Here is a 288,358-nt window from a genome sequence, read left to right on the forward strand (position 1 = left end):
TCTATACCTGGCACTTGCCCTTAGTGACATAGCACACACAGTTATGAAGGAGCTTGCAAAATCTCAGTTCAACTGAAATAATCTAAACTGATTAAGGCTAACCAAGGACATGAAAAATCAAAATTGTTAATCACTTGAATAATTATTTAAGTGCATAGCTGGGACAAACAGCCACCCACACAGTGGGTCTGCAGGTTCAGGATTGGGGAACCTAGCTCTAATTAGGTCCGACTCTGACCTTTATCATATTCAATAGGGGGCCTACACAAATATCTTCTTCACTATTGGGAACATACCACAGCTATCTTAAACATATTAATACATTTATGACATGACAATTCCCCTAGTTGTGTAGAACTACCAACCATGCATATTTGTATGGATATTTTTTTTAAAAATGTAATACTGTTCTATTTTTCTCTACACACATCACATTGTATCAGACACTCAGGCTGACAAATTGATGGATTTATTTTTTTAAATTTATTTGTTTTAAATTATATCAACCACATAAAGGCCCTCATATACCATTTTCACTGCTGGCTCTTGTATTGAAATGCATTATTATGTGCAATATGCATTGCCCTTAACTTTACATTTTAGCAGCTGTTGCACTTTTCTGGTACACTTGTTTCATTAATCACTGCAATAGCTGAACACATAACATTGAGTTTTGACAGAAAAAAATAAGTTGCTGAAATTCATATTCAAAGTTAAAGGCAAAGCAAATTACGCTGATATTGACTCTGGTTCTGAGTTTAAGTAGAGAGTAGTGAAAGGCAATTTTCAGACTTTAAGAACCACAAAAATCTCAACACAGAAGTATTGAGAATGTCATTCCTAATGTTACATTCCCCCCTCCAGTGAATTAGAGTGAATGCACATGAAGTTTCAGACTTTTTGCTAGAAATCATTGTGTCTTAATGATCACAATATGCACACTCAAAGCACGTTCAGCTAGCTGTCCATGACCAATTAAGCCATTTATTATGTTGCAGAGATATTATCACACAATTTCAGTGAAAAGAACAGTGACCCCTTAAATTTTGTTCTTCTTTGCCTTCAATTCCCAGCATTCTTAGTGCACTCTTTACTCTATACAAGAGGAAGATGCATTCTGGGGTATGTATGAGACTTTGATCACCGTGCAGCTGCGTACAGAATCAAAGAACTGATGAATTTCAGATTAGCTTCTTGCTGAAGTACAAAAGCATTACTTTAATGTAGATTTCTTTTATAATATTCTAAAAAGATAGGGAGCAACAAACACATTTCTGAAACTGCAGCTAAAGTATGCTTTATGTCACAACCATTGTCATTTTGTGTCACAACCACTGTCATTGTAAAATATCAGCCAGATGAAGAAATACAACTGTAACTATATTTAACAAGCATGCATATAGTGATCAACTAAAGGTAGTTTTTGGTAATGTTTTAGTTGTAATATACAGCAGAGTATACATAGTGGAGTTGAAATTCTGCAGGATCATAATTATTGCCATAACAAATCTGCACACAATTATTATTATTGGGATATTTTCAGACAAGACGTAGGTATTGCCTTTTTAGTTTTCTTCAGTAAATACAGAGATCATGACCTGGCAGTAAACACTGCCACATGTCCATCACTATAATCACTTTGCACGACTGTGCTTGTTTGTACAGATTACTTCCCTTCTTTCAAACACATAATAATGATGATATATGGTAGCGCACATTTATGTCCGTGAACACATATGTGACTTTCTTCTTGTGTACCATACTGCATCCAGGTGTGTTCATCAGCACTAACAATGTGCAGTAACTATTTAAAGGTGATGTTTATTATTAGTAAGTATGGATTGATTGTTGTCCCTGTGCCATGTGTGATAAGCTATGTGTATCTTAGATGAAAAGAAAAAATAAAATAAAACACATGAAACACTGCCCTGTTCCTGAAACACCTCCAACAATAAAACATTTTCAAATGTCTCAGATCCTCTGTTTCTCAGTAAGAACAGCCATGACCTACTGTGATTTTCTCGCTAACAAGACTGCGCTGAATAGCTTGAGGTTTGTGGTGACATGTCAGTCAATTTAGAGCAATTTAAAACGGATAGACTTGGGTGGGCTTGTGGTGGCTGTATCATTTAATGTGGGAGGCTTTAATGACTACGTGGAAATTGTTCATAACTGGTCAAAGAGACATCCCCTCCAGGAGATGACCACCTTTAAGAGGTGTTGCACAGGTGATGCCCATTAGCACAGGATGCTTGCAGTCAGGCTCTTGGCTGTCAGTGATGGGCAGGGCAGCTGTGAGGTACAGACTCCACCACACACAACACCAGAAACAACATTTTCCTCTGAGTGGAACCAATGAAGAATACAAATTTTGTCTTCTAGAAAAAAGTTCATTGGAATCTTTTTCTATTGTTTAACAACATTAGTTTTAGTTCTAAGATTTTCTGAATTATAGAGTGAACAAAAAATTGCTGCCCAGTGGCACATGACTAATATCAATGGGAAACCCTCTATAATTTTGACAGATGAATAGCTCTTCAACATCATTCAATTAACAAAGCTACTGCCTCTCTGTACAAAAGTGCTTTTGGTCAATTATCAATTTACCACCAACAGCCATCCTACTATGGGCAAAAGACAGAAACTAACCTACACCAGTTGTCATTATATTGTAAGTATGATTTTACAATATGTTGTCAAAGGTTCTTGTTAGGAACCTTAGTAAGTAGAAAGGTCTTTTTATGTTATGTGTTAGTTACTCTGCTGAAATGCCACTGTGAGAAAGTGGATCAAAAAACAATTAATGATGTGAGTCGTGCTTGTGTTCCTTTAGGGTGAGCTTCACCGTACAGTGTTATGTAATTCCATATAACCTGACTGTAATGGTGCCCAGAATGTCTCTTCTTTAGGTTGCCCACTATTTCCACAGCAATTCCCTGAAACTGGACACTGTCATAGAAAGGCTATAGAGAGGCTCTGTCTGATTTCTTGAGGTCATAGATGCTTGAACACTCAGGGTAGGTTTAACATTAGTCCTTCACATCTAGTGCCCAGTGAATGGAATGGACCAAATGCAGGTCCTTTTCCACAGCTAGCGGAGACTATCAAACAAATGACTTTGGAACCTGGTTGGTGTTGGCTGATGTAACCAACATCTGGTAGATGTTGTTAATAGGGCAAGTGGAAAACAACTGAGAATGTGCCATGCAAAGACACATTGTTGACCAATCAACAATAAAAACAGTGTTTGGGAACAGATGGAGGATGCCCTTTCACAGGGAAGGTATTTGTTTTGTCATGTGGACTTTGGAATGACCAATTAGTTGGACAGAGCTAACAGGAGAGCTGGTGCTGATTGGAGAAGCAGCGCATCTCTGACCAATGATGACAAGTAACTAACAGTAACTTACAGGTGTCTGGTAACTACGAGGCACTAATGTAGCAGCAGAATCCTGGACAATATAAATCCACTCTACCCTGGCAGAAATGAAAGCCCAGACTCTAATCTGAGATATTTCAAAACAATGATTTTTAAAGTGATTTATGTGGAGAATTGTACACATTACTGCAACCACTGACTTTCTCTTGCCTGTCAAGCACACCCAGCACTCAAATCCTGCACCCAGCACTCAAATCTTGAACTGAAGCATGCTCCCTGTAAGACACAGCAGCTGCTAAGCAGTCTCACCTCAGCTCCTTGTTTCACTATTTGCATTAACTGTTGAGTCAACTAAGAGGAGTTAACAGAATACAAATGAATGCATGAAATACACATATCCGCTCACAAATTTATCTATCATTATATGATACTACATAAACATGTCTGTGATAATTAATCTTGCCCTTTTTTCCCATGTACACATGTATGCCTCTTCACACAGACAACAAAAGGTAAACACAAAATTTCCCTTCTCCAGTGTCTGTGGCTTTTTGAATGATATTGTGGGGTGGTTGGAGGTCTTTGGCTTATTCCGTTGAATGTCAGGCTTTAATAGGTTTGTCTGTGACATGACATGGTTTAAGGTCGAATGCTAATTTCCTACTTTATTTGCAAGATTACAAGCTATGTCCACCATGGAAGAATATTTCACAGAGGCACTGATTGAAGAGGTTCCCCAAGATAGTCTCTCAGATTTTGAAGAACAGGTTGAACAATATCAGTGTCATTACCAAAGAGGAAGATCTTTAATTAAAGTGAAAGTTAATGGGATTCTGGACTTAAAGGCTTTGTTGAATTTGTAGCCTGTGGGAGCTGGTGGGAGATCTCAGCATCTTACCCCCCCCCCCCACCCCCCCACCTCCTCCCCAGTTCCCACCCCCGCTCTCTCCTGGCAGATTCCAGTTGAAAGTTAATTGGACAGGGAGAGGTCTGAGGCGGGAAGCGTTGAGGCCCATTAGTGATTCCCCTGTCGAACACCGCACCGCAAGGATCACAGACTCACAAATACGCTGATCAATAGGCTTCAGTTACCACAGAAACACAGACACACACATGCATGCACACACACACAAACACACAAGTATGCGTACATACACACACTTTCACGTGCACATATATTAATACATAAATACATGAATGAGAGTGAACACACCCCCACAAAAAAGACACAGACACACAGCTTCAGGACCTAATGAGGTCAAATAATTCTGGCTGTCTGTGGAGAAGGATGAGTAAAAGGTCAGAGAGATATTGAAGTGCTGGTCCTGGCACACATAAAAAAAAAAAAAAAAAAAACAAGATTTTATTGCCGATGTTCAGAAATACAGTTTCATTCCACCCCACACCCCAGCACCCCCCCACACACACACTGACAGAATCAAAAACACCCACACACAATAACACAGACACACATGCAAACACACCAATCTTTTCTTGTGTCAGAAATTATACATGACATATCTGTAGGAATTCAAGTCTTTGTATTATGTCTTGCAAGGATAGACTTTAGCCCTGGCAACATCCATGGATTAAACAGGTCATATCATCTATCAACTTTCCATTTTTCATCCGTAGTTATAATTCAGTATTTCAACTTCAATAGTTTTTCTCAACTATTTCCATGGGCACATAATCTAAAAGGTTGTAATTTTAATTCCCAACAACTGTTATACCCTTGAGCAAGGTACATAACTTGGATTGCTTCAGAAAAACATCCACCTCTATAAATCCAAATCCATACTGTTTGAAATATAAGCAATGCGTATTGAATAGATGAGCGTGTCTGTTTAGCAAATAAATATTATAATTCCATGCAGAGCAGACTCTCAAACATCTGAATAAGCTGTAAGAATAATTTATGAAGAGAAGGATTAGTTGCCATGGAGGGCTTGCATGGGGCTGGCAGTGAGCAGAGTTGTGGTCACGGATAAGCTGCAAATGCATTGTGGTGTCTGGCCATTGCTAGAGTCCAGTCTAGCAGGAGCCTGTGGAAGGCAGCTTGCTGAAGGAGCTGTGAGGCCCCCCTGTGGACCTGAAGGAAAGGGTCAGACAAACGCCAGCCATAGGACGAGAGTGTGGACCCTGGCCGATCTGGGAGAGAGGAATGGTGGCCAATTCTAGTTGGCAGAGCTCCTAATGTCACCCTAAGAAGGATCCCGCAGATGAAAGGGAGGTGGCAGGGGAACAGTCAGAGGATAAAACAGCTGAAGATGGTGTGAAAGGGCAAAGGCTATGTACGCATTACATTACATTATTGTCATTTAGCAGATGTTCTTATCCAGAGGGACTTACATAGGTTACAATTTTTTACGTTACCCATTTATACAGCTGGATATTTACCGAGGCAATTGTGGGTTAATTACCTTGCCCAAGGTACAACAGCAGTGCCCCAGCAGTGATTTATTAAAGCAGGCAGTGCACTGATGGGTGGCTCTGGCAGATGCAAACAGCAAGCATGAAGCGCAAATCAGGAGAAGACCATAAACGAACACCATGATGAGGTAGCGAACCATGGCAGATTCCCGGTTCTAGAAGTTTGGAGGAAAAAGACCCCTACTGAAGGCGGGTACGTAGAGAAGCTCACTCATTAAGGCTGTCTTAAGTTGATCTGGCCCCAAACTCCGGAAAGCACTTCCACATTTTATCAGACACTCCCCTCAGTTCTAGTTTTTTAATCACAGCTCAAAATGCACTTGTTTAGTAGGGCATTCCAGTGAGCTGCTTTTATTTCACTTTCACTGATTGATTATTGTTTATTGATTATTTATTGAATATTGTTCTTAATATTTTATGAGTGCAATATTGGTTTTCATATTTATTATTGATCTGAATCTTGTTCTATTTTTTTTATTTGTTTTATTTTTATTTTTATTATTATTTTATTATTGTTATTTGTCTTCCCAGGTTTTTGGAGTTGTTTCCCTTATCTTGCTAGTCTTGCTAGTGATGCCCTTTATCATCTTCCAAAAATTATTTTCCCTGGGAAACAAGAAAAATGGGTTGAGCAGTGACACAGAGGCCCATGGAAGGAACCGATGGTGCAATATCTGCAATTGTTGTAGAACATAATTTTTCATCAATTAAACATATGCTGAGTCATATTTTGCTGGTGGCAGCACCAGTACCCCTAAGGGGGCCAGTAGTCTTCAGGAAACAAAATTTAGCAAACATTAAGCATCAAATTCATCAAAATCTCCAGAGATGTGACTGACTTAAAGTCTTCCTTGCACTTACTCCACTTCTAGGGTTTTTAATTTTAGATGAGCTCATTTTAATTTTATGAAAGAAAATCTAAGCAAAATAGACCAGGACTGTGTGACTGGATGAGAGATGGCACATTATGGACACACAGTATAAATTCTTTCCAAAACTGTGGAAAACTAAGAGTAATAGGCATTCTACATTGTGGAAAAAATACATTTCTACAGAAAAAGAGATTTTGCAGACTATATAAAAACAGTATTGTGGCAGTATTAATAATGGCGGCTAGAATTAAAAATGGGTAAAAATCTTTTTGAAAATAAATCTCTGAAGATATTAAAATTTGTTGTGGAAAAGGAGAAAGGAAACAAAAGAGAGTTAGAGCTGGTTAGGTGAATTACAAATGGAGACGGTGATTTGCTTTGTAACAATAAAAGATGTTTAAGCTTCACATGGAATGGTAACAAATATGCCTACAATTACTGTGCATCTGATAGCAATGGATTTTTAGGTAATATTGAAATAAAGGATGGTGCTGTACTGGAAAACTTAAGTCAGCACAGTATATACCCAGTCAGATGGTATATACATAAGAGCACGTAAAGCAGCATTTTTACATCTTTAAAAACAGGAAAAAATTCCTGATGAATGGAAACAGGGCACAACACCAATATAAAAGAAAGAGGATCCCACTGATCCAGGAAATGACAGGCTAGTTAGTATATTGTCATCTCATGTAAAGTTATAGAATATATTAATAAGGCCAGGTTCTGTAGTGGATTGGGGGGGGGGGGGGGGGGCAGAGGGTTTAGTGGGCCCACAGTTCTTCCAGTTACAAAGCATGCATTTTTGTTGTTTAGTTGAATATTTTGAATAAAGTTTGTTTGTGTGTCTTGATTGTTGCAAAAAAAAAAAAGTCAGACTGAGGGCGTAATGGTTTCGCCTGACCTCTAGCTAAGTTTCTCGCGCTATATTTATTTTGAATGAGCAGAGACACAATCGAGTTACAGAAAACTTTATTTGCTGTCCAGTATCCTTGTGTAAGTGTACAAACAGAAAAATTATGCCCTCTGTTAGTCCCAAAGTAGGAACTAGGCGATCGCTGGCTGTCTTGTTTTATTTCCTATCGCTGTCACTGCTGACGGAGCCACGATATTTAAAAATGGTTTCACGCAATGAGGTGTGCTGAAATAGCATTGTAATCCGCATTTCTCTCCGTTCTACCCTTCCATCTCCGTAAGTTTCTTCTTGGATCTGTCTTGCATCTCCATACAGCCTATAATAGGCTGTATAAGGGCCCACTACAGGTCCTCGCGCCCTCTGCAATGAACCATCAGCTCCGCTCCTGGCCAGGTTATAATTATTCTGTTAAAAAGGAATCAGAAAGGATAGCCAACATTTTTTGGGAAATCTACAAGCTACAAAGATACATGCTTGTACCCCTGTTCAAAGGGAGCAACTGTGGAGTGACGATGAGAGGGATGGTGTCTGACTAAAGAGTTGTGACAGTGGTCTCACCTAGGGATTAGTGAAGAGGCTCCTGCTGTTCCCCATTTACATAAATGATATTGAGAAGGACATTAGTAGCAAATAGTGATATCTGGTGGTGACACAAAACTCAAGGATGAAGAAAATGTATTCTAAGTTACTCAAATACACCAACAAGATTGGAATAAAATTCAGATATTGACAGACACAAGATAAATGAAATGTAACATTGGAAACATTTTTAACTTGAGTGGATACTCTTCTGTTCTCTTGTGCTGGAAGTTGCTTTGGATAAAACTATCTACTACATGAATGTAATGTAATGTAATGTAATTTAAATTAATTAATTTAAGTAATAAAATGACATCGTCACACCTCCTTTACAGTGCTGTGCACAGTAAGGTGTAATTTCTGAGCATTTCTTTAAAAATCCCTGTCTTAATGGACTTTAACCAATGCAAACCCCACTTTTTGTGAAATACAATTCAATTTCAGCTTTACTGAGAAATAGAAAACAAATATTCCAAACTAAGACAGTTCAATGAACCATAGATAGAGTAGACAAAACATAAAATATGAACATAAATCTATTGACTATGGTAGCATTACTGTCCAGGGGTATCATAGGAATTCAAAATGAACACTGAGTATTGCCAGAGTCAGCCTTAACACTTGATGTGATGAGACCAGACCGATACAGAGGGCATGCGTCATAGAAATAGACTCCACTGACAGTAAACATGAAAAGCTGTCTAAATATATTTATACTGTAAGAGTGGAAGGAAATGTGAAATTGCTCTGCAGACCTCACTGAAAACAATTGATATCCATCTACCTTTAGAACTAAGCTCTGTTGTGACTTGAAGAAAGACTCATTGTAACCCTAGCATTCCGACCATTCCACTTAATGACCAAATTTCAACTCTGAAATGAGCTATTTACTTAAAGTCTATCTACATAAAGCATGCGTAAAACATCCACATGATCTACAGTTATCAAAAGGAGCACTTTACTGTTCTCTTGTGACACACACTAAAAGACACATCCATGAATGTGTATAAAATACAGCTACATAACAACTATATACAGTCCTCTCCACAATTATTGGCACCCCTGGTAAAGATGAGTAAAAAAGACTATAAGATATTCACCTTTTGGTGAATTAGCTCAGTATCACACTGAAAAAATTTGAAAAATCCAACCAGTCAAAGTCCCAGTAGTGTTTAGCAAACTCCAGGCGCTTACATTTGTGGTGAAATGACAGGAAAGGCTTTTTTCTGCCATGCCTTCCAAGTAATCTGTTTACATTTATTTATTTACATTTACATTTATTTATTTAGCAGACGCTTTTATCCAAAGCGACTTACAAAAGTGCATACAGCAAGTATAGCAACAGTACGAGGACAGGATGTGTACAGTTCCACAATGAGACAGTTCTCAGCTGAGAGCAAGGTCTGTTTGAGGACACAGTACTATCAGATTTGTACAATTACAGCCTATAGGGCAACTAATACGATACACCTCCAAACGGCAAACTTCAACAACTTCAAACAGCGCAATGAGCGTCAGGGTAAAGGCGGCAACAAGAAACAATTTAAAAAGCACAATTTAAAAAGCACAATTTAAAAAGCACAGCAATTTACGACAGCACTGATTGGGGGGGGGGGGGGCAGCAATTGTGTGCTGGGTCAGTCCAGGTAGAGTCTGAAGAGGTGTGTCTTCAGGCCCCGTCTGAAGGAATGGGGTGAAGAAGCTGTCCGTAGCGAGACAGTTCGTTCCACCACTGGGGAGCGATGTAGGTGAAACGCCAATGTCTGGCAGAACGAGCACCTCCTGCCTTGACCATGCAAGGAGCGAGGTGTCCAGTTGCTGCTGAGCACAGGGGTCTGGCTGGTGTGTAGGGCTGGATGAGTTCTTGGAGGTAGGTAGGGGCTGTCCTGTTGATTGCAGAGAAGGCGAGGGTCAGGGTCTTGAATCTGAATCTGAATCTGTTGGCATGGAGGTGGCGTCTGATGGTAGTGTTCGAGACTTGGTGACCCCAAGATGCTACTTTTTTCTGTAACACTCCAACAGTGATCCTTGGGGATCTTTTTGCCTCTCTTACAATCCTCCTCATTGTGCGTAGGGGCAAAATAAACTTGGGTCCTCATCCAGGCACATTTTTCACAGTTCCAGTTGATTGGAACTTTTTAATTATTGGCCTAACGGTAGATATGGGCATTTTCAGGCAAGTAGCTATTGTTTTATAGCCATTCCCTGACTTATGAAGGTCAACACACTTTTCCTTTATTTGATTTGTGTGTTCTCTTATCTTTCACATGTTGAAGAATGACAAAGGGAATTTGGCCCCTGTGTCACATCATATTTATACCCCAGTAGAACAGGAAGTCATGGATTACTGCTTGAAAGTTCCAAAACACTCTGATCAACTTAAAAAAAATAAATGAAAAAAATGCTTCAGTTACATTCTGTTCATAAGAATTTCTAGGGATGCCAATAATTGTGGCACATGTAATTTAAAAAAATATATATATATTTCTTGATGAGGTCAGTCTGAATAAATTTACTTAAATTGAAGGTTGGATTTTTCTCATTTTTTCATTGTGAGAATAACCTAATTCACTAAAAGGTGAATTTCTTATAACCCTTTTTACTCATCTTTACCAGGGGTGCCAATAATTGTGGAGGAGACTGTAGAACTGCATTATGTCTAACATAAGATGAGTGCTCACTTGGGCAACTTAGACATACAGTATCATGGGTGACCCATATGTCACATGTCAACTGTACCCAAGAGGATGACATCATGCAAACTTATACAAATTATATATATGGTTGTTATGAAGCTGTATTGAATACTTTGTGATGTATTCTTGAATGTCTCATTGAACGTGTATCATAACATAAATGTTATCTTACCCTAAAGGGATGTGAAGGAGTAGCCCTTCACCTCACCCCCAACAGGTTAAATGTTTAATTGTTTTGTTGGTTAAATTGAGGATCCTCATTGTCTACTTTCCATCTTGTAAAATAAGCGCTTTATTCAATCAATTACAACTGGGACAGGTTTTGTTTCTTGATTTAATGATTGTTTCATTGTTTTGTTTGTCTTTGTCTGAGAGCCAGTTAACTGGTCACACCTGCACTAATTAAGGCTTGTTATATACAGGTGTGTGGCCAGGTTCAGAGATTGCTGCAAGCCATTTTGCTGTGCTGGAGGTTTTAAACTGGTTCTCCTGTGTTTGTGAGTGTTTTTTTTTTAAATAAATAGTGTTTTTTGTAAAGTTTTACTACTCCTTCTAATTTATGTGCAGAGCATCGGCCAGCTCTGTTACATTTGGTGTCAGAAGTGGGATTGTACTGCCTGCTATAAAGGAGTGACCCACAGTTTTGATTTTTGATGAGAGAAAGCAGAGGAGGGAAAGCTAACCAGGAGAACCAGAAGACAAGGCAAGGCAAGATAGCCATTGGGGTTGGAAGAGGACTGAGAGGAACTGTTCCAGGGACTGCTGACCTGTGGGGCCCGGTTTGGGGCATAGCTCGGGGAGCCCTCGGGAACTGGCGAGGCCAGGAGGGAGAGCTGGTGCAGGGGCAGCAGAAGGGGAGCAGTTTGGGAGACCGGAAGGGGAACGGCCAGGGACCAGCGAGAGACCATCCTGTAGCCCTTGGTGGGGGTAGCTCGGGAGCCTCAGAGAAGGCTGGATGGAGCCGGTGGGGAGAGCTACATTGCCCAGGATGGAAAGGGGGGAGTGGTTGTCTGCAAGGCTGGTAGAAAGTTACCTGCTGTCCAGAGGTCCTGTCGGGAGGGACCCACAATGGAGGTGCCAAGGCCTACTGTGTATGGACATTATGGACTTTGAGCCACAGCACTGGCTGTCTCACTGGCGTGAGACTGGGAGAGGGGGGAGGAAATGTGAAGGAGTAGCCCTTCACCTCACCCCCAACAGGTTAAATGTTTAATTGTTTTGTTGGTTAAATTGAGGATCCTCATTGTCTACTTTCCATCTTGTAAAATAAGCGCTTTATTCAATCAATTACAACTGGGACAGGTTTTGTTTCTTGATTTAATGATTGTTTCATTGTTTTGTTTGTCTTTGTCTGAGAGCCAGTTAACTGGTCACACCTGCACTAATTAAGGCTTGTTATATACAGGTGTGTGGCCAGGTTCAGAGATTGCTGCAAGCCATTTTGCTGTGCTGGAGGTTTTAAACTGGTTCTCCTGTGTTTGTGAGTTTTTTTTTTTTTAAATAAATAGTGTTTTTTTGTAAAGTTTTACTACTCCTGCTAATTTATGTGCAGAGCATCGGCCAGCTCTGTTACAAGGGAGCTAAATCAAATAATTTCTTCAACTAAAATGATTAGTCAATACAAAACATCTAAATGAAATGTACTAAACTACTTTTAACTATGTTTTTTGGTGACCATAATGGATTTATACCTCCCTGAACTGGTGTGAATTCTGAATTTGACTTAAAATGGAGCTCACAGATCATTAGCCATCAAGATTACTTTCACTGTATTTGCATTAATAGAACTTATGTCTCCTCAGAAGCATAGCTGAAGGTAATGTAAAGTAGTCTCAACAGCCTCAGTCTAGGGCTGTGCAATATTTCACCTGAAATAATATGAGGACCATCAATGTAGAGCACTGTAGAATTTAGCTGCAGGATCATCTACCACAACAGAATTGAACAACTTCATTGTGATTAGAAAGCAAAAACATCATAAAGAAGTCTTGGTGATGAACATAAACATTTTAATTTGCTTAGTCTTTTGATTTTGCACTTTGCACTACATTGAAAAACTGTGTTATAGCTATTGTGTTTATCAAAGATTTTCTGACATCAGGATACGTACCTAGATTCTTCATTAAGCCCCTCCCCAAGAAGTCAAACCTTGACCTTAATGAATTATGTAATCGCAGACCCAAACCTCCTGTTCTGTTCAAAAGCATTGGAGAAAGATGTCATTCAGTAACTTCGCTCATCCACATCTTAAGTCTTTCGGTCAGGGTTTGACCTCATCACAGCACCAAAACAGCCCTAGTCATAGTGCTTGACAACTTATTCCTCTCATTGGACATTGGCTGTATCTCTATACTTGTGCTTTTATACTTAATCCCATCTTTTGACATGATTGATCACACTATCCTTATCAAACTTGAAAACTTTGTCAATCTCAATGGACAGGCTCTATCACGGTTCAGACCCTACTTGTCGAATCAATATCAATTTGTCCACATTAACAATGACTCCCCTAAACACTCAAGAGTAAGATATGGCATACCACAAGGATCAGTGCTTGGACCTCTGCTTTTTTCCTATATATGCTGCCTCTTGGCAGTGTTATTTGTAAATATGGCATGCACTTCCATTGCTATGCAGACAAACCTAAGTTGTGCAAATCTCTGAGATGGAAGTATTTCTTAAAAATATAAAGAAATGGAATGAATCACAACTTTCTCCTCCTAAACTCGGACAAACATGAGGTGTTAATAATTGGCCCTAAATCCCTAAAAATATTTTATCAGATTATTCTGTTGATGGAGAAAAAGTAGTTCATACTTTTGCTATTTGCGGATTAGAATAGGCATATTCAAATAGTGGCCTGGGGGCCAGGTCCGGCCTACAAAGGACTTTAAGTTGTTCTTTCCAACTAATAAAAAGAAAAAACGATTCCAGTTCATAATTTCTACATGGTCCTGCATCAGAATTATTCTTGTTTGTCCCACCCCAAACAATGTAAACAAGCCATCTCTGACTGACACAAGCTGCCATGTTCTGCTCTCATCTAACATATGATCTCTAAATATTCCAAATATTCTGATCTCTGTTGTCTCCATCACGCTCCCTCGACACCTGTTGCTAGCTAGTCTCATCACCAAAATGTGGGTTTCTACTTTAAAAAAAAAAAAATGTTGACACAGAAAACAGGCAATTTAACAGTCGAGTGTTTATATCATCTAGTACAAGCTTGTGTGTCTAATGTGCAATGAGCGCAAAGGAATAACTTATGGAGGCATTTCAAGACAAACCGCACTAATGTTGACACGACATTCCCACTTGGGTTCTAAGATGTAGCACCATCCTCTCTCAGTCTTCTTAAAAATGTCTAGGCTTAAAACTTACCTTTCCAGTCTTTTCAGTAAATGTTTTTGTTGAGGGATGTGGCTTGGAGGATTCACACAGTCTATAGAGTCTCTGGCAGACTGAGCTGTCAGTACTGTCCTAAGGTTGCAGCATGGTACTCTGTATTCAGCAGGTCCAGCAGTGATCTGGTGGTGACAGAACTGCCCTCATGAGTGTGCCAGCTCTGTGCATCCCATTCCCATCCCAAGTTATGCTGCCATAGCCTTATTCTGAGCACCTGCCGGAGCTTCAGATTGCTCCTGCAGCACCACCACCTGTTGATCTACCAGCGCAAAGAAAAAAATATTACAGGACCATCATTGCACTGTCTACTGTCAGATGAAAGCTCCCTACTCATAGCTTGCCCAAGGCCACCATGCCATATCCTGTCCACCTAACCAGAGGATGTAACTGATGTGATTAATGTAATGCATTTTCATTGTTGTCCCTATGTTAACATTTTCACTATTTTCCAGCAGTCAGTCAACCACCTTTTCCCAGTGTTTTGGACTAATTTTCTACTTTTTTGTCAATTGGCATAGGGTTGTTCCTCTGGATTCACTGTGAAAAATCTACTATGCTACTTGTACAGACCTTCATGACAATTTGAATTGTAAAAATGTGCTACATGAAATTAATTTCAGTTGATTTGATTTGGTATAGTAGTAATATAAATGGCTAATAATTTACACTCAGTGACCACTTTATTAGGTACAACTGTACACCTGCTCGTTGATTCAAATATCTAATCAGCCAATCATCTGGCAGCAACTCAATGCATAAAATCACGAAGACATAGTCAAGAGGTTCAGTTGCTGTTCAGACCGAACATCAGAATGGGTGGGAAATCTGATTTAAGTGACTTTGACCGTGGGATGATTGTTGGTGCCAGACGGGGTGGTTTGAGTATCTCAGAAACTGCTGATCTCCTGGGATTTTCACACACAACAGTCTCTAGAGTGTATACAGAATGGTTTGAAAAACCAAAAACATCTAGCGAGTGGCAGTTCTGTGAGCGAAAACACCTTGTTAATGACAGAGGTCAGAGGAGAATGGCCAGACTGGTCCTAGCTGACAGAAAGGTGACAGTACCCAAATAACCACACTGTAAGGAAAAACAGGGCGTAATTCCGATCTGTGTGGAAAAGACTTCTTTATTCATAGGAATGGCAGTTGTCAGAAATACGTGAAACACACTCTGGGCTCAGCAGAGTCAAATTGAACCCTGAGCACACAGTGAAAGCATTCTTTATACTGATACAGAACTTTGATCAGGATAGACAATAATTAGAGTACATGTGGTGAAATACAGGAGGTCTGGTAATCAGATTATCTTCCCTAGGAAGAACAGTTGTCAATCACCTGCCATCACCGGTTTCTTTTGAAGTATCAATTGCCGCAATGGCTAGCTGCGGCCAAAGTGACAATTGAAGTCTGTGAGCAGAACTGTGGTTACAATAAGGCCATCTAGACAAATGAATACAGGTATTTTGCATACCTTTAAGTGTGAGGATTTGTGCTCTCTTATGCTGCATTGAGTGATCTGATTTAGGGATTTGGACCAAAATCTTACAACACATGACAACAGTGCTATGCAGAAAAGCATTTCTGAACATACCACATGAACATTGAGGTGGATGGGCTACAGCAGCAGAAGACCCCTCCAGGTACCACTCCTGTCAGCTAAGAACAGGAAACTGAGGCTACAGTGGGCACAGGCTCACCAAATCGGGACAGTAGACAATTGGAAAAACATCGCCTGGTCTGATGAATCTCGATTTCTGCAACGACATGCAGATGGTAGGGTCAGAATTTGGCGTAAACAGCATGAATCCATGGATCCATCCTGCCTTGTGTCAATGGTTCAGGCTGAAGATGGTGGCGTAATGGTGTGGGGAACATTTTCTTGGCACACATTAGGTACCTTAATACCAATTGAGCATCGTTTAAATGCCACAGCCTATCTGAGTATTGTTGCTGACCATGTGCATCCCTTTATGACCATGGTCTACCCAACTTCTCATGGCTACCCATCTTCCAGCAGGATAACGCACAATGCCACAAAGCACACGTCATCTCAAACTGGTTCCAGGAACAAGACGAGTTCAGTGTACCCCAATGGCCTCCACAGTCACCAGATCTTAATCCAATAGAGCACCTTTGGGATGTGGTGGAACAGGACATTCGCAGCATGAATGCGCAGCCAACAAATCAGCAGCAACTGCATGATGCTATCATACCAGCATGGAGCACAATCTCTGAGGAATGTTTCCAGCACCTTGTTGAATCCATGCCACCACAAATTCAGGCTGTTCTGGGGGCAAAGGGGGGGGGGGGGGGGGGGGGTCCTACCCAGTATTAGATAGGTGTACCTAATAAAGTGGTCACTGAGTGTAGATGATGATGTTACTTTTTTAAATGAAAGACAGCTAAAGATGCAGTTAAGAACCACAGAGTTAAAATGGTATTTTGTACACATTAAAAAAATATATATTGTGCGCATTTTGCAGTTGATATTAATCACAGAAGGCACAGCTTGGTCAGCAACCTTTTAATGAATGAAAAACTGTATACAAAGGCTAAAGTAATCATTTTTTAATTAATTAGGTTTAGAGGCGATGAAATACAGTGATTTCATTAGGCTTGCTATAAAGGGCACCTAGGCATTGTTTGCTCGCCATGCTTTTTTCACTCACCTGTACTATTTTATGTGGGAAGAAGCCAGAGAATTTGTCCTGACTTGGTACTTCATAATGTATGGTACAGTGATAAGGAACCAGAAGGTGGTTGGTTCAATTCTCTGCTGGGGCACTGTTGTTTTATGCTTAGGCAAGGACTTCACCCACAAGTGCTTCAGTAAATACCTAGCTGTATAAATGGATGACGTTGTATCCTTCATGTATGTAATTTGCTCTAGATGAGAATGTCCCGTAAATGACAATAATGATTAATGACTGTCTCAACATACATGTCTACCTGCTCGTTTAGAGCTGTACATGCAAATTACAGTAAGATGGGGGTTTTCTCAGAATGGGGAGTTAGGGAAGGGGGCTGGACTGTAAGGCCCTCCAAAACAGTCAGTTTGCAGTTTTTTGTGGATTGACACAAAACACATGTACAGTTTAACATAAAATAATTTGTTTTTGCGTTGCAATATTTGTAACCATTTTCTCAAAATATTAGCCAAAATTCCAAAAAAACCCCTCTATTTTTAGATCAGAGACCTATGTTCATATATAATGTTCACATTCAAAACATCCAATCGCCCATTCAGTTCTGTACATGCTGTTACTCTCTTAAAAGGTACCTGTCAAACACTAACAATTATCCCTGAAAAATAATGACTTTAATTGTCAATTAATAATTAGTTAATAGTTAATCATTTATACTGATTTTAAATTGAAATAAAGATTAATATATTACTGCTACATCTCTACATGATAGGCATTAACGGGTTCATTTTGTGACATCATGGAGCCAGCATTTAGTTGTTCCTCACCATGGTCATTGTGGTGATTGTGGTTGTGGTCATGGTTGTGGCTGACACCAAGGTCAACAGCAACCAATGGTCCAGTCACAGCAACAATAACTGACCAGGGAGTGCTCAGAGACTTGTGAATGGACTGGATATTCAACCCAGCATGAAGGGTCCCCTGTAGCCTGGATAATCTGAACATTTCATACAGAGACCCAGAAAATCATGTGTATACAGTGTTAGATTACGAGTATGCATACATACAGCACTGCAATAATTGCTTAGAGTAAGTTGCTATGACAGTAGGATTGCTTTGAAATCCTTTACAGATGTATTGGAGCAATCTTTGTTGTTCTTGTTGTCAGAACTATAAGAAGCCTGTAGCAAGAATATCCTTGATGTTCTTTATAATTGCCTAATAAAACCAACTACATACATCACATTTTTTGTGATTGCAATTCCATCAGAGAGTGGCTGCATGACGGAGGTCTACAGAACATAATGAGGTTCTGGCCTCCCTGTTCTATATTCCTTAACCCTATGAAGGACATGTTTTGAGTGTGGTGGTGGTGTGTCTGATTGCAACCCTTCCCCAGGCAATGAGTTTGACACAACACTTCAGCTGTGTAATGGCAGGGAGATCAAATGATGACAACAGGTTTTAAAAGTCTGTAGCCAGTAGCACAACAAGGTTGGTGCTGGGGATGGCTGATGTCTGTGCTCCATTATTTTAGATTTGACTTTTTGGGTATACACAATATGGATTTTATACATTAAGGCGCTATTTCTGGAGGATTTAATAGTTTGGGGGATTCATGTTTGGGTGTTTATTTATATATTTATTTATTTAGTTATTTATTTATTAACAAAACAACGACTGTGGAGGTCATGATGATTAGAAAATGTGACATGACTAGGAATTAATTTCATAATAGTGCATTGCAGTCCCTGCACCATTTCACTATAGCAAGGAACGCTGTGGTTCAGCCCCCAGCTGATTCTACCAAATTCATCACGGTGGTCACAGAAGTGGGATAGGCCCCACATACCCTATCAGCAAGGATGCGTTAAGGTAAAGGAGAGGGCAACATAGTGGTCACACCTGTCAGACAGGGTCACATTAATTGAACTTACCACTGTGATACCTTGTAGCATCTGTAGAGAGTACTTTGAAGAGGACACACGCACACATACAGAGAGGGAGAGGGAGAGAGAGAGAGAGAGGCATGATGATACACCAAAGTGTGCTTAATTTTTAGTTCCATACTGATATGAGTTTCAGTCAGCTGTCCACTTCAGGTCTCACGTTTCTCTTACGTTATCAGAGGGTGATATGAAGGATGAAACAGTATATACCTGTCAGGGCTCAGGCAGGGACTCAAGCGCAGACAGCGGAATGGGGTGCACAAGGCGATGTTTAATAAAGCCAAGACGGGGAATCCAGAAAACGTAGTCAAAAACAGGCGAAGTCAGAAAACCAGAGAAACACGGCTAACAATACCAAAAATCGGATCCAAAAACGTAGTCAAGAAAACGGGCAAGGGTTCAGATAAACAGCAAGCAGGCAGGCAGGCAGGCAGGCAGGCAGGCAGGCAGAACAGGAACAAACGGCTTGTAGCGACACAGACGAACTGAGACGAACTCGCGATGAGACAAGAAACAAACAAGGAATATATAGGGCAAGGCAGATGACAAGATGGGGTTCAGGTGTGCAGGTAGGCGGGTGGAGCCAGTCAGATGACCAGGTGGGCGGAGACAGGGCGGAGAGCAGGGCAGGGCTGGAACACAGGGAAAAACAAAAGCACATGGACAGGGAAAACAAAAACCAAAACAAACCCGGCTAGGGAGCCGCAGTCCTGACAGTACCCCCCCCCCCCTACGGACGCCACCAGGCGTCCTAGCAGGCAGTCCAGGATGACGCCGACGGAAGTCCGCGATGAGGGAAGGGTCGAGGATGTCACAGGCCGGGACCCAGCACCGTTCCTCTGGGCCGTAACCCTCCCAGTCCACCAGGTATTGCAGTCCGCGGCCCCGACGCCGAACTCCCAGCAGGCGACGTACCGTGTACGCCTCGGATCCATCGATCAGGCGGGGAGGCGGAGGAGCCCGCGGAGCCGGGCAAAGAGGGCTGTGGAAGACAGGCTTGACCCTGGAGACGTGGAAGGTTGGGTGGATGCGGCGGAGAGAGAGCGGCAGTTTGAGCCGGACTGCGGCGGGGCTGATGATCTTGGCGATGGGGAAGGGACCGATAAAACACGGAGCCAGCTTGCGAGACTCCACTCGGAGAGGAAGGTCTCGTGTGGAAAGCCACACCCGCTGCCCCTGGACGTAGCGGGGAGCCTTGGACCGATGCCGATCAGCTGCCCGCTTGATTCGGGCAGTGGCACGCAGAAGCGCGGTCCGGGCGCGCTTCCAGGTCCGCCGACATCGGCTAACGAATGCCTCCGCTGAAGGCACGCCAACCTCTTCCTCCTGAGCTGGGAACAGGGGGGGCTGATAGCCAAGGCAGCACTGGAAAGGGGACATGCCGGTGGAAGAAGACGGCAGGGAGTTGATGGAGTATTCCACCCAGGACAGCAGCCGACTCCAGGAGCTGGGGTCTTGCGAGGCCAGGCAACGCAACACCGTCTCCAATTGCTGGTTAGCCCGCTCGGTCTGGCCGTTGGTCTGTGGGTGGAAGCCTGAGGACAGACTCACAGATGCCCCTAACAGTTTACAGAACGCCCTCCAAAAGTGCGAAGTGAACTGGGACCCCCGGTCTGACACCACATCACTTGGCAGCCCGTGCAGCCTGAACACATGGGTGATCATGAGCTCGGCAGTCTCTTTGGCTGTGGGCAGCTTCGGCAATGCTACGAAGTGCACGGACTTAGAGAATCGGTCAACAACCGTGAGTATGACGGTGTTACCGTCTGATGGGGGCAGACCAGTGACGAAGTCCAAGGCGATGTGGGACCAGGGTCTCTTGGGCACCGGCAGCGGACGCAGCAATCCTGCAGGAGGGTGATTGGAGGGCTTGTTCTGGGCACAGACCGAGCAGGCGGAGACAAAGCTGCGTACATCCTCCTCCATAGTCGGCCACCAGAAGCGTTGCTCGATAAGGGCATCGGTGCGTCTGACCCCTGGGTGACAGGCCAGCCTGGAGGAGTGTCCCCACTGCAGAACCTGCGAACGAACAGACTCAGGAACAAACAGGCGGTTATCAGGACATGCACTGGGACCGGCCTCACCCCGCTGGGCTGAGCGCACCAGGGACTCGATTTCCCATGTTGCCGCGGCTAGCAAGCAACGAGCAGGCAATATGGTGCTGGGTTCAGGTGGCTCCTCAGGTGAAGAGGACTGGCGAGAGAGAGCATCAGGCTTGCCGTTCTTAGAACCTGGGCGGTAGGAAAGGACGAAGTCAAACCTGGCGAAGAACAGAGACCAGCGAGCCTGACGGGGGTTAAGACGCTTAGCAGTACGGAGATACTCCAGGTTCTTATGATCCGTCCACACCAGAAACGGGGTACTAGCGCCCTCCAGCCAGTGCCTCCACTCCTCCAACGCCAGCTTGACCGCCAGCAGCTCTCGATCGCCGATGTCATAGTTGCGCTCAGACGCGGAGAGCCGACGGGAAAAGAAGGCGCAGGGATGAAGCTTGTTATCCTGCGCCGACACCTGAGAGAGTACAGCCCCCACTCCCAACTCAGAGGCGTCCACCTCCACCACGAATTGTCGGGCAGGATCAGGCTGGATGAGCACAGGCGCAGTGGTGAAACGCTTCTTGAGCTCCTGGAATGCTTCAGCAACATCCGGAGTCCAAGAGAAGCGTCTGGCGGGTGAAGTCAGGGAGGTGAGAGGAGCAGCGACGGAGCTGTAATTGCGAATGAACCGCCGATAAAAATTTGCAAACCCCAGGAACTTCTGGAGCTCACGACGGGAGGTCGGCGGTGGCCACTCCTCAACTGCCTGAACCTTGCGACGGTCCATCAGGACCCCTTCCTCAGAGACGACACACCCCAAGAAAGAAACGGAGTTCCGGTGAAACTCACACTTCTCGGCCTTAACGAACAGGTGGTTCTCCAATAGTCTCTGCAGGACTTGGCGGACATGGCGTGAGTGTTCGGCAGGCGACCGGGAGAAGATTAGAATGTCGTCCAAGTAGACAAACACGAACCGCCCAAGCATGTCCCGAAGAACATCGTTAACCAGGGTCTGAAAGACAGATGGGGCATTAGTTAGACCGAAGGGCATGACCAGATATTCGTAGTGCCCCGTCGGAGTGTTGAATGCGGTCTTCCATTCATCCCCCTCTCTGATGCGGACCAGGTGGTAGGCGTTGCGGAGGTCGAGCTTCGTGAAAATCCTCGCTCCCTGCAGGGAATCGAATGCAACGGACATCAGAGGAAGGGGGTAACGGTTCTTCACCGTGATGCTGTTTAGCCCTCGGTAGTCAATGCAGGGGCGGAGCGAGCCGTCCTTCTTTCCCACGAAGAAGAAACCCGCTCCCACTGGAGAGGATGAAGGGCGAATAATGCCGGCAGCCAGGGACTCCCGGATATACTTATTCATGGCCTCCGTCTCCGGTGGCGACAGGGAATACAGGCGGCCCCGGGGTGGAGTGGTGCTGGGCAAGAGATCGATGGTGCAGTCATAGGGTCTGTGAGGAGGCAAGGAGGTGGTGCGGGATTTGCTAAACACCCCCTTCAGATCCAGGTACTCGGGGGGCACCCCAGACAGGTCAGGGAACTCCTCTGCAGTGAAGGGAACAGAAGAAACAGGAACCGGGGCATCTTTGAGGCAGTGAGATGCTCAGAAGGAGCTCCACTCCAGCACCTTATTCTCAACCCAGTTTATCCAGGGGTTGTGCTTGCAGAGCCAGGGGTGTCCCAGAACCAGCGGTGCTTGCGGCGTATCAATGATATGGAGTGGTCATCGTGGTCATCCGGTGGTTGCCGGACAGCAGTAGACTCAGCGGGGAAGTGATGTGGGTGATCCTGCCAAGGGGCCTCCCGGTGATGGCAACGGCTTCAAGGGGAGTCTGGAGCGGGACCTGAGGCAACCCGAGCTGCTGCACAAGGTCAGCATCAATGAAGTTGCCGTCTGCTCCGGAGTCGATAAGAACTGCTACCACCTGAGGTTGACCGTTCACAAGGAGAGAGGCAGACAACAGTGGGCGAGTAACCGGGGAGTCAGACAGAGGGGTTACGCTCACCTGTATCTCCCCGACTGCGGGTGAGCGCTGGCTCTTAATCAGGCAGTTGGCGACGAAGTGCCCGGGGTTGCCACAGTATAGGCAGGATTGGGTCTGGATCCGTCTCTGGCGCTCAGCTGGAGACAGGTGCGTGCGGTCGATCGAAATCGGTTCTGTTGACAGACCTTGGGCAGCAGGGACTGAGGGTGTTGCTGCTGAGGGCACAGGGGTTCTCCGGAACTCCTCCGCTGATCTCCGGGACTCTGCTCGCTCCCTTCGACATGTGGACAGGCGGTGGTCTACACGGATGGCGAGGTCAACTAAGGCATCGAAATCAGCAGGCAGCTCCCGGGTGACCAGCTCGTCTTTGATCTCCTCAGACAATCCATGGAGGAACGTGTCGTACAGAGCTTCCTGATTCCAGCTACAGGTCGCAGCGAGGGTCCGAAAGTCTATGACGTAATCGGAGACCGAGTCCCCTCTCTGACGGCTCTGTAACATCTCTCGAGCAGCCTCACGACCGTGTTTGGAACGGTCGAACACCCGCCTCATCTCCTCACAGAAGGTGGCGTAGGAGGAACACACAGGTGAGCGGGCATCCCAAATTGCCGTTCCCCACTCCCTGGCACGTCCGGTCAACAGGGTGATAATGTAGGCGATCCTTGCCCGATCAGTGGGGAAGGTCGACGGCTGGAGCTCGAACACCAACGAACACTGGGACAAAAAGGAGCGGCAGGTTCCAGGCTCACCGGCATACTGCTCAGGAGGCGGCAGACGGGGCTCCCGTCCAGGCAGGAGGGCAAGAGGCTGTGGAGGAGGTGCAGGGGAATCTGCTGGGGCGTCTTGTGCGAGCTGGAGCTGCTGCAGTTGAGCGGAGAGGTTGTGCAGGCTAACCGCAAAGCTCTCCAGGGTCTTGCCAACCGACTCGAGCTGGTTCTGATGTCGGCCGAGGAGAGCTCCCTGTCGTTCCAGCACCGATCGCAGCTGGTCACTGTCCGCTGAGTCCATACTGGCGAGTTCGTACTGTCAGGGCTCAGGCAGGGACTCAAGCGCAGACAGCGGAATGGGGTGCACAAGGCGATGTTTAATAAAGCCAAGACGGGGAATCCAGAAAACGTAGTCAAAAACAGGCGAAGTCAGAAAACCAGAGAAACACGGCTAACAATACCAAAAATCGGATCCAAAAACGTAGTCAAGAAAACGAGCAAGGGTTCAGATAAACAGCAAGCAGGCAGGCAGGCAGGCAGGCAGGCAGGCAGGCAGGCAGGCAGGCAGGCAGGCAGGCAGGCAGGCAGGCAGAACAGGAACAAACAGCTTGTAGCGACACAGACGAACTGAGACGAACTCGCGATGAGACAAGAAACAAACAAGGAATATATAGGGCAAGGCAGATGACAAGATGGGGTTCAGGTGTGCAGGTAGGCGGGTGGAGCCAGTCAGATGACCAGGTGGGCGGAGACAGGGCGGAGAGCAGGGCAGGGCTGGAACACAGGGAAAAACAAAAGCACATGGACAGGGAAAACAAAAACCAAAACAAACCCGGCTAGGGAGCCGCAGTCCTGACAATACCATGCACTCACATGCAGCCAAAGACAAAACGGTGTTCTGTCATTGTGGTTTGGTAGTATGAACTTGTTCTATACAATAATGCCCCCTGTTGTTCATTTTTTAGAAAAACAGATTTGGCTGGAAATATTAAACCGCACTCGATTACAAGTAACCATGTCATCCCAAATACTCAAGTTAATTTGACTCAGTTCGTGCGCTGTGTGTATTTCTACTAAAATAACAGAAAATTGTATGTGTATATTTCACTATACTCTGAAATATAATCAGACGTGTTGTTTCAGAACATATTATCTGATGCACGCTGCTCATTTAAGATTTTTAACAAGCGTATTTACAGAAAAATACTTGTCAGCCTCATGTATAAAGTTGTTGATGGGATAATAAACTCATGTATTAATACACTTTTTTACTGATGACAGTGACGAATATATAAGGAACATTGATTTCTGTATCTCTCCAGCAGATTTTAAGAATCTCGTTCTTAGAAGGGATTGTCCTCTCTCAAAGAATCCCATTCTTAGGCGTGTCTATCCTAGAATAATAACTGGAGCGCAGTTTAGTTTCATATGTTATTCGGAAGGACACGGTCAAAATGGCACATAGATGAACGTGACTATGGGTAATATTTCGCTTACCTAGAATTCTTCAAGATGAGCAATGCCAGCTCAAGCCAATACGACTGAAGGGTGATATTCTTTTTATAGGGTTGCTACTGATGTATCACTTGCTACATTCATGTATGACAACAACAACAGCAATAATAATAATAATAATAGTAATAATAAAAATGAATCGTCATCTTTAATGGCGTGCGCATCAAAATTCATAATCTTTTTAGGCAGGAGCCCGAACGTGATCTTAATACTTGTACTAATAAAAAACGGATCTACAAAATGGAGGAATGCATACAAATATTTTATTCCATTTTCATTTTTCGGTTTATAACTGTACAGCGACCAGTAAAAATTGCGGAGCGGTTCGAGTGCATGAACATCGTATGTAACTGGGATCTGTGGTCCGCCATGTTGGATCAAAAATCTTAACTCTCCTTTCACGTGTTGCTCCTTGGAGCAGATCCAAAATGGGGGTCGTTTCGTATGTGGCCAATCCGCGAAGCAAGACTGAATCAGTCGCGCCACTTGCAATGCTTACAAGCATCCACCAGAAGGCATCCGAGGTCGACTTTTCTCTGCAGGCAAAGATGGCGGTGCGGAAGAAAGACGGCGGCCCGAATGTAAAATATTTCGAAGCGTCTGACACAGTCTCGCAGTTCGACAATGTCCGTGTTTGGTTGGGCAAGAATTACAAAAAGGTACCCTTTGTTTTTTGCAAATCCATTTGATGAATATAGAGTACACATTTCCCAAATGTACAAACAGAAAATGGTACAGTAGGAGGTGAGTGTGTAAGATAGAGGGAGGAGGAGGGTTTGCGGTGGGCTCAGTGTATTCCAGCTGTTAGATCCACGTACAAAGAGAGCCGGAAACAAAAGAAGATGCCGAGGAAACGTCTTCGGAGAGTGGCCAGCGGAGAGAAACATCGATACAGAGGCGTTTTCTCCTCTGCATACTTCGCGCCAGTATTTAGCTGGGTATCACGTCGTAGCTGGTTGGCATTATAAAAGAGCAGTTGGATGGTCTTGCGTTTATGTGTCTGGGTTTCGCATTTTTTCCAAGCTAAAAGCTAACGGTAATTCGAGGTTTAGAGCTGCACGCCTGGACTGGCGAGTAACCAGCGCGAGTGCAGTGATCCAGATGTTGCACATCTCTATGTTAACGATCGATACTTTATTGTAATGTATTAGCAGCCAGGAACCGGGGGATTTACGTAATGGTATATATTATGCGTCTTGTGATTTTCTTTCATATCTCAAGCGTGTTGATGCTTGCACGAACGCATGCACAATCAGGGGCCTGAAAGGACAAGTACAGACTATTAATTCGGCAATAAGTTACCATTACGTGTTGAACAATATGAATAAGGTGCAGTTACCAGATATCGGGGTTATATTTGTGCCTGTCTTGAAGCCTTACTTTACCTGCTCAGAAAGTCAAAAATGACATGATGATTAAATATTATTCTTTCAAGGTAAAACAATCATTTTCAAAACACGTATTAGTTACCGCAAAATGCATTCAAAATAAGACCTAAATATGTTACATATTCATTGTTAAAACCAGTGTATTTAATGCATCGAATTCTAAACAGTCCTAATCATTAAAATCACTTAATCCATATGACAAATCAAAAAGAAAATTAAGCACTTTTCATTACACTTTAGTACTTTGCAGAGACAGAGAGGAAACCTCAGGCAACACCACCCTGTTTCACCAAAATGTAAGATGTAAAGCAGCTATTATTTATCAGAATACTCACAACACACCAGCTGAACTGTTTGAAAAATAAAATTGGCAGGTTGAGAAAGATTTTAATCTTGGTCAAAACACAAGGGTTACCATTTGCATTGTACTGTTTTCAAGGAATGTTAGGGTATTCACAGTGAATCAGATACAGTAACAGTTCTTGTTTTACATCTGCAAGACACAGTATTCACACCTAGCTGTAAGTGTAACCTGCTTGCTGTTTTTCCACAAACCACACTCCCATTGAGCTTTTACAGTGCATGGCTTCTCCAATATAAATTAAAAAAGCCAACAGTGTGGTAGGGCTGTTGATAGGGCATGCAGGATAAACCATACAAAGTTTAATATATCCAATAACATATCCAGTAACAAATATAAATCTTGCATTATGACTTATCTTAGTTACAAGCAAACCATCAGGAGGTCTTTTAACTGATAGCTAGCTTCACACAGTACCCTTTTTATTTTATAGGTAAGGGTGTTGTTTTTTTTATTATTTCAGCTCATTTAGTAAAGAACACTGTTAAATACAATAAGTAAAGCTGGACTTTTAATGCTGTATCGTCCTTAAACACCTATTAAAAACATGGGTTCCTCTTAAGAAGGCTAGCACAATAACTACAGCTCCATCTATTGATCAAAATATATATTGTATTGAATTTGAAAGGAGAGAAATTTCACTTATTATGGCTTGTGACAATAGCAGACTTGGTCAGGTTTCATCATTTGTTGGGAGAGATGCACATGATTCATTAGTACATTGTAAGTACAGAAGTCCTTTCCCTCATCACAGGCAGCAGGAAATCAAAGGTATGTCCTCTTTACCATAGTTAAACTTTTTAAATTAGATTTATTCATTGATATCTTCACTATATATGCACATACACAGATAAATACATGCACAGACAGATTACCCAAGATGTAGGGATGGATTCACAGCAAACATCAGTCAAAACGTTCTTATTTATTAGCCAGATGTAGTCATCCAGAGCACCTTGTGTGCTGAACATTATATTAGTACATTTAATACAGATCACTGGAGCAACAACAACACAAAATGATGGTGTTGAACAACACAATTTATGGTAAATTGAGCTGGAAAACAGTGCTGGTATAAAGCACAACATTAAAAACACAGCAGCTAAAGTACTTCTTAATAATATACATCTTACTACAGTGAAAACAAAGTGTAATAATGAATTGCAGAAATATATCACCTTAAATAATGTGTATTGTTAATTTATACACATACACAAAGCACTCATCTTGGTTGTTATAAGCACTCAATACTGTATATAGTATAGTGTTAGTGCATAAACTAATGCAATACAATACAACTGTGTGGAGAGATGGACAGGGTTGCAACACTTGTAAGACTATCTGATGTAAGTGTTGTTATTTCTTTTCATATAAATTAGTGCATTTCTCATTGAACTGTGTTTTCAAAACCCTTTATTGTGCTTGGTTTGTTGTTTTTATTTGCTTATAAGCCAAAGATGACCTTGCTTACAAAAATTGGAGCAACGTATTCCTTATTGATGGTAAAAGAACTGTATTAGCACAATTAGCTGTGTGAGTTTGGCAAATGCAAATTTGTCAGCTTGAGTGCTAAATTGGAAAAAAAAATCTCCTATCAAAATTTACAAAACTAGCTTCTATGAAAATAAGAAGTTTAATAACAAGAACAGGATATATAGCCCATCTAGGCTGGTCAGTCTGTCTGTAATCCAGATCATATCTAGGACTGTGCCACGGTCAAAGTGCTTCTGCTTCCACTACAGTTACTGACTATTTCATGTACTCATAACTCTCTGACCCAAAGTAATACTTCTGAGTAGCAGTATGAAATTTACCTTGAAATAATTTCCACCTGTGACCTCTTTAAAAATGTTAAAATCCCTTGAGTCTATGTTTGTTGAGACAAAAAAGCATAAACAAAGTGTCTTGAGTCCTTCTTCTTACAGTAACTTATATGTTGGTCTTGGAACCAGCCCTTCTCTATATTTTTTTGAGAGTTCTTATGTCCTCCTTTGGACACAGTATTCTGACACAGCCATTTGAGGACATTAATATAACCTCAGCAACATGACTTTTTCATGTTGTTTTGTCCCTCACATAAAATAATCTTGCCCTTTATCCACAATGTAGAACTTTACAATTGGCAAGGTTAATCTTCATTTATCAAGTGTTTTGCCAATTCTCGAATCATTTCAGCGTTTGGTGTCATCAGCAAATGCAACTATTTTGCTTCTAATGTTCTTTTCGAGGGGATTTACTTGAATAAAAACAGCAGCGTCCCCACACAAATCCTTGAGGAGCTCTACTTCTTACAACTCCCTGCTGAGACAAAATTCCTGTTATCATTACTCTTTGTATTTTATGCTGAAGGAAAATTTTAATCCACTTTAACCCAAGTATACTAATTTCTGTTGATTTCAGCTTGATAATAATTTGCCTATGTGATCATTTGTTGAATACTTCATGAAGTCCAGATATATAATATTTTAAGCCTGTTTTGAGTTAACAAATTTTGTAGTTTTCTCCAAAAAAGTCCAGAGGATTTCTTAAGCGTTATATCCCTGTACAAAAACCACACTGGCTATCCATCATAATATTTTTTTTTCCAACAGTAATTCAGATCTTTCCATTATGAAACACTCCGAATTCTCAGATTTTTACACGAGATACATGTTAAACTAACCGGCATGTTGTTTCCTGGGTCATTTTGATCTCCTTTCTGTTGGTGTTATGCTGCCTTGATTCCAATCAACAGGAGTTTCTCCAGTTACGAAAGATTGCATAGATTTTTTTAATGGTTTATAAAGAATGTCTCACCGTCCCAGCACGCAACCTGTTTCTGTGGCTAATGCCGCATCCCTGCCAAGAAGTTTGATCCTGTTAAGATGGAGAGAGCTGCCGTACCATCCTTTACCAGCTGGATCAGAGAGGTCGTGCAACTTTTTAGGCTAGAGAAACACTCTCAGAGGATCCATTTCTAAATTCCTTTCAGCATGGCAGCCATGCTTAAATATTTATTGAAGAGCTGAAACTCAGACCCTTGTTAAAATAGCCCCCTTGTCTTTTGTTATCCCTTTTGCCTTTGTTGGTTTAGTTTGCAGAGAATGCACTCTTTTCCTTCTAAGCTACTGTTATGTGGGGTAGGGGGTGGTAGTGGGATCAGGGTGGATGGATTCTAAAGTGGAAAGGCAATGTAGTATGTATTTTGTTAAATAATATCCTTGTTATCATGATGTATATCACGTGACTGAAAAGTATATTATTCAAATAGAATGTATCATATAAAATTGTATACAGTATTAGTTTAAAAATTTAGTCAACATTTAAAAATAATTTTGTGTACAATAAATCAGGATACTAGCACAACCTTCAGTAATTCAGTAACCTTCAGTAGTTCAGTAATCATGGGTAGCATTAAAATATGCTTAAAAATGAATGTAATTATGTAAAAAAATGTATTTTTTCTGGAGGAGAAAACCCTGAAATGCCACCAAAGCATAGTTGTAGGGAAGCAGTGCATTGCATAAGAAATAAGTAACCCTAGCCCTCATAAATTCATAGTACACCACCTCTGGTGACCCCAACTGCTGTCATTTTTCTCTTGAATGCTTCTCTGTCAGTGAATTGAACATACTGAGCACCTGAAAGCCTTTTTCCCTCATTATTTTAGTGTCAGAGATGACCCCTTGTCTCCTTCTCTCACAGTACATACAGGCAGAACCGCCTACCAACAAGTCCCTGTCCAGCCTGGTGGTCCAGCTGCTGCAATTCCAAGAGGAGGTGTTTGGAAGACATGTTAGCAATCCCCCTCTGACCAAACTTCCGGTATTTATAAGTTGAGGCACACTGCCTTTTGAATGGGTTATGTAAACTCAGCACATTTCAATTCTTAGGTCTGAAATGGCATTGCAAGGCATGAAAATTATTTAACATCTAGAAATATTTAGTTAAGTATTTGTTTACTACAAATTTTACCTATTAAATACATGACAAGTTCTGTACACAAGCAATCTCTAAAGTATACTTTATTGTCATTTTCATGGATGGTAGACAGTACTTCTTGTTGCATACTTTGTTTTATGGGAAGGTCTGTAAAATGTGAAAAAAATACTTGCTTCAATACCTTTACAGTGGGCAGTGGCTGGGTTGATTTATTTACATAATTATGAATTCCACATCCAAAATAAGCAGGTATAAAAAATGACATGTACATTGGAATCTGGCACTTTTTTATAAAAGACTATTCCGCATGATAACTACTGTTATTTTATGCACATTGCATATAAGCCAGTACAGGAATACATTATTCACACTCATCCTTCCAATATAACCAGATAAGCTCAGAACTAAGAGGGATCAGCTGCTAGAACCCCACACCAAAAGATGCTAACTGTTCTCAGTTATAATGGCTGCAACTGCCATGTAATATGCTAAAAACATAAAGATCATAAAATATTGATACATACGCATTGGTTTCATATGCAGAATATTTTGGAAATATGTTTGTTCAAATAAATAAACCAAAAACTTAAGGACTATGCCTCTCCCATTTCAGATGAAGAGTTTTCTGGATTTTAAGTCTGGGGGAGCTTTATGTCACATCCTGGCTGCTGCCTACAAGTTCAAGAGTGACCAGGGCTGGTGAGCACTTGAGACCTTGTAAACACACACACACACACACTTAAAACAGTGTAAACCACCTTTCAGCATGACTCCATCCACACACACTCCCTCACTTGACTTCCTGACCTGCCTAAAATACTTCTAAATACAGTTTGCATTTTTTTGGTGTGTGTGTGTGTGTATGGAAAGTTTACTCAATCATTGTTTGCCAAGACATGACAGTCATACTTGGCTCTCATATTTTGGCCAATCAGCAGCACACTTTGTTGTAATTACTCAATCATGTACACATGCCTCCTTGTTGCTTTCAGTGAGATAGAATAACATCTTATGAGTATGTTCACATTATGTTGACCAGGCAGTACATTTTTCCTAAACTGACAGCAACATAGAGAGCAGTTATGTAAGTAACCAGAACTCTGGCTTTGAGTAATGCAATTAATGGGACTAAATTAGTCAAAGGTTATTTGTCACATTGCTCACTGATGGTGATCAGTGGTCCAATTATTCATATCAGGAACTCAAGAGTAATGTAAATATCTGGCGGTCTAGCTGTTAGTAAAGTAAGTAACAATAACTCTAGCTGTGAGAAATGCAAGTTTTGTGAACTGTAGCTGTAAGGAATGTAACAGGAACTGTAGTTGTGAGTAGTGTAAGTAATGTGAATGATGTAAATAATAGGTACTCTAACTCAGTCATTTAAGTTACAGATAGTCTAGCTGAGAGTAAATTATTGTAGCTGTGAATCATCAAAGTTTCAGGTACTCTGGCTGTGAGTAGTGGAAAGATTGTGATTTGCTGTCATGAGTGAGGAATCTGTTAGTAGCCTTGTAGTAAATAAAGGCAGGAAGTTCGGTATATAAAAATTACCATAGTTGATATAGAGGAAATGCCTCTTACTTGGATGGTGCGTAAAACTTTGGGCCAAGAGGCCAAGAGGACTGCAACTGAATAGAATTGGAATCATGTGAAGGTGCATGCAGCCTCTGGCATTTTATCTCCTAATGGGCAAAGATGGCTGACTGGTCTCTGCTTCTCAGGAGGAGGTTTGATTTCCAAAACCCATCTCGAATGGACCGCAATGTGGAGATGTTCATGACCATTGAGAAGTCACTGGTGCAGGTGAGCAGTGTGTCGCTCTGTGTGTCACCTGTCTGAAAATAGCTAAACCGTGCAAAAGCTGTACAGTCTGGGTGGGGACTCAGCTCTTCCTCCATCTCTTTGTTTTTCTCAGAATAACTGTCTCAGTCGACCGGTCATCTATCTCAGTTCAGACATTGAACCCAAGCTGTTGGGCAAACTGAAGGACATCATAAAGCGACACCAGGTATGTCTGCATCTGACATGTCCATCTCATAATGGCTCGTTGTGCAGTTCTTCACTCCATCACCCACTCTGCTTACGTCCTTCACGTCATCTTTTGAGCGCAGACTCTACTGTGTCACTGATGCTGTCATTGCTATCCTCAGGGCTCAGTGACCGAGGACAAGGCAGCCAGCTCCCATGTGGTGGTCCCTATACCTGCAAGCCTGGAAGAGGGTGAGGATACGGAACCAATAAGAACACTATGGAGACAGTAGGATTAGGAAGATATCAGCAAGTTAAGAGTGCTGAAGGAAAGAAATGCAGTTTTTTGGTTGGACTGCTGGAGCAGGATATTGTATGGCATCACTGAGTCAGTATATGCAGTAAAGTTAGGCTTACTACTGGCTAAGTCAAACACCAGGATCTACAATGTGCCCAGTTATGTGTTCAAAAATTTAATTTTAAGATGACAGTATTAAAAGGGTCTGTAAATTATGTTGATAATGCTTTGATCAAATCAGCATTCTAATAGCTTTATAAAAAGCGTCATGTTTATAATCTGCTAATTGTTCACTGTCATGGACATCGGAGTGTTGGGGAGATTGTTAGTAACTCAGCTTCTGCTGTGTGCATGTCAGAGAGTGAGTGGGTGTGTGTGTGTAGGTGTATGTATGTGTGTGAGACAGTTGCAGCATAGTGACAGTAACAGTAATTCTTTAACAGATTAGTATCTGTATTGTACAGCAAGGTTAACAGTGTGTCTGAAACAGAACAGTATTGTGTAGTAGCTGTAAAAGTAACAGTATGTCTTTAATAGAAGAGTAACTGTATGAGTGACTGTATGGCATAGTAACTGTAACATTATTTGCTCCCTCCAGAGGAGTGGGTGCGTCCAGTGATGAAGAGAGACAAACAGGTTCTGCTTCACTGGGGCTATTCACCAGACAGGTACAGACTCCACTGATTGTCACACCCTATCACCATCACCAGGGCAAATGCATAACCATAATTCATTACAACTTCATTGTCACACTGTGCCCAGAATGTAGATATGACTGCATCACAGTACTGCAGGACACTGGAAATGTCTGCTGTTTTAGGGTGAATGTTGTCTGTGATTTTCTGCTGCATGTAGCTAAAGGTGTGACCATGCCTTACCCACTGTGTCGTGCTTTGACACATTTCACAGCTACGACACCTGGATTTCTGCCAGCGAGGTGGAGGCTGCAGTGGAAGATCCCCCCAGTCCAGAGAAGCCAAGAAAGGTGAGCACAGAGACCACCATAGACTAGATTAACAGATTAATAGCACTGATGTCTAAGGGTGTTTTCACATGTAGTCCTTTTTAAACAAACCAAACTCAGTCCTCTTAAAGTGGACCAACAGAAAAGGGACTCAGTTCTTTTTGCGTTCACATTGTGAGTTCATTTGAAAGAGTACTCAGTTCTCTTTCTGGTCTACTTCAGCTCTGATGGGGCCTCAGTCCTCTTGCTGTTCACACCATAGTTCCTCTGTCCTCTGGAGCTCTCAGACCTTTCCTGCTTTGCATTATGGGTAGCTTTCAGTTGGAACAAGATGGCTGTTGCTACACTTGTTTTTTTATCCACATTCCTATGGTATTTGATTAAATTAGCTATTGTCTTGCTATCGTTACCAGCAGCCATGGTTCCGTCTAGGGCTGGGCGATTAATTGAATTTTATTTTCAATTGCAATGTTGGCTTCCATTATTGTGCGGCATTATTTATTGATATATATATATATACACATTGTTTTCAGTTCATTTATATTTAACTCTTTCGCATGTAACTTAACTATTTTTATGATATGTAGCTTACGTTACATGTTTCGTTATGTTTTCATTAGAGTTATTAAGCTTCTCATAGTTTTCAGTAGTTAGCATTTGCTATATTTTTTTAACGTTAAATCGCTGTTTCCTCAAAGATAAAATTAGCTACAGTTTTTCCAATCTAGTGTTCTAATCGCACCGGTTTTATCATACGTGCTAAACGGCAAATCACACGTGTGTGACCGTATGCGCGAAAGGGTTAAAGTTAAAAAAAACAGTTAAAAAGACATGTTTTTTTTAAAGTTCAATAAATGCATGATGTTTCCAAAGTCAATGAGTAATCATGTTAAATATTCGTGATCTCAATATTGACCAAGATAATCGTGATTATGAATTTTGCCATAATCGAGCAGCCCTACTTCCGTCTATTTGTTTTCTTGAGCGTCCCAGTGCAATAGCATGTGATCTGTCTACGGCAAGCCTAGAGGGCTAAAATACAATGGCAAAAGGTGAAGCGACCCTGGAGTGCTTTATGTTCACAATGCACAGGTTAAGCGAGGTGGTCTCAGTTCGGCTCATTTCAGAGGGGTCTGAGTTCATTTGGAGTGTTCACATATGCGCAAAAAATGCTAATTGCGTTGAGTTCATTTTGAGGGCTGAAAGGGACCAAGTGTGAAAACACCCTTAGTATTATGCTTGAATGCAAATAATAGTAAGCAACAAAAATAATGCACAATAAATAATAATACATTTGAAAAGAAAAATATCAATAAATAAAAAAATAATCCTGAAAAAAAATCATTTTGAAAGACTTTTGGTTGGAAACCACTGTGCCAACAGGTACATGCCAAGTGGATTTTAGACCTGGACCAGTTTAATGAGTGGATGAACGAGGAGGACTATGAGGTGGGTGAGGGGGGACCCAGGAGGAAGAGAATTTCAGCCAAGACCCTGACGGACGAGGTGTCCCCCCCAGACGAGCGCAGAGACAGAAAGCCGGGGAGTGCCAAGAAGAGGAAGCGCTCACCTTCCCCATCACCAACCCCACCCCCTCAGGAGAGCAAGAAGAAGAACACCAAGAAAGGGTGTGTTCCCTGCTAGCACAATGACCTGTGTACCTCTGTGTCCTACCCGTGGCTGAAACCTTTCTCAGACCTGGTAGAAATCTTGAGGATAGTGTAAGCTGGTTCTTGCAGGATCCTTTCATCTCTTTAAAGCTCTTACAGAATCTTTGGTAATATCCAACATGATCCTTGCATCCTACTTAATCCCTGACCCAGGATCTTACAAAGATCTTAAATTAAGATCCTACTAGGGTCCTACCACAAGATTTCTCCTAAGTGTGCTGCCATTGCTGTTTCATTGGGGGTACACTGCAGAGTGTTTTAGAGTGCTAGGAGAGTGTTACTATACAACACTGTAATATATCTGAATTTATCTTTGCGCTTGGATTCCAAAACTGTTTTTAATTAACACCTATTCAAATCTAACAATATTCTGTGTACTCCTAACAGCAGTGGTTACTGTAAATTTATCCGAGGCTAGCAAGGATGCAAGTGAAGCATTGACTTAAATCTTCCACAGCCTGATTCAGCCGAAGTACCCCAGTTTGTAAACGGCTCCATATGCCTTGTCTCCACTGGTCAAGCTACAGACTGACTCTTAACTATCTAGCAAATAGTGAACATATCCACTGTCACTGAAACCTGTCTGAACCTGTCTGAAACATTGCTGACAAAGTCAGCTTTTACTTCCTCAAACAAACCTGTCCAGGGGGGTGTGTTAGTGATGGCACACTAAAACAGGCATGGCTCATTTAGCAAATGACACGTAACTCTTGTGTTCCTCTGTGCTCTATTACACAGAAGACAAAAAAATCCTAATTCTATGTTGTGTAATTTGAAGTTAACATATTTGTAAATGAAAATGCAGATACATTATGGATTCTGTCATGCATGATTAAATTGTCATATGTCAATACTTATAACAGAAAACAACAATGCTTAAATAGTGTTATTTCTGTTGCAAGTAGCCTGGTAAGAACAGAACAAAGCAATCAACCTAAATGTTGTCCTGAGCTTAGAAAGTGAATTAGTGGTAAAGCATGATGTATAACAATACTAGTGTAATGCCAATATTTGTGCACACCAGTACACACAACTAAACACACTTTGCCCTATTTCGGAACCTTAAAGCTAGCAACCTTAAAGTTAAACCAAACAGAGTAGCTAACAGTTAAATGGTAGGCTAAGACACAATACAATACCCTCTTGAACATATAATGCCTGCAAAAATACCCAAACGTAACTTGGCAAGCTAGCTACGTAATGTTAGTAACAATTGGCTGTAACTGACAGTGCTTAACGGTAATATTTTAATGTTATTTTACTGCCAAAAATTAAAGCAATTACTAGTCTTCTCAGCAAATCACTAAGGTTTGTGATTGCTTTCTCTCTTGGTTCCTAATGCAGTGCCCTCCTTGAAGTCATTTAGTATGTAAGTGTACATACTGGATAATAGTTATGCATGAAGTTTTGAATGAACCGCAGAAAGGCGGGAAGTAAATGCAATTGAAGAACCACCTCCTTGGTGCTGTATAATACCCATTTCTGTTGAACTCCGATTTGCAATGGAGGTGGTTACCGAACCTGTCTGACTGAACACATATGCCCAGTCTGGCTAAGACAGGCCACAGACAGCCCAGTGGGGACAAAGCATTAGTAACAATTATGTCATGTGAAAGCCCATCCGTGTTGGTGTAAGAGTGTGTGCGTGTGTGCGGGTACCTCCACAGACCCACGGCCCCTTACACCAAGTCAAAGCGAGGCCACCGTGAGGAGGAGCAGGAGGACCTAACCAAAGAGCTGGATGAGCCCTCGCCTGTACCAGCTGTGGAGGAGGTCACACTGCCCAAGAGTGGTATGCCATCACACTACTCAGCTAGCGGCAATCATTCAGTGCATATCGTCTTGTTAGTTCACATAAGCGACATCAAACCTGCAGAAAAAAAATTGAGTGGTAGTGTTATCATATTGATCATCAATGCAAATGCGAGTGTTGGATCGTTTGTGTGCTGTTTGTCAACAGTCAACACTAAGAAGGACTCAGAGTCGACACCAGTAAAGGGCGGCACTATGACCGACCTTGGTGAGTTCTTCAAGGTTTCCTTTCCATCTCCCTTCATACATACTTGTCCCCCAGTATTCTCACTCCCTCTTTCTACCTACCGACAGATGAGCAAGAGGATGAGTCCATGGAAACAGTGGGGAAGGTAAGTTTTGGGGAAATCGACAAAACCTACAACAATATACAATCACATGTAAGTTTAAACTTGAGAAACACACACGATAATGATATAAGTAAAGATAATAGCAAAGTGCATTTATGTAGCATCATTCACAGATATCTTTACAGTGAGGAGCGCTTTACAGTGAAGGAGGGTATGGAGCGAATCACCTCAACCATCAGTAATGTGTAGCATCTCCCTGGTTGATGGAGGGCAGCTGTTTTTTGGCAGAACACTCACTTGAGTGTGTACCAGAGAGTTGTTTTCTTTATTGAACTGGTTCAAAAAAGAAAACAAGTTTCACACCCTATACAGGTTTCTCTGAAGACTTATCAGATCCCACCTCTCAGCCTGGCTCTCAGTGTCTCGGAGTGGTTAGGGGATGTTGGCTGAGCACCATATTGCACGCTAGTAATCTCATGTTTGTTTATGTTCAGGAGGAAGAGGAGGGGTCCCCCAGTGTGAAGGGAGAACCAGTGAAGGGCTCGGATCTCCATGAGGACAACGTGACTGAGCAGACCCACCACATCATCATCCCTAGCTATGCTGCCTGGTTCGACTACAACAGGTACACGACCTGGGTGTAGTTACTGTTTACTTCACTAAGGTTTTACTGACGTTTAAACTGACTTTAAAGAACCCATTACTTTTCACTAACACTGAAGTTAACTTAAGGCTTAACTTCAGGGCAAACAAATAGATTTAAATAAACTCACCAAGCAAGTCCAATGCAGAATTAATATGCCTTTGCCTGACCTCTGCCCCCACCTCTCTCTCTCTCTCTCTCTCTCTCTCTCTCTCTCTCACAGTGTTCATGCTATAGAACGCAGAGCCCTCCCTGAGTTCTTCAATGGCAAGAATAAGTCCAAGACTCCGGAAATGTGAGTCAGCATTTATCATAACATCAGGCGGCTACAAGCTCTAATCCCCTGCCAGGGATGTCATATGTGTACTGATTGAACTTTTAAATGAGGTTAATGTGGCAACAGTTATAGGTTATACTTATCCTCAGTTGAGGATAGCAGTGTGAAATGTTTAAATGTATTTGAAGTCTGTTTTAAAAATGGGACTGAATCTGTGTTTGACAATTCAAACTGTGTATTCAATGAGAGGGTTTCTTAGAATAATGTCAAATGATATAAAAATATTTCACAGTCTAAAGTGGAGGGCTAGATGATACTGGTAAGCTGTTACCAATTCTGTCTTTGCTGAGGCAATTATGTCTTTGTATAGGAAAGTCACAGCACTGACATAGAATTATTAATCCATGAAAGAAAAGACTGTAAACAAGCTGACAGTGATTGAAAGTAACAACAAAAGTTTGAACAACTAGTGCTAATTAACACACCTAACTAGTGCAGGTTAATATATTCCTGCACTCCATTTCCAAGGTCAATATTTAGTCAATAGATACTCATCCATCCAGTGCTCCAGGGTTCTAGTTTGTAACTGGCAGGGAAAAAAATGTGCCAAAATGAGCTATCCAGTCTTCAGAGTGTTCTTCCACGAGGCATGGAGCTGGAGTAATGTTTCAGGTTACCAGATTATTTTAACCAGATAGCTAATATATCACTACAGGTGACTTCCAAGGAGAAAAGTTTAACCAACTTTTGGTCTCATGTACAGCCAGAGGTTTCTGGGCTTTTAGACATGGCTCTGATGCATCTGATGCAGTTTCCAGTGATATGTAACTGTGAAGCTGGATTTGTCACACTTCAGTTGAGCGTCCCGGTGTCCCGGCCCTAACACTGTCACTGCCCAGTCTGACTTACCTGCTGGCCTTGCAGTGCTTGTATTTCATTGTAAAATTGGCCTCAGTTCTACAGTTCTGTAGCGCATATTGTTTGGAGGTCCTTTGCAAAGTTTTCATGGCATTTGAAACTGTCTCCCGATGACAAGTGCACCCTTTTTGAGGATAGGTCCACAAGTTCATTCATTTTAACCCAGTCAGCTTGTTAGCTAGCTAACTTGCATGCTAAGTAGTAAGACAGCTCACAGACTACTTACACCATCATGTTGTTAGCCAGCTAAGCTAATTGTTTTTTCAACTAGTTATCTCACAAGATAGGTAGCTAGTTACGTAAAGACAGTTTACACCTTAGCCAGCTAACACACTGGTAATTCTAGCTAAGTAGCTAACACTAATTAGCTAGCAAATCACATTTTCAGACAGGTATCTTGCTTGCTAGTCCAGTTTTTAACAAAAGCTCTGTGAACATATCTAGGGTGAGATTTCATAATGGTGAACCTTTGCCTGAGTTATAGAAAATTGAATCGAATAAGAACAGGAAATGATAAGAACAGAAAGTTTTTCAAGCCAACTTATTATTAATTTTAAGTAGCATTTGTTAGTACTGCAATATAAGTAAGTGTAATTATTTATTAAGTTTTTTGCTTGCTTGCCACATTTCAATTTTGCCAGAGCAGTTCTCAAACTGAATTATTAGTTTTTTTTTTTTTTTTGCTTAACAGTACCTCTGATAGCTATTTCCAGGTAATGCAGACATTACAGATTCAGTGAGCAAAGTCAAAATCGTGAGTGACATTCATTGGATTGACTTTTATTTTGTGTGAGTACAATTGTCAGGACAACTGGTGTCTTAGTCCAAGCCTCGCTTTTCCAAAGATATGAAACATATTATTAGTGATCATGGCTATGATCAGCATGAGCTCAAGAGAACTTTCTAAATGGCGTTGTACACTGGCCGACTGTGGCTGATTTATGACATGGATAAAGATATCATATCTTTTAGCTGTACAGGACAGCAGAACTGCTGATACTATAACCACATTGGCTACTGGCTCTTCTTCAGTGTGGTTAATGTAGGTCATTGAACATAAGCAAAGTACAGCATGGTTGCAGAAAACATCTCAGTCCCCTGCTGTGGTGATGCTTGTGAAGGCTCCACAACTGTGTGTGTAGAAGTAAAGCATAACTGTAATTTCAAGGTGTGTGTATAGATAACTGCACTGGATGAACAGACATTGGTGTGGAACATAGGATAATTGTTCTGTCTGTACATTTGCATTTCATTTACATTGCATTTACATTCCCATATCCCTTTTCACAACCTGAATTTGTTGTCAAAATGTTTAACTCTGTTTTCTGCTGGACAGCCAGACATTTTTTCTTATTGAGTATAATCACCAAATTAGTACTCAAACCTCTCCAACTCTGATATTTCTGTCTCTGCAGTTACCTGGCCTACAGAAATTTCATGATAGATACGTACCGCTTAAACCCCCAGGAGTATTTGACTTCTACTGCTTGTCGCCGGAACTTGGCAGGAGATGTGTGCGCCATCATGAGGTCAGGAGGACTAACTTCTCATACACCAAAAAAACGGAAGAATATGGTTTTCTGTCTTTGCTCATTCATCCATCCTTGTGTCTCTATTCCCCAATTCATTTCTCTCTCTTTATTCTACTTGATGAGCGTTTTTTTATTTCTTTGTCTGTCTAGATAACTAGGGTCCATGTAGATATCTTTTTTATTATTATTATCTTTCTGTTTTCTCTTTCCCCTGTGATTACTCTCTGTCTCTCCCTCAACCCTCCATCCCCACACCACTCTCTGTGTTTCTGGCTCCCAGGGTTCATGCATTTTTGGAGCAGTGGGGTCTGATCAACTATCAGGTGGATGCCGAGAGCCGCCCCACCCCGATGGGCCCCCCACCCACCTCCCACTTCCATGTTCTAGCGGACACGCCCTCCAGCCTGGTGCCTCTGCAGCCCAAGGCCTCACAGGTACTGACAGACAGCACAATCGGAGCTTCTGCAGTGGTCTACCTGGAACACACAGATATCAAGATATCAGTTATCGTGAGCATGTTTTAGATGAAGAATACTTAAAAGTATCATAATAGATAGTTCCAGATAATGCCATCTGATGGAGGAAATGAGGTGGAGCTGCAGCTGATTTGTAATTGATGCTGTACCAGTGTAACCCATAACCTGCCCACTGTTATGGTTATGTTACTCCCCCAGACTCCATCCTCACAGCAGATGCTATCCTTCCCAGAGAAGGTGAAGGAGAAGCCTGCCGACCTGCAGAATTTCGGCCTCAGGACCGACATATACACCAAGAAGAGTGGGCCTGCCAAGGTAGGGAGTGGAGGGGTGGTGGAGAGGAGACAGGACTGAAGGGAACGTGGAGGTGCAGGAGGTAGAGGGGTGATATTGGGGGCTACTAGGAGAGAGGGAAGAGAGAAGCACAAAGGAAAGGTGTTGACAGAGGACAGTGTGAAGAGAGGAGGATGGACAGAGAGATGTGGAATCACAGAGTGACCAGCACTTTCTCTCGCTTCTCTTTGCCCGTAGAGTAAGAGTGCCGCAAGCGCCACGCGAGAATGGACAGAGCAGGAGACCTTGCTGCTGCTGGAGGTAAAAGACTGAACCCCTCAGCACATTCTGTCTGCTGTGGCCATGCTAACATTACGACTACTCATTCTCAGCTGTGTGATCAGACATGAATGGAGGCCTTATGCTCAGCAAAGAGTTTCAGTAGTCCCTCCTCTTTCATACATTACACTACCTGCATTTAGCAGATGCTCTTTTCCAGGGTGACTTCCAGCACAGTGTATCCATCCAAGTTGCGCAACAGTGTCAGAGCAGGCTAACAACACCCCCAGACCAGCAAGTGCATGCGCAACACCATCCCAACATTCATCCTTAACCCTTATGCGTTCAAACACACTGATCCGACCCAACCCAATTCCCTTGTTCCACGGAAACAAACCTGATCTGTCTGTTTCGCCATACCCCTTCTGTCCCTCTTCCCTCCCTCCTCCAGGCCCTGGAGATGTACAAGGATGACTGGAACAAGGTGTCGGAGCACGTGGGCAGCCGTACGCAGGACGAGTGCATCCTGCACTTCCTGCGGCTGCCCATTGAGGACCCCTACCTGGAGGACAGCTCCGCCTCGCTGGGCCCCCTCGCTTTCCAGCCCGTGCCCTTCAGCCAGGCTGGCAACCCCGTCATGAGCACTGTGGCGTTCCTGGCATCCGTGGTGGACCCCCGTGTGGCCTCCGCCGCCGCCAAGTCCGCCCTGGGTGAGAGCACGGAGAAGGAGAGCGGACGCACGCAATGTAGACCAGGCGTGGAGATACAGTGCTTACCTGTGTAGAAGGCCTGTCCTTAGCATTGCTGTCATTACCAGTACGCCTTTCCCAGCTTGGCTTGTTCATGCTGGTATTATTTTCTGGCTGGCTGGCTTAAGTGGCTGATCATGATTTATGAGGAAGTGATGGGCTGACAGCATTGCTAGATTGACATGCATGCCAGTTTGTTTTCAGCAGTGCAGGAGTGTTCACAATCATCATTGGGAGGGGTTGCAGGTTGACATGTATTGGCGTGTCTTTAAGTATGTAGAAGGATGAAGTAGAGAAACTACAATGGAGAAGTTTTCACTTAGTATAATGTATACACTGAAGGTCTTTTCTTTGAAAAGAGACCTGCAATCACCTTGAAATCCATAGAAGTGCTTGTTTATTTAAAGGAAGCATATAAATATATGGTATTTTATATCATGTAATACTGAAGAGCATGATATTTGTTTGCAGATGAATGTTGTAACAGCTCTGCTTAATAAAGCTTGCCCTTTGCAGAGGAGTTCTCTCGAATGAAAGAGGAGGTGCCGGCCGCTTTAGTGGAGGCGCACGTCCGGAGGGTGGAGGAGGCTGCACGTGTCAGTGGGAGGCATGATCCCCTGTACGGCCTGGAGGGCAGCGGCATCGCCGGCACTGACCTGGAGGAGGGCGAGAGGCCAGGTGGGCGGGCGTTGGGAAAGGTGAAGGGACGGATGCACTGACAGGGGGACAGACTCACTGACTGCTGAGCTCTCTGTCTGTGTTGCAGAAGAAAGCAGTGAGGAGAGCAAGAGTGATGGTCAGCCCAGTGAGGAGAGGAGAGAGAGCAAGGTGTGTCTCCTTTGTGTGTGTGTGTGTATTTCTGTGTTCATCAATGTGTATGTGTGTTTTTCATGTGTGTATGTCTGGGTATATGAATTTGTGTGTGTGTGTTGGTGTGCTTATGAGTTTATGATTGTGTATGAGTGTGTGTTTGTGTGTGACAGTATATGTGTGAGTGTTCTGTTTCTGTGCTCTGAGTGCATATGTGTGAGTGAGAATTTTACTGAGACACAGTATCATTTCTGTCACGCTTTTCTCAGGAAAGTAAAGAGGGAGCCATGGAGGAGGAGGAAAAGCAGGGAGAAAATGGGAAGAAGGAGGAAGAGCGAGGGCGAGAAGGAGAGGGAGAGAGAGAGGGAGACAAAACAGACTCAGAAATGGGTAAGAGACAAACTGTCATCAGATATTAGTAGAAAATTACATATTGGATGAATGTAGTCATGAGTATTCTGCCTAAACAATAATATGGCATTTGTGAATTGACTTTATTAAACCACAAAATCTGGTGAATGAAAATATTTCACATGGTAGGAGATGAGTGCGCCATTATGAAGTGAAGAGGACTAACTAACTGCTCATCCTTCCATCCTCTCTCATTGCTCTAAATGGGCCATTGTCTCTCACTTGTAGGTAATGGAGAGAAGGAGAAAGACGGGAGAGAGGGGTCGGAGGAGGGGAGGAGAGACGGAGAGAGCGAGGGTGAGCGGAAGGCCAAAGTGGAACGGGATGTTGGGGAAGGAAATTTGGCCACCGCCGCTGCCTCTGCTCTGGCCGCTGCTGCTGTCAAAGCCAAGGTCTGACCTCGTCCCTCTGCCTGTCTGCCTGCCAGGCATTCTGTCAGTGTGTCTATCCATTAGTCTGTGTGCCAGGAACTCTGTCAGTGTATCTTTCCATTTGTCTGTGTGCCAGGCGCTTTGTCTTTCTGCCTCAATATATACCAACATGCCCTGTACAGTAGTCAGTAGGGGAAATAGGACATCTGGGTCCCTGAGCATCCCAGATCTTTAGCAGTGTTGAGGAGGGAGATAAACTCAACTTATGCCAACCCAGAGATACTCAACCCAGTTATACTCTACCCTTCCCTGTCTGTATGTTTTCACTGAAATTTGAACCACTGCCTGCAGCTATACATGAGCATTTCTCTGCTGACAGTACGGCCATGTAAAAGGTAGAGCAAGATATGGCACTGTGCCATGTCGGAGGCTGTTCACAAAAAACATAATGTTGGCATTCTAAATTCTGTGACATGTAAGTGGCACTACGGGTCTAATTCTCTCTACTCGGGGGTTAATGCTATTTGTGTGACAGTTATTCTGATGTGTCGGCATCCTATCCTATCTTGCCTCCTCCCCCTGACTGTTATCCTCCCTTTCTCTACTCCTTTCTCTCTACTTCTCTTCTTTCCTTCTTCATTCGTCTCCCTCTTTCAGCACCTGGCAGCAGTGGAGGAGCGGAAGATCAAGTCTCTGGTGGCCCTGCTGGTGGAGACGCAGATGAAGAAGCTGGAGATCAAACTCAGACACTTTGAGGAGCTGGAGACCATCATGGACAGAGAGAGAGAGGCGGTGAGTGGGGGGGACAGGAATACTGAACACGTCACAGAAATGGGGAAAATGCACGATGAGGGTCGGGGGTGTAGAGAGAGACCTCTCTCTGTGTGTACTCCCTAGCTGGAGTACCAGAGGCAGCAGCTGCTGGCCGACCGGCAGTCCTTCCATATGGAGCAGCTGAAGTACGCAGAGATGAGGGCCCGGCAGCAGCACTTCCAGCAAATCCAGCACCAGCAGCACAGCCAGACGCCGCCGCAGCACCCCTCCACTGGCCCCCTGCCGCCGCCCCAGGGCGTGGCAAGCTCCCAGCCCGGTCCCGGGACCCCGGGCCCGCCACCCGCCCCCAGCCCCGCGCCGCCGTCCTCAGTCGCCAACCCCGTGGGCACGCCCTCGTCTGGGCAGCCGCCGGAGCCGCCGTCCCAGGGCCCCCACACCTCTCCCCCCGTGCCCCCGGGTCCGCCTCCGGCTCCCCCGTCCTCTGCCGGCCACGCTCCAGCTCTCCACGGTAGGCCTGGCTTTCCGAAATGCCCTATTATACACACCACTCTGAGCCCTCAATATGTGCCTTTGTCAGGTTCCATTACATTCAATAATATTATTGTTATGCAGCAGACTCTCTTATCCAGAACAACTTACATGGGTTACAATTTTAAATGTCCGTTTATACAGCTGGAAATTTACTGAGGCAGTTGTGAGTTAAGTACCTTGCCCAAGGGTACAGCAGCAGTGCCCCACCTGGGACTGAAACCGGCAACTTCTCAGTGTTGAGCCCCGTTCCTTACAACTACACCGCACTGCTGCACCTACTTCTTTAGCCTAGCCTGTCAACCATGTTTTTCTGTCCCATAGCACATGAATTGATAGAGCTGCTTGGATCTATGTGTTTAACTGGCTTTGCTTTTCTCTTTTCATGATCTCAGACGCCAGCGTGCCCCCTGATGGGCTCCATGCTACCGCTCCTGTTCCACCACCACAATGAGAGGAAGGAGGACAAGAGGGGGAGGACGGGATAGGGAGTGAGGAAACCAAGGGACAGACAGAGTGAGCAACAGCAAGAGAGACGGTCAGAAAGACAATAGAGAGAGCAAAAGAACAGGGCACTGAGTCACCCATAAGACTGAGCAATGCTGTGATGTGTTTGCCCCCAAAAACCTACTTGTAATACCTAAGGAAGAAGGACAAGGCAGGGACTGATAGTTGTGTCATTTGTTGCCAGGACCAGCAGAGAAATTCTTTGGTCAGGATTAGTAAAAGGGTGACTGAAAAAACTCCTTCTTTCTTGCCTTGGATGAGAACAGGATGAGAAGAGCACACTCATCAAAAGGGCAAACTCAGAACCAATGGCAATCAAGTGCTGATCAAATTCAGCCAATCAGAGTCCTCTTCAGTCTTGAGCTTGAAGAACTTCTGTCCTGCTGTAAAGGGTACATTCATTTATTGATATTGTCTGTGGCTTGGCTTCCCTCCGTTTTACCCAGCAGCACTCAGTCCTAAAACACAGAGCATAAATAAATATGACTCCACCTGCACCTCGGGTGTGTGCAACACGTTTTGACATGTGTAGTGTATTTATCCGTCAGCAATCTGTACCACAGAATAATATTAACAGGCCTTTTCACTTGCACGTTGACCTTTTTCCTTCCCATATTAAGGCAAGTTGCTGGTTACTTTGTTGACTGATTCAGAGGAGGTCTGTTTTAGTCACGCATTTAGTCTGTGGTTGCAAGCTGACCCCCTGGTTCATAAAGCCAGTGTGTAAACTCTGAATTTATGCCAATGCTCATGCTGAAGAGCATCGTGGATGCACAGATGTGCACCATTGATGGCCCAACCTTTACAGCCCATAGCTGGCATTCTTGTGCCCTTCTCTCTGTCCAGTACAAGCCATGTAACGATGTTTGTTTCCTGAATCTGTCTCTCTTAACTCACTCACCTGTCTGTCTCTATAGGCACTTGGTAAGAAAAATGGAAGGGTAGATTGGAGGCATTAAGATTTACAAGAGCGTAACATGCTGTTTCCGAACGGACTTCAACAATGACAGACATAATAGATTGTGGGCATAATACATTCAGTATTACAGGGAAGGGGGGGGGTTCAATTTTTGGCCAACAACTGGTATGTGATGTAGTTGGGGAAAAAATAGCACTTTGAGAATATTTTTAAAAATTCTTAAACTCCTGGCTTTTTTCGGTGACTGGAAAAATGAAGGATTTTGTTTAGTCTTTTTAAATTTGATCCTGGAAGTCAATTGACCTGAGGAAGCACTTAAAAATGATATTGATAAAAACAGTGGTGAGAATGATAGCTACAATATTGTGTATTCTGTTGTTTTTGATTCTTAAATGATGTGGCCAGTCGGAATGACTTCTGAGAAGAGCTCGATGTGATTAGTTGCTTGTTGCATTGCGAGAGTGTGGGTTACGTTAGTCGGGTTCCCATGAAAAAATTCGATTAGGCAATTGGCCAAAGAGAAGCAGCACCTTCCTATGCACTAAATTCCCCTTCCATGGGACTGCAGTCCACTCAATTTGATACTGAGTCAGATTTTTCACATGGAATGTATTTGGTTTGTTCAGTGGTCAAATAAAAATAGTGAATGAGAAGACCCAGTTATCTTGAGCTGAAGAAACTGGCATCTGCTGCTTTGCAGAGCAAAGAACCTTGGAATTTCCTGACATTCGCAGATATGAAAACGTGTGTCCAAACATGACAGTGCATCGGCTTTAACTCAAGGCAAAAAAGTCCTTTGGGAACTATACTGTGGTTATTTGCTGTTGGGACAGTCTCCAGTATCCAATCAGGATCTGCTCAATATGACACTCTAACCCCCAGTGCCGTTGAGTGGGTTGACATGTACAGCTAGAGTATGCGTGTGACACAGCACCTTTGAGGGAGGCTGCTTCAGGAGTTTATGCCGAGTGCACAAGCAGACACAAAGCAGGGGAAGTCTCTTCTCTTTGGATTGATGACTCAGATCATTGTAGTGGCATTCTCTGTTTTTAAAGATCAACAGGAAACCTCTCTTGGTGAATTATTGCTTGATGATGATCTTGTATTCTAACTGAAATTACATCAATGAAACAAAGCTATTTTTCAAATGAGGTGGGGAGGTGTCATTTTTAGATTGAATGACACAAAAAGCTATCTCACTTATATCTAGCACATGTCATTTCATCTTTATGACTCCTTTCCAGACCATGATAAGACCTGAAATGGATTAGAGTGACTTGAAGAGGCAATCCATTTGTATGAAATATACAGTGGGAGTGGGAGTGTGTGCGTGTGTGTGTGAGTGAGTTGATAGGTCCTTGTCCAGCCAATATGAGGTGTTGACATATGAAGGAATGCATTTTTTTTATTTCTGAGAGGAGTAAAATTGATCTAGAAAGACCAAGATCTGTAGCTGAAGCTAGGTCAGCACATAGAAAGGAATTTCTACAGTGATTTTCTAGAATGATATCTTCATTGTACATCTTTTCCTATTTTTATATTTCTGACTGTGGGTTTATCATGTTCCTTGATTAGTACAACCATGGCATTATTGTGGCTGTTATTATCTATGTATCCATCTATTTATCATGCTTTCTTTACATAATCATATGTACCCTGATACCTTTTTTTGGGTTGTGTCTGTAAAGTGTGAGTCAGTGAGATTGTCTATATGTGTGTGAGTGCTCACTGCATTACCATTCTCTGAAGCTTCCTTTCCTTCAAACTCAACAGCTTAGTCTGCATACATCTTTTAAATGGCTGATGAACACACACACACGCGCGGTCGCATGCAGGCACGCACACACACACGTATGCGCACAGACACACGTGCGCGCAAGCGTGCTATTCAGCTAGCCAGTATTAGAAACTCTCTCATGGTGTACACTCCCAAGGAATGAAAGCTGTTTTCTGTGTTTTATGTTGTGTGGACCTTGTGAAGAAATGTTTGTCTGTGTTTATTTTCTATTTATTGTTTTTTATGGCTAACAATAATGATTGCAGTGTTAACCGTTATGAATGATGCAGTACACAGAGACCCACCTTTTCTCTGTCACAGCTGTGCAGAAAGTTTGCATTGTGAGTTTGTCATTGGCTCTATAAATAAAAATGAGTAAGACAAAAAAGTTCTTATTGACATAAACAGATTGGGGAAAAAATACAGATAAAATGTTATGAGATCAATAGTGTTGTTTGTGTCTTTCATTACATTCTCTTATTCATGTGAAGGTAACCTGCAGAGGGGTACATGTTACAGAAATATCTCATCCACAAACAGAACAATTCAAAATTCACCCTGAAACATTTTTAATGTAGATGTTGCTTTGTTTTTTAATCCTTCATTGCATACATGAGATTTTAAATTTTTTATTAAGATTTTTTTAAAAGATTATCATACGCAGGGCAGGCAAAATTTCAGTATTGTTTTCATTATTAACATTTATCCTTTAAAAAGTGATTTCTTTCTCATCACAGTTATTTTTCTATTCTGTGTATTCCCATTCCAGTGTTTTGGAAGTACACTAATGTGTCTAAAAATAGTCTAGTTTCATGGGAAATACATTATTTAAGCAGTAAATAAAAAAGTATCTTAAATTTATCCTAAAAATATCATTGAAAAGTGATGGAAAATGTAAGTCTGATTTGAGTAGGAACCTGTTTCTAACATCTTTTGTACGTGTTTCAACTGAAAGAAACAGACAAATATCGCAGTAACTAATTTAAATAACATGCTAGGACTGTCCTAGGTTTATCCGCACCAACGTACCATCTGCAAGGCATCCAGAATGCACTCTGTGCTGAAACCTTAGGCAAACAGTATTTTTAACTGTTACGAGGGACGTTAGCAATTTACGCCATGAATTTGATCATAGAGCATTAATTTGGATTATGGACTTAAATATTCAGAAGTGATGTAGCTGTCTTTATTAGAGAGGGGGCTACCAGTCTCTACACCATGTCAGGGGACATTGTATTAGGGGTGGAGCCGAATCCGAATAGGGTATTCGGAAAAGCACAAATAGTGGGTTTTTACGTATATTTATTTCGTACAAATATTTTAAACATTATTTGTTTTCGAGAAGAAATAAAAAAGTCAAATAGATGGTGTTCCTCACAACTGTGAGCGCGGTTAGGGTTATTTATTTGTTCAGCTGAATTATATTTAAAGTTCAAGAAAATCCCCTGTTAAAAAGACAAGTTTTTTAACCCTTTCGCGTGTACAGTCACACCCGTGTGATTTGCCGATTAGCGCATATGCTAAAACCGGTGCGATTAGAACACTAGACTGGAAAAATTCTAGCTAATTTTATCTTTGAGGAAACAGCGATTTAATGTTATAAAATATAGCAAATGCTAACTGAAAACTATGAGAAGCTTAATAACGCTAATGAAATCATAAATCAGCAAGAGTTTCCTCTAGTCATTACAATATTAATAATTCATTGATTATATTTTTCCTAAACATGAAATATAGACAGGTATAGCAGAGAACGGGAGAGTTCGCTCTATAGGTAAGTTTTAATCCTCAATTTTGCGATACAAATAAAGACTGCCCCCCTGATTTACTGAGGTATGTGCAAACCAGGTAGTTTTAATAATAATTTTTATGTTTGCGCCTAAATTAAAACATGCTTTCACTGGGCGGTATAGTATGATTAAATAATATCTTTAAATCAGGCGCAAGGAGCTAATATAATAATTAGAATAAACCCATCCTTCATTTCTGCGCCCTCTGGCTGATACACCTACATAGCCTATTCATCAGTTCTACGGCTCAAGTTGATCCCCGGGAAATCCCCGCAAATAATAAATATATTTTTCTACGTTATAGCAGAGACACTGGAATTATAGTGTGTGTGTGTGGCAGGGTGCGCCCCGTTGTCTGTGTGGACCGGGGGGGGTTAAATCGATGCTGGCTCAACGGCGTGATGTCTGTCAGCCATCGGCCCAACCCTACTTGACATGGATTGAGATATTTGCATAGCCTGTTAGGCTACTCTCCTTTTTTCAGACAGCAAGATCTATAGTTTAACAGGCTCATGAACACTTATATGAACACTTTATTATCCTAAAATTAGAAGTGTAATACAAAGAAAAACAGGATTGTTACGCTTTCCACTTTTACTCAAATACAAATACAAATACAGATAATTTTGCTGCTTCAACAAATACAGATACAAATACTGGGCTCTCTGCACAACCCTACATTGTATCAAAGCAATGCAACATCACACATTTAGCCAAGACATTGCGGACACTGACTTGAAAAACACTGAGGAGCTACACATAGAGCTTCCTCTTTTGCTTCTGCAGGAGAAGTTGAAGTTCAGGTGAGTGTATTTTTCCTTTATAAGAATTAAATAATTCCAAACAGTCTTTGCCAGGCTGATACAGACAGTTTGTTTGTCTTGCCCATCTTCAGTTTTCCACTCTTAAGCCTCCTTGATTCTCACCCCCCATTGAGCAAAATTAGATTAGTTCTTAGTCACTGTGCCAGCATTCTGCACAGGTCACTGAGGCCTGGAGTGAGCCTGAAGCCCAGACCCAACCCAGTGACCATATACAGTCTGCTTTAGGTACACTTCATACAGTTTACTATTCATTTCCTTGTTTTAAAATACCTGAAAGGTGTGTCTTTGTGCCTCAATCCTCTAGTCAACACAACAACCTGTTTACTCCCGTCCATGTTCTACTGTAAGAATTGGTTTTAGTGTATCCCATGTGTACCCCATGTGTTACTTGCTGCACTCCTGCTTGGTGCTTCCCCATGCTGGATGCTTTCCATCCCCAGTTCTGCCTGTCTAAGGAACCTTCTGTCGGTGTGATTACTCATTAGACATTCTGTACCACTCAGATTCTGCTCCTGCAGCCAGAGAAAGACTAATCCTGCTGAATGTTAGGAATAAGCATTACTGCAAACCAGCTATCAACAGGGCCATCCCCTCGGACGATGGCCCTTTTAGCAAAACAGACGGGAGGTTACATACATAACCTTGGCTCACTGAACAAAGAAAGGGCCACGAGAAAGTGAGGACATAGCAGTGGTATTTGGTGTATCTTCAGTGGAATATTGCTGCCATCAGATTTACTTTATACTAATGCACAGTCTTCCAATCCAGGCTTCCTCACTTACAGCATAGATCCTTACCTCCAATTCCTTTCTGCAATGGAAGCGAACCAATATGTAAACCCCCATCTGCAAACAGACACAGATATAGTTACTTGTATGTTTACCACAATATAAGCAATATGCCTGACTATAGTACATTTGTATCTCCGTATCAGTTTCTCTGTTGGGCTGTCAATAAGGCTAAGTCCCTTGTCATTTGTGAAATACTGTGGTGATAAGGACTTTTTTTGTAGCAGCAGCCTTGAAATGGTTGAAGTCTGTGGGACATCTCAACAATCACAGGCAAGGCAAGGGGGTCTAAATCCCCCTCTCGCATGGGTCCCATTCATAGACTTTTAACTTCAAACAATGATAATGTATTGCTCTGGATCAGGATAGTGCCAGAGTGAAAAAATTGGCTGCATTAGACACATTCCCCAGCACTGAGTGCATGTGATTTAATTGTTTCTCTTTACTCAACACGTGTTGGACTACAGCCTGCACTGACCTTGCAGCCAGAGCCCACCAGAGCTGGGTTCAATGCATGTGTTCAGATATACAAACATGTATGTTATATTTGTGGGCTCCTGAGAGTTACATGGAATAAGTGGGACTGACACAAGACAAGGGTTATTGACCTTACCTGCTTTTCTGGGGTCTAGGATGCCATGAATTTTTTTTTTCATTTTCCCCTGTATTTCATCCAAATATTTTTGTCATTGTCAGTCATGTGCTTTTCTCTCTCACCTCTGCACTTGTGGAAGAACGCAGGGCAAGGCAACTGCACTGCTGCAATACACATGCACACCAACACCCTTATGAATTTACAGTTGGTCAAATACAGACAAATCTCAACAAAGCCTTTTTTACCGCTGCAGTGGGCTCCCTTTTACTGTCTATGGATGACAATGTCTGGGATCAATCCCTGGCCGTAAGACTCGGCCCGCAGTCGGGATGGGTTCCTTGCTGACAGGGAAAGGCTTTCCTTTATTTATAGTGAGTCCTAGAATCGGAATCCTCCACCTCTACAAGGGGTGCATCAAACAGCTGCTGTGTCTTAAATCAGATGCTGAATTTCTGGGTCAGCACTGGAAAAAAGAGTGAAAAACAACAGGAAGTAGTACGCATGCGAAGCCCCTTGCATGTAACCCTGTACTGAAGATGAACAGCAGGGTATGGCCTTTGGGTCCTTATAGATTTATGGGTAGAGAAACACAGGTTAAATTACAGCCTTTAGCTGTGCAAGCATAAGGAACTCAGAACATTCTGCAAATGCCTTGGAACTCCTGGAATGCCAGGCAGCATCTATTTTGTACATGGTACACACAATATGATGCAATTTAGCTTCTAAATTACCAACAAACCATTTTTATACTCCGGCTTTATGTAACCCTGTTTGGAATTGCCAAAGGTACATTAGGCTTGTACTTGCTCTGCAAGAAGGTGTTAATACATGAGCACCAGCCAGATCCACTGTATGTGAAAACAGAATATTGTACACAAACTAATAGTATGAAGGTTTTGGATTTTAACCTGTTACTCCAGTGTAGCAGTATTATGCACAGCACATCACTTCATGCATTAATATTATACTTTTTATGGCTCTGTACATGGTAGACATCAACATCCAGGCAGGACAGTTTGCATAATCTTGGTTTGCAGCAAAACACCTGAAACATACAGCTGCCTTTTGGTGGGTTGTTTCACACAAGAATGGTTGTTTTGCTATGACCAAACTGTTATAGTCAGGATGATGTGTTCCATGTCATTATTGACTGACCTCAGATGAAGGTACTTTGCCAAATATCAAAATAACAGATTGTATGGATTGTTACATCTGTCATTTTTGTGAATTTTAATTCTCTTTTTTTTTTTTAAATATACTGTTACGCCTCAAGTGTGAACAAAACCATGGTAGTGTTGTTCATATATGGTACGGAAAGGTGTTCCTGACACTAGGCCTAGAGGAACATTGCTATTGTGCAACTCCATTGTAGGACTTAAACATAAAGCCCACAAAGCCTTAGAAGGTTACTACAGTTTTGCCAGAGGCATTTACTCTTGTGAGCTACTGCCAAATCTACCCGTTGTTTTAAGTTGTTTACATGTTAAAACACACACCACCACACTTTTTCAGATTACACTTCCTAATTTGGTTATGGTTCTTTCAGGGAGCAGGACACATCGTGCTAGGAAAGAGACCAGACCATAGGCCAAAAAAAAAAAAAAAGACCGACAGTAGATGTCTTTGAGAGAACTCCTGTAAGTCTTGATGTAAAACATTATACACACAAATACATTTACTCTGAAATGGCTTAATGGCATTTTATTACACTAATGTTAAGAATCAGTTTTCAATCAAGGCATTACCTTTCAAGTGGGTCCAAAAAATTGTCTTATTTAACTTACTGTACCTGGGTACCAAGTAATTAATTTGAGTTAATGTGTTTCTTGGGGAAAGGGGAAAAAGACATACAGCAGATCATTTTTGGAACTTGGGGAAATTCATTTTATTTTGACAATGTAACGCATACAGGAGTAAAACTGGAAAAAAAGAAACAAACCATACTTTCAATTCATGATGGCAAAGTACACAGTAATTCAGATCAATCTTACCAGAAAATGAAACTACAAATCTGAGGGGAAAGGTGTGGTCCAAGTCAAAGATAGCCTCAGCCAGTCACCAAAATCTTCTCTTATGACAGTTATGACACAGGATTGCTCATCTGACACCCACTATGTACCATGAGTATGTTGCCTGCACTAGTGTAACGTGGTGTGGATCTGTTGCAACTCTGTTGCAGATTTTGTCTGTGGATAAACTTCCTTTACATGCTTTAACGACTGAAATGGGGTCGTCAGCTAGGGTTTCTGCACAGACAGATAAAGGCACTTCTAAAAAGAATAGGAAACCCTGAACAGAGAAATGAAAGATGCTACTGAGATGGGGGGGGACAAAATTGTATAAAATAAAGCACAAATATTAAATTAAAAAAATCATCCTGGCAGATTCTTAATCTTCAGCCATTCATGACCATCCGGACGAGTTCTGTAAGAGAAAGGAGACAAAAAAAACAAAAATGAACATCAAGGCTGCCAGGCTGGACTGCACAAGGGGACCGACTCCAGCTGCAGCACCCTCCTGAACATCCTCTCCACATTCTCAGCCTCTGCTGCCTCCAATCAGGAATGCATTCAGGCCTTTTACCACAGGTCATTCAGTTTGCTGCAGATTTCTTTGGGTGTTCTTATGCAGTTTCTGGGTTGTGTTTAATACAGCAAGACAGTCATAACTGATTTTTGCTACACCTTCACATATGAATGAGTGTCATTCCATTTCAGTCAAGAGCCCCCAATTTAATATGCTACCGTACAATATTTTTATGGATGACAACTAGTGAAAGTGGAGTCATCTTATTGCAAAATACCTATGGTTGTCTGAAATGAACCAACCTCCACTAGATTATAGCCCAGGGGTTAGTCCCCCAATTCCATGAAAGCCACCTATGCTCTGACTGTACAGGATGCTGCAGATGTAGTCTGATCCCCACCTCCTCTGGTTTGTCTGTCAGTAGCAGGAAACCAAGCTGGCATTAATGACAGCAGGGGGTGGAGCAAGGTAAGAGATCTGCTCCATCACCTATTGAGCCACAGAAATGAGGATTTGCCCAGGCTTTTGGTCCAGTGAGCATGGCCATTCTCCATTCCTGGCCTTTCTACAGGAAGTGAACAGAGGCCAGCGGGCCAGCAACTACCAGCTTCCATGAAGAGGGGAAAAAAGTGCTGGGGACAGAAATACCAGCAAAAGTGCTATTCACTGCAGTCCCGCAGTTAGTAAAAAGAGTGACCGTTGTGCTTAACAGAGCTGTGGGGGAACGACATTAAAACTTGATCTTTGAGAAAAGACTCCTTTTGGGAGACGTAGGCAATGGAAAGATGAGAAGATGGGGCAGTATTCGCTATGTATTCAAGCATGGTTAATATGAATTGGCAGGTCTCATCTCAGGTCCGTGTCCCCAGTTCTGAGCCCAACGGTCACCCTTCTGCATCTACAACAATCTCTCCACCAATCACCTCTCCCATAGTCAGAGGACCAGTATCTGGGGAGAGAAGGAGAAAGACACCCAGACACATGCTGAGGAGCATGCTGCGGCCAGGGGGTGAGTGAGGGCTGCTGGAGGGAAGAGGAGTCAAACACCTTCAAACAAAACTGAGGGGCCCGCTCGGCTTTACAATGACATAGTGGAAACATGGCTGTATATGGAAACATTTCTGTATAGAAGGCCATGCCACCACACACGCGCGCGCAACACACACACACCACACGCACGCACCACACGCACGCACCACACGCACGCACGCAACACACGCACGCACCACACGCACGCAACACACGCACGCACGCAACACACGCACGCACGCAACACACGCACGCACGCAACACACACACGCACGCAACACACACACGCACGCAACACACACACGCACGCAACACACACACGCACGCAACACACTCGCATGTGATAAGGAGTCTGCCTGCTCTTACAGACTGGAAGAAAACTGATCTTGGTTTGCTTGCTAATGTGACTTAGGCCATTTCTCTCAACAACATGATCCACCTAAAGTGCATGTTAATGTGCACATTGACATAGTATGTACATAGTATAGTAAGTACAGAAGTCCAATAGTCTCAATGAGCCTTTGTGAGTCGATTTTGGAAGCTGCCAGTAAATGTATGGTTGCAAATACATGTTTACACTGTGACAAACATGCACCTGTGACAAATATGCACCCTCATAATTAATGGACATCTGCTATGCGCTACAGGTAAATACAGTTGTCAGTCTAAGAAGGGGATGTTAGGCAGCTGGATCTCTAGGTGAACATAGTTAAGCAACTACATCCTATGCAGTGAGGTTCAGAAAATGTGAGTGGGACCCTCTTCTGGTATATGTGCTGACAGGGGGAAGGGGGTGGGGGGGAGCCGATTGCCCGTACCAACGGTCAGCCAGACATGATGTGCCGAACAAAGGCTGTGGGAGAGGAACACAGGTTAGTATGAGCATCAGGATGGCTCCACCTTCTCCACTTTCTCTCCTATGCACTGTACCAGGAGTGCCCAATAAGGGTTACAGTCTCCCAATGTCCAATGTCCAAGTCCAATGATCCCGTGCAACAAATCTTGTTCACAACTCTTCCTTTGAAATGTACCAAAAAGGCTCTCAAATGATGTTTCTAAGAAACCTTAACATTTCTAAAAATTTGAATTTTTCTTTCTTTTAACAAGTCACAGGATAACAGTGTAACCAGCTATATTTCTATGCACATTTCACTGGACAGGAGAGAATGTTATTCAAAGCTTTGCACTGTATAAGCATCAACAAACCATGCAGTAGGCAAAACTGGTTCTGGAATACAGACTGTACTCCTGCACCCCCCCCCTCCCCCCCCCCCCAACCATATAGTTAGAGCAGTTAAGCTAAATGAACCCAAGTGATAGCGTGCTCACTGCACTCAGCATTTCAGCTTCTAGAGAGACATGAAGTCCATGACTAGGGCTGGCTGCTCCTGATGCCATGCTTTATCTGTGCATTTAAACACCGGCATGCCAGCTGCAGTACGCCAGCGCTCATTTGCCTGAGCGATTTCCCCCCCCATTATCTGGATCTTAACACCCATAAAAGCAGATCCAGGGCCATTTACTGCATTATACATTCAGTCCACTTTGAAGCTCTGTTAGGGCAGATGTCTTACCACACCAATTTTAGCTCAAGAACAGATGTGACAATTACAGTGTGTGTAGTAAGTACATTTTAAGGCCTTTGTCTTACCGTACGACACAATATATGTAAACTAAGCAATCACAAAATGGGCATTGCCCACATGGCACTGTGGGACATTGCAGCTTTATTTCCAAAGTTCCCCATTTGCCAGCAGGGGCACATTCTCCATCAAACAGTAAGTCAGAGCCTCCACCACCACCTAGTACAACTGGACCATGTCATCCAGCACTCTTACCTTCATAATTGATACAACCGTTGGCGTCCTCATGTCCTGCCAAAAGTGTTTCTACCTCCTCTTCCGTCATCTTCTCCCCTGGAACAGAGTTTAACGTGTTAAACGTTGCTTTGCAGCTGTAATATGACACACCCAAAGGCTAACTGCATGGGCCTAAATGCTGCGCCTGGTGGAGGGGATACTGATAAAGAACACAGCTCTCAAAACTTGGAACAGTTTCAGCAGCACTGCAATTTGAAATGGTAACAAGCGGTAAGAAACCTTTTATGTTAAATGTAAGGAAATTTACCACAGTAAACTTGTGGTAGGCTTGGTTAAACAGACTACACACAAGACCTGAAACAAGCTAGCTAGCACACACAGACTTTTACTTTCATGGCACATGATTTCACATTAATCAAGGTCTTCTGTCCATATGAGCAGTAGCATTAGCATGTCCACTGTCAGACTGAGGAACCTACAGGAAAATGTTAAAATCAGAGTGAATGACGCCATGTGAAAGTAGTGAGTGGACAGACTGACACTGAAGGAGAACTATTACATGTTACCCAAAACTGTTACTTCCTTAATTGTTAACTGTTTAAATGACTAGGGATCTTGGCTTTCACTTTTCAACATGCGTAGGTGCCTAATTGAACAAAACTAGCCACTGGTTAATGGGCCACACCTGCGTAATCACAGGCTCATTAAATGCAGTTGTGTAGAACTCACTTTTTTCCCCAGTAGTGTGCTGGTTCCTTTTGTTTGTGGATGTTTAAAGTAAATTATTGTTTTTTAAGTTTAAGTGCAAGTTCTGCTCCTTTTGTATTGTTTTTTTGTTTTGTGAGAAGTGTTGGCCAGCTTCTCCACAGGCAAAGTGTTTACGTAATGTGTAGAAACATATCTGGGCTCACACAATGACACAACATAAAGGGGTCAATTCCGGGTACTGACAGCCATCTCGGTTACAGGAACGAGGCAATGGTGTGTTCTGTGTGGACGGGAACCGAGCACATACCCAGAGTAGTGAGGACATGACGCAGCTCCGCACCCATGACTGTGCCGTTGCCCTCCTTGTCAAAGACGCGCAGGCCCTCCACGAAGTCCTCAAATGAGCCCTGGTCCTTGTTCTTGGCAATGGCCTGCAGCATGGGTAGGAACTGCTCAAAGTCGAGCATCTTGTAGTTCATCTCTGTGGCAGAGAACATATTGCATAAAAAAGAAACGTTAACCACAATGCTGTGTTCTGCTCTACATGAAACTTGTAGAGTACTGCCTTGATGCCAGTACTTCCTTTTAAAGTATATTCCCATGCCATGGGAGTACTTCATTTAAAATGATAACATTCACCGACCGATAACTAACTTCATTTGAATGGAGACTGCCCTACTCATTTACCCTCAGTTTCATCTACTATATAGCATAGTGACTCAGCTACAAGCTACAATGCAGTATTAATTTCAATTTGAAATGCCAGAAAAAGCAGGTGTTTTTAAAACACAGATGCACACCAAAAATTAGAAAGGACAAGTTGGGGCTGGCAAGTCATTTCCAGGTTTTGCTAAAATTCCTGTCCATCCCAACAAGAGTCCTGCAGCATGTGGGACGGTCCATGGCAGGATTTACTTGTTTGAAATGGGAACTGATCTGATCTCATGCTTCTCTGACTGAGGAGGCCCTGAAGCTCCCTTCCCTGTTGGGGAGTGCAAGAGACCTGCAGCAGTCTGTGGTGCTCACCTTCAGCTTTGGGGTTACCCAGGACCTTCAGCACTTCCGCATTGACGGGGTTCTGGCCCAGGGCACGCATCACGTCCCCACACTGGCTGTAGCTGATCTTCCCATCGCCTGTGCGGTCAAACAGCAGGAATGCCTCCTTGAATTCTGTGAGAGAGAAAGTGTGTGTGAGGGGAGCCCACTGTGGTGCCAGAGCTTGCATGCACCCGGGGTTGCTAATATACATTTGAGAGAGCAGTGTAAGAGGGGACTGTAAATGGCAAATGCATGGAAGAGAATGACAAAAATGGCAAATGCCAAAAAAATATCCAGGACTAGCAGAAGATACTGTCAGGAAAAGAAAGGAGAGCAGTGAGACAGCATAAGGTTGCAATAAGGCACTTTCTAGGGCACCAGCTTTGGGTGACATGCCACCAATTCCCAAAACTGTCCCACACAAGCGACACACAATGGAAATCGGGGCATGCAAGAAATCAAACCATAATCACGAACACCCTTATGGACAAACTGTAGACCAATGTAGGATGGCCCCTTTTCTTGCCACATTAAGCTTATCAAGCTTTGTCAACATAACTTCAATCAGTGGAAAGGAAATAGATTAGGATCACAACTACAGAGAAACTAAAGAAACCTCTTCCTCCAAAGCAAAATATAACCGACCATTCAGCAGTGCCATCCTGAGAAAGGCAGAACAGCAGACATAAGAGATGAGGCCATTAATGGCTTCAACCTGAACAGACACGACATACTAAATGGATACCAACACAAACCAGAGACCCCAATGAGACCCAAAGTAAAAGTTCCTCACATGTCCATAATAGCATTTCAAGATTTATTTCTACAGTTCCAGTCCGGTGACAAACACTAAATGAAACTTTGCAGAAAAAGGCCATGGTCATAAATGTGAACAGATCTTCAGCACACCTTCCACCTTGCAAACACACACACAACTACGGTTTTATCATATTTGTTACGTGCATTTGTCAGCTGTTGTCTCTGACAGTTTGAGAGTTAACTAGTTTCCCCCTATATGGTGGGACAAGGTGACAAGTGGAGAATGTACTTACTAGTACCATTAACTGGATGTGGAAAAGGGCCATGCACAGGACAAAGAAAAAAAAACTAATGTTAAGACCATCAAAAAAAAAAAAAAAAAACACATACGGAGTCACACATTTGGGTGTTTGTTAGTGAATTATGCGTATATGGGTGTGATGGGAGTGGTGATCTGGGCCATTTCCCTGACGCCTTGAGTCGTCATGGGCGCATTCCTGTTCGCTGGAATGTGATGGATCGCGGGACGGCCTTCCTTGCCCGAAACTACCGACTTATTTCGCCATATATGGCACTGAGAGGGGAGAGGGAGCACTAATCTGCGTGTCATCTAGGTTTAAACAAATGACACTGGTGCTGGTGCGCAAATTTAATCAACTGCACCGCCGAATTCCAAAAAAGGACCTACAGCAAGTGACAGAGCGCTCGCGGGTGAAAGCTGGGTGGATAAAATACTACAAATTCCAAGGCTCTTTCATTCATTGAAGTCACGCAAAGTACAACGGCTGTCTAGATGCCAAAATTCGCTCATAATTCCATGTCCCTACAATGTTCTAAAGTCGATGAATATGAATTGTGTCCTGTGTTTGAATTTTATCAGAAACAACACAGCAATAATTCACGACTGCTGCTTGCTAGCTGCAAAAAACTAAACACTTCCGGTTTTACTCCCTGCTAAGGAATGTCGGATGTCTATGCCGAATAGCTGTTTGGACAAAGCCAAATCAAATCGGCTGGCTACAGGCAGCTGCAATAAAGACAGACAGAGACACGAAACATTACATGACTTTCACATAGGCTAACTATTTAGCTAAAGTCTACAAACATCCACAGCTGACTTGCTAAATATCGCTACAGCATGCATTTTTAAGATTCGTACACGCTTTTAAAACTCATAAGCTCGCTGACGTTAGCTGGGTAGCGCTATCGTGCACGCTTTCATACAAAGTCATCTTTACAATCAAGCGTACTGGACGTTGCTAGTTAGTTTATCCAGTTATTATTGTTTAGGAACACGTCTCAAACATCTCACTCCACAAGTGCGGAATCCACCAAAAACAAGCTTGTGTTACTGATATTTCAATTAATTCCCCCCCTTAGCATCGAGGTACTGATCAAGCATCAAACCAAAACTTTCAGCTTAAACGACTCACCATATATTTGATCCGATATAAATTCAATCTGGAAAGAACAGTTTCATCAAAGAGAGAAAACAGAAATGGAAGGAAAGGTTTCAGAGATATCCCCAGGCAAAGATGAGGAGTGGTGATGGTCCAACATCCAGATAGCTAACGTTAGCTGCATAGCTAGCTAGTTAGGTGGATGGTTTCTGAAGGAAAATCCTCTAACACTTCAAAGCAATAGAAGAAAGTTTAAAACTCACCAATTATCTGGTCTTCCGAGAAGTCGGACTGTTTAAAGAAGAATGAATACATAAGGATACAGACACACAGACTGTCAGAATTGTTAGACAGTAGCATGAAAATGTCAGTTGCTACTAGTTAACCGAGATTAGTTTGGGAACATATAGCTGGATACCAACCTAACTATCTGATGTTATTTACATAGCCAGCTATGCAACCAAAAGTCTCCCACTAGTTAGCCCCAACTCTAGGCGTTGCCAAAACCAACTTAACTAACGTTAGCTAGTCCATTTCCACCAATACTTTAGCTAGCCATTGAAGATATCTATCCACTTAACATGCCAGGCCACCTGAAAAACAGCTAGCCTTAGTTAGTCACATAATGCTAACTTAACTAGTTTGATAACGTTCAATATATCTTGGCCAGACATGACAAAAGCGACTGGATTAGTCTAGCTAACTACTTTACACTTACGCAAACCTGTGTGATGGCTAACATTAACTAGTAAATAAAAATCAAACCACTATGTAACGTTAACTATCTGAATGGAAAAAACGATGTATCAAATTATTCCATCTCACTGAAAAATATGATACTGTAGGTACCATGTCTGGATCAGCTCTGTTGTTCACTGGTCGTTCCCCGCTTCAGTAACCCAAAATGTGGGACAACTGCCGGACAGCAAGACAAACCTTCGAACGTAGTGTTTATATAGCTGTGTTGAACGATGACGATACTCAGGCGGGCGTTGGCTACCTTCAGTTTACCGTAAGTACACATGTGGCGCATAAGCCAACGCTCACCATCGTTCATAGAATCCCATCAGCTCTGAGACAGAAACAGCGTATGTTTATTGCCACGAAGAGGCAGATTTATTTATACCTGACGACAAATGAAGGTGTATTTTAACACAAATTTTTTCCTGATCTTGCTAAACGCGTGGAGTGTTCAAGGTCAGATACTTAATTGAATTTTTGAAACAAAAGCATGCTTGAGAATACACATTTTGAAATACTGACACTCAGAATGGTGTGGCAATGAAATTGCCTGTTTATCAAAACTGTTTACCTGTTAAGCTGTTACAGTTCTTGCCCTTTAACTATATCCACTCTCTTTGCGCATATTTTCTATAATTTACGTTTATGTGGTGGAGCGCAGTTATGTACCCCCGCCCCCAAAACCGATTTAAGACCAGTTTATCCATGTATGATCTAACCGCACTGGGTACATATTATTCAGCATCAGCGCTCATAAACGTCTTTATAGGCCCTTGCGATATTAACACCACAATCTCTTTGACAGTGCTGTACAGTTAACCATAGCGCTATTCATGGTTGAAAAACTGAGACTGCCGCACCACCCTGCGGTCACACAGTCCATTAGCCTACGTCTTAGTTCAAAATAAATTGCACAGATGTGCATAAGTAAAAAAGTATTTTAGTCAAGCTTTCTTACCAAATTGCAGCATATAATTCACAAATAAGCACATTTTAAAATGACAAAAATGCTTATTCATAGTATTTTGTACAGCCTCCTTTGACTTTGATGACACTTAAAAGAAGCGCCCAGTAGTTTGTTCAACTCGTACTGGAAGAACTTCTTGAAACTTTGCTCTGAACACCAAAATTATGCAGCCAACATGGAATGGTAGTTTTTTGAGATATTATTTCCCAGTGATCCAGAAAATCCCTTTCATTTTTCTGTCATTGTCCTTATCATTGACTGCATTTGAGTTTGCTTTGCAAAGCATTTTTTTTTCCTCATAGCATGTTTTGGACATTTTTCTTGGAGCAACTACCCTAGTGAAACCCCATTTGAATTCCTTGATAACGAATGCTACAATGGAAACTGGTAGGTTCAGCTGGCTGTGGTTTAATTCATGGAAATTTTAGACAGCTGTCACATCACCTCTCCCAGCATTGAACACTACAAATGCATTGCACCAATACATGGCCTTTCTTTATAATTAATAGTAAAACAAATATCTGAAGCTTCTGTTAAGTTCCAGAAGCTACAATTAACTAACAGAGAAAGGAAATCTGATGCAGAATTACATTTAAAAAATATTTTAAGACAGTTACAAGGTGTGAATAAATCTCATTATCATTAACCCCCCCCCCCCCCCCCCCCCCCCTCAAAAAAAAACAAACAAACAAAAACATGTGCATTATTAGGATAGAGGGAGTTATTAATGCCAACACGTAGAAAGACATTTTGACCAAAACCCCAGTTCCCTGTGGCAAGACATTTGGACAAAAAGGACATTTCATCATGACAATGATCCAAAGCATTCATCTAAATCTACAAAATAAGCTAAATAATTAACTGACCACAAAATACATGGTGTCAGCTAGTCATCTCAATATCCAGACCAAAATCCTTTTTGTAGTTCAAGAAGACTTCACAGATGAAAACCAAAAAATCCGAAGTACCCTATTAAAGCAATTCTGCCATCCACAGAAGTGCCAGAACATCATACATATCACAAAAAGCACCTGGTGTAGTATCTCAGTATAATCCATGCCAGAGGAGAATAGAGAAAATACTACTTACAGGAGCATGAATAAATGTGACTGTCTTATCTTCTGTAATAAAATTAATTGTTTGTAAACAATATGACTTTGCTCTGTGCAATTCAATTAGTGAATAACATCCAGTGCTATCCTTTTTTCTGTTGTGTCATGTTTTTTTGTTAATCAGAGGTATAAATGAACACGGAGAGCACTGTATATGTATATCTACTATCTATATAGATGGTAAGAGTGTAGGCAAGAGTGTATGATGTAACAAATTGAATGCATGCAATTAAATTTTCTATCTTTATGTTTAAATGTTTTCATTTCTCCAGAAGAAATCTGCATTGTGTTTTATGGGATTTCATGACACAAACTACAATATACAGGTAGAAAACAATTCTGGAGCAGTGGCAATGTGGAAGTGAACAAGACCAAAATATAGACATAAATGGATGTCAATTTTTCCATACTCAGTTTCAATTCGGATACTTGCCCTCTGTATGACACAGAGTCTGTCTTCAGCATTTTTTTCATCTGCAGTCTCAAACACAATCTTTATCTGTGAAGAGTTTGTGCTTGTTCTCTGAAGTACAACATTTGCATATTTCAAAAATTTCAAAGCACAGTACAATGCATGTTACATCCTCAAAAATGTGTTTAACCAATTGTCATTGTTTAGAACGAGAAAGGCCCGCTTTGTTTTGTCAAACAGTACTGACACACCTGCTTGGGTCTAACAGCATTGAAAGACCTGATTAGTTCTATCTATCAGTATTGAAAAATCCAGTCACTTCCCTCTATCAGTATTGGACACTGAAGAGCATAGTTTGCCATCCAGCATGGTGTGACAGAACTTATGCGGCAGGTGGAGGCTGACGCACCACATGCAGAACTCTAATAATGGACAGTGCTCAAAATACTATAATGCAACTGTCAGTTTTTGATGAAGAGCTTACCTCTATTTTTTCCATGGTTATATTCAAACCAGTCCCTCTTGTTTTGGAAGAGCGCCAGACAGAGGACATGGAGTCATTTGTTTTTTTTTTTTTTTTTTGCACCAATTCACCAATGGCCTTCTCTCCTGAATTTATAGCTGTGTGTTTTCATAAACTAGCAGGATACCATTATTAATCATAGATGAATCTGCAAGTACAAGTCAAGTGTAGTCACACCACAAGTTTTCTTTAAACATGCTCATGAATTGTATGGAAGATCCTCACCATGAAGATGACAGCACAGTGGTGAATACCTCATTATGACAGTCAGGCTGGCCTAGTGTGGGAGTGTGGGAATCAATTCCAATATGACTCTGATATGAGTCTGTCTGTACAATGCATAAACTGACAGTAAAAACACACTGTCTCTCCATTCTGTCTCATGAGGTGGTTCTATCTATGAAAATGAATACCTTAAATCCAAATCCCAGTCAAGCTAATTCTGTTAATAAGAGTAATGATGGTAAATATGTACAAAGAAATACATTGGATATCACATTATCAAGACACTTCGGAGTGAAGGGCTTGGAAATGTTCAACAATGGCTTGCCATATAAAATGCAAACGTCAGTATTAATTCTTAGTGCCACTTTGGAAACATTTACCAGTTATTTTGCATATTAACTGGACAAATTAACAATACCCCTGTGACTATAGCTCGTCCAGCAATAATGTGCACTTACCTCTACTGCGCTGGGGACAAAGGGGAAGTCAGAGGGAAACTCAAGTCATCCCCATAGCTCTGAAACTGGTCTGGGGTGTACAGGGGCCAGGAGAGGGCTAGGGAACAGGGGTCCCAGTCTGGTAGAGGCTTCAGTTGAGGATGGCTTCTTGAGGGACAGTTCTCAGTTCTCAAGGCACAGATTTGGGGGCAAGGATTTGATCAATAGTTTGTTTCTAATGCTCAGATGCAGCAAGCATTTCCACAGGTCTTGTGACAAAGTGTGTGGGTAAAAGTGAAAACTGGACCAAAAACAGAAATCTGTATATAGGTCTTTGTATTTTCATTTCTGACATAATAAATGTACTTAATTTGTATTTTCAGCCAGTCTCTCTCTCAGCTATTTTTGATACCTACATCAAGTGTACATGGACTACTCTCTTTTAAGGAAGCACACTCTTGACTCTTCTGTCTTGTCATGTGAAATCCACCAGAGAGTCACTCAACCAGCTAAAGATGTCCCTCATTTTAGTTTAAATTGTCACAGCCATGCATACCATAATTTGCAGAACTGCATGCAACAGATCAGTATTTTTAAAGCAAGAAAGGAATGTCTAGCATGCTTTTGGTAGACTAAGGAATTCACCATTGAGCACTAGGGATTCATAGATCCATAGATCTTTAGAGGTGCACCACTGAAAATATGCGTCACATCAGTTTGCAGAATTCTCTGTATGTTTGTTGTTGAGAATCATTACATTACACCAGTTTCTTAGTACACATTCTTATCCTGAGCAGCTTACATAGCTTGCAAATTTTGTTACCCATTTATACAGTATGCTTGGATATTTATAGTGGAAATTCAAGTTAAGCACCCTGCAGAAGGGTACACCAGCCATGCACGTAGCCCATAGCCTTAACACAACACTGAACTAGTGCCTAGAATGTTGTTTTCAATCCTCACCAAGCAGAAGAGTACATTTTAGGACATATTTAGAAAAAAAGCCATAAATCAACAATAAATTACTTTGCTACTATTCTGGCTGCCATAAAATCTTTCACAAATCAGGCAAGTTTACGTTTTGGATTACTTATGTAATTAGGTTAACATTTATGGAAAGGAAAATGATTGTCATTAACACAGTTAATGGAATTTGTCTGCGTTGCCACTCAGGCTTTGCCACTCAGACAGAAAACTGCCACAGGTTGTATTATGGTAAATGTAACATAGAAACATAACAAACAGTTAAAAAGGCAAGGAGAAAATACTTAATTTAGTATGGTAATCTACTGATGCCCCAATAACTGCACTCTATTTTTTAATTGTCTCTATACATTGTTCACACTGCTGACGCATGACTGTGCTGCCCAGCACAGCTCAAATCACATCATCAAGTTCACACATGACACGTCAGTGGTGGGGCTCATCAGTAACAATAATGAGTCCTCATACAGAACAGAGGTCAGTCAGCTGGTGGACTAGTGTCGAGACAACAATCTGTCTTTTAACGTTGAAAAAACTAAAGAGATGATTGTTGACTTCGGGAAGAGCCCTGCTGTCTACACTCCCTTGAACATCGACGGCTCTGCCATGGAGACAGTCAACAGTGTCAAGTTCCTGGGAGTGCACATAGCGAAGAACCTCACCTGGACACTCAACATCACCACCATAACCAAAAAGGCCCAGCAATGTCTCCACTTCCTGCGGAGGCTGAAGAAGGCCAGCCTCCCCACTCCCATCCTCACCACCTTCTACCGAGGGACCGTAGAGAGTATCCTCTGCAGCTGCATCACTGTCTGGTTTGGGAATTGCAACGTCGCTGACCGCAAGACCCTACAGCGGATAGTGAGAACAGCTGGGAGGATCATTGGGGTCCCTCTTCCAACCATGGAAGAGCTCTTCCAGAACCACTGCAGCCGGCGTGCAACCTGCATCGCCACAGACCCCTCCCACGGACTGTTCACTCCCCTGCCGTCTGGCAGAAGGTACCGGAGCATCCGTACTGTCACTGCCAGACACTGCAACAGTTTTTTCCCTCAGGCAGTCAGGCTCCTCCCCTCCTGCGCCTGCACAAGAACAGAACCCCCACCCCCGGAGCACAGCATGACCCTGCCCTCTCCCCTGGACTGAGCACATAGCCACTTTAATAAAGTGAAATCTGTCTACATATTTACTCTCTGCCTTACAATCTGATGTTGTGTTACTTTGTCTATTTATTTATTGTCTTGTTATCCTGTCTATTTATTGTCTATTTATTGTGTATTTATTGTCATGTGTATTTATTTAGTTGTATTGAATGTAGCACCATGGGTTCCAGGGAAAACGTTATTTCAACCCTACTGTATAGTGCATATGGATGGGCTGACAAAAATCTCTCTGACTGACTGACATCAATATTTTGTCTTCAATTTCATATATTATGGGTGGAACTTACCTGTGAGTTACTAATCTTCTGGCAGAGTTAGACAGGAAAATAAGTCAGTTGCATGCAATTAAATATGTGTCTGTTCTGTCTATACCCCTAAACAGAACTAATGATTATCCTTTGCAATTATAGCCAGTGGGTCTTACATGTAGGTTTTTATTTGGTGTTAAGTTCATTGATGTTTCTCAGTGCACATTTCACACAAGGAGCCCTTCAGGATCCTATCATGACAGCTTTTCCACAATACTCAATTCATCTCATATCATGATGTTGCAATCCATGACTACATGGATTAAAAAACTACATGGTTTAAAAAAAGTCCTGACAAACAGCTTGTGACCCCGACCCACTGAAAGCAAAAGTAGTAATGGTGAGGAGTCCCAGCTTTTTTTCACTCCTCCTCATTGCTGCTCTGTTCCCCGCACTGGAACCGGATGAAATCGAGCACACGCGCCCCCTGCTCCGTCAGGTACTGGCCGACTGTCCGACTGGGGTCTGGTAGGAAGCTTTGGGCCAGCAGGCGGGTTTCGGAATCTCCGCAGGGCAGGTCCTCCATGTTACCCAGGGAGAGGGGTGCCTCTCCCACCACGTGCTGCCCCAGCTTCCTCCCCAGCGTCTCCGTGCTGCCTTGGCCCCCCCGGAACACCACCAGCGCACCGTACCGCCCCATCGCCACGTCTGCCTGCCCGGACACGGGGCCATGCACGTAGGAGCCAATGTGCCAGTCAGCAGGTACCCCCAGGAAAACTGCCCGCTTCAGGGCAACATTCTCACCAAGACGGCCTGAAAGAGGAAGCACGCTTTCAGTCACTTAAGAGGGAAATGTTGGACAACCGTGGAGAAACTAGTTTATGGTCCTTGGGTCAATTCCTTAGATAAGCCTTCATTAAATTACATAAAAATGCCAAGGGCTTCAGTTCATCAGGACACAGTCCATTAAGTGTTTCTAATCACTCATGGTGCGTTTCCACCAGGCAGTACAGTACAGTTCGGTACAGTACGGTACACAATTATTTGCGTTTCCATCATCAACAGTTGGGAACCGTATCAAAATAAGCATACCGTATCATACTGGTTTTTGGTACCCTTCTGTTGGGGTACCAAGCACGCTGGTACGGTTTGTAAAGGATGGAGCTACACCCACCGTCATCCGTTGATTGGTCGACAGAGAGTCGTCACTTCCGTGCGACAACGTGAATACAAACTAGAAGGCTGTCAACGTTAAAGCATTATCTGAATTACTGAAAGGCGTGGCAAACGCAGATGTGCTGAACGTAAATATCTGCACTAGAATTATGGAAGGAAGTTGCGGTAAAACTTGACAATATGATTAATTTGCGTTAAAACATTAACGCGTTAAAGTTTCCAGATTAATCGCGAACGAGCGTTAACGTTGACAGCCCTAATACAAACACAAAAATTCATCAACCATCTCTGCTGTGTTGCGTTCTTCGGGCACTTTGTGTCACGCTACTTACCTAGCTGACGCAGCAATCGCCATCCAGTATACACCCCGCCTATTAAGTAGGGTACAGTTGGCAGTGGAGACAAAAGCCGTACCAGGGTTTACCGTACCAAACCGTTACGTAACGAACCAAACTGTACTGTACTGCTTGGTGGAAACGCACCATACGTGTCATTCATGACACTCACCTATCGTCAGGGCCAGCTGATCTGAGAGGGAACCTCCTGCTGGCACACTCAACCTGGACAGTTCATCTGCAGACAGGAGGCTCTGAGACAAGCATGCAGACAGTGACACTGTTACACTCTATGTGCACCATCAGACAAACATTTTTCAAAAGTTTGAAACTTAAAGAGTGGGTAATAAGCAGATTCCCTCAACACCTTAAGAAAGGGATATCTGCTGGCTTCATAACAGTGATACCTTTGATGGAGCATGGATTAGTAAAACAGAAAAAAAGCCAATGCATAATTTTAAAATAAACCCAAGTGAAAGTATTAATTCTTTGAGCTGAAGAGTACCATAGTTCGATTAAGATGAATTCTTATTCTGAAAGTCAATTAGTAACTTTATTTATATAGCTCTAACAAGATGATTTGGATGTAAAATGCATCAACAATTTCTACAGCACAGCCGTTTGAGCCATTCACGATCTTACTGTAAGCATGTTTGTGTAAGCTTCATGCAGTATGTCCTCCTCAATCTGCTATGTGCTATGTGCTGTGTTGGAGGTGTCATTTCCATCCCTATACATTCTACCTGGACATCCTTCCTAACTGCCTATTAAATACTTGTGTCTGAGTCTCACTGAAAACACGGCCTCTGTGCCTTCTGACGAAGAGAACTGAAGGCTGCTGTGCAGTTCTGCTGGGTCACTAGGTCATCTCTGGGGCAATGGGACGCACCTTTGCATATCCAGACTGACCCTCTGTCTTCGCCTGGTGGTGCGCCATGGCGGCGAACGCTACATCTCTCACCAGCTGCTGGAACTTCTCATTACGGGCGACGAAATCCGTCTCGCAGTTTACCTAAGCAGCACAACGAGTTCATTACTTCCCAGGTCCCGCCCCATTAAACAGCTGTTGACGCAAATGTAATGTCTTTATCCGCATTCAGAATCATTCACTATTGTGACACACTACAGGGTTGTTGCCCAGATTCCATGATTGTTCTTTTGGACAGCCATCAAAATTCAGGGATGCCACAATGAGAAGCTGAACAAGAGAATCTCATACACGAAATGGCTACCCTGTATTGAGGAAAAAGTCACTGAGCTTGTGTTGACTGAATACATTTGGAGTTGAAGTTAATTGAAAAAGTCCTTATGGTTCTAAAACCAAGATAGCTATATGTCAACAGCTTGTATAATAATAGTCAAACTGAATGAGAAACAAAGAAGCTTCTCTTTTCCTTTGGGTTGTTTCCTTGTGTTGTCAGCCACATAAGATGATCTGCACAGTGTAATTCTAATGGACCAATGTAACTGTAAATGAGGAGTTTGGAGAGATGAATTACCTCCACCATTACTGCAGCTCTATCCCCCACCAGCTGGCCAATCAGGCCCTCTTTGGCACGCCGTCCCTCCAATCGGCTTGCCTTACTCCAGCCTTCCTTCTGTGCTTGTTCATGTAACCAGCTCTCTGCCTGGGATCAAACAGACCTGTATATGTAAGAGAACACAACAACTATGCGCACACAGGCCCACTCTCATGCCCCTTCCCGAGTGGGCTGCTGCAAGATCAGTGGATTTGGGGCTAGCACGCCACAGACAATGTGAAATCATCGAACTTGTTCATTAGACCCCTCTCAGTACACAGTCACAGCCTGAAAATGTTTTCTGAGTATTCCCAGGCTTCAAATCTCCTTCAGTATGGCCTCATCTCTTTCTGAAAAAAGATGCTTAAAAAAAACAAGAGTAGAACTATCTGCATTGCTTCTGTTGTTAGGATACACATGATTCTATATGGATTGCAATGCAGATTGGAAATACCGCAATACAAGGCAGTCTTTGCTGTTTTGGCAGCCACTTATCTATATGCAAAGTCCAGAATTATCCCATCAATATAATACAAAGAAACACAGGCATTAACACAGATACCTACACACATTCAGCTAATGGATATGTAATGGAGTCATACAGAAGTAGCAAGAAAGTGTAGTGGACAAGTATAAGCATTAGCTGAAGGAGAACTGTAAACACACAAGCAAGAAGAAATGTGACACTGAAAATATGATTAAAAAAAACTTTGACCTTGATATTTGTTTTTATAAAAGGTTTCTGTGGAACACTGAGGTGATCACTAGCATAATTTCATTAAAATCCATTCACTGAGAAACTGAAGCCAGAAAATCTGCTATGGAACCACAGCTGGAAGAGGACAAAGCATAAACCCAATTTCTCTTTTGACCCACCCCCAAAATTAGCTTCCAGTGACGCCCCTTCTTATGACCCAATTGGCTTCAAGGTGAAAAGGTCACTCTGCAGTGCACTGAAAATGGAGCACTGTCCACTCACAAAGTACAAAGGCCTGTTCTCTTCAAAAGGCACTCATGGTACAAACTACAAATTTAAGTGGAAGGGCAATGAGGAAGTCACGGTCTTCACATGGACTCAAACAATATGACCCCGGTGCTGCTGTCTCTGCATCCAAATAACTTGGTGATACCAGTCAGTCCATGCCATTCTTGACGCGAAAAACCTAAATGAGGTCCAAGCTCACTGTACCATATTAGATTAGAGAGGGACATCTCATCTTAGTGATGGACATATTCAAATAGAAACAAGCGAACACCTTTGTTTGGTAGTTTGGTAGCTTTCATAACTAGTTAACCCCTAGTCTATGGATACTATATACTATAGATCTATATACTTGATCAGGCTGAAATACAACTCTAAATGTGTTTTATCCTGTCCTGTACACATCCCTGATGTTCAATATACCCTTTTCCTCTTCATTCCCTTGAGAAACTCAGCTGCCTACAGAAGCAAGCTCCAACAGCACACACTGTCCATTTTCACACAGAAAATAGACTGGTGGTTTTGTCCACATTTGTTGACATGGAAAAAAGGGTAATTAAATGGTACATGCAGTGCAAGAAATGTATAATATAGTGATTTCATCAACACTGTGGTACTTTAACACTTAAGTCTCTCACCTGTTTGATGTCATTGTCAAACTTTTCCAGCGCTTTCTTGCAGCTGATGAAGGTGTAGCCAGTGCTCTTGCGTAGTTTTAGTAGAAGGGCCTTTTGTGTACTAAGAAGTGCGGCGCTCGTATGGACTGACTGCACATTTTGAAAGAGACAAACCTGAAGCACAGATCACATGGGATTAACACTGAAATCGCACTAATTGTAAATACGCAATTCCTTGCCTGACACTATAAAGATTGGATTCACACAATAAATACCCTCTACGTGTAACTCGGAAACAAGAAAGCCTATATAGGTTATCTTCTCTAACCAAATGAACTTGGAATTCTATCAAGACAAAGCAAGTCAGCTACTTAATTAACTGGCTAGCTACTTCATCTAACTAAAAGTGTATGTCCTGTCTGACATCAAACAAACATCACTTTGTTTAGTGAGGATACAGACAGAGAAGCTACCTAGTTGCAGCTTCAAAGCCTAGGAGCTAATAGCCAGCGTAGCTAACACAGCTATCTAGCATACCTATCGGTACCTAAACGTGCCTTTTTCAGGATTCAGCCTCTAATAAAGAATACCAACAACTGAACACGTTAACGTAATATAACTATACTGCTACATATTTTTTGAACGTAGCCTAGAAGACAGCTAAAAGACTGCTGTAATGTTAGCTGTAATGACTCCAGTTGATAATCTGGTACAGTTAAATCTATTAGCAATTTTATCTACTTTGCCATCATTCACACTCAAACAGCCCACCACATGACGGTGCTCTGTGTCTGCAGGTGACACCGCACGCTTCCTTCAGAACTATAGTAAAAATGTAAATTCACAATTACCTTGCTAAAATCTGTTCTGATCGACCTCAGCACACAGTATAGAGCCATCACCGGCACCACGCTCAACTAGCAGACAGCTTCCTCTCTCTTACGCAAACGAAAATGTCATTGAACCACGCTTTCTACGGCAAGCCTACAGGATCAAACAAGATTGTACATTATCGTTGCTTGTTACTTTGCCATCCATCACCAGGTGTTAAAATATTGGAAAAAAATGGCAGGGAATTCGTCTCAAAGTCGTTGTCGCACAGTGTTAATAATGCCACTGCGTACTGCATAGTCTGTAAAATTATCAGCAGCAACAAGTTTTGCACTGGTGGCATTAATGGGTCATTGACCTTTGATGACCTTGAAATACTACCAAGATTATTTTGTTAAAGATATACTTGTGCTGTAAATCTAGATTACATCATTGTTTAAAAAGTTTATCTTCTGGTTTTATGGGTATCTCTGTGGTGGCCCTGAAGTGCAAAACACAAATACAAAAAGAAAACAAAAAAAACAAAAAGCTTGTAGCCCTGAGGTGCAAAACACACACACACACACACACACACACACACACACACACACACACACACACACACACACACATACACACAAAAACAAAAACAAACAAAAAAATGTTGATTGTTGTTATTCTGTTTTATGATCTTGTTACTCATCTCTGGAGTGCTGCAGTGGCTACTTGCCTTTGTTACAGTCAGGGCTTTAACTACCTGATTTTAGCAAATATCGTCTCAATGAAACCTGTTCATCTTCAGAATTTTGAGTTTTTGGTGTGTTAAAAAGAATTGGAAATCCCGTTGGATTTTGCCCTTGGAGACTGGAATTGAGCAGCCTGATGGAAAAACTGCACACATGGTTAAACTTATTTTCTTTCCTCAAAGGTAAGGGCAAAGTGCAGCGCAGGTACAGTGAATTATTCTGTCTTGATTTCCTTGTCCTATCACTAGCCTTAGAGTGCCAGTGTAGTCCAGCTCTTTTTTAAGTATGGTTTGAGCAGCCCATCTGGCATTCTTGATTGAAAAATAAAATCAATCCTATATTCCATTTTATTACCATTACTAAATCAACCAATACCCACTTGGCAAAACAATCTTAATAATCAGATTGAAGTGTATATTCTTTTTTATGAGCTCTGTCTCACCATGAACTGTTTCCCTTTGCACATACACCTAAGAAAACTACTTGACATTGTGAGTGTTTCCTCTCTCCCATTGAGCAAAACAACCTGGAGAGTCTTATGTCATTTAAATCAGTCTGTTCATTTGATGAAATACCAACCAAACTTGTGAAAGATCTCCTCTCTGCACTTTATTAATTAAAGCCCCATTAATTATTACATTATTAGTTATTCTTTACCATCAGACTACATGCCCTAAAACCAGTTGTAGTCAAGCCCCTTTTGAAGAAATCTTTACAACAAACTCTAGCCACATCTTCACCCCTCCTGATTAACATTTACCTGTCTTAATGGACAAGGTACCTTGACTGAGACTGCATTGTAAAAATCCCTGCTCCAGCCACTGTTAGAGAAATGGTCCTGAGCAAACCATGCCACCAAACTGCCTCTATATGCCTTGATATGATGCAAGGAAGTGATGCATTTTCATGCTATTTCAATGTTAAATGCCCAAGTTCAAAAATGTTCTACTTTTTCCTGAACAGGTTTTCTGTTTTTCATTTCCCCATGGAAAGCATACTATGTTCAGGGATTTGTGACAAATTACATTGTGAAAATTCACTATAACATATAAAATCTGATTGATTGATTGATTTGTTGTCCAACGTAGCATCTAGTATTGGTCAGGTACTATCCCAGGACAAATGCACCACTGACTACATTGCAAATGATTCATTTTAAGAGCAATTCTAGTAGGCTGAAATCAGAAAATTTTGTGAAAAAAAAAATCATGGTTCATTCTAGTATGTCCACAGGGCAGTCTCACAACATTACCTTCACGTCCACCACCTGAAGGAGGATGCTCTGTGAAACCTATCCTATTCACTGGACACTAGGGACCCCTGCTGGACTCTTCAAAGAAGTGACATCCACTGAGCAATTGAAAGGATTCTGCAGAGGACAGTCCTGCCATGATTAAAAAAATTTGGGTCACGTGGGCACAAGGAGCTGTGCTCAGGCTCTGTATCCCTCTTCCTGAGCAAGTGTCTAGAGGTGCTTGGAGGAGATAACATGTGCAAATTTTCTGATGCAACATTGCACATGACTGGCTGGAGTAGCCTTAGAACTTTAGCCAGTTCTCTGATGCAATAGTAGTTGCTCAGTGGGATAGTGTGTGAAATATAGCAGATGCCTTTTGATACTCTAGACTGGTTGAAAACAGAGCTGCTCTGGTTCTAGGGTTTAAAGTTTAATGAGAGATTACATTCATGATTCTGTCTGAGAAGATTGACCAAGGAAATCAACAAAAGGAAAACACAATTTCAAAATTGACCAACATGGATTTAACAGCAAATCCAGAGTGAAATTGGTATCTAAATCAAGCATCCCTGACTGAACACAAAATCCACTGCTTTCCAAGACCACTCACCAAATGATCAAACATTTTCTGTGACCCAATATATTGAAAATATGTAAATGATTTTGGTATGTTTCAACATATTTCTTGCATTGACATGTTTTAAATGTATTTTCCACATATTCTTAGGCTGAACAACATATTTATGAATATATCACAACATATTTAATTTTGTACTATTTCTGACACAATTTATTTTGGTTTTATACTTATTCACTATCATATGGAAATAAAGAGCATCATATAAGTTGTTGAAAATGTGTTGGTGGCCCTGATTCAACCTCAAATGAGGTAAATCCAGATCTGGACGGATAAAAAGTATTTCGGAAAACAGTGTGGTGTCATGCCTTGTAGAAATCTATTCTTGAAGAAGAAGCAGACTGGAATATTACTGAAGGGAGTTTAATATAGAGAACTCCAGAAACCAGATTCATGAAGAACTGCCTCCAGAACATAAAACTCTCAAAGACTCGATAGCTTCCTAAACATTGTGTACATACCAAAGTCCAAAAACAATATGCGGACCACGTGGCACACAGCAAACATAACATGTAGAGTTATCCAAACCCACAACAGATGTTAGTAAATTCACAAGGCAATAATTATATTCCATATTTGAAAGACTTGAAAACTCATATTGAAAGGTTAGATGAGTATTAGTACTTCAATTCCCCAATGCGTGACATTTTGTAACAATTCATTTGTATTATAACACACAAACAATCTGTTTGATAAATGTGATATTATTTCAATAGTTGAGGAACATCTCACTGAAAGACACCCAACATGTGCTTTGTTATTTGGTACAATAATGGGGAGACACTACTGCAATGATACAATTGTTGCCATGAACCATTGCCATACCCACCATTTTTTTTGTAAATGGGTTAAATGCAGTTTTTCAAAGGTTTTTCAAACATAAATTACCACTTGTTATTCAATAAAACATCAAGATTTCATTTTTTACTAATGAAAACTCTTGGATAAGTCCAGGGCTACCTTGGTGATGCTGTTACAGCTAGCTGTCTGGTAATTTGCTTGTATTTTTATCCTTTTAGTACCTATGATGCTGTGCAGGTGAACATTTTCCCACTCTCCAGCCAGCTCTGTTATCTGCCTGTCTTTAATGCTGAATCACTTGGCATGACTTTCCTAAGACTGCTGACGAGCAGGATGTATTTCTGTCTACATATCTAAGTATGTAAATAGACCACTATGTAAATGTATTGCACATACTCTCTCCCCTTCTTTCTCAACATTGCTCAAGATTCATAGCTTGAAATATGGTGTATTCTGATTGGTGTTATATGAATGCCTTTTTGTATTAAATTGATTGGTATTTCACTATCATAATGCCAATGCCTGAACAATAAATGGAACCATTTCATAATGCTGACATGACAGCAAATATTTAATGCACATAATGCTACAGCTTTTACATTCTTCAATACAGAAACAACACAAGTGAATTCCATTTGAGTACATGGATGGTTTCCTCAGCATAGTGAAATTTAGCAAAAAGTGGTTATAAATACATGTTATGTGCCGTTATGGCCCTGTGTTTTTCGCTTCATGCAAATAATATGAACATTTAACTTCATGCAAACAGGCATTACCACTTATGAATGAAGGCTGACAAACACACATACACACCCCTCTCATTTAGTATGATGTAAGCATATTGCTCAGAAAGATAATTGTTAGACATTATGTTTTCACTGTTATGTGTTATTCTTGAAGCTGTTTTCCAGTTTGACATTGTTTGCTCTAATTCAGGTTGTTCATTGTTCTTGTTGCACTTTGGATTATTGTATTTAAGGTCAGCATGTTAGTCACCCTGAGTTATAGGCTATGTACCAAATAAATAAAAAAGATGCTGTGTGCTAAATATGAAAACAGTAATCATAATTGTCATGAAATTATCAAAAAAAGCATGGTAAAAACAACAACACCAACATTTAGTCTTGGCTTGACAAGCAATAACATTGCTGTTATTATATCATACCTCATACCGGATTTTGTATCACTGGAATGGCTAACGGACTGGAGGACTGATCAAATAGGCGGGGCATTTTTGGGAGCAGGGCTTGTGATTAGCCAGATAGCCAACTATAAAACAGAATTCCTTTTCTGGACTGTGCTTCTGTTGGTATAGCTCCACAATGAAGGCTCTCCTTCTCCTCTCACTGGGTGTAACCCTGGTCACTCTGGGGCAGAGCAGTAAGTATTTTGGCAGGTGTGTTTTTTGAGCCAGGCTTCTCCCTAACCAAGATATATATGTTTCTTTCATATTTCCTCAAATTGTCATTTACCATAATTCTTTTGACAGGCTCATATTTAGATGCAATTTGGATGTGATGCACACAGTACTGTGACATGAAAATCAGTTCATGGCTCATCTTGTATGTTTGAACAACTAGCAATAATCTGAGCCATTTTCCTGCTTCCAGCATTAGCATATGGTGCTTCTCTGTCTCCACTGTGCGTAGACACCTTAGACTCCTGCCAGGGTCGCTGTGGCTATGGAACGGACCCAAACTACACCTGCCAGTGTAACTCTCCTTGCGAGCGCTATGGCGACTGTTGCTCTGACTACGAGACCCTCTGCAAAGGTTAGACTTCACTTGGTCTCCTCACCTTCCTGTTTCACACACGGTCACTTTGGAATAATGCTCTGCTCCCTTATTCCCAGTGTTTATCAGTGAGAGTTATACAATGCCCCCCACACAACATCTATAGAAACATCTATTGAACTGCCATCAGAAATGTTGTGTTTACTGTCGTTCTCAGGTTCAACATCTTGCAAGGGGAGATGTGGAGAAAAGTACAACTCTCAAAACAAGTGCCACTGCAACTCCAAATGCTCCCAGTACAACAACTGCTGCAGTGACTACAATAGCATCTGTGGAGGTGAGTACCCCATACGCAACCGGCAATCCACAATCTGAGGGTGAATTCAAATATCTGCATCACTTTAATGTACTCACAATTCAAATTTCAAATATGACACATCAGTGAATGAAAAAAAAATATAGGAATTAATAATGACTTGCTGCACTAGGGGATCTCCTGGATCTCCTTGCACTAATGTCAAACCATGAGGCTCACATTTTTACAGAAAGAGTGCTGATCCATAACAGACTGTGTTTGCCTTACTGACATATTGGTTGATATCAAGTCTGTTTTTAAACCATATTTTAAACGATACTACCTTTGTAAAGTTCTTATAAAATCATGATTGATTGAACAACCTAAAAACCTTAATAAAGGAATTTCATTGTGTATCTGGATTTTCAAAGTCACTACAACATAAGAGTGATATAGTACTGTATGGTGCGTCTTTGTGGTTTTTACAAGCAATGTTGTAATTGCCACTAATAATGAGTCACAAATATTACTCACAAGGTGGGCTCTGACAGCTTAGTTTTGGCAGTTAAGATAAGGAACGAAGTTGATTCATTGAGCTTAGAAGTGTATTTTTCAAAATCTTTGAAAAACTGCAAGTGTTTTACTTTGGCCGATGTCAGTCAACATTTAAAATGTTACAGCGTGGCTCCCGGAGTTATCCTTTTAAATGATTAATCTTTTATCAGTCAAATGACTGTTTTACAGCTCTGTGTAGAATCTCTGAAGGCAGCCATCTGCTGTGTTTCACACAGCATTCCCCACTGTTTCTGCAGTGAGGTTGCATCAGCAGGTTATCTCCTCCAAGCAAATATGTATATAACGTGAAGGCTAAATGCTTCTGATACAGCAATTCCCTTTCAGGGGGTCTGAGTGTGTGCACATCAGCAGAGCCAAAAGCCTCTAGAATGCAGACATCTGTGGATGCCTCTTCCTCAACAATCCAGCAGGGGTCATTGATGTGCAGCAAATAAGAGGGTTTGAGGGAATATTCTGAGAATCAACCCACACACACACATACTATCCTGGCCAGCCAGATGAGCAGTTTAGGGTAGTTACTTCTCAGTCCAGACAGAACTACCATATCTTGGTTTGTCCTTTTACAATATACATGGTATTTTCATGGTGGGAATTGCTTGCCCCCAGTGAAAATATGCTCTTGTAAGAAAAATACAAAAACAGAACATGCCCTTCCCACAGTAGTATCACAACATAATTCCTTGTCTGAGTTGCAGGTTTATAGGATTTAATTGGACGAGGAACACATGCACACTTACATTACACAGAACCGAAGAGGAAGTGCGTATTTTGCATGAATTCAGCAGGACACGTTTTTAGCTTTTTTAGCTATCCAGAAGGTTTCATGGTGTTAGTAAGCCATCAACTGTAGCTCTTTAAAGTCATACAAGAAACTATCGTGTCATTTTGCAGCCCCATATATTACCAATATTAAAGAATGATCTTTTGACACTGAGTAGTGAGTTCATTCAGTAATAAGACACTAAACTTCACTTTGCTCCACTGTCCCTCTTTCTCTTTCCCTTTCCCCTTTCCCCTTGTCAGGAAGCTCTTCAGGGGGTGCGGTGATCACGGACTCAGAGATAAAAGTGTTGTCTGAGTTACTGTACTCTCTGGACACCAACAAGGCCTCCCCCTTCGAGCTGGTCATTGACCCCCAGACCCAGGTCGATGGCTCGCAGACTGGCTCTCAGAATGACCTCTCCCCCCACCCGTAAGGTGGCACATTCAACACTGTCACTGCCATTTGAAACATATGTCAGTTGGATTTTTTTGTACAACAACATACTTTTCATGAGACACTGTTATGCACATTTTGGCCATACATATGCCTCTGTGTGCACCTCATTATATCTGTCTCCATCAGTATGAGGTGAAGATCACACACAGGCAGGAGTGACAGACCTTAAAACTAATATTTTTTTTTCTCAAATGGCAATACACTCTTTCCAGAGGACATAAAATGAATTTCAAGCTCCAAATGATTATAAGGCAAAGCAAAGCACTAGTGGTTCTCCACAGAGTGTAATTGTGAGTGTCTCTGTCCCTCAGGCCTGATTGTGGGTATCTCTGTCCCTCAGGCCTGATTGTGGGTGTCTCTGTCCCTCAGACCTGATTGTGGGTGTCTCTGTCCCTCAGACCTGATTGTGGGTGTCTCTGTTCCTCAGGTTGTTCACCTACCTGGATGAGGCCTCCCTGTTCTCCAAGCCCACTTACTCAGCCTTCCTGGCCCTGCTGGACAACTACCAGAGAATGACGGGCGTGACTGAAGACTTCAGCCCAGCAGAGCTGGCTGAGCAGGACACCTTCCTCAGGGAGACCATGTCCAACACTGAGATTGGCAGGGAGCTCTACGCCTTCCTTGCCAGCAAGGGTACCCCTTTCTACCCTTTACTCACCCCCTGCTGCCTGGACTTACAGGTCCAGAACCAGACAGGGCACAGCATGGCTAGCTGGTTGTGATACTGTGGACATGAAACTTAACCTGTAACACCAATCCAAGGTGGGGAAGTACCCTTGAGCTTTGAACCAAACTGGGACTGCTTTAGTAAATATTCATGTATATATGGAAAGTTATGCAGGGTGGTTTTGCAAGTGAGTGCAGTATCAGTAAACAACAGCCCTGCAAAGGCAACCACCAACCCAGTTTGCCACAATATGTTACTTAGAAACTAATGAACGCTAGTCACTCTGGGATGATAACGGTGTTATGTGTGGAGTATCAGTCCCATGATTTAATCTAAATCAGCATGTTAAGCCAGTTCTGCTACATGCATATATACAGTTCAGAGCATCAGTGCAGCACATCTGGCCAGTGTACTGGACTGTAGTGCAGTGGAGAATATTATCAGTTATATCAGCCTGATGTTCTAATCCTCAGGCATTTACAGCACAGAGGAGGAGTTCATTTATGACCTGAAGATGATGTGGTTTGGGCTCTACTCCCGCAGCAACAACAAGAAGGATTCTAGCGGCTTTGAGCACATCTTTGCAGGTGATCATTGTTAGCTGTTGCAACTGTAGCAACTCTCTAGGAGGCATGCACCTCTCACTGGTGCACCTCTCTCTCTCTCTCTCTGTCTCCCTGCAGGAGAGGTGAAAAAAGGTAAGGTGTCTGGATTTCACAGCTGGATTCAGTTTTACCAGCTGGAGAAGAAAAGGCTCCTCAACTACTACAGCTACAGCTTTGATGGCCCTGTGAGTTCAGATGCGGCACCTATGATACCGATACACGTGCCATTCTCTGCCTGCTCTCACTCTATTCAGTCTTTGCCTTTATCTACTATTGATATACGAGGGCCACCCAGACTTACCTAGTCTGTGTATCGTGGAAAAGTAAATCTAATTAGCAGAGTTCTCGTACCAGGTGCATGTTTTCCATGCAAGTTAAATCCTCCACCAGTGAGTGTGTGTGCAATTGTGGGACATTTTATGGCATTTTATGGCAAATCCCTGTGAAATTCCCTTACTGCAAGTGATGTAGAGCCTCTGCTCAGGTGGATTTCCCTATTTTGTCTGTTCCCATACTTAATGCTGAAAGTACTACTCAAAAACTACAGCAATCAATTGAGCATATCAACCTGTTTTTTCTTAATTAAAGACATAGATTAAATTTATGAGATGGGGAACCATACCCACACATCCATGTAGTCTCACTCAGGTCTTCCATAATTATTTTGCCATAACATTTGGTTATTGTGTACATTTTCTGCAGGTAAAAATACATGATAAATGTGAAACTTTAAAAAAGTGACACTGGACCTAAATCCTGTTCAATCAGATTAACATATACTAATCAATGTATTGATATAGGATTTATTAATGTCTTTCTCTGTTTCATCTCTGTCTCTCACACACAGTGGTATACCTACCCTGACGTACTGGGCATGCAGTTTAAGTGGGATGGCTACTTCAAACAAGTTGGCTCTGCTATAATTGGCAGTAGCCCAGAGTTTGACTTCGCTCTCTACAGTCTCTGCTATATCACTCGTCCTGGAAAGCAGTGAGTGTATGAGGGAAATTTTTTTATTGGATGCATCAGTCATATGTGTGAGGTATTTCTTGGCATATACTTGGGTTATCCAAGAAAATACTTTGTAAGTTATTTTCAAATGCTCTTTTCCCCAGAAAGTTACACGCTCTCCTGCAGTATTCCCTATTACAGTGTATATTTATTAAGATAAAAGTCAATGTCTCCACACAAGAAGTACACTGTACCCACACCACAGCCGTTATCCTGAAAAGACTTTGACTGCTTTTGTAACTTTTTTCTGATTCGTCTTTTCATTATTCCTCATCTTTATTACACTTTATTACTGTCCAAATAACGGGACTGAGTGCCGGTGCAGGCATGTGTCTCTTTCGCTGCCCTTGTTCAGTCTGGGCTGCTGTTGTTTAACCAGCCTCTCTGCCTGCAGATGCTATCTGAGCCTGGGAGGGAAGACTCTGATCATCCAGACCTACACCTGGGATAACTCCTCCTACGGGGACGGCAAGAAGTTCATTGCCTCCGCCTTCCCCGCCACTCCGCGCGCCTTCATCTCACACGCTTCACTACTGGACTCAATGGACTCCTAATGCGAACCCGGCGTTAGTCACAGATTCAGATGAGCTTCATTATCGCATGATCCCAATTAAACGGTCTTAAATTCTCCGCCTCTCTTCTCCATTTTCTCAAATTTAGTCTTCTGTTCTGTAGTGTCACAATACTGCCACTATTGTGAAAATAATGACATTATTACAATACAGCTATTACAATGCTGTCCCTGTTGCCCACATCGCCTTCAGAACTGTTGACTTCCTCTCTGTAGGGTTATTCAGCCTAAATAGCCTACAATATTATACATTATACTTTACCAATGCACGGGGCTCAATATTAAACATACAGTGGCAATTAAGCAGATGTCATAGAGATTTTTGTCACATTTATACATACTTAAAAATATTTTTAGTTTAAAACAATGTAAAACTATGGAAGAGTGAGTTCAAACACACACACGCACACACACACAGAGTTTTAATTCAGATTTAAGATATAACACTCCAGCGAAGAGTAGCCTATGTCTCTGTTTTGCAGTGGGTATTGTGCATAGATATGAAACGTTTTTCTTAATCAAAATTAGATTTCATTCAAAATGTATGCATACATGCTTTATTTAGCCACACATGTCTCAGCCCTAGTCATTTCTGTTGTCCGACGTAAGTCGAATTTTCGAAATTGCTTCTGAAAAGCCTGCGCTTTTATTTGAATAATCTGTTGGGAAAATCTTCCACACACAAGTTACTATTTGATAGCCTATGCAACAGTGTCAAGAAAGCAATGATGAGAAATAAAAATGTTTTAAGCTTTTGACTTCGTTAATCATAGGCTACAGGACTCAGGCCAGACGAGAAGATAATGATGACACTTTGGAAATATTTAATTTCATTATAAATAACGAATTCTTTCGAGTTTTTTTTAACTAGTCCTCTGTATATTACTGTGCTGAAAAGTAGATTTGCATGCTAGATCAAACATCTTTGAATAACTGCTCACCCCAACCGGTCTCAATGGATTTTCGCTGAAAACTCATCGCCAACTCAATGGACCTTTAAATCCCTGTTTACGCATCTCAGGTGTTGAAACAATGATCACATGAGATCCCCACTGCGAGACCAACTTCCCTCCTCCTATTTTTTAAAATGGTATTAATTCGCATGTTGTGTTTGACATGATGCACATAGAATTGTTAGAAAATCTGCTCCCCCATCCCGTATACACACAGAGAAAATAATAATAGTAAGAAAACATGATCAACGATACAAAACAAATACAAAATGATATAACATGATAAAAATGATAAAACAAATTAAAAAAAACACCTGGATTGATGTTAGATGTTAGATATTCGAAATGCATCACGTAAATGATTGACGCTGCAAACGGGAGGTCTAGGAGGGAAGATGTATTTGTACATAATTCGGTCTGAAGATGGAAAGAACTTTTTAAAACCTCTCTTTTATCCCCCGACACAACAAATAGAAATAAAGGTGTGGAGTCTTAACCATAAACATACACTTCGTAAATACGCCTTCTTTACTGCAGTTGTATGTCTATCATCAATTTTTAGAGGCACTGATTACAAATTAGAAAGGTAAATCCCTCACTTTTTGCTGGCTGTTTCGGAGAGAAATAGAATTCAATTAAACTGATCTGGTGGGAAAAGTTACTATTGTTCCGTGGGGGGTTCTCAAAGGCAGCATAATCAAATTATCGCCCCCCCCCACCTAACCCCTTCCAAATCGCCTTACCCTCCCAAATCTTCGTACCACCTGATTTCTGTTTAATTATATTATATTTCTCCCCTCACTGTGTCATGGTAATAGCTAGCGGCTTCTCCAGCTGCTCATGCATTAAAAAGGCTTAATATGGACTGCGTGTGACAATAACTCTATGGGGCTGGATGCCCAGTGGCAGTCAGCCAATGGACAAGCACCCCAGGAGGCCAAAGAGGGTAAACTTTAGGCCCGAAGGTTCTTTTGCCTCAGTGGGGCCGTTCATCAATAGGATGAGCACTGCTGGCCTAGTCGAGCTGGTTCTAGCCTCTGAGCCTCAAAGGCCTCTGAATTCGATCTTTTTCATTTTGTCAGTCCATATAATTTATTTATTTATTCTCCACTGCCTCTCCCTCTGCATTACAAAATCAAGCATCCTGAAGACCCTCAGCAGAGGAGAAAAGCAGGGACAGAAACAGATGAAATTCTGAATGGACTTCAATAAGTAGTTAGGCCCCAGACACTCTGCTGGTCAGGAGGGCTCTCAACAGTTAATATTGGTGAGTAAGAAACCTGGCAGCTGCATGATGTTCAGCCAAGTGAGTTGTTTTATCATCAAACAGACAAAACAAGACTTCAAAAAAAGGCAAACTGCAAAAACTATACACAAAAATGAATGATAACTGATGAGACTATCTGAAGAAACCTTCAACACAGGGTTCCCGAACCCTAACACAGCTCCTTGTGTACATGAACAGACTGTGGGGGATCTTTTATGACAACACAAAAAAGTGAATAAATTAGTATATTAATATGAAAATATGTGAATTATCAGATTGATTTGATTGACTAAATTGTGAATAAATAATTAAGACTTCAAATTAATGCACTAGTAAATACACCTAAAACAGAAATGGGGAAATAATATAAAATGAATGGATAATATTCTACATTCATTCATTGGATATATATTTATTCATTCATTCTTGTACTTTTTCATTAGTTTATTTATTGCCTTTTATTATTGAAGAAATTATTAATTTATTTGTCATCTATTACTTATCTGGTTAAAACAAATGCCTATAGTAACTAGCTACACTATACCATTAAAGTAGCTTCTGATGTACATGGCTACCCAGCTTTAGATTAGTTGTCTGGTTAAAGCAACTTGTTAGCTAGATACTGTATATAGCTGCATAGTGATGTAACTATAAATTACTTGCCAATGTTACTTATCTATTTTTTTCTTAAGTAGCTAGTTCACTAGTCAGCTCCTGCTTGCTTGCTGGCTAATGATTGACCATTGTTGATTGCAGCCATACCCTCTCTTGCCATGCATTTAGGTGCTTGAGAGAGGAGTCTGTATATTTTGAAGCTGGATGGGTGGTGTGTCTTTGCAACATGTGCACTGACTTAAATATGGATTAGGTTTCCAACACACCAATGACATGAAGTCTTTATTCTCCTCAAAAAAGACATATTGGTTACTTTGTGCATTGGTCTTCCTAGATTTTGACCAGAGTTGACATGTAACATTCCATCACCTCATCAACTGGGTCCAACCATCCCTCTGACCAATGATGGGATGTAATGTTTATGCAATGAGAATCACTGAAGTCAATGCCATCATGAATGACAAATTGATAAAATTTATAGCAAACATTTAGTCAGTATCCAAAGTCAGCATTCTGAATTAAAAACACAAACAGGCCAATAAATCTCTTCTGATACCTGTTATGAGGTATGAAGGACAAGAATTAAAATATGCTGCACCTTCCTCACTCTTCCTCATTCTCTCTTGACCTCTCTCTCTCTCTCTCTCTCTCTCTCTCTCTCTGCTGAGTCTTTACTCCCCTGTGTCTCCCAGTCTCTCTTAGGACAGCCAGCTTGACAGATGGACTTCAGTCCCCTCTCTCCCCACTGTAACAGAAAACAGAAACATTAGGGATTTGGGGAAGGGGTTGGGGAAAGTTATTTTTTTCAGGTCATAAAGGTCAGCCCTCTCCACAAATGCAGTAAATGTGGCCCGTAACGAGAGTTGCAAAGACTCACAGAGGGATTTCATTCAGTTTCCAGCATGGAATGGAATCTCCCCATGAAGGTGGAGCCTTCACCTATCCCCGCCAAACTGGAAGGTTTTGTTAATGTGTTGTATTTCTGTTAAATTTATTTTAAATGTTTTTACAGATCAATCAATGAATTAAATGTTATTTGTCATAGCACATTTTTACAATCAAGATTGTCAGAACAGAGCTGCACATTGTATCATCAGGGCCAGTGCTAGGGGGGTGCTTAGTGCATTGCACCCCCAGACAGACCTCAGTGCACCCCCAGTTGTCTCCTTATATCCCGATGTTTACATAGTATTTACAATTTGTAATATATGACGTTTTGTGCCCCCCCCCCCCCCCCATGGATTGCAAGTGCACCCCTCTGTATTTTCTCCAGGAACCAAGCCTGTGTAGTCCATTTTCCAAAGGGAATCAAAACAACAACAACACCAACAACAAAAACCCAGGCCAAAAAACTGGAAAATCTTCCCTTGGCCTTGGGAAATAGTGGTTGAGAGACCCCTGGTCTGGTCTGGTTTACACTCCAGCCTTTACAGATATTAAGAGAGAAAATCAGGGGTGATGGAATGCTGTGTTATGGGCCAAACTCAAGATCTGCATCCACCCACTACACACATTACAAGTGCTGTCTGTCATATGACAGTGATTATCCAAATTGTTTGAGGTGTACTCAAGGTTGGTAATAGTTTTTGCATACTTCCATTAGCACTGAGGATCCATTCACCAGTGATTCACAAGTCTGTACACATATTACTTTCAGCATTTCATTCCAGTAATCTCAGATCACTGAGAAGAAAAAAGCAGAAACTGAAATGACTAGCATTCAGGAAACTGTGGCATTATTGATGTTGGTGCCAGTTTTGTATTTAATGACAATATAACATTTTAATTTACTGTAGATGGGAGCCGCCTGTTTTAAGGTGTTTATTTTTTTCTCATGTTGTATCCAAGCCAAATGAAAGGTTTCCCATGCAGTAAAAATAACTGTTAAATGCAGAAATGACTTTTATGACCGTTGGGAGGATTTTGACCATAGTGTTTGAAATTCAATTCACCCTTAAAAATGCAGACTAAATATTAATACATGTGGATAAAATCCTAGGTTCTGGCTAAGATCTTCTACAGAGAGAGAAAGTTCTGCTTTGATTTAGGATGGTGCAGTGAGAGATAAACCACTTAAAGTAAAGTCCTGTGGGATGCTAACAAAGGCATGGTTAGTAATCATATCTTTGCAGTGAGTTAAAAAAAAAACCTCCGGTAGTGTGAGAATGAAGGGAACCCATTTATATTTAGTGATGTTGTTCCTTCTTTCCTATCTTCCTTTCCTCTTTAAAGGTTTACAGTTATTGTAGGTCGCTCTTCAATAACTGCAGTCCTTTGTAATATGATAGTTATGAAACGAAAATTTCCCATGCGGCAGCTGTTACTTGAAATGGTCTTTAGTGTTATGGGTGTTTGTTTGCAATATATTAAACATGTTTTCAGTGCAAGGGACAGTCATGCTTCCTCTTGTCTGAATGAATCAAAACATGAAGGAAAACTGAAAGCTGACCTCTGCTATATACCCCTCCATGTCCTCCACTGTCTCTCCCACATGACCCAGCTCTCTCCCTCAGTCTCTGTGCAGAGACTCGGTGGGCCTGTCTGTCTCTCCCATGGGGAGGTAAGCAGTGCTCCCATCTGCAGCTCCTCTAAAGTGCAGACATTAAACCTGGGTCACCCCAAACTCCACAGGGATCCACCCTGCTGCTTCACACTAAACATGTGTGCATAGTGCAATCCCCCTGCATTGCACACACACACACACACACACACACACGCTCATGCAAACATGGACACACACACTCACACATACACACACACGATGCAAACATGAACACACATGCACAAACACATACACATGCACACACACACACGCACGCACGCACACACACATGCACACACACACACACACACACACACATATATACAGGCAAACACAGATACATGAACCTACAGGCACTTGCATGCTAATGCAAACATACACACAAATACACAAACACATTCATACAGAACCAGAAAAATAAACAAAATAATAAAAAGTATATAATTGTATAGAATTTGTGAACATTCTGCATGATTTGTATGGGGCTGTTCAGCTTTGTTTGAACTAGCCTGGTATGAAAGGAGTGTTTGGTTTACTCTTTTGGATTGAATTTTGAATCTTGATATATTGTGATATCTTGTGAAGGACTCTGATTTTGAGTAAAATAATCTGTGTGAGCCTAGCACTACTAGCACTCATACTTTCCTTACAAACTACTGATATCTCTTCATACTTTTATTGAGCCAGGATATTAACGTAAAGGTGAATGACTCAGTGCAGTGACTTCAAGTGCATTGAAGTCTATGTAATCTTTACTTAATTATGGAGAGATTACCGGTACAATCATCTAGGTCCAGGACATAATATGCATATTGAAAGTATGTGTTATTGTTAACACTACTGGGAATAATACTGTCAACTTGTACTTGTTGTCAAGTTGTTAATGATGTTTATCTGCTGGAAGGGACATCTGTTGAAGCATATGATTTAATAGGCCTTAACTACATACAGTATTTACCAATACATACAAGCCACTGTGGAACTCTAGCACACTCACTCAATGATTTCTCTCTCAGAACCCAGATGTCCACTGTTCTCCTTTCTTTTCAGTGTCACTGATAAAGATCCACCTGCCAAAACTTTTGTTTTTGCATTAAAACGAAATCAGTCAGAACTCTGAAACTCTGAAGTCTTATCCTTTTGATGCAAGCTTATTTGTTTTTGCCCAATGCATTTGGGTTATTTGCATCAGCTGAATGACCTTTGATCAAGCTGATGCTTGATTTGTCTTAATATTTTTGGTATGTAAAAGAACATGAGACAGAACTGGATTTGTTTGCCTGTTATGGGCTGTCTGGAGTAATTGATATGAAACATGGATTTGTCACTGACATTGACCACTGACCACTGGCCACTGAATATCTAGTAGGTAGCAAGCAGGTGTGCTAATTAGCTAATTTGTAGAATAGTTAGCTAGCCAGCAAGAAAATGGCTTTGCCAACAATATCAGACTCCAGTTAATTTCTGCTAGCTATCTACATCAGTTCAAGTACATGTCAAGGCAAGTGGTAAACAGCATAGCCACATAAATGAGCCCTGCCCCACAAAAAAATAAATAAGTAAACAAATCACAAGTCTACATAAGGCCAATCAAGCAACTTTGATTAAACTCCAAAACGTTGCTGTCAAAAACATTGGGTTTATTGTTGTGTTTTTAGCATTTTCACAAATACAAACTAGCTTTAGCCACTATATTTGAATACAAGTATGATATTTTTTCAAATTTTTCAAATACAAATGCTGCCCAGTTCTGTCCATAGTTCAATATACTGTCTCTGCCTAAACCCTGCACTAGTGCTTGAAATTCATGTCAGACTATCAGACCTGTATCTCTCTGCATATTGTAGGTTTACCTGATAGGTGAACCATTTTGCAAATTGGTGGCAATCCTGTGATCTTAATGTATGTTCTCCTCCATCAAATGACAATGGGAATTATGGTGAGGCAGAGTCACTGAGCTCTGAGTGAGCCAAGCACTATATTCAGGAGGGAAGAGGTCTGTGGGAGTTGGAGGCTCGGCTGTGTTATTTCTACTCTAGGCTGCAGGTGTGGTATTGGACTTGCATGGACCCATGAGACAGGCATGTGTGGGAGTAAGGGACTGACTGGGGACTTTGGAGTGAATGCAAAATGCATCCATCAGGTGCATGCAGTTATGCCCCCCGCCCCTGAAGAAAATGGATGCACGTTATTCCATAACACATGGGGCAGTACCCCCCATACCCCTACCCCCAACCCAACTCATAGCTCACATCTTGCTTTTCATTTATGTGTACTGTCAGGACTGATTCTTGCCTGAAGTTCAGTAAATATCTACCCATGTACTGGCACCCAAACTGGAGGAATTTCCATGGATTATCAAGGTAAACGCAGTAACATAGTACTGGTTTATTGCACTTGTGCCTTTACACCTTATTAATTGCCTTTGAGAATGTTTTTTCAGTCTGTTGTAATTCTGAAAATTCATTGTATTTGACGGCATCAAAAAAGGACAAGAAAATGAGTCTAAGTAGCGCAACAGTGCTGCCTTAATCTGCATATTCTTTAGATGTATCATCGTTAGGAACTAGAGTAACTGTTCCTTCAGCTCTCTACAGCTCTAACACACTGCGCTAATAGTCTAAGGTGGGAAAATGAAAGCGCAAACCCCAGACGCACCGTTTTTCTTTTCCCTCTGTCACGTGGCCATAAGTTGATGTGACTGAGAACATTTCATTAAACGAAACAATAAAATCAATACATTTGTAAAACGTGAAAACAAGTAAATTTTTTTTTTTTTTGTTATCCTATCATTTCACAAATAAGCCGCTACAAAAGAGCTGAAACATTACCGGTTGGTGCGATGTTCACGAACGAATCGTTTAATGTGTTATAATGCAGTACAGATAATACACTTCGGCCATAGGGACATTTAATATCCACATTAAAATTTGTGTTTCTGAAAACAATGATAGCCTATATAACGGGCCAAACTCAATATCCATTCCAGACACTCAATATTAATTCCGGAAATAAAGAGCCTAGAAAAAATCTATCGTAATCACATCCAAAATCACAGTGCAACGAGAGGCCGAAGCACAGAATTTTCCAAGAAGTAAGTTCCAGGTAAGGATGGCTCTTTGCATGATTAATTTTGAACAAAAACAGATAAGATGTTTTTCAGCGAGAGCATTAGATAACGAGATATTCAGACGGTGACCCATACAATTTGCAAGGAAACGCCGCACAAAGTGCAGTAATTGCTAAAACGACCATGAACAAACATGACTCGCAGGGAGAACGCACGTATTCTAATAAAATAACTAAAATGACGCAATCGCTATCTCGCGTAGTCTATGAAACAGCTGGATATTTAAGTGATCCTATTAAGACTTTGAATGATAGAAGAGTTAATAGCCTATATCTACGTTTTCCGTTGAATATTCTGTTTCAAACAGTAGCTCAAGTGAGACCGTGAGTTTTAGGAGCTGAAAACTACTTAAACATGTGCTAAGCTTACTTTTGTGGCTTTCGTACATACACCATTCAGCCATCACTAAAACGATTTTTTTTCTAAGTAACAAAAAGACACATACATTTGTAATCAAAGATTACTAGTGGTTTTGAAGAAATAATTCGCTCAATTCAAATCCTTTTAGGACAAATCATCACAGACTGTACAACTCAACTAAATACATTGGAAATGAAAATACAAGGCTTTTTATTCATTTAAAGCAAAAACATATCAAAATAATAGGAAATACATTTTAATATAGTACCGGTACTTTTAAAAACTGTTCACTACATCTTTTGCAAGATGCACAAAACATACATTATAAGATAACTTAATTGTTCGCTTATTGCTATTTAGTCCATTTTTAAAGGCTAAAAATGCATATTCGGCAACCTTCATATCTTAGGAGTCTTGCACATCGCTGGTTTCTGTATTTACTGTTAACTAGCCTACATGTTGTTTAACGGATCTGTGTGGGATCCATTCATGAAATTCAAATATAACCTTTCACCATACACCGAAAGCCACTGTCTAAAGTAACGATGAAAAACTTTGACACTCGTCAGGGTTTCTTCCTCACTTTCACTGTTGCGTGTGTGAGTGCGTGCGTGTGTGTCCTCGAGCGTGCGCATGGACAGATGTGTGCCACACGCAGACAATGGGATCTTTTCAGGGGCACGTGTGGCACACAAGCTACGGCTGTCAATATTACACAATCACAATAGTGCTGCCTCCGCCACGCCACAGACAAAAAAGGACATGTGTTGCGTTTGTCATGCCTCGGCATTTGGTCATAAACGGATCGGGGGTTCGGGATTCATAATTTAAAATTGTCGTCTTTAATGGATTTTCTTGTGACACTAAAAGTCACTCAACATCCTAACACTGTGTAAACAGCGCAGATCATATTCCATTTGCCAAATTAGTTCCGCTTCTGGGGTGTTTTTCAACAATATGTTTCACCTCAGTATTCTTTGAAAACCTCTAGCCCAGCTACATCGTCTATGGGTTGATGAAAAGTTCAGATCAAATTTGTCCTCACAATTTGTTTATGCTTGTCTCCACATGTTTGTCAGTTTGCCGGTTGTACTTATTCTTCCCCGCCCGATGCAGATTTTATTTGGATTTGGCTTTGGACACAACAGGTAGGCCTACTTAAGAACACCAGTTGTGTGAAGTGGGGGATGCCAGAAGATGATTGAGCAGAGATGTAACACACACACATCTGCCAATACCACTCCAAGCTGTCAAGCTGACTTACAGAGGACCAGTCACGCGACTCTTCTGACTAAGAACTGCGCTTTTCGACCACGTTAATGACCGCAATGTAATACCATAATAGCTAATAGGCCTCATGTAGGCCTAATTACCAAAGGCGTACACAAAAGAAACCAAAGCGAAAAGCTATGCATTCGGAGAGAGATGTATTAAGAAGCGTTCTCTTATTATGACCATTGCCTTCGATATCCTTACCTATAAGAGACATTCATCAAATCATTTGTAAATGTAATGTAATGCGGTATTGCCAGGTTGGCAACATTTCTAAACTATTTATAATATTGGTGTAGAACTGCCTTCCCCCGCAGATTTCACTGTTACAATGGCGGACTGCCAGATGCAAGTACTACAGAAATATCTTGAGAGAGCAATAGAAATGAATTTTTCGTTAGTTCCTAGTATCATGCGTTGATAATCCATGCATTTCATGTTCAGGGCATACGCAAAATCTAAGTCTCGTGTTAAAATGCTTGCGAAAAACACAGCCTATCGTTATGTAGTTCTTGGCAGGCGCTACTAACATGTAACAAATTTGGCGCTACTAATCCTGTTTGGAAATATCATTAATAATCATGTCTCATCAAGTTACATATGTCTGCCCGTCATCATGTCCGGTTCGATTGTTACAATTTAATGTAGATAGCTGGGTGAAAACAATGGATTGTCAGTTTGTTGTTTTTTTTTTTTTAAATGACTTTGAATTAATATATTTGATTAATAACTCTTCAGTGCATTCTATTCTATTAGCCAACGGGTTTTCCGTTTTCGTTTTGTCCCACAAGTGTGCAAGTGTGTGCCTATTGTAAATGAATCTATTGTAAGAATTCAACAGAGAAGAAATGAAAGAAGAGGAAGGAAGAATATCCCATGCACTAATAAGTCAAGAGCCCCCCCGGACACACACACACACACACACACATCAACGGCGGTTTTGTCACAGGACAGTTTTGGCCGTGGGTCTGCCACGCGCGCGTTTACCCTCCTTTGAAAAGGGAGGGAGGGGCGTAATCCCTGCCTGAGAGGCAAAACCCAGTGCTCCAACCTCCCAATCTGCAAAGTTTCTCGTGTTCGGCTGGGTAATTGAAGGATCTCTTCAATTTTAAGGGGAGCAGGCAGCACAGGACATAAAACTAGAAAGAGAAAACGCAGCAGCGAAGAAATCAGTTTTTTGCCAGCGCAACACCAGGAGTCAGTTCGCACCTATTGGAATTCTGCAGCACTCAAGGAAAAGTCGGAGAGAGCGAGCTGTACATAAAGCAGGTACAGATCGCAATTAATGACGGTCTCGGTCATTTTTCTGGTCTCAGTGTCGCCCTCAAATTCAAGATACCGGTCATTATTGGGCCTAGAGTTTGAGCACGCTATTTTATTTATTTGTCTAGCCTATTCTTACAATTTCACTGCGGCGGTTAAGATCGCAGTTACCTGAAGAGCGGTTTTAAGTTGTATTCAATACATAACGAATGCTATTAGAGACCATTCAACGATTTTTGAAAAATAAAATAAAATAATATAAGACATTAATATATCTGTTCTTGATAATGTTGTGAACAGTGCCGTAATTTAGGTCATTGTCCTACGTTTTAAAATGTAAATTATTTAAGGTAGTGTGTGCTCTGAAACAAGTCAAGTTGTGGAGCCTTCTTTAACTAAATTAAGGGCCATGCATGTGAAATGTGTGGCATTTCTGTATGAATTTATACATTAATTTCGGTGATAATTTAGTCTTGTAATTGTGCACTGATTTCTTCTTGATTTCTGGAGGTAAGACTAAATGTATGCTCATCAGCCAGTATTTAGTACTCTCAAAACAGCCATTGGCAAATTAACGTCATCTGTAAGTTGACCGTTGACCTATTATGAATTCTATTATGACCTATTATTACATTCGTGTCAGATGAACTGAACTGAAATTAAGCAGTTTGTATGGGCAGGACATTGACGGTTATTTTTAAATCTACACCCATTTAACATTAAGAATGAGATGTACATACAAATGGGCAATACCACACTTTACGGGAGAGCTAACTGAACTCTTTGGCATTGACAGAATTTTTCGTTGTTGACAGAAATAACAAAGCAACTAAATATTCTGAGGACTCTGTCTTTGGGGCCTTTGTACAATGAAAGAAAATGGCTAAATGCACTAAATTGTGATTCGAATGGCGATAAGACTTTAAACCATCGCGCATATGCATCTTTAAAAAATAAAAAAAACGTTGAATTGTAATAACTCGCTACAATGTCGTCCAAAATACAAACGGAGAAGGCAAGCTGAATGGTTTCACCGACCAAATTTGACTGTTGATTTTACATGTTTATGCTTTGGCTCCGTGTATGTTGATTCGGTTATATGGGTTAACCTTGATCCAAATCCCCGGTCGGAGATTTATCTCCAGGGTAAATCCCGCCGTGTCCCAGATGTCAGTGTCTCCAGCATCGCGCCTAACGCCGGGGAATCATGGGGCTTTGAGATCTTCAGTACGAAAATTCTCGGTTTTGAGAAGCCGATGGAATTTAGGGTGGTTTCGGGCATATAATAATGATAATATAATGATGATCTATAATATTTAATACATACATTTAATATATTTAATAAATACATTTAATATATTTAATACATGACACAAATGAGACATGAATTAGCACTGATGTCAATTACTCACCAAAGTGCCATATTCCATTTACGAACGCTTAATTTATTATGGCTGAAGTATTTATGTAATTTTTTTTTTTTCGCTGCACTTTGTATTTGGTGATGAGATGTGTTACGTCAGTGTTGCAAAAATAGCAATAGCATTACAGTTATATTTGGTATATTTTTAAATTCCGAAAAAGAGCAGAAAATGGCAGAAATATATTAGGGAAAACGGACGGGAGCTGTCCAGTACTGAATGGAAACATTACATTGTAAGTAAAGCCCGTTTAAGTCAATTAAGGAGGTGCAAGTAAACTTGATGAAGGAAAAATAAAGACTCTTGTATTAACAAGCGTCAATGGTTTACCTTCTGTAAGGATAGGCATGTGGGTGTGCATAAGTAGTCAAGAGGCCCTGACCTAATTTGGAACATGTAAAGCAGGTGACAAAGCTAAGTGAAACTCACTGAAGGAAGAGACTGCTTTATTTGCACTTACTGGTGCTAGCCACCCACCATCTCATAACAGAATTGGCTGGTCATGGTCATGGAAGGACATTGCATTTGCCTGTGAAATGTGTATCCAGAATAACCACAGTGTTTTACATATTATTTTACACATTTATACAGCTGCATGTTTGCATAAACAGTTTGGATTAATAAAATTGGCCAAAGGGTCCCACAGCAGTGCACTACTCAGAGTTTAAGCCTGTGATGTTCTGGTGTCATGCTTTGCTCCCTAACCAATGAGCCACACTGCCACAAACAAAAGCACCAATGTAATATTCATTGGCTTGTTGCTGAGGACTTGGAGCATGGGGATATTCTGTGGGATGCAATAATATCTGAAAGCCTTTAGTGATGGATATTTACTAAACCGCAGATTTAAGGCCAGGGGATTTATGGATGAGGGGGATATAAAACCCTGTGTGGTGAGGACTCTTTAGGGCAAAGGTGAAGGTTTTGTGCAACACATACTGCAAAGATGGTTTTAGCCTTGAGGTGATATGATTAAATGAAATTAAGTATACTTTGCAATTTTATGAAGATGAGGTGCTGATTCTCATTTAATGGATTTGTTAGACACTGGTGTAACTTGTTCATAAACAGATACATGTGGCACATTCATGGTACACAGAGCATACAGTTTCCTCAACCATTAGCAGTATTCAATGTCACAGAAATAATACAGTTTCAGAACTGAAAATGTGTAAAATATTATTACATTAAATCCCTGTGGTTTAGTGTGAAAGTGTGAAAAATTCCACATTACACAGTATTTTGTGTATTGTGTATTTTGATTATTGATTATGTTGTTATGTGACAGGTTATCTGGTTTTGTTGTGCAATATGGAGGTGAGAAAATAAGTGAAAGATTTCTATAGAACTCAAATGGGGTGAGAAAGCTGATTGAACAGAACTGTTAAACTAGGGGAAAGCAACCAGAAGATTCTGAAAAAATGAGGGGAGACTCTTATTAGAAGTCAACGATTTCTTAGGAGGACCAGGACATTCAGTTAGTGATTTTAGTGTATTTTGTGCCTATATTGGTTATAAATTATTATTAACCATAAATTATTGTTATTATAACCAATCCTTACTGGTTAGAGAAGAGAAAATGAAACAAGAATATTGTAGAGAACATTGTAGGTTTACATATGCATTTGCCATGTATTTCAATATAGATAGAACACCTTTACACAAGTAACTAACACTGTATTTTTATGAATTGCATTGTTACCAGATTAAGACTGTCCTTAAGAGATAAGACTCAGAATATGGAGGGTGTTCCTAGGTCAGTGGAAAAAGTTCCAGTTCAGGGCCTGGGTCACTGCTTCCAAAACTCATAAAAATGGAATTCGCTCAGCAGGTGCCATTCATTCGTTTACATTTTTGATTGTTCTGAAATCGCTTTGTTAGATAATGTTCATATGAGAGTAACCTATTAGGTTTGTTTCCTGCCCTCAGGACACAATGATGACCAAGCCTTACGGGAAGCCAGGAGATGTGGCTGAGCTGGTGAGCTCTCTGGGCTGGATGGATGAAGACATGAGTTCCCAGGACGGGGAGGAGGTGGGGCACTTTGCGCTGGACAGGTGTGGGCGGAGCAACAGGGAGTTGGGGAGTGAGGATATGGAGGAGGAAGAAGAGGAGGAGGAGGAGGACGGGGGCGTGGAGGGAGAGAGGGCGCCCAAGCGGCGGGGTCCCAAGAAGAAGAAGATGACCAAGGCCAGGCTGGAGAGGTTCCGCGCCCGGCGGGTGAAGGCCAACGCTCGCGAGCGCTCACGCATGCACGGGCTGAACGATGCCCTGGAGAACCTGCGCAGCGTCATGCCCTGCTACTCCAAGACCCAGAAGCTGTCCAAGATCGAGACCCTGCGACTGGCCCGCAACTACATCTGGGCCCTGTCGGAGGTGCTGGAGGGCAGCCAGTCCACCGAGAGCCGTGGCTTTGTGGAGATGCTCTGCAAGGGGCTCTCGCAGCCCACCAGCAACCTGGTGGCTGGGTGCCTGCAGCTAGGGCCGGCGTCCATGCTGCTGGACAAGCTGGATGAGAAGTGTGGGGGTCTGGCGGGGGTCGTGGGGGGTGGACCGCAGGGGCACCCGCTCAGCTACCCCTCTCCCGGCCTGCCCAGCCCTCCCTACGGCTCCGTGGAGGCTTCTCACCTCCTGCAGGTGAAGAGCTTCAAGGGCGCTGCCTATGAGACCCCCTCGCCGATCGAGGGTGGCGCCGGCACACCCCCTTACGAGGGGCCTCTGACGCCCCCCCTCAGCATCAGCGGCAACTTCGCCCTGAAGCAAGAGCCCTCGCCTCATGAGGGGGAGAGGAACTACACCGTCTGCCCCACCCAGGGAGTCCACGGTGCCCATTACCTCCCCTCCCATCACTACACGCCCTCTCCCCTGGGGCTCCCGGGCCACCAGGCCCACACTGTCTTCCAGGCATCCCGCTACGAGCTGCCCCTGGACACGCCCTTTGACTCCTTCGCCCCGGCCCATATAAGCACACAGATGAGCACCATTTACAACGAGTGAGAGCGTGCCAGGAGGAGAGAGAGAAGAGCAAAGACAGACTCCCTCACTCGCTGCATGTCCTGCCCACCCAAGCCTCTATCATTGTAACGGATAGTGGCGAAGAGGTGACATTCTGTATTTACACTGTCTGGCCCCACCCTGCACTCTGTCAAGAGGGGAGATGAGGACTACTCTGAGAAGCCTGCCTGTCAGTGCTCACTAGAAGAGACCCAAATCCGACAGACACTATCCATTCTCACTGTGTTTATTATTGTATGGTTATTGTTGTATTTATGTTCCGGGGTGTTACTGAAGGATCTGAATGATTAGAGCAACAAGATTGACAGACACAGACAGGCTGTTAGGCTATGAGCATAGTGAGCCCCCCCTCCTCAATCCCTCAGTCCTTTAACACAGAGAAACACTCACAAAGGCGACCAGAGGAAGGTCTAAATATGCAGACTAAATCAGCACTTCTGACCACCACAACATGGTCAGCAACACAAGGAAGCTAAACAATCCATGTTAATAACACATGTACCTGACCATGCTTGTCATATCTGTTAGTCAAAAACAAGTACCTATGTATTTATTGATACACTTATTTACTATTTATTGGAATCACCATTGATTGTGGCATTGTTTCCTATTGTACTTAGTTATTTTGATCATTGTCTCTGTTTGGATAACATCCTGTCAATCACTGGCAGCATATTTAAATTATTTATTTTAAGTGTCCCTTTCTGTGTGTGCTTTTTGATGTTATTATCATCTGGGTAAATTGTTTTGTTCCTGTTTTGCACTTAAGAAAATAAACGTTCTTAATACAATGCATTATTTAAAGGTAACAATGTTGATTAGGGACTGTGAATGACATGTTTGATCAGACATATTTCCATGCACTGGAGTAAATGCATTACATGTCATCAAATTCAAATTGTTCTTCATCATATTGTCTGACATCAGAATAAAATATAAGAATAACGATACTGACTATGAGAATAAAATGGTATAACATGGTTATGAGTTATTGACAGTGGAATTTGGTTGTTGAATTAAGTGCAACCTCTTTCCTTCTTTTCTACGATAAAATATGAGCCCTAGTTCAGTTTATCTGAAAACTTGTCTTGATTTCAACAGCTGAACTAGAAACATGTAAATCATGTCCACTCTACTGTCATATTTGATACAAAAATCATGCTACTTTTCACTCTGAGTGGATAAGCCCCACCTCGTTTTGGATAGCGGGAAAGAAAACAGTTCCTTTCAGAAAGGTGCCACTCTGGCTGCCATTGCATTACTCAGAAGTGGTTTTCAAAGGTTTCAAGGGAAGTACATATCCCTCTCTGGCTTTATTAGTTTCACATTATTTCTTTCACATTAGCACAGAAATCATAAAAAGAGGTACCATCAGTGGTGGCCCTGCGAGTGAAGGAGGAGGCGCACATCCGTTCCGCTGCTTCAACAACGAATGAAAATAATGTGAGCTTTAAGCCTCTTTCTATTCAGCCACAGTACTTACATCTTTAAGCTGCTTAACTGTCAGAACAGTTGAGAGGGATGGCATTCAGAGAAGAGGGAAAAAGTCTGTATCTATAATGATATTAAATAATTTCATTAACAAAACCAAAATTTCATTCGTGATCAAGCCATTTAATAGACAGAAGGTAATAGAGAGAAGTGTTCAGTAACGCTGCAAGTGTTCAGTTACTGCAGCGTCCACAAGACAGTGACAGCTTTATTACCGCCTCCTTATACAAATGCCATGAGAAGCCAATTTCAGTTAACTATGCAAACTCACTTTCTGATGTAATACCAGAAATCACATTTATTTTAATGATAAAAAAGATAAGCATTAAAAATTCAAAACAATTTTGTAGCCCTCACTCTCCTTCCATAAGGAGTATATTTTGTATAAATACTGAAATGAAAAAAAATCTCTCATCCTATTATGAACGTTTGTCCTTTTTGTACAAATTTCCACTTTTTAAAGGGAAATAGACTAAAATGAGGTATGTTTTTGAATTAAATAAAGGTTTTTCAACAAAAAACTTCTGTCTCTGTTTTACTGGATTATTTTTCTTCACCTTAAACCCATGTTCATGGGTAATAATGCATACACACCTGCTTATCTAAAGCCAAAAATAAATTTTTGTATTTATAAAGCCTTCACTCTACCATTAAAAAAAATCATTTCCAGAGAGGTGAAGTGTAACATTAAAAAAGTAGAAGTGAATATTCAAATCCAAATTTAAATGTAATCTGTTAAATGTTGTAAGCCAAGGACAGCTGTCTTAACAGCACCCTCTCACCATTCCTCAATGAAGTGTCAATTTCCTTTAAGAAACTAAAAAAAATGGATGAAGCTGTGGATAAAGCTGGTTTTTGGCAGTCTTTAATCTTTGTTGTGTTGTGCTTGGACTGAATGGGAGTCATCAGTCATGGACCGCACCATAGGACTGCCTCTGCTGCCAGTGAGCCCACAAAGACACACATGGGAACGTCGGACCGGGGAACAGGTGAACCCGACACAAGGGGAGTGTTCTATTATTTGTGTCTTTCCTCACTTTCCCCCTTTCCCTCCCTTGGGCCATTGCCCCAAAGCTTCAAAAAACTGCTCACCATTTCTGCAAACAGACCTGCAAGTAACAATCTCCACAAAAAAGTTGTCTGCCCATAGTTATTAACTTGAATATTTGCTTTGCCAGTTGGCTGCTCTGCGGAAAGTTTTTGGGAACCTGCACCCCACTGACATTGGCGTGGATGACAAGGGTGCTTTTGTGGCAGGCCTCCATCTGCTGTCTGTCCTGCGACACTGACTTGTGCATTTCTGGCTAAAAGAACATATAAAGGGAGTCAATCATTGACTTCACCAATGGTGTTGAATGTGATTGTGGGACTGCTATCTGAGACTATGAAAGGTCTTCAGGGACATAAAGAGGAGAGTGGCAGCGAGGAAAGATGGAGCGGGGAGAGAAAGATGGGGAGGCTGAGAGACGGTGTGCTTGTGTGTTTATCATATTAGCCCTTTCGGGATTGGTTAGAGGGAAACACACTTGTGGGGCTCTTGTTTTAATGCACCCCCAATCATCAGCTCCTCAGGCTTGTCTTTCTCTTCTATGTGGAGTGAGACAAAAGAGAGGGGGGAAAAAGGGAGCAATTGTGTTTGTGGGCGCCACTGGCCCATTGTGAGCGCAGCCTGTTCTTTCTCTTGACCTCTGACCTGAATTGTTGTGAGGCTTCTCGTTTGGGGAAGAAAGACAGCTGGGAGAACAGTGGGTGGGAGGTGGTGGTGGTGGTGGTAGAAGGGGGTCCCTGACTGACAGCTGGGACCAAATTGGACAGACATGATGTGGGGACTGAGGCGAACAAGGTTCTCCTTCACCCCAGCAGCCCCCTCCATAGGCATGGGTCTCCCGTCTGCTGGGAAATGGCACATAGCTGCACACACAGGCAGGTGAGGCTGAGAGGCTCTGATTGCTGCTCTGCATGTGAGGAGGGGGAAGGGGTCCGGTGGTATAGAATTTTTCAGAATTAGGCCACCATCTTTTGGAAATGTAAATTGCCATTCTGGTGAGGACCCAGGTCATTCAAGATGTGGCTGCAGGAGAATAGGTTAGAATTAGTTAGAGCTTTTGACAATTTTGAATGATTCAAACATGACAGGTGACAAAGGGGAGAAAGACAGTGAGAGACTTACGGACTTCCTTACCAAGTGTAATGCCTAGGGTAAAAGTCATATTGGATTCATGTCATAAGGTGATATTCTTTAAAGTGAAAGTGGATTAGGGAGAACATATGTTGATATATTTCAATCAATATATATAGAAATAACAAATGCCCAGTAAAAATGGGAGATAAACAGATTTCTTCAGTCAGAGTAGAGGTGTGAGACAGAGATGCGGACTAAGTCCCACCCTATTTATCATTTACATTAATGAATTAGCTAAATTATTGGAGCAGTAAGTAACACCTGGTCTCATCTTACAAGACACTGAAATGAAATGCAGACGACCTGGTTCTGCTGTCACCCACAAAAGAGATCCTACAGCACAACTTGGATGTGCTGGAACAGTTCTGTCACAATTGGGCCCTGACAGTAAACCAGAAAAAGACAAAAAATATTAACTAAATAAAAGATCCATATCTCAGGGAACAAATCAAAACTTTTTAGTAAGTACCACTAACATACAAAAAACAACTCACTCACTACACATATTTAGGTTAAAAAAAATTGTCCTACTGGACACTTGTGCTGCCATGAAGGTACTGTAGCAGGAAGCAAGAGGGACTTTCTATGCCATCTATGCTAATGATCAGTTCAAACAGAAATCCCAATAAGGATTTGGGTCAAAATATCCAAATCAGTCATATTACCAACTGTACTTTATGACAGCAAAGTGTAGGGTCTACAAGCACAAAAAATTGCACAAACATATAAATGAAAACCTGCAACTACAGTTCAGCAAAAGTATCCTAAGGTTACATAAGGAAATTCCAAACAATGTGTACAAGTCTAAAAATCCTTTATTATTACATATAAAAAAAGAGCAATCACATTCAACACCTGCAAAAGAACATGCTGGGTACCAAGATGACACTAACTCTGCAATGTCAACCGCTCTTCTTTACAACCATAAACAGAATGAACAGAAAAGACAGGTGAAAAAACAACAAAAAAGCAATGGCTAATGATTCACTGTATTGGATTTAATTTTGTGTTAGCTTTGAAATGTATCAAACACACATGGTGGCAGAAAGTGAGATATCCAGTATATTTCCAATAGAAAATTTACTGAAAAACAGACAGAGTGAGACTGAATGAAGGAGACCTTAAGCCCAGTCTGAAACTCCCTTTTTTTCTTTCAAAGCTGTAATCCATTACTCTAACACTGCTGGCCTGTGGGTCCTGAGTGAGTCTGGGATAAAGCATTGTGATTAAGAACAGCGTCCATAGGAGGCTGGAAGGTTTTAATCAGAGTCTGTGATGTAATAATCCCTTGCTTTCAAACTGGGGTTACCACAGAGTAACAGACTCAAACGTACAGTCAGATGCAGGCAAACATGCACACACACATATACATACCCACTCACACAAAGACAGAGAGTCATACTAAATATACTATCCTTAGCAGATGCTGATATGAATGTTGAGAAAGCACTTGTACATACAATATTTCCACACCATTACATGTAATGGGGCAGACTGTAATATAAAGATAAAAAGAAAGTAAAAATGTGATATCATTTTATGGGAAATACACCTAAACCACCCTTCAGTAAAATATAATAAGGCAATTGAAATGGAATGAAACAGAGGAAAGAGTAGGAAGAAGACAAATAGAAAATGAGAACATCTCACAGATGTCAGCTTATGCATATCTAGCTGTCTACCTGCCCTTTCATACTTGCTTTTGTCTGACACAAGCTCACCAACTAAAGAGTCACATGACAGGGGTGAAGGGTCATCCTGTGTCAGGGTCATTGGATGTATTGATCATGTAAGTGCACATATTGCTGCTTTTAGTCACTATTGCTTTTAGTCGCTTTTAGTCAGACTTTATCTTGCCTGTAAAACTGACACAACAACAGGTACAATGGCAACGGCGTGCCGTTTTTAAAGTTAATGTCAATGCTCAGTGGAGATGTAGGCACATTTTTTTTTAACGTGCCTATAATCCTGGTGCTAAAGCTGATTTAACTTTGACTTTAGAGAAATACACTGATTTATTTTTCTATATGGATTAGACTAATCCTGGGTGCTTTATTTGCTTGAAGTGAAAATAAAGTATGTAATGGGTAAACACCATGCAATGTTAATGAAAGAAACAAAGTGTTTAGATGTTTAGAAAAATACTGGAGGCATTACTGACAGAATGGAAAGGAAGAAAAGAAAGGCAATAATACCTGGAAATTATACTTGTAGCAGTTGTGGTAGTAGAAATAATAAGCATTCAAAGGTACCATTCTGGCTACTACAACAATTACTACTGCTACCAGTAATTATGAATTTCAAGAGCTATGTTTTAAGCCAAAGTTAAGAGGCTGGCAAATTGAAAAACAGAAGGAAAATTGCACAAGCATCTCAGCTGGTCAGCACACCCTTTTCTGGTACCTATTGATGGAAGGAGCAGCCTCATGGTTCAAACCATTTCTAGCCTGCTGTGTTCACTGTTGCATGTAAAGACATTATACTCTCAGCTGAGTGTTACCTGAGTGTTATACCTTTAAGAACTATTGTTCTTTGGGTTATGGGATGACAGGACAACCTGAAATGCATGGTCAGCCTTGGCATTGTTCTGCATGATATCAAAAATTAAAAGAGCAAAGTGGGACTTCACATTCTGTCTCTATGTATGTAACAGAGCCTTTAAAAGAATGTTACAAAGCAAAAGTTTGAGTGCTTGAACAAAGCACATTCTTTAAATCATTAGGCTTTAGCATTTCATATCAGTCTGCTCTATCTCAACACTCAGGATTGTCAAGTGTTGCCTCTCCAAATAATGCCAATGGAACTGTCAACTGGAAGAGGGATGGCTTTCATGTTCACCCTGTGAGATACATTTTAACTGCAGTTATTTCAGAGATTTGAGCAGACAATAACAAGGACAAATTGAGTGGCTTGGCTGAGGAGAGGCCTGAGTGATATAACAGAGAACCTATACAGCCACAAACCCACCAAATACAGTCTCTGGTGGGAGACTGAGTGCCACCAGCTAGCATTGTTTAATTGTCCAATGTTAGATAGGTAGTTATGTTAATATGCTAAATAACAAATGGACAGAATTAAAACTACTGTTTCTGATAGAGAAGGTAGCTAATATGGGATATTTAACCATAAGAGGAGAAGTTAGCTACAGCTGCAGAAACTTCAGCCCCCTGGTCTCGCTGTCTCTCAGCCTTTTCAAGTGAACTGCCAGTTCCTGCCACCTACACATTTTAATTTTTATTTATGTGTGCCTGTATCAAATCTACTCTTTAGAAGAAGTCTATGGCTTGTACCATCATGAGACAACTCATTTCACCTAGCTAATGTTAGCTAACAGGGTTTTATTTCTAGCTGCCTTACATTCAGCTTGCTTCATTTAGATGCTGTTAATATTTGCGATACACATGCTTAAATATATGATGTTAGTTACAATCAATGCACAGCCGACACACATATGATTATTTTGTGTTTTTTTCTACTCATGTAGGCTGACTGCATAGAAATAGCCTGTACAAATGGCATCACCCTTGTTAATATTAGCCACTGTTTGACCTGATTTGAATTGAACAGAAGAGATTTGAACATTAGGACAGAAATCCAAATACCTCCAGTTGTCTTCCCCTGAAATGGTCTCATGTCACTGTTAGTAGCCCAAATAGAACCACCCAGAGTTTAATAGATCAGTTTATTGCATACTCATAAGTAAGAGAAGAATGACAAAAAACTTTGCTCAATGTGTCCTGACAACTACAGCTATATATAATAGTAACACACCCCCGTTTTGGACTCATTTCCACTCTGAATGCATGTCGCTCACAATGGAAAGAGGCCCATGACTGAGAGCATACAGCCACGTGTGAAGGGGGTTATGACTCTACAATTTGCCGTTATTTTAAACAATTTTGTAATGATGCTATAATAATACAAGTGACTATGTTTCAAACAGCTGGTTTATTTTGATTAATAGCTCTGGAAACATGGAATAAAAAGTACTTGTTCAGAATGGAATAAAAAGTAAGTGTTCAGAATTTTATATAATCCATTATTAATCTGAATAAATAAAAACAATGTGACACTGTACTAAATGTATTTTAAATTTTAATTTTCTGTCAGTTTTCTCAACTAAAGTAGAACACAAATTGACTCATGGTACTTGTTTCTGAATGCTTTCAAGATAATTACTGCTGAAGTACCTTGCCTGTTGGCATTCATTGTCATGCTGTGACAGTTCTTCACTATAGGCTGTAGAATTCCAGGCTTCACAGTCTCATTTCATAGGTCCTAAATCTATCATAGGATTCCAGAAGGCAGCCTTTTTCACTTGCAGATATTGTCTTATTCCTGCCACGTTGATTGACATCCAGACATTCAGCTAAACTGCATGGCCATTTACTCAAAATATTTTACTTGCTAGGTGCTTTGGTAATTAGTATGAAGAACACTGTTTTTTCTTCCTTAATTATGTACCATTGCACTCCACTGAGAATTGTAATACATGTTGTAACGGAACCTAAGTGATCCTTATGATCGGCTTGCTCGCTTCTTAGAGGTGGAGTTTCAAAGTGGGACTGATTCTGGCCCCGCGTTTTTACTGCTGTATTTGCTTGATATCTTGTTCAGTATTTCTTGTGCTCTGTTATATTAGTATGAATAGTCATTGTCATTGTCAGTATCACATTATCTGCCAGTTTGCCTAAATGTATGTTTGTCTGCTTCGGCATGAAAGCACAGTGGAAGTGTGTATGGCGATGGGGTGTGAAAGATGTGGGCGTAGCACAGCCCGGGGTGAGGGGATGGGTGGGCTTGGGGGCCAGACAGTGGGACTTGGTGTCTGCAGAACAGATGGAGCACACTTTTCTGTCCCGCAGGTTGTGAACTTTTTGGGGTGGGAACATCTGTCCATCCATCTGTTGTGCTCAGACACCCCAGTGACACATCAAATCTAAGCAAAGTCACATTACCACTCTCAATAAACAAAAAACGCCACCTGAGCAGTGAATATTACTATTATCAATATTCTATGGAGTAATGCTGAGCTTGATAATGATAATATAGTATTATAATAATAAACAAACAAATTTACTAATTCAATGAAAAAATACAGATTTATACCAATGGCCACTTTTTCTGCTGATTGAATGTGAATAAGCTTCTGTGGTCCACCTTAGTTAGTAAGATTTTGTCCTCATTGATCACTGCTGCCATCCTCAAATTCAACAGCAATAATCAAAATCGAACTGGAGTACTGACAATAATAATTGAATTTGATATTAATATGAATTCACTAGTTTATGCAATCAAGGGTTTCGGGTTACATAAATAGTCATATCAATCCTTAATGTGCCTGTGAGGACAGCAATATTAAAGATCGTAGTGCATTCTCCTATGGTTATCGAAGCATCATTCATTATATCATATTGTTTATTGTAGGCCATAACTTGTGAACATAGTTCTGTGTAGTTTTAGTTCTGTGTATAATTAGCATTACAGCCATCTAACTTAAATGAGCAATAACTCAACTGTAACACAGACAGCTTATATTAGAGTACAGTGGGTTTAAGTGCGGAACAGTAATGATGATCAGTAACGTAACATGTATGAATATCGGTGGAGTCAACAGCTCATAAATGTAACTTTGGTTGAGCAAATTTCAAATGCAGTAAAGACAGTTAAAATATCTCAGAACCATGATGCGTAATGTGATAAAGATGTACTTGGAAAATTGCCAGCCCAGTGATACCAAAAAAAGAATTATATGTAAAAAAGTGACTGCATCTTCTCCATTTATCTGATGAGGTACTGAGCATCACACCCCATTCACACCCTGAGTCTGTCAGTTCATCATCAAATTGATGTAGAGAAGAACTTATATTATATAAACATTACTTGCATGGATTGATGAATTTTCATCAATGTGTGATCAAAGATATTTAGGGGAAGGCATAAAATGTAGAGCACATGGTTTTGTCTTACACAAAAAAATCTCTGCCACTGGGACAGACTGGATAGATTCTAATCACAATAGTCTGTCTGATTTCCACCCCTGTAGTATACTATAATTCTCTAAAGGTACAATTAAATAATTATAATTGACTTTATAATATGCTAAAAATGTGCAGTATTCTATTTGAAATTATTTGGATTCTTCTTCCTATCCCTCCCCTCACTAGTGGGGAGTGATGCATTACTTTGTTTTTTTTTGTGGCAAATGTTTGATTTTATTTTTTTTCTGTTTGCTCTGGGGTGAAAGGATGAAGGGGAATTAAGCAGCTGATCTGATCTCAGTGTCCAAAGAGCTGCATTAGACATTAATCCAGAGTCAGAGAAAGAGGGAGAGGGGATGGCATCGCTAATCTCCCCCCACCCACCCCCTAACACTGTCTCACTGCATTCACGCATAACAGTAGAGGAAGGAGGAAAGGGAATCACATCGATAATCCCCCCACACCACGTGAACTCTCTCATTATACTCACATAACCCCCCCCCCCCCCCCCCCCACACACACACACACACACACACACACACCACAAACACATCACCAATCTCTCCTACCCTGACTGTGTATAAAATTTGGAAGTGGTGCATGTAATCATGTAAACTGTACATGTATTAATGTAAATGACTGAGTAGACCTGTAGGTATGCGTGTATACAGTGTGTTTGAACCCAGGCTTCATTCTCTCCTGCTTCACAGTTATCAAATGTTTTTTTTCCTTTTTTGAGCATGTTCTCCTGTTTTCATGGACTGTGATTGGTTAATTTCTGTCTCTGCCTTTTTTTACATCTTAATCAATTTGCAACAAACAGCATCTATGAATTTATTTGACAGCTGTAATGTGTGTGCTTGTTTTTTTTCCACCCAAGCGTTTGTCTTTGTATTTCTGTATGTGTTGAGGTTTCCAGTTTTTAATTAGTTCTCTGAATTGTACAGTTCTGCCTGGGGCTTATGTGTTATGTGTACTTGGTTTTGGATCATCAATGTGTGGAACTGAAATAATTAAGAAAAATGACTGCTTCAGTGTACACTAACAAGATCAGGTACCTATGGTACATTATAGAAGAAAAATCATTGGCAAGAGGCAAACCTCTTGAGACTGCAAAATCATTTTGGGGAATCATTGCCACTGTTGGTGGAATGGTGTTAAAGTAACCCAATGTACAAACAGACATTAAATAAAGAGTTACATTAGTATCTTTCAAGCTGTGAATACTTTCTGCTTGAGAGGAAGTTAGATGAGTACTGTACCATGTTACGTGGCTATTTCCTCTTTCTTATAGCCTCAAAAGGACTCCACAGTCCATGATTCCAGTACTGCATACCCAGATGAACTTCCTCTAATGTCATCTTGCCTCAAATTATTTTCCTCTCTGCCAGCTCAGTTCCGGCCCACCCCAGTCAGTTCTGGGAGCTCTTAAATGGGCAGATGTCACTACGGCAACAGTTGCTGCTAGGAGAGAGGGTGGAGCTTAAACACCATCTGCCCAAGGTCAACGGTCAGTAGGGGGAGAGAGGGATGAGGAAAATTGGGGTTCTCCTCTACCCGTTCAGCAGACACAGCAGTAGCATTGCACAAAAAGGAACTTAGTTGTGTGCCGACAATAACATCACTTCTGCTTGTGAAAGGAGGCCGTCTCATCTCTGCCTGTATGAGAACAGGAAGAAAACACAGGCAGTAATGCTGATGCCAAAGTGCCACCTAGTGGTCATAATAGGGATGCACAAGGCATGCAAAAGAGATTTGCTTCTCCATTCAAGTTTTTGAAAGTTGACACAATATTACAGGATACACATTTTAAATATATGATGTGCTCACTGGCTGTAAATATGTCTAATCTAACTTGTGGAAGAGGACTAGCACATATAACATAAACTATTCTTTATGTTTCAAGATATTACTTGAAATAGATATTATTAGGGAGATTTATTGATAGTTGTTTAACAAGGGCGTTGCCTACACCTGGTGGCAGTGAAGACAATTAACAGGTGGCGGCAGAAATACTTTTGACCAATATATGGTATCAAAGCCACATTGGTTATTTTTCCTCATTTGTCCCCTCTGTCGTCAATAATGAGGCAATACCTCAAAGTCACCAGGAGAGGGCATAATTCTACAAGACAGTGACAGACAATGCACTAAAGCAGAGTTTGTATGGGGAGCATGTCTCACCATGTGCATTTTTTAGTACAATGTGTTTATTAGTTTTCTCAATATGAAGTAACAAACAGATCCAAGAACAAACAAGAAGGAGAAGGAAAGGAAAAAAAACAACAAAACTCACCCTAAGGCACATCTTGACACCTCATCAGGACTTCCGATATAAAATGTTCAAATACATTGTGAAATAGCATAGGGCAGTTCATGGCTAAAAGGCTGATACAAATTTGTTTACAAATTCTGCCCCCTCTAAAAACTCCATAAAAGAGCCCCATATGGTTTCAAAAGCAGAATATATATATTTTTTTTTTATCACAAATGTGTTTTTCAAGAGCAAGTGAGTGTGATAGTTCGTCAAGCCAACACTGAATACTTGGTTTACTGACAGATTTCCAAAACTGAGCAATTGTATATTTTGCTTAAAATAAAAAAAGATAAGCATTTTCTTTTTGCTATTTAGGTGATAGTCAGCACGAAAGAGTCCAAAAATACATAATCTTGGACATGTGGGCAATTTTACACTCGTGACATGAGAAAATGATACAGTGAGCCTCCCTGAGTGCTACATTTAATACACAAATCGGGTACAGTAGCATTGTATCTATTCAATAATGGCTTCCAATGATTATGAAAACAAGATAATTGAGATAAAACGATTATTGTGCCGCATTACTTATTGATATATATATATATATATACATATATATATATATATATACATATATGTACATTGTTTTTCAGTTGAATTATATTTAAAGTTCAAGAAAATCCACTGTTAACCCTTTCACACGTAACTTATTTTTATGCTATGTAGCGTGTGTTATGTTGCATGGTTCATTATGTTTTCATTAGCATTATTAAGCTTCTCATAGTTTTCAATTAGCATTTGCTATATTTTTTAATGTTAAGTCGCTGTTTCCTCAAAGCAAAAATTTTCAATCAAGTGTTCTAATTGCACCGGTTTTAGCATAAACGGCTAATCACATTGGTGTGGCCGCACGCGCAAAAGGGTTAAAAGGGATTTAAAAAAAAAAAAATGCATGGTGTTTCCAAAGTCAATGAGTAATCGTGTTAAATAATCGTGATCGCAATATTGACCAAAATAGTCGTGATTATGATTTTTGGCATAATCGAGCAGCCCTACTTTCAGTAGCTGTTGGGTAATCCGATGAGTATAACTGGGAATAATATGCTTCAAACAAGTTATTGATTTCCTGTGGATTTGTTATTTTGTCTCCATTTGTGGTTTCAATTTCATTGTTTGATCTTTCATTTTGTTGGGTTTTAATGCGCCAGGCTAATAATTTTCCTGCCCTCTCTCCCCGGTCATAATATGTTTGCCTTAGTCTCATTATCCCAGCAAGAGCATTATCAGTGGACGACTCATGATATTTTGCTCTAAGTATGGCTAGTTTCTGTCTTGTCTCTCTTGTATTATGTATATGCACATTATGTATTAAGTTGCCTTATATCTCCTTCAAGCTCCATCATTTGCAAGCGATGTTTATTTGATCTGTTCCTGGTATAGCTCACCATTTGACCTCTGATATAAACTTTCAATGCATCCCATCTAATCGATGCAGAAGTTACAGATGTATTCAATTGAAATTTTAATCTAGGAATTCCAATGAAGCTCTCATCCCCAATGCATTGCCAGCAAGTTGTTAAGGTGTAATGCACAGTTTACCAAACTCCATACTCCTGCACCAGCTTTAGATACAGCTGAGCACCACTCTCTGGGGTAGCTGAAGGGTCAATGAATACTTACTGACTGGATGTCATAAACCATATTTGCACTCAGTCCTTAATATCAGAACTTAGAAAAAATAAACTAATTTCTGCTCTGCTGGGAATGCCAAACAGAGGGCAGCAGTCTGTGGTAGTTTTATACACACTTTCATTCTGATGACTGAATTAACCTTGTGATCATAAACATGTAGACTGTATGGGCAGGAAACTCTGTTAGCAGCTCACTTTTAACAGTTAATGAAAGCAGTCAGGCTGCTTGGTAATTGGCTGTAATGAAAAACTGAACGCACGCAACTCAAGCTACACCCTTGCCCTCTCCTAAACATAGTTAATTATCACCAGGGTCGGATATGTGATTGATTAATCAAGGGCATTTATCCATTTAATTTTTCAATGACCTCAATTAGTCACAAGCTCGTTCAGAAGACAAGCGTGTTCTAAGAGGGCCTCGGAAAAACCCCCTCAAACAACATGCTGCTTGATAGTCTTTTTAATGATAATTATATACACTGTATGTATTTGTGTTTGGCTCTCCTGCACTTGAAAGGGTGTTAATTGAATCATCAATGGGTTCGTTGAGACCTCTAATTTAACACTGTTTTGAGAGAAGGAAAAGGGCATCAAGCAAAGAGGATATGGAACAGGTCTTATCAGATATGCCCATTAAACAAAAGACAGGGATGAGGTCCTGTAAAATATGCCCATTATATAAAAGACAGGAAGCATGTCTTATAAGATATGTCGATTATGCAGTGGACAGGGATGAGGGCCTATAAAATATGCCCATTGAGCAAAGGACAGGGAAAAGGTCCTGTAAGATACTCTTACAGACACAAAAGGACAGGGGGCATGTCCTATAAGCTACTCCCAGACCTAGACCTAAGTCAATCAATGGGATCATAAACATAGGTAAAAGAAACAACATTTATTTAAAGGATTGGAACTCATTTAAATCTGGTGCTAATTTATTTCTATTTTTTACTTTATTGATTTGGTATGAGATGACAGGGATGAAAGCATATCAAGACATTGAGTCTAGTCACTCAGTTTGACTGAATGAAGTTGCTTGTGAAGACGATACCCTTGTGTAAAAATGCAGCAACCCAGACAGTGATATAGTGCTAACACTGATAGTCCTTTCATCTTACTTTTGAATTGCTCCTTGGCCTTGACCTTAAAGATCCAACAGGTGTTCCAAAGTCATTCTTTCATTCAACAAAAATATAAAAAAACCTTCCAAGAGTAGTTAGTTAGCTAGCTGGCCAATGTTACTTTCTAAAACAAACATATTGAGTGGAATTTAGTATGACTTAACAGCATGCAACTTGTAGATTCACTGATCTTTTTTATGAAGGGATTATCATGCACTAGTCAAACTTTTGCTGTTGTTTTATGTAGCCATTTTTTCTTTTGAAATACAAATTAGCTGGGTAGCTCTTATTTCTCAGCCTCGACAGATTTTACAGTGGTTTGCCTTACAGCTAATTGTCACTAGCTTACTAGTCATCACTTCCAGCTGTGCTAGGGAGCATTAAGTCTTAAGAGAAAAACTCAAAAACTGAGTCTCTTTCTCATTTCTGCATTTTCTTCCTGCTTCCACCAGCTGCAAGCAGGGTAGTAAAAGGGTAATAAAAGGGCAGCCTAACCAGGGGTTCATGGGAAAAACAGTGACACTAGGACAATAGGTGACAGAAGAGATGACCTATTCCTGCCATCCTGAAAGATGTGATGACAAAACCCTGCGAGAGCTTCATGCTAATTTCTTTTGCTTTCACACCTGTCTTGCTTTCAAGCCTGTCTGCTGATTCCTAATACAATGTTCAAAGACATTCACAAGTGTGAGTATAGATGAAAAAAAAACAACATAAAGAAAAGGATATAGAAATTTAAACTGCACAGTGAGGCACCAGTACATTGGACTGGACACCAAAACAGGAAATGCATGGAAAGGCAAGCTCTAAGTGTGAATATGGATGATTTCATTCAGTAGTGAAGATAACAAGGAAAGTTTAGGCAGAATGTCAACTTTTCCTAAAACAGCTATTAATTCATGTTTTCTTCATAGCTCCATGGGATCCCTGTGTGGTTTGTCCATATGCTGTCTCTAACAGATGGGCCCTGTTTCTCCCTTTGGTAGCTCCTCGGTCTCATGCCTTTCCCTTTATATTTTATACTATATATATATTTATACTTTTATTCTTCATTCATATTCTTCTAATATGCATTTCACTGATACGCTTAGCAGATGCTTGTCAAGAGTGATTTACTTATCTTGCAGTTTCAACACATTACATGATATTTAATAAGGCAGCTAAGGTTAAATGCTTTGCTCAAATGTATAACAGTAGTGCCACAGGGGAGATTTGAACCAATAACCACCACAGATGTGAGCAAACTGCCCACTGCCCCCTTGGGTCTCCAGGTTCCGTCACCTCTGGCTCACTCTATGCCTGCCCGATATCAGGAACAAACCACGCGGTCAAACAAAAACAGCAGTTACATTAGGTCCCTGTGTGTGTGCTTGTTACTGACACCACTCTGCCCACCAGGCTGACACCAGGCTTTGAGACCCTTGGGAGGTCTGACTGTGAGCACCTATCAGCTGCCTTGATTGTGCTCTTGTCACCCAGATGCGCCATCTTGGATCAACTGACAGTTGTGGTGGAGGCTCAGCACCACTAGATGTCACTAGTGAAGGACATTCTAGCTTATTCTCCTGGTCTGCAGCTGCTCTGCCCCACGGCAAGTTGTGTTGAATGGTTAATCGCATATATGGCCCTCACCACATACAACACAGAGGGGAGAAATAAGACACAGCCAAAGCCCTAGGTTAAGATGACAATTTTACTGGACAGTTGTCTTGAACATTTTATGAGTGATCTGGAAAGGGGGAGAGAGGTGACGGAGCAAGGGAGAAAGCATTCCCCTGTAACTCTATCCTAATGCCCTAAGATGATGAAATGTGCTTACTACTCCAAACTGCTGCCCTTCCTCGCCCCCTGTGTCTCCCCCTCCCATCTGTGCTGGGAGGGAATCTGGGGGAGGGGTGTAGTGTGTGGGTGAGAGTTTTCATGGGTGCGTGTTTGTGCGGAGTCCAAGACTTGCTTGTGTGAGTGTGTGCATGCGTGTGTGTGCGTGTGTGTTTCTGTGTGTGTGCATATGTGTTTTCAGGTTGGACGAATATTATAGTCCTAAATTTTAGTTAGTATTGTTACTATCAAGGACAGTGTGGACAGCCTGTAGCCTCCCCAGTTTTATGGGTCTCTTTAAATAATTACACACTAAGGTGTGAGAAGAGAAATTTTAATTGTTTTAGTTCAGGCAGGATTAATTAATTAATTAATTTGACTTCTATTTAATACATACAGGATGATGTACAGTGACACAGGCAGAATCTATTATGCACTTGCTATACATGATTTGCCACTTTGAATTAATGTGTTTTCTCCTTTCAGCTGATAGTACATGTGGCATTTTGTAATGAATAGTTTAGAAATCTTTATCTATCTTTAAGCATGAGGAGACTTATTTTTATATTATACTTCTTTCCTTAAAAATCCTACTTTGTCCTGTCTATAATTCCACTCTTATCCACTATTACTACTACTGATCAGTATCACACACAAACTGAATGCTTTATGTGCAGTGCATTGGCCAGCCTCATTAAGGTGACCAATCAGAGTTTGTCAGTAGACGAGTGTGTAATTTTCATGCTGTTCAGATCAGACTTACTGGAATTCAATAGACTTCATAGCATGAGCCCTGCCAAACAAAGGATGATGGTGCAGCACCCTGGCTGTCTTTAAAAGAAAAATCCATGGTGCTCCCTCCTAAATTCAACCAAATCAAAAAGTCTTTATTTCGGGAGTTGCTGTCAGCTTTACTGAAGCACAGGACTGGCATGTAATGCTCTCTGTGTCCTCTGTCCTTCAGTTACATTAATGCTCTGCCTCAAGTGCCTGCTTCTGTCTTGGCTTAGCTGTGTATCCCTCGTTTATGCCCTGAGCTCACAGTTGCAGCCTGCTGGTTAATGCAGCAGATTTGAGCCACAGGCTAAAAGATGCTGGTGTGGATGCTTGTCTCTATTTTTGTTTCGATTGTGACACCAGAGCAGAGAGCAAAATGCTAATACCCAGCCAGCAGCAGTCTGTTTTAGCTTTACTCACTGGCAGCCCTCTCTCCACGCTTAGCCCAAGAGCATGGGTCTGTCCGCCAGGCCTTTGGTCCAACTGTATGCTCTTCACAGACTTCTCAGGTCAGATTTCTGTCTCATAAAAGGTGAACAACTTCAATTAACTTTACACTGCAGTAAACCCGGTGCTCCAGGGCTATATATAACACTTGATAATTAAGCATAAAGGCTCAGTCTAGGAGAAGTTGGTTTTCAAGAAGGGAAGGCGGGAAATGTAGCTACATTTATCTTAAACCCAAGATGAGGACAGAAAAACAAGAAACAGAGTGCTCACTTCCCTAAACCAGTCCTTCTTCCCCTCTTTCTCTCTTCCTCTCCCCCTCCCTACTGTATATCTCTGCATTCTCAGTTACACTTAACCCCTCTGCCCGTCAAGCTTCTGCCACAGTTGTCCTCACATATTAAGTTCCTGGTTTGAGGAAGCAGAATTAGCTGCAGGAATCTCTCGCACTTGTTTCATTTTCTCTCAGGGGTGAAAGCGAGAGAGAGAGAGATAGAGAGAGAGAGAGAGAGAGAGAGAGAGAGAGAGACAGTGAAAGACTGGCAAGAGGCGTTGTGTTTGATCTCTCTCTCTCCCTCTTGCTCTCTCTCTCTTTCTCTAAGGACACATGTCTGCATCTCTCTCTCACTCACACTCTCCTCTTGCTCTCTCTATCTCTCTGTGCATGTGTGAGTGTTTGTGTATACAGGCTCACATGGATTCATAGGACAGAACTTAGCGGCGTTCCTTTGATTAGCATCTTTGTTCTTATGCATCTTGAGGGACTGGTATACAGCACAGTTTTGCAGTGTTTGTACATTCATGCAAACAAGTATCTCTGACTGAGGATATTTACAGAATTAAGTTACTGGATACACACTGGGAGAAAGAGGAAGAGCTGTGAATGTGGGGCTCAGGTAAGTACTAATTTGTATTCATTTTTAATTGACACACAACTAGGGCTGCTGGACTACTCCTGGCAGTCTCAGGCTGCTCTTTCTTGGTCAAACTTGTACTTGGTTTCTGGTACTTAAAACAATGCCTGCATGTTAAAGCACTTCTGGTGAAGTCATAGCAACCTTTCCTACTCTCCTTGTGTATAACACAGGTAAATATAAGGAAAATGACATCATCTTATTTTAATTGTGAAAGAGTGAAAATCAGCAAGAACAGAGGCAAGCGTCAATAGTGAACCTAATTAAAGTGTCTCAGACAGTGATATCTGTACATAATGAAATGATACAAACACAATCACGAATTAATCAGCACAATCAATAAAACCACAGGAGATGCAATTCAATGTCTGCCAAACATAATCTACTAAATTACGCTATAACATTTCATGGTAGTCATAGTATAGAACTCACTGTTAGGCCACGCTTTGAAATGAAGCCTTTTAAATAGCTTGACTATTTTTCTGTTCCTTAACCTGAGAGATTATGCAGGTGGAATGGAGACACAGGGGTGACATTTATCTCATATACTGTGTATTGGTTTGCTTCACCTGTACAAAACAAACCATGCACACGAAACACAGTACACAGTGCAGTTGATGCAAAGATGGCCACAGCATTCCTCCCTACTAAACCCACATCCCTAAATGTAACCTGACTGGGGCAATAAACACACCACTAGCTATACAATGGAATTGCTAACCATTTTGTATTCAGTCACCCCAGTATGGTGATAGTTCATATCAATACATTGTTTTCAACATGACAAATACGACATTCCAAACAAAGCAAAACCATGCTATTTTTCTGCCAATAAGACATGAGATTCAGAGAATTGTAATTAAAGGCAAAAGTCCTGAATGGTGGCTTTTGAAATGTATAACAGAATTCAGTAGTACTAACCTAATGGCATACAACAGGATAGGATAGATACGGGTGACATACATCCACAGTCAGTCCCCTCCTGGAGCACGGACACCCTTTTCAGTCAGTCACAGATGCATGTTTCCTTTGAAGGGATTTTCTGTTGGTCTCTGGTCTGAAGTCTGTGAACACGTGTTCATGTTTTTTGCATGGCTGACTCGTGGTTAAAGGTTGGTCTAAAATTTGGTCACCACTGTGTTTACCCACCACTTCTCATCAGCACAAAGGATTGAGGTCCCATTTCGCATAATAGTTCAGGCTCTGTATTAATTTGTCACTATTGTGCCGATTCTGGTGTTGCTCGATCTCTCTCCATTGCCAAGTGTAGTATAATATCAAAACCCTTGACTTCAGCAAATAGCGCTTTATATTGGGTTGCGTGATCCATTGCCTCAAACACTAAACATAAAATAAATCAGTTGTTTTTTTCCTAAATCTCTGTCAGACCATCCAGTTCACTGTTTGTATTTTGGTTGCATACCACAGAGTTTCATACACAACATAAGTGACAGCCATGTTCAGATCCAGATATGGTGGTGTGTTGAGCATGCAAGAAACATTACAGTGTAAAAATGACCCCCTAGATGACACTTCTGAGTCTGAAGGCAGCATTGATTGTAACTTTACGATTGTATGTGAACACACCTTTGTAAATTGCTCATTCAACCTCCAACTAAGAGACATGAGCTAAGTGTGCATAAAAAGTGCACCACACACACACAAAGCATGACAAGTGGCACAAGCTTGAATGATGTGGCAAGATGCCAGAAGGATTCATTCATACTGTGAAACCTTGGAAATCTGTTGTTGGTCTATTGTGGTGGGCACATCATTGAAAATTACTGGCAGTAAGGTGTCCTTTGTTCCAGGGCTGTGCCCCTGAATGATGGCGCTAAGGATACACATCTGAAGAGACTTGTACTGTCAATATCTCTTATATTCCAAGACAACATAATTTAAGGGTTAATTATTAAGAAGCAAGAAAAAACAAATTCCTCAGACCAGGCACGGAGCCAATGGCTCATTGCGGAGGCGGCGAGGACCTGTAGTGGGCCCTTATACAGCCTATTAAAGAACGTACTACCCAACCGTTATTGTAGTACGTACTATTGAGTATGTGAGCGAGTACTAAGGACACAATTCGGACATTCCGCCGCCATCTTACCTGTCCTTTGACCCGGATGTTTAAATGCTTACATGTTTTAAAAATCAGTCTGCTTTACTTAGACTCTCAACCTGAGGTAAAATGAAAAGCTAACGTTTTGTAAGAAGCCAATTGATTTGTTAGCTTAACCAAGTTGACTACACCGCCATCTTCTTTCTTTTTTTCCCGGGAATTGTTCTTCGGTTATTCGGGCTCCAGCTGACTTATGGGATAGTGTAGTGTGGTACATTTGCATATTTCAAAATTTCAACGGAAGTAGTAGGTCATCTGGGTACCGTTCAACTACTATTAAATGCCTACTAAGTATGTGGACACCCTACGGAAGTATGAGTATTCGGATGTAGCCTTTGTGTTTACTGTTGAATGTAACTGGCTGTACTCCCATCTTCTCCTATCATTACTCACCTGTGATGTGGATAATCTTAAACACCTTGAGCTGCTCTGATCTTTCACAGCCAGCTGTGAGAAGTATGGACTGAATGAAAACTCAGTCCTCCTGTATGGACAGCTACTCTTTCTTGGCACTGATGAAACTTTCACAGCATGGCTCTTCCAGTACTTTTTCATGGGCTGCAGAATATTTTTTAAAGGGTGCAGGTGGGTGAAACATTTTCCACGTCCAATTTATAAAACAGTGTGTGAAGAAGTAGAATATAAAAATGCACAAGCATTCTTAAAATATGGCACAATTCATCATGTTTAGAGCAAAGCATCATCATCACCTTATCAATATGTATGGTAACCAATCATTTTAGAATAGGTGGGTGCTCATCCAAAAAATAAAACAATACTGAAAAAGTAATTCCCAGGTTCATAATTTCAGGTCCACAAACAATAACAGTCAGGAAATGTGACTAATGTGATTAAAAATACTGTAAACAAAAAAGTTATCATATTTATATACAACCCTGATGTCCTGAACATATACTGTAGAGTAATGCACCACAGGAGTTCCACAAATTTGCTATTTTTTGTTTCTTTATTATCAAAGGGTCAACAGGAAGTCCATGGTGGGTTGCTAACTGAATAACCTTACTTTGCAATGCTCTTTCACTCTCTTTCAGGCATGAATTCAGTTTAGAGGATATACTACAGTGAGGTTATTATGGCCTATGATACCACTCAGGTTAGTTCATCTGGGGGCAATTATAGTTTGATTTAATTGTAATCTCACCTGAATGTAAAGTTACCACTGAGTGATGCACCAGCTGTGTGACTGACAGACAGAGCTGTGACCTGTTTGGGTGTTGGTGAGTGTGTGAGTGTAGTGGGTCAGAGTGGGCGGGGCAGAGGTCCCACTGGGCCAATGCCCTCATACACAGGTGTGAGATCGTCAGAGACATGCGAAAGACTGGCAGTCCACATCAATATTCCTCACATGTACAGACGCATGTATGCGCAGCTCCCAGATTCACGCCTTTACATTGAAATACGTTGAATTCATTTCACAAACAGGAGCATCTTGATTATATCCAGCATTTATTTATATGGCATAAACATCCATGACTATCTTTCTGTCTGTCAAACTATATATAAAAAGGGGTGACTGTTACAAGTTGTTAATAATGACATGTATGTTATAGGTATATGTGTGTTTGTAGAGATTATGAATGTTATTATTAGTTTTAGTTATATGCCCATATATTGTGTATTATGTTTTGTGTCCATAACATAATATTGCAAATTATTTTATCCATTGAGGATAATTTTATCCTTTATCCTTTTTTTACAATTACACTTAACTATATAACTAATATGTTTTATAGGTCTGTCAACCACTGTTTGCATGGTGATGCACTGGTACTTTCCATCAGTATTTGACAGACTTCTACTGGGGATAGAATGTTATACAGAGTATGTCTGATGGTGCACTCCTAGTGTGAGGTGGAAAGAGGGCAGTTTTATAATCAGTAGGACACAGCCATATATGATAGATCCAGTTCCTCTCCCCTTTGACCTTTCTGAGCAGTCTCTAAATTCATCAGGACGGTGCCAGAAGGAGCTGAACGGAAGGCAAAGAGAGAAGAGACGTAGAGTACAGAGAGAGTTCTGTCTTATAAAGAGCCCTCTCAGAGTAAACACAATGTACAACTTCCTAAAAAGGGTGCTTTACTTTTTTTGAAATGAGGGGAGGGGAGAGAGAAGGTGAAGGAGTGGGAGGCTGTATGTTTGGTAGGTGTGTGGGGTATGGGATCACCGTAACCCTCAGTGTAAAGTTTGTGGGAACAGGAACCTGGCGGGGATTTTAATGGCTGTCTCCTGGGACTGTCACTGAGCATTGTGCTGAGATGAGCTGCTTCTCCAACTGCATAAGATGCTGTCTGGACCAGCAACAGCCTGTACTGTGCACATTTCCCATCAGCAACACTGCTAATGCTAGGAAAGAGACAGGTGAACAGGCTCAGCTTATGGGAAATACGATGAGGAAATATGATGATGAGCCTCTGAAATTTGATATTCTGCTGGAGCAGATGTAGATTTTTTTGGAATGGATGCTGAGGATTAATCTACAGCACTTATCCATTCTGTTCATGTGTGTCCATGTATGTGTGAAATGTCATGTGTCTTTGTGTAGAGGAGTTGTATTATGATATTATTTGTATGTGTATTTATCAAACTGAAAACTTTCTGTATCTCTTTTTCACATCTCTATTAAATACAAGCAGGAATAGAAGCAGCTGAAGGAAAATGGAAACCAGCAACATACAATATTTAAACAAAAATGTACTAAGTTAAATTTCTAATATTAAACATTACTTAAATCTTTACTTTAACATCTCATTTTTCAGTTCTAATGAATTTTTACAAATACAGAGAATGGAGAAATCCACTGGCCTGAGGTTGTCATCAATAGGAATTCCACTGTAATTTTGACAAACTACATTGAACTGGCAGCCTCTCTGGCTGTCTCTGGTCCAAGATTAATCTAATTAATTACATGCTTTATGATTAATTAATCTAAATTAATCGCATATATAATATTTGCCGCGAGAAGCATTTAAAATATTTTAAAATACTCCTAGCTAAACTGCAATTGGGTATGATAAACAATAGCTTGCTAGCAAGCCTACCGTACATCTAGCCCGTCCATGTATGCTAAAAACTAGCTAGAAGTGGCTTGCTTGCCTACCGTATAGCTAGCCTTTATGTGTATTATAAAAAGTAGCTGGCTAGTCTGCTGTCGGGTATGAAAGTAGCTAGCTAGCCTTCGTGTATGATAAAAAGCAGGAAGCTAGAAGAAACTTGTTTATGTGTTGCTTGACAACACGTGTAAATGTAATCCTGAAGGAAGTATTTTCGTCAGCGGAGCTGAATAAACGACAAAACATAATTTGTTGTCTCAAATTATCGTTACTTGATAAACATCCTTGTTTGCAGAGCTGTTGTATAAAAGCAATATCACACTCGAAGTCGTGCTGTTATACTGAATATCAGCACGGCTGTGATTATCTTGGGCACTCGGTTTGCAGCCCCATACGTACGACCGAATCACAGCCGTGCTATTATCCAGTATAACGGCACTCACCTCTCGTGTGATATTGCTTAAATGCACAGTGACGTATGGGGTCAAGGGGCATCATGGAGTGCGATTAATCAGCGTTAATTTTTTTGACGCGTTATTTTTTCTATAATTAATTCATCTAAATTAACTCGTTATTTTGACAACCCTACAATAATGCAATAAAATTAAATGATTGTAAGAAATAAATCTGAATTCTATTATGTTTGGTTTTGTAATAAATTCATTTTTGAGCCTTCACATTGAGGACCACATAACAGCAAACCCATCACCTGAGAAGATATATACGCGGGACGCAAAAAAGGCGTTTACCTCTACTCTAGGTAGGACACTGGTTATTTAATATATATATTTTACAAGCCTACTGTAACGACAGGCGACACTGTTGCTGAGCATTTTCTAACTGTGTGCGTGTGTGCGCACAAAAAGTTGCATATGAGAGAGTATGCATATTTCATAGTTTTCAATTTAACACGAAATTATTTCATGTGTACACTAAATGTTGTAAAAGGGTACATGGGAAATGAAAGCATACCAGTATAATATAAACAAATTGATATTTCACTTTTAACAGACTTTAACTTTATGGTTATGCGCTTCATTTGTGTGCGCTCATGTGTGAAAGACAAATACCCTACGTAAGCCTTTGTGTGATATAGTACAAAGTGGTCAGAAACTGATTTGATGCGCTGTGTTGTTTGGCTTTATGGCAAGCTTGGCACTATTGTTTTCTGTTACTGTATGTTTATGCGTAACACGCCACGCAACAGTTACACTGTGTACTGACGTCAGTTAAAAAATGTTTGCCCCCCAAGCGCAAATGTCAAACTCCGCCTATGACAGTACATACTGAATATTGAATTTTTAACATTTATAGAATACTTGTTTTGACTGCAACTACACCATTATGCAGTGAAATACCGAAGTAATAACAACATGTAATATCAAACCTTGCAACTGCAACAAATATATACCATAGCCCACAACACATAAATGATATTGGTAAAAGTGCAGTGTAGTTAAGTGCATGGACTCCAGTGGTTGAGGCACAAAACACAAATTAGGCCCTCTGCCATTAAAAAACACAACCTTCTTGAGTTTTGAGACAGGGAGACCATAAAAAACAAACGAAACAGCAAAAGAGAATGTGACCAAACAGTGAAGGTGCTAGCACACTGTTAGGCTACATAGCACTAGAAATTCGCACAGTGACACTCATAAGGACAGACATTTTTTAATTTAGTAAAGGAATGTGTAATGTACTGGACATACAGATACTTTTTGTTCCATGTTCTGTTAAATCTATTAAATCAATGACATTTTAATTAAATAGGAGAAATATGTTATAAAGAAACAAACATCCATTTTATCCATTCATTTTTCCCTTGTCCTGAACAGAAGTGATTCTTATAGATGGATTTCACTCCACCATCAAAACCCTTTTTGTCTGTCTTAATAAAGTACCATAACTGTCAGTTAGCAATCATGGCTAGCCCGCTTGCTAGCTTTTAAGATTTTCTGTAATTTTTTGCAGCGTTGTTAAGGCTGATTTAAATATGAAGTCAGAGGCACAGTTTAAGAGCAAGCATCAGCAGAAAAAATGCTGTAAGAGGAAGCTTGGAAGCAATGAAGCACGGAGTTGATGGTTTTAAAACAGAGCAGAGAAGATGACCTGGAGTGGAAAGAGCTGCCTACTGCTGTGGATGGCTTGCAGCTACAGGAACAAACTCTGCTGCTGTTGAGTGAACAGGAGCACTTGGACTGCTCCTGAATGTGTGAAATTATGAGGATGAGCCTACCTTAGGACAGAAGCCACAAGGCAGGCTAAGATAAGCCAACTGGTCTCTCCGTCAACCGCTAGTAGTTAAAAATGCAGGGAATGGGTATTTCTTGCCCATCAATACCACTGTAGTGGTAAAGTGTAGCTTGAGAGGTGTAGTTAACCAGCAGTTCATGCCATAATTGTATAATTGTATAATTATTTTTTGTGCTAAACAGTAAGAAGCCAGCATATTTAATGCCATGATCTGGAATGGGAAAAAAAATGTGACAGTTGCTTATAAATAGCATGTTTGATAATTTTGTTATTCATGTTTTAAGCTGCATGTAACTACCCAACTACAAAATGAATCTATCTAGCCTATTTATTAAATTTGAGCAGGTGTTCAAAAAACCAATTATTATTTTTTAAAAAAAAAGCAAAAAGGAACCGGCCTGAGCACACAGCTGAAAAAAGTAAACCTCCCGCTCTTCAGCTACACACCTGTATTTATTATACATTTAATTAGGCAGGTGTGGCACAATAACCAATGGGCTGGCTCACACAAAGACACTTATCACTTGACAATTAAAGAATTAAACTATATGGAATGAAGTTGATGGCATTAGATCTGTCTATTGCAAACTTGGTACACTGGAAAAATAAGGATCCTTAAACAGTTACCAACACAACGCATGACTAGCACCATCATCGACAAACTATGCAGCCATTTTGGGGACTGGTGAAGGTGCTTACCTCACAAACCTAATTGTCATATGCTATGTTTTTTATTGTGTTTTGCATATTTCATGGCATATTTTGGTTATATACCCAGAAACACTACTCATGGGGTAACTTTAAGAAACAAATACCTTAAAAAGGTAAAGTAAAAAGGGTTAAAAAGGTAGAAGAGAAAAAGAATTAACTGTTATTTTACTTCAGAGCTCACAACACAAGGAACAGGAACTAAGTAGAGGTTATGTTCAGAATTATCACTTCTACCCTTATATCTGTTCCTTGAGTCCAAGGAATAATAATCCATGTCTTATACCCTGGCAGCAAGATGCAACATGTGGACAGCTGATACATTTATATCTGTATGTGCTTATATTTAATGTTGTCTGAATGCCAGAACATTCTATGGAACAGCTGTCCAATCAGAGCATGTCATTTTACATCAATGTAGTGTGTTATAAAGGGGTGCTGTGCTGTCCTTTGGTCTCCACTAGAGAGCAACACACACCAACCAAACTCAAACAAAGTGGGTAGTTTTGGGGTGCAAGAGGAATTGGAATAAAATATTACAGTTGTTACTAGCGTAGGGTAGAATCTGAGACCATGCAGAAAAAGGTTATGATTGATGCATGAAAAAGCCTTCCCTGGGGGGCTGAGGTGAACGTACAGGCAGTCAGGGACGTGCTGCGACGGTGCTAACGGCTAACACAGAGACAGACACGCAGAGGTGCAGTCAATTAACTCTTCAGTCAGGAGGTGTGTCCTATAGGCTAGCTGATGACTGGGAAAGAGTCAGAGGTCCTCTGTTGTCCCATAACACCCAGGTGAACCATCCTGACTGACAGACATCCCTAATTAAACTGCAAATATAAACAGACTTAGCAAACACGTGGTTGCACAGAATGTACTGTCAGATCTCTAGATATTGGATTCCCCTAATTCAGCAAGTGCTTCTACTGAATTGATCAATGGCTAATACATGCTCTGAAAAGTTTCTGGAATGACAGATATGGGGAGTGCTGTCTGAAACGTGTCTGTATTTGCACTCTGTAATAAGCTCTCCTCTTTTAACCTATCTCTGCTCACATCCATGGAAGGGAGTTCACGCTTGTGTCCTGAAAATAAAAAAGCCTGTGGGAAGCATTCAGTTGGATCCACAAAGCACTGAAGTGTTTGTAGATTCTAATCCCAAGAGCTCATTCTGGATCAGTTGGATACTCTTAGATTGATTCTCAAGGACAGTGAGTGCCCAGATCCTGTCCTCCTAACTCCTCCCCCCGGAAATTTGGGTGAGGTGAAGCAATAAAACAAATTTCCTGCATTTTTTCTGCAGTTCATGTTTGTGTTCTACACTTTGCGTTCCAGTGCATACAAGTTTAATGCTAATAGTAAAATTATGAATATTTCAGGAAAACAACACAAGGTGCTCTTGTGATTCAACACAGCTACACATTATGCTAGGCAAAGTGCATTCTGACACAGCCAAATTACTGGCTGCGCTTGGTCCCAGTAAGAGTTGCTCACAGGGCAGTCATTCATTACTGTTCCCCCTCTTCTGGGCCCTGCTGTGACCTGCACTCAGTCCTGTAATATTCCCTCTCTTCAGCTCCTAATTATTTTTGCCAGGGAGAAGGGGTGTTGTGCTTTATCAAGGCTCATTAGTGACCCGTGCTTGAATCATTGCTACTGCTGCAGAACAGGCAGTGTAAAGCTTGTTTCCATTCACAGTAATGGCGCCACTCTAACACTGTTTTTCTAATGTTCAGTGTTGCTTCCAGATATTAATTGGGGCAATTTTTAATTTTTAATTTTGCTGTGCCAAATTTTGGCCATGGTCAAGTCCCATGACTCCATGTAGTGTCAGAATAAACTTCTGTATAACAGTAAAACACCCTGAATGAACCCTCGATGGCTGGATACCTCCCTGCATTTCAGATTTTAACTTGCTGGTTTACCATCTCAGCTGTCACCGTTAGAGTTATTGCTGCTTTAGTAAAGCTAATGGCATCTCTCTATGAATATAATTTTCATGATGCAGTTCTCTTCCCTGGCCCTTTGATGCGCGCTCTGTACAGAGCATGCATAATTGAGCAGTCATTCAGAAAAACTCCATTCCGCTCTCGACATAATCTCATGTGGTCCCCTCCCTTCATGTCCTTGCTGGGTGAGAGAGCTGTGCCTCAATTCAAGATGTCAGTAATATTAATGGCTGGCTCAAATCAATTGGTCTCTAATGAGCATCTCTGAAGTGCTCTGTTTTGTCTTTGGCTGTGCCAGCCTGTCAGGTCTCGTAGGGTTTGTGTGCTTCAGGGTAACGCAGGTGGCTGTACTGCCGCTTTTCACAGGCTTTCTCGCAGGGCTTAGCAGACATTTATGTCAGTTACAGATGTTCCCCAGCTGGGGCTGGTGGGATACCTACAGGCTATAGAAATGCATTGTGGGATATTTGCAGGCTGTAGAGGTGCATTGTGGGATATCCATAGTTTATAGAGATGCATTGTGGGATAACTACCTGTACAAGCTATGGGGGTGCATTGTGGGATATCCAAAGGCTGTAGAGATGCATTGCATTCAGTAACGGCCTTAAGATGGGATAGCTTGGCAACAGCTACAAGTGAGGACATGACTGGATCACGTTTTAATATTTCAGCAGATGTGCAGCCTAGTTTACAGATACAGCATCACCCTTTATAACTTCTTCAGAAAATATGTCTTCAGCCACTATAAAGCACCACAGTTGTTCATGAGTGTGTTCTACAGTAAAGCTATGCGTGCAAAGCCATTATGAAGGACTTTTGATGGATGTTTTAAGTGTGGCCTACAGCAGTGTTCTCTGTTTTCTTTTTCTCCACATCAAGAACCAGTGGCTTGGTTGACATGTGAAGCTTCTGTCCCGGGAAGTTTACAGGCAAATATGAGGTGTCTGAATGTATGTAGCAGCAGAGCTTTGACTTTGATGTTGTCGAATTAGCTTGCGTCAGCTGCTTTTCGTAGCTGATGTCTTCATTATGGCCAGCCCATCCAGAACTGTGAACAAGGGGAGTTAAAATTAGGATTTAAAAAGCCTGTCATCACAGTCCAACTGGAGACAAGCAGTGTGTGTGTGTGTGTGTGTATTTGTGTTTGTCTTAGAGGGAGAGAGAGAGCAAGACAAACAGAGGAAGAATACATTGACCCACTCTTTCCAATAGATAAATGAATATGTAAGAGTATGCTTCAATGAAAACATTTGATACGCCATTTGATACATCATTTATACACTTTGTCTTTCACCTCTGGCTTTTTCATTTTGTAGCACCCACTTTCTTTCTCTGTGTCTGTGCCATCAACTTCGCCCTTTTCCTCTCCTCTTTTCCACTGTTCTCTCCTTCCATCTGCCTGTGCACCTGTCCGTCTGTTCCCTCTTCAAACCCCCCTAAACCTTATGTCACACCCCCCACCCCCTGCCGCCTGCCCCAGGTGAAACAGAGGATCCCTGCTCTCCGATTTCACCCTCTCATCAGGACATCCATTAAAGTCCTGCTGGGCCCGGCCTTGCAGGCTGGGACAGCCCATTAGCGCCTGGGCCATTGAGCACAACACGGGCCAGCGCTGAATTATTGATACCCGGGCGGCTAATGAGGAAACCCTAGCCTCCAGGGCTCACATGTGGGGGGTCACATTCCTGAAGAGCACGGAGAGGCGGGACAGGGACCTGGGGGACAGGTGGAAAGGGACCCGGGCGGGGGACAGAGAAGAGCTGGGAGGGGGTGGGCAGGGAAGTGGGGGAAAGGGGGCAGAGAAGCGGGGGGATCGGGACGGGAATGGGGGGTGGGGGTCAGAAGGAATGGAGGGGGGCAATGACACAGAGGGGATAGGGATAATGAGGTGGCAAAGATATGGGGGTGGGTTGGGGAGGTGCAAATGCAGAAGGAGACAGAAATGTGAAGGGGCAGAGATGCAGGGGGCAGCAGAGACGTGGGGGGACAAAGAGGTGGGTGGGGGGATGGGGGGGTACTCGAAGTGCACCTGCACTGCAAGTCATTTTCCTCATTGATTGTATACGCTGTCAGGCCTGCCGATACATTTTGGAGGTGTTTTTCATTCCGAATCAATGTGCTTGCACGGCAAGGTTGGAACCGGCCCTTTCCTGATTTTCACAGGGGCCTCAGTAGCAGTCTCTATGCATCAAAACCTCACCCCTGGTCCTAAAGTCTGCAGTAAGCCTGTCCTGAACCTTGCTCTCTGGTGCGAGGGCTGCATCGGCCGTGTGATGTCTGCATATGTAAAATGCGTGTGGGATGCACGGTGTGTCATCAGTAAACGTGAGAGACTGTGTGTGTGCGCTGTTACTGGCTGGCAGTGAGGAATGGGAAGTGTCAGCTCTCCTCTTTAGTATTCACTCCACCGCTCACTGAGTCGCACTGCACTGGCAGAAACAAGAGGGAGAGAGGGAGGGGAGCAAGAGAGAGAGAGAGAGAGAGAGAGAGGAACCGAGAGGTGAAGGAAAACATTTCTCCATCCAATCAGCACCGCACGCGTCTGCAGCCATTTTGCCTTGAGGAATTAGTTTTTTGATGGCCCTTTTGAGCTTCCCATTCTCCGTCCGGCCCTCTGCTCTCCAGCAGAGCGGCCGTAACGGTCGCTCTCGGTCTGCGCGGGGTTGCTGATGGGGAAAGGGCTGAGCGAGCCCTTTTTGAAAGACACGTTGCGTGTGTTTGGCTGCGTGGCTCCCCGCCCCCCTCTGTGTGGGCTGTCCGCTGAACTCTCTGGCTTGTGGCATTGCCTCTCCTCACTTCAGCTGTCAGTCTCTGTCCCTCTTGTCATTTTGGATTTAGTCTGGCCCTCCCCGCCTGCTAGCCCCCCCCCGCCCCCATACCCCCCAACCCCCCCCCGTCTGTCACTCCACATCGCATCTCCCCTTCAACTGCTTTAAGCTGCTTATTGCTCCTCTTTTCTCCTCTCTGGGAAAGCAGAATATTGATAGAATATGTGGGATCCTTGCTCATGGAAGGAAAAGCAGGAGATTTAAAGAACATGACGGTGGCTTCGACCCCAAAACAATCCTAATTTCACAGAAAATCAAAGATCACAGGTCAGGTGGTGATGGTGGTGGTGGTGGGGGAGAGGGGCTGAATCCCTCCAACAGGCAATCACGCTCACAAGACAGAGAGAGAGAGAGAGAGAGAGAGAGGGAGAGAAGCAAAGAGGGAGAGGGAGAGAGGGGGGAGAGGGAGAGGGAGAGAGAGAGGAGCAAATAGAGAGAGGGGGGAGAGCGAGAGAGAAGGAGAGAGAGGGGGGGAAGAGCAAGAAAGCGACAGTGGCATTATTGCGCTCGTACTGTCTGCTTCATGACTTTAACTCTGCAGGATAACATGCAGCTCTGAGCTTCCCAATTGGCTGAGGCTGCCACCAATCAGAGCACCGGCATGTAAGGTGCCTTTAGGTTACACCCAACCCCAAAAAACAAGAGAGCAAGAGAGAGAGAGAGAGAGAGAGAGAGAGAGCAAGCAAAAGAAAAAGGCAGGCACTGGCTTGATAATGTTTCTCAGGCATTTTACCACACTGAGACTCTGAAATGCTCCCACTAAAAATGTGCTGTCTGTAATGCTATTGTGGGGTATTGTGGAACATTTTGCTCCCTCTGGTACGGATTTGGTCAGTTTGGTACTCGGTCACTGCTGGCATTCATACCCCTACCTCCTCCAACTGCCAGTCCATATCCTACCGGTGAAGCTGCTGCGCTGACCGGCCACCCTCTCCAAGACCTCTCACCGGGGGAGGGCAGGACGCGGGGGGCTCCAGGGACAGCGGTGGGACCCTCTTCACATTTCCGTTTTACCGTTTGATGTTACGAAAAACAGTGGCATCGAAGGAGAAAGCGGGGGAGAAACGGAGAAATAGGAAGAGAGGGACTCAGAGGACTCCGAGTGGGGAGGAAGAGCACGAGGTCACAGGATGATTTTGGGTAAGTTTCCGAGTTCCGGGCCACTTTTCGCCTTCAGAGCCCGTCTCTGGTTACAATCAGTCAGAAACGGGCAGCACGGTCTTGGGCCAATCAGCTGTGCTCTTTGACCCAGCGGTTAACAAATCCCATGATCATCTGTGCGGCTCAGCTGAACACGCGTGAACATTAAATTTAATATTCAGGCAGAAGGTGACAGAAAAGTCCTAAATGTTCAATTGAATAAGATTCTCTGTGGGAGGTAGAAAAGGGACCAGAGGTTCGCAGTGGTTTCATTCCAGATGAAGGATGTTAATTACAGTCACGGTATTCACTTTGCTCATTTGCCAACATAATAGCAGGCAGCATACTGTAGCTGCAACATTATCTAGCTCCTTGCTCCTTTAGTGTTTCTGTATCATGTCTTCCACTTAAATAAAAATGAAAGGGAAGTATAGAATTCTTCATTATCGCAAGCCCCTCTCTGATTTTGCACTGTATCCTGGGGAGTAGAGGGTTTCTCCTGTTATGAAGCTGTTTGTCCTCCTCTTGCTAAGATGGTATTCTCCACAAGAACGGCAAGAGGGGGAAATGTTCAGGAGGGTTAGCTGTCAGAAAGGCTGTGGGTGAGTGTGCCAGCGTAGGCTTTGGGAAGCCACGCTGTTTAACGCATGCCCGGACTAATTCGGTAAACTCCCCCATACACACACACGCGCGCGCACATACACACACACACACTCCGCTTTGCTCCCTATTCCCTCGGGGTGAGTTCACAGGGTGTCGACAGTAAATTATATATGTTAATGAAATGATGGCTTAGACCTCCAGTCTGAGTAATCTGCTGCACAGCGCTGCGCTTTGAGCTCCACTGGGTATGCGCTGGTAGCGCCTGTATTGGCTGTGTACATTCTCTTCATGCTGGTTAGTGAAGCCTGTAATGGGTGTATAATTGGCTCTGTGTCCAGCCAAGCCTGACGGTAGCGAGTACTGCTATGTATTCTCTCTCTCTCTCTCTCTCTTTCTTGCTCTCCCTCTCTCTCTTTTTGTAGCATTTGTCCTTTCTCTTTGTGTTTTGTGTCCTCTGTCTGTGAGACGTATGCAGGTTTGCAGTATTTAACGTATGTCTCTCCTTGTACGGTATGTCCTCTCTTGATTCTCAATGCAATGGTGCTTTATTGGCAGAACAAACAAAAACAGTGTTGCCAAAGCAGCACAACTATAAAGGGGTAAAGGAAACATTTATACATACAGGGATGCAGGGATGTATTCAAAATAAGGGACATATACTGTATGTGTGTGCGCGCGCACATATACACACACATCACAGTTACGTATACAGTATGTGAATATCTGTTGTACTGTGAGTGTCCTCTGTCTCTGTTTTTTGAGTGCTCCCCCCACTGCGATACTGTGAGTGTCCTTTCTCAAATTCAGATTCAAAAACAAGCTTTATTGGCATGACCACACAGGTGCAGAGTATTGCCAAAGAAATGTTCACAAGAAATATAACATAAATATAACAAAATTATACAAGTAATATAGTCATATTCACCTTCTAAATGTATGTATACACCTCTATTATATGTACATGCCTCTTGTCCTCTGTCTCTCAGGCTGTGGCACTTGGATACATACTGTACTGGCCAAGGTGCAGTGTTCTTCCCAGAAAAGCTATAGTTTCTCTACATCGTTTAATTTCCTAAATGTAAGGAGATATGCTTCAAAATGTTCAAAGCATGTTTTCCAAAGTATATTTTATAATTGTCTGGAAATTATTTTCCTAAATTGTTTGTTTGGAATTTTTCACTCTGTGTAGTGGCAGTGTCCTCTCTCTCTCTCTCTCTCTCTCTCTGTCTCTCTAGCTATCTCTCTTTATCTCTCTCTCACTCACTCTCTCTTTCTTTATCTATCTATCTGTATGTAAAGTGAGTGCCCTCTCTGTACTGTGAGTGTCCTCTCTCTCTCTCTCTCTCTCTCTCTCTCTCTCTCTCTCTCTGTACTGCACCCTCTTCTCATGTTCTGGGCCTGTCCTGTCGTGCAGCATTGCTCCGTCTCTAAACATCGCTCACACGTGTACTCGGTGTACTCAGCTCCATGGCTCTACGTATAACGGAGAGGCATAGATGGGATCACTGGCAGCTACAGCGCTTCCTCTGTGTAAACACCCACCTGACTTCACCGTGAATTAGCGCCGTGCTATGACAAGCCCGCACTTTGGGAGGTCTTAACCAAAGATCACAGCAGGCAGTCTCTGAGCTGATATGAGTTCATTGAGCATCATTGCCCATGGAGATCTGTTGACTTCTTCTAGACAAATTGCCTATTGCGAGCTGAAGTTGCTCTCATGTAGCGATTCTGTAGACATAAACTGCAGAGCTATGCGTGAAGCCATGCAGAAAGCCTTGGTGCCTTTATGTATGCCCTGTAAGATGTTAACACTTTTTTTTGTTTTTAGGGTTTTATGTTTATGTTTAAGGGTTCAAAAACGAAAGACTTGCTGCTGGATTAAAAAAAGAATTGGGTTTATTTTCTTATTTAATACCTGCGTGGTTAGATATCAGTACCCTAAATAGATCAATTTGCCTCTGAGGAACCTGACTGTATGTTCATCATTTTGGATTTGGTGAATTGCCCATGAGAAAACCTGTATGAATAGTTTGTATCTGAGTGGTGCCGGAGCATGGAGGGGATATCACAGCAGAGAAAAATGAGGCAGAACCCAGTCTGTCAGCCTGTACTGGTATGGATACTGCCTCATTGAATGTGCTGTGAACACATCACCCTCACAGATGGGAGTTCAGTTGAGACAACCAGTGACTGAGCTCAAGTGAGCAGTTTCTGTATGTTTCTTTCAAGACCCTCTCACAAATTTCATATAAAAACATACGGGTCCTGTACTGTCTCTTGTCATTTTATCATGCCTTTAATTCTCATTCAGTTGTTGCCATTGCAAGGCGTAAGTGGTACAGCCCTGGCCATCTGAGCTGTATGTGGTTTGCTGAGCAGGTTTCGCATCCTGACAGTGTGGTGCAGCGTTGTGCAGGGATTACAGGTTTGAATTCCTGCCATCTTCAAATGACCTTGAACACAATACCACCACCATCAGAGCCCCAGCCTCCTCATCAGCTGGGGGGGGGTGACCACATCTGTGAGTGAGACATTTTCCTGAACTAGCCCTTTGCACCCCCCCACCCCCGCGTTTTTTTTCCAAAGTGAAGCAGGCTTTATGGTTGTCGCTGACATTGCAACAACGCCAAACTGCAGCATATTAATGAGCGCCTCTATCACCAGGCACAGCCGCCGTCACTATGAAGCGGCTCATGTGGCCGGCTGCGTATAAATACCGCCCCCCCCCCACTCAAGATGACACGTGTCCGAAGCGTCCTCCCAAGAGATAAGGATGTGGAATAGCGCAGTATTGCCAAAAGCACATTTACAGAGTTCTCATTGCTGTTGTTGTGCATGCGGATTCAACCAGTCAAACAGCCAGTCAATCACCTTGTGTCTGGTACAGCTCCCTGTACAATCACATTGTCATAGAGTGCTATACAGGGCTGTGTTTCTAAAGAGAATAATAAAAAATGAATAAATCCAAAATGAGACTGAATGGGAAAAAATGAAACATAAGTCCTTGCAAGAGTGTGAGCAGGATGAACCCCTGGAAATATGTGAGAATAGACATGTTTATGAGTCAGGGCTCACTCCACCGTAGAGTTTTAAAATAGTCTCTCCTTACTCTATCTTGTAATGTGTAAGACTGTTTGGCGCATCCTTGAGCGTACAGAGAGAATTGAGAAGCATCATACATTTACAGACTGGGTCAAACAGCATCTGCTTCGTAATCGGTCCTCGTCATTTGGGAAGGAGCACATGAGCAGTTTATAAAAGGCATTCTAAGCATTCTCAGTCCCGATCGTACCTGGTGTCCTCAGAGTGCCATGGTTTGTTTAGCGTGCAATGCGCACACCTGTCTTTCCCAGCGTTTTGGCTCATGCATCACGGTGCCTCACTGCCTGCTGCCCATCTGTATCTCTCCCTCTGTCTCTGTTGCTCTCACCCCCTCTCACTTTTTACATATTAGTCCCTAGCAGTGTGGTTAAGCGGTAAGGAGCAGGGCTCGTAACCAAAAGGTTGCCGGTTTGACTTTTAGCTGGGGCACTGTTGTACTCTTGGGCAAGGTACATAACCCGTAATCCAACTACAACAGTAAATATCCAGAGTGCCACAGTAAATTCACCTGTATAAATGGATAAAATTGTAACCTATGTAAGTTGCTCTGGATAAGAGTGTCTGCTAAGTGACGTTAATGCAATGGAATGTGTAACACTGCTGGTTCTGCCACCAAAGAACTGCATGTGGATGCAAGTGTTTATAACAACTGCACTAGAGAGCTGTAATAGTTTGTGTGTCACAAAAGAGTTGATGTGGTTTACTATCCAGGTAATCATGATTTTCCACACTCAGTATGTTTAACTGGCCTTGTCTGTTAGCGGACGTCACTCTGTCAGGGGAAATGTGTGCTTACTTTCTTGTTACTTATGCAGCAAAAACAAACAATCAAAAAACTTATGAGCGCATGGCCATACACCCAGCGTTACCTGTGAAACCATGGTGGTACGATCCTCAACACAGGCTGCATTCATGCAGAAGCAGTGACTCCAGAATGGATCATGTCTCTGTCTTTCTCTCTCTTCCTCTCTCACCATTTCTCTCTCTCATTCTCTTCTTCCCTCACTCTGTATCTCTCTGTTCTCTTCTCTCTCTCCCTGCCTCTTTCGCTGTCTCCCTCTCTTTTCTTTACACCCTGCCTCGCTCTGTCTGTCAGTCCATGCCATGGTCCCTCCTGATTGGTTGGGTAAAAGAGAATTGGACAGATCTTTTTTGTCAGAGCAGCTAAGCAGTTTCTGTCTGTCCTCTGTCCCTGCTGCCCTCGGGCCCTCTGCTACAGTGACACAGCAGTTTCCCCAACCCTAACCTAACCGCCAAATTCACCCCCCCCCCCCCCCCCCCCCCCAGCATTACAGGGGGTCCTGGCCTCCCTTTCTCACATCTGAACCGGTGCAGGCTAAAAGTAGCTGCATCTTTCAATTCCCTGCATGCTCAGTGAACTGCGCTGCTTCCTAACCTGCTTCATTTTTAATGCGTACTCAGAATGCAGCACTGCAATGCTTTATTTATTCAGCTTCCAGTCGCTTTTCTAAAGTGGTTTTAGCCACACACTTGGGCTCAGTGCAGAGCATAAGAAATGTATTGACCAAGCGTGTCTCCAGAACCAGAAACAGAGGCATTCAATTCAATTCTGGTACCCATGTGAAAAAAGAGTGCTGTTCTTTGTTAACTTAGTTATTTTATCAGGTTACAGTTTCTTAACTTTCCAGGGTTGATGTTGCTGATCTCTGAACCTGTTATACCCTTGAAACCTCTCAACTGAAAGTACCCATCCGGAGGGATTTCCTGCTGCCACTGTCCTGCCGCAGAGTTCGCCAGGATAACCTTTGAAATGAGAGTCCTGTAACCCTGCTGTCAGTAATGCGGAGGGCAGGCCCACGCGGGAGGCTCCCGTTCCCCTGCCCGGTGTGGGGACCCAGGGCCTCCTGCTCCAGCCTCGCTGCCTGCCATCCGTGCGAGACTCTCGCTGCCCTGTCAATAGCGGCTGTAATGGAGTCTAATGAATTGTCCATAACTGCCAGCGCGGCGAGTGTGGACGTGACGTGTCGGCGGCTGGCTAGCCTGGTGTGCCGCAGAGCTAATGGGGGCCGACGTCCCGCCCTGATTTACGGCTTTGCCCGCCATCCCTGACATTGGCAGCTCAGAGCTCTGCACTGGCTGGCATTCTGGGGGAAATGCAGTGACGTCACTGAAGTTTTGTGTAAATGCACACACACATGGATGCGCACGTACACACACACACACACACACACAAACCCACAGACACACACACACACAAGCACACGCACACGCACACACACACACACACACACACACACACACACACGCACTCAGTCCACAGGCAAAACAGATTTATTTCTGAATAACAACGTGACCTTTAATATGTGGTACAGACGCGGTGGAGTATGAAACATGATGATGCTTGGTACAGTATCCTATGCATTGCACAGAGTGAGGGCACAGAGCAGAGGAGCCATCCCCTGCTCCGCATGGCGATGCAGATGACGGACAGCTCAGTGTGTCATCCCGAGGAACAGCGTGTGAGGGACATAACCAACGAGATGGCATTTCATTTCTGCAGCCTAACATGATCCAGTGACCCCGCGTTCCTCACAGCTGAGGGACAAACTTAGCAGTGTAGCTGATTTTCCAGTAACTGTGATATTAAAAGATCCTTTAGTTATAAAACGCATATTAAAATCTATGAACTACAATATATAAGCTACAGCATGCACACACTAGAGCTGTGTGGACATTTTACAGTTATAAAATACGATATAAAATGCACAAATGCACACACATACACACACACACACACGCACACACAGAAACGTCACCACCATCATATACTATATTCCTTATTCCCAACAAAACATTTTGTAGAACACATCTGTACAGAAATCTAAAACATGTAATACAGAAATCTAAAATAATTTATTTGCTTATTTAGTAACTATTTCAATATGTACCAGAACTTACATTTTGGTTTGCAAAATAAAGACATAATAATGTTCAAGCACTTTAGCTGAGATGGCAAAACAATTGTTTATGAGAAAAAAAGTGCTAGCATTCTTCTTGTAGAAGGTAAACTAAAACCTGAAAACCCAAGTCCTTTTCAAAAGTGTATGTATAGCCTTTGTTAGTTTAGCTGTTAGACTGGCTCAGTGTCTCCAAGGCCTCATTATCAAAAGTTCTGCTGGGTGTTGTCAGCGTTTGATCATATTACTCCGAGTGGCTAAATGTCCTTTAATTTGATCATTTATGGGTACAGTGTGTCAAAAGAGGATGTAAAAAATGAAACAAACTTATCCCTGGATTCAATTCAAACTGCCTTGTCATCTTAAAAGGAAAAGTGCTGTGCCATCAAAAAACTTAAAAAAAAAAAAAAAAGTTTCCTTCCAGCACCATTTTACAGTAACTTTTCCCCTTAAGGTGGCTTAGGGGTACTGAAACCAGGGTGCCGTTTTGTTTTGTAATACAGGGCTAGACCAGTCTGGGAGGGTTTTTTTAATTGAATATTGCTTTCCTTCAAAGCCACTCGGTGGTTTGGTTTTGATCAAGTCCAGTGGTTAGCAACAGACACTATGACTTTCATTTCGTATTCACCTGATTTGACTGCAGTCACACCATTCAGTCATTTCAGTCAAGTAACAGCAGGCCATCTGAATGGTTTATCTAATGTCTTCCTGAGCAGACAGAGTGGGAAGAAATCATTATCAATGATTAAATAGTGATAATGGTTAATGGTTCTTAGATCAAGCCTCCAGCGACACTCTAACCTCAGAGAGTAATCACAAGACCCATAGGTGGTGTGCTGAGTAGTACAGTTTGTGCAGGTGGCTCTGCCAAGGAAACACCTATCCCTGCTCTTCTACTGAAAAAGCCCAGTACTCAACAAGTTATTAAAAACACATACCTCTGACAGTCTACATGAGACTGTCATTTGACAGCCTTATCAGTGGTTCAGACGGAAATGACTCCAAACAGGGAAATAATGAAACAGGAGATTTCCAGTAAGCCCCCGTCAGATTAATTGACCCAACACTGAAGGGTCTGCATTCGACTGAGAGCCACAAATATGATCCGGAAATTGATACCTGGGTTATTAAGTTTGTTTCAATATGTCAAGCCAAGGTGACATCAGATCCAAGGAGGCCAAAATCATGACACTGCCCAGCCAGAACACAAGCCAATGTTATTGCTCTCACACGTACAGGCACCAGTATAATTCAATGTAATTAAAATTCACATTCAATCACAAAGAAATGTATGTGTTCGCAAATAATATTGATAAAATCTGTCTAAACCAAAAACAAAATATTTTATTTGGCTTAATAAAATAAATCTGCATGAGACAAATGTATGATCAGTTAAGATTAAGACACGATGAAGATTAAGACCACTCCCTCTCACTGTGTTCCATGCATTGTAGCTTCTTGTTCCATTGAGATAGGCCAATTACCCTACAGTTTTACAAATGGATTATTCTCACAGCACCCAATAAAATTGGTTGATATGAGAATGTAAAATTTTTCTGAAACATAAAAAGTGACACAACATTCCCAGAAAGCCACCAAGAATTGCAATGAGACTGGTGTATATTATTATCATTAATGCTAACGATGAAAATAAAAACTCTGGTTGGTGTTTCCCTTCACATTTATGCAGTACTTCTATAATTTGCCATTGGTTGAGAGAGTTGGACTGAGCATAGGCAGCAGTGCTCATTTTTTAAAATCCTAAAAAAGATCCAACTGCCAACTGTCTTCTTACAACATTCTCTAAGTACAATAAGCACTACAAATATAGCAGTTTTGCACAAGTAATTGCCAGCTGAAAATACGGTGTATTAAAAAAACATATTTTAAAGCAAAATTATGGAGGAAGTCAGAATGCCAGTTCACTATGAAATCACTGGCATCTGGGCTAATTTGGCTGAGAAAGCCAAAGCTGGCAATCCTGACTGATACGGAGGTGATAGATACTGATAGGCTGTGGATCAGTAGAGCTTCAGGGAATGCCAAAAGCATTTTGCTGTTTGATTATTTTGTGTAATTAACAAGTCTGCAGATTTAAAAAGGTCAACCATCAACAGCTGATTCAATTTTGCATCACTGTATCTACCTCTGCTCTTGCAGTTCACTGTAATTGCTTTTAGGTGTGTATGCTTTGAAGTAAAGCTATCATTTTTTATATGCACTGATGTACTTTTGATGTCTGGAGTACAGCGTTTGCCAAATGAGTCAATGTAAAGGTATTTTAAGGTTTTTGCAGTCTACTGTGTTAGTGTTGCACTCTGGTACAGGAGCATGGGCCATTACTAAGAATAGCTAGCTATATTATATGTGGTCATATAGCTAGTATATATTCCAGATCAATTGTAGTCCTGTACATTCATACAAACCTATCTGTGGCAATCACCCTCACCTACAATGCTATGTAGTACTGAAACAGTATGCTTTACCAGAGCACATAATACCATTCTGGAATTCCATTCAAGACACTTAAGAAATCTTAAGACATCCTTCACCTATTACATCTTATTACATATGTTTTTGAAAAGGTTCAGGTTTTGAAAATTATTTTCTATGTGTGAAATATTGTCAGTTTTCTTTGGTTTGTTTAAACAGTTGGTTTTTCGTTGCAGTGGACAGCATATAGCTGTAGAGAAGCCGGCCAATACTTCTCCAAAAACAAGCCCAAAAGAACAAAAGTTCAAAACCAAACAATAATTTATTTTTAAAATCAAACAAAGAAACCAGCCTATGCAAGCCAGTAGCAGGAACAAAGTGAGCCTTTGCTGTTCTGCAGCCACACCTGTATTTAATCAAGCCTCCATTAGCAAGGTGTGGCTTGTTAGCCAATCAGCTGCTTCCCTTACCAATTGCCGACAGGTGAACACAATTAACAAATGATTGTCACAATTGACAATTAATGACACAATTAACAATTGACATTTTGTCCTTAGGGGGAGGCGGTGAAGGCTCTCCTTCACAATAGCTCTGTTGAGTTTGGGTAAATGGGGTCACATGCAGCTGGCTATGTACAAGGTGGAGGAGTGTTCAAACTATCAGTTAGTGAATTTTTATTTGGTATAGTGCTCCATACATTTACATTGTCATAGACTTTTGTGAAGTATTTCCTCTCCAGGAGAAAAGCCAACAGATAGCAAAGCTACAACATTTGAAATTTCTGTGGCATGTCTAGATGTAGAAAATCTCTTTTCTGGGGGGGGATGACTACTGATGAACCATTATGCTCTCTAGCTAACCTATACTCTATTTCCCTCTTAGTGACAAGCAATGTAAGCTGATTCAATGGGGAGTAATTCAGGAAAATACTATCAAATGGGAAAACTCTTCACTTTTAATATACTTGAAAAAAAAATTTTTCTTTCTAGAATGTGCTTATTTCTAGACAGGACCATTGGTCATGCTATTAAATTATTAGTTAGCAAACTAAATAGCTGGAAGTAAATATGAATGTATATTTATTCCTCTTATTTGGTGCAAGACATACAGTATGTAAGACCATAAATATGACACCATAAATATCAACCTGTGGCTTGCATCAGCATTGGAATTCCTAATCCCCTGTAAGACTTCTCCTCTCCTCCTTCAGCTGTTCCATCAAGTTCTCTCCTAAATGCCCAGATAACCTGAAGAGCAGAACAGGTGGCCACAGAGCCCCAGACTGTGGACTAGTTTCCTTCGATGTTAGGTTATTGGGTAATTGTATCAGTACCGACATATAAAGCACAGTCCTCCTCAGTCCAATTTACTACCACACAAGGTATCATAAATGGGTTATTGCTCCTTTACCATCAGCTTTTGATTTGCTGTCATTCTGATACAAGAATTGCTTTTGCTGTAATTTTTTTATCCTCAGCTACACCTCACTCTAATTACAGTTTCTTCTACTACTTTGTTAATGATCTTTGGTTCCTTTCATTCTGCATCCTGCTAATTGTGATAATGTCATTGCAATCAGCACAACACAAAGAAAACATGATTCCAATCATGTAAATGTTTTAAAATCAGACATAATTGAAGTACACATCATGCACACTAAATATGATGATACTTTTGGTTCAAACCAAAAGAAAAATGTTATTCATTTGAAAATCTATTTCAGTATTTCAGGTATTATTTTTAAAGAAATTAAACATAGAAAAAGGCATTTGCCTAGAAAACAGAGGATCATGTATTGTTCCATATGGGGTTCCCTGGCTGTGCTGTTTGAAGTTCAGCCTTGTCAGATGTCTGAAAAACATCACACTGATGACAGTCGCACAGTGTAAGTGATCATAACTGTTTGTGGGAGAGACGCCACATCAGAACACAGTGAGTGCATGACATGGTTGAACATCTTTATGTCTGATTGTCATCTTCGTTGGTGCTGAAGAGAACTCTTACTGTTCTGATGCAGCAGGGCAAGGGAGGTGAATCAAAATACCACAGTCGTTTATGGTAAATGAAAAAAGTTCATTTTTACCCAGCAGATCTGTCACTCTGAAGAGCATATCACTTTTGTTCTACAATTGCTGAATTAAAAGCTACACAGCTCATGGAGTACTAGAGTACTGGAGTACAGGTGGCAGTGAAGCGTAGTGGTTAAGGAGCAGGACTCGTAACCGAAAGGTGGCCGGTTTGATTCCCCTGGGGGCACTGCTGCTGTACCCTCAGGCAAGGGTGGTATGGAGCAGGGCTTGTAAACCAAAAGTTGCTGGTTCATTTCCCCAATGGACCACTGCTGTTGTACCATTTGGCAAGGTACTTAACCCACAATTGCAATGTCCTGCTGTATAAAAGGATGGCATGAACAAATTGGTTACAATGTACAAATTGCACTCTATGCGAGTTGCTCTGGATAAGAGTGTCTGCTAAGCAACTAAAATGTAATGTAATCTCATAATGAGTCTGTAGTAGGTTTATTCAGCAGCTCCACGCCCTAATACAGCTACCGTGCCTTTTACTGTCATTGTTTGCACCTGTGTTCCTAAGGTGCACTCAGGTAAAGAGTGGGTGGAGGGTGGGGTGCATGATCAGGTTTCAGTTTGTCATTATGGAAAGGGAGAGTTGATTATTTGTGCTATCTGAACTTCATTATTCCCTCAATGAGACCCTCAGCAGCTGCCTGGCACACAGAGGTAGTCAGAGGGGAGTGTAAACAGGATTGCTGAAATGATTGTCTTTCAGACAGACATCAGAACCGTTCCTTTTCAAAGCAGACAGGGCTATGCCTCACTGATTTTGTAACCTGTTCTGCTTTTAAATGGCTACAGAGTGCTGCATGTGTTTGTTCACGGTGTTATTACAGGAACAAAGTTAGAGAGACAGAGAGAGAGAAAGAATGAGAGAGAAAGGGAGTGAAAAACAGGGATGTAAGGTCCAGTTTATGATTGTGACATTATCTTTCTATTACGATTCAGCTACTCATACTGTTATAACTATCATTAATTTCTCCATTAATGCTAGCTATGTTATTATATGTTATGTGTGCCCCGGGTGGCACACAGGGAGGTGTTTAGATAAAAAACTGGCCCCTAATGCTCACAAAAAGCATTTAATATATTAAAGAATTATAGAATTTTGGAACTGCATGTGTAATATGCAGTGTCAGAATTTAAAATGGCACAAAGGTGGAAACAGGCACTGCTAGGGTTAAATATATGATAAAAAAGTGACGTTTATCCAGAACATGAGAAGTGACTGCTGTTGAAATGAATGCGTTTTCTGTGGTGCTTGGCGCTCCATAGTGGAGAGTGTGGAGTCCATTTCGGCTCCAGCTTCATTTGCTGCAGCACTGCAGTGGTGTGCCCTGCTGAAGGGTACAGCAGCACGGCTTTGTCCTTCTCGCCTTCCAGCCTGCCAGCGCTCGACACCAGCACCCCCAGCCACCCCCCCCCCTCCCTAGCCCATCAACTCCAGCACACAGTGTGCTGCCCATTGGAGGGTAGACTGCCTCTCAGGATTAGCTCAGAAATGACCCTGAAAAGGAGAAGACAAAAACATCACACCAATAGAGTATTAAATATGTGTTTCTTTCCCAGGAGAGATGATGCAGGGACAGTGCAGACAGTGCAGACCCCAGGAGAGATGATGCAGGGGCAGTGCAGACAGTGCAGAGCCCAGGAGAGATGATGCAGGGGCAGTGCAGACCCCAGGAGAGATGATTCAGAGACAGTGCAGACAGTGCAGACCCCAGGAGAGATGATTCAGAGACAGTGCAGACAGTGCAGAGCCCAGGAGAGATGATGCAGGGGCAGTGCAGACCCCGGGAGAGATGATGCAGGGACAGTGCAGACCCCGGGAGAGATGATGCAGGGACAGTGCAGACCCCAGGAGAGATGATGCAGGGACAGTGCAGACAGTGCAGAGCCCAGGAGAGATGATGCAGGGGCAGTGCAGAGCCCAGGAGAGATGATGCAGGGGCAGTGCAGACCCCGGGAGAGATGATGCAGGGACAGTGCAGACCCCAGGAGAGATGATTCAGAGACAGTGCAGACAGTGCAGACCCCAGGAGAGATGATTCAGAGACAGTGCAGACAGTGCAGAGCCCAGGAGAGATGATGCAGGGGCAGTGCAGACCCCGGGAGAGATGATGCAGGGACAGTGCAGACCCCAGGAGAGATGATGCAGGGACAGTGCAGACAGTGCAGACCCCAGGAGAGATGATGCAGGGGCAGTGCAGACCCCAGGAGAGATGATGCAGGGACAGTGCAGACCCCAGGAGAGATGATGCAGGGACAGTGCAGACCCCAGGAGAGATGATGCAGGGGCAGTGCAGAGCCCAGGAGAGATGATGCAGGGGCAGTGCAGACCCCAGGAGAGATGATGCAGGGACAGTGCAGACCCCAGGAGAGATGATGCAGGGACAGTGCAGACCCCAGGAGAGATGATGCAGGGACAGTGCAGACCCCAGGAGAGATGATGTAGGGGCAGTGCAGAGCCCAGGAGAGATGATGTAGGGATAGTGCAGACCCCAGGAGAGATGATGCAGGGACAGTGCAGACAGTGCAGACCCCAGGAGAGATGATGCAGGGACAGTGCAGACAGTGCAGAGCCCAGGAGAGATGATGCAGGGGCAGTGCAGACCCCAGGAGAGATGATGCAGGGACAGTGCAGACCCCAGGAGAGATGATGCAGGGACAGTGCAGACAGTGCAGACCCCAGGAGAGATGATGCAGGGGCAGTGCAGACAGTGCAGAGCCCAGGAGAGATGATGCAGGGGCAGTGCAGACAGTGCAGACCCCAGGAGAGATGATGCAGGGACAGTGCAGAGCCCAGGAGAGATGATGCAGGGACAGTGCAGACCCCAGGAGAGATGATGCAGGGACAGTGCAGACCCCAGGAGAGATGATGCAGGGACAGTGCAGACCCCAGGAGAGATGATTCAGAGACAGTGCAGACAGTGCAGACCCCAGGAGAGATGATGCAGGGACAGTGCAGACAGTGCAGAGCCCAGGAGAGATGATGCAGGGGCAGTGCAGACCCCAGGAGAGATGATGCAGGGACAGTGCAGACAGTGCAGACCCCAGGAGAGATGATGCAGGGACAGTGCAGACCCCAGGAGAGATGATGCAGGGACAGTGCAGACCCCAGGAGAGATGATGCAGGGATAGTGCAGACCCCAGGAGAGATAATGCAGGGACAGTGCAGATAGGCTTGGCTGGTACATGAAAGGAGTGCAAAAATAGATTCCTATAAAGCAAATTGGCAGGAAAACACTAAACAAAACGAAAAACTGTCCTGTGTCATATTGGCCATGCAGTATGTGCACCTGCAACAAACAAACAAAAAAACTCCACCCACCAAATGAAACAGGAAATATAGAAATCGATTCTCCTTGAACAGTAAGGTCAGAGAGCTGGGAGGTGGGTGAGTGGTATACATTGCAATAGCTCACCTCCTTTGGGAAAAGTAACACACTGTTGAGGAGATTGTGACTACACACACACCTGACTCACAGACTCCGCACTGGAGGCAAAGATAATAGAGAACTGGGGTGCAGTCACACCCTGCCCACAAGCACTGTACATACGTAGGACATCAGGCAAACTCACTGCACACTCTCACAAGGATGTTTTAACTGGAAGGGGTGGAGGGAGCTGTGAAAGAAGACATTTACTACAATCACAGATTACCATAATAGCTTAAACTGTGCACTGTGACTTCAGTGAAACTGAAGTAAAATTTGAATGGTCTGAATTGAGTTCAACCTGTAATTGATCCAGGATTCCTTGTATACAGCTCACATTATGTGGCGATATAAAGAGTTTCCTCTGATACCACTTAAGATCACTGAATGAAGCCATTAATCATGACGTTGCAAGCAGTTCTCGCAGGGCTGCCCACAAACAGGAGCACAGGGATAGGGTAGGGAGGCTCCCAAGGATGCAGCGGTGCTCAGGGGTTTTATGAAGGACTGAAGCATCACTCTACAGCCATCACCATTGCCATTACACTCAACGTCACGTAAGGAATATAGGCCGTATGATTTGCTCAGTCTCCTTATATGTTCTTGTAAGTTAAACTACATGGAACCATCCATGCATTAGTGTAAAAGTGGCCACTGCTCTTGTGTTGGGAGAGTGATTGGGTTTATCAGCCTCTTTGTTCCTCAGCTTTGGGTGGATCATCCTGGTGGGTCTGGTGACGTATAAAAACACTCACTGTGTAACATTTCATGGTACATGTCCCTGCCTTGAGGTACCCAACGTATGTGTACATGGTGATTGTTATTTACTCTTTCTGAACTTGGCGATACCTCATGTGAAGCAGTTCTCACAGTTATCATCACCATCGTCATCTGCAGCAGTACCATATTTACCCCCCTGACAGGGTGTACATGTTGAAGGACCAACTATATTTATATGTAATTGGATATCTAAATGGTTACTGTATTATGTTATATTCAGAAGGTACATTAATAAAAACAGTTGTACCAATGCGTAAAAGATTTGTTAATTGCATAGATCAAAGCATCAGAATGGAAACTTATGTAATGCTAGAAGCGAGAAAAGAAGGACTGGGATCTGCAGAGTGAGAAATGAGCTTCTCGGCTCCCTCCCGACTCTTAATTTCATCACATTTGAAAGCAAGCCAGGCGTGCCCAGCACCAACAGGGCCAGTTAAACTGAAGGAGAACTCTAAAATAAAATGTTAAACTAAAGGAGAATTCTCAAAGAAAAGGTTTCTTGGTGGATATATGAATGTATGGCACCAAATGGACAACTGACTGTGATAAAAATATTATTTATCAGTGCAGCTTGTAATGGAGCACAGTATTTGTTATGGAACAATATTTGTTGTAGTGCTTATACTCTGTAATGCAGCAGAGTATTTATTGTAGTACTCATACTCTATAATACAGCACAGTGTCTGTTATGGAGCTTATTCTCTGTAATGCAGCACAATAGTTGTTGTCATGCTTATACTCTACATTTTGTACAATTGCCTTCAGAGGGCCGCAAGCACACAGATATGTTATGCAAACAATTAACGCTGGCGCTCGACTCTGCAGCATACCCCTAAAATCCTCTCCTCCCTCTCAAATGTTCTGTTTGTCCTGCCACAGCCCTCATTTTCCTCCAGTCAGGCCATGAAACGTGGCCAGAACATGAAGCGGCCTGTCATTTCCCCAGTCAAAGGCGATTATCTTCACAAACACCCTCTACCTCTCAAATGCTTACACATATCTTTATGCAGGGATCGGGGGAGTCGGTGATGGCCGCTTGTTTTGATGTGTTACTTTTGTTGGCCCAGGGGATGCGCCATTCCTCTTTCTCTTGTCACATCAACTTTGACTCGAACACCCCCCATCCCCACTGCCGTCCCCTTCTTCCATCCTTCGGCCACCCTGTCCTGACCACAGAGATGCCTGGTTTGGGAGAGAGGCGTGCACAGACACATGGCTGAACAGATGAAGGTCACTTGGGACAGTGGGCGCCCCCTTCATGCGGCACAAAGCCATGGCCTACAAAGCCTCCCTCTCTATTCTCCGCTTATGAGGAAAGGACACTGTCTGAAGGTAGGCCCCAGACCCAGGTTCATCAAAGAAGGATGACGCTTCCAGAGAAAGCTACATTAAGAGCTTCTCTCTGGAGAAACAGTGCCCTGGTGGCCTCCTGCATACAGTGGCATAGGCCCTATAAGTTGGGGGACCTGTCCTCTCAGACGCTGTACGTGTTTTATTGCCACAGATAATAGCAGAGATCTCTGTGAAGGTGCACAGACTATAAATAAACCAGGGAAAAAAAGCCATGAAAGATGCAGCATGGATGACAGAAGCAGGCGACCATGAAGTGAACGAGGTATCGCAGGTGGAAGCTGATATTACCACAGAGAAAGAGTGAAAAAAATCTGCTTCACATATCTTTTCTTGGGGGTTTCTGTTCAGCTGTTTATTTCAGGCTTCGGGTAGCTAAAGGAAACGCCAGCTGAGCTGCCGCCGTAGAAGGCCCTGATGCGACACGAAAACCGCATTCACCTACAGCCAACAGGGACCGCGCATGCTGCGCCTCAGATTGATTTTAAAACACATCCTGCATGTCTTTGATAAACACACTGCTTTTTTCCCTCCGTCTGAGGGGATGTGTAATTCCTCCAACTGTAAATGCAGGGACCGAACAGCAAATGGGCTGCTAAATAAGTAATAAAAGGCTTGCAGAGCTATCCACTGCAAAGCGCTCTCTGCACGTGATCTTTGGAGTGCGTGTGCAGTAATGCCTGTAGTACGCACAAGCTTGTGCTCATCCACTGTAGGAAAAAAGAGAGCTTACATAAAGCATAACATACTATCTATATATTTAGCATATCTATATCTATATATATACATATACCCATTTCATTTATTTATATGATATGTTTTCTCATCGTAAGAGTTGAGCCATTTTGTAAAGAAAAAAACCAGAGGATTAGTTTTATTTTAAGTTCCTCCCTCCTCCGCTGCATCCCGTAATGCCCCTCTCTGGCATTGGCTCGAGGCAGTGTCCAGTTGTGCTTCAGTGCAGCCTGGTTAACTCCATAGCTGTGGCGAGGCTTAACCCCCCCATCCCCCCAAAGTGGGGTGGGGAGTGAGGTTTATCCACTAGTGCTGTGACAGAGCTGGAGGGATCCAGCAGCTCTGTGAATATCGCTGTCTTACCGGCACTTCCTGCACGGTCAGACAGTTAAGCTCGCTCAGAGGGTCCCCGGGGGGGACCTTGCCCAAAGCCATCCCAGTGGCCAAGCATCTGGCCGTGCATGGCCAGCGCCCAGTGGATCTGCGCTCTGGGCAACAGCAGTAAGGCGGCCGTGGGGCTGAGCAAAGACAGGGCTCTGAGGCATCTGGCAGTGAGTGATGGAGAGGTCATGTCCTGATACAGGAAGGAGGGGGGAGGACATCACTGAGAGAGCTTCTTTTATCTGACAGACCAGCCGAGGGCCACTTCAGAACCCACGTCCATCTTCGTCGGATTTCCATCTGAACAGTCAGGGTGACCGCCTCTTACCTCCTGAGGCGGGCTTTGGCTCACGCACCCTCGGCTGCACCACTCCCCCACACCAGCCCCTCCCTAACACCCCCCCCCACCTTCTGGGTCTCCATTCCCCTCTGCTGCCTTTCACAGCCTCGTCTTCCCTCTCCCTTTTCTTCCCCTTCCTCCCCTCCCTCCCTCTGGCTGCCAGCCTTCCCTGTGGATTCCCCTTGCTCATCCCCCATGTTGTTTCTCTCTGCAGTCAGGTTTTATGTGAACAAGCTTTATTAACATTCCTGGAGTGACACTGTGGCCAAAGCTCCCAGAGTGAAGCAGTAGAGAATCAGATAATGACGAGCCTACAGCTGCTTTTCTTCCCAACCCAGCAAAACTGAACAGATACACATACTCACCGCCTCAGTAGCCTCCAGACTGATGATTCAATGACTGCTTTTGGGTCCATTTCAAAGGTCATTTATTGATGTGACCCAGTGCACTCGTAGCCATTAAACATACTGCACTTGGAAGCAGTAACAGACACTTCCACAACTGCAAAAAAATGCAGTACAAATGAGTGATAATGTCACATACTATAACAGCAATGTTCTAATAATGTAGACTAATACTGATTATAACTGCTATTAAAGGAATACATCTATAAACAATATAGACTCCAATATCACTCCCCCTCTTCCTTTTTCTCCCTCTCTCTTTTACTCTGACTCTGTTTTCTCCTCACTTTCTCTTCCCCTCTCTTCTCTGTCTCTTCCTTTCTCTGCCTCTCTCTTTCTCTTTTTCTTCCTGTCTCTCTCCCCCTCTCTTTTTGTCTCCCTCTCCCCCTCCCCCTTTTTCCTCCTCTTCCTTCCCATCCTTCTCTCCGCCTCTCTGTCTCCCCTTTCTCCCTTTCTCTCTCTCTCTCTCTTTCTCCCTCTCTCTCTCCCTCTCCCCATTTTTCTCTCTCCCTGCTGCTCTCCCCCTCTCTCCCTGCCTTCCTCTTTCTGTCAGAAAGCAGTGCTGGGTTTTCCATCTGATAGCCCCATGCTACTGCAGCCAGAGATGTGGGGAGGAACAGATAGAGGCAGAGGAGGGGAAAGAGAGATAAAGATAAATAGATGGGTGGCAATGGATGATAAAACATTTGAGCAGAAAAGGCTGTGGCATTCTGTCATACCACTGGTCGTATAATATCACGCCTGCCTCCTGTCTGTTGTTCCTGCAGGAATTACAGCACCACAGACATGCTGTAATTCAGAGGTATAATGCAGTGAGGCACTGAACGCTGGAGCCTAAGATTATAACAGGCAGCGTGACTGAACACGGTGCAGCCCAGATATTTTATATGCAGCACTGGGCCACATTTCACACTGCTGCCTTGCTCTCCGAGTCTGGAAAGCATGTTCATATTCTTTCAGATGCAGAAAATAGCACAGCAGACCTGTCTAAATGATGCATATTGATACATGCATTTCATTTATAACTAAACAGTAACTACAGAGGCGCCCCCTGGGATGAAGAGGGTACTCGAACATTCCCAGTCTACCCTGCCATTGCTTGTTCTGAAACCCCATTCGTAGACACTCACAGCATTGTGCTACACAGATACTCACAGTATGTGCTGTTTACTCATCAAAGTTACCACTGCCCACAGAGAAGGCACTTGCACCAAGATGGAGGAGCACCTATCATTCATCTCTCCCCCTCTCTGCCTCATTGGTCTCCTCCTCTCCTTCCCTCTCTCTGCTGCTCCTGTTGACTCAGTCCTCAGTTATCAAATTCAAATGCCAGCTTTGGGATGACAGCAAATTCATTGTTGCTGCAGCAGCAAAATAGAACGGACAGTGTGAGCGAGACCATGAGCAATGAGGTTCACAAATGACATTCATATCCTGCAATTAAGTCACCATCCTCTGCCTTATCTGCACTGGGCAGAGTCCTGACGTCCTTGTTCACCAAAGTATTCATCAACTGTAGGCTTGTTGAAATTATTGTTAATCAGTAAAGGTTAAGCTGAACTTCAAGTTACATTATATTAACTTTAACATGCTCCTCCATGGTAGTGAACTGTGGCTGTTTGCGCTGTGATTGAACCCAGGAAATATGATTATGGATGGTTAGGCGAGGGTGCACATGGAGAGAGGTGGAAGGAGAAAGGCAGAAAGGGTGCAGGAGGGAACACGCTGTTCTGCACTGAGTGATTTGGCAGGGTAGGCAGGCCTGTTGATTTAGCGCTTATTAATGTCTTGTTAGCGAAAAGGGGCTCAGTATTGAGACTGTGTTGCATGAATGCAGGGAATAGGTGGAGTTAATGGGGAGGGGTGGAGTCATGTATGGAGTGTGGTCACGGGTAGAGATGTGGTCATGTATTCAGGGATCTGGGGGCATTCAGGGGTCATTTTGAAGCAAAAGACACTGTCCTAAATAAAATATCACTGATTGATTGACTGACTGACAAACTAAATGTGGCAGCTATTTATTCTCCACATAGTGATTCAGTGAGAGATGCATATGTCACGCATTACCAATCAAAGCTCCCTCATACTGCTCATACACCCCTCTTTTAATATACTACTGTTCATCTGAAGGTCCAAGGAATGTTAATTGTGGTTCTGTGAGTTAGCTGGGTGATTAGTAAGGTCATACAGGCAGAGAGTCGATGAAACTGGTCAGTTTTGCCTTGAGGGTCCTGCATTTTGTTCATCTTAATATATCTCTCTTGTTAGTTTCACAGGGGAGGTGTCAAAGACTCATAAACCAACCAGAGAGGTAGGGAAATGAACTATCCAGGTAACTAATGTCAGATCCTTTCCCACACAGCTAACAGCTTCATTAAATCAAAAATATTATTCTTCATTTTCCACATTTCTTTGGACATATAAAAGCCAGAGTTTGATAAACAAAAATGTTAGATTGAGTAAATGCATGTCAGTGATCAGTTTTCATTGCTCACAACAGGAATAGTAGCAGGAAATTAGCTTTCATTCTTTAACAACCCACAATAACTGCACAGGGATTTAAAGTCCTGTCCTTTACACTTCAGGGGTGTGATCTTTTTTTTTCAAGTTATTCTAACCAGTAGCTGCTCGGGTTACTTGTATTTGCAAGGCCAGTTATTGCATTAAACATGTACAAGCACCATCTACCCAAAGTCTGCGGGGCTAATTTTAACGAGGAACACTGTGAAAATGATGGCAGAGACTTCTGTGGTTTTTAACTGCTGAAATGTAAACACTCTTGATAAAGATGTAAAAGCTGCTCTTGTAAGTGCAAATTTACGTCACTTAATGCATGTACTGCAGACGTGGACAGATTTTCCAGGCCTGTACAAACATGCATTGGGATGTGATGGCGTCCGAAGAAGAAGCTTCAGACTTGTACGCACCACACCTCTCTGGTTTTGGAGAGTGTCACATCCGTTTTGTGATTTGCTAACTTACAGATTTATGAAAGCCTGAAATTATGGTGCAACATTGCGGGAGCTTGATGGAGACCTTGGTGGTTGAGACACTTTAGGAGCGTCTCAACAGTATGTGCCTGCCCATTGCCACTTTTGCATCTGATCACATTTCTTTCTTAACCTGCACCTGAATGAGTTATTGGATGTGACAATTGGATTTCAAACGTTACATCTGGATCAATATTCTTTGCACAGAATTCTCAGGGCAGGTATTGGTAAACTGAACCCGAGTCAGTTTTAGGGGTGGAAAATGCCCAGAGCCATCAAACTGTTGGACAAGCAAACAGCCAGTGAATTGTCACTCAGTCACTCAATCAGTGTGTTACAAAGTTATCAGTCAATCACTCAGTCACTGAGTGTGTAGGTTATTCAGTCAGTTGTTTTGATCTGTTTGATCTGTCAAGTCATTCTTTCAGAAAAGCTGCAATTGCAACAATGGGGCTCACCCTACCTCATCTACCACATCTCCCCTGCTCTCCCTCCCTCATCTTCACTCTCCACCCCTCTTTCTCCCTCACTCTGCCTCTTATTGTCTCTCTCTCTCTTCCTCCCTCATTCCCTGCTGTGCCCAGCAGTCACTGTTGTCAGGTCCGCTCTGGCTCTTAATTTCTCCGCGTCGGAGGTCAGTGAATTTTGCTAATCACGCTCCCTGCGGAGCTCAAAATAACTGTCTTCAGCTGGAGGGAGAGCTGCACTAAATAGGATTTTATGCATACTCCCGCACAGAGGATATGAGGCAACCAAAAAAGCACATACAAAGAGAATGCATTATTCCACTGACTGTGTCTCCCTCTGAAAAAAAGGAACATGAAATGCTCCAAGCAATGCGTATTTTAATTATCAGGAAGTACTGGCGCACCTTTTCAGAGCATGACCACTCTAGCCCTCCGCTGATTAGATGGAAATGAATGATTTCTGTTTGTGATCAGTTACGGGTTTGTGTTAAAGAACAGGTATAATATATAATATAATTATATTCATCCGTTAAAGAGAGCAGGCCTCAGTAGCCCAACAGTTACTATAGCCAATACTGGTGTCCTCTCCAATTCCTTCACATTGAATCTCCATTGGATGGTTATCACTTGATCATCAGTGGCCTGACCCAGACTGATATTCAGATAATTTGTCAAACCACATTGCCATTTCCTTGGGAGCCATGCATCTATTGTTTGTTTAAATGCAAAAGAACTGCACTGATTAAATAAATTTTCTACAAAAAAAAAAATGATAAATAAAAAAAAAGATTAGGATATAAGCATCAAAATTAAGTTAGGCTATGCTCAGACACAAATAAACATGCCTGTTAGTGAAGGGCCTCAAGGGTCTTTCTTGCTCCTTGAAGTTTTATATTGTAAACAGCAGTGAAACAGTAGCTGTGCATGTGCAGTGCATTGGAAAACTACAGCACAAGCTTGGCTGCAGTGCCACATCCTGTGTTTGACCCCAGTGTAAGTGTTGTGGCATGTGGCGTTTGTTTGTCAGTCACAATAAACAGTGTAGAAAATTAAGCGTTGCTGACTAAATCTGTGTATTCTTTGTCCATGTATAAAGGCACATGCTCCTTTGTTATCTGTGTCATTGGTACAAAATGTCATGTCTTCTGCACAAATTGCTGCAACAATATCCTCAGCTGAAGACAGTAAAGGCTAACCTAAATGTATGTTACATTACATCACAGTCATTTAGCAGTTGCTCTTATACAGAGCAATTTACATAGGTTACAATTATATTCATTTATACAACGGGATATTTACTAAAGCAGTTCTAGGTGACAACAGCAGTGCCCCAGCACGGAATTGAGTCCACAACGTTTTAGTTACATTCCCTCCTCCTTACCACTACGCCACACTGCTGCCTTCTGACAGCTCAGCTTTTATTGTGGTCCTCCACTAAGGAGATGCATTTAACTGATGCAGATTGGTTGAAGTGTTTCACAACACAAATATTATTCAAAGTCTAAACTCATATGAAGTCCCTCGTGTTTTATCTTCAAAGGACTTGGAACAAAATGGGTGAATAATGTGGAACAGATCACCAGAGTATTAGATATTCTGATTATCAATCCCGTGTGATCGGATTTATTGGAGGAACAACAGGGGGTACGGTATGTACCCGCCTGCAGTTTTGTAAACAATAACATGACAAATTTCAAGTGACCTTGAAAGCAGATGTTAATGTCCACATGCAATGACACAGTAATCATAACATGGTTAACGTATGAGATGGTGCTTGATTGTCTTTGGCCCATCTATTTGAGAGTCCATCACATAGCCATTGTTGAGTGATGTCATCAGGCTGTTTCAATGAGAATTTTGCGTGTGTGTGTGTGTGTGTGTGCGTGTGCGTGTGCGTGTGTGTGTGTGTGTGTGTGTGTGTGTATGTGTGTGTGTTCTTGTGTGTGTTTCTGCATTTGCATTTGTATGTGTGTTTATGTGTGTTTTAAGATCTTTTGTGGAGCAGCAGAGGTAGGGTGAGAAATGGGGGGAGGCAAGAGGAGCTGATTGTGGATGCGTGGCACGTGGAGCCAGAACCATCTTCTCTGTGGTCCTCCTCTACTGTGCTGTTTTCCCAATCACTGTTTACTGCAGAGAGACTGGGAGAGAGGGAGGGAGAGGGAGAAAAGGAGAAAGGGAGAAAGAAAGGAGAAAAAGAGAGAGGCAGGGAGAGAGGGAGAAGGAGAGGAAGAGAGAGACAGGAGGAGAGAGATGAGGAGAGAGGCAGGGAGACAGAGAGAAGGGAGGGAAGGAGAGACAGAAAGAGACAAACAGGGAGAGAGAAGGAGGAATAGAGAGAGAAGGAGAGAGGGAAGGAGAGAGGGGAATGAAGGACAGAGAGAGAGATAAGGAGGGAGAGGAGAAGAAAGATCAGAGTGATAGGAGGGAGAGTAGAAAAGGAATAAATGGGAGTCACTGATGTAGGAATGAGGAAGAAGATAAATAAAATGAAATAGAGGAAGGGAACACACAGCCATGCACACATAAATAAATCAGTTCATGTCCTGAGAATACAGAGCAAAGGGAGGCTAAATCAGACACATGGAAAAAGACCTGAACACAGAGCCACTACAAATGCTGGCTGTAAATACACTAAGGATTGCATGACATACAGGCCTACCCTGCACAGCTTTTCTCTAGTCCCTAGTCTCTAGACCACTGCTTGGCAGTTTCAGTGTCTCATACTCTGATTATAGCTGTTGTTCGTAAGCATCTTTTTTCAGTTGTTTTGTTTTTCTACTCTATACTTTGCAGTGTATACTCAAAATACAGGCCCCATAATCACACAGGCAGACACACACACTCACACATGCACAGACGTGTGCACACACGCAGGCAAACACGCAACGTGTCTCCTCCTGGAGGACTTATTGCACTGAGCATGGGGATGACTGGCTCTCGGCTGTGACCACATCCTCTGCCGCGTCTGCAGGTTTCCCCTTCCGCCCGCCTCCGGCCCCACCCCTCCCCGGGCCTGTCTGTGCTGCCCCCTCTGAGCCTCCAATTACTCGGATTGCCAGGGCTGTCAGTCAGCACCTCCAGGATGAGGCCTGTGTCTCCCTGTGTTTCCTAGTGGCCTGCCAGCTCCAATCAGGCCGGTGAGAGAGAGAGAATAAATAACAATATGAGTCGACCTCCCCTTGCCCAAAGCATGCAGCTTCTGTTCCATCACCCCCGAAAACCAGTTTCCAAAAGGGCAGGGTAGGGTGGAGCTTAAATGTGGAAGGGGCGGGGACTGTGTCCTTTTCTGGAATTAGCCAATGGGCAAAGGGAAGAATAAATGCCAAGTAAGTTCTCTCTCTCTCAAACACACACACACTCTCTCTCTGTCTCTCTGTTTCACACACACACACACACACACACACACACTTGCATTGCCATTCAGGCCCAGTGCACCCTTCTTTTCTGAGTTTCATTCAGTTTCTCAGAATGAGCAGAAGGTCAGTGGAATGTTACGTAAGGAGTGAATGTTTGGATCTGCACCCCATTGTCTGGCTACGGAAGTGCTTTCTAATTTTGCACTTGCTGTTTGTCTGGGTGTGTCTATGCATGTGTGTGTGTATATGTGGGTGTGCGTGTGCGTGTGTGTGTGTGTGTGTGCGTGCGTGCGTGCGTGCGTGTGTGTGTGTGTGTGTGTGTGTGTGTGTGTGTGTGTATGTGTGCGCGTGTGCGTGCGTGTGTGTGTGTGTGTGTGTGTGTGTGTGTGTGTGTGTGTGTGTGTGTCCACACATGCATGCATGCAGATATGAAGGTCACCTGAGGATGAATTGAGTGGAGATGAAGGTGTGATCGATGCCGGCAGAGTGACTGCACTGTTTCACTGGGGTAATTGCGGCATAATATGCTAATCCATGCAGTGCTATTGATTTCCTGCATGCGTAACTCCAGAACTAAAACCACAACACTGCCGTATAGGCTCTTATGGCTAGGCTATGCTGCAGTATACTTTCAAATTGCACGCAGCATCGGTTCAGCCAGAATCTCACTGAAGCAGCCAATATACACATTGATACGATAATCTTTACCTACTTTGCTAATGCTATATATATATATTATATACAGTACTGTACCTTAACAGAGTTAAACAAGCCTGGCTTATTTTTTCAGTTTCAGTTTTAATTACCAACCCTTTTTTGCCACAATTACATTTCTCAGTTGTTTACAGTGCCTCTGATCCAAGAGTAAATATTTATTTGACTGTGAATAATTTTCCATGTTTACGAATTCATTTCAGTGAAAAATGAATAAGCTGTAGACATGTCCACCAGACAGGAGCTTGTGTGTGTCAGTATGCAAGAGGAGAGAATCCAACAGGGAATTGGCTCTTGAAAGAGAATGTATAACTGAAGTTGTGGGAGGATAGCAAGTTGTGTCCAAGAACTCTGGAGTTCCCAGCAAATGCAAAACTAATGAGCAGCATAACTGATGAATATTGCATGCTTGCCAGTGACGTTTCATGGATCCAGTACATTCACAAGAATGACCACAGTATTTGGCCATTTATGGATTTTGTGGAGTCTCACCGTACCCAGCAGCTATATAATTGTGTGTGCATACTACCTACATTTGTGCAGGATCATAAATATCTCTGTCTGTTGTTATGCAGATCTGTGTTCACATTTAGGGGAATTTTCAGAATGAGAAAGTGTTCTGAGTTTGTTCTCCGTAAAAGGAATATTTGAAATGTGATGTTTGGACATCAAGCATTAAGCAGGTAGCCTCTGCAAAATCTGATTGATGGGCATTTGGCTTGCCAGATCAAACACGTTCCTAGGGTGAACTCATTTCAGAGAGCAACTGTACACACGTTTGTTGATGCAATGCAGACGAAACATTCAGTGGATACTTCAGGTTTATACCTGCGTTTTACCATGGATTCCTCTGAAGTCCGTTTACTTGAAGGCAGGAGGGAGAATGTAGCTTATAAATTGATATTGCCGTGAGGGATCCACTTTGATTTCTGTTGGAGATATAGGTTTCCTCAAGGGGGCGGATCTGATTTTCTTTCCTCATTAAGAATTCAGTCAGCGTTCCCAGAATCCCCCACTGACATCAGCTCCAGCATGCAGCCTAAACTTTTCACCTCATCCCTTTTGGTGCTCTTTGTGAGCAGTGATATATTTGCACCACCTTCCACACAAGCTCTGTTTGCATTGTACTTCATTCTCAAGTATACCCTGCAAGGCAACGAACCAGGCATCTATTGCAGAAAAAACATGTGTTACAAAGCCAGCACTGTTAAAAAGGAAAGAGTTTCAGACTCAAAATGCTGTGTATCATAGGATCCTACTCTAATGTCTGTTTGCTTCTCCAGGACTTTCCTCTAAAATTTCAAGACATGAAAAAGTATTTCATGTGCAAACTAAAAAGAATGCCTTCAGCAGAAGCAGTTTGAAGGTGGTCTTTCACCATGGTGTCTTAATCCTCTTTTTGCTAAAATGAGACTAAACTGGAAATCTCCATTTACTGCCATCACAAGCGTTAATGAAGTCTGAGACCTGACATGGCACGAGCAAATGTGTGTTTTGATTTTAGTATTACTGTACATACTACACAGTAGTGTAACAGTTTGGCTCTGCCTTGCCCAGCAAAAATGCAGCGATTCAGTAGATACAACAAAAACATAAAGATTGCATTTTGATGTTGTTATAGAGTTACTTAATTTGGCTTGGAGTCCAACGGAGAGATTGTACCTGGCACAGGGCCGAGGTTGTTGACCCCCTGTGTGGACATGATAAAGGGAGAGACAAAAAGAGGGAGATGGGGTGGAGGAGGGATGCTGTAAAAAGCTGACTTGGAAAGGAAGTGGTGAGTGGGATTTTTATAGTTGTAGACGGGACCAGTTTGTCTTGTTTTCATTGATTGCATAGGGATTGTCTGTAATTTCTCCTCCTGAATCTTCGTTTGGAAATTCAATTGATTTTCATAGAGTTTGGCTTTGTCTGATCCACCAGAGGATTACTTATGCATTCCAAATGTAGTCAGATGTGTCATGTGAATGGATGCATGGAGCATCTGATGACTTCACTGACCTCAACATGACTGTCACCTAAGGCTGTATGGTCTGGCCTCAGAGCGGGGGCAAGGCACACAAAGAGGAGAGAGTGAGAGCGGCGTTTTGGATAAGCTTCACCCAAAGGCATGGCGGGGACCAAACAAGGATGGGTCAGAGGTACATGGGGTTAGGCACGGTCCACTCTCCCCATACCTCACTCTGCATCTGGGAACACCTCACCATTTTCAGCATGTATTCTTCTGAGAAAACGTGTGTGTATAAAGTGACCCAAGTACCCTGGCTGAGTACAAGCCATAAAGCACCTCTCAGTAAAATATTTATATTGTGCCAGGAAATCCAGGATGTCACACCTTCTCCCTTCTTCCTCTTCACTTCCTTGTCAAGACTGTTTTGATCTCTCATATTGCATTAATTAAATGAGGAGTCCACTCATGTGTCCACCAAGTGGTCCTAACACTTAAACTTGAGTGACAAGCATGCCTCCACAAACGAGATCTGAATCAGAGTGTAAATGGTATCTTCACCTGATCTGTGAATGGCCCGTATTCTCCCGGGATAGAGGGAGTGAAAAGTAGACATTGGTTTAGCACTGCCTTGGAGATACTGAAGGAAGTGGCTGCATAAATGACTAAGATATCCCAATCTCAGGCATGAACACCTCATATTTTGTGTTCAAATCTGCAACTTCTGCCCCTGTGTAACGTGATAAATCACTTCCAATCGTGACCTTTTTCTACAGTGGAAAGAATGTGAGAAACTTGACTCACAAACTCAAGCAGCAATTACAATAATTTTACACACATTCCAAACTAATGGAGCTACTTGTTCATGGATCACAGTATTATTACCAGTGTTCATTATCAGAGTAAATGATTATGTGCTTTTTGTAATAATCTGATGCCAGGTTCATCCACTGCTAATCTAACATACCTTTGATGTTGATCACAGTCAGGCATAATGTAGACTGCAGCCAGGTACAGACAGTCTCTCTCCATGGCCAACTGGCTTTGGGAGTCTAAAACGGAACATGCTCTCCGACTAAGGTGAGCCCTTTGGATGATGCCGTCCCATCCTTCAGGGCTCCTCTTTGTCTCTGTCTTACCTCTCTGGTGGTAACAGGTAGTCTTAGCAGTCTTATTCATCTTTGCTTCTAGTCAAAGCTGGTTTAATCCACCTATATGTGCTGAGTGATAGAGCTTCATATTCTAGGGTAAGACGTAAGACAAGGACAGCAAGTGGAATGGGCACCTATTGTTGTCCAGAAGTATGTTAAACTGCCATTGGACTCTTGAGGGAGGGATCGAATGACAGGTAGGGAGAGAGGGACAGGTATATTGGTTTCCCAGGTATGGTGCGGAGCTCAAAGCTGGAATGTCATTAACTCTGGATATGGAGGGTGAACCCAGCTGTGCAGTTCTTTCAGAGTTATTCCTCTTCCCTCCTTCTACAGTCCATGTTTGTACCTGCCCAATGCCTTAAACCACCTAGCCCTTAAATCTGCTATATTTGCCTCATTACGCTTGTCACTGGCTTCAAAGATAATCCAACACAGCCATATGACCCTACTCCTTCCCCAAAAACCCCAATGTCTCTGACAAAGACAGTGGCTGAGAAACAGTGCAGTGGGACACAGTGCATCCTGTGTGTCCTTTGCAGCTGAAAACGTTGACTGCAGCATTGCTCTGGATTGTGGGGATTGTTGGGGTGTACGTAGTACTCAGGATCTGAACAGAGGAGAACGGACAGATTCTTGCTGGCTCTAACTGCCAGCCTGTCATTAAAATAATTTAGTTTTAACCCATGTTCTGGTCATTATCATCATCTTAAGTATCTTAATTACTGTTGGGTGGCCTGCTTTTATGGGCAGGGCAGCCAAAATTAGACTGTGGATATTGAAGATAGGCATCTTCACTTTTGGCTTGAACCCATGTTTTTTTCTGTTAATGAAGATTTTTCGACTGGATTTCAGGGAGGTAGAGACAACAGACCCCCAGTGCAACTGCCTGTCTTTCTCTCCCTTAATTAAACTCATACAGCTTAACCTGCTCACCTGCTCCGATCCGAATCGCCATCAACTCATCACTCTCTGAACCAAATGAACTCAATTACCTATGCAGCCTCACATCTCCCGCTGTTTTCACAACCCATAATCCTCCCACTGCCACAGTCTTGTCCAGGCAATACCTGTAGAATGTCCTAGGGGGTTCAAGCTACATAGGAATTAAATTGCAAGAACTGTCACCAGCTGTGCAAGTACCTTGGTAAAATTTCTGAACCTCTGAACCTAAAAATGACTCATACACAATCCTTTTTGCTTGTTTTCTTCTTCTGTAAATCTAGTGGATGTTTGGAAAAATTGATCTTTTTCACTTGTATGGTGGACACATTGTAGAATGCCTTAACGACCAACAGAAATGAGAGCTGGACCAGAACAGCAACCAATATGGCAAACAATGCACCATGACCGTTCTATTTTGCATTGACTGTAATGGTGAAACTGCTGACTTTTGCAGAAAATGTGTAACATCAGTTATCATCATTGCTGAATCCATAATACATAGGAGGGCGCTAGCAACTTATATTAAATTCCGAAGGAAGCAGAGCATTATAAAACCTTCCCCCCGCTTTGTGCATGCTCTTTTCAGAGTAGGTTGCCTAGCAGAAAGTTGAATTACATGCACTGTGAGCTAGCTTTAAAAATGTCTTTGTGTACAGTTTGCAATTATATTAAGCATTTTGATGATTCTAAGGAAGGGGAATGATATTTTCTCATTAGAACATCAGTCTTCTACATCTACATCTAATCTAATCTAACACTACTACTAGCATGCAATAGCTGGTGGACTCTGTATAACAAGTGACAAATGAGGCATGATGATGGCTGAGCAACATTAAAAAACAATCAAATGTGCTAACATTAACATGATTAGCACCATATGTTAAGCTATCTAATGTCATGGTGCTTCAGAGCATAGCAAATACAATGAATGTACTGTGAGACTTTCAAAATGCAACAAACAATTTGGACTCCAATGTTTTGACAAAGATACACATTCAAAATGAAAACAGATCCCTTTGCTCACCTTCATTTTCTTCATTAACTTGCATGTTTGTATACCCCCATATTAGGGGTGGACAGTATAAATGGTATAGAAAGCACACGGGTATGAATTTGCCCTACGGTATGGATTTTGACTATAACGTGCTGACTGGTAGAGTCTTCACAGATCTAGGTGTAACTTCATGGAAAAGATACAATACTACGCTTTGTCTAAAATCTTATCTAAAATCTTTGCTGGCCTGACAGTGATTAATCTTTTCTGAAGCAATAAAATATTGTCCAGGACACTGTGAGCCCGGTGGCTGTGTAGCCTATGGGACACTGTGAGTTTTGGCTACTGTCAGACGCGCACCCATTTTCTCTCGCTCACACACACACGCACACACACACACACACACATACACAAAGCAGTAGCCTAACCTCACAAAATGTAGCCTACATACAACGATGTGACAAAACCCTTCAAAACCCCTATGTTCCACTATAATGTCCACCCATTAAAAGTCTATCTGCATGTTATTTTCTTTTAATAATAACGTGCTATTCTCTTCCCATTACTCTTGAATTATGCTATGCGTTGTGTGTGCTATCAGTTCATTATATTGTATAAAGAAGACGGATAGGACGTCCTCACAGGCCAAGCACTAGGGATGAGGGGAAATTAGTGTGCACATGCAGGTGAACACGACGTTCGGGTTCATCTAATTGCAAACTGTCACGATTCTTAGCTGTGGATTATTCTCGGTCAGAAGATGTGGGTAGTTGCAAAAAGATTGCTTTCTTCTCGTTCGTCGGAGTGGTGAGATTGCAGGTTGCTCCTTTTTTCAACCATGGCTTCTCGCTCCTTCTTTGTCACAAACTTTGACTTTGATTGCAATCTTGATTAACTTTACTCATATTTCTATTGCTTACTGGACATTACGACTCTCATAATTTGGGGGTTTTAGGGTATTTTGTCACATTTATAAATGTATATTTTGTAGGGGCGTAAGAAAATATTGATACACTTGAGTATTGCATATTAGTATTATGTTTGGTGATACTGTATCGATTCTCAAAAACACTGTATTGATTTTTAATTAATAGTTTACATGCAAAGATTTGTGGCAGACAGTGGTTCATTTTGTGTTGTGTTTAAACCCCGGACCTGTTAGGGCTCAGGCACGGACTCAGACGCAGACCACACATACTCAGGTTCCAAGTGGTTTATTGGAATCGTAGGACAAGAGTGTAATGGCACAACAGGCAAAGTCAAAGCCAGGCAGGCAGTCCGAAGGCAGAGCAGGGATCAAAAAACAGGAACAGGCAAGGTAAACCGGGTACGCAGGCTGATCAGGCAATCAAGGCAGGGCGGCAGACAGGGACGAGGTCAGAAGTCAGGCAGGAGTCGGTACCGAAAGCAACAACAGCGAATAGTCAGGCGGGTAGGAAACGGACGAAAACTAAATATATATATATATATATATATATATATATATATATAGCTTATCAAAACAATCAGAGACAAAGGTTTTGTATTTTTTTTCTATTTATTATTGCAGTTTTGCACAATAAATGTTCTTAAAACACCTCCGTACTATGTGAAATATGTCCTCGTAATACAGTTGAGTACAGTAATAGGTGCCATGCAGTTGCCATACCAGTGCCTTACCCCTTCAAAAGCATTTATATTGAAATTTTAAGAAAAATGAATATACTGTGATATATACCGTTACTGTCAGTGCTTCAAATTATACTGTGATATAAATTTTAGGCCATAGCGCCCAGCCCTACCCCATATATTGTCAAATATTTTGGAGATGGCTGAATGAGGATGCAATGAGGATTTTATAATGCCTGTGAGTATATTTAAAAGAAGCCAGGGACAGCCCACTCTAATTTAGATGTATAGCAAAGAGGCCTTTGAGGTTCTGTAGAAAGTAATGTCCATCTTCAGTTGTGATTGATGTTGCCTGTAAAAACTAACACCTCTTAAGCACATGTACAGTTGAATATCTGGCAAAATAAGCATGGCTCCTGTATTATTGATTAAAGATTTTATTTTAATAACACTACATCAAAATTATTATAGATACAGTAAGCTATAGCAAATGGGGTGCACTCTCAAGATAATGGAGAGCATTGATGCTATAGTACTGCATGAAGCATGGAGAGCTATGATCATCTCCAGCTCAGTGTTGCAGGCCACAGTATCACATGATTTCTTGTCTCATTGATTTCTTGTTTACATGCCTGATAGCATTAGATGACAAAGTGTTTCCACAGTGATGCTCTGCCTACAGTTTTGCTAATTATTTTATGCATTGATCAAAGTGATGGACAATGACAAAAACACTTTTGGGGATGGGGGTGTTGGCTCAGTCTCCACAAGTGTGTAATCTCCCCAAAGTATTATTAGGTTCCCATATGACATGTGTAGCATTGATGTGACTGGAATATGCAGTCTAAGAGCAGTACTTGCACATATTGGTGTGTTTGAGTATGTGATGAAATATGGAATCTGACCTCTGTAAATGAGCGGTGCTGATGAAATAACGCATGGGTGTCCGTCTCTCCTCTGGTTTCAAAGAGCAGAAACTCAAGCCGGAGGCAAGGGTGTGATTACAGTGGCTCAAGGGCTTGTGCATGGGGCTTTTTTCAGCTCAATTTAAGTGCACAGTTCACCCCAAAGCCCATTTAAAAGTCGTAAATCTCTGTTACCTCACAGCAAAATAAGTAGACGCACAAACCCAAAGGGTAATGACAGTTCTTCAGATATGTTATTTGTGGTAACTTTTCAGCCTGTGTTGTTGTGAGCATTTATTTCATTACACATTTCTATTTTTTAGTGCGCTGTACAAAAGAGGCAGTAATAGCTTTTCCAGATGCATAAACACACACAGCACACGCAGGCACACACACACACACTATAAATCATTTTTGATTTCAGTTCAAATTAAAAACCTGTATTTTTCTCTTTTTTATGTAATTTGGGCACCATGTTGTCTGAGGATTCTCATTTTTGACAACTAACTAAAATAAGCACTTAAGTACTCTGTTTATATGAAATTGCTCCTTTGCAGAACTTAACCAGGCTCCAGTCCTGCTTCTACACCTCTGGAATATCATTACGATTATATTTAGACTTGCCTTTGATGTCAGTGCCTGATTGGATTGAGGTCAGAAACATTTATGTACAAATAATAAGCACATACACACACATGGATTCATAAATACCCATGCACATATGCACCAACACACACACACACACATGCACGTGTGTGCAAGCTTCTGAATCAAACCTCTCCTGAGATGAGATGCAGCAGGGGAGCCCCGGTGGTGTTCAGAAGCTCCTCCCAGTCACAGATAACTTGCTTAGCATGACCTACAAAGGTCACAGCACACAGCAAGGAAGGCACATGTCTTTTGGATATTTATGTACTTTTATAATCCACTTATTTGTCTTACGGCAAGTTTCCAACATCAAATAGCGTGCCTGGAGTGCTGTGTACACAAACACCCTTTTCAGTCAGTGATGGTGTTTGTTACAGCACCCGGTGTGGTTTACGTAGGACTCTGGAGCATGGCAGAGTCACAACGCAAAGTGTTGAAAGCATATGTTGCCCATGGAAGTAAAGAATGGGACTGCAGGAGACTTCCACGATGAAACGATAGCCACCACTAAGCTGTCCGTGAAGCTCTGTCTGGATGGAAACTTAGAAGACTCTAGAAAAATCCACCTTTAGTGAAACAGGGAACACATTTCTCCAGCTGCTCCCCCTTGTGGATATGCGCTATGCAATTTCCATTCTCACTCTGTTTGCAAATGTTTTCAGTCCACGATGGAAATTATTTCTGCTGATTGGTGTGGAGTTGTCAGGAGCTATGCCTGGTATCCATATGCAAGGAGATTTGTTGGGTGAGTCTTAAAACATGGCAGCTTCTTAGATAAAGGGCCATCAACAGGCTGCCGTTCAGCAGAGCTTGAACCCTGACAGCTCAGCAGGAGGCAGAGGGATATATCACAATGATTTATATCTGACGCTGCTATTTGAGGAGGTTAGCAAATTTCAGAATTTATATATCTGGATTTGAGCTTAAGACACCGGGGCACCTAGTGCAAATATCATTCTTTATTGGAGGATCTCAAATTTCCACACAAGGCGCAGAAGGCACTTTGACATGCGCTTCCAGTATACAATTCATGGAATGATAATAAACAGGCCAGTTTAATCTTTGGTTTGGGTGTGGAGGCAGCAGTTAAAGTCTAGGCAGCATAGACAGGGAGGGCCCTACTAAGGGTCTCCATGCAGGCAGCATTCTGGAGCTTTCTAATTCCCCTGGCTAAAGAGGTCCAATTACATTTACACCTGAGCATTTTCTATAATTGGGCATGAGTGTAGCCTTAAACTGTGATTTATCATTTGCATAAGTGTAAAAAATTTTAAACTGGGATAAATTTGGCTATTAAGTCATTAAAAGCAAAGGCTGAAGTAAATAATTTGCACATACAGGGAGCTTCAGAATTGAACAGAGCAGCAGTAGTCTGACAGAAGATTTGACTTAAGTCAGGCAATTTAGACCAATTAGACAACTCCACTCAATTTACCTTAAGATCCTTGAATTCAGCTGTTGCATATTTTATAGTTTTCCTGTGCCCATTGTTTGTTTGTGTTTTCCCTTTGAGAAATAATGAGGTCCATATGGCTATATATGCATTTTTGAAATCCAAATTCAAGATTTAAAGTGTGTTTTTTATGAAATACTTATTTTGCATGTATTTAGATATTTAAGCTAGATATTTAGTTTTGCATAATATGTATTACAAACTAATATTTAAGTTCAGATATCAAGAAACTCAAACGTTAGATTTAGCTTAAATCCAGGGGAAAAAGTGTGAAATGTTTGCGTTGCATAATACGCTGGACGTCTCGCATGTATGTGTGTTTCGTTTTGCGACTGCTTGTGATGAGGTGCCACTTTGTAAAGATTAGAAGAGCATTGGCAGTCTGGTGAAGGCAGTGCTGATGCCCCCCTGCCGTGCAAGAGACGGGAGGGGAATACTGAGAGGCTCGGGCGTGCTGAGATTGCCTCTGCAGTAATTGGCTTGCAATTGGATAAATGAATTGTCCATTTCGGCAGCCTTGCTCACAGCTGAGTGTAGAGCAGAATGTTCAGCCCGGGATGGCTGACCAACCTTGTGGGGATGAGAGAGAGGGAGTGAAAAAAAAAAGAATAAATAACATGAATAAGACCAAAATCCATGATATTTCAGAAAAAAAAAACAGATCTCAGGTAAATAAATGCCATTTTACTCTGGGCAAAACTACCCTAGAGCACACCTCCAGCTACACATACCTAGGAATGATTATCAGTGCCTCAGTGAAGTTTGACCTGACAGTGACTGCTTTAAAGGAGAAAGCACACAGGGTATTTTATTCCATAAAGAGGAGCCTCTATTATTTAAATCCACCAATTAAAATTTGGCTAAAAATTTTCCAGTGTCATTCAGCCAGTTGCTCTTTTTGGCAGTGAGGTCTGGGGCCCCATCACAAAACAGGATCACACAAATTGGAATAAACACTCTACTAAAACCCTGCATGTAGAATTCTGCAAAAACATTTTGAAATTACAAATAAAAACTCAAAACAATGTATGCAGGGCCGAATTAAGTACGTACCCACTGGTTATCAATATACAGAAAAGAGCACAAAAATTCTGGATCTAAATGAAACACAGTGATCCAAACTCACTCTATCATAAAATCCTGAAATATCAAGAACTGAACCCGGAAAAGAGTCCCCTCAGTCAGCTGGTCCTTAAGATCACTGAGCAGGCCAACACCACCATCAGTCAGCTTCAGGACAACACTGCAATAACAATTCTAATGAGCGTACACCAAATTATGAAACGCCTGAAACAGGCTTTTTTGAACACTTGGAAACACACACTAAAACACAAAACAAAACTGAATATTATAGGACTTTAAAAAGAGATTGCACCCTGGCAGAATATCTGACCACTGTCAAAAACACAAAGCAGAGGCAGATTGATCACAGTGATCACAACATGGCCATTGAAAAGGGCCAGCACAGGCAAAACTGGCAGGCCAGGGAAGACAGGCTCTGTGAGCACTGTGATACAAGAGAGGTTGAGACAGGCATCCACTTTCCTCTGAAATGTACTAAATACTCCCATGCAAGGGCAACAATCCTTACAAACATCACATCTGTCCTCGCACATTTCACACAACTGACTGGCTCAGATGAAATGTCAGCCATATTAGGAGAGGGGCCTGCAGCCCCACTACCAGCCCAGTTTGTGGCTGTTAATTTTGAAATGTATATATTAATGATAATAATGAATTAATTTATAATGTATCAGTTTATAGTTTACTGTTGGATGTTCTTGTTGGGCTGATGGTTGTTTGCTGTTTGTCAGTTTGGCTGGTATATAAATGTATTTTCTGATCATTCGTATGGTTGTTTTTAATTATTTGCTTTATTGTTTATGTTGTTGCACAGCACTTCTCTGTCCCACCAGTATAGCACCTTTGAATCTGAATTTGAATTTGAGATTGTGTGTGTTTGCTTGTCTGTGTGTGTGTGTGTGTGTATGAGAGAGAGAGAGAGAGAGAGAGAAAGAGAGGGGGAAGAGAGAAAGAGTAGGAATGAGAGAAGGAGGGATCCCGCTCCTGGTATACTGCCACTGACACAAAGGTGGGTAGTGTATCCATCACTCAATCATCACTTCAGTTGTCTCACATTGTCTGTTGATCAGTGCACTGGGCATCTGATACTCAGGGTATCACTAAATCCGTATCAGGCCTGGGTTATCATTAGATTGCATGGCCAGTCGGCATGCCAGTGTTAGTCACTTTGTCGATTAGTCAGTGTGAAAGGCACTCGCTTAGGGCATCAGGCAGTAGATTTGTGTTAATGTGCTGCTAAACTAGAATTCAAACACTGGGGGTGTGCACTGCTGCTGCAGCACTGATGTTGCTGAGGCATAAAGACCTGTCCTATTCTGGCACATTCTTTACTGTACATCTGTCTGTCTTCTCTCTAAGGCTGAATACAGTAGGTGAAAAACCAACAATTATCAGGCTCTGACATGCACAGTCACACTGACAGACAGGCAGGCAGACAGACAGACAGAGAGTGCCTGAAAAAGTCTAAAATCCTGGGAAGCACAACTGCCCAGTGTAAACAGGCCATACGTGTGCTGCCCCCAGCGTTGTGTCAAACCGCGATCCAGCGCCAAATTCAGCTGTAAAGACAAAGGTGTGGAACAGAGTGCTGCTGTGGGTTAGGGAGAGTCCACGCTATGAGGAGGAAGCAGTGCGAATATGCACCGCCATTTCATTCAGAAGCCATTTCATTCAGATGCCATTTCATTCATAAGCCATTTCACTGCACTAAAAAGCCACCTTGGTCGCAGATTCAGATTTCTCCAGCTGCCGTTGTGAGAGTGGTAGATCTTTGGGGTGCCTTACAGCTGAAACCCCACCCCCACCCCCTGCAGTGTCTCGCTTTCCCAGTTATCTGGTCACAGGTGCTTGCAGAAAGTCCTTGGAGGGCTCGGTGTGGGGGAGGGGGGGTCTGCTGCCCTCTCGCAGCTTTCTGGGTGGGGACACCTCTGCCAGCTGCCCTATGAGTTCTCAGCTGCAGGAATTAGAGAACTCAATGCCAACCCCCCCAACCCCCCAACCCTCCACCCCTTTCCTTCTGTTCTGTTTGCTGTGTGGTTCTTATAGCCCACTTAGAGTTAGGAGGTATAGTATAGCAGATATGCTTTGAAACTAATCCTGTTTTTAAAATTGTCCTGTACAAGTCTGTTTCTCCAAATGTATTCTGCACTGAATATACAGATGCTTCTCGACTTACGATGGGAATACGTCCTGATAAACCCATCATAAATTTAAAATATCGTAAATTGAAAATGCATTTAATACATCTAACTGACCGAACATCATAGCTTAGCCTAGCCTACCTTAAACGAACTCAGAACACTTACATTTGACTACAGTTGGGCAAAATCATCTAACTCAAAGCCTATTTTATAAGAAAGTGTTGAATATCACATGTAATTTATTGAATACTGTACTGAAAGTGAAAAACAGAATTGCCCTCCTCTTCTTCTTCTCACCAGGGGCAGAAGACACAGATGGGCATTTGTGGACATGATGGGATGCGAAAACACAAAACACAATATCCAAAAAACGCTGGCAACACAGTACACTGTAGAGTATCGGTTGTTTACTCTTGTGATCGCGTGGCTGGCTGGGAGCTGCAGCTTGCTACCGCATATCGCTAGCCCAGGAAAAGATCAAAATTCAAAATTTGAATTATGGTTTCTACTGAATGTGTATGGCTTTTGCACCATTGTCGAAAAATCGCAAGTCGAACAATCGTAAGTCGGGGACCATCTGTACTCTAGTTCTCTTTGAACAATACATCACCATTATATCAGTACACATTACAGTACACATTAATCATACTGGCACGGTTTGGCAAAACGTTAGCCAGTGTCGGATTTTGATGGAGGGCGTCTGAGTCACAGACTTCAATCCTTGGTGTTGGAATGAACACCCTCCAGGAGAGCTCTGTAAGTGTGTGTGCGCACGTGTGTGTGTGTGTGTGTGTGTGTGTGTGTGTGTGTGTGTGTGTGTGTGTGTGTGTGTGTGTGTGAGTGTTTTGTTTTTTTTTGTAAGGTGCATGTGAGATTCCTTCTCCATTCGCGTTTTTCACAGCTCTCACATTTTCCTGAATCAATAACCATGTATAGAATAACGGAGCAAACTACTGTCAAGGTCAAGCCTGAGGCCACTGCAGCACTCAGAACCAGAGCTCACATGTTTAGACCTGAGCATTGCTGCTGGGTGCGGGCTCGAGCCTTAAGGGGTTAAATAATTCTGGAGGGAAGGTGTGAAGGGGAGATAGCAGAGCCGGGGTCAATACAGTCCTGCCTTCACTCCCGTGATCCCTGCACAATCCAATAAGCTATTACGTCTTGATCGATCTCTTCCTCACCAAACATTTGCATTAAAAACAGAAATGGGGAGAGAATAAGGGAGAAATTGTTTGCCAGGAGATGGGGAAGGAGAAGAAAAGAGGGGGAGATAGGGGAGAATTTATGGAGTTTGGCTGGGACTGAACGCTGAACGGGCTGTGTAGCAGACTGTGTTAGGTCAATAGTTTATCCCATTGCTAGGGGAAAACATCTGCATCTGTGCTTCTGGATCTGCTGTCCTGTAAATCAGTTATTACCAGCTGCAGTGCAGCCAATTGAATTACAAGGTGATGGTTTACTAATGTGGGGCAACCAATAATAATCAGGCTCTGACATGCATAGTCGTGCTGAGAGACAGACAGACAGGAAGGCAGACAGACCGGCAGGTAGCACAATTTCCCACAATTTCCTCTCCCTCTCTGCCTGTGCACCTCTCCCTCTCAGCCCGTGTTCCTCTCTCTCTCAGCCTGTGTTCCGCTCTCTCTCAGCCTGTGTTCCTCTCCCTCTCTGCCTGTGTTCCTCTCCCTCTCAGCCCGTGTTCCTCTCTCTCTCAGCCTGTGTTCCGCTCTCTCTCAGCCTGTGTTCCTCTCCCTCTCTGCCTGTGTTCCTCTCCCTCTCAGCCCGTGTTCCGCTCTCTCTCAGCCTGTGTTCCTCTCCCTCTCTGCCTGTGCACCTCTCCCTCTCAGCCCGTGTTCCGCTCTCTCTCAGCCTGTGTTCCTCTCCCTCTCTGCCTGTGCACCTCTCCCTCTCTGCCTGTGTTCCTCTCCCTCTCAGCCCGTGTTCCGCTCTCTCTCAGCCTGTGTTCCTCTCCCTCTCTGCCTGTGTTCCTCTCCCTCTCAGCCTGTGTTCCTCTCTCTCTCTGCCTGTGTTCCTCTCCCTCTCTGCCTGTGTTCCTCTCCCTCTCTGCCTGTGTTCCTCTCCCTCTCTGCCTCTGTTCCTCTCCCTCTCAGCCTGTGTTCCTCTCCCTCTCTGCCTGTGTTCCTCTCCCTCTCTGCCTGTGTTCCTCTCCCTCTCTGCCTCTGTTCCTCTCCCTCTCAGCCTGTGCCCCTCTCCCTCTCAGCCTGTGTTCCTCTCCCTGCCTGCCTGTGCACCTCTCCCTCTCAGCCCGTCTTCCTCTCTCTCTCAGCCTGTGTTCCTCTCCCTCTCTGCCTGTGCACTTCTCCCTCTCTGCCTGTGTTCCTCTCCCTCTCTGCCTGTGCACTTCTCCCTCTCTGCCTGTGTTCCTCTCCCTCTCTGCCTGTGCCCCTCTCCCTCTCAGCCTGTGTTCCTCTCTCTCTCAGCCTGTGTTCCTCTCTCTCTCAGCCTGTGTTCCTCTCCCTCTCTGCCTGTGTTCCTCTCCCTCTCTGCCTGTGTTCCTCTCCCTCTCTGCCTGTGCCTCTCTCCCTCTCTGCCTGTGTTCCTCTCCCTCTCAGCCTGTGTTCCTCTCTCTCTCTGCCTGTGTTCCTCTCCCTCTCTGCCTGTGTTCCTCTCCCTCTCTGCCTGTGTTCCTCTCCCTCTCTGCCTCTGTTCCTCTCCCTCTCAGCCTGTGTTCCTCTCCCTCTCTGCCTGTGTTCCTCTCCCTCTCTGCCTGTGTTCCTCTCCCTCTCTGCCTGTGTTCCTCTCCCTCTCAGCCTGTGTTCCTCTCCCTCTCAGCCCGTGTTCCTCTCTCTCTCAGCCTGTGTTCCTCTCCCTCTCTGCCTGTGTTCCTCTCCCTCTCTGCCTGTGTTCCTCTCCCTCTCTGCCTGTGCCCCTCTCCCTCTCAGCCTGTGTTCCTCTCCCTCTCTGCCTGTGCACCTCTCCCTCTCTGCCTGTGTTCCTCTCCCTCTCAGCCTGTGTCCCTCTCCCTTTCAGCCTGTGTTCCTCTCCCTCTCTGCCTGTGTTCCTCTCCCTCTCTGCCTGTGCCCCTCTCCCTCTCAGCCTGTGTTCCTCTCCCTCTCAGCCTGTGCACCTCTCCCTCTCTGCCTGTGTTCCTCTCCCTCTCTGCCTGTGCCTCTCTCCCTCTCAGCCTGTGTTCCTCTCCCTCTCTGCCTGTGCCCCTCTCCCTCTCAGCCTGTGTTCCTCTCTCTCTCAGCCTGTGTTCCTCTCCCTCTCTGCCTGTGTTCCTCTCCCTCTCAGCCTGTGTTCCTCTCTCTCTCTGCCTGTGCACCTCTCCCTCTCTGGCTGTGTTCCTCTCTCTCAGCCTGTGTTCCTCTCCCTCTCTGCCTGTGCACCTCTCCCTCTCTGGCTGTGTTCCTCTCTCTCAGCCTGTGTTCCTCTCCCTCTCTGCCTGTGTTCCTCTCCCTCTCTGCCTGTGTTCCTCTCCCTCTCTGCCTCTGTTCCTCTCCCTCTCTGCCTCTGTTCCTCTCCCTCTCTGCCTGTGTTCCTCTCTCTCTCAGCCTGTGTTCCTCTCCCTCTCTGCCTGTGCACCTCTCCCTCTCTGGCTGTGTTCCTCTCTCTCAGCCTGTGTTCCTCTCCCTCTCTGCCTGTGTTCCTCTCCCTCTCTGCCTGTGTTCCTCTCCCTCTCTGCCTCTGTTCCTCTCCCTCTCTGCCTCTGTTCCTCTCCCTCTCTGCCTGTGTTCCTCTCTCTCTCAGCCTGTGTTCCTCTCTCTCTCTGCCTGTGCACCTCTCCCTCTCTGGCTGTGTTCCTCTCTCTCAGCCTGTGTTCCTCTCCCTCTCAGCCTGTGTTCCTCTCCCTCTCTGCCTCTGTTCCTCTCCCTCTCTGCCTGTGCCCCTCTCCCTCTCTGCCTGCGCTCCTCTACCCCCCTGTTTATGCACCTCTCCTTGTCTGTCTCCTGCTCTGGGTACGGTGTAAGGTTACGCGTGGGTTCCTAGCTGCAATAACAAGCCCATGCACGGTGTGTCCGCACTGCAGGTCGTTTAAGAGAGGTGATTATGGCCCCACATGTGCTGTGGGATTCCTGGCATGTCATGGGCCTTAACAACATGTAAACCGCAGCTCCTCTCCTTCCCCACAGGTCCCTCTGTCTGTCACTCTCACTGACAGTTATGGTTCCACTGGGACCCATAGAGAGCAGGGTACAGCAAGATACACTCAGATACGGGAATCTTTTACCCCCTTCAAATAAAACACCCTCTTCCACACTGTGGCTTACAGCATTGCTGTTGTCATTACCAGCTAAATTTCCCCATGAGAACATGAAATGTTTGTCAGTGAGCCTTATATGTTGTGAAAATGTGTGGATATTGAAGTGGCCATTGCCAAAGTATGCAATCAATGCTTAAGTTCAGTTGGGGATGTAATCTCATTTTTCATGTTTAGAGTTTGATCGACATTTAGTGTCATCTGGAATGACATGAGAGGTCACAAAAGAGAAGTAGACATGGGATGGATCCAGAAATTAAAATAAACCTAGACAGAACCTCTCGTGACCATTCTAACCTCTGAGCCCCGCACATTAAACATGTTCCCTGGTGAACTAAAACACGTGCACATACACTAACACAGCTTGGCTCCACACACTGGCTGATTTATTATCTTAAAGGGCCCCCAAACTGTGTTTAATTTAATGAGGTAATTATAAGGGAGGTGGGGTTGGGGGCAATAATTTACTGTACGCATGCTGGCTGGGAACAACTCTGCATCAGGTAAGGTTAGTGCTCAGCTCACATGCATGTGTCTCTAGGGTGACATGCCGCATCTTATTAATTAATAGCTTATTCTAAAATACTGTTCATACCAATTGCCATACCCAGCCAAATTTAGAATAAAACATCACGGTTTAACACAGTTACGAATGTGAAGTTTAATGTAAAACCACAGCAACTAAGAAATTAATTTAGGTTGGCTTGAAAAGAAACGTTAAAGGAATAATTCAAGGGTTTGGGAAACCATTAAGAGAAGGAGACACAATATGCAAATAAATCGGCTTCTAAATTGTGCCAGAATAGTCGAAAATTTAAAATTCAGAGTCAGACGTGAAACTATCGACTCCTTGGATTGGTTGATTAGAAGGTATATAGGGACACTGAAACGCAGCTGCTTTTGGACACACGGAGTAGTCATTCGCTGTTTGGTGGCCGCGAACGGTGAGAGGGGAGCGCTGGTGAGGGCTGTTTGACAGTCTTTCGCCGAGCGGTAATCTCTTGCCTTCTCCGTCGGTGTCGCCGCCTGGGTATCTGCACCTACGAGGAGCCATGCATACTTAATAGAGTTAATGACGTCCAGGGCCTGCGGCACACGGATGCGCTCGACAGCAGCTGGGATTCGGCTGAGGCAGCATATTTGGCAGGCTCGCAAAGTCGCATTCAAAGGAACCCTCTCGCCGCGACCGAAATAGCGACTGCTAAAGATCTTGTCAGAAAAGGTGTACGTTACATACACACTGTGAATGTCGCGCAAAACGGTGATCAGCAGTGACACGAAGTAAACAATTCGTTTTACACTCAGCCATTAATTTACTCTCAAACTGGGCTCACAACGTTCCGTTGACATTGACATTGAAGACGGTGCGAGAGAGATGAGAAGGTCGAGAATGCAGAAACTAACGGAGGGGAGGGGGGAGGGAACGAGGAAGGCGAAGACGGAGAGTGGAAAATGACCGTGAAATAGGGGGAGAGGGGGGATGCGCTTCATATTGGGGAGAAGTTGATATCTGCAGAGATCCAGCTGTGAGACGTAAGCAGCTTAGCCGTACTGCTTGCCGCAGCTGAATCCTCAAGTGCAGGCTTTCTCAGAGACTTACCACTGACAGAAATAGCAGGCGAGATGAAAAAGAGCGAAGGGGGGAGACGGAGACAGGATGGATGACGTGGGAGGGATGCTTCTGTCTATGGGTGTTCATCTTTTCAGGAGTATTCTGCGCTGAAGACGCGTTTAGTCAACAGGAAAGGCTGATGGGTGTTTTTACAAGCTACCACGCCTCTGTAATAGTGGACAATAGCAGCTTGATGAACTCGCAGTTCAAGGAGTCATCAGAATTTGAATGGCTGACCTTGAATTTGCCGTACCAGTCGTCACTGCCAAGTCTTTCGCTTACTGTTTATTGATTTTGTCTGGATTTCTGTCTTGTAATCTGTCTCATTGTGACAGGATGGTGTTAAATGGAGAACACTTTGTACAATAAATCTGCTCGTTGCATTATACCTGCAGCACTGCTGAATGAAGGCTATTAATATTGCACAGGGGGAATTGTAATAGATGAATAGGTGAAATGAATATACCTGCAAGCTGTTGGAAGTATCATTTCTACTGCAGGTTTTTACCCAGCACAGTGAAATCTATGACTATGTGTACAGCATGGTCAGCTGTCTTTTTTAAATGCAAATTTATACCCGTAGGCATGTCTTGTCATGTTGAAAGGCTTGGGGTGCATTTTACTTGCCTGGGCTGTCAGCACTTCCACTCTTCTCCATAAGGTTCTGGATGTTATTGAAGGATATTAGAATACCAAGGAAACATAGTGGATGTGCTGAAAAAGACTTGATCACCCACAAAAAGATGAGCCTTTGGGATGAGTCTTCGGAAAGTCAGGATTAGCTGAATGATATGAAGAATGTGTTCTTGTACATGTTCAGTCTGCTGTGAATCCCCAGGAGATTATGCAAACATTTGAAAATTCTGGTTATTTTCACTTGAGTTTTCCTTTAACATGCTTCACCTGTGCAGTACATTCTGGGATGTTTTGAGGTAGTCACTTATTTGCCTTCTTTCCCCTCTGTCATATCACAGGCAGCATCAACCGGACGGGGGCGGTCCCGGCGTTTTTGCGCACCCCAACCGTGATCCAGCCCCACCTCGACATGAAGCCCTTCCTGCAGTTCCCCATGGAAACCCCGCCCCCTCCTAGTGTCGGCCTTTTCCACAACTTCAACACGGTGAGCTGCTGGAGGTTGTGTGTCTATGTGTGCTTTCAGGCCCAAACAGCAAACAGTGGTAGTAGTATGGTGTGATGATAATGGCAGTAGTGTGGTGTGATGAGGTAATGGTGTAGTGTAATGGTAGGAGTAGCAGTATGGTGTAATAATAAGAGTAGTAATACGTAGACAGTAACAGTCAGGACAGTAGTGAAGAGTAATGGTAGGGGGAAGTAGTTTAATGTAATGGTAGTGGCAGTTGTTTAATGTAAGGGGGTAGTAATGTTAACAATAAATTCTTGTTGTGCCCCATATCCAGTGCTTTGCATTCAATGCATATATGAACTGTCAAACTGTTGAATGTGGTTCTGACATCCACTGAGAAGGAATGTAGAATGTAAAACATTAGAAAAGATTTTACATTGAATATGAAACTACTGCATATTCAAAAAGGTCTTAACAAAACTGTAAGATATGTCGCATATCACTTGGAAACCCAGCACAGTTGCTGCATGGAGGTCGCCAAAGTGGCAAATAGCAGAAAGCCTTATGCTTTAATTATGTCCTGTCACCATCATCATCATCATCATCATCATCGTGATCATCATCATCAGCAGCATCGTTTTTATTATTTCACAAGGAGAAAGTTGTCATGCAAACTCAAACAAGCAATATACATGACATCAAATACAGAATAGAAATGTTGAAGCAGGGAGCAAAATTTGATTTCTGATTTTGTGAGCAGAATTTTCAGACAATCTCTATGCAATTAACGAAACCTAGACAAACTGGTCCCTTCCACAACTATAAAAATCACATTCACCTCTTTCTTTCTGTATCAGCCATTCATGGCATCCCTCCTCCACTGCATCTACACCCTTTTCTATTCCCCAGTTAAGATGTCCCATGGCCAGGTGTGACCCCTTTGTGGGACTCCAGATTAAAGAAAGTACCACACAACCTTCTCACTTCATATTTTTAAATTCATATTTGCTGAATACATATAAAGCACAGAAGTGCGGTGTAAGAAATATTGTTGCCCTTGCCTGTATTTAAAGGAAAAGGAATATTTAAGAGTAATTAAAAATACCCCAAAACCAGCTTTCAGAGTCTTGAATTCAACAGACTGATTGCAGTGGGTATAGATGAATGCTTAAATCTGGTGCTCTTTATTTATCCTGGGCAATCTGTAGCAGGAGCCTGATGGCAATAACTGAAAAGTGTGGTGTGGTGTGGTGTGGTGTAGTGTAGTGTAGTGTAGTGTAGTGTAGTGTAGTGTAGTGTAGTGTAGTGTAGTGATAGTATAGTATAGTATAGTAAGGTGACAGAGGTAGCATAGTGCATACGGAGCAGGACTCGTGACCAAAAGGTTGCCAGTTTGATTCCCCGCTGGGGTGCTGCTGTTGTACCCTTGGGCAAGGTACCCCAAATTGCCACAGTAAATATCCAGCTGTATAAATGGATAACATTGTAACTGATGTAAGTCGCTCTGGGTAAGAGCACCTGCTAAATGCCAATAATAATAATAATAGATGGTAATCACTAACAGAAAAAATGAATCTTGATGTTATAGACTTGTCTATGAAACAGTTCAGGGAGAGAGGCTTGTTGTTGCCCTGTGAGTTTTCCATTGGCTTTCACATTGTCTCAAGTTTCCAAACCAGCAAATGAATGACAATGTTAAAATAGACTCAATAAAACATTTATAAAAAAGAGATATAATGCTCTTGCTGACCTTGAAGCTGTTCAGCTTGCACAGGAAGAACAGCTGCTGCTGCCCCTTTTTACAGATCTTCTCTGTATTGATGTCAAAGTTCTGCTTGTTATCGATTATCATCCCCAGGTATGTATACTTGTCAACCTGCTCCATCACCTGGCCCTTGGTGGTAATGGGTTGTCACAGATTGAAGACCCACTTCTTCAAACTGTACCTAATTTTCCATACCGCATTTGAACTTATGTATATTATGATATTTTGACATTTCTTGTTTTTTGTTCTCATAATAATAGAAATATTGTGTGTAACTTTTCTACTTGTGATTCAACTTGTGTATTGAATCACATACATGTCCTTGTTTTTTGTGAGAACTTTTATGCTGTTTTGTGAAATGCACTTTGTTTCTGCACATTGGAAGTCACTCTGGATCATATGCTGAATGACCAAATGTAATGTGAATGTTGTGGATGAAGGGTGTGGCACCCGTAGCCAACCACAATGTCTTTGATCTTTGTGTTGTTCAGCTATAGTAAAAAATCCTTACACTATGTGACCAAGCTGCCCACAACAGAACCATGGCCTCCCCACCCTGTAGGAGACTAACAATAAATCAGCTGCAAACTTTATGATGTGTCTGTTGTCATGGCAGTTGTTGGTATATAGATATGTAGGGGAGGAGAAGGGGAGACAAACAACATCCTTGGGGGGATCCATTGGACACAATGAGAGCTTATTGGACAGACATCAGATTGAAGACAGAATTCACTCTTAGCCTCTGAGTTCTGTTGGTTTAAAAAATCAATAATCTAGCACACAAAAAAAAAAAAATCCATTAAAAAGTTGGCCACCAGCTTCTTGGCCAGGATGTGCAACTGAATGGTATCAAAATCTAAGGAGAAATCAATGAACAGAAGCCTTGCGTGTGTTGCGTTGCTTCGTTCCATATGTTGGTAGAGGAAGTGCAGATAGGTTGCAGTGGCATCTTCCACTCCTTGCTTGGCTTGGTGGGCAAACTGCAGTGGGTCCATGTAGCTCTAGGTCCTCTCAAGCAGCTCCATCTTGATCAATTTCTCAAATGGCTTCATAGCCAGAGAGGTGAGGGAAGCTAGTCGGAAGCAGTTTGAGAGCTTTGGGGTGGGAAACCTTTGCTAGAGGATTTGCTTTTGCCTTTTGCCCATTGATTGTGTCAAAGGCAACCCACTAGCATTTCTATAGTGCTTGATCACGCACATCAATCATACAATGAAATATGACCTGCCTTGCAGCTCATTTCCATGTCACCACACCATCATTTCCAATGCAGTTTGCTTGGCATATCCTACCGCTGTCAGACCATAAGACGATCATCAGCAGGAATATGGCCGATGTACTTATGTAGCTGGCCAGCAGAGGGAGATGTTGGAGAGGCTTTTTGGATGGATGCTAGAACAAATGCTCAAATGCAAAGAGCCATGTTAGCACAGTTGTGCTGAATGACTCACATAGATGTAGTCACATCAGTATTAACATGTACCAACGTTCACACACTTTTTATCTATGTCGTATTTATCTATACAGTGGTATAGATGGCTAATTAGCAATGTTGCCATGATTATTGATCAATGTAATATTAGAGGTATTGTAATGGAGCATATATAAGACACTTCTAGAATTTGCTATACACTATTCACAGTTCAATACACTGCGCATGTGCTCAGCAGATTCTGAAGGTATGAATGGTTGAGAGGAATGAGGATTCAAGCCCTGCTTGGTGTCAGTGATGAAGCATTTCATCTGTTCGGGTGAACCCGTTCAGTGGCTGAGGGGTAGGTTGGGTTGGACAAAAACACAGCACTGAAAGCATGCCACTGGGACCAGATCCCAGCCTCGGTCTGTGGGTGACAGGAGCGTGAGAGGCGTGAATAGCCCTTCTTCACTGTAACACAGCAGGGACCCCCCCCAGCTGCAGCACCCACACACACACGCGCGCACACACACACACAGTAAAATTAGCTCGTACACATGCATGCATGCACGCACACATGCACGTATGTACGTGCACACACACACACACACACACACACACACACACACACACACACACAAGCACAAGCAATTTCTCCGAACTGTGACCCTATTCTCACACTCTGTTTTTGATTGCTCAAGTTGGGGTTTGTGGCTGTTCTTTTGTGCAGTGGTGAATCTGTGTGCAAGCAGAGTGAGAATCCCCCCCCCCCCCCCACAGCAGTTTATCTAGTTCATTACATCTATTTTTCATTGTTCTGCCGTTGGACGTGCGGACGTAATTTAATGCCTCGTCGAACTTAGTGATCGTGTTGCTGGACCGCAGGATTTCAGCATGCTAATTTTACTGCAGCAAGCAATTGGCTTCTTACATGCTGCCTGCACAGCTGAGAATTCACCAGATTCGGTGAGATGCATGCGGGCAGTGAGGCTCTTCTATCCGCAGCATACCTGCACCAGCAGAGGCTGACTGTGATGCGTCTTTGCCTCCGCCCCTGCCTGTGTGAGAGTGGCCATAAATGGGTGACATGTCTGCTGGGACGTTAAAATGTGGCGCCCCGCGCTGGTGCAGAGCACTGCTCTTCCTCTTCCTCCTCCCCACTCATCCTCTTCATCAACCCTCTCCACACCCCACTGTCTCTTTCACTCTCTCTCCCTTACCGTCCCTCACCATCTTTGGCTGTTGCTGCTTTATACTGGCCTGGTTAGGCCGGGGGGTGTCTGGTCTGGAGGGCTAGTGCCCATTACCTGTCCCAGGCTGTGGCATCTTCTACCAAAACTGTACCCTCTGTATTTTATACATTAACATCAGAATGACAAGCTCCTCTTTATGTATTCTGCATTCTGCCCTTGACAGGTAGTGTTGTAAACTGGCCAGCATAAGACTGTCTCTGAAGTAAATAGACATTAGGGCTGGGACGATATGCTTTTGTCATGATACGATATTATCACAATACTTTGGTGCCGATTTGATTCGTACTGCGATTCCGATATATTGTGATTCTACAAGTAAGCAAATGAAGATATAAAATAGAATACAAGCAGCATTGAAATTCATTCGGGGCCAGAAATTGAAACTTTTCTAATATAATGCAAAGTGGGAAGACCAGCACTGTGGTTATGCACCGGAAAGGAAAACTACACTGATACACACACAAACACACGCACACACACACACACACACACACACACACACACACACACACACACACACGCACACACACACACACACAAACACACACACACACACACACACACACACACACACACACACACACACACAATAGGGATTGATGCAGCTGAAAGATCCAGCCGACACTGCTAAGAGAGGGGTGAGTAGAAACACCGGCACACAGGGGGGTGGGGGATGGGGGTGGTGTGCAGACTGTCTCTGAAGTAAATAGACATTAGGGCTGGGACGATATGCTTTGTCACGATACGATATTATCACGATACTTTGGTGCCGATTTGATTCGTACTGCGATTCCAATATATTGTGATTCTACGAGTATTGCGATTTCGATAGGATTGATAATTGCGATTTTTCTGGCACTATTTTTATTTGTGTCATAGTATTTAGCAGCCCAAGCGTTTAGAAGCGCCCTCTACAGGCCTGGTGGAATTCTCGGCCACTCTTGGCTCACATTTTTCAGTGAAAGCAATACAGCAGTGCAGTGCCACTATTACGCATATGACGTCACAGAAAGTATAGATTCTGGGAAGAAATATCAATATTTAGTATTGTGCTATAAAAAATCGCGATATATCATGAATCGATTTTTTCCCCCACCCCTAATAGACACATACCATAGTTTCCACACAAATTCCACACATTACCCAGTCATTAAGTAGTTCCATAAGCAACTTCAGAAATCAAAGACCTCTGTTCCACATTCAGAGCTGCAAATTGAGAAATGTCATTTTCAGCAGGGATGGGCTCGATTGGGCTACCCAGAGGATTTTAAAGACAGCAATGTGATGAAGCTGAACTTTATGTATGTAGAAATAGGAAGAGCGTCCTCTTTCTGAACTGTGCTGAAGGTCTGGGGGCTGAGTGTGTGTATGCCTGTGAGTGTGTGTGTGCGTCTACATCTGTAAGTGTGTGTGTGTGTGTGTGTGTGTGTATGTGGTTGTGCATATGTATATATATGTGTCTGTACATGCATGTTTGTATGTGCATGCATGGTTGTATGTGTTTGTATGCGTGGTGTGTGTGTATATGTGTGTGCTTGAGTAGATGTATTTCTGTTTGTATGTTTGTTTGCACACATATGTGTGTTTGCATACATATGTATGTGTGTGTTTGTGTATGTGTGTATATGCATAAGTGTGTGTGTGCTTGCATTCATGTGAGTGTGTACGTGTGTGTGTGCTTTCATTCATGTGAGTGTATGTGTGCGCGTGCGTGTGTGTGTGTGTGTGCATGTATGTGATGGCCCCACAGGCTACCACAATGTCAGAAAGGCACACCCACTGTAAGACGTCTGAACTGAAGGGCACCCAGACGCCACATGGAAAACTGGGAATGCCTGGGAGGCACTGAGGACTATCAGTTACTGTGTGGAACACTGTGAGTTTGGGCAGGGTGGGAGGGGAGGGGAGAATATGGAATTTAGTACAGACAAAGAAAGAAAGAGTGAGGTAATATCAGCAGAGAGGAAGCAAAGAAGAGAGGGGGCAGACGGCTGCTTTCATTCAGCATACTTAATGTAGCTAGGCAGGAGAAAGAGAGAGAGAGAGAGAGAGAGAAAGGAGGGGAGGAGATGGAGCAACACAGCTGAGTTTCAAAGTGGGAGAGGGAAAAAGAGAGAGGAAGGCTCTAGGTCTAAAGTAACAGTGTTTTAATAAAGGGAGGTTTCGAGTTAAGAGAAGGACAGAGCCTTACAACATATACAATCGGATTGCTAAGCAAATGAAGATATAAAATAGAATACACGCAGCATTGAAATTCATTCGGGGCCAGAAATTGAAACTTTTCTAATATAATGCAAAGTGGGAAGACCAGCACTGTGGTTATGCACCGGAAAGGAAAACTACACTGATACACACACAAACACACACACACACACACACACACACACACACACACACACACACACACACACACACACACACACACACACACAAACACACACACACACACACAATAGGGATTGATGCAGCTGAAAGATCCAGCCGACACTGCTAAGAGAGGGGTGAGTAGAAACACCGGCACACAGGGGGGTGGGGGATGGGGGTGGCTGGGGAGTTGGGGGGTGGTGTGCAGACATGGAGTGAACTGAACTTCAGGCTGGAATTCAGCTTCATAACAGGCTTCTAGGGGGTGTTATACAGTTATTGCATGTGTTGCCAAAGTAGTTTCCATAAGGCACAAGAGAACAGAAAGTTCCCACAAGCAGGAACTCACGCTAATTTAATTCTCAGAAGAATACTGAAAGGGAGGAGCTTGGCTGAATAGGTTACATGCAGTGTGACTGCTGTAATTATAGTCGTCTCTGTATTGCTGTGGGAGTGTTTGTGACAAAGAAAGAATGATGATGATGCTTCACTAAACATCATCAAAACAAAACTCTTCCGCATCATTTTTTGACTTGTATTGGGGATTTGGTATGTGGTTCTTAAACTACAGCTGGTTCAGGACCTAAGATGGATTGCAGTCAGGTTTTTTAGCCATTTGGTTTACACACAAGTGACTGGTTAAGACAAACCGCTGCAAAATTCATTTTAAAAGCCAGGAAGAATTTGAGACCTAGCTAGCTACACAGCATCACTGAGGAAAAAAAGGTTACAAAAACAGCAGGCTACATAATATAAACAGCAAAAGTTTAATTATCTAGAAAGCTAGATGGTAAACAACTGTCTGCTCATTGTTTAGATCAAGGCCAGAGAGCAATTCAATGGTATGATGAAAAGACTTACCAGCATTGTTAGCACTAGCGCTTTCCAGGTTGCTCCATTTTTTTACAGAAGAGACTTTTTCTCAGGAGTCCCTGAAGAGTGGCTTCATTCTCTTGTGTTCAAGAGCAGTGTGAATAGAGAGGCTAGGTGTACTCTCAGCTGGGTTGTTGTGCATTCGTCTTTTGAATCTCATATCAGATCAACTTAGAAAGATTAAGTCTCAAATTAACTCCTCCCATGGTGTGCTTATTGGGGGAAGCTGTATGTTGCCACACTCTGATTGGACAGAATGGGTTTTTAGGATCGTGTGCTATTTGCAATTGGTGTGAGAAACACCACGAGGCACTAACTACAGATAGATGAATGGAATAATAGAAATACTGGTCCTACAGGTGAAAGAGGGGGTAAATCAAGATAGCATGAAATGCACTCAAGGGCAAGGAAACAAGGGAAAAAACCTGGAGAGTGTAGCTGTAGTAGGTAACCGTGGTCCTCCAGCACTGAGATATTTCTGAGTGTTTTTTGTCTCGTCCAGGCTGTTAATTACATAACTGGATCAGTTGTTCAATTATTACACTAAAATGTTGTAGGTGACCATGTGGTGAAATGAATAACTTAATTTAACCCAAGAGCTGATCCAGTTGTGAAAGATCGTGTGTAGAACACAAAGCAGAACCTTCTCCAGTGCTCCAGGGTTCCCCTGTTTTCTAGCAATGAAGTGGAGTACAGTAGTCAGTCATCAGATTGTACTGCGTCTGATTAGAAAGTCAAAGATCCCAGCCGAGGGGAAAGGCTAATGAGGTGCTAGTGCAACTGCAGTGGTTTTATTCGTGTTTGTAGTCTGCTGTTGAGTGGTGGAGGTGTGTAGAGTGAGCTTCGGGGCTCTGCTGTATGGGTTTCTGCTGGTACAGAGCTCTCAGGTGTGTGATTTAAGAGTGCAACACCCACTCAGTCTATCCCTGCTCTCAGGATTGCTTTCTCATGCAATTCGGTGTGCTTGTGGATTCAACAGTGGCCCTAGCAAGGTTTAAGGGTCATATCACATGTATCACATCTCATACACTCAGGGCCCTTCTGCTGATGTCACTGCTGTCAGGGTGAATCCAGCATCCTGACACATTGATCAATGAGGTGTGTAATTCACTTTGTCAGGGTAACACATGTTTTCACAACACTTCTCACATGCTTAATAGGAGCATGGTTAATTGAAAGTTTCTAGTTTACATTGCACTCTGTACACTTACCGAAGACAAACATGAATTTATGAATTTATGAAAAAAAAAACATTGGAGTGCTGTTGAGGACAGTGTGATGTCACTGTCATGAGGGGCCTTCTAATGAAAGACCCCTACTGCTGCTAGCGTGGCCAACTCTTTCCCTCTGTGTCTCTCTGTCACATCTGCAGCCATGTTGTCTTTTTGTTATAAGCCAGGTGGAAAGAGCAAGGAATGAGCGAGTGTGGGGGGTTGTTGGTTGGGGGCACAACGTTGAACAGGACAGGAAAGCGAGGTCCCAAGAATTCCACAGATGGTGTTCGTCTGTGCCGTGTGCACACTCTGTCACCCCATGTGGCTTTTTGAGCCTTTTGTGCATTTCCCTTTTTTGAGGGAGAGAGAGAGAGTTGCTTGGTTACCATTCTTGTGTTGATGTTCCAGTTATTTTGGAGAACGTTCATTTCATCTCCCCCCTTGCATCATGCTATTCTTGGCTCCTTTCAGACAGAACTTCCTATAATTGCTGTCATTAGCAGCCACACATCAGGGCAGGATATATGATTAGCGTAATTTTTTTCCAGTAGTGAGACATTTTAATAAAGTTTCATGTTTATCACAGTCATGGTTATTTAGCCACTTAACTGGCTGTCTGGCTGTGTTAGTTAGCAATCAAAGATGGATTACAGCATTTCTTTTCTTCTCTCTCTTTCCTTTTTTCTCCAACTAAGTGTCATGTTGAATTCACAAACTATGTGGCTATCAACTTACATTTACATTACATTTTTAGTTGTTCTGGAGACACCCCTATTAAGAGTGACTTACATAGGTTACAATTCCTATGTCCATTTTAACAGATGGATATTTACAGAGGTACTTCTGGGATAAGTACCTTGCCCAAGGGCACTCCAGTGGCAGTACTTAAGTCAGTAACTGAACTGACAACCTTTTGGTTTCTGTTATGGTGTGATGCAACACCATGCTTTTTGAATACGTATATCATATGTGCTGGCATTTCATAAAAATGAGATGCCATGGAGGCCATAGTATACTGTGTCTCCTGACACAGCTTGGTGCTGGGTTTAGCCAAGCTCCCTCAGTAGTGCCAGTATGGTAGAACATGGCCTCTGGTGCCTGACTGCGTTACCATTGTGGATAATGATCTTTGCTGAGACTACCAAAAATAAGCCTCTTACTTGTAGTTGTTATCAGTAGATCTAATCTGCTAATATGTGTTAGCAGAACTTTATTCATCTACCACCGCCTGAATCTCTTTTCCGACACATCTAAGATCCTTTTCAGAGGGTGTTGTATGTACTTTGAATATATAACTGATGAAATGCATCATATACAGTACCAGTAAAAAGTCTGGACATACATATTTATATTTTATATTTATTTTTAGATTCTTCAAAGTAGCCAAAAAATATTTTTTAAAAACAAAATTTTGGAAAGAAATTCATACATAGGCATCAACTTCACTTTTATATTTGTCTAAAAACAATGCATGTTTCCCATTATCTTAATCAGGTATGTCCAAACATTTGACTGGTACTGTAAATAGGTCTGTGACATATTAACAGATATAATTAATTTGAGCTAACAGCCGTCTGTCCATGCACTCACTGAGCACAGCGCTACTGACTGACACACAGCCCTTTGTGCATTCATAACAAGAGGTTGATCAATACCTCCTTCTCATTTTACCTGCCGGAACAAGGCCCAGAGAGAGCTCTCCCAACCAGAATGCAATAACTCCCCTGCACAGCAATTAGCCTCTATATCTGTACTCTCTGGCAGGTAGGGTAATGCTGACTGCTGTCGGTGGACTGAGCATTGCGTCTCATGTCAAAGGCAGTGTGAGTCTTAAAGTGTCTGAAAACTTGGACTCTTACTGCTCCTTTGCAGCTTCTCGCTACAGAAGGCGCACCCAGCCCTGTAGCCTCTGGAACCGGAGTTTTAGTTGAGGTTGGATCAGCAATCAGCAGGCCTAGCAGAGAGACAATACACCTCTCCCCTGTGTCGGTGACCATGCACCACACCGCTGTCCTTGTTATACACTGGTGTTCACAAAATTTAAATGCTCTTTACTGTTTTTGTTTGGGAGGAGTCAGCGGAGTAACTGTGTGATGATCAAGTGTGGTCAGTGATGTGCCTGTGTGCTGACTATGAGTGTTCTGTAGAGTGACTGTGAGCTGACTGTGAGTTTCTCTCTTTTGCAGATGGACCCGGTTCAGAAGGCTGTGATCAACCACACCTTCGGCATCCCGCTGGTGAAAACGAAACGGCCTGTCATCTCCTGCAATGTTTGCCAAATCCGCTTCAACTCAGAGGTACTTGCTCAGTCATCTCTCTCTCTGTCTGTATGTATGTCTGACGATTTTTGTAAAAGTCTGACTTAGCTCAGTGAGATCAGTTTTATCTCAACGAGGTCAAATCTCATTCATTTAAGTCACACAGACAGAGCGGAGGGCAGTATCATGGCAGGAATATGTTTTCAGATCCCCTGTAATAGGAAGCTAAGCAGGCCAAGCTCCACCCATTTTCTGTCAGGGCTCTGACTTCTGTTTATTTTGGCGCTCCCCTAAGACAGCGCCGTGAGTCAAAGGATGGAGAACAAGGATTGCACACCTGTGGACGTCCTTGCGAGCTGGTCTAGTCCAGGTCAGCAGGGCCAGTGTCACCACCAGAGGGAAGAGGGGCACTGTCTGCTGAAACAGTGTCTTCAGGGAGGGGTTTGAGGTGTCACTGCTAAAGCGCAAAGACGTTAAACAAAGCACCCTAAGGTCTAGCAGCACCAAACAGACATCAGATGTGGCGATGGGGCTGATTATGGGATTGGCTCAGTGGGACGAGGAGAAACAGCTTTCTGGGATTACTTAAAAGCTGTTTGTTTCCTCACCATGGAAAGATGATTAACATCTTGGATGATGGCAGGTTCATTCCACACAGGGCTGCCAGCACTCCTCTTCTGCTGTGCTTTGGCTGTGGAAAGAATCCTGAAGAATGAGAGATGGCTAACTTCTGCTCTCTGCTCTGTGCGAGCCATTCAAATGGTTACTGTAACAGCCTGCTTAGCATAGCAATGTCCAGTTCTGTGCGGACTGAGCATTGCGTATAAATACACGTCTGTTTTTCATTCTGCTTATGTGTCTGTTTACATGTGCTGTAGTATTTTAAGCAGGAAAACAAGCTCTTGTGGGTTCTGTGGTTTTTTTTGAAATTGGGCCCGGTTCCTAGTGGAGAGTGGTAGGGGATCCACCCTGCAGGCTTGGGTTTGGGAGTGTCCTGCAGCCCTGAGCTATTTTTATTACCCGGGACCAGGCATGTTTCAGATGCTGCCATACAACGTGTCTGTAATGTTTTTAGCCTGCAGTAATGTAGAGAACAGCAATAGTGTAAACAGATCCTTTTTTCACATCAAGATGTGGCTGATTGATCAGGAAGCTGGGAATTTTTTTTGCACCAAGCATTTCCTGGAGTGTTTCTTATTTTCCCTGTGTGCTTCAGCACTCTTTTCTTAGTATCTTAAGCTAATAGATTTTTGTTTCTATTATTACATACATTTACATTTTGTCGCTCAGCAGACGTTCTTATCCAGAGCAATGGAAAAGATGAGCACATTTTGCATTTACGTTGTTGACATCAAGGAGACTCCACACAGAAGAGGAGTACATATAACATATTAACAGAATTACACACACAGCATTACACAAACAAGGACACCACCATTCACACACAAACAAGAGCCTTGTTAAACGCACAAGGCTGACGCACAACTGCGACGCAGAGTACCCGACATGAGCGTACCATTCCAACCCAATACTAACACATACCCAGGGCCTTCCTGGGTTAATCTTACCCAAATGGTAGGATAATGTAACAACCGGTAAAAATACTCCCCTCAGTGGCCTCCCTAGATAGACTTCTTTGGTACAACCGAGTCTTCACATGACAAGACTGAGAGGCGAGTCTGCTGCCAGTGCAGACACACCCAATAAATACACTAGGAGCAGCCAGCTGAGAGGGGGAAACAAAGCTACTGACTGAATTCTGTTACAATTAATCTTATTATTACTGCTACTGTTTCTAATTTCTGCCTGATGCTAATTTCATCCTGAATGGCATTTGCATGGATGGGGCCAAACTGCAACCAAGCCAGCTATTGTAACCACATGTCTGCCTCGGAGGTAGTTCATATCAGTTTATACATATACAGTGTATACACATTGTAAATCAGTGGGTTGAAAGTACCAAATGATTTTACTGCATGATTGCTATTATTTTATTGGATTATTCCAGCATTACATTGCTGTTAGCTCGGTGTGCATCACATTGAAAGCTCTGTCTCCAACACTGTCTGGAACATTCTTGAAGTTGTGTGGACTAATACAGAACATCCATAGCCAGCATAGGGACTCTGGGCCCCAGAACCTCATGTTACAAACCTGAAGCTCCTAGATAGTGGAGGGAAGGAAGGCACGAGCTGAACGTCTGGCCATGATGGAATATGTGTGATTTTATGTATCACAGATATCAAAAAGGTTTTTTTTACTTTGTTAGTTATGCAGGTTTGCTGGAATTCAGGTATAACTCCTCTCTGGTTGGTAACGCCAGCTTTTTAATGGCAACGAATCACCAGCCACATTTGGGGTATGGTCTAAAATGTGTGATCAGTATTTTCAGCTGTGGTGGTACAAAAAGATTTTGTACCTCCTTTGTTATGAATGTCGGTTGCCTCTTTAGGTATCCTCCCTCTCTGGTTGGTAAAGCCAGCTTTTTAGTGGCAGCAGTCATATCCGAGGCCGGGTAGCTTATTAGATGGAAGCTTTACGGCCTCAAGCTGCTTAATGGCTTAGCGCACCACTGCTGATTAAAGTACTTTACTGTGTATGCACACTTTTCCTGCAGGAATGTGTTTTGAGCTCATATAAGTTTTAAAACCCTGGGGAAACCCACTGTTTATATCCCTGGCTGTCACTGCCCCTCAACGCCAAACAAGACTGACACATAAGTGTCTGTAAATATTGATGCATGCCGACTGATAAAGCACAGACTGCTGCATCTCTGCGGGGAGGTGTGTGTGTATGTGTGGGGGGGTCTTTTGGGGGTGTGTTAGGGGGGTGCTGGGCAGTCAGTTCATCTGTAACCCTCCAGCAGCCTCTGAGCCACAGGCCAGCTACCGGGCCTTGGAGAAAGACTACTTCCCTGCAGATACTCGACCACCGTGTTGGATAGAACGGTCTCAGTGCAAGTGTGTGTTTCATCTGCATATGCTCCCTGAGGCTCAGCTGTGGACTCTGGTCTTCATTTGCACAGCAACTCATCACACCGATCACACTAGACTTATACTGCAGTGAGGAAGTCTTTAACTGCACCAAGCATTGACCTCATGAATCCTGATATTGGTTGCTGATTTCATTTGAGCTGGTCACCTCCAAATGATCACTTTTCCTGGCATTTGTTTTCAAATGTTTACTGACCCACAAAACTTAATGGTAACTTACTTTGACTTGTAATTACATTTTGAATAGTAATAATCAAAACATAAGTTTTGGGAGTTTGTGGCAGAACTTTAATGTGTATTCTCAAAGGTAGGGTTGTTGTGAAAGTCCTCTTTGTGCATCATTAGTGCAGTATGCATTTGAAAGCACTGATATTCATCTGTGCAGCCATATGTGTAATCGGGTGGAAAGTTTTTGCAAATGAAATGGTTTTGTAATACAGGAAGGATTCCCAACCGCTAAGTGTCAGCTGTATCTGGCCTATGTCTATTTTCCACGATCCCAGTACAGTTGAGGATGAAGCATGCTGTTTGCTCCTCTTACACAGACTGTCCCATTTGGGATATACAATGCAAAGCTTTCCTACAATGCAAAACCTTTCAGCACATTTTCAGAATGTGATTCTGAAACATGATTTATGAATACGGGCTATATGTGCATTGCCAGTGTGAGATTACCATATGTGTCTTGTTGCAGAAAAGGATAAAAGATTCTATGTGAGCCCTTATTACAGGCATCCCCCTTCCTAGGGCTCTAGGTCTGCTCAGCGTAGCCTGGCAGAGCCTTGATTTCTCAGCATGCCCAGCTCTTTTTAAATTACTCCCAGGGCTGCAGAGGGATGGTAAACTGGAGACATGAAGACAAAGCAGGGTTAATTTACAACACTTTTTTTTAATCCAGAGCGATTTACAGAACAAAGGTATATGGGTACGAATAATATAATTCATGAACAGCAGTACATACAGAAAATGTCTATACAATCAGGTAGTTTGATTCTAAGGCTGGAGTGAAGGCCTACTGGCACTGTGGCCCTCCAGCCCAGCTGCAGAGGCTCATATATTAGCTATTTATCTGAGGCATTAATGAATACCCAGCTGGTGATCATGCTGATCTGATCTGGTTTGTTAAATCTAGTATGGATACTGAACTGGAAACAGCAATGTACTGACTGTAGTACCTTACATCCATAAAAATCACAATGGCTCAGACAGCTGTTACTATAAATGTGCAAACCCTCAGACAGCTTCTCATTCCTGTCAAATTATTTCCTGGTATTGCAGGAGTCTTAGGCTCTTTGATGGTGGAGGACTTGAACCAGACTATGATTAAAATGCTGCATCAGCAGGTATTTGTCTATGAAATTGTAAAACAAAAGAAACAAAGGAAGTCATTTGAGTGGCATTCCTCTAACACCCACACAGTGAAGGCTTCCTTGAATTGTAAGCAGTGAGAAAAGGTGTGATAGCTGATCCTCTCCCAGCCTCTAGTGTTCTAGTGTAGGGAGTCTTTCAGCTGAATGCTGGGATGACCCTCCTCTACTGCAGGATTGACGTCACAGTGTTGGCTCAGCTGCATTGGTCCACATCACTGCTGCAGTATGAACGAGCTTGATGTCCTTTCTTTCTTTCTCTCTCTCTCTCTTTTTTCCCTCACTGTCTCCCTCGCTCTCTCCTGACCTCCCCTCTCTTTCTCCCTTCCTTGTGCCCTTGCTCTCCCTCTCTCCCCCCTCTCTCTCTCTCTCTCTCTCCCTCCCTCTTCTTCTTTTTCCTTCCTTCCCTTTCTCTCTCTCTCTCTCTCTCTCTCTCTCTCTCTCTCTATCTGTCTTTCCCTTTCCCTCTCTCTCTTCATTTCTCTTTCCCTCCCTCCCTCTCCCCTCACCCTCTCATTGCCTGAAAACTGCAGACATCTGTGTAAGACCAGTTCTCTCTGGTTTCAGGTCCTTTATTCTGCTCTGGGATAAGACATCAAAGAGCAGTTTCTTCTAAAAATATGAGCAGAAAAAAATCATTTGAATTTAATTATATTCTCTGCCAACTCCACTTGTTATCTCTTCCTCCCTTTCTCCTTTTTTTCCCATCTCCCCCAAACCCTCTTATCACCCTTCCTCTTTCTAAAAGCTGCTAGCCCCTCCCCTCTCACTTTCTCATCTCTCTTCCCTCTGTCATTACCTATGTTTTGCCCCTTTGTCCCTCTCTCATATTTCTGAACACCCCCCACGATCCTCTCCCACCCATTTTTAGCCCCCTTTTCTCACTCTTCATTACATTACATTATTGGCATTTAGCAAATGATCTGATCCAGAGTGACTTACATGAATTACAGTTTATACATTTTACCCATTTATACAGCTGAATATTTACTGAGGCAATTGTAGGTTAAATACCTTGCCCAAGGGTACAACACCAGTGTCCCAGTGGGGAATCAAACCTTTCAGTTATGAGTCCTGTTCCTTACCACTATGTTATACTCTTCTCTACCCCTGTCTGTCACTTGCTTGTCTAGTCCCTGTTCTAAAACACTGCTCAGTCTTGCAAATCTAGAATCTGTAATGTTGCTGCCCAAACCGTAAGCTCTCCCCACCGTGAGGAGAAACATGAGCTGTTTATCAGGGTCTGTATGTTTAAGAGCTCTCCTGTCTCCTTCATTCAGCCCTTCAGCTTCTGTCTCTGTCCTCTCTGTTTCTCTTTCCTCATCTCCCAATGCTCTGTTCCTCCTCCTTTAATCCATGTTTCCCATCCACCTCTCCTTGTTTCAGACAGCTCCATCTCAGATGGGCAGAAGCTGCTTTCTCAGTTGTTTGGGCTGAACATGACCCCACCGGAATACACATCATATGTGTGGGCATAAAAATCCAGTGACCTGGAAAGCAACGCTCCAATAATACAAAAAACCCCAGAATAATATACAAAATGTGTGCCATGACACAAATACAAAAAACCCTGGTTCTTTTGTCAACCTGGGGCCTGTTTCAGAAAGCAGGTTTAACAAACTCTGAGTTTAAACCTGAACTCTGGATTAACTAACTCTGAGCTGTCAAACTCAAGAGTTTTCGGTTTCAGAACAGGTGATAACAAGTAATTCAATCAACTCTAAGTTAAGTTAACCCTGAGTAAAGCACATGCATGAGGAGATAAAAAGCCCTCATCAATAGAACGCAGATAACATGATTCGTCATGGCAACAGGAGAAAACAAGGGCTGGATCCTCCTACTTCTCCCCAGTGGAGTTTGAAATATTAATGAATGCATATGCAGAATATGAGTATATATAGTATAGTATATAGTATAGTAGCAGCAGAAAATTGCTGACCGAGTCAATGCGTGAGTATTAATTAAAAGAAAAAGAAAAGTTTGCTTGAGTATTAATTGAAAGAAAAAGAAAGGTTTTATCTCAAGTGCTCCACTTATTCAACATTTTTATTATATATATATGTGCATGTGTGTGCGCATGCGTGTTTAATATTTATGCAGGTGCAATCCAACAGGCACAAAACCAACTTGGCAGCAACTGAAGATGAAATATAAAATATAGTTCAAACAGGTAAGGTATAATTTCCTTACAAGCAATTGTGATGTTGTTTAGCCTAATTAAACAGCATATTAAACAGCAAATATGCTCAGCGTCACCAATGTTATATATATTTTTTGGCAAAAAAACTAAACAAAACAAAACAAAAAATGAAGTTGCAACACAAAGATTTTTTTCCGAACTGAGAGCGTGTCCACAATGTGTCGTATGAACGATATGAAGGCTGAGCATATTGCTCAGATAAATGATCGATTGTGCAGAAAAACGGAAACGCTCAAACAGATAATCATCATGGAATGATAAAACATCCAAGCGGGGTCTGATCACCCTCTCCCGAAGGATATTTCTGTGGAGTATTTGTGCTTCAATATCAACTGGCTCTTCAAGAAAAGGACACTCCATTTCTGACACCTCCTTCAGTCTGCAGGCTTCAGCTAGAGAGGAGGGGAAACTCAGGGTTAGTTGAAGAAAACCTGCCAGCGAGCAGGTTAGCTTCACAGAGTATGTTGCCATAGTAACTGAGACAGAGTTAAGCTGAACTGGCTTTGTGAAACCGAAAACCCAGAGTTTCCTTCAACTCTGAGTTAACTAACTCTGAGTTTTCACTAAACCCATTTTCTGAAACAGGGCCCTGGTTGGCAACAGCATGAAAATACACTGAAGTTGACAGTGTTACTGACGTTCCCTAAAAATGAGGTTACCAAGGGAAAAAAGAAATGGCATGTTGCAAGGAGGTGAAGAAATGCTGACATGAGTGGAAAGGAAGGGAGTACGTCTGTGACATAAGTCACGTTGTGCCTTTTGAGAGCCACAAGAGGCCACAAGAGGCCACCTGTTCCAGCAGTCCCTAAAGGTGCTGCAAGACCTGCGGACAAGCACTCTGCTCCTCACCTTTCCTCCCACACCTATACATGCCCTGTGCCTCGTTCACTACTGATCATTCACTCCTCAGTTTGTGAACAGGCTCACAGAGATCTGCTCCAGCCGCTCCCACTCTCAGCGATCCAGCAGCCTCTGCTTTTGCAGATGGCATTGCTGCCACAGAGCTGTTTTGCTGAAACTCCTTCTTGTCACGTCCTTAATCTGCGGGCTTTAGGCAGGCAGCGTCTTAAGACCCTGTGAGGGGTAGGATTGCAGGAGGGAAGCTATATATACATCTCTGTCACGGGCAAATACAGCTCTAGGCTAAAACTGATACCCCCCCCCCCCCCCCCCCCCCCCCAACACATCCCACCAGACGGGGGGACGCAACTGACTGATCCCAGCGCCCTGGGCTTGTTTCGTGCCATTTGCTTTCTCTCTTCATTTTAGTGGGCCCCCCACAGCTGCTGGGGGCTCCCCGAAACACTTTCAAGAAAGAGAGCCGATTATCCCACCACTTAATAAAGGTCTTTTTTCTAATGCAATAATTATTTGCTGAGGGCACATGCTCGCCCCTCGATCCCTCTCCCCATTGGAGGGGCACCAATTACACTGCTTGTGTGAAGGCAGCAATGCAGGCCCCCCTTCTTTTCCCCCCAAAAACGATTACAACCTGCAACCTGCCCAAACTGCAAAGCCCATAATCCACACCCACTCCTCCAAAGTGTATTTCAATGTCATCTAATGACTCTGAAAACATTCCTAAAAATGAACATGAATGAGTATGCCATGACAGATTGACTTACGGGGGCTCAGAGCTGAAAAAAGGGCACATGGAGCATGTCTTTCTATGTGTAACACTGTACTTTAACCAAACAGTCCTTACTTTCATTTGACACTCAGTTCAGACAGACAGCTCTTACTGTGCCCACGCCTCAATAGCTGCACTGAGCAAAACATATCACTTTTACAAAAAGTGCATTACTTATTTAAATAAATCAGTTAGAGAGGAAATAATATTATTGCTTCAGCTAAAATTTGCTGATAACTGCAACAGCACCTTGTGTAGTGTAGTATCTCACATCCTGAGTGTGTGTTTTGGAGACTGTTCAAACATTTAGTAAGACAGGTCCTTCTGACAAGCTCAAGAAAAAAAGGAAAAGAAAATCATAAATATTCAGGAATGCCTCTCAGCTGTGGGCTGGATACAGAATACATATTTTTGAGATATATGGTATACACAAGTCAGAGTGTTTATCTTGGGTGATCTCTCTCTCTCCCTTTCAGCTGCAACAGTTGGGCAATACTGGTATTTCTGTTGGCTGGGTGGTTACTTCAGATACCCATCAATAATGTGTAGCAATGGGGAGGCGTGAGTTTGAGGGGGTCAGAGCAGGCCAGAGTGCTGTGGAACGGCGGCTAAGATGGAGACTCAGAGGCCTGGCACACCCAGGCACATCTTCCAGCTGGTTTTAGTGGAGAATGGCTGAGTGTGTGCAGGGAAGTCCTGGGAAAGGCAGTACTGTTTCCATGGATCACTGACAGGGCATCAGAACTGGCAGGGGCTGGAGGCCAGAGTTCAGCTCCCCTTCTTGTTTTCGTGGTTGGTTTAAGGTCAATATGTGGGCAAGAGAGTCAAAACACCTGTTTTGTATGAGTCTCAGCTGAACACAAGCTGTGTGGAGTCACCCATTTCTAACAGGTATCAAATAGCCAGTCGCCTTTCGCATTTGGTCTGGGTGCATTTTTCTGTGTCTCCTGTGTTGACATGGCCACACAGAGTTGGTGTACTGTGTCAGTGTATCAGCATGGTGCTGATACACTGTGCTTTGCAATGATATTACGTTGCTCTGTGTGTCTGTCTTCTGTGCTGCGACCGTGGCGTAGGGCATGCACCAGCTGTAACCCGATGGCCGACCAGCGTGTTCCCTTCTCCTTCCCACAGAGTCAGGCCGAGGCTCACTACAAGGGTAATCGGCACGCCAGGAGGGTAAAGGGCATCGAGACCTCCAAGAGCCGCCCCCAAGACAACGACAAGCCCCCTCCTCCGCCAACCTCCTCCCCCACGCCCCCAGGACCCCTGCCGGCCGTCTCCGAAACTGACCCGGGCAAACAAGGTGAGTGGGGACCTCAGATGTTTTTCAGCTGCACAGCCTGCGGTACTGCAGTGTGAAATTAAAAAGCTGCCTGTTCTACAGATAAGGTCAAACCTCATTCTTGCTGTTTCTTGGAGATGTGAGCTGTCCACACCTTGCCAGACTTCCAGTATTTGTGAACTTGGAGCAAGAATCCTGACCAACATGAATCTTGTGGTTCTGATGAGAAAATATTTTATGTGGGTGGGTCAGGACAGTGGTGGCAGGCAGTATTTAATTTTCAGTGACTCAGTTCTCAGGAAGTTGGACTCTGGTTGGCTTAAACCCTGCCAAACCATTGAGTCCAATGTTGTTTTGAGAGTTCACCTAATGTCAATGCTTCCCATCTCTGGGAGGTTATTGCCAAAAAAAAAAAAAAAATACAGCTGACTTTTTCTTTTATTGCTATGGTGTGTACTGACAAAATCTTGAAGATCATGTGTTACGTGTTTACCTACTTGATATGTATCTACTGTACATTACTGAAGATGAACCCAGTAAGAATACATTGATTGGCTAACTCTATTGGTCAGTGTGACAAGCCCCCACAAGAAAGTTTTTTTCCCTACTAGTCATAGGTACTACAGTATAGCTACTTGCCATGATGTTATCAAGCTACTTGTGTATTTTTATTTGGGGAAATAACATCAAATACCTTAACATTTTAAAAATATCATATGTAGTGTCAATAGTATCTATTATCTATTATTAAAATTATTGTAATAATTGAACAGTAATAGTTTAGCATCAGCATTATATTAGTATTAAAAATAACACATAATTGTTGTATTATCACGATTCCAGGGAGAAATCTTGCTAGTAGCTAGCAAGTTAGCTAGTAACATTATTGGACAAATTTCTGTGGTTGGTGTGGAAAAAGTATGTTTTTCCTTAATTCTGAACAATTTCTTGCCAAAATGTAGTTGGCTGACTTGAGTAGTATAGCACAATGCCAACATTCCTGTTTAAATTTGTAATTGTATGACAGCATTGTATGATTTTACAGGGAAACTTTCGCTACAGGCATGGAAAAACAATGGCAAATAGTGATACAATGTCATTGACCATACACCTGCTACCTATTATTGCAGTGACTGATGTCATACTTAAATCTGCACATCAAGAAGAAATGCTGGATTTATGTGAGGCAATGACTGCTTCTTTCCATCTTGTTAAGAATATGTCATGATTCATGATATCTGTAAAAAAAAGAAGACAAATGTTAAAAAGTTTGCTACTTTGCCAGATTTGCTAGTGTTCCAGTGACTCTTTGTGTCAATCAGGCAGAAGGACCTTTTTAGTTTCTGGAGTCATCATATAATCACCAGACAGAATCAGACAGAATAGCATTTATGTTTAAATGTAAAGTCATTGAGGTTTTGCTGTATACAGGATTTCAAGTCATGGCCATTTACAGACAGCAGAACAAACGTTATAAATCTGTATGTGTTTTTGTTGTGGAACATCACTCTCTAATTTATGGCCAATCTCATCTAAAGAATACTGTACAACAGTGATGATTAATTGATGAGGTGAATTTTATTTTTGGTAAGAAACTGCTCTCACTTTTCAAACATTGTCCCTGGACATGCAAGGGTCTCTGGCTGGCACCTCAAACAGCCCCTGAGCCAGCCTGCATTTTTAGGACATTGATCAATCACACCTCTGATTTGTTCTTTGTACATATTGAGCCATGTACTTAGTATTATGTAGGTGTGTCCAAGATTATGAATTTTGATATTTGTCTAAGAAATATTGATGACTAAATAGATGACTGTGAAAAATACGTGTAAGAATGGCGCCAATATGACCATTAGAAGGAGCGTATTTATTTTCGTTGGACTAACCAAAGCTGACAAAAACATACAGGAGGATTTACTTTGTGAAAAACAGACTGGAACAATGGCCCATGCACAAACACAAAACTAAACCTGAAAGCAATTTAATAAAAACCAATCTCCAATACTGCCTGGTTTCATTTTGCAAAACATTCATCTGAATGTTGAAAACCAAGGTGAAGCCAAATTGAAATTGAAATTATACAAAGGCCTGAAACAGAAATAGAAATTCAGTTATGACAGAACTCACTGTGTGTGTGTGTGTGTGTGTGTGTGTGTGAGTTCTTGATGGATGGTGACATCGCTCTCTGTAGTGCGAGAACAGAAGAATGTGATCAGTCTTCTTTAGGGAACCTCAAAGAGCTAATAACACATATTTCCTGCATTTCCCCTGTGTGGTACACTAAATACAGCCAGCACAGACAGGGATTGCAAAATTTGCTAAATGTCCAATCTGATTTGTATAAAGATTCTTGGACAAAATGGTGGCACAGTGGTGTGTGTTGTAATGTTTAAGAAACTGGGACTGTAACCGTAAACCTAGTTCTTGGATGGAATCGACTGTACTGATTTACTGTTTCAATGAAGTGCAACTGCCCATTGCTTTCACATCGCATAATGTGCCGCACACAGTTTGTCAATACTAATTTTATTTCTAACATCATTAAAAGACATTGGGATAGTGCTCCTGAGTGGCTCAGATGGCAAAAGCGCTTGTTTCAGCACAGAATGAGCCCTATGGCCCATGTTTGAGTCCGGCCATGCGATCAGCCAGCAATGACCTGGAACCCACAGGTGGTGGAACTATTTGGTTTCATTCCGCTAGGGGACATAGGGGTGAGTAGGCCAGGGGTCTGTCCAACCCATCGCTCACCAGGAACCCAATCTGCAATCTGCCTTTATAAAGCTGCACATGAAGTGTCCTCCTCCGACTCATATCCACACAACCTTGGCATGGAGGCTTCAGTGTGTAAAGAAGCAGCTGTTAAATTATGTTTTTCGGAGGAGAGCATGTGTTTGTCTGCACCTTCCTGGATTGTTAGTGGGGGTTGCAGCAATGGGTGGCATTTCTATCTCACTATTGAGCATTCCAAATTGGGAAAAAATGGGAAAAAAGAACTGCGGATTAAAAAACGTTATCACTTTGACCGAAGCAAGGTTTTATATTACATACAAATGTCAAAAAGATGCATAGGCTGAATAAGTGCAGACATTCGTGCTGTATGAACTTGGGGCTGAACACAGTTTGTCATTGTCATCCTGTTTGAGCCTGATCTCAGCAGGATGGCTTCTTTCTCTGGCACAAGAACCTGTCAAACTGATCCCAGGCCATTTCTTAAGGACACTCCTTAGAGTTCCTGTTACACAGGACTTACATTGTTTTATTGAGGGTAAGCTTGTCCAAGAAAATCCCTTCTGTTGGGTTCAGACTACACGATTTCAGCCCGATTTTGACACAATTTTGTCATAGCCAACAAATTTCCAGCGTTGGGCCCGAATGTGATCATCGAGAACGACGCCGAATGACGAACGGGTCTTGTAATGTGACATAATCAACGAACAGTGATGTGTGTGTGTGTATGTGTGTATATATATATGTGTGTGTCTGTGTGTGTGTTTGCATATGTGTGTATGTGTGTGTATCACAGGGGGGTTAGCAGGAAGGAGAAGCCAGAATAACATCAGGGAAACAGCACAGCTGTTTCAGATTTATAAAAGATAATTGAATTCTGGCAGATCATAGTGTTTTAAGGTTGAGGGCAGGGGTGGGGGCGTCTCAGAGGTTGTGCACTGTTCTGGGAGCAGCATTTTTGGGACAGCAGAGCTGCAGGGAAAAGCAGCTTGTCTCTCTCTGTCTTTGAGTGTGCCTGTACCCACTCAATCCGAACACTCTGTCAAGCTGTCTGCAGGTTCAAAGAACAAACCGAGGGAGCAAATATGGGTGACACCTTAAGACTCAATGACCAAAGGAATTGCTAGCCTGCAGTCATTATTACAGTGAATATTGAGCTACATCAGTTCGGTTCAGCCATTAGTATTACTCAATATTTACTTTTCCAATGCTTGTATTCCAAGTAAGTCAAAGATAAAACCACAAGCATAAAACAACAAAAGCTGAATAAAGCAGCACTCAGATTTGGAGATAGCATAGTACTGCTGGAAATAGCATTTTAATTACAAATCAATTGTTAATCAATCAATCAATTGCAGGTGGCTCCCGGTAAACTAAATAGTATGTTAAAATAACAGTGAGGTGTGCTTTAAACATACTGTTCTTGCTGTCTGGCCAGGAGATTTATATAGGACGCATCTAGTTTGGCTGAATCCGGGTACAATTGAAAGAGGTGAGTCTTCAGAAAGCCAAAGGAGTCAGGTACATACCAATTCTGCATTTGACAGGATGAGTTTGCCTCATGAACTACTATTGATTTTTGTTATCGTATTTTCAAGGCTGTGCGTACCACTAGCAATAAGACACTCTCATACGGGCTTTGTCTTCACTCAGAGCTGAGCAATGGCCGGGTATCCGAAATATTTTCAATGGGAAGGGCAGAATGGATTGCCAAAACTGGCCTAAGTGTAAGGCTACACATGCTCACAGGAATGCTTCTTCATGTGGAAATCTTCCCCTCCTGACCCTGCGCTTAGTTGTCTGTTCGAGTGAGCCTGTTTGTTGTGATGTTTCCCCGTAACACCGGCTGTGGAGAGAGGCTTCCACGAATCCGGCGTGCCTTAGGGATCTTACAGCTGTGGTCGCATCTGCGACGGGGCAGCCGGTAGGCCGGGTCACTGTAGGGCGAGTGTGCGCGGGAACTGGAAGGAGGGTTAACAGCACCAGAGTGTGCTCTTGCCCTCCATGGACAGGGTCTCTAAGCATGAGTGGGAAATATTCCCACGCCCCGTGTGCTATGTAACACTTTGGCTAGATACACAGTGCTTGGGGTTTGAACTCAACTTTGCTCACAGCTGCAGCGATAAGAAGTGAGGCTGTGAGGTTCTGATTCGGTGAATCACCTATTGGCCTGCAGCTTCAAAAACATTAAGCATGAGCTGAATTAGCAGCAATGTAATTACTATAGTAACTAATTGCTAATGTAATTATTAAAGTCTGTGGCAGCGAAATAACTGGGTGTGTATCTGACAGCAACTGCTGCAGGAAGAGTTCAGAACTGGCAGGCGGGGGTGGAGGGTTGGGGGACAGGGGTGTCATGTCCACACATGGGGCATTGAGCACTAGTGGGTGGATAAGGCTTCAGGGGGAACTGGTGTCTGACATGGAAGGACACCTCAAGATCTGAGGCTTTGGTGGAGGCAAGAAGTGGTGTTAGATGAAGTGGGACCCTCCTTATCCCTCTCTTCCACTGATAGGCCTGTCTTAGGAGGGGTGCAGCCAAAATGCAGTCCCAGGCAGGAGGCATGTACAGCACTAATGTGGACATATTCCAGCTCTGGAGTCAAGGAGGAAGTGTGATGTCATTGGGATTTAGTTCTGTGGCAGGGGATCAACTGTCGTTTTTAAGAGGCCTGGACCTTTTAGCTACGTGGTAGCGGGCCAGCTTGCATTATGGACGGCCAAAGTTTAATTCCTTGCACAGGTCCATTCCAGAGATTGAGATGTTTTTTTAGCTTTCAGAAGCGAAAATTCGGTTTCCAGTATGCAACCATAAGACATAGGTATGATTCTACGTAGAATGAGCTGTCTGTGCTGTCTGTCTGTGCATTGGAAAGGCTGTGATGTCAGAATAGCATAGAGTAGAATAGTTAATTGTCCACATTATGGAGACTTTTCTTTGGCTTAACCTTACATTTATACAATTAAATAGACTTTTGATCCCCTGTGTGGCCTACAGCCCATGACTTTGCAATTTTCAGTCTTGGCCGTGTCATTCACTGCCGATGACAGGGAGTCCTCAGTGGATGGACACAACTGAGTTTGAGTCACCGAGGGTTCCCCTCATTCCACCACTTGTTAGGGACCGCTAGAAACTTGACAGGAGCCCACGATTTACTCAGATCGCGTCAGTGGAGATCCTGATTTGAGTGTTCGCTCCACTGTGGTGCTTTGTGGGACTGCTCTGTGGTGTGAAAAATAGCGGCTGTCAGCAGTGAGTTTATCCAATTCATTTAATGCACTTCAGCACTGGTGCATGAGATGTTGATGAGATTCTGTTGAGTCTAATGCACAACTGACAATTCCAAAGTTGGGGTAAAAAATGGGAAAAAAGTGTAAAAAAGCAGACATCTAATAATAAATACAGATACAAATAAACATTAGCATTCAATAATAAACATACTGAATCATTACAATTCTTATATGCACGTCCGGTACACCAGCATAAATAAAACACATTGTCTGATTACCCATACATATACGTCCATCCTGGTTTACTCCTTGTAAAAGAGATGAAGTTGTCCTGTGGAGTGTAGAAATCAGGTTTGTGAATGCTGTTGCCAGTGTTAGCAATGAGTAAGAGACTGACTACTGTCACCTGAACACAGACCTCTGCCTGATGTTTTGCGGTAGTGAGTCTGCTTGTGATGTATGCTGACAGCTTGTTGATGGTCCAGTAATTGTATAGTGTCTATACAATTATAAAACATATGGATTCACCATTCATTTTACCTGTTTCTTGCATAATGATGGAGTATAGTTGCTTGCACAGTCTATGAATGCAAGACCATTCTGTCCAACCATTCGATTTTTTTTCTCAGATAGTAAGCTGAGTTGTTGTCTGTCATTTTGGCAATTTTTCTCAGTATCTAGACTCAAATAAACATTGTTGTGGTCAGCAAATGGACTATGTCATCACCAATCCTCCTCAACTGATATGTGAACATTTAATGCATTAGCACAAAAAATTACATATTCTTTACATTCTGTTGTTCAGGTTGTTGAATAGCCGGGAATGATTTATACAAAGTCCCACGGCTGCTAATGGTGTGTAGTAAAGCAGATTAAGGCACTGATATTTCACTTCGTGAACATTATTATGTTCATTTTTCAGGATATATTTTCCTCTTTTTTCATCATTCATTTTCAGGACTACATAACACAACCAGGCACTGACAAATTGTAGTATCTGAAAATATACAACAAAGGAAATCACAACCTTTATCTACAGTGACCAATTTAAATCCAATTTTAAAATCTTTCATCAACAATGCATGTTCACTTCATACAAAAAGAAGGAATCTACAAAGCACCCATCAATCATTTTCCATTACAGGATAGCACAATGATTTCATTCATAGATGTCTGAATCTGTTACACCAAAGATAATTGTTTTTTATCTTTGCTCACAAAGAAGATAAAACATTCCATAGAAGCACAAATTACCTTTCTTTTAAGATGCCAGCAATAGTCAGAGAAATGATTTGTGTTCATTGAATAAAAGATTGATGTAAAACATAATAACTAACTTCATTTGTTTTTATTGGTCATTATCAATATGCTGCACTGAAGGTCCTTTGTTCTTATTAAGAAGTGGAGTAGTGAACTTCCCCTGCTTCTCATATCTGAAGAATATGCAAGGTTTGTCCTCCACTTCTCTCTGAATTCAGTGAACACTAAATGGTCCCTCCACCCAGACTGACACTATCACTGTGAACAAGTCCACCTAAACTGTCAACAGCTGTTGCTATCTCATCAACGTTAACTCAGAACATGCCTCATTGCATGTTGTCACCGCAAACACCATGGAACGTGAAGTTCACAATTTCACAATGGTCGCTGTATAGAAATTTAGATTTTTACCAGCAAGATCTTTTTTGTTGATCTGTGGAACTTTCAGGAAGTCGCTTACTCTCTGTGGTAACTGATAAAATGACTCTTGGCAAGCCTAACAATAAGGCTGCACCACAGAGAATATCAAAGGCCCACAACAACCTACCAAGAAATTATGAATGTTTCAGAAAGTTGCTGTTCAGAATGAAAATGTGATCAACATTTTCAATAGCTTTGTTTGGTAAGGTACACCATATTAAGCAGAGACTGTATTTTCTGTGTTCCATGCCATGACAGACTGGTGTCAGTTATTCCTTAGGAGAGAAATGTTAGCCATTACCTCAAGGCTTTATGTGTCTTTACAGGGAACACGGTGCTGTATACACCTGGTCTCTCACTCTGTCAGTGATGACTAAGTTCAGTGCTTTAAATGGTGGACGGTCCAGCTCTGAGAGAATCATGAATCTCCATTCTCTGTTACTCCCACTGGTGCTGCTGCCTTTCCTATCCACTGCAGCCGGGGGGGGGGGGGGGGGGGCTTACAAATGGAGGAACCCAGACCCTCTACCCTTCTGACCCTCTTAAGTACACCTTCCAATTCTGCAGTGTAACTGAACAGTGCAGCACCGCTCTAAAAAAGGGCCCTGCTTGATAAATATTTAAGGGAACCCCGTGCAAGGCGCTCGCTTGACATGTTCATTAAAAGCTCCTTCTGCCCCAGGCTCCGATCTAGCTCAGCTTTATGAGTTCCCTGAGCCCACGGAGGCTGAAGGAGAGATTATGGTCCCTGGCACACATCTGCCTGACAAACATATGCGCAGGGAGCAGTCCAGCTGGAAAATCCCAATATGGCGGGAGTCAGGCTGGCTGGGAAAGTGCAGTTTCACCTGCCGTGCCACATTACGAGCTACATGGCAGACAGCAGTGGGAACTTTCCAAATCAGGACAAGTGGGGAAAGTCCATGCAAAGTAGATTTTATCCACCATTAAGTAAGGTTTTCTTCTTTATGGTGGAGACGTTATTAAAAATCACTGCCTGAAAAGGGACAGAAAAAATCATTTCATTTCAATCAATCATTTTTTAATCATTGGTTACATTTCTTTCTCTGGGAAATTGTCAGGATTGCGGCATCTTGTTGGTTGTTTTTGCTTTCCCCGTCCATGTGCTCTTGCTTACTGTTTCCCTGTGTTCCAGCCCTGCCCCACTCTCCGCCCTGTCTCTGCCCACCTGATAACCGGATCGTCTCCACCTGCATCCCATCTCCTCATTAGCCTAGCCCTATATCTTCCCTGCTTGTTTCTTGTCTCGTTGCCAGTTCGTCTCAGTATTCTGTTACGCTACTCGCCGGTCCTTTTTCTGTTTCTGCCTGCCGGTTCTGTTTCCTTTCCTGTTTTCCTCGACTTTGTGTTCTCGGATCTGATTTTTGGTATTGGTTGCTGTGTTTTTCTGGTTTTGGACTTTGCCTGTTTTGACTCCATTTTTGGATTACCCTTTGGATTTAATAAACCCCTTCGTGTACCAGTCTTCCCTGTCTGCGCCTGAGTCCCTGCCTGAGTTCTGACAGAAATATATGTAATCTCATTTTTATGATTTTCTTTTAGATGGCTTTGCACAATAACAGGAGTAAAAATACACTGATTGATGAACAAAACCTCTCAACATCTTGAGAAAAGCTTATTTTCAGCGAGTGAGCTAAAGCCTGAGATAGCATATAGTAGAACAACAGGATAAAGCCACCAGGAGCTGGGTGGCAGCAAGGTGTGCTTTTAGGTGGAGGACACTGAGGTTATTGAGGTCCATTGCTGTCACCTGACTCAGAGGGGAACTTTGAAAGATTTTTGAACCTCATTTAACATTGTGTTTCCTTATTCCAGTCATGTTTGACCTGTTACTATTTACATAATGTACATAGACCAGTACTCACATGCCCATTGGCTCTGCTATATGGTCACACACACACACACACACACACACCCACACACACCCACACACACACACACACACACACACACACACATACACATACAGTTAAATCAGCATTATCATTAGAAGAACGTAACTGGTTTATTTATGTTCAACCTTAATGGATGCCTGCTTGTCAGATTTAAGGTAGCTGGCTACCCAGTTAATATTAATACTTCAGAGTCTGTGTTACATCATGAATACATTAGCACAGCTTGGGGGTTGCTGGTGCTCAGTGACCATAAAATGCAGTGCTGTCTGACATGGAGTATAGCTTTGGTCTTTAGGCTGGAGCTGTGTTACAGATACATGTTACATTGGGCTATCCAGCCTTAGCTTTTTGAAATAAAATAGTTATAGATGAATGATGTTTCAAGATCTGTGTAAGTAGTGAATATGGTCTGTTGTAGCCAGGACATAATATCGATATGTTGAGCTGGCACTCAGTTTCGTCATTTTGTCATAATTCTGCACCTTATGAACAGTACACCAAGGAGGTGTGAGGCTATAACTACATTAAAGGGGGATCGATGGATATTAGATGAATGGTTTATTGCATGGATGGTGTCATAATCAAGTTTTCCATGATCAAGCAATTATTTCTCAGGAGAGTACTTCTTTCAGACTGCTGGAGCACTGTAGATTGACTCATGCCGTAGATACAGTATATGCTCCTAAAGGGGACGTTGAGCGGAGAAATAGCAATGCTGCTGTCTCTTAATCCCCCGGCCTCAGAGCAGCGGCCGCTTTAAAGGGAGGTGAAAGGCGGAACTCCGCAGTGTCCTCCACTGGAAGGGAGAGGGCCTTTGCTCTGCTCAAATAGCTGTGCCAAATCGGTGGCCAGCCTCAGGCAGGAGGCTGCAGGCTGCCTGTGTTCTCAGGGCCTGCACATTTCACAGGACGCTGGGAAAGCCTCTCCCTCCATTCATCTCTCTCAGATTTGAAAAATAACATTTCTGCCTCCTGTTTCTAACCCCAAAATATTTCATTACATTACATTCATTTAACAGATTTTCTTATCCAGAGCGACTTCAGGCTCAAGAGAACAGGGGTGTATCCATCCAAGTGGATGAGCAACAGTGTCAGACCAGGCTAACAATTTAACTTGTGCTAATCTGTAACTAGGCAGTCTAAAAAGCCAGGAAGTCAAGAACATACACAGCCGTATATCACAGTGTCACTAAAGCACATCATTCAAGGTAAAACATTTCTGTTGTTTTTGTGTTAAATGTTGGAACGTGGCTCATTGCTGTTTACATCATGATCCTGGTGAAATTAAAAGAAGCAGGCCACAATATGGTTTTCAGTTACAAATATAAAACACCAAAACAAACAGTATGCCGGCCAATTGAATCTGTTGCTTTTCCTGTTTTTTTGATTCCAATTCTCTTAGCACTGAGAGCTGGTCAGGGCTCTGGACTTTTGCGTAACTGGTTAAAAAATCTATATTAGTACTATACATATGAAAAGGAGCATTAGACACTTTCAGTATATTATAAAAACAGAAAAGATTAATGCATGATTGTCAGGCATGTACTCTCTCTATGTAACTAATAATAAGTAATATATATTAATATCACCCTGTCTTCTGTATATAATATGGTCCCTCCATCTGTCTCTTTCTTCCAGATGACACCCAGCCCCTCCCACAGTTAAATGGCCCACCTTTGGCCACTGGGACCCTCCCTCTCTCTGCTTCGTCAACACCTGACGTCCCCATGCTCTCTGCCTCTCCCATTCTACCCCCACCCACCGCTCCCCTGGTGCCCGCCTCCTCCTCCTCCTCCTCTTCCTCATCGTCCTCCCCCGGCCGCAGCACCCCCCGCCCTGACCAGCCACCCCAGGGGCCCCTGGCAGCCCCGCCCCCAGCCCCCAGCCCATCTGAGTCTGAGGAGGACAAGGCCAAGAAGCTGCTCTACTGCTCCCTGTGCAAAGTGGCCGTCAACTCTCTCTCCCAGCTGGAGGCCCACAACAAAGGTAACGCAGGCCAGCACAGTGCCGGGGCAAACTGGCGCAAGATTGTTTTTTAGAAACCTGCTGTATTGAAATTTAGCAAATTTATTACATTTTGAACTTTTTTAAGTTAGAATTTTTATTTTTATGATGATTTTTTAATTAAAATGATTGTTTAATTTAATTTTAATTTAATTGTTTAATGATGAACTTAATCATTATAATGATTTTTTACTTTATAGTGCTTAGTATTATAGTATATTATATACTATACTATACTATACTATACTTGTCTTTACTTATATTATAGTATTTTTTTCTTATGCAGTATCATTTCATATAGCATTGCGATATATATATATAAAAAAAAAAAGAATAAACTGACAGAGTGTGACGCACATTCCTCAGTGCATTGTGACAGTGCCTTATCTGCTTGCTATTGCACCAACACGTGTTCTGCGCTGGCTTCAGTGGGGTAATGCTCAACGTGCAGGGCTGCTCCTCCACACACGTGGCATGACTCATTAAGGAAATCACCCTTTCAAAGCCTTATGATATACAGCAAGGGCGTTATGGTCGAGTAACCGGCGCACTGCAGTAAATTGTGGCAGCCTTAGCAACGGCGTGCTGATGAATTTTTCAGAGCATTTATAATGACATCTGCGGGATGAATGTGCACGGTGTAACCCTCCCTATGCAGGTGTTAAGAGCTCTTCTGTGGGATAGGAGGCTCTTTAAAGCCTCGGAGGTATATGCCGGGATGAATTATTCATCCTCAGGGTTGAGATGTTTACACTGCAAGGACAGTCAGATCAGAATTACTAAAGGAAATTACTTAGTGAAGGAAAGTACCTTAGTGGAATTTCTTCAGGTTTGAGCTTGGCCATTTACCTGTAAATAACAAGTGATTCAGGGGCCTCACTGTGTCTGAGGCACAGAGATCAGATATGTTAGATAGAACAGACATGTTTAAAACCAAACACAAATACTCATTCAGTGCAGATTTATCTTATATGTCAGCTCACATGTAGATGCTACGCTTGTATAGGGAACACATGTACTGACACACAACTACACACATAAGGAACACACACAAGCAAGGAATACATACTGACTCACACAGACATGAACTCATGGACACACATGTATACTGCATATCAATATAGTATATATGTATGTATGTATGTATATATGTATGTCAGCTTCATAAAATCAAACACAGTGGTAGATGTGGAGTTTGCACATGGGCGTGTGAGAGGACAATGTATGCACATGCACACACCGTCTTAGCTGATGCGTCGTGTGCCATCAGCATTAGAGCAACCGAACGGAGACTAGATTTATGGCACTGGACAAAAAAATAAACCCTGCAAAGAAAACAGTCTGGGACCAATTTCTCTCCCAAAAAGAAAAATTCAATTAAGTCCAGCTCCAAGAACAAGAGCATATGCTGTGCAGACAAGTATGACAGCCGGAGGGTGTGTGTGTCTGCACGGGCCCATGTGTGTGTGTGTATGTGTATATGTGTATGCGCGCGTGTGTGTGTGTGTGTGTGCGCGCGTGTGTGTGTATGTTTTGGGTGGCGGTTGTGGGTACTCTGAACAGGAAGGAACAGGGTCAGACAGGTACCAGACTAACTCAGACAGAAGATGTGCGGTCACACTTCCGATGTTGAAAATAGAACGCGACAACAAGCAAACGTTGGGATCACACAGTTTGTAGGCTACGGCCGAAACACCCCCATCTGTGTCGTCCTTAGCCCCAGATTTCCCCATATCCACTTCCTCTGTAACTGTAACTTTGCACGTCACTCATGGGACGTGACACAAGGTGAAGACGCTGCATCACAGTGCGGTTTCAGTCTGAAGCCCAGTTACTGGAATCATTCAGCCAACATCAAAAACATTTAGTATTTACAAACTCGGTGTTTCTGATACATGTTTAATGCTGACTGTTACATGTGGGCGCTGGTCTTTCATCTGCCAGCCACATTTGAAGCTAAATTAAAACTGTATTGGTACTTGTCTACGTAGAGACGAGGATGTCTGTGCTTTATCACAGTGCCTTTCAACCTTGGCCCTAGGGAAGCACTGTTCTATTGGTTCCATATGGACACAGCTTTGATTGAGCTGTCATTTGACTTGTGACAGCTCTTCACAGTTATCTTCTATGAGTCCCTTGTGGAACAATTGTGTCATTGGAGGTGTGTTTATGCTGCTAAGGAAGTCCTTTGTTTGAGAGTTCTGTTGTTAGAGGTTTGTTTATGCTACTAAATAGCGGATTGATAGATGCATTTCTCAGCTCGTTATTGACTTGTGCCACTTTGATCAGAATGTTCCATTTCTAGAATCTGTGGTTGACTAAGATTAATTTGTTATGCTGTTGCTTAATTGTTAATTATTATAGGGCCTATAACAATTAAACAGTTAATTAAGTTTAATGAACTGAGACTACTGCTCTAGATTTGTTTGGAGTGATACATTTTAAAAATATGTCACTAATACCATTTTTGTAGCGCAAGCAAAGCTCTGACTACTGGTGTCTGTCATGGTGAACTAACGGGATGTCAAATCCAAACAAAATTCACTGGTAAACTCAATCAACCCTTATTAACCAAGCCTGCTTGGAGCTAGAAAGAACACAAATAGTGGTCCTTCATGGCCAGGCCTGAGGCACCCTAATCTATAGAAAATGCTTCAATTTATATTTTCTGATTGCTTTTACTTTTTCAGTCAGCCTCTTTTGAAGATCACATACCTTATTGACTTTGAAATGTTCAAATAAATAAACACTGTTAAAATATGATGGAGACTTCATACTGAATTTATTTTTTTCATTGTAACTGTACAAACATTATTGTATGTATTTCATTTATTTATATATTAATTTCATTATTGAGTTGATGTTTGTATTTAAAGTAATCAGTACTGTACATCCAGGAGGCCATTTTACATCAGCTTTCAGCAAAGTTCATCCAGTTAATGAGAATTTCACCTTCTATTGAAGATAAAGCCACAAAGCTATCCATAATGACCTTTAAATTAGGTTTATTATGTGATTTGGCCTACAATAGTTATAGTCACACAGCTAATTATCAGATTTTTTATTCCACTTCATAGGTCTATATTTTATTTCATTATAGGTTCAGTTAAACAGTAGAGTAGTGGTAAACAGGAGTTAGGGACTTCTTTTGCTCTTATGAATGGCCAGAGGTAGACAAAAGAGAACAGATGGATGTCACCTTTTTTCCATTTATAATTACAACACAGAGCCACTGCCGCTCCATACTAGGTCAAATACAGAGGTGGCCTGCCACGTATTTGTTCCACCCATGCACTACACCAGCTAAATTTAATCAGCACAACTTTTCAGCCAGGTAGAAGAGCTAATTAGTGAAATTATCTTGTTTAGTGAATGGCTAGAACAAATATATGGTAGGACTTTTACTTTCTGAAGCCAGGGTTTTCCACCTCTGGTTAAAATAATGGAACTGTTTGCCCTAATGTGGAGTGCAGTAGCCATGCTGCTCTGCCCTCTAGTGGTGCCAGTGCATAAGTTCATTGGGATACTGTAATGTGTATATTAAACACAATGCTTTTTGGTGGAAAACAACAAAGTGCTGCCTCCCTTAAAGCACAGCCTTAAATGTTACTCCATTGTAAAATGTCCAGGATTATTTGGTCAGAACAAGATAAACCCTTGTTCAGACTTGACAGCAGGGTGAAAAGGCAGCCGTAAATTTGTAGGAGGTCAGGCTCTGGACCAGGCGTATGTTGGTTCAAATCCCAAACGAGCTTTCCCTGTTATTTGAAAAATGTGAAAACTCAGCCTAGCAGAACTGTTGATCTGACAAATCATCTCCTGCCTTATATTTGGCTCAGATGACCTGCAGCAAGCACATAGCATAATAACAATCACATGAGCTTTTAAATGAATCAGTCTGAATCTCCCCAGTTTGACGAAGTCGGGGTATAGGGTATCTGGTGCCCTTGGTATGTTAAACCTGTTTCAAGTCACATTCACAAAAGAAATTTTACAGAAACAGCAAGAACCAAAAGAGTTATTAAAATCAATGTCTTTGTTGTTCATAAGGCTGATAGCATGTTCCAAACAAGCAGATGTGTGCAGGTCTCTGAGCAATCTCTGCACAAACCACAGAAATGCTTTTTTGCTGATCTTCAGCAGTACACAGAGTTACGGGCTCTGTAACAAAGTTCTTTGCAATGAAACTATCTACTAACAATAAGGAGGTACTAGAAGGTGCATAGCTTTTCCTTAGATAATATAGGTTTATTCATACAGTTTTACAAGTCAAGGCATGAACACTGCAAATTTCCCTGCAGTGGGACAAATAAAGGATTATCTTATCTTACATATTTTATGAACTTATTATCAAGGCTAAGCTCATTTCCCTCCTTCCAAATAAACTAGAGTCTTCATAGCAGGTTGAAACTTTTTCAGTTGTAAATCATATTGAAGACAGCTCGAATGTAAGTCTTCCCCTGATTGTTTATGTATTTATTAGTTTTTTGGTGTTGGAAGGGACTATATTCCCTTCTTTAATTAATGAAATGTGTTCTACCCTCTGTGCGCTTGTAGGTACCAAACATAAAACAATCCTGGAGGCACGAAGTGGCCTGGGACCCATAAAGGCGTACCCCCGCTTGGGCCCCAAACCCAGCGCTGAGCAGGGAGGGGGGTCCGTTGACCCCAACACTCAGGAACGCACCTTCCACTGTGAGATCTGCAACGTACGAGTCAACTCCGAACTGCAGCTCAAACAGGTGAGGAGGTCTCCTGCTGAACAGTGGATACTGGATAGAGTTTATCTTCCCTGCTGAGGAGTGCTATGCTATTCCTGACTTCTAATGGACCTCAGCTCATCCAGACATCAACATACAGGTTCCTGCCAGAATAAAGGAAATCTCACAGTTCAGTGTCGTAGTAACGTGCTGAGCCACCACAAGCCACTAGAACAGCTTCAAAGCACCTTAATCTCATCAATCTGCGTTTTCTGGATGGTGGTGAAAAATGCTGTCTCAGTCACCACTCCAAAATCCCACAAGCTTTCAAATGGGTTGAGATCTGGTGACAGAAACAGCCATTGCATATGGGTTACACTATTTTTATGCTCATCAAACCATTCAATGACCCCTTATGCCCTTTGAATTGTTTGGGGCATTGTTATCCTGGGAGAGACCACTTCCATTAGGATGGAAATGCTTCATCATAGGATGAAGGCGTTTACCTTGCCCTCTCCAGGGTTGAGTGGATCTAAACCATGCCATGCACTTTGAGGTACTAAAAGGGGTTTCTGCACTGCAGTCTGAGCACAGTGTCACTCTGTTCTTGATGGAAACTGTTCTTGATGGAAATGCTTGCCCATGCCCTAGATTGACATTTGAAGTCAACTCATTCAGAGTTGCTTGTCTGTTTTGCACAGACATCACAGTTGAGGAGTAAGCACACAGTGGATCAACCACAGGGGTGGTTCAACCATAGTTGTCCCAATTTGAATGTCTTTCCCCCATACTTCCATGCTAATATCACCATAGCCATTGGTCCTCATGAAACATCAGCAAGTTGAGCAGTCTTCATCACTGAAGCTCCTCCCAAACATGCCCCAAAATCATCCCCCTCTCAAAGTCAATGAGATCTCTTCCTGTAGCCATGGCAGCCAAAACAATGGGCCATTATGCCTGCTCTTCATTTTTACACATGACCCTAAGCATGATGGGATGTCAACTGTTTAATTAACTCAGTAACCACACCTGTCTGGAAGCACCTACTTTCAATATAATTTGGATCCCTCATTTTCTCAAGTGCTTCCTTTATTTTGGCAGCTAACTGTACTTCAGTTTTAACATTTGAGGTATGTTGCTAGAGTAGGAGAGAGTTTGGGGTATTCGATTTTCACATGTGAGGTTGTATACCAGTAAACCTTTTCATGAATCATGTCATACTGCTCGCTTAAGTATCACTGAATAACCTGGAATCACCAGGGGATATTTTTCACGCTCACTAACAGTTATTACCAACAGTCCACAAACCCACAATTCTCAGAAGGCTTCTCAAAAATCTATTTCTAAATGTTCATGGAATCATTGCAATTTGAGAAATGGTCATTCAGCTTTTGGTGTATCTGAATTGTATTTGGAAAACAATGTACAATTATTTAGCCTTAACTGCAATACAAAACCTGATTTTATCATTTTTGGTAGTGCTAACTACTGAAGTAGTGGATTCATCTCCACTGTGGTACACAGAGCACTTGAACTGCCTCTGTTGGGGGGGAGGGGGTGACAAGGTGTACTTTTACACTGAGGAACAGAATGTATGCTATGGAATTTATCCAAACAATTTAGAATTCTACAAAAACAAAGATCTAACAAACGAGACATCCCATGTGCTTTCCTCTGTTGAAGTGATTATCCAAAACACAGTTGCATAACATGTGCCCTTGGAGTAAAGAGCAGAGCAGCATGTTCTTCACATCACACGTACTGCTAGAGCATGCCGCGAGGGAGAAAATATTGTCAAGGTCTGCCTTTGAGCGTGGGGTCAAAGCTCACAGACCGCAGGAAGAGAAAGACTGCACAAACATAAAGTCCTCCAAGGGCAAGGGCAAGCTGAGCGTGCACATTTGATGACTCACCAACACAGTTTTGGAGGCTTTGCGACATCTGGAGGATGCGCCGTGGCCCCGTGTGACGCTGTGCCTTCTCCTCCTCAGCACATATCGAGTCGGAGGCACCGCGACGGGGTGGCCGGGAAGCCCAACCCTCTCCTCAGCCGACACAAGAAGCACCGGGTGTCGGACCTAACGGTACTGAGCCATCCCGTCCCTCATCCAGCCTGTTACATTTCACATTTCACCCATTTAACTACATTGTGTCCACAGATTAAGAGTGTCTGTGGACACAGATGCTCATTAATAAAATTAAAAGTGCTGTACAGAAATAAATAGCCCATCCATTAAATGTACTTAGTGACTTGAGCAATGAATGTAACATGAATGAATACCTAATTTGTCTTTTCTGTTTCCACCTTCCTGCATTTTCTGTATTCCTCCTTCTTGTCTCCTCCTCCCCCTACCCCTCAGTCCTCTCTGTCCTTCTCAAAGGACCTTCCGAAAGCATTGGGGGCAGGGCTCCTGCCCAGCCCCCTTGCTGTCGCTGCGGCGATGGCCGCCGCGGCCTCCTCCAACTCACTGGCCCTCCGTGCAGCAGGGCCTGCCCCTCACCCACACCATCATCTGCTGCAGGGCCCGCCCCTCAGCCACGCCCTCCTGAGACCCGCCCCGGGGCCCATTCGCACCTCCCACGGGCCAATCCTCTTCTCTCCTTACTGACAGACCGTCCAGCTTCGGCCAATCAGGAGCAGCACTTCCGAAAGCACACTGTGAAGAAACAGCTATGGAAAAAAAACACTAGAATAATCAATCAGTAAAATCATTCAGTGGAGATAAGTAAGATGAATGGAATCAAAGGTGGAGAACTGTCCCTCTCTCTCACCCTGTTCCTCAACTTCCCTGCACTCCCTGAGACTTTCTGAGTGCTTAACTGTCAGTAGGGGTGTAGGGAGGCAAGAGAAGGTGCAATACTAAGTTCGACGGGACTCCCTGTAAATCTCCCCTCCATCCTCCTCCATCCCCCTGACATCAACACTGTAAGGAGTAGTGTAAAATCAGTCTTATATTTGATACAAGTGTGTACCTTTAGAGACCCAGTAGACACACAGCACAGACGTCAGACTGTTCTATATCAAACCACAATACAGTACATGTAGGAATACCCATCGTTCTGGTTCAGTGTGTGCTCACCCTATGCAGTTCAACACCAAATCAAACCTGTTGTTATGATAGTAAGGTAGCTGCTTTCAGTGATGTGATAAACTTGTATCCTGCGTAGCTGTACCCTCTGAGACACAGTAGAATCTGTAGTGCATCACTCTTCTTCCTGCACCCGAGGACAGGCTACCAACCTCTCCGTGCAAAAACATTCTAGGTATGTGATAAATATTATTGTCTGTGATTAGTCATTAGCAATATAACTGTGCAGTAACACCCCACTCTAAAACTGAGAAGGGGAATGGGGGGGAAGAGAAGTCCTACTTTAAAGGGTGAGGGGGAGGGGAATGGTAGATCGAATATAGAGACGCTCACTGTGTATCAAAGGAAGAATCAGGAAGAGGGTAGATGAGGAAAAAGGGAAACGTGATTATAAAGTGAAATTGTTTTAAAAATGGATAAGCGCAGAGATGATGCTGGAACCCAGATTTCTCCAACTTCACAATCAACTGAGGGAGGGAGGGAGGGAGGGAGAGAGAGAGACGTGACTTGGTCCTTAAGATCAGTAAACAATCAATAATAATATTGCTAAATTCATTGCTAAACAATAAAAAATTCCCAGATCTAATAGTTCAGTTTCATTTTATATGAAACAGGGAATCAACAGAGCATAGTGATGAGGCCTAATAGCGTCTGTATATATTATATTTAAAACACATCTGCCAACAGGCTGGGAGTAACGGCTTATTCAAGAGCGATGCAGCTGGTGAAAGCTGGAGTGGATCCAGTCGCTCTGCAATGGGAGTCTTAATTCCCTCTGCATTCTTTACAATTCAGCCCTTTATGAATAATCAAACAGTGCTTTCCGGGGTTGGCTCCTATCAGATTGCTGATGTGTGTATGAGGGAGAGTGAGAGGGAGAAAGTGAGACAGTGTGTGTGTATGTGTGTGTGGTGTGTGAGAGAGAGAGAGAGAGAGAGAGGCAGTGTTTGTTTGTGTGTGCGAGTGTACTCTATGTTGGGCACAATTTAGAGAAAAGAGGAACAGAGAATCAGTTCCTGCCACACCCCTTGTTGCTTCCACTCCAAATCTGACACTCGGACACTGTGGTATGAAAAGGCAACTGTGACTTTGAGGTGGTTTCTAACCGCTCCAGCTTTGCCTCCAAGCAGCGCTGTAACACTGTGGGATGTCCCTGTGTTGCACTTTTTCTTCAGGGTGAATGTGCCAGATGTGTGTACCACAGAGCAGAGAGCGCAGCTGGGTTGTCGGCCCACACCATACCCCCCCACCCTCGGTGAACCTGTACCGAGACGCCGGGGGCGGGCTGGCAGGGAGGGGAGGGGAGGTGAGAGGGGAGAAATCTGAGTTCTTGGCGTTTTAATGTTGACTTCCTTTCTTGAATCTAAAGCCATGTCTGTCTGTTTGTTCAACGACATGTAAATGTTACTGTTGTTGTTTTGTTTGTTTTCAAGTGTGTAGAGCGCTATTAAGGCTTAACATAGCAATGTGAAAACTATACAGGATATTTTTCTATTTTGGGTGGGGGGGGGGGGGGGAGGCAGGGGCACGTATTAAAAATGTGCTCAGGCGAAAGGTTTGAAGTGCAGAGAGAGACAGACGAAGTGCAAATAGGTCATTGTCTGTTGTTGGTTTTGCACCTTTATTGCACACTGTGGTCTGAAAGCGGAAATCTCAACACGCTCACAAAGCAGCACTGTCACGCCAGCTAGTCTTAGCTTTGCAAATACAACACTGTGGAAATATAATGGTGCAATTGCTATTGCTGTTGAGTATAAACACACTGTGCAGGGATACAGGCATTAAATTTAACCAAGACATGTACATCAGATGGAATATGGGTCTTTCTGATCAGCCAATCAAGAGCAGAGTGGAAAGGTGTCAGGCTTCAGGATTGGCTCCTCAGTCCTGGCTGCAGAGAGATGCATGTGTTGCCAGGCACAGCAGTGTCTTCAATATGTTGTTGGTTTGTGTGCCGTGATATTTATGGGTCATGTGATCTGTTTCAAGAGAAAGTCCAGTCCTCGTGTTGATGTGTTGACGGGATAAATTTCAGTCTATTCAGTCTATTCAGACTGAATGACACATTCATGGCCAGGCAGGAGAACTGATTCCATTTGCTTCCCACCCAACAAAGTCAAAGAAAGTCTCCAAGTCTGTGGAGGCTGTAGCTTGACACTGTGTATCACAGGTGCTTAATTTTTCTGCTCTAGCCACAACATATCACTGGTATATAGTTTCAGACATCCAAAACCTTTAATACCAAACTCAATAGTTGCACTTATACAGATGCAGAAAGAGAGAGATACAAAGAAATGTAGGTTTTTAATCCAGCTGATACACACTCAAAATGGCTTCAACAAGTGCACAAATGATAGCGCAATTCACTGCAAAGTCTTTGAAAAATGCGCGCCCCTTCAGCCATGAAGCGGAACCTTCATTTTGAGATAAATTTTTCTGTGATGTCACAAATGTGTGTTACACTGTGAGCTGCAGTGAAATTTATGCTCAGCAGATATGTGTTCTACAATGTGTGTCAGCTGACATGAAGAAATAATGTTTTGCTGGGGAAAAAAGATCTCTCATACTAGCTATGGGATGGGTCAGCTTGGTTTGATTGTGGGTTGCTTTAGATGAGCGGACTGCAGAAGTTAGTTTGTTCACATAACTGAATAAGATAGCTCGTAAGTGGAAAAAAAAAACATTTACAGCTAGCCGAATAAGTTAGCCATGGTTGTAAAAAAAGCAAAACTAATTTAACATTATTCAACATTTTGTGCCATATCATGTCTGTACACCATTCAACCCACAGCCACACCCTCTGCTCCATCCAGTTGTGCAAGGTTGTGAATATTGACATCAAAGGATGATCCCTATATGCCATGTTCATTTCCGATGCATAATGTAGGGGTTTTTCAATTTGCCGTGTGCATTTCCTTACAGGATGGTGCACGTAAGCCAGGTTCATCCATGGAAGCGAACTATGGTTTGCTCTGAACTGTGTGCTTCAGCCATAGCCTTTATCGTCCCCGATTATTCCTCCTCAAACTCATTCCTCCATCCCTCCTTCTCCCCTGGAGCAGAGAGACATGGAAATGCTTTGGCAAAGCTGGTGTGACCTTGTTATGTCAATAAAGCTGTTTTGGAATTTTGTTTCCCTGAGAGAAAGAGAAAAAGTGAACATTTGCTGAATTGTAGCAATATTCCTCCTGGCTACTCTTGTTTATTGCAATAAATAGATCAACCGATACATTCATGAATAAAGTATAACTGTAATTTAAATGAAAAATTATGACTATTGGTATCAGGAGCAACAAGAGAACTATCAAGATAATAAAGCATATATAATATATACTATATGGCCAAAAGTATGTGGACACCCGTCGTGTTTCAGCCTTACCGATTGTTAACAGGTGCATAAAATCAAACACATAGCCATGGAATCTCCATAGACAAACCTTGGAAGTAGAATGGGTCGTACTGGAGAGCTCAGTAACTTTAAACGTGGCACTGTCATAGGATGCCATCTTTGCCCCAAGTCAGTTCATGAAATTTATGCCCTGTTAGATCTGCCCCGGTCAACTGTAAATGCTATTATTGTCAAGTGGAAGCGTTAGGAGCAATCAGCTCAGCCACGACGTGGTAGACCAATACGGGGCTACCGAGTGCTGAAGCATGTAGCATGTAGAAACCACCTATGCTCTGTTGAATCACTCACTACAGAGTTCCAAACTGTCTCTGGCTGCAACATCAGCACAAGAACAGTGCGTTGGGAGCTTCATGAAATGGGTTTCCATGGCCGAGAAACTGCACACAAGCCCAACATCACTATGCGCTATGCTAAGCGAGGGAAGGAGTGGTGCAAAGCATGCCTCCACGGGACTCTGGAGCAGTGGAAACGCGTTCTCTGGAGTGATGAATCACTCTTCACTATCTGGCAGTCTGATGGACGAATCTGGGTTTGGCGGATGTTAGGGGAGCGCTACCTACCAGAATGCACAGCGCCTACTGTAAAGTTTGGTGGAGGAGGGGTAATGGTCTGGGGCTGTTTTTCAGGGTTTGTTCTAGGCCCCTTAGTTCCAATGAAGGGTAACATTAATGCTACAGCATACAAGACATTTTAGACAATTGTATGCTTCCAACTTTGTGGCAACAGTTTGGGGAAGGCCCTTTCCTGTTCCAGCATCACTGTGCCCCTATGTACAAAGCAATGTCCATAAAGACATGGTTTGACAAGTTTGGTGTGGAGGTACTCCAGTGGCCTGCACAGAGCCCTGACCTCAACCCCACTGAACACCTTTGGGATGAATTAGAACGCCGATTGTGAGCCAGGCCTGCTTGTCCAACATCAGTGCCTGACCTCACAAATGCCCTTTTGGCTGAATGGGCACAAATTCCCACGGACACACTCCCAGCAGCCTTCCCAGAAGAGTGGAGGCTGTTATAGCTGCTGGGGGGGGGGGGGGGGGAGGCAGGCAACTCCATAATAATGCCCATGGTTTTGGAATGGAATGTCCAATAAGCACATATGGGTGTGATGGTCACGTGTCCACATACTTTTGGCCATATAGTGTATATGCTTAATTATACATACATAGAGGTGTATAGACATATATATATATAATTAGATATAGATTTAGATATATGGGTTAAAAACCTCTAGAGCTTCCTTCTTGATGATTCTAAAATGAAAAAAAAAATAAAACCATTTTAAAAGTCACTGTGTTTATTTCTTACTGAATGGCCTCCTTTTTCTTGGGTTATTTTATTGTTTGTTTTCAACTAAGCACAGGTAACATGGACATGGGGGTTCTACATCACTGGATATAAATCCTGCTCTCACCACCATCCTCTTTTTTGATACCCTTCCACGATAGCGTTTAAGCTTCTCACAGTTTTGTCTCTGTGACAAATAATACAGTGAATGATAATTTGTCAGGTTAAGACCACAGGTAGTTTCACTGCCTCTGTTAACCATGGGACAAGCCTAATAGGTAGTCTGCTGTTTCAATGTGCACTGTGTGTATTCACTATTTCAAAAGCTCATTTTGATTGGAACAAAACAATACTTCTCTCAACTGTTGCTTAGGGTTGCATAAATGTTGTACTCTCCCTTTCGGATGTAGTTTTTGCTTGGTAGCTTAAAAGTGCTGGTCTGACTGGATTACTGCTGTTCACAGGAGAGTACTCCACAGACTCTTAGAAGTTCTTGTATTTACTTACTTATACTTATAATTGTCATAAGTAAAAAAAAAAAAACAAACCATGGGAATGGGAAAATGAACTGAACACTGACACTTCAGTGATTAATTCAGATGTAGCTAAATGTGGTCATGTGCCCAGGACATCAACAAGACTGGGCTGGCACAGCACAACACAAAGGTCAGCACCTTATGAATAATTACAAAAATGTAGAAAATATAACGTACCTTCTGTCCAACACAACAAAAATACACTGTCACACATATTGCACCAGTAAGTGAAATATGGCCAGAAAACTATATAGGTAATACAACCAATCTATCCTGAGAATTGACATTGATATGGCTCTGTGTTTGTGGTGTGCAGTTTTCTCAGAGAACTGAGATAACGCATACTGTACAACTACTGTGCCTCTAAAGCCTTTAAAGAGGCTGTGGTGCGCTTTGCCAGTTTTACTTCCTCCGTTCTGCTACGCATTTGCTCCCTTTTCCACAACATTCTGGAAGTTTTCTTCTTTCATAATGAGTGCGTAAGAAATGAATGAAACTGCACGAAATTGAGCAACAGGTAGTGCAGCAAGGTGTCAGCACGAGGCCGATGATGTCATTCGGGGAGAAACTCAAAGCGAGCGAGGGAGACGGACAAAGCAGCAGAGACCGCCTTACACTGGAGAGGAGAACATTGCGCTTTAAGGTAACACTCCATTTTATTATCAACACTGATCATATGACTGGCATATGTGACTGAAATTCAGGTGCAATGATCATAGCACAGCATCAGCAGTATCAACTGACATTGTCAACTATGTTATTAAGTCTGTATCAGCTGTGTTAAACTGTTTTGAAGGTGTTGGAATGTTCATTCATTTGAGTCCATGTTCAGTTCAAAAAACAGAATCAATGAAGGAACAGAGCATTTTTAGCATTGTAATGCGGTGACTGTCATTGGATTAGAGTAGGCATTAGAGTATGTATTATTGAATTATTTTATACATGGTGAAGGTTGAGTGCTGAGCACATCTCTGTAGTTGTACCATACTCATACAGCATGTGACACATATTTTTAACTATGGTTTCTGAGATCAGTCAAACATTAACACATTCACCTCTCTACTGGGGCACGCACATCACTTACAAATGAAATGCTCAAATAAACCACGCACACCCATGATAAATGTAAAATGTCAAATAAAACTGACAGCAGAACTGATTTGAACATACATTCCAGTAACATATACTTAAATCCTAACATTGGCATGCAAATTCATTTTTACTTAAATTTCCAACCCACCTACCATGTTTTGTGTGACAGTTTTTAGTATTTTAAGAATTTTTGTCACAAAAAAATTAGAGGATGTAAGCGTTAAAGCAAATTCTGTATGACAGAAGTCAGACAGGAAAGGCATCCCTTTCCTATTATTTGGATACTTCTTTTATGGAGCAAAAACAACCAAACTGAAAGGGTAATGCATATGTATTTGTTCATTACCAACACCAGCGTGTATCAGTTCTTACCGTGTCAAGGATCAACAGGACCTCGATGTGGTTATATTCTTTTGCGCAGTTTCTGTGTAACTCACACCACTCTGAAGCAGATGTAAGTGTGAAGAACAGAATCCACAGAAGGCTACTGTGACACTCACCTGCAGTGCAATCATGACTCAAAGGCAATCTGATCCCGATTTCAGAAAGCAGCCCAATGTGGACACTTTTTCTAAATGATCTTGTAACCTGTTCAGTTCCCCAAACCCCATGGTTTAGTGAGCCGTTTCAGGTTAGCATAAACACACAGAAAAAAAGCTTGTGATGTGAGTGTGGAAGCCCACCTTATTTCATAACCGGACATGTTGAGACATACATCTGCACACATAACTGTGGTTGCTCTAGCAGATGATAGCTTCCAATGCACTTAAATCATTGGCACATCCAGTGTGAATAGGCCTAAAGCAACACGTTTCTTTTTTTTTAACAGAATGTCGTGGAACGTGACTGACACGCTGGAAAATGATACCTTCTCCTGCTACGACCCCTCTGTGGTGGGCTACCGCTACTTCGGGGTGCTGTGGGGCTCTGTGGTGACCGTGGTGGGGACGGTGGGGAACATCCTGACCGTGCTGGCCTTCGCGATGGACCGCCGGCTGCGGACGCAGTTCAACACGCTCATCGTCAACCTGGCGCTGGCTGACCTGCTGTACTGCAGCATCCTGCAGCCCACCAGCGTCGACTCCTACCTCCACCTGCACTGGCGCGGCGGAGCCGGCTGGTGCCGCGTCTTTGGCCTGCTCCTCTTCCTCTCCAACTCCGTGTCCATCCTCACGCTCTGCCTGATCGCCGCGGGCCGCTACCTGCTCATCGCCCGGAGGCCTGTGTACCAGCGGCTCTTCTCCGGCCGCGGCCTGGCGCTGCTGCTGCCTGCCACCTGGGCGGTGGGGCTGGCCAGCTTCGGCCCGCTCTGGCCCGTCTATGTCTTCACCCCGCAGGTGTGCACCTGCAGCTTCCACCGCACACGCGGGCGGCCCTACTCCACCATTCTGCTCTTTTTTTACTTCATCTGCGGCCTGGGCTGTGTGGGCCTCTTCTACCTGCTCATCTACCGGCGGGTGCGAGTGGCCGCCCGCGCGCTTGTCAAGTACCGCTTCAGCCGCCGCTCATCCCGCCGGAAGCCCGAGGGGGGTGAGGCCACCACCGAAGGGGATAGCGGCGTGGGTAGCGGGGTGCCGACGCGCAGCTGTGAAATCAGCGGCACATCCGTCGAGGTCCCCGTTGAGACCCGCCCGGCTGCCGACCCTCCGAGCGCACCGCCCAACCCATCCCAGAGGCCTCTGAGCCGTGTGGAGGGAGACCAGCCCGCCCGCGTGGCACCCGCCAGTGTGGTGCCCGTCCGCACGGCCCCCGCCGCCGCCCCCGCCCCCGCCAGCGACGACGGGGAGTTCCACCGTGTCACGCGCATGTGCTTCACCGTCTTCCTGTGCTTCGTGGGCTGCTTCGCCCCCTTCATGCTGCTCAACATCCTGGACGGCCGCGGCCGCGCCCCGCAGGTGGCGCACATGTTCTGCGCCAACCTCACCTGGCTCAACAGCTGCATCAACCCCGTGCTGTACGCCGCCATGAACCGGCAGTTCAGCCAGGCCTACCGAGCCCTGCTGTCCCGCGCCGCACACCCCCTCACCCGCCTCTGTGCACCGTGAGCCCCACCCAGCCTGAAACAGGAGCTTTCACCGGCTCTGCACAAAGCATTACGGGAGAAAAGCTAAGTGCATGGAGTTACCTGCCACTGGGTTTATTTATTTCCCCAATGTAGACTGAAACTCTTCAAATCGGTCTATGCCTCTGACTGCAGTTTCCCTTTTGCATACTGTACATTATAGAGCATTAGCAAGGGGTCTGACTTTAATTAAAAGACTGATTTAAGCCTTCTCTATGTGCTCTGCACCCTGCCACACTCTGCTTCTGTCAGAGGCAGCCTTCGTGAGATGTAGACATGTAGAGAAAGAGGAAATCTATCACAATCCACCTTGACCCTTGTGGGCAGACGTTAATAATAGGCACAACGACATGGAGCTGTGGTTAGGCCAAGAAATGGAAGCACTGCACAGGGGTTCTGCTCCATTCAGACTAGCATCTTCCATGACTGATATAAGATCTAATTTGGGGTCTGGGGGGGGGGGGGGGGGGTCATCTTTTGACACATGTTACATACAACTACTGCTGACTTTTTGTAGTGGGCTTAATGAATATGTCAACAATCAGGAGCATCTTATCCTCACTTGTAAGCCGCTTTGGATAAAAGCGTCTGCCAAATGAATAAACGTAAATGTAAATGTAAATCTTGTACTTGCACCTGCACCTTGCATATGGCACTTAGCAGAATGCTGCATGATATGTAATGAATCTGTTGTATTGGTTGCATTGGTTGTATTTATGTTGTCTCTGCTATTCTTTTGTACATCACTCTGGATAAGTGTTAGCTAAATGGCTAAATGTCATGTAAATGCACTATGTACTATACACACAAGAAAATAAACATATTGACCTAGTCAAGCTAACATGCTGGTGAAAAAGGTGGATGGTATTTTATGCCATATACAGATGTGGGCAATTTCCAACTTTTAAATGACTTTCCAGGATGAAAGGATTCTGAAGGACCATGTGAACCCCGACAGTAGTCCAGTGTGGTCCAGTGACTCTGAGGAGCCCCAACTTCTCCACAACAGGACCCAGTGAGGTTGGTTTGCGACCGTAAATTAAAGAGAGCAAGGCCTCCAAAAATCAGTCCTCATCCAAGCCAAAGATTATAATTCACCGACTGGGCTGTCTCCTATTGCACAATGTGGACTGCAGCACTGTGTCAAGAAAAAAGGAAATTCTGAACTTCCCCCCACCTACAGACAGGGTCTCATTTCCGCTGTGTTAACAAACACCCACTTCACACTTTTTAATGCTGAAAAGACAAACAGGCACTTTCATGGTTCAAACAGGAAGAAAGTTTATTGTAGATCATGGGGAGCACTTTAACACAACGTTCCGAGAGACATTGCCAGAGTAAATGCCAACTGCCACATTGCAAGCTGCTGTAAAGTACAGTGAACTGAACCCTCCTCTCAACAAGTGCTCCTTGGCTCACATTCAGGTTATGCTATGAAACAAAACAAAAAACCAAACAAAAACAGTGCAGAGATGCTCTTCCTGAAAACCATTACAGAATGGGAGTAACCATCCTGGACATACAGAATATGGCTGACTATACCAGGCAAATGTCTGTGCAGCATCACGAACAGCTGTTATGGACACAAAACTTCACTCACATTATTCCATCATCAGTATTACAGCCTAAAAATTCCTGCATTTAACAACTCTGGACTTGTTCTTAATTGCTTATAAAAGCCATTTTTGCTGTTATACTGTCTGAGATGACTTCCAAGTTATATTATTACTGCTTTACATTTCTGTATGTAGACGTTTTGTTTTAAAATTGTGCAGTTCACGTTACCAACAAGTGCCTGGGAATAAATCCTGGGAATAATGCCAAAATTGTGAACTTCTCTGGTGTATAAAACAAAATCAATGAATATATACAACTTTGAAATTTGCTCAAAATATACATTTGGGTGGGCTTTCACTTTTAGTACATTCCTAAACATTTAGTACATCTAGCAGTGCTAATTCCTAAAGTGCTTGGGGCATATGCTTTCAGCAAACGTCAGATGTATCAATAAAGAATGTATTCCAGTTTGGTCCACAACCTGTCCTGCTCAGACAGATACAGTCCCAACTTATCACACTCGTAAGAGACATCTGTGCTCCCTGTAGATGCAACCATGGAGCAGAATCAAGTCTAATTAGTGGTTTTGAGTTAAACCATCCAGTTCAAACAAAAAAGCAAGGTAAATGTCAGTGTCACGGCCAAGGACAGGTCTTCAAGAACAAGTCAAAAGAGACAACTTTTAGTGCAATAATTTTTCATTTCTGCCAAAATGCCAATTGGCATGAACTTCTTGAACCATAATTAAGTGCAAATCCATATTTGCACCTTTGGTATCTCCCAGGCTCAGTACCCTGGAGAGAGGTGCAGTAAAGCAGAGCTGAGGCTACCTGTCCACTACATGTGGAAGGAGCTAGAGCCGAGTGTGGCAGGGGACCTGCATAGCAGCGCTGGCCTGCGCTTACCGAATCAGCACTCCGGCACTGACAGAGAGACCCAAACACCCAGGTGACTCCTTCGAGGTGCCACTGACAGGCATCCTAGCCAAATCGGAATACACCAGCGCCATCGCAAAACCTTGACGTGAAACACGACTGCGGCCGGCAAGCATGATGGGCGGGAGTGAGAGAGTGCTGGGGCCTCCTAGTGGCGGGAGTCTGGAGAAGCACTAGTGGTTTCAATTTGATAAAAGTCAAGGAAAACAGGGCTCTCAATTGGCACTGTCTGCCAACCATAACATCGGTCTGCATGTTTTCTCAGACACACCTCGTTGTGCACTGTTCTGCTGTAGATTCCTTTGCCCCCTGAGTATATTGTTAAATGTATAACTTACTGGTTAGACAAATCTTCAATATACCACTGTCTGTATCAGAGGCTTTGTAACAGCACTGTTCTTGTGCATTATGAAGAACTCTTCATAACAACAAGGATAAAAAAGGCAAGGCTTAAAGGAGGACATCAGCATTATCATTTTGGCAGACTTAAATTCTATCCATCTTTAGTAACACACTGTAATCTAAGAACTGCGGCACAACACCTGAAAACTGCATTAGCTTTCCCTTGAATTATTTTCCCTTTTCCTTGAATTTCTGCTTCTCAACGTACGTATTTTATTGTATCACTATAGATCCAACACTGGATCTAGGGGGGTTAATGTCTTGACTAGAGATTGGAGAAGAGTGTAAAATAGAGTAAGAGAAAAGAGCTCAAAATGAGGTAATTAACTGAAATTGACTCAGATTAAAACTATTTGACTTTCCATAAAAAACCTGATTATCATCAAATTCTATCCAATCCAGTGGTGCCTAACCCATGCTGTGACAACCAAGATTGCCAAAGAGACCAAAACAATGCAAGAGTGAAAATTTCAGCATATCAGCTGATCGACACATGTCCACGCACATATATACGTTTAATATAGGCGGTCTGCTTCTCATAGCGTGCTCAAAGCTGAATGCGTTCTGAATGCATGATCCCACTGAAAGTAACGTGTGATGAGTATAGATGTGCAGCTACAGGAGAGCCTCTGCAGAGAAAGTGAGTCTGGGAATCTGAGGCCCCTCTCATATGAGCTGGCCGTACCACAGGCAGAGCTTGCGTTGGGGGGGGGGGGGGGGGTGAGTTCAGGGACCCCCGTTACGAGCTGCCGTGGGGGCTGACTGCCCAGCACGGGGGTGAGCTGGAAGCATCTTCAGTAAAGTGGGGTGCTGAAGGCCAGGCCGAAGGGGGTAAGGTCGGCGGAAGAGACGTGCTCGTCAGTGGAGTGCAGGACGCCGGCCATCATGGGGTCGTTGAAGAGGACGTCCGGAATGCGGAGGCTGGGCTCCAGGGCGTCAGGGTCCGGGGCCATGTCCCCCATGGTGTCAAAGGGCAGGAAGTCCGAGTCTGGCAAGTCGCTCATCAGAGCGTCAGAGGGGGGTAGCCCTCCGTCTGAAGCTGAGAGGGACAGAGAGGGGTTTAAGGGTGACGGGTCACAGGGGGGAGCTCCTGGGGTGTAAGCACCTTCTGCCCTTGGCAACTGACCCTAGACTAGAATCTAAACAACACACTGCATGGTTCGGCTAAGTATTGAGGGTGGCCTAGGTGATGTTAGACCTGTTGTCAAGTGCAGGGAGGAACCTGCAGCAGCTTCCTCACACTGCTGAACATAACCACTTTTTATGATCAAAGAAACCCTTTGATCATAAAACAGTGAACCGGTGAACCGGACTTGTCCTGTTTGGTGTTACACTAGATTTTGCATCAGGGAGAGGAGAACTGGAGGCAGCAAGGCAGCAAAAAAAATCAGACTTGCTGACAGATAACAGATTAAATTAAGAGCTACTGGTTTCTCCTTTTCCACTTCCGCATCCAGGCTCTGACTTTCCCGATGCCCCTGCTAACTGCTGCCTCCGCTCACACTGGAAAGTGCTAAGCTGCGCTGCAGTGACGTTCGATTTATCCATGCAACAGCCATTCATTTTCCAATGCACTGCCAACCTCCCTGAAACAGCCGTTTCATATAGTTTACAGTATTTTATGATCGCTTTGACCCAGTTCTCAAAACAGAGTTTCAATGTGTTTCAAACGCAAAATGCAATATTAATTTTGGGCTCAAAATTGCATAAAGCATGCAAAGTAAAAACAACTGCATAAAACGAGGTAGCACATCATACAAACGTTTATCGTAGCATCAGAACGTTGGACATGTTCATCAGTAAAATTTAATCGTTGCTGCATTTTAAAATAAAACGGTCACTGTCAAATCAGGCAAACACATGCTGAATTCTTTTAATAATCTGCATGTCTTGAAACAACCATTTGAACACTGTATTATGAAGTGGCAGTGTTCTGAGAATTCTGCATGTGATTTAGAGTATTGTACTTTGCATGTAAACACAGCATTTTTTGTTTTTAAGTAAGAATTTTACAGGTTTGGTTTTGCGCATTGAAACTTGAGAAAACGCTATCATGAAATACTGTAAGAGAATAAGAGAGCAGCTCAGAACTATGGGAGAAAAAGGTCAGACAGTTTATGCTTTCACCCTGGGCCTGGCTCTGATGTTTCAAAAATGATTTCTGCTAAACTAGACGCCTTAGGAGATGGGCCACCATGGACGTCCTTTCATGTTTTCACGTTGTTTCTCTGGCAAAAAACCAACTGTTACAGAGTGCACGGTGTGTGTCTGAAGGAATGGTGCAGTCTGACAGCGTGTCTGAAGGAACGGTGCAGTCTGAGGGTGTGTGTCTGTGCAGTCTGACAGCTTGTGTCTGAAGGAACGGTGCAGTCTGAGGCTGTGTGTTTGTGCAATCTGAGGGTGTGTGTCTGAAGGAATGGTGCAGTCTGAGGGTGTGTGTCTGAAGGAACGGTGCAGTCTGAGGGTGTGTGTCTGAAGGAACGGTGCAGTCTGAGGCTGTGTCTGAAGGAACGGTGCAGTCTGAGGGTGTGTGTCTGTGCAGTCTGAAGGTGTGTGTCTGAAAGAACGGTGCAGTCTGAGGGTGTGTGTCTGAAGGAACGGTGCAGTCTGAGGGTGTGTGTCTGAAGGAACGGTGCAGTCTGAGGGTGTGTGTCTGTGCAGTCTGAGGGTGTGTGTCTGAAGGAACGGTGCAGTCTGAGGCTGTGTGTCTGAAGGAACGGTGCAGTCTGAGGCTGTGTGTCTGTGCAGTCTGACAGCTTGTGTCTGAAGGAACGGTGCAGTCTGAGGCTGTGTGTTTGTGCAATCTGAGGGTGTGTGTCTGAAGGAACGGTGCAGTCTGATGGTGTGTGTCTGAAGGAACGGTGCAGTCTGAGGCTGTGTGTTTGTGCAATCTGAGGGTGTGTGTCTGAAGGAACGGTGCAGTCTGAGGCTGTGTGTTTGTGCAGTCTGAGGGTGTGTGTCTGAAGGAACGGTGCAGTCTGAGGCTGTGTGTCTGAAGGAACGGTGCAGTCTGAGGCTGTGTGTGTCTGGAGGAACGGTGCAATCTGAGGGTGTGTGTCTGTGCAGTCTGAGGGTGTGTGTCTGAAGGAACGGTGCAGTCTGAGGCTGTGTGTTTGTGCAGTCTGAGGGTGTGTGTCTGAAGGAACGGTGCAGTCTGAGGCTGTGTGTTTGTGCAGTCTGAGGGTGTGTGTCTGAAGGAACGGTGCAGTCTGAGGCTGTGTCTGAAGGAACGGTGCAGTCTGATGGTGTGTGTCTGAAGGAACGGTGCAGTCTGATGGTGTGTGTCTGTGCAGTCTGAGGGTGTGTGTCTGAAGGAACGGTGCAGTCTGATGGTGTGTGTCTCCGCAGTCTGATGGTGTGTGTCTGCGCAATCTGATGTTGTGTGTCTGCACATTCTGATGGTGTGTGTCTCCGCAGTCTGATGGTGTGTGTCTGCGCAGTCTGATGGTGTGTGTCTGCGCAATCTGATGTTGTGTGTCTGCGCAGTCTGATGTTGTGTGTCTGCGCAGTCTGATGGTGTGTGTCTGCGCAGTCTGATGTTGTGATTAGCACTTCCAGAATTCCTCTCAGGGCACAATATTAAGGGTTAGTAAAAGCAAAGCACGTGCTGCCACAAAGACAGACGCTCACCTTTCAGCATCCCCATGTATCATCATGGGAGCCACCAAACCTAGCTTGCACCTACTGGCTCTCATTGGCTAGCTCTCTTTGGGTTTACCTCTCACTGGCTGGCTCTGTCCCTGCCCTTTACTTCTCCACCTCCACTTTGTCCCTTTTACTTTCATTCAGATATGTGCAGCTAAAACACATGCATTTCTTCATGCCTCTACTACACACACCCCTGGCCAGATCCTCAGTGAATGACATCATCAGCTTGTGGTCAAGGGGTGGCGAGTGAGCCCTCTAAAGGCAACGGCAGCGAAGGTTGGTGTATGGAGTCAGGCCCATTCCACTAACTTCATGAATGAGCACAGAGTAAATGAGCACTGGACAGGAGCCCCCACACGGTCAGACATACTGGGGGAGCAGGGTGGAGGGGTGGGCTGGGCTGGACTATGTGGAGGTACAGCTAGCACTCACCCGATGCCTCATCGCTGTGCATGTCACACAAACCGTTCATTGGCACCGTGCCCTCCGGATCACATAATGAATTCATGGGCGACTTAGCTTCCAATGTGTTCCTAAAGTAGGCAACAATAAAGAGCGGGATTACATCACCACATTCAGAGCCGCGCCTTCTCAGCTGGAGCAGGAATCTATGGATTCCAGCCGCATAAAGCATCTCTCCTTCGGCTAACAGCTGGCGCTGGCCGACCAAGCACAGGGCAAAAAGCCCAGACACCCTGCCCTGTCATTACACAGAGGAGGTGGCCTCTCTCTAGAAGCCTCAATGCACCACTCTGATCCAGGTCAGCTCCATTCAAATCATTCTCATTAGAAATAGACAAATTCATATTTTCCCTTCTTAAGTCATTTTTTAAAATAATACTGCTGATAATACAGCATAATATTTTTAGATTTTCTCTTTTGTGACCCCCCCACATCTCCCCTTGTATTAAGTTGAGATAAAGTGTGGAAGACCAGGAGGCAGTGCAGTTGATGCTTCTACAACTTTTACCTTGACATTAGAGAGCTGACTGCCCTTGCAGTGGGTCATTAAACAGCGTTCACTCCAGCTGAGGTTACTGCACAGCACAGACAGGACAGGCCAGATCCCCACTTACTCTTTGGAGACGAACACAAGCTTGGTCTTGATGTACTTCAAATAGGGATTTTGCGCTGGAAGAGATGAGGGAGCAAAATGATTAGCATTTTCTGCCATTAGCTGTGCCTGTGCATATTTACAAGATGAAAGCGGTACTGCAGTGCTGTGCATGCTGTAGCGCTCATGGCTGCTGGGTAGGGTGGCACAGGTAAGAAAAGATCTGCCGCAGGACTTTCCTGCCTGACTCTGAGGTCGATAATGTTGCTGTAGTATTGGGAAACCCTGCTCTCCACAGCATTAACAGTAAAAAAAAAAAAAACGCTGTTTTCACAAATGAAGCAGCACAGTTTAAAATACAAATAGAACGCATTCAAATAATACACTAACAAGGACACTTGTTAGGTGTTCTGTCTATATCTTGTAGGCAAACATTATCTTCTGTAAAGACGTGTATGTCTAACATTTACATTCATCTGCTTCTGGCTCTTATATGACTGTATGACTATATGATAGCTTGGTAAGTTCTGTGTTGAGCCTGTAATGGGAGTGCGATGGAGGTCCTCCACAGCCCACATATTCACCTCCTTCCTTCACTGTGTAGTACTTCCCAAAGGCCTCATCTTTAGGGACGCTGGGGTAGAGGAACTTCAGGGGGTTTTCGGGGACATTCTCTGCCTCCAGAATCTGGAAGTTGCGGATGATCTCGGAGAAGGGGATCTGGGAGAGGTCCACCTTGGTGAAGGGCTGCACCGAGCGCACGTTGGGCTTTCCTGAAGGCGACAGTATAAAGATGGACTTCAAGGAAGACTGCCAGACCACCGGCAACCACTACCAACAGAATGGCCAGTATAGTACTATTAGCAAACGCTCTTATCCAGAATGACTGACATAGATTACAATTTTATCCTTTCGTACAGCTGGATATTTACTGAGGCAGCTGTGGGTTAAGTATCCTGTTTGAGGGCACAACAGCAGTGCCCCAGTGGGGAGTTGGACCACCAACCTTTCGGTTACAAGCCCTGCTTCTTACCTCTACACCACACTGCTGCCCATAGTTATATGCTGTACTCGCCATTGTAAGGTTATTGGTACTACAGGTGGTGGGACTAGCTTGGTTATTAAGACTTCTTTGCCTCAAGTGTCAAACCCAGAAGGCATTACCAAACAATACCTCGAAATATCATTGGATCAGAACACAACAGCACTTGATCAGGTGAGTGAAGCACAATGTTAAACACTGCTTTACTTTGAATGGAAAAAGTAGCCCTTGCTTAAATCCGCTGACATCTGGTCTGCTTATGACAAAGCCTCATGCACTCACCATCTATGAAGTACTCCACCCAGGAGAAGGTGATGCCTCCATCTTTGATGCTCTCGCTGAACCTGAGCAGGAAGGTGCCCATCTGCTTCTTCTTCAGCAGAGTCTTCTCTCTGCCTTTGCTCACAAAGCCCATGATGAGCCTGCCAGGACAGCAGAGTACGCAGACCGGGGTGTTACCTCCCCCTTCCCAAAACCAAACTTTTAAAATGGCTCAGCGAACCCAGCAACTGTGATGCATCCAGCAAAACAACTGCATGCGGACGCTTACGTTCACCTTTGTAAAAATAACCCATGCACTGTGAAGAACTCTGCAGATGTCCAAATATTACATGCTAAGCTACACAGTGTGGCAAGCAGACTTTTTTAAGGAGCTAAGCTGCCAGAAATGGAAAAGGACAATGCCCTTCCTGGTGACTTCACTGTTCCCAACAACCATGGTCGCTCTCCCTATTAGCTGAGTACGTGTCTGACTCACGTGGGCTCATCCCTCTCCCACACCAGTGCGGCGGGCAGGAATTTTCAAGGAGACAAAGATCATACCACAGCTCAGTGAGTACCACTAGGATAAAAGCCAGGGCCTTGTAGTGTTACTGTCATGAAATGGGGGTTGACCTTCAACTATCACAATTATAACTGCACTGCATCATTTAACCACCTGAGGGAGTTTTTTTTCTTCCTAAACCAATAACACATGCTGGTTCTCATGCCTTCACTTTTAGATGCTATTACAGAAGTCACCACCAGAGTGTGCATATCCATTGTTTGGAGCCCAGGACTTGATGTTCGTTTCTGTTGTCCATGATAAATAAGAATGGTCGTCTGTCTCACTGATACTTGGTTAACACACAGTGTGTAGTACTCTACTGTACTACACACTGTAGCAAACACCTTCCAAACAAAGTCAGGTTAGCTCCTATTGGCATTGTTGACAGTGGAAATGCATTACATTAAAACAGGAGACCGGGACTTTGTGGGGAAGCATTTCAGATGTATTATTTCAGTGTCCATGACTGTTGGTTGGATGGTCATATCCATCATAGTCACAGGTGTGATCACTACAGAGCGGTCACACCTTGGCTTATGATGTAACAGCCATGCCCAGGGCTACTGGGTACTCATTAAGCCATGTTAACACTCACTCTTCAAACTGTCAGAAGTTGAAAGTGTGAGATATGTACAATGCACATTTCACAACAACAACAGGGCCTGTAAAGTGAATATTCATTTTTCAATTGCTGTTCCACATGACACTGAAACTTGAATTTCCACAGATGTTACTTTTTTCTAACCAGACACCATTCTCTGTAAGAGGCCTGCACCTTTCACATAATACAAATAATCAGATCTAGATAAGATAACAGCTGCCTTCACAACTGTCTGTGAATACTCTCACCTGTCACACAGTGACTTTAAAACTAAAAAAGGGATGACACAGTTTTCCTCCTGCACCTACTGCACTTCTGTTGGAAAAAAACACAGACTGTTGAGCATACCCATCATTCCAGAGGCCCTCCAGGTAGTTCTTCACCAGGACGAGGATTCCATCAAACCAGGCCCAAAAGGTGAAGTTGGTGTCTGGGACCATCTCCTACAGCATGCGATAGAGATGAAGTGAGCCAGGGTAATCATGTGCCTTTCTGACTCCGGTAGGAAAACAAGCATCTTAGTAATCCTGACTTGTTTGACCTGCACACTACAAATAGCAACAACACTGCACTTTTTCAACAATGGCTTAGTCATCAGAAATGTCAATCAGAGTGTATTACGTGCATGGTTTTCTATTCACAGGCTCACGTAACAACTGACGCATGTTGTTGCTAACTTTGAGAGAGGAATTTCAGCCAGCATTGTTTTTTTTTTCCATTCTTTAAACAGTGTCAGCTATGCAAACAAAACCACATTAACCGCGGTGAGAGGAGTCCAGGAATGCGGCAGCGGTCTCACCTTAGAAAACCTGGCCCAGGGAATTCTGCAGGTGTCATAGCTTTGCTGCTTACCTGGTGGGTTGGAAACAAACATGAGTTACTCTGAACAAACAAGTCATCAAATCACATCAATCAGCTGCAGTGTTCTGCACCCAGCTAACAGCTGATTAAAATGATCTGCAGTTGGAGTGACTCCAACACAGGAGGATGATGTTCATAATGAGCTGTAACAAGCCCTCCGGTGCCCTCCCGGTCCACGTACCAAAGAGTTTCTGGGCAATCATCTCGAGCTGGCTGTTGTCAAGGCCCCGCTTGGTGGTGGAGAGGAACTGCCAGCTCAGCATCTCCCCCAGCTGGGGCCAGGTGGCGGCTGGGGAGCTGGCAAAGAACCCAATGTTCTGGGGGGCGCAGGAACACACATTAACACATGAAAGAAAACCCAAGCACATACCACCGATGCTAAAAGACAATTTGTGCTCCCATCCCCACTAACTGCCACACTAGGCTACCCCAGCAATTCCCTGCCACTGTGATGCACCCCCACACTCGCTAACTGAAACCAGTTAAGAAGATCCTGACATAAATCGGGTGCTATTTTATAGTGGTGTCGGATGGACTGAAGATAAGCTGCCAGGGCAGAGACATTGCTCATGATTTCCAGCTGTGAAATACTGTACCTCCTAATCACAGGTAGGTCAGGCAGTACTAGCAAAAATTACAAGGAACTTCATCTTTACAGTGTAGTGGAAAAATCCCACTGCCACTGTGTAGTAATGAGAGGCCCTATCTTTACAGTGCAGTCTGTTATCTAAGAGCTTTGCCATGTGTGGACTGGCCCCGGCTCACCTTGGGATCAGAGCAGAGCATGTTGAACCACAGCACAGAGCCCCAGGCGCTCTGCTGCTGGCTGGAGTTCGAGATGATCACCACGGGCAATGAGCAGGCCTGTTTGGAGACAGCAGAACACGGAACCAACGTCAAACCAGTGCTTTATACTTCATCGCACAAGGGCTTCCAAACCAACATCAAAGCAGGCCTTTTACACTCCATCATACACCAACATCAGCCATCAACACCAATAAGACAGCAGGGAGAGACAGGAAGACCCACCTCTAGGGTGATGGACAGCCCATGCAAATCAAACACGGTCTCGAAGTTGATGATGTGGAGCTCCTCAGTCACACTCAGAGAGAGCTGTGGAAAACCAGTGAGAGATTCCAATCAAAACACATTCCTCTTACTCTGCAAATAAAGAAATAATGCAAAACTCCCTGTCCAGACAGCTTTAGAACACATGACAAGAGTTATCTATTAGAGTTCAATGCACCTGATGAGTACGCTTGATAATGGTTTGTAATGTTTGATTATTGCCTGTGCTTTTTGTATGTGTCCCTATAAGTATGTGTGTATATGGGTGCACAGACTCACATCATTCACTCCTTTTCCTCCTCCTCCAGCTTTCTGCTCTTTCAGTGTCTGTAGAGAGAAAAGAGCCCCATCAGGTCCATGTTATTGTCATTTAATCAGCTGTGCTACATTACACAGACAGCACTATCCTTTACTTAGCTATGCTACCTCAGAGAGACAGTACTACCATTTACTCAGCCACGCTATATCACAGAGACATGGCAATGCCTGAACCAGCCACTCGGTGATTTTACATAAATGAAAGTTGTTTACTTTAGCATTATATCACTACTCCAGTGAGACTGACATTTACAGTACTGTTCACCTGCAATCCATAGTTTATGATAAGGTTTTACAAAGAGATAGCGCTTTCTCTTGACTTGTGTCTGAAACGCCTTAATTTACATGGTATAGAATGCTTCTAAGATGACCGTTATGAAACCCCTTACCATACTCTAGCCTATGTGTCTATACTGTAGATACTGCATTGCAGTCTAGCCAAAAGTTAATGTCTTCTTACCGTACTTATTCATATGTATTAGAAGGATGATTTCAGATGAATCATAGTCTCCACTGTTTTTTTCCAGACACTATGTGGCTTGAGAAAATATTTTTTTCATACCATCGATTCAAAAAATTTGTCAACAGTGTGGGCGTTAATGGGCATTGGTGCTTGCCTTGGTGGAGTTAAGTTTCACCCTCTGACTCATATTCACTGGCACACTTTTGATCCAATGTATGAGTTTGTGATTCTTAAAGTTATTACATTTTTGGAAATTCAGAATTGTAAGAACTGCACTGTCTATGAATGCTTTACCCAGATATTCAAACAGGTCTGTCACTATGTAACATAGAGTAAATCATTCCCGATTTTTTCAATAACCAAAATATCAATGGGGATCAATCAAGTTAGGGGTCAATACATGTTGTTTTTGTTGTTTTCAATCAACTTTTGAGCACCTTGGGTTGTAATCAATAACATATTGTTTTCCATAGCTGGTTTCTAAATAACAATCACTGATGTATTTACACTGTTACACGCTGTATCTTTCAACTTTCTAAGTAAACCTGTCTTCTGGATCTCAAACTGCCCCAGGAACTAACCGCCGAGCCTTCCCCCACCCCTGCAGGCGCAGACCGAAGCTCCTCCTAGACTTGGGGAAATCCCTGCCAATCTCCCCTCTGCAGGGACAAAACGGTGCACCGTGCGCTAGCGTGAGTCTGGCCCCCAGGAGGAGATCCCCTGCACCGGGCCTGGGCCTGCTCTCGCTCTCCCCCCTCCCACTCACCAAGTGCCGGAAGTCTGCCACCATGCCCCCGCTCAGGCTCTCTGCCATGTTCAGCGCTTTGCTGCTGTTCCCCAGCACGTTGAAGCGCCGGTACCTTCGGGGCAGAGACATCACCGAGACGTTAGCGGGCTGGGCCACGCCAGCTATCGAGACACACCTACGGCAGAGCCATTATGGTGCCCGACCACAGATGGCAAACTCAGGGTAGAATAACAACCACCTGCACACCCCAGAGATGAACACATGCATGCACAGCCAAACTCTCCATTAGGAAAGAGCCATTTGCCATGGCCTCCATTTTAGTACACCATTACAGTAGTGGCACCCATACACTTTAACCAAGCTGTGGTAGAGTGCAAAAGCTCTGTGTAAACTCTCTGATTCAGTGAAGGGTATTTCTTTGACTGAGTGATGGCAGAAGACCAGAGCAGCCAATCAGAAGTGCCTCTGTTACTCACCCTTTCATCTGTGGAGCCTCCCTGAAACAAATACACAGACACAACTTCAGCAGAGATACACATACACACCTCTATACATGAGAATGACTCCATAAAGCACTTACAAAGCAATGCTACTGTGCATGCCTTTTTTACATTGGAAAAACATGAAGAACAAGTGTCTGATTAACACACTAAATGCTACATCAGTGGTTTTCAAATATTTTTTCAGGCGACCCACATTTTAAAGATGATCAACCGTCATGACCCAAATAATAATAGAAGTTCATAACAAATCAAGTCCAGGGGCGGCAGTGTAGCATAGTGGTTAAGGAGCAGGACTTGTGACTGAAAGGATGCTGGTTCGATTCTCCGCTGGGGCACTGCTGCTTTACCCTTGGGCAAGGTACTTAACCCACAACTGCCTCAGCAAAATATCCAGCTGTATGGATGGATAACAAATGGATAAATGGGTTGGACAACAACTAATAATCCACTAAAATGGATAACACTGTTCGTCGCTCTAAAACATCTGCTAAATGCCAATAATGTAATGTAATAGTTAACAAAAAGGCAGAGAACATGCAATCAGACAGTGTTTCAATGTGTTTACATTTTAATTTCTCATTTACAACAGTGTTAGATTTGTCAAGTTTTTTTCAGTAAGTGTAGGAGTATCAGAGCCAATTATTTCTGTTTTTAAATTTTCTCAATAACTGCAGCAGGCCTATTATTATTACCATGGGTATTATCAGGCAGGGTTCAATATTGATGGTTGCCCGATTGCCCAGGGCAGGAAAAAGCATGTGCCTCACAAGTAAAATGAATCAGCGAGTTGCCCGATCAGGTAAGTGACAAGTGCACAATTTCTGTGAGCCTGCCCAGGGAGGAGGGAATGAAAGAATGGAAGCTGTCAAGTCTTCCACCTCACCTGTCAATGGAAACTGTCACTTTCATCGCATGGTTCAGTTCAGGCACTTTGACCAGGAGCCTGGAAAGAATGAATGAATGAATGAATGAATGACTGAGGATATAAATAATCAAATGGTACACTACAGTCTCTATTTTTTTGTACTTGATAATAATGATGACCTAATAATAATGACCTGAGCTTTAAATGTATGTTAATTAAATTTAAATTGAAGAATAAGGCATTCCAAAATTGAATTTGTCATTTTAAAATTAAATAAAATATTTCCAAAGGTCACAGAACTTGCTGCACTGCACCCAGGGCAAACTGCAACAATGCAATTGTTCTGTTGTTCCATGAGCTGTCTCGATTGTGACAGACAAATGAGATATGGACTGTAGTGCAGACTCACCTCGTTCTGACAGAGAACTGCACATTGGTGCGCAGCACCATCGGCCCCTTGCCCTGCGGCATGGCCGGCTGAGTTTCCACCACAAAGGAGCTGAAACACCCAGCAGACCTCAGATCAGTCCAGACTGCTACATTCATGTACATCATGCCACACCACACCACACCACGCACCTTGCCACACACACACACACACACACACATACACAAAAAAAGCATACGCTTCCAGCCAAGGCACAGACACACATAGATATACACGCTGAAGCATACATTTCCATCCAAGGCACAGACACAGACACAGACAGTCCGAACTCACATTATCGCATATACCCTGCATGGCCATATACACACCGACGCACACATGCCCGGAATACGTGCATCCAAACACATGCACAGAGCTGCAAGGGTTCACCTCTTGAGCAGTGTTGTGAGGAGGTCATCCACCCTCTTCTGCAGCGCGGACTTCCTGGTCTTAAAGGGGTCCCGCTCATAGGTCACCTTCCCAGACAGCTCCTCCAGCTTCTTCAGGAACTTCCTCAGCTGGAACAAGCAGTCCGCCTCCACCGTGAACCTGCGGGGATGCAGCCGACACTCAGACACACCAAACAATTCCTACAGGAGGCAGTGTAGCACAGTTGTAAGGAGGCTTGTAACTGAAAGGTTGCTGGTTTGAATCCTCACTGGAACACCAGTGCTGTACCCTTAGGTAGGTACTTAACCCGCAACTGCCTCAGTAAATATCCAGCTGTATAAATGGGTAAGATATACATATTGTAACTTATGTAAGTCGCTCTGCATAAGACTGTCTGCTAAATGACTATAATGGAATGTAACTGGGAGCATCAGACATGCACTCACACACAAACACAAACACACACACACACACACACACGCCCACACAACACTGATGCAGCAGATCCTGGAGGCTGGAGTGTGGGGGTTGTGCGGGCTGCCTGGACGGGGGGGGGCCCTACCAGCTCTCCAGCTGGTTGAGACAGGTGTTCTCTGGAGCCCCGATGCAGGCCTTCTGCTGCCGCCTCTGCCACTCCACCAGCTCCTCTCTCACCAGCACCGTGAGGAGCTCCTCTGCAATGTCCAACAGCGAGTCCATTTCCGAGAGGAGGGCCTGTGTGCCGCACAAGGGAGGGAGGGAGAGAGATTGCGGAAAAAAAGAGACAGAGCACACAGAGACAGACTGATTTAGTATTTAATGTTCCATCCATTTACACAAGAAAATACTTTGGTAAGGCAAAACGTGTCTTTGTCATGTTAATAAACAATCATGGGGGCCTGGGAGTTCAGGCTGCTTTGGAGAGATATGTACACCGTGGTTACAGTCTGGGCTCTTGTTATTAGGATGGAGCATGGGTAGCTGCATATCTGCTCCCCTGCATAAATGTTATCATTGGAGAGAAAAATCCATGATAACATGATGACTGGAATTTCAGTCCTGCTTGGCAGAACCATGGTTGTACAAGTAGCCTTTTTTTTCCCATTGGAGAGGAGACGGTTTCACATGTTTCAGAGTTCATACCCAATTGTCTGCCTGTGGCTGAACAGAATTCGCAAGCAAAACGATCTAGGATAAACTGCTCAACCCCAGTCCTGACCACAACCATTCAGAGTAACATTCTGGTTCTGATCTGATCTGATTCTGAATAGTCAGGTGCCAAAGGCAGAATGCCCCCATACCAAAAAGCACAACAGCAGCCATAATCACATCAATATGGAAGAAGAACCTTTGCTAGCCAATTCTCCTTTTTACGTCTAATACTGGATTAGCAAGGCGGGCTATAATGACAGGTAGCTATCTAGCTAAAGTTCAACTAAATAACACCGCTCACAACTTGATTTCATTTGGTCTGTGCTTGCCAGCCAGGGTCCTTGATGGTACTACTTTTCTACAATAAATGTAAAGCTGGTTTGCTTAAGTACTTGGCTTGGTACTTCATTCAGAAGTGCTGTAGCTTGCTAGACAACATTGTTACTGTTTACTGTTTATTGTGGCAGTTGACATGCAATTCCGCCCATTACCTTCCTGGAAGTGTCCAGTCTGTTGAGCAGGTACTGAAGGATCTTTGTCTGTTCGGCCCTCTCGGCCTCGCTGATATTCCCTGCAAAGAGATCACAGCCACTCACATCACCACAGGCAGAACCGCAGAGGCTACAACAGCCTCCAGGCAGAAGCTGTCCTTAGGGGCAGTTTTGCTGTTTGGCTTACAATGGTTAAGGGTAGATTTGTGGTTGGGGAACCTGGTCCTAGATCACCATTTACGGGCAACTTCTGCCTCATGCCTTTAACCATTCCGCGCATACGGTCACACCGGTGTGATTAGCCCTTTTGCGTGTACGGTTACACCGATGTGATTAGAACACTAGAGCAGGAAAAACCTAATTTTAGCTTTGAAAAAACAGCGATTTAATGTTAAAAAGTATAGCAAATGTGGCGCTGAAAACTGTGAGAAGCTTAATAATGCTTCCGAAAACATAATGAACCATATAACGTAACACACACACTACATAGCATAAAATAAGTTATGTGCGAAAGGGTTAATAAGCAAACTGTGGGTATAGCGAGAAAGTTGCTCTGTATGATGATGTATGATGTTATAAATCATAATTTCACCACACTGACCACTCTGTGACCTCACAGAGCGTCCCTGGCCCAACCCTGAATATGATGCAGCCCAACGATAGCGCATACATACACTGATGATGAAAAGAACCATAACCCCCCATTCGCACATTCAGGTTTTAAAATGTTGTCAGAAGTGATTAAAAGTTTCTACCATCAGTGTGAAATAACACTCCTCATTAATTGTTCCGTAACAGCTGATAGGCTACATACAGGTGCTTTCTTTTACACAGACCCCTCCGCACTCTCCCTACGGTTTCATAGTAGATCAATGCAATTCCCCAAAGTGACCATAAAATTTCCCCATTTCTGAATAAAAGCAGGAAACCCAATCCTCGCAAAGGTAGCTGCAGTTTGCAGGTGATCTTACAAACAGAATGGCAATTCTGCCCTCATATGGGCAGCACTGTGATGTAGTGGTAAGGATCCGGGCTTGTAACCACAAGGTTGCTAATTTCATTCACAGCTGGGCCAGTGCTTTGGTAACCTTTGGCAATGTACTTAACCCACAATTGCTTCTGTAAATATCCAGCTGTACAGATGGATAAAATTGTGACCTATGAAAAACTAAATTACAATAATTTAATATAATGTAACACTGGGAACAGAGAGCAGGACTAAAACGGGAAGCTTTACACGCAGGAGAGAGAACCGGTTCGGGACAGGAGAGCGAAGCGGCTCACCTTCCATCATTCGAGTTTTGTACTTGAAATCAAACTCATCCTGCTGCTCCTCCAACGATTTGACCGCGTGCTCCATATCCTGTACACGAACACAAACATGCAGGCTGTCAAACAGACACATAACATCAAAAATGATAGAAAAACAAAGTAAAAACTCTGCCTGAGACATTCAGTTAGATGTTTCAATCGTTTTCCACCATGGAAATGTCACAAACAGCACCTATAATTATCACTGCAGCAACCTATTTAGAACAGTAACACCCACAGCCTCCAGACACCGAGCAGTTACGGCTGTTGGTTGATTGCAGTGGCCCCTTGAGTACAGTGCACACACATAATGAGAAGAAGCCAATTAAGTTAAGCTAATTAAGAGGAAACCGGACAGAGAAAAGGCCTGGGAGCCAGAAGACCGAGGCCCACCTGCGCTTTCTTCTTGAGCTCGGCCATCTTGCGCTCAATGTTCCTCTGGTTGTCCGTCTCCACGGTGCTCGGCTGGACCTGCAGCATCTGGACCTGCGTGCGGGGAGGGGAGCATGTACCAGGTGATCATATGATCCAAAGCACCCAACCTCCCAGGTAGCAGAGAGGCCAGAGAGGGGCGTGGCAATAGCTGAAACGTTCTCACAGAAGATTGAATGAGAACAGGCAACAAGAATAGACAGCCCTAAATCTTTATTGCCAGCGTGCACTGGTACACATGACTGCCAGCCCCTCCTTTGATAACACGGCTGTTTCATTTCAGCTCAATGAAGTCCAAGGCCAGATTACAGTGACTTGGTTGCACATTACAGCTTGGTGGCAAAACCTGCACCAGCTGTAGCTGCACTCTGAATCCATGCTGGTTGGAGACACGCTCTGAGGCTTCCTTCACATACCTGCTCGGCCAGCTCGGCGGACTGCAGGATCTCGCGTTCTTTATTGAGGAACCACAGGATGACGCAAGCCAGGTTACACGGCTGTTCCTGGTACCTCTGCGAGGTAGGCGAGATGGACTGCAGGTCAGCCAGAGAAACAGCAAAAAACACTGACAGCAAAAACATTAGCTCTACCTTTCTCACTGGGCTAGCTCAACTGCCACTAGTATACTGTAAGTAGGTGCAATTCCATTTTAGAGATGCAAGAATGCTTGTTTAAATCCATTATCAGCAACTAATGATAACACACAGTGATGGGAAGGGGTGGGTCACTCATTAATGTTACATTGCAACATGAGTCCATCTGTGAAATGACAGGCAAGCAAAGCAAACACCTGCTGTAAACAAACATGCCTGAAAATATGCTAGATAGAGTGCAGTTGCTGGTCCCCAGGGCTAGGCCTTCCCCTCCCAGGTATAGACAGAACAGTTTACCAGGATTCACAGCTGTAGCAGAGAGCCTAGAAGAGTCCAAGACAAAGGCCTGCCATTGAACTACATACACTGTAGACTAGGGTGGCTAACCTGTGGCCCTGAAGGTAAAACTCTACACAATCAATAAACTTAATTAAATGAAAACTGTTGACAAGTCCACAGATGGTCAGGAACCGCTGTGTGAATTACGCTGAGTGCCTGCGTGAATATCTGTGGGACAGATACCAAGGGTACAGTCTGCTGGGCTGAGGGGCCCAGCGTTGACAGTGACCCTGACTATTTGGAGAGTGTGTGTGTGTGTGTGTGTGTGTGTGTTTGTGCTGACCTGGAAGTTCTGCTTGAAGCGGCGGAAGTTTCGCTGCACGAGGAAGGACTCTCCCTCCTGCACGAAGCGGCTGTGCTGGTTGTCCATGTTCTCCAGTAGGACCTGGAACAGCACGCTGGCCACGGCGGGGTCCTGAGTTGCCCGGACCCTGCAGGACGCACACAGAGGCAGGCACTTGTGAACACACAGCTTCCAAACACAGCGCAGACCAGCCTCTCACACTCACGTGTCCCGCAGCGATTCATCGATGGATTCACCAGCATCTGGAGGTTGGGTCCATGGGCTGGTCCGTGCAGCACAACAGAAAACTCGTGCTGGGTGATCACACAGCTGGGAAACGCCACACGGCGACAATGGCAGGGCCGAGGCAAAAGACGGCCAGTGAATCTACTGATATGTAACTGCGAGAACTACCCGCTGGTGTGGAAACGGTGAGCAATGTGTCATGTCACACCATGTCGCAACCCCGCGAAAGACACCTTGTGTTTGTCCCCGCACGTATTCGCCTGCAGGTTAGGTGGCGTGCAGCCTAGGTGGGTAAAACCTGAGTTCACTATACACTGAAAGAAGCTGCTGAGTCAAAGCAAGCCCCTGAGGGGATACAGCGGCGGGGCTAAATGCCGAACTTGTTTATCCTTGACAGACCCATCATTAGGCTGATGCTCACATCCTCAAGGAAGTGAAACAAATCAAGGTGCTTCCCACACATACTCGCTCTGCCAGTTTTTTTTTTTCATTTCTACTGAAAAACAATAAGTGGGTTCATTGCATAACACTATTTCCTTATTTACTTTCTATACTTAATTGCTCTTTATAATCTGCCTCTCATTTGAACAGCCATTATCGCTGTGGTACAGCTCAGCTTCAGCATTTTAGCAAGGTCAAAAGCACTATCCCGGCTGGAGTTTGAGTCCATGGTCTTCAAGTCCAGACCTTTGGTGCTCACAACACTACTTCACAGTTGTGCCCTAAATTTACACGCCCACACTCAAAGTGGAGGGATTGATTTTGCTCAGGTTTCTCAGTGTGGCATTCATCTGAACTGCTACTACTGCTACTGTATATCAGACAAAAAATGTTTAAATTAATACCAGCTTTAATGCATTTCAATTAAAAATGTTGGAAATCAACCGAAAGGCAAACTGCTGTTGCTTTCTTTCAGAGGACGGCCCCAGGTGCCCTGTAAAAACAGTGGCATTTCCCTCACCAGTCCTGGCTCTCTATCCAGGGAGCCAGGTAGTGGCGCACATCCATTGGGAACTCTTCACGGCTGTAGAGCTCATCCAGCTTCTGGAGATGCAAGGTGTCCAGGCACTGCAGCTTCTCCCACTGAGCCATCCTGAGCGCACACAGACAAGCATGCCAATGACACACGGGCATCCAGACATCACTGCACTGCATTGTTTACTCTGCTTTTATCATTCCTTTTTCTTCTTTTTATTATTATTATTATTATTATTAATTTTCAGACTGACTTGCAATGCTTATAATTAGTTATCTTATACCTGTCACTCAGCTGAATTTCCCCGATGCCCCTAGCGAGAAGTACTGTGGTACACAGTACAGCAGGATAAAGTAGGGTATTGTAGCGACTGAACTCTGCTTGTAGTTCAAGGTAAGATCTACATTTTGTGTGTGTGCGTGTCTGCATGATTAGTTCTGACACCCGGGGCGTTGAAAGGGACAAAAAGATTCTGAGGTTCAGTTCAGATCCCTACTCGCCTTCAGATCCCTACAATACAATGAAAACCTTCTTACACGAATTTGTTGCAAGGCCTCGCCGCAGAGTGCAACTATTCATAACGCAGGACTTCGACAGCTCATCAACACCAAGAAAACACAAAAACGCAAGCACAAAGGGTCAAAGGCAAGCTGTGGAAGACCCCAGACAAAACATCTAAGAGAGGTTTTCTGGATTGCTCGTGCTCAGTTCTACTTCCTCTAGGGAGTCTGTACCACAAAGGGGCCGCAGACTTCGAGTTGTACACGAAAGACTCGAGGAATGCCAAATATCAGCCATTGCCATTCATACACCAGTTTCCGATGACGATCGAACAGCGCAGAAGCGTTGGGATGGAAACTAATGTTATGCTTCGAAACGGTAAAACTCGTTTGGAAAAACAGTGTCACGCATAGCTCACTATACTTTCACGTACACCCACATATGACAAGTTGCCTGACTAACTGTACATTTACCCGCTGATTATTTTGAGTAAAAGACTCTGCTAACTAGCTAAGCAGTTTGCCAATTCAGTTTAAAAAGGTGCTAGTAAGCTAATTAGCCTCGATGAAATATGCGCCTGTCAGCCAGGCAAATATTACACTCCAGCGAAACTTGCGGTAGCGTTACTCTTGCAAATACTGAACTATCTGGACTAGATCTCCATCTAGCTAACTACACCACCGTACTATAAGTTATAGCTGTTTTGCTTAAAATACTACAACAGATATGACGCTATCCTTAAACGGAGAGATAGATTAGCTAACGATTTAAAGTCACGTTCAAGAGAATAAACTAACCAAGCGACTAGACGGGCCCTAGAAAAAACAATAAAATCTTACCTGTAATAAGACTGTCCTTTTGTTCACTTCCAAAACAGCAATGAGCGAGACAACATTTATTTTTATATGCACAGATGCAAACTCTGAAATAGCTTGCTTTTGTTCACATAGTGATGACGACTACTTGGTCTCTTCTCCTACAACACAAACACGCTTCGACTTGAACTTGACATGCGATCACATTCGTGTTGTGCTTTAGCATGCAGTTCCACTCACTCCCTCTGTAACATTCACAAGACTTTGCAGTTATTGGTCACTCTGTGTAAATAAGCCTCTGATTGGTTTCTTTACCATTCTGTACGCCCCGCTCAACTCGTGAAATCGGGCATCATTTTGGTTCTTAGGTGCAATGCGGCTAAATTGATGTAACTTTGAGCCAAAATGGAGTTGTTTCCTTTACATTTTACTGACGTCACGTAACGTTCATTGGGCTGTCTTCAACTTGTAATCTCTGTGATTGGTCGTGGGGGCCTGCCACGATTGAGGAAAGGCGGGGTAAGTATACTTCAGCAGAGGGGGTGAGCAAAAGTAATAGCAGGTTTAGAAACTCTTGGTCTGGAACAGCTGATTTCCGAGAAATGACGAAGCGAAAGTGAGGCGTGGAAAAGGGCCATGACGTTAGGGACGCGCTAAATTTAAAGTCGGAGCCAAAGACATAAGATCGATTTTTGCCTGGCTGCCTGTGTTCAGTTCTCAGGTGAATCTTTGGTATGTATAAATTCCCTGGTAAGTGTTTAATCCACAACACTGGCAGCCAGTTCACTGTGGTGGCTATTTAAAAAAGCCTGAGCTTTTCTGACAGCATATTTCTGTGAAATGTATTCAGGATCTTTTTTGACCAGGCCTGTGTTTACCGTTATTCATGTTTCAATGACCAGTTACTGTTACTACAAGCATGATCATGGACCAGACATTTCAAAAGCCAGGAAAACCATTCATTTGGAAAAGGAGAACACTTAGAGCCATGTATTCATTCAGTGTTTAACGATCATGTACTATAATCTAGAAAACAACAATGGTAAAATTATATACTGCCTTTTATTATTTACTACATTTTCCTGGTACCAGGGAATAACTTTCCACTTTTCCTAACTGGCCCTGGATTTTTTGGTTTTTCAACTCCCTCTGGAAAATGCATTATATTCATTGTGACAAATTCCATTATAAAAATGTACTATACAAATATATTTGAATGACTGATGTATAATATTGATGTATTATATCTGTATGAAAAATAATAACTGTTAATGACGATTCTGCATATGTTGACTCATTCATTATTTAACTTTTTTAAAATAGCTGTAAAAGAACAATAGTCACATTAACATTGTCTTCAAATTATACGTACCAGCCAGATCACTATGCTCTGCAACCTTGGGGCAACTGACTGTCCCTTCCAAACAGGATTGCTCCTCTCAGCCACAATACCTGTCTGTACTGGTTCCCCAGTGGTGGAATGGACTTTCCACAGAGGTCAGGACAGCAGATCCTGCCATCTGCCATCTTCAGATTGCAGACTGAAAACCCACCTCTTCAGACTGCATCTTGGTTCCATCTCAATCTCCACCCCCTAACACCTGCTGCTTGTATTACTTGCTGTTTATTTTACATGTAGTATCATCACGTGTTATGGATACTGTGATCTAGTGACTGTGTGTTGTATTGTAAGTGTGTGTACTTGGCTTTCCTTAGTTTCTAGGCTGTGTAGTTTCAGGTCAGCACAAGTTAACGTGTGGAAGGGCTTAAATATTGTTATGCTCACACTCACTAATCTGGGAGAATATTTAGCCCGGTCTGACACTGTTGCTCATTTAACCTAAATGGATACACTTCTGTTCTTGTGCTGGAAGTCACTCTGAATAAGAGCATCTGCTGAATGAATGTGATTTAATCTGTTGTAAAGTAACATTGCTTTTTCAGTATAACTTATTCAATAACTTATAACTTATTCAGTAACTTTTCAGTATAAGAAATATCTCACCCTGAGCCGTAAAGTATACCTCCACAACCCCCGGCGGGAGGCGGGTGGTGCCCCGCAGTCCAAACAGGCCCCGCTCCCGCCTGTCAACTACTATAATAAGAATGAAAAAAAATATATATTTAAATATATATTATTAAATATATTATTAAAATTATTTAAATATATATTTAAATTACTATTACATTGGGTGCACATCATGATATTGTCTTCATTTTCAGAGCAAATATTTGCGTAGAAATAAAACAAATATTTTTTAAAAATCTTTGCTGGTCCATAGTGTTCTATGTTACATACGTCAGAGACTTTTGGTCCAATTGATACATTACGGCAAATTCGAATCAGTACAACTCAATGACATCATCACAGTCTGAAAACAGAGCCACTTTGAAAATGAAACGAAAATACCAACGCGTTGCCCAAAAATGGCACAATAAACAAAAAACTTCTGGATTTACCGTCAAACTTCCGAAAATAACATCTATATTTGGAACGGTAAATCCTGTCAGTCGTGAAGGATGCAGTCTGTCAGAGTTAACAGGTAGGCTAGATGGTTGCTATAAACAGTTACCGACAGTGTTGGCAAGATGAACAGCCTAATTGTGTTTAAGTTATTTTTCCAATATACCATTTTATATGTTAGCCATATGAAGTTAGTTAGCCTGTATATGCTGAATCAGAACAATAAATATTTTTTACTTTATCAGATTTTCATATACCTATAGGGAACCTTTGTAATATGGTACAAAATGGGCTAGTTAAAATATACAGACAGAGAAAAATAGGCGACCCCCGACCGGTCGCACAGTGTCCCTGTTTTCGCTTTTACAGGAAAACCCGTTTGTGTAATGCGTTCTTGCTGTGATATTTTTTGCGCTGTACTGCGCCGGTCGCAGTCTTCTTCGAATGTTTTTAATGGCCGGCGTGTGCCCGACTGGACTTGGAACAGCGGATTACACTCACTGACCGGTCATAGGAGGGGGAACGGGAACTACGATTCCACTATGCAAGTCGATCACGTTATCATCCCGTCTCATGCACTTTCTGCCTGTCATTCATGTGTGTCTCTCGTTATCAGTTCATCTGTCTGCTGCAGGAAAGGGGGCCACTCAGGGTTAGCTGCGGGGGGCCTCACGTGTTTGAGTTACGGTGCTGATCTCACCATCTATGTTAGATGAATAACCACTCGTTAGAATGTACAGTTATCTTTCCTACAGTTTCCATTTCGGTTAAGTTTGCAGCTTATCGCATGTGAGGGTGTGGGCATGTCCCTGATGTGCAGATTCCAAAGGTGATGGGAGTGATCCCAAATGTGCATGAGGGAGAGAACAGGAAACCCCATGACTTTTAAATGCTTTTCAACGACTTCTGCCAGTTAGTTTAGCTGGAAGGGGAACTCCTTCCAGTATAAAAATAATTATAATAATAAATGCTGATTAAGTAGAAACACTTTGTTTCATTTGTTAGCGCCTGCATTGTGGAGAAGGAAGGAACAGTCTTTTAAACTGTTTACAGGGAGGGGGAAAGGGAATGAGATATGGGGGTTTTTCCTGACAAAAATGACCAAAATTAATACTTTTTTCATTCAATCAAAGAATAATTGAACAGGTTATGTGTTTGCTCTTACATCACAAATCTTACATGAATTACTACAAAACTGCACAAATACTTCTGCAATCCAAGGTCAAATTATTGGTGTCTGTATGATGTCAGCTCCCAATAACAATTTAAGCACACTACCTCACACAGAATAAAGGGGGTAATTTTCCAAACAAATACTACACAGTATTTCTTCAGTTCATTCCAGTAACTTGGTCCCCTGGCTTCTCATTTCTCAAGCTTCTGCAAGGGCATATCCACTAATCTAATATTATGTGATCATTTGTGTCCATTATACAGCCATCCAGGCATGGTAATGTCATTAGATCTGCACAAAGGGCCAGAATTAGCAGAGAATCTCACTGTACCTCTCTCTCACTCTCTCTCTCTCTCACACACACACACACACACACACACACACACACACATACACACAAAGAAACAAAATCTGAACCATGTGCAATGTTGCATGGCTATACGTGTGGGTCTGAAACCATAGGTGAGAGTGAGACCACAAGCAAGAGCCTCATAGTTTGGCGTAACCTTGTCAGAGTGTGAAAGGATCCTGTTACTTGTGGAAGTTTTTCTTTTTAAAATATTTTTCTAGTATCTAGCATGAACTTTTCTATTTGTAGCCCAATATAGTACTACTTCACACTCAACACAAAACGTGGCTACTTTTTTCCTGTATTCACTTTTACCTTCATTTAACATCGTGTCTGACTTTGCCTTTGCTTTTCATTTTGCTTTTGCTCCTTAACCCTTTGTTTTCAGTCTCTTTCTTGGTTAATACCCAGTCTGTGAATAGATAATCCATTGTTTGCTTGCTAGGTTTGGGCTTTGGGAGTGCCACATGGTTGTCCTTGTATCCATGAAAGCAATGACATAATCCAACAACTGGTTCAAATACAGCTAGGAAATGTTCCTGAAAAGCAACTGTTAATTAATACTATGATAAAAGAAAACATTTATTGTTCTTTCCCAGTTCATCACATTATTTTTAGACGTTCTAAACAGAATGGCTGAAAGTCTACCATTTTGGTCCTGTGTCATTTTTCTTCTTTCTTCTTCTTTCTCTGTGACAGGTAATTTTGTCTGTGACATTTACTTTGATGATTTACTTTGACAATGATAATCATTTGACTGAACCTTCCCTGAATTGACCATCGTTGGCTACAGTCCACTCAACCATGATTTCCTTTCCTTTTTTCTCCATTTTACTAATGCTAGTGGTGTCACATAGAATATTTTTTACTCAAAATTTCATTTGATAGAGTTGATGATCCAAATACATGTGCAGTGCTTGGAGAACTGCTGGCTCCAGGAGCAGGTGCAGGCTCTTTAACCAGCTGGTCTGGCTATCCTAATCTGTTGCAAGGTGCGAGGCATGTGTATAAGTACGTCTGCTGGTCTGTATGTTTGTGATTGACCTGGGCCATCCCTGGCTAGCTCAGCACAACCCCCACGTTGACTGGCAGGGCAACAAGATTCTGGGTTGGAGCCCGTTCTGCCATTCTCACTGTCTTCGCGATGCTCTGACTCCGATGTCACCTGACGCCGCCGCACCCGAGGAATTCCCGGACCTGTCAGCAGTGCCGCTGGAGTACCTGGACTTGAAGCCAGTCTTCAGTAAGTCCCGCGCCACCTCGCTTCCTCCGCATCGCCCCTACGACTGTGCGATTGATCTCCTGCCCAGCTCCTCACCCCCGAGGGGGCGCCTGTACTCCCTGTCTCCGCCGGAGAGGAAGGCCATGGATCGCTACATCCGGGAGTCCCTAGCCGCCGGGATCATCCGCCCATCCTCCTCGCCTGCCGGGGCGGGGTTTTTCTTCGTCGGTAAGAAGGACGGCTCTCTCCGTCCCTGCATTGATTACCGGGGTCTCAATGCCATTACCGTTAAGAATCGCTACCCCCTACCGCTCCTGTCCGCTGCTTTTGAGTCGTTGCAAGGGGCCACCGTCTTCACCAAACTCGACCTCCGCAACGCTTACCACCTGGTCCGTATCCGTGAGGGAGACGAGTGGAAGACTGCCTTCAACACTCCATCCGGGCACTATGAATATTTGGTCATGCCGTTCGGGTTAATGAATTCCCCCGCTGTGTTTCAGTCTCTGGTAAACGATGTGCTCCGGGACATGCTGAACCGGTTTGTCTTCGTTTACCTGGACGACATACTCATCTTCTCCCGCTCCCTGTCCGAACACGTTCAGCATGTCCGTCGGGTTCTCCAGCGCCTGCTGGAGAATCACCTGTATGTCAAAGCGGAGAAATGCGAATTCCATCGGAAGACCGTCTCCTTCCTGGGTTTCGTGATCACAGCGGGAGAGATCCAAATGGACCGGCAGAAAGTGCGAGCAGTAGAGGAGTGGCCTCGCCCTACTTCCCTTCGAGAGCTGCAGCGCTTCCTCGGCTTTGCAAATTTTTACCGCCGCTTCGTTCAGAATTACAGCACGGTAGCGGCTCCCCTCACTGCTTTGACGTCTGTCAATAGGGCTTTTACCTGGTCCCCGGGAGCCGAGGAGGCATTCCGCAACCTGAAGGGCCGCTTCACCTCGGCGCCCATTCTAACCCAGCCCGATCCTGCCCGACAGTTCGTCGTGGAGGTGGACGCCTCGGACGTGGGAGTGGGGGCCGTCCTTTCACAACGCTCCGCTTCCGACAACAAGCTCCGCCCATGTGCTTACTACTCCCACCGTCTTTCACCCTCTGAGCGTAATTACGACATCGGTGACCGGGAGCTACTCGCTGTGAAACTGGCGCTGGAGGAGTGGAGGCATTGGCTGGAGGGGGCGAAGACGCCGTTCCTGGTGTGGACCGATCATAAGAACCTGGAATACATCAGGTCGGCTAAGCGTCTGAACCCCCGACAGGCCCGCTGGTCCCTGCTGTTTTCCCGGTTCGACTTCACTCTGTCCTACCGACCGGGAACCAAGAATGGGAAACCCGATGCTCTGTCTCGCCTGTTCGCGCCAGCAGACGAGATCCAGGAACCCAGCACCATTTTGCCTGCCCGATGCGTGGTCGCAGCGGCGCAATGGGACATCGATACCATCGTCCACGCCGCTCTCCGGACCGAACCGGGTCCCAGCTCCTGTCCCCCTAATCGCCTCTTCGTTCCTCGTTCAGTCCGATCCCAGGTCCTGCAATGGGGACACTCGTCCAGACTCGCCTGCCATCCCGGCGCCCGACGTACAGCGGTGTTCATCAGTCGGCGGTTCTGGTGGCCCACCATTAAAGAGGACGTCCGCAGCTTTGTTTCTGCCTGCTCGGTCTGCGCCCGGAACAAGACGCCTAACCAGCCGCCTGCTGGTCTGCTGCAACCCCTGCCGGTTCCCCGACGACCCTGGTCCCACATTGCGCTGGATTACGTCACCGGTCAGCCCCCATCTGATGGTAACACCACCATCCTCACCGTCGTTGATCAGTTTTCCAAGTCCGTCCACTTCGTTCCACTCCCCAAACTCCCTTCTGCCAGAGAAACCGCTCAACTGCTTGTACACCACGTGTTCAGGCTGCACGGGCTGCCCACTGATGTGGTGTCTGATCGGGGTCCCCAGTTCACCTCTCACTTCTGGAGGGCTTTTTGCAGGCTGCTGGGCGCCACGGTCAGTTTGTCGTCCGGGTTCCACCCCCAGTCCAACGGCCAAGCCGAGCGGGCGAACCAGCAACTGGAGACTGTGCTGCAGTGTCTCACCTCCCAAGAGCCGTCAGCATGGAGCCAGCAACTGCCATGGGTGGAGTACGCCATCAACTCCCTGCCCTCGTCGTCGTCGGGACTGTCTCCCTTTCAGTGCTGTCTAGGTTACCAGCCCCCCCTGTTCCCAGCCCAGGAGGAGGAGGTCGGCGTCCCCTCAGCGGCTGCGTTCATCCGGCGATGTCACCGCACCTGGAGGCGTGCGCGGCTCGCCCTGCTGCGAGCCTCAGCCCAGACTAAGCGCTTCGCCGACCGCCACCGCTCCAAAGCCCCCCGCTATCGCCTGGGTCAGTGGGTGTGGCTCTCCACTAGGGATCTTCCCCTCAGGACAGACTCCCGCAAGCTCACTCCTCGCTTCATCGGGCCGTTCCCTATCGCCAAGGTGATCGGTCCCGCGGCGGTCCGCCTTAAGCTACCGCTCTCTCTCCGCCGCATACATCCCACCTTCCATGTCTCCAGGATCAAGCCCGTCATCCGTAGCCCCCTCTGCCCGGCTCCGCGGGCTCCTCCACCTCCTCGCCTGATCGACGGGACAAGGGCATACACTGTGCGCCGCCTGCTTAAGGTTAGGCGACGGGGGCGCGGACTCCAATACCTGGTTGACTGGGAGGGCTACGGCCCCGAGGAGAGGTGTTGGGTCCCTGCCAGGGACATCCTGGATCCTGCCCTCATCAGGGACTTCCACCGCCGGCATCCTGGCGCACCCGCTAGGACGCCTGGGGGCGTCCGTAGAGGGGGGGGTACTGTCAGTGCTCCGCCTCCTTAGCTGTCGTGCTTTTGTTTTCCTTGTGTTTTTCCTGCCCCGCTCCCCGCCCGGTCTCCGCCCGCCTGATTGCCTGCACACCTGCTTTCCATCCCCTCGTCTGCCCTGCCCTATATGTTCCCTGCTTTTCCCTGTCCTGTTGCTAGTTCGTCACAGTGTTTTTCGCCTGTTTCGTCCCCGCGTTTGCTTTATGCTTCTGTCTGCCTGTTTTCCGTTTTTCGACCCTGCTTGTACCCTGACCTCGTTTTTGCCTGCCTCCTTGCCTCGTTCGCTTGATTGCCTGCCTGTCCGGTTCCCCGACCTTGCCTGCTCCGATTTCCCGATCCTCGCTTTGTCCACGGACTGTCTCCCGGTTTTCGACCCTGCTTGTTTTCGGATTAGCGATTTGCCTGACGATTCCATTAAAGACGCACGGAACCCGACGCTCCGGTGGTCCGCGCCTGAGTCCCTGCCTGAGCCGCTACAGTGATGTTGTATGGTATGTGTGAGTATGTCTCTTGGTCTACTGGTAACTTTGTGATGTTGTGGTGAAATGCCTTGTGATTGTGCTGCAACAAAAATTGCACCTGATCTGTGCCTGAACTTTCGACTTCGACTTTGGAATGATGATTTGGCTTTGTTTGTTTATGCTGGTAAAAAGGTTAGGCAGCCATCTATATCGAGGGACATTTTCCAGTGAAAGTAGTCATTAAAATGAATCACTTCATGAGACCACAGTTTGGTGCCCATTTTATCAAGTTCATTTCCAACTGAATGCAGTAGCTTTCAAACGGTGCAAACTCACCGACTTCAGTTCCAAATGATCTGATGGTGATTTATTGAATTTATGTAATCCCCTATACCTGCAATTCTACATTGAAGCAAATTGTGAATGTACTTTAATACAACTTACATATTGGCAAAACACTGCCTTCTTTCAAATAATCCAGAATTTATGGTTTATAATTTCTCATTTGTAAATCTCCCCCTACTTCCCCTTGTTCTCTCATGTATACATTGTTATGGCCTGCTGACCTACTCATCTTTGAGTTTAGTTTCTTCCTCAACAATGCTTCCTAACCCTTCTTTAAATATCACCTAATATTTTTAAGGTATCAGATGCGGCCCTAAGAATTTTTAACCACTTCCTTGTTGAAGCTTTCCGTAAAGTAAATGTAGAGTATCTACAGCTATGCTGAAAGTTGAGCAATGAAATGGTTTCTTGTCATATTCACATATTTGAACTTCTTGGTGACACACTTTGACAGTAACTGAGATTTTCAATCCAAAAATATTTCCATGGGTGCAAAAGGTTTTTCCTCACCACCAATTCTCACAACACGAGACTGCAGAAAATGAGCTTTCTATCATTGTGTTTCTGTTCATTAAGAGAATACACATGATGATGAGAAATAAATCATTCCATGTTTCCCTTCCTCCTTTCCTTCCCCCCATTTACATGCAGTGTTTTTTCCTACTTGGAGTTATGAAGGGTGTTTCTTTTATATTTAATGCCTGCAAAGTTGATACCATTTGAAACACTGCATTTGTCAGATGAAAGAGTATATTGTGGCACAGGTCATGGCTCCATGGTCATTGGTCACAGGTTTCATTATGCAGTCAACTAACCACCTGTCATGACTGTGATGCAATAACGGCCTTGAGGAAGTATTCAGTTTCTCTATATACGATAGGTGTGTGTTTTCCTCTTGAACTGGTAAAGATCCACAGGTATTGAAATTTCGCATTTGCAGTTAAGCAGTGAAGTAGCATACATGCCTTTTGTAGCGTGCATGCCTTTTCCTAAAAGGAAATATGATCAACTAACATGTAAATTTGATTCCTTCCAGTGTCATTAGTGTAGCATAGTGGTAAAGAGCTGGGCTCACAAAAACGTAAGGTTGCTGGTTCTATTCCCTGCCAGGACACTGCTGCTGTACCCTTGAGCAAGATTTAACCCAGAATTGCCTCAGTAAATATCCAGCTATATAAATGGATAACATTGTTAAAAATTGTAACCTATGTGAGTCACTCTGGATAAGATCTTCTGGTAAATGACAATGACGGCATGTAATGTCAGTTCTGTTACCACAATGGTAAATGTGATGGGGGTTATTGCACCCAAGGTAAAGGTGGAGTTTACGACCTGTGTGATTAAGCACATGGGGGCACCCAGTGATTCAGCTGCAAAATTTTATAGATTAAAATACTCATAGGAAAACAAAAAGTTGGGTCCTGGTCTTGGGTCTTCTTCAGTGCCACACATTCAAAATGTTTCAAGTGCAGCCATTGTTATTCATGTAATTACATTTCATAATTAACCACAGTCAGAGATTTTAAGACAATGGGGTGAATATGTCAAATCAAAAAAGTTTTATTGACAATTTATTTTTTCCATGATTATAATACAGCACCTGTTTCTATTAGGCATATAGTCCCTCACTTTTACAGTTTTCTGTCCCATTTATTGATTGTGTTTCAGAACTATTAAGTGATGCACATGGCTTTTTGTAGACCCTGATAATATACAGTACAAGTACAAGACATTATGAGAAATGTTCAAAAATGTGGTAATCTAAGTAATTGTGATTAATTCAACTGCATGTTATGATGGGAAAAATGACTAATGTATTTATTTACTACAATAAGTACATTTTGACCAAAAACACGTATGGTGTTTGGTCAAAAAAAAAAAAACACATAGCAAAATATTGCTGTGTTAACAAGAATAAAAAGAGAGCTTTTAACTCTATGATAATTGAGAGGCTCATTGAAATATTGTGTGCTATGCACATGGATTGTGCATTTTTCTCCCAGTTCAGAAAAAACTACAGAGAAATTACTGTATGTCCATTGACAATGACCAGTAGATGCTCATTGACCTCAATGTCACCAGTCTTGTTTTCTGGTTCACTGGCCAGCCTGTAAAGCAAAGGATTTGGTCGCAGAGGAAATCTACAGAAACATGAGACAAGCCGCTTGCAGTCTCTGTCAAACTGTAATGCGCTTTGTTGAGTCAGGGAATGATTCCCCTCGGCAGTCGCTTGAAGTGAAGTAGTGGCTGAACAGATCTCATTAGATGAGTGTTTTAAAAAAACCTGACTTGAACGGGCCTCTTCCAGGTCCGGTGAAGGCCCATGTCCAGTGATAGAGTCCACGGACTAAGCGTTGAAGTTCAGTTCTGTTTTCAGGGGGGCTGAGTGGACATGCCCGAAGACACCACACTACTGAATGGTGATGGATGTAGTCCAGCTGTTCTGGTTCACAAGGAGGTCGTCCTCGTGCTTCATGGTGTTCAGGAGGTACTTGATTCCGGCCTTCACGCCCGTCTTCACGCCCGCCCCCAGCGCGTAGCCTGCCACGCCCACCGTGCCCCCTGTGACGGCCATCAGGGCGTCGGTGCCCAGGTCCACAGCGCTGAGGATGGCTCTCTCCTTGGCCGTCTCGGAGCAGTTGACCGAGGCGTAGTAGACCGCCGTGCCGAGGTTGTAGAGCGTGCTGACGCCGGGGATCCACTCCACCACGTTGTACACCCGCTCCTCCTTCTTGTTGACGCAGCTCTTCTCAGGGCTGCGGCGGACACGTCGGGGGTCGGGCTGCCCCTCCGATCCCCTGCACTCGCGGATCCAGCACTCGCAGTGGCCGGAGGGCAGCACACGGCTGCCCCTCCTCAGCACTGCCCTGTACCGCCCGGGACGCTCGCCGCTGGACACCCCGGCGCACCTGGGGCCCAGGCTCTCACAGGCCTGCACCGCCTCCCGCAGCCCCACCTCATCCCCTGCCGTGCCCCCCAGCAGGGAGGTCCCGTTGACTCGGATCCAGCCCTGGCACCTGCCCCGTGCCTCTTCCTCTGCCTCTGTGGCATCCTGTCCTGGGGCCTCCGCTGACCCAGCCAGCTGCTGGATGTTGAACATGATGGCCTGCAGGTGCCGCTCAGCCTGGTCCCACCTTCCGGGTGGCGGAGCCGGGGTGGCCCGGGGGCGGCTGCTCCTCTCGATCAGGTCCTCTAAGTCCAGGAGCAGCTCGGTGGTGTCGGCCACGCCCAGCAGCTCAAACAGCCGCAGCACCACCGCCTGGGCCTCCTCGGGGCAGCCGGAGGCTGCTAGCACTGGCACCAGGGACAGCCCCAGCAGCTCGCGGGGGAAGAGAGCGGAGGAGGGGTCCTCCAGAGAGGTGGCGGCGAGCAGCTCCTTGCAGCTGGCGTTGACCCGTAGGGGGGTGGGTTGCACCCTCCCAAGCACGCCCGCGATGGCCGTCACCATGTCCCGGGCAGACTGAGCCCTGTCCTCCACCTCGTGGGAGTCCCCGCTGAGCCCCAGAACACCCTCGTCTGCCCCGGATGGGTGGCCGGGCTCCAGGGGTAACCAGGGAACAAGGGGCTGCCCCTCTTGTTTTTGGCCTTCCATGTCGGTGGCCGCGTTGTGATACTGCCCACCCTCTGGAGCAGGCCAGGTCTGTGCACAGGAGACAGCATGTTCTGTCAACAAGAGCTGGACCGCCAGCACCCACTTCAGTGTTGGATTCATCTCGCTGTTGGCGAAGCAATCACACCGGCGGATTCAGGAGCAGGAGTCAGGAGTCTGGGCACAAGGTGACATAAGTAAATTAAAACCTGCACCAAGTGTTCAAATATTCTTATTCACTCTGTTTTTACATGGTCTCAATGTAAAATAGTATCACATTACCATTCTCCAGTGAAACTAAGCCAGCTACCACAGTGCTCTCTCTACATCAAAGCCATCCAGCAAACATGCAAACAGCGTGGCATCTGGCCAGATGTCCTGAGCTCATCTCCCTTTGAGGTTACTACACTTCTGTTAACACTCACAAACACTGCAGCGTTGCTCAGGCAAAACAGAGCGTGTTCTTCAAAAATGAGCTTTGGGCCACAGAATAATGCCAAAATTTCAACAGGGCATGACATTTTACTTATATTTCTGTCCTTTTTTCTTTTTTCTTTCGTTTTTCAACAAAGCATTGGAATTTTACCACTAGTTAGGCCCAGATATTGATAGTGTAAAGTCAGTCTTTTCACTGCATTATGCCCATATCAGATAAAGATAAAATGGTAAACTAATCACTCTTCTTAATTATAAAATACAATTAAAATACTTAGTAATAGGTAATTATTAAAAATTATTAAACACAAATATTTTCTCTAATTGACATGGTTTTTATATCCCTAGGTTACTCTCAGGCTGCAAATCCAACCTGAGATCTCTCTGAGTTCTGTTTTTTCCTCACTCACCACGAGCAGAGATGTCCAGAGCCTGTTGTTTTCCTCAAACCAGATTGCTTCACTATGTCAGAGCTCTTACCCACAAGAAAACATATAGGGATTCACTTCTCCCCCAGTCGCCAATGGGATTTTCGCCCACGATAACCCCCCCCCCCCCCACCAGTCCCATCCTGTCTCTCTCCCCCTCTTTTTGTTGGCCTCATTGCTCAATAGCGAGGACTAGGCTGGAATATTGATTCACGTGGAGAGGGCCCATGTTTTCGAAAGAGGTTTTGTTTGTTTGCCCTCCACGTTCTCTCTCCTCCTCTCTCTCCCCCCGGGGCCTGGAGAGGAGCAGGGGCTTTGTGTTTGACCCAGATACTTGGCAACTGTCTCCTAGCGTGCCAGGATAGGAGTTTTTGGTGGGGCCAGCCGGGGTGACATCTTCATCAATCCCGGCGATCGCCGGCAGCGGCGGCAATGGAGCGCGGCCCACGGCGAGGAGCGCACCGCATTCCCACGCGCCTGGTCCAGCTCGTTAGGCTCGTTAGGCATCACCAGCCAAGCATGAGGAGGAGTCCCGTGTGCAGGTGGCTGAATCAGTATCCATGAATGGAGGTGTGGGTATTTATGGAAGCTTGGGTCCCCATGAACACTTTGGTAGATTTTACTGCGGTTTAGCCAGGAAAACTGTGAAAAGAGTTTTATGCAGACACGCTGAGGTCCACAGTGCCTTGGTCTCTTAACATTGAGTCTAATCTATTTTACAACTTAGATATGCTAGCGATCAGTTGTTTTATTAATAATGACTAGGAAATATGGTAAGAGATAGCTATAGTAGCTATATTTAATCCTGATTAAGCATGGTTCGGAATAAAAAAATAGCAACAGTCGTCACGTCATGTTAATTTGTAGGGACTTCATCTCAGTTGTATTATGCTACTAGTAAAGTCTAAATTGCTGCCTTTATTACATTAGTTTGATCAAAAAAAGGTCTTTCGTGTGCACCCAAATTTAATGGTGCAAGCTTCTTGCCTAGAGTGTACAAAATCTCAAAAAATGGATTGATAACCTTCATCAACACTAAAGAAAGTACTCTACAACATCCAATCAAATTAAAACTATGTTAAATCACGTTTAAGAGAGTACTTGGTTGAAATGATTGGCCAGTTTGCTCCAGTTCCCCGGGCTTTTTGTGTGAAGAAGTGCTCCCTGTGTTCTGCACAGAGAGTGCCCGTACTTCACTTCCATTCATTTGAAAGACTGGGCGCTTGTTCACTTTTCAAACACAAGAGCAAAGGAAAATCCACTCAAACAAAAAAGCTTGGATGACCAAAAACAAACACACAAACTCAGAGAGGAATGGGAGAACACGTTTTATGAACAGACTCTGCGCCAAAAACACCTCTGAAGCCAAACGTGCGGATGGCCATGTCTCCGATCACCCGATAACACCGCCGTCTCCAAGCTGTTAGGCAGCCACACACACTAGAGGGCACTGTTTCCTCTTCAGCAGCTCAAAGCGACCTGCGGTTTCGACGTGGAATCAGTCCAGGAAGGAGTGCCAAATATCCAGCAGAGGTATGGACAAGGGGCAGCAGGGTAGCTGGCTGAGACACGGCGACAGCTGCGTTGAGAATACCGCCGGTTAAGACCTATGAAAAGGCATGTGAGAGAGGAAGCCCATTTATGCCTTGGTACAGGTCTGTGCTCTTTCAGAGGGAGAGGAAGAGCACCGCACCATAGCAGGGATTAATCAAATGAATGAGACAGGACATAAGAGGGCTAGAGAGAGGAATAATGTAGACATATCTGGGATTCATCTGGAAAGTTCAGGTTTTGGTTAGCCAAGAATTGTGGAGGAAGAATGGAGGGAGAAAAACAGAGAGGGGAGCGGAAAACAGCGGTGGATGGAGTTTTTCAGTTTATTTTTGTAAAATGAAGTCACTAGATCAAAGTATAAGAAAATGGAAATAAAGGAGAGGAAGAAAAAGGAAAATGACAGAATGCACAAATACTTTTAGCTAATTTTATTTTCTGTGGATTCTGTGGAGTAGAAAATGAGGACTGAAATACATTAAAGGCTGCCAGACTCTTTTGTCTTAGAACATATTTTAGCTTTTAAGAATAAGATACATAATTGTTCCTTAAATTGCCCATAGGACTTTCAGCTTAACAAAGTCAGTCGCTGTAGAGATGATAACACATGAGCAATGATCAGTCATTCCGCTGGAGCTGGTTTGCAGTTTAGTCCTGTAAGTGTGGTGCTTGGAACAGGGATAAAACACTTACTTAGCTCTGAATGTCCATGGATGGCCCTCTGTAAATATGGGCCATAAACCCTCCCTTTATAAATGTAATATATATTAAATCATTTAGTTTTCTGGAGTTTAAAAATTGCTGTAAAAACATATCCATGAACTGCATGCCAGTTTGACCCTTGGCGCCAGGGAATGGAACCAATTACAGGAACACAAACAAACACCAGGGGCATTAAAACTGTCACTGGAGCAGAACCAAAAAAAAGAAGAAATTATTCATTTTCTATGTTCTGGAACGAAAACACTTATTACAATTTAGTTTACTTGTCAATACATTTTAGTTCCCATTAAGTTTTACAATTATAGAATGAAGAAATAGCTTTTCCTTGGCACACACCCAGTATCAGTAGGGAATCCTTCACTGAACAAAGCAAGGGCTTATCAGCCCTACAGCCCCCTGTAAAGTTGCTACTAGCAACACGCCATCCTATAACCCCTCGTACCTGCCTTTCTCTCAAATTTCCTCCTCATTCTACATCTGCAGGTTAAGCTCCCAGCATGATAAATATAAATTATTAAATATAATTTAAATTATATACGTTATTAAATATATATATCAATTATTTGTAATCATGAAATATTTTGGTTACAAAAAAATTGAACTGAAATATGGTGCAATTATAAAATTGATATTCCTGTTTACTGAATTGTCAATATGCATTGTAAAATTTATAGAGCACAGAGCTAATGTAGAGTAATATATATAAAAATATAAATGAGAGCAATGGAAAGTGGACACCTCTGCAGTTGTGCAAGAGCACTGAAGCTCGATGAATGAAATCCTCCAATACACTCCCATGCAGCCGATGGCTGTTTTTCATGCTGCAAGTCCTACAGTGCACCACAGTGAAGTGGGAGCCAGTTGAAGGATAGGCACTTCTTCACTGACATCATCTGCACAACTTGCAGGTGCCTGATGAATTGAGGGGTGTCTGAGAGTGGTAAGACAAGAAAACCCTGGCCTTAGTCATGCCTGGCTGATGGGCAGGGCTGGGACAGAACCTGAGCTGTAGCACTCAGCCTGCTACATTGCATTCTGATTCTACATTTCCACTGAGGAGCTACATCCCAGTTACACTGCATGCTTCTCTGCATGGCTTTCTTTGCCAGACCTTTGTTCTTTGTTGGTATCTTGTTATTTTAGAGCACCATTCAGTGTTGCTCTAAATACGGAGGACAAAAAATCAATTCGCTTGTTATTAAGAGATGGTCTCCTCAAATATTTTCTTCACACAAACATTTCATATTTTCTTTGCAGGAAAGGATTTGTACATATAGCTTGCTTGATCCACTGGAAACCTCTGAAATGAAAACTTTTTCAACACATTTAATAAACTTATTTTAATAAATTATTATATTGTAAATTCTGATTTAATTAACCCAAGTTGGATTGCTAGATATGTCTCAGTATGTGTACTGAGTCATCAGTAATCCATAAACTCTTCCAAACATGGAATTTATTTTAATGAATGTATTGAGAAGAAAATGAAAATAACAGTTTTAATAAATGATTATATGTAATTTTAAATGAATCATTCTAAAATGCTAATATTATTAATACGAATGTGTAAAGCAGTAGATATGAATTACCCTTTAATCCTTCATCCCACTCCCTGCAGATTCAGAGCGTTATATGACGGTGCCATTTGAACAATCAAGGTAAAAAAAGGAAGGAAAAAAGGGAAAATACTCCGCTTTAAAAGAATGGTTATCTTTATATATGTTCCTCATCATAGTCACAAACTCAACAGGCACAGTTTAAAGGAAGTCCGCAGTTGCGGGATTGATCTCTAAGCAACCAGTGTATATTTCATTGTCCTTGTAATAAATAGAGGTTAAAGTATTGGAGACAGAATAGCACTGGGATGTGTATGTCAAGCTGCCCAACGTAATGAAATTACGCGAGAGTGACATCCCATCAAACGCTCTCCTCTCGCCCTTTTCTTTCCAGTCCCGGAAAGAACATAATTCATTTATGCCGAGATAGGAAAATAACCACTCTAATCTTTTGTACAGTTTAACTGTAAAATTACTGGAAAAGGACATGGTCCGATTCAATGTATCAATAGATCAATCTTACGTGTGAGTCATGTGGATGAGCGATAGCTTTAATTTCATTATGCTGCTTCTCTACACGTCAAAGATGACAACTGATTGTTGCCTGTAGTTTTAACAAAATAAATAAATAAATAGATAAAATAATACAGATTATAAGCAGCAACTTCAAAGTAAAGCAAACAAAATTAACATAATTGGAGAAGACAGCGGCTCTGAAACAGCAGACTGAAAAGCCACATATCACTTCTCTCGATGATTCTGTCGACTGAAAACAAATGCCGCTAACTCTCGCATATGTTGTCTCTGAAGTGGTCATTGTGCGACTGCATAAAGACAGAGCCCTCTTGATGAAACGAGCGCTCACGAAACCGCGTCCACGTCCCTTCCTGATACAAATGATCTGTTTTGTATCACAAAAAGATACCAAATATGAGCACAGATGAGTGTCCCTCTCAAAACGGCGCACACAGACGCAGTGACACGTCGCTTGGTTTTCTTTCTCCCTGCAAAATGTAGCTTTGTCTCTGTCTCCACATTGAGGGAACGCGGGCTTTGTATTGCAGTGGTAAGTGCGTCGGTAAGGGCTAGCTGATCAGCTGGGTCTTTGGCATAGGGGTCCTCTCTCAGACTGATGAATGAGAAGGCAAGCTTCCACTTCCACTTCCTGCGCTCTGTTGGACCATCATCTTCAAAGAGATTATATGGCCTGAACCCACATCCTTTCTGTCTCTGCGAAAATACCTGCATAGGTTTTCTTATAGAGCAGTATTAAAATGTCATAATATATGTAGTGACAGCTGAAATGTTGCATATCTATACATGTCTAACATATCTATACATATCTGTACACAAATACTGTGATGGATTCATTGTATATACTAGTATAAGTGCATCCCACAAATACACAGAGTGATTCATTGAAAACAGAAAAGCATCTGCACAACTACTGAGGGCATCTTCAATCAGAGAATGACAGCATATAGATATGAGCATCATATATACAGTACCAGTCAAGTTTGGGTACAACTTTTAGTCTTCATTTTTACTATTTTCCACATTTTAGAATAATAGTAAAATATGAAATAACACAAATGGAATTATGCACTGACCAAAAAAGTAAAAACGAATTAAAACTATCTTATATTTTAGATTCTTCAAAGTTGCCAAAATATTTTTTAAAAAGATATCATTTTTTTGTAATAAATTATATATATAATATAATATATAATATAATATAATATATATGTAGATAGATAGATAGATATGAACATCAGATGTTGTGGATATCAAATGATAAACTGGTGACATGTCTATCATACCAATGTGTCGCTTTCAGTCATTTCTTCCCAGTAATTTCTACTGGCAAACAAGACTGCAGCATGTTCACACATGGGCTTTGCCATGAGCCTATTACACACTTTAACATGAGAACCAGCCAAGAGAAGGCACATCTTCACACTGGAACATTGCCCAACATGTCCAGCTAATGGCATCTCAACAGAACAGGAAATGAATGGCATCTGAAAGAAATGAGCTGTGTTAAATTAACCAGTTCATTTGAAAAATGTTCAATGCTCTGAGGAGCGGTGGTCAAAATGAACTAAACAATGGTGTGTGACCATTGGAGGAAGTCTGAATCTGGATAGACAGACTACACCTGGCTGTAAAGATGGGGCAAATGAATTGGAGAACGACAGTCCATCACATCACAATATATTCTATGACTATATACAATTTGATTCTAAAACATTTGAAATCATTAATGAGATGCATTCATGTAATAAATACTCTAATATTCCAATAAAAGCTGAGAGGAGCAATCAAATGTTTTATATTTCATTCTTAGGTTTAGAGTTAGCCATTGTGGAAGCAGCAGTTGTTGTAACTGAGTGAGTTTAAGGCAGTGACTAGCCTGCCTAGCCACCTTGAGTAGTGCCAAACAGAATCGTTCCCAATGAATCTGAAAAGGCTACAAACTAGAAGCCAGCTTTGTACTGCTTTTAGCTCTGGAGGCTGAATAAGTAAATGCACCCCAAGACTTTTTGCTAAACCACAAGCGATCAAAACAGACCATGCTTTCCAAGGGCAGGCCTTACAGGGCTGACACCTGACACTCTGAAACACAGCTGTAGCACAACAAATAGCTGCAGGTGTCCAACTGCACCAATCACAGACTAAGTTTTGTTAACGTAAGCAAACAGGCAATTACTGCAATAAAAAGAATCCCGATGATGACTTTCAGGACATGACAGAGAGAGACGTGAGAAACATCTCAGAAACAAGTCTGAAAACAGGCAGAATACAATTCAGGTAGAAAGACTATTGTATTTTTGATTTAGGCGGCAAATGAAAGAAGGCAGAGAGGCATTTCAGCTATGAGTCAGCAAATGTCACAACTGACAGAAAAGGGAATTTTTTTTCCATTATTGGATAATGTATTGTTTTCTGGAAAAATGCAATCTACATGTAGTCCATATGTTTGTTCTGTAATGCCTCTCTTTGCATTCATCTGAAACTCTTCTTCAACTCAGTCTCTCATAAACAGACCTTCTGTACTTTCCAGCCAAACCCTCACCCCTCCACAATGAGGTCTGGATAGTCTTACATTGCACCCCTCCCATATTGCAAAGAACATAAAAAGATGAGAATAGGACAACCAGCCCAGTTATGCTTGCCATTTTGCCTGTGTCTAACCTGTGTCAAACCTGGCCTTCAACAACTTAAAGATCTTTGCTTATATTATAAATCCTAGTAAGCTATTCCTGCATTTAAAACAAAATGTAGTGTGAAAATTTACCTTTCACTAATTTTCACCTGTGTCATGTTCTGTTGTTGAAAGTCAGCTTGAAATAGCCCCTGTTGTCCATTTTATTAATTCCTTTTTAAAAATGTAAAAAACTTTTTTTGATTGTTATGTACCTAACAGCAGGTAAGTTTAAGGCTTTAAATAAGAAAGAAGACAGGAGAGGCACCTAGTAAATCAATGAAAGTAATGTTTACTTAAGTAAGTTGTCTTGCACCTAACAGCACTGACTTCTACATTGTTCCTGATGCCACCTTGTCTCTATGGGGTAACATTTATATCAGGCTTTGGACATGCCTAATGCATGAACATATTCCAGCATGCCCTTTTCTTTCATTCTCTTTTTAAACACACAGCATCAATCAAATCTAATTTTACTGAAAGTAGAGAGGTTATGTTCCTTGAGTCTCTTTTCCTAGCTTGACTTGTTTGATAAGTGAAGCCAGTTTTATTGCCCCTCTTTGCACTTTCTAAAGGGTTTGGTATCTCTGACATGTAATCAAGGAATCATGGTGTTACTCTCATGGTGACATGGTCTCCTTCAAAGAGAACAAGACTGGTGATCTGGTTGTGCAGGCTCTTCCTTAACACCCCGACAACATAAGTGGCATTGATGGCTGCTCAGAGGAGGCAAGTGAAGCCAAGCTCCCTCTAACAATTCATCAAAAAGTTAAATATCCCAGCTTTTTTCTTGTTCCCTGATTAAAAATGAATAAAAATAATGCAGTATTGCATGTGCCTACAGCTGTCATTTTGACTGGAAATATTTGGCAAAATGGCACTTACGACTGAACATTCTTGTCTAGTTCAAGTTGGCTACAGAACATGATATGACATAGGATATTTTTGTGTGTCCATGTGCGTACATGTATAACCTATGAGCAAGTTAGGGTAGGTAATTATTTTATCACACCAGGTGACTTAATTATCAACATTCATTAATCAGTAGAGAATATCTCTATGATGTATTCCATCTGCCTTCTGTGCCTCCACATTTCAGAGGATATTATGCAATTTTCAAAGGAATTAAATGTTTACAGTTGTATTGACAATTTTATCCAATGTGATACAATTCAATATTTGTCAAACAGAAACTCTGTGCTTGTTTTCACTGCCCCTTGCCTGTTCAATTACTAACAATGTTGAGAAAACAGAGACAGAGACTTAGGTGTGGAGTCTGAAGGCAAGTATCTTGGAAAATAATGAGATGCCCCCTCATTTCCTGAAATGCCTCTGCGCTAAACGTACATCTGCCATATAGGAACTTAAGTGGCCGATGTCTGATTTCACTTAGCAGGAAAAGAGGTGAGGAACGTTCCGTGGGAGTGCTTAAGCAGGGTTCACATCTGTGTACCTCAAGTCTGAATCGGACTCTGCACTATATATCTGGTGATGTGATCTTGCTGATATGTATTTTAATATATATTTCCATGAATATATTATAAATTATTATAAATAAAATAAAATATAAAAACAAATTTATGTTTTTCTAATTTTAACTTTGTCCTCACTCTTGACAGAGTATGTTAATTGTCACCACACAAATAACTACAAATATTGTAAGAAATAGGCAGAGCTGTTGGATGGAAGATATTTATGATTTTTCTTTAAAGAACATTCTAAGCTCTGCCTTGGTTTTTCTCCATCTACTGAGGTATGTTTGCTCCCTGTACAATAAGCCCATAAAACTGATCACGTTACCTGTCTCACAAATCAGAGACTGAATGCTAAATTACACTATGAGGACAACTCAAAATGCGTTTTCAGTACATTCCTACTGTAGACATACTGCTAGACCATAGTTATTCTGCCAGTTAGAGAGAGAGCAGAGAACGGCTCTCTCAGAGAAGCAGTCTGCTGTAGCCTCCTCGTACATGTATCCCAGCATTCATACATCATCTTAATAACCTGTCCAAGTGGCCTGCTGCAGGCAGAGGCACCGGTGATTCAGGGTCCCGAGACTCGCTCCAAAAACTAATAACCTACTCCGGGTTAGTGACCTCCCAAGAGACTACTCCTCACACCAAGAACACATATGCGCACACTTACTGCTTAATCATCCATACATATTAGAATTTGGACAGCTGAGTTTGGTGCTGTGCTCACTTCCTTCGAACTGAAGCCATGCCTCCGTATAAGAGTCATGTCCGTGAGACACACGATTGTGTGTAACATGTCACTCACACAGTATACTAGATACTCATAGACTAATGTACACTGAATGTCATACAGCAGTACTGTGTTGTACCTCTCCAAATACATGTGTTTCATGAGGTGTAGGACCTTCCAGACTTAATTATGTGGATATTGATGGTTACTTGTTTACCTGTCATGTTCATTGGTTCATGAGAGGCAAACAGAACTCATATGGTGAATACATGTGGTGGATGTACAGTATTTCACTTAGCAGTGGTGGAACAGGCAGATGGGTCTTTTCAAGTCTTACAGATTCAAGTATGAATATCATTGTCCATTGCTGAAGCAATCACTATCCATTTCAACCAACCAAATGGCTGATATTCAAACCCCACTCTTGGATTACCATGTTCATCCCTTTTGACTGTTAGGTCAATGTTTCAGAGTGCCAATGTATCATAGCTTCCACACACAGGGGACGATCGAAGATGAATGCGTGGAGGACAGCATGCCCCTCTGAGGCACCACTGTCTAGGCTCACTCTGAAACGAAGTCAGGGTTCCCACAGTCCAACAGAATCCTGGAAAATGTTTTCTTCATGGTCAATCAGAATCACTGAGTAAAACATCCACCTGTCCCTGATCATGGAAAATTGCCCAAACCTGAAAAAGGTCTTTTTTACTTTTACTTTAAAATTCTACATTTAACAAAATACATCCATCTTTCTTGCCGGTGCACTACCATGATCACATTTATTACCAAATCTATCAAAGTCAGTCTATTAGAATTGTTAAAAAAAATGTTAGCTCACTAGCTCATGCAGCATTTCCATTACCAGAAGACTAAAAACGAGCTGTCGCTGACACAAAACACTATTACTGTAATGTGTCTCACAAAGTATGCAGTTGCATCTGAAGAGTAGCCCAGTTTGGCCAAGTCTGGCCAAGGCATTAAAGGTATTATGGATTAAGATTTCATTTCATGGGTAATCAGTGATCATTTAAATGTTTCTGCTTAAATCATTGTGGGAAATAAACATCTGATTTGAGTGGGAATCCTGTGGGGAGGATTCTGCATGCTGCATGTGTCATACAATTTGGCTTAATTACAAAAATGAATGTTTTCACTTTATTAAAATATTATGACATTTTAGGCTTAGATTCTCTCTGATTGTATTGCTAAACTGCAACATGAAGAACTCACTGCAATCTCACGGGTCCACTTTTCAAAATGCGCTGCTCAACTCAGTCTTATGACTTACTTCAAAATGTAGACCTAGTTCTAATCTTGCAGTTCTACCTAGTCCGTTGCACACAACTTGAAGCAATTGTCCTTTTTTACCACAGAAGACCGACCCAGTCTACTTTAAGTTCAGAATGTTTCATGCGCAAATGTTTGTATACATGAGCAAATGACTCTGATGTGATTGATGCATGTTCATGTGTGAAGACCCCTCTCCACACCAAGCACCAGGCAATGTGTAGATTTTCATTAGCCTGGGTTTCATCTGTGGTAATCTGCCCAAAGAGAGATGGATGCAAAAGAAATTCTGTCTACTCTGTTTATTAAGAATTCGGTGTTATGAAACGAATGTAATTATATTAGTGGAGCTGGGCGACGAGTTATGGATGGCTTTTGTCAATTGAAGGAGAACGGCAGTGAGGAGAGCCCCGGGTCATCAGTTGTGCGTGAGGAGTGTGGGAGTTTCTCTGGCCCCTGTCAGTCTGTCACCACAACAACGCAGAGGAAACGAATGGGTTCTTATCAACAGGATGTCAGGTTATGTGCTGTATGTTCGTCATCACAGAACAGCACGCACACAAGCACAGACACACACACACACATAACCATACTCATACACGCACACACACACACACACACACACACACACACACGTGCGTGCATGCATACACACACACACACACACAATCATACTATGCATATCTGTACTGTACACAGATAGACATAGTACACCCTCAGACACAGTAAAACACACAAAAGGACTCAACAGTAGAATGAAGGGAGAATTATAATTATTTGATTTGGAAAGAGTCATTACATACAGAAGCATTATAGTAAGAAGTTATTGAGAATCAGGCCAAATGGTTTTCAGTACTAGCGCTATCTTTTACACATAATGCAAATGGTCAGATACAATAGCAATGTCTCCACACTCCCAATGAATTTGGACTAAATGTAAGAAAAGTGTCCTTACAGTTCTATTTACTGCATATTGTAAGTTCTTTGGCAACCATTGTCCGGTCTCCAATCTGCAGTGCTGACCCTAACCATATTGAACCTATAAGAGTCAATCAGCAGCAGTGATCGAAAGCAAGGAAGCATATTTGCACTCCTCTCTCTGCAGGAGAGGAGGTCATCAGCTGTCATTTCAACGTCACCAAAGTTATAAACAAGCCTGTTATGATGTAATGGACTTCAGGACTGGGCCCATAGCTCTATAAATGATATTAAGGATAATAGAGTTCACTCTGGTTTTGTCTGCCTTCAAAAGTATAGTAATTGTAATAATTATTAGTAATAAGTAAGACAGAGGCATACACTCGCATTAGCAGTTACTCCCTACGCATCCAACCTTCCCTTGAGCAGACTAATATGTTGTCATGGTAATACTTCCATGTGGCCCTTTCAGCAGAGCTCTCATTTTCTCTGGTTTGTTTGCTTCCCAAGAATTCGTCCAGGGTTTTGTCACCCTCGACTAAGACGCAGTTGTAAACGGTACTGCTGCGTGTCCTCTGATCCGTGGGAAATTGCAATATTCTCTACTGCGAAGCGGTGTGACAGCCTCACTTCATTCAAATGCAAGCATTAAGGAGTACAAGATAAGCTTTCAAATTGGGTTTAGGAGATGGCATTGTGCTGTCTACAGTCCATTAGCTGTGCCTCCTTGTAGACTTTCCCATTAGATCACAAGACAAGCATGGCTGGACTTGGTTAGAGAACTGCGTGCGAAACCCGACTGATGGACCAAGAGCAAAAACAACCTCTGAGATTGAGAAACTGTTTTAGAAGGTTCTGTCTTCCATAGGAGACATTAGAACAAAGTCCCGGCACTGTGTGGTGATTAAAAGAACAAACAGGGTTAATAACTACTGTTCTGTCCCAGACACCAAATGTGGCTGTGTCTCAATGTCTCAGCAAACACACCGAGCAGTGAAGCCATTATCTCACACAAATTCCAGCAGTCAACAATAACACCTTAATCAAAATGCTTGGTTACTTTGTTATGTTACTGGGTTTTCCTCTATTTGGACTCCTGTAAAATGCATAATACACTACATTCAGCCCTTTGTGATAATTCCCATTGTAAAAATGTGCTACAACAAATCAAATATCACAGACTGACTGATTATTTCTCCAGTTCCAGTTGATTTCCTCATGTAGCTTAACCTACTGCATTGCTTGGCATGCAGGGCAGCATATTTCACTTGCGTATTCCTATTGGCCGGGAGGCTAGGTATGCAACATAGCACATCTTGAGAGTTACACCAGGAGAGATCAGAGGGGAGAGTATATTATAAGGTAGAGTGCTCCATAAGGTAGAGAATATTATCAACTCACAAGAGAACACAAGAGAAGACATTGAGCTATCCAGCCCTGTTTCTAACAAGGATCCAAACCACAGGGTGAATAAAATTGCGTACTCGTATAGATGATGTTTTCTACATTGCCTCCAATGTCATCATGCTGCGTTTTCCCAGACAGTCTGTTGCACTGTTTGGACCCTGGTCTTCATTGGCTTTGATCCTGATCACCCCCTTACCAATTACAGTATTAACCTGTGAACTTACACAGTAATGGCTAGCATACGGGCACACAATGTGAACATTGCCGCTATAATTAATGAATTCTCATGGGCAAACATTGGTTTGAGAGACATTTAACACAGAGGCAAACAGTAGCTGTGCTCTTCACATTTCCTTTTATGTGGAAGATCAAAGAACACAAAGGGAACAGAAAAGAACACTGATTTCTATCCCTTATCTGAAGTCTCACCATTCACTCTCATGTTGCTTATGCATCATGTGCAAGACCCCCCGCAACTCCCTCAAATGACCCATGGCTTGTGGCTTGATTTCAAAGACTCCTGATGCACACAGTCATTGCATGGAGTGGAAAACATGCTAACCATCATAGCACAGATGACAAGGCAACCATAAACCGTCAGAGCCTCCTAGGCTGAGAATTGACATGGTCCTGACCATCCTCCAAATACAAATGCTAATCACAGGGAGGGACCTACTGTATTGTATGACATTGTTCCAAACTGGCTCTTTCCATTTCAGTTTTAAAACTGCCCTCTTGTTAATTGCCTTTTTAAATGTTTTGTAATATTAGTCAAAACAGAGCAAAGCAAAGTGGTGCAACAGCATTGTTTTCCCTGGGCAACACTGCCTGGTTTGGAGTTTCATTACTTTCATTACATTCATTTATTATTCTGCTTTAGAACAGAAATAACACATTTTCTCCCTGAACGTACAACAATGACAAATTGAAATTATGAAACTGTAGACCTTGTTTGTATAAATTTCATACAGTGCACTCTGTTCAAAAGAAACAGTAATACAACTATAACATAGTGATCAAAAACACTGGGTTAGAATTCAAATATTGATACTGTAAATGCTCCATTTTTAAGAAATAAGTAGCCCATTTACTTTACAGATGGATATTCATGATATTCACTGACTGCAATGGCATTAATTACCATACAGCCTAGCACCTAAGATATTCTGCTGGACACACTGGACAAGTCTGCAATGGAATAGTGACTGTGCTAACACAGCCATGGAATCCATTGTAGACACTCAAAATAAGTGAGTCAAATTATTTTTATCTACAGACATTCGTATTAGCATTGTAGTCTGTACAGTATTTGCAATGTCCACAGTGACACTTTAATTGTGCTCAATAATGAACTGTAGAAAAACCCTGTGCTTTCATACATTTTGTTGCCAACAATCATCTATCAGTTAAATAGGAGGAAAATGTTATGCAAAGCATAAATGTCCAATTGATGCATTAATTTGTCACTTTTAAGAATCAACCCCTTATAAGAATCATGTTGTCCTGGATGGAATGGATACTTATAAATCGAGTACCCTGCAATATCAAAAAAAGGGAATCCAATATCCAAAAAAAGTGGACACAAAAAATAAACCAATATAAACAAGCTATTAAGCTAGCACTTGATTATAAGGATTTATCAGGCTATTTTACAAATCCAGTGAAGGACAAAATTTGAATATTTAGAAAACAGAATGCAGGTGGAATGCAGTGCAGGGTGGTTAATTGCACTTTAAAATGTTAAACTTCAAGACTATGACATCAGCTACCCCGGAGTCTGGAAGGACATCATAGCAACCAAGAAACTCCAGAGGTGGTGAGGCGAGTTAGTGTTGGGGCAGTCACAGACACACAGACAATTCTTTTGTATTTTAGCTTATTTTGTGTAAAGAACCTGTGAGATGGAATCAAAGATTTTATTCCAGTTTATTTTATTCTGTTTGATTTATTTTGATTCCATTTCAAAATAAATACAGTTCTCCAGATTATCAAAACTGTGTGAAACAATGTGATCACTCACATGAGTCAGTTAGAATGTAGCCTGTGACACATGCCTATTTATCTACCATTAGTATTGTTGTATTTATTTTAGTACTGTTTACTGGCAGGGGTACATTGTCACGTTGCCTCATCTGTGTAAACCCCAAACAGGCTGTACCATCACTTCAGCAGGTTGTCTTTTCTCACCTTCAGCAGTTTTTGTGACGTTAGACTTGTTGACAATCAGGTTTCAACTGCGCCTGAGATCTGAGTTCACCGCCTATATGTTTTCACAGATAGAATATGAGTCCTAAGGTGCATTTACCTGGATGTACCCTCGTTACCCAGATATCAATCACTCCATCTGGCACTGTTCCTTTGACAGTCTGTTAGAAAGGCCAAGGACTGTAGTAGATTGCCTTGCGCGCATGCGCTTAGAAGTGTGTGTTAAGTAGTTCAGTGAGTTGGAAGTTATGAGTCCTAGCAGCTGGTTCGCCTGCCTACTAAGCCTAGCGGCTAATACGGTTGCCAATCTTCCCTTACCGTTCTTTGGGTGCAAGATTGTGTGTCACTGACGAACTGTAAGTTGTTTTCATTTGCTGGATGAATATATTCCATACTGTAGAAACTTTGTTGGGGTTAGCTGCTAGTTCGTTGAATTAGCCAGAAATACACTTGCAGTTGCATCACTGCCTGACTAAATGCTACTACAGTCCTTGGCCTTTCTAACACAATCAGACTGGCAAAGAGCACTTTATAAGGCACTATTACCTTGGCATAAAAAACTGAAATAAAAAAAAACAAACCAAAGGGAGATAGATTGGATAAGACAAAAATTATCCCTGATCTGTTACAGAAGATTGAGAAGATTGTGCATTAAATATGTACAAATAGACTTGAGGCATGTACATGAGCCAGTATGAGTCATTACATGACAGACTGCCAGAGAGAAGGTAAGGTAGGATTTAAGGATTCTGCTCGTACCTGAAGGGCTGTAAGTGGGCAGTGCTTAGGAAGCCACAGAGCTGGATAGCAGACCAGAGCTCAGGGCCTAGAAGAGTTAGAAGGGTTTTCAGTGTCAGTGTAACAAATGCAGGAAATAGATCTCCATGAGAGAGATCTGAACTCCTACTCTTATCGCACAAGCAAATTCTAATAGTCAACGTTGTTACCAGTTGAGCTAAAGGCAATTTATCCCCAGTTCTACAGGAATAGCTAACTAAGTCTCAGGGTGTGACAGCATGATTGAAACCGCTCTGCTACCTGCTTTACGCAGGACTCACACAAGATACTAATTTCAGCTCTGCTACATCAGCTGTGTAAGTGTGATGTACATGTCAGGAGCGGCGTTGGCTCGCCCCTGAACCCCAACCGGTTCTTTACCCTTTCGGGATCCACCCACCACAAAGGATATCAGGACAGAGTACGTAGAAGAGAAAGCGAGAATATTAACAAATTTAAAAACACTGCATAGGAACAGGGATGCCAAGACTATTTCCCCCCGGCCTGGTTCGCTCCCCTCCCCAACCTGCTCTCCCCTCCTGGGACTCCTCCACTCAGCCCGGGGACAACCCGCAGGTATGGGCAACCCCCACACAGCACACCACACACACACACACACCACTCAGACCGCTTGGGTCTTCTCCCACACCCACACGTGCTATTAACCACTCCAGGTGCCCCCACTCTGGCCCTTCCTGCCCCCGACCCTGATTCGACCTGGGTCACGCTCAGCCGACTCAACAGGAAAGGGGGGGTTGCAGCACCGGGACAGGCCCTCATGCATGCATTCACTCACACAGACGCAAAACAAAAAAAAATAAAATAAAATAACGTTGGGATGTAGCTTGGCCCACGCCTCACTACATCCCAAAATAAAAACCAAAAAAAGAAAACCCCCAGAGGCGGAGGGCATGCTCTTGCTCTCGCCGTCAGGCCTCCCAGCGGCTGCCGTCGTCCGCAATCGTGGGCTCCTCCTTGTCGACACGGCACCGTACTATGGGAAGGGGGACGGCAGCTAATCAGTGTTACCCTGGCCCCCCACTACTACCGGTCACACACACTCACAATGCTTCCCTGGGGTGTGGACGTTCCTTACGACAACAGGGTGTCCACTCACCGTCTCACGCACAGCACTGGGGGGTCCAAGGCCCTGCTGTCTTCCCCCTTCCCCAGCTCTTGCCGGTCTCGGCCCATGTCGCTCCGTCTCAGGAACGACCGCCAGCCAGGCCTGTGGTCCACTCCGCCCCGACAAACAGCACAAGACCACACACAGACCACACAGCCACAAGCCCCCAAAGGAAAAAGAAAAAAAAAGGAATTGATAAACTAACAAAGAAAATAAAGTTCCCAGTCCGCAATCTCCAGGAACTTCAAACCAAACCAAAGAATCTACAAAAAAACTCCAACTGATTCCCCAAAATAGCCGGCTCCACAACAAAGAAAGATCCCCCGTTTAAAACTCCATCCCTTGCAACTGAGCCTCGCAACCCTCCTAAATACCTGCCCGGCGCCCTAATCAGGAACAAGGAGTAGCTGCAAGCCCGCACTCCTGCCAGATGGCTTACAATAACATAATCAAATTCGTCAATATGTTTAGGCTAAATTGTCCACATAAATTGCTAATATGGCATTGTTGTGTAACATGTTATAGAAATTGATTCATTAAATAAATTTACATATGTAAACTGATGCAATTCCATTTATTTTGACATGTTCTTTTATTATCTCAGATTGTAGTTAAGTAGTCTGGAGCTGACTCTGAAGGGGAAAATGAAGGGAAAAAGCAATGGATTTGTGGTCAATGGAAGGCCTACCAATATTACTAGTATATAGATTGTTGGTCATGCAATGTGAATTTGCAATTTGTTGGTATAGCTACCAGAGGTCAGGTGTCAGGACTCAGGCACGAACTCAGACGCGGACCACGAGTGCTCCAATTACAGGCGTTTATTAGCAGAATCGTCAAACAAGCAGGCAGTCCAAAAACAGGCAAGGTCAATATACCAGGTAGGTAGTCCAAGGGGAAAACAAGGATCGAAAACAGAAACAGGCAGGGTCAAACCTTGAAGGCAGGCAGATCAGGCAATCAGGACAGAAGGGCAGGCAAAAACGAAGTCGAGGAACAGGCGAGGCAAAAAACCAGCAAAAATCCAAACAGGCGGGAAACGAGACAGGCAGAAACACGGAAACGATCTGGCAAACAACACAGAGACAAGCAGGGTAGATATAGGGCTGGGCTGATTAGGTGATGGGAGGCAGGTGTACAGGCAGGCGGGTGGAGACAATCAGGTGGGCGGAGACAAGGCGGAGAGCGGGGCAGGGCTAGAACACAAGGAAAACAAAAGCACATGGACAGGGAAAAAACAAAAACACAACAGCTAGGGGGCGGGAGCCCTGACATCAGGATTAAGTCTGGAGAAGAATGTTCACAGCTAAGTCAGCACCGGGTAAAACTTTGCTGCCATTCCACTTCATAAATCTTTGTTACTTTTGTTCACTTACATTAGTTGCCACCAAATCAGTATACTGCAACCAACTAACACATTAACTAACCAACAGTCATTGCTGGCTGATGACATGGCTGCCATTGAAACTAGGCTGTAGGGCTCAGCCTCGGCTTGGAATGAATGCTTTACTTGATGGAGTCTCTTGGGAGCCATCACTCTCCTCCATTCAACCTTGGTGACAAACTAGTGTTTTCAACATAAGCACAGTGGTCATGTTCAGATCGATCTATCACCACAGCCACATGAGTTAGTGAAGAAAGTAAAGGTAGTGGACAACTGCACAACTACTACTCCTGCTCTTTAGCATATTGAGTGATACTAACAATTGTTTCTGCTACCTGTCTGTAGTCAGACTGCCAGCTGTCTTTGTCATGCTCCTCTGTAACCACACTTTATCTGAATTTGACCAGTTAAGAGCAGAAAGGGGAACATGCAGCCATGATTAAGCACAGAGTGAATAAAGCAAACATCTCCCAGTAAAAATTAAATAGGTACCAGATAGATGCAACAAAAAAGCAATGCTTCAGCAAATAAATATTTCAGCATGACCAATCCATTACAACACCACAATGAATCATTCCAACAGATCTCCTACGATTTCACACACTCTGTGCAATGTTTCCCAGGGTACCTGGCGTTTTGTGCATTTTGCTATAATCTGTTTCAAGATGTGATGCTGGTCTTTCACCAAGTGTGTGACCAAAACACACTTTCCATAATAGTGATGTAGCCTATCCATTGGAGAAACACAAATTTGAAGACTAACCTAGCTTAAACATCTTTTCAAAAATGCACTTTGTCTCCTGCAGACACTGTAACATATTAGCTGGGCATCATGGATCGCCAGGGGTTGTTAAGCACTCTTTGACAGTGTAGTTGGCCAGCCGTATGCCACCAGCCACTGTGTCACAGCCAGCCATTTGCCTCTAATCAGTTGTGATAATTCTTCTGCACTGAAGTTTTCCTTTAGCCTCAATTGACACCGTAAAGCCACATGTTGTGGAGTGCCTAGACCAGTGGCACCAGTGACGCTTGACAGTGGACAGACACCTGACAGACAAAACACTTGCAAGAGTCTGAGAGTTCCACTTAAGAGTATGAGAGAGTCCATCTCTTATGTCCCAGTGGAAGCACACAGGCAGGGGGTGTTTGGCAAGGACTAGGAATATAATGTGCATTTACATGCCATTCAAGCAAAAGCCATTATGCTTCCAGACAAAAAACCTTTCCTTCTGTGTGTACCAGGCTGTTGTTCCCGCTCAAACAAAGGGCAGGGGTGCAACTAGATTCCACTGACGGCAACCATTGAAGACAGCAGTTTAATCTCTCATTTTCCTCAGGCCTCATCTAAAAGGCTGCTTTTATTCCAGAAGGCTGTTTCATTATTATTGTTTTTTTCTCTACCTCTTTCTCATTTTCTCATTTACCCATTGAAAACCTCAGCTGAAATGTCATGGTCTGTGGTTTATAGGCATCCTTTGCAAAGACTACTGAGGTTTTCTTTTGAGAGAACATATTTCCATCCAGCATAATAAAGGTATAACTGATAACTGGGATTCTTACAGGACCTTGGCCAAACCTAATCTGTCTTCGTTTTGTGAACTGTTTCCTGCATGTAATATAACAATGGCAAAGACACTTTCTTCCACCAAAAAAAGAAAAAAGTCATGTAATTTTACATTGACAATTTCACAGAAGTGGTATCTTCTGATGGTGACAGACATTTCAACATGCCATAATGGCATTGGTTTCTGGTAAAACACTGCAGTGAGAATGTGCTGGGAGAGTGTGTCGCCTGCACACTGAGGCGAAACAGGGGATGGCTGCTGGCTCGTATCACATGTCACTTTCATCCAGCCACTCCATCAAAGTGCCATTTCCTCTCTGGCTACTCTCTTTCCATGGGCAGCCTCTGTTCTACAGAAGAGCTAGTGCGTTTGCACACACATGCATACATGCACACACACATGAACATGTGTTTTCACATAGAAGACACGTAGGGACTCACTCAGACACAGAGGCATACTTGCATTGACACACACGGAAGCAAACATGTACGCAGGTTTATACACAAAAGCAGGGATATATACTAACACGCACAGACATAAATGCATGCATGGAAAGACACTCACATGCACACACACAAAACCATACCTACACTCGCACAGACACACACACAGCCATGCTTATACAACCATAACCATCAGCATTTATAAGAACTATATATTTCCATACCATGATTGTTTTAGAGTGCATCTCAAGTATGCCCACTGGATATCAGAGAGCAGGAGGAGATGGGAGCTGAGGGGGGAAGAGGAGGCAGGAGGAACATGGCTTTACCAGGAGAACAGAGTTATAGTCCTACTGTTTGGATTTACCCTTCAAATTTGTGCTTTAGGAGGAAGCACGGGTCTAAGACTTGTGAAGTCACCAAATGTAAACATGTGGGCAATAACAATATTAAGGCAGGACTGTTTTATAGGACACACAAAATGAAAGTGTGTTCAACAAGAAAAAGACTTGGGTGTAATAGTGAACATAAATCTATCAGGATCTAGATGCTGGAGCACAAAAAGCAAAGAGGATGCTGGAATACAATAGTATTTTTTACAAACCAAATGAGGTCATGTTAAAGTAATAAAATGCCTTTCTTACACCATATTTTTCTTAGACTGGGTAACGTTCCCAGTTCTGTGCACCAGACAGTATGACTGGTGTAGAAGCTGTTGAAAAAGACAGAAAGAGAAAGATACAAAAGAAAACAATTATTATTATTATTATTATTATTATTATTGTTGTTGTTGTTATTAATAATAATAATAATTATTATTATTATTAATTATTTCCCAATGATCACAGTCTTGCCCAGCAATCAGTATAGCCACTGCCCAATGATCAGTCACAATACTGCCCAGTGATAAGCCACAGCCTTGCCCTGTCAGCAGCCAAAGTCTTATCCTGTCATTAGCGATAACATTACCCAGTGATCAGTACCAGCCTTGCCCAGTGATTGGATAAAATGATAGGACATGTTCATGCCCAATGATTAGTCATGTTCTTGCCTAGTGACGCACCATATACCTGACCAATCAGAGTGAGCGCTGCCCTGTAATTAGTCACAACATGCTCAGTGATTGGTCACAGTCTTGCCCTCATGACAGGAGGAGGATCTAGTTTAATTGATCTTTAATTGAATACGATCACTCCTTACCCACCCTTTTGCTTTTCATTTGATTGCAGATGTATAGCTGAGTGTTGTATTGGAATCCATGGTTTTGACTCTAAATTAATCTACCTCTGTGGTGTGCTTGGATCATTCTAGTTTCCTCTGATGGCTTGGAAATAAATGGATTTCCAGTGCATTACCATGGTTAAGAGTTCATTCCAATACATGACAGAATGTTTCTCAATTTCACATTAAATTTCTGAATGCAGAGTAGATGTGACTATCCCGCAACAATAAATTCCGATCCCCTGAAAAGACGTTGGCCAGATACAGTATCTTGCCATGAAGTAATCAGAAAGGAAAGACCCGAAGTGGCTCAATTACAGATGTTACAGACAGAGACAGAATCTCACGGAAAACTAGTCTGAGAGGGAGAGGCAGTGTAATGATTTCATCAGTGACAGAGAACGACATGAGACAAGGTCAGAGTCTCTTATCCCCCCCTGTCCCCCCCGTATCCTGTTTTAGATTCATGTTTATTTGAGGAGTACCAAACACTGTTCAGTATTAAAGCAGTTGATAGCGTCAGGTTTTCACATTTCCATTGTCATGCCAAAGACAAAAGCAGACAGACGAATGGATTGTATGCAAATTGTACACTAAGCCCACGTGCAAAATACTGTTTTGTGCAAATGTGCCGCTGCACAAATTGGGAGACTTCAGAACCTCACCAGAATGTTGAAGCTTATGAAACAGTGCAAGTCTGACATCTCGTCTCAGAAGCCAGTCCATTTCTGTGGACTTGTGTGGATCTTCTACAGTGATGATTAAATGTTGACACTTTCTGGAGCATACCACTGAAATCATTTTTAAATGAAAAAGACACCTTGAGAAATCATTTGATTTTTTTTCCAAATCATGATTCGTAATGAAAGATGAGGGAAGTGGGAATGATCTGTCACTGTAACAGACTGCCCATGGCACCTGCTGCGTGAATTAATTGAATTACAGTTGCACCTAGGGACTCACGCGGTGAGAAACAGGACGATCCAGTCAGGTTTATTTTTAAGTCTGATGAGCTGCTCCTGGATAAGAGAACCTATAGTACAGTACAAAAGTCAGTGTGAGATTCAGGATGAAATAACTGCATGTCACTTATATTCACTCTCCATGGTAGAACGTCACGGTCATTGCTCAACAGGTGTCTTTATCCTTATATAGCTTACACTTTTGGGTACATGTACTTCCAGTTTAGCCAGTTGGGAAATGCCTTAACATACAAATATCAAATGAAAGCCAAACATCTACAAGTCTCAACTTCATCATATTGAATTATGGTGCCTTCGGCCTACACTGGAATTCCTTTGAAACTGGATTATCATGAGGAGACGTTCCTGTCTGTGCCTGCCTTGTATGCCGTGAGACACACAGGCTCCTTTATTGCTTGAGATCATGTTAATGTGCTTTGGGACTCTGTGCTGTGTCTGCAGGGGGGAACTGGGATCAGAGCGCCACAGGACAAGTCATGTGGTGTGAACGCGCGTCTGCACACCGAGGCCACTCTGTGGCTGCACAGTGACTGGGCTGTGCCCTGAAGCCGGGCAGGGTCACCGTGTCTGACAACGTGACCACACCCTGCCACGCCACCGTAACCGAGTTGAGCCCATGAAGGCAGCCTCCCCTGACTAAAGGTCCCATGTCGTCTTCTCATCCTATCTTTACCTAGTGCAGCGACAGGCTTTGACAGTGAGCAGCACCTGCCCCCCCAAGCATTTATGATAATAAATGTCCTGCCCCCATGTCTGGAGGGCTGGGCTCATCCCCGTGTTTGCGATCTCCATCAAGTCATGCTCCTTGGGGGTTTGCCTTCTGACGTCATCCTTTGTATGATGTGTTAGAGCAGTTTTCAAATTCGCTGCACAGATGAAGATGAATCCCCGTCAGACACCAGAAATACCCAACACGCCGCTCAGTGTCCATCCGCACCGGCTCCTTTCCCCATGACTCTGAGTGGGAGGTATGGACCATGTTCCCCCCATCTCCATGACACCACCCCCAACAACGGACATAATCAGAGCTCTGCCCCAGAGGTCCCTCTCAATAGCGGTTTGTCTCTTTTCCCTTTTCTTCTGCTGTTTCCCATATCAAGGTTGCTGTCTTTTCAAAGCGCCACAAACTAGTTGGCGTGCTCCAGCAAGCAATAGCTGACCTTATAAGACTCTGACTTCAGAGCCAGAGGAAATCTTTCACCTCTCTTTCCTGCTTCTTTCATCCTTCCTTTCATTCTGGCCTATACAAGAGTAATACATTTCCTTTCAGATACACCACAATGATTCTTCTCCAGCACAGGCCATGAGGAATCATGCATGAACATCACCACAAAACTATATATATATGTATTATTAATATTATATGAATTGTGCATGCCTCCCTTAGTATTGAGAACCAGTGCAGCATGAATACAGGAATGTGCCACAGGCCAGAAGTCCGCTGTGAATGGAGCAAGGTTAAATATGTAACTGGATGAAGTGACCACCGTTAGAACATCAATGACATCACACAGACCTGTGACCATGTCTGCAGGTTACAAAATATGTCACCCTATAAATCTTCATTTAGGTTTCCTGTTAAAACTCCTGGAGCGTTGTACAATTTTTCCTCACTCCTCCTTAATTCTGACAAACCATAACCATAATCCTAACCTGAATAAGCAGGTCTTCATGATAAAGCATGTACCCCTGTGCATTGAAATAGTGCACAAAACAGTGGCTTTAATTGATATAATGCATGGCTTCCCAAACTCAGTGTTGGGTTTCGTTGAGCATGCTGGATTCCATAGTCCAGTCAGTCTTTCAATGAGGTGAGGTTATTGAAAATATGAGTTTAAATACTTCCGTGATTTTGTCCTGAAACTGATTTGAATATAATGCAGGTTTGGCTCGCGACCATTTGCCTTATTACCATTTGACCTCTTTGTTCTCCACAGGTACGTATTTACAGGCAGGTGTTTTCTGTTACTACATTAACAGTTTTAACTCAAGTGTCATTCAATCAATTCATCAGTCAAGCAAACGTAACCTCGGTCTAAAGACGTTGTTTGCCACAGAACGCAAATGAATGCAATAGTTGCCTGAGAACCGAACTGACCGATTATCAAATATGGATATTCTTTCGTTGCAGCATGCATAACCATTGCATAATCGTCATAAACGACATTTTTTCAGATCAAAATAGATAAA

At 43.0% G+C, this 288,358-nt stretch overlaps 9 protein-coding genes across 12 annotated transcripts; 5 read left to right on the forward strand and 4 right to left on the reverse strand.

Moving 5' to 3' along the window:
* Window positions 1-25,619: 25,619 nt before the first annotated feature.
* On the forward strand, window positions 25,620-49,488 carry smarcc2 (SWI/SNF related, matrix associated, actin dependent regulator of chromatin, subfamily c, member 2). Its single transcript, XM_036530582.1, has 26 exons — window positions 25,620-25,785; window positions 30,560-30,679; window positions 31,410-31,495; window positions 32,518-32,599; window positions 32,712-32,804; window positions 32,947-33,016; window positions 33,661-33,730; window positions 33,972-34,047; window positions 35,410-35,654; window positions 37,364-37,488; window positions 37,657-37,716; window positions 37,803-37,840; window positions 38,293-38,423; window positions 38,665-38,736; window positions 41,052-41,165; window positions 41,449-41,602; window positions 41,843-41,959; window positions 42,176-42,238; window positions 42,648-42,906; window positions 43,462-43,623; window positions 43,712-43,773; window positions 44,025-44,145; window positions 44,395-44,558; window positions 45,195-45,329; window positions 45,435-45,819; window positions 46,235-49,488. The coding sequence occupies exons 1-26, from the start codon at window positions 25,675-25,677 to the stop codon at window positions 46,291-46,293; spliced, it is 3,174 nt and encodes a 1,057-aa protein (XP_036386475.1). The 5' UTR covers window positions 25,620-25,674; the 3' UTR covers window positions 46,294-49,488.
* Window positions 49,489-54,914: 5,426 nt separating this feature from the next.
* myl6 (myosin, light chain 6, alkali, smooth muscle and non-muscle) lies at window positions 54,915-63,269 on the reverse strand. Of its 2 annotated transcripts, XM_036530507.1 has the most exons (7): window positions 63,169-63,269; window positions 62,583-62,610; window positions 60,149-60,292; window positions 59,430-59,603; window positions 58,433-58,510; window positions 57,413-57,447; window positions 55,386-55,463 (listed from the first exon to the last, which is right to left on the reverse strand). In XM_036530507.1, the coding sequence occupies exons 1-6, from the start codon at window positions 63,169-63,171 to the stop codon at window positions 57,419-57,421; spliced, it is 456 nt and encodes a 151-aa protein (XP_036386400.1). In that variant the 5' UTR covers window positions 63,172-63,269; the 3' UTR covers window positions 55,386-55,463; window positions 57,413-57,418. The 2 variants fall into 2 exon arrangements, with proteins under 2 accessions (XP_036386401.1, XP_036386400.1); XM_036530508.1 differs by lacking the exon at window positions 57,413-57,447 and having other exon boundaries at window positions 54,915-55,463.
* Window positions 63,270-69,301: 6,032 nt separating this feature from the next.
* Window positions 69,302-74,692, reverse strand: tsfm (Ts translation elongation factor, mitochondrial). 2 transcript variants are annotated; one of them, XM_036531926.1, is made up of 6 exons: window positions 74,613-74,692; window positions 73,783-73,911; window positions 72,142-72,270; window positions 71,532-71,654; window positions 70,815-70,896; window positions 69,302-69,944 (listed from the first exon to the last, which is right to left on the reverse strand). In XM_036531926.1, the coding sequence occupies exons 1-6, from the start codon at window positions 74,658-74,660 to the stop codon at window positions 69,553-69,555; spliced, it is 903 nt and encodes a 300-aa protein (XP_036387819.1). In that variant the 5' UTR covers window positions 74,661-74,692; the 3' UTR covers window positions 69,302-69,552. The 2 variants fall into 2 exon arrangements, with proteins under 2 accessions (XP_036387819.1, XP_036387818.1); XM_036531925.1 differs by having other exon boundaries at window positions 73,783-73,935.
* A 4,622-nt stretch (window positions 74,693-79,314) lies between these two features.
* Window positions 79,315-84,652, forward strand: endou (endonuclease, polyU-specific). The gene is given in 9 exon segments (XM_036530671.1): window positions 79,315-79,372; window positions 79,642-79,779; window positions 79,943-80,062; window positions 81,620-81,788; window positions 82,243-82,448; window positions 82,956-83,069; window positions 83,166-83,272; window positions 83,935-84,077; window positions 84,493-84,652. Coding segments are annotated over 9 exon segments (1,215 nt in total).
* Window positions 84,653-99,427: 14,775 nt separating this feature from the next.
* LOC118779960 (neurogenic differentiation factor 4-like) lies at window positions 99,428-100,489 on the forward strand. Its single transcript, XM_036532317.1, has one exon. The coding sequence runs from the start codon at window positions 99,428-99,430 to the stop codon at window positions 100,487-100,489; it is 1,062 nt and encodes a 353-aa protein (XP_036388210.1).
* An 18,594-nt stretch (window positions 100,490-119,083) lies between these two features.
* On the forward strand, window positions 119,084-219,543 carry LOC118779188 (zinc finger protein 385A-like). Of its 2 annotated transcripts, none has more exons than XM_036531156.1 (8): window positions 119,084-119,171; window positions 179,024-179,169; window positions 190,200-190,310; window positions 199,596-199,767; window positions 210,941-211,288; window positions 215,864-216,048; window positions 217,998-218,090; window positions 218,367-219,543. In XM_036531156.1, the coding sequence occupies exons 1-8, from the start codon at window positions 119,159-119,161 to the stop codon at window positions 218,613-218,615; spliced, it is 1,317 nt and encodes a 438-aa protein (XP_036387049.1). In that variant the 5' UTR covers window positions 119,084-119,158; the 3' UTR covers window positions 218,616-219,543. The 2 variants fall into 2 exon arrangements, with proteins under 2 accessions (XP_036387049.1, XP_036387050.1); XM_036531157.1 differs by lacking the exon at window positions 119,084-119,171 and adding an exon at window positions 132,617-133,257.
* Window positions 219,544-224,938: 5,395 nt separating this feature from the next.
* gpr84 (G protein-coupled receptor 84) lies at window positions 224,939-227,464 on the forward strand. The gene is made up of 2 exons (XM_036530204.1): window positions 224,939-224,969; window positions 226,248-227,464. The coding sequence occupies exon 2, from the start codon at window positions 226,249-226,251 to the stop codon at window positions 227,461-227,463; it is 1,215 nt and encodes a 404-aa protein (XP_036386097.1). The 5' UTR covers window positions 224,939-224,969; window position 226,248; the 3' UTR covers window position 227,464.
* A 1,272-nt stretch (window positions 227,465-228,736) lies between these two features.
* Window positions 228,737-250,512, reverse strand: stat2 (signal transducer and activator of transcription 2). Its single transcript, XM_036530343.1, has 24 exons — window positions 250,331-250,512; window positions 248,976-249,107; window positions 247,769-247,916; window positions 246,970-247,065; window positions 246,515-246,607; window positions 246,095-246,173; window positions 244,811-244,890; window positions 243,751-243,902; window positions 243,189-243,347; window positions 242,781-242,870; window positions 242,390-242,449; window positions 241,480-241,500; window positions 241,022-241,115; window positions 239,754-239,801; window positions 239,436-239,519; window positions 239,172-239,270; window positions 238,588-238,723; window positions 238,345-238,397; window positions 237,894-237,988; window positions 236,401-236,540; window positions 235,661-235,849; window positions 235,099-235,153; window positions 234,455-234,555; window positions 228,737-231,413 (listed from the first exon to the last, which is right to left on the reverse strand). The coding sequence occupies exons 2-24, from the start codon at window positions 249,104-249,106 to the stop codon at window positions 231,169-231,171; spliced, it is 2,448 nt and encodes an 815-aa protein (XP_036386236.1). The 5' UTR covers window position 249,107; window positions 250,331-250,512; the 3' UTR covers window positions 228,737-231,168.
* Window positions 250,513-260,702: 10,190 nt separating this feature from the next.
* Window positions 260,703-263,681, reverse strand: apof (apolipoprotein F). The gene is made up of 2 exons (XM_036531738.1): window positions 263,592-263,681; window positions 260,703-262,923 (listed from the first exon to the last, which is right to left on the reverse strand). Exon 2 carries the CDS (start codon window positions 262,867-262,869, stop codon window positions 261,568-261,570), a length of 1,302 nt encoding a protein of 433 aa, XP_036387631.1. The 5' UTR covers window positions 262,870-262,923; window positions 263,592-263,681; the 3' UTR covers window positions 260,703-261,567.
* Window positions 263,682-288,358: the final 24,677 nt, after the last annotated feature.

This window comes from Megalops cyprinoides, chromosome 6, assembly GCF_013368585.1.
Source record: "Megalops cyprinoides isolate fMegCyp1 chromosome 6, fMegCyp1.pri, whole genome shotgun sequence".
Taxonomy (NCBI): domain Eukaryota; kingdom Metazoa; phylum Chordata; class Actinopteri; order Elopiformes; family Megalopidae; genus Megalops; species Megalops cyprinoides.

Excerpts from the sequence above, each read along its gene's own strand:
- smarcc2 (XM_036530582.1), top strand. The coding sequence starts at position 25,675 with ATGGCGGTGCGGAAGAAAGACGGCGGCCCGAATGTAAAATATTTCGAA. Across the intron at positions 30,680-31,409 it reads CCCCTCTGACCAAACTTCCG|ATGAAGAGTTTTCTGGATTT; the intron begins GTATTTATAAGT and ends CTCCCATTTCAG. Across the intron at positions 32,600-32,711 it reads TTGAGAAGTCACTGGTGCAG|AATAACTGTCTCAGTCGACC; the intron begins GTGAGCAGTGTG and ends TGTTTTTCTCAG.
- myl6 (XM_036530508.1), bottom strand. Across the intron at positions 60,293-62,582 it reads CTCGGAAGACCAGATAATTG|AATTCAAGGAGGCATTCCTG; the intron begins GTGAGTTTTAAA and ends TCTCTCTCACAG. Across the intron at positions 55,464-58,432 it reads CGGTTGTATCAATTATGAAG|AACTCGTCCGGATGGTCATG; the intron begins GTAAGAGTGCTG and ends TTTCTCTTACAG.
- tsfm (XM_036531925.1), bottom strand. The coding sequence starts at position 74,660 with ATGGCTCTATACTGTGTGCTGAGGTCGATCAGAACAGATTTTAGCAAG. Across the intron at positions 72,271-73,782 it reads TTGACAATGACATCAAACAG|GCAGAGAGCTGGTTACATGA; the intron begins GTGAGAGACTTA and ends GTTTGATCCCAG. Across the intron at positions 70,897-71,531 it reads GTCAGTCTGGATATGCAAAG|AGCCTCCTGTCTGCAGATGA; the intron begins GTGCGTCCCATT and ends TGCTTGTCTCAG.
- LOC118779960 (XM_036532317.1), top strand. The coding sequence starts at position 99,428 with ATGATGACCAAGCCTTACGGGAAGCCAGGAGATGTGGCTGAGCTGGTG.
- LOC118779188 (XM_036531156.1), top strand. Across the intron at positions 179,170-190,199 it reads TTTTCCACAACTTCAACACG|ATGGACCCGGTTCAGAAGGC; the intron begins GTGAGCTGCTGG and ends TCTCTTTTGCAG. Across the intron at positions 216,049-217,997 it reads CCGAACTGCAGCTCAAACAG|CACATATCGAGTCGGAGGCA; the intron begins GTGAGGAGGTCT and ends TCTCCTCCTCAG.
- gpr84 (XM_036530204.1), top strand. The coding sequence starts at position 226,249 with ATGTCGTGGAACGTGACTGACACGCTGGAAAATGATACCTTCTCCTGC.
- stat2 (XM_036530343.1), bottom strand. The coding sequence starts at position 249,106 with ATGGCTCAGTGGGAGAAGCTGCAGTGCCTGGACACCTTGCATCTCCAG. Across the intron at positions 246,608-246,969 it reads CCGCCGAGCTGGCCGAGCAG|GTCCAGATGCTGCAGGTCCA; the intron begins GTATGTGAAGGA and ends CCCCGCACGCAG. Across the intron at positions 239,802-241,021 it reads TGGCAGACTTCCGGCACTTG|ACACTGAAAGAGCAGAAAGC; the intron begins GTGAGTGGGAGG and ends TTCTCTCTACAG.
- apof (XM_036531738.1), bottom strand. The coding sequence starts at position 262,869 with ATGAATCCAACACTGAAGTGGGTGCTGGCGGTCCAGCTCTTGTTGACA.